Raw genomic sequence first — 288,358 nt, forward strand, 5'->3', positions numbered from 1 at the left:
TAACAGCACCTCGATGCCCGCGGGCTGTGTGAGCGCTTTAAAAATGCAAAATAAAAAAAAATAAAAATTGTTTTAATGAGTTTTATGAGTGAGTGTATGATGACGGGTGCCTGTGTGAATGGTAGAGTGCTTGATGTGTGAATGTGTCTGTGCGTGCTTGTGTTGGTGCGTGAAGCTGATTTTGGCAAGTGGGGGAGGGTTGTTCAACAAAGGCATTTTAAAAATGCCCTTTTTGCACAATACCCCTACCCACCTGCCAAAATCAGCTCTCCCTTTGAGGCGCTGTGGCTAGGGGACAGAGATGGTATTTTTTTTCTGGACATCTATCATAGAGGTCCAGTTAAAAAATACCATGCCTGCATCCGGGGGCCCTCCAGGGCCTCACATAATCATGTTGATTGTGTGAGCATGTTAGGCGTTGCAACGCCCTGGGGACAGGGATGGCATCTTTTTACTGGACATCTATCATAGATGTCCAGTACAAAATATCATACCTCCCTCTTGGGCCCAAATTGCAAACTGTTTGGCTTTTTACCCAATGTTTTCTTAAAGTATGCTCTAAAATGCAACATTTTAACCCATTATTTAAAAAAAAATGTCCTGGGGGAGAACCCCCCGACCCACCCATAATTGGTTCAGCTCCCTCGCTACGCTCTGTCGCTCTGGCATATATCCTCTTAAAAAATTCACCAACCACCGCTGGCCCTGTGACTATGCTGGGAGTGGGGTCGGGCGAGCCCAGGGACTGTGGTGTGAGCAGGATGGGGTTGAGCCATGGCTTATACTGGTGGGAGCAGGGTGGGAAGAGCGTAGGGTCTGCGGGGGGGGGGGGGGGGGGTGGGGAGAGCCCGGGGACTGACTTAGGAGTGGGATGAGGAAGCCCAGAGACTGTGATGGGGGCAGTTGGGGGAGCCCAGGCACTATACTTGGAGCGGGGATACAGTGACGGTGTGCAATAGTTCATAGCCATTTGGACTTACTGTCCATTTGACATTTTTGGGGGGGGGGCAGGCTGCCCACATTTTGCTCGGGGGGGGGGGGGCAAAAAGAGTTTGAAGACCACTGGCATAGAGCCTTCTTGTGCTGCGGCTGATTTTATTGAACTACGAACAAATGCTGGTATTGCATTTTAGAGTGGAGTTATTTCTGATAGCCGCACTCGATTGCTTGGTGTTGCCTAGTAGAAGCATCTGATCTCATACCTGAATTATTGCTACTAGGCCGGGAAATGAGGTGAGCAGGGCACGCACTTATAACTTCCGTATGGGTAAGCCATATGCTAAAGGTGGCGCCCGAAACGGAAAAATGGCTAATGACTCAATTGAAACGCTCAATAAATCAGCTTCACTGTTGCAAAGTGAGGCACAAATGGAGCAAATTAAGTTGTCTACTCCAGGTAAAATCAATTTCTTTTTTCCCAGCACAGGAATGTGATAACAAGGACAAAGCGCAAAAAACTGGTGTTCCTGAGCACCAATTCCTGGATGCAACTCGGATTTTGGGGACATTAATAACAACTCTTTGCTGGCACTATGCAAGTCACTGCAGGAGTCGTCTGGAGCAATGCAGCTAAAACCAAATACGGATGAAGGTACGATGCTGCCAAGTACTATGAATGAGGTAAACCTGGCAGAGTTTTCCCCCCACCTGTTACATTCCCAGGGTTTGGGGCAATGGCTATCAGCATCCCATAGCCTACACCCGGGCAAGACTGCAGGATGGGTCAGGGGAGTAGTCAGAGCACTTGGAACTATTGGTTACTGCGCCTAACTTCTTAGTGAGATACCTGATTTGCATAAGCATCTGGTTTGTAGGAACCAAAACGGCACGTGCTCCAGTGCCCCAAGTCTGAAATGGGTAGGTTTTGGTGGGTTCCTACATAGATGGCGCTTGCAAACATGATTATAAGCTTGTTTTGTTGTTTGTTTTAGTCATTTGCTGTTCAACATGGTACAGTAAGTAGTTCATATGTTTACTTCGGATACCATTGTGGATTTTTATTTTCATTTATTGATTTTAATCACCATAGGTGCCGACACGTGTTTTGACCAACAGAAGGTCTTTTTCAAGGCTTAGATCGGACCGATTAACCAGCAGATTTCAACCAAAGTGCTTACAGGCACTGCACTAGCAAGATACAGCAATATTGGTGATCAATACTTATCCTGGGCCACCTCCCCCACCTGAATTGTCACGAACAGACACCCCAATCTAAGCCTTGAAAAAGAACTTCTGTTGGTCGAAACACGTGTGGGCACCTACGGTGATTAAAATCAATAACTGAAAATAAAAATCCACAATGGTATCTGAAGTAAACGTGTGGACTACTTACCGTACTATGTTGAACATCGAATGAATAAAACAAACAACAAAACAAGCTTATAATCATGTTTGCAAGCGCCATCGAGGTAGGAACCCACCAAAACCTACCTGTTTGCAGGATGGGACCCTTGGCAGTGGGGCCTCAGGCATAGTGGACACTGTTAATGCATCATCTGGAGTGACCCACTTCGCTGTAAAGATTCTCCTTAAGCTCTGTGGAGTGATATTGGCAGAAGTTCAGAAGCAGGGTGGGGTTATTGGTTCCATCAATCAGAGGCTACAGAGGGGGAGCGCTCCTGGTCCTGGTTTACTGAAAGTTGCCCCTGAGGAGGCCTCGGACTCCGCTGTGGTTGGCACACACCAGCACATTGCTCCTATAGCACAGGAACGCCAGGTGACTGAAGTATGGAGTCCTGATCTCTTCATATTTACAACCAGGAGGAAAAGGCGCCTGGCAAAACGTGCAATGAAACGGGAGCCTGTGGTTCTTGGCATAACTGCTGAAATAGTAGCCCCACTTACTGTGGAACCACTTAATTCTATGGCCATGGCTGAGGTCCCCCCTCCTAAGACAAAAACAAGTTGGAAAAAAGTCACTAGGAGGCAGAAACGTTTACGCAGGACTGCTGGCACGTTAACAAGTTGGTTGGTAGGGGAAGGTGTTCGGGACCCGCCTACTTCGTCAGATGTGGTGGTCATTCAACACGACGGCCAACCAGAGCTTGAGTCTGGTGCAGTGCAAGTGGTACCCCAAGGGACGCCGGTCGTTAACGACCCCAACCAAAGGGTGCCAAACTACAAAGCCTCTGAATAAATCCTCTTGCCTTTAGCTTTGGTCGTGGTGCCTTGACATTTACGGAGCAGTTCTTTCAGTGTGTAAAAAGGTATTGGCCATGAGAGTTCTCTCGTCAAGTGACTTTGAGTTTGTGGAACCTATGGGGACAAGTAAGGGTAACTTTGCACACATTCACTGTGTTGTACCAGAAGTTCCCATGCTAATTCGCGCCCACCAGGCTTCTATTTTGGTCATGGGGTATGTGGTTGACTGTTCTTCTCATATTGGTTGTTCTGAATAAAGACGCCCCATACCTACAACAACAGGATACATTGTTTAAGGATGCGCAGGTCCTGTCTAAACCTGGCCCCACAACAGCAGAGCTTGCTGACGACGCAACTGGGTGGGCTTGGCTTAAAAGATTCATTTTGAAACAACTAGTCGAAAATAATTGAACTTGGAAGATGGTGAGCTGGAATGCCTGTGATCATAAGCACTTTTTGGCTGGGAATGGCTCACATCAAGCTCTACTTGAATTTGACATTATTTTCCTACAAGAGACCTGGCTCACTGCTAAGTTGTATTTTGATGAGTACTGTGTATTTCAAGAACTGGCATCCTGGGGTATTGGAGTTCGCCCTTTTGGCAGCTTAATCATCGACATACAACAGAAATGGTGCAGTCAGAGTTCACTTCTGCCTACCAGTGGTTGTATTGTGCTTACGGTGGAGGTGTTGGTGCATGCTGAAGGTGTTACGCTACCAATGTTAGTGATTAGCATCTATGTTCCCCCTGACATCCTTGATTTAGATGTTCTACATGCAAGTATTGATTCTATTTGAATGGCATGGTTGGCGGTGCCGGGTAACGACCATATTATAATTGGTGGAGATTTTAATGCTGGATGCAGGGATTATGATCAATGTGCTAATTATAGGAATGTGAAGGCTGAGAGCACAGTGGTCAAGAAGGGAGGAAACACAAAGGGTGGGCAGTGGGTAAAATACTTTAAGGAATGGGAAATAACCATGCTGAATGGCCGAACTACGGGTGACTGTCTAGGACAATACACATGGCACCTGGGGAAAAATGCTGCTATCCTCGATACTTTTTGTCATATATGACTATAGTGACCATTCCCACTTAGTACTCACGTTGAGTCTTCCGGTTCTGCGAGCCCGGCCACAAGGTGGTGAGGGTGTGATGGTTAACCATGGTGGGAACCGTTGGCGGTGGACTCAAGGGAATATCGTGAGGGCTTCTAAACTGGTGTTTAAACTTTCAGTTTATGAGTTCATGAATTTCATTGGTACTAGTGTCAATAAGATGGAAGGGTGTCTTAAACAGCTGGCCGGTGAGGCTGGGGCCATAGAGCAGGGGTCCCTGATTACTCCTAAATCTGACCAGGGCCACATTTTTGACCTTGGAATCAGTGATGCTAAATGGTTATTAAGAAGAAATATCAGGTTGATGAGGGTGGCAGATTGTCCAGTGTGGAAGATCGAGTTTAAAACTAGGAAGCTAAAGCAGGGGTACATGTCATGGCTCAAAAGATGGAGGTGTTCCGATTGCAATGCCCAATGGGAGCTGATGCTTAAGGCATTGTGTAGTGGGAGGCCAAGATCCACATGTCAGAATCTGACTTTAGCAAAAGGGAATAAAATAGCTGACATTGTTAACCCCATTAGTGAATATTGGTGGCTGGAATACCTCAGGAAGAGCACTGGGGCCTCCAGTAAAGTGGAAATGGCCTCTGGCCATTGACAGGGAGGACATTCGTACCAATATCTCTCATCTAAATAGTTTGAGGACACATGGCCCTAATGGCCTCTCGAATGCTGTGCCGAAGGCTAATCCAAGGGCCATGGTCATGGGTTTTAAAAGTGCTGTTTGACCGAATCTGTATGGATGCAGTCATACCTATATTCTAGCAGCAGGCAAAATGGCTGCCCGTTTACAAGAAAGGAGACAGGATCTGCCATCCAACTATAGGCTCCTATCTCTTTTGGATGTGACTGGCAAACGGTTTGCTTCTTTCATTTCTGACTATTCTGCAGAACTGGGCATCAGAGAATTATATCTTGGAGCCACTACAGGCAGGCTTTCGCCCGGGCTCTTCTACCATGCACAACATCAGGTTATTAGATGGCCTGATACAAGAGGCCGCGTTGAGGGGTAATTCTGCACTGTGCCTGATTTACATGGATTTCAGCTCAGAGGTTGACACTGTGAACCGTAATTTCCTTGGCCAAAAGCTGAGTTGAATGGGTTGTCCTGAATGGTTATTGGCAATGCTGGTGGGCTTGCATACCAACTTGCATGCGTGCACCTGGATAACAAAGGCACGTCATCTGATGTGGTTAGAACAGACAGGGGAGTCAAGCAAGGTTGTGTGCTGGCTCCCCTGCTGTTCAGTCTATATCTGGCCGATCTCCTGGTGCGTCTGAACGAATCTGGTTGCCCTATTAAACTGGGAGACAGACCAACATCCTGCATGTTATATGCGGATGACTTGGTCTTGATGGACCGTACTGTCAGGGGGATCAGAGCCAAATTTGAAGTTTTGCTGGAGTATGCTGCCTCAAAAGATTTCTCAATGAATATGAGAAAGACTATGACCATGGTGGTGGTTGGCCACACAATAAACCTTGTGGCACTGGGTTCTGGTCTGGGGAAAATTGAATATGTGGAGAATGATCAGTGCATAGGGCTGGACTTGTGTGCCAGGGTTGGTTATTGCCAAATGATAGCTTGCAAAAAGTGTTAGGCTTGTCTACTTACGCAGATGATTAAAACAATTTCAGGCCAGGCAGCGGGCTATTCACTTGGTGGACTTCTGCAGTTTTATAAACAGAGCTTCTGCCCAGCCATATTGTGTGGACTGGAGGCGCTTAATATGAGGAACCTAGATTGGCTTAATGTTTTGGAGGGGGTCTTTTGGAGAAGTATATCACACCTGGGGCAGGGCATCCCCATAGAGTACATCAGATTGGAATTGAGGTTGGTTTCCCTTGGTACCCAAGCCATAATACGCAGAGGTTCCCTATACATTAAGTCCAGAACAAACCCTTTGTGCCCCTTGCTGAACCTGTAAACAGTTACTATAACACAGACCTTTCAGGGTCTAGAAGTACTGATAGTTTTAAGCAATTGAATGATTTTACTAAAATTGAATGGCAATCAGATTTTGAGAGGGGGACTGATTTTGATACCCTGAAAAGGATTTACAGGAACAAGGCTGAGCAATGTGATTGGGTTAGGAACTATAACCATCTAAGTACTTTACAGAACTACAAGTACGTGTGTTGTGTTACACACACGTATTTGAAGGCACAAACCTACCTATTGCGATGCCCTAGTCGAGCGGTCCGCCATTTTGTGCTTCGATTACGTACGAACCTGCCCCCACTCTTGATGATATGCGGTGCTTTTACTAATATACCTATTGAACAAAGAGTGTGTCGCATATGTAAATAAGCAAATAAGCAGGAAACAGCGCAGCACATTTTCACTAAGTGCACTACATGAGTACATCGGGGCAATTTGTTAGTTGTTGAGAGTCGATTAAAACAGCCCACTTTTGGAATTGCTGTTTGAACACAGAGAGTGAACCAGTCTATATTGCCCTGTTTTGATTGTGGTGCTATATTAATAAGCAACTTAAAGAATGAGGGGTTAGTGTTCGTGGAGTGCATACATGGTTTAATATGATCTCAAGGATTTCATGAATTTGGAAATTAATATTATTATCAATGATGAGTTTGTATGATGTGTGTAAAATGTATGTATTAGGTATTGTATGTAATAAGTGTAAAACATGATGAATATGGTGAATTGTGATGTTGTCTTAATGTGTGTTTACTGACATTTGTAAAAGTTCACAGTGAACAAAAACAAACAAATACAAATTAATTGTGCATGTTTTGTGTTAAATATGATAAATGTGTGTTATCACTTTGTAATGGTGTAAGCGTTATTGCTGTGCTTTAGCAATGGCTTAAAGTCTATTGGTATTTTTTGTTTTGTTTAACGGAATGGTATCTAGTAATGCACTCCCGATGCATCACTGACAGTTCAGCTGAACAGGATCTGCTAATGCCATCAGTAAACTTGGTTCAAAGAGTAATGCTGTTGTTGGAAGGATTTTATTAGTAACCAGTGCTTTAGTGAACAGAAAGCACGCAATAAAGGAAAATATTAATGATAAAGTCCATCTTGCACATTGGTGTCTATACCTGGAAAATGATATCTTTAGTGCAGCATTTGAGAGTTGACGTGCCATATGTTGGCATCACCTGGACATGTGGGGTTATGCCTTTGATATGGTGAAAATGCAAACCTTGTGCTAACATTAGGGCAATAGAGACTGGCGTTGACCCATGATGGCAGTTTCTGTAAAGGTACATATTGCGTATAGTGACTTACTATGCCATGTTAAGACATTACTGGGGAGTTCAAGAATGCACTTTGCATTGTGATGGCACCTGCACAGGTGGGGTTATACAATAGCCTATGGTGCCATTAATTATGGAGTTTCAGGCTGCACTTGACCCATGTCAGAGAAAGCCAATTGACTTAACAATTGCTTGTTTTGTTAATGCTGTCCAACACTCCAGTATCTACATATTCATAAAGCAGGGCCAGGTTTGGTTTTAAAAGTGGTGTTCACTATGCAGCCCAGAGAAGGGCAAAACACCATGTAAACTACTTGTAAGCTTACACGTAAGCAAATTGAACAGCGGTCTGCAGCCTGTGGCTCTCCAGACGCTTTTGACTGCAACTCCCATGAGCCCTGACCATTCACTATGTTGGCTAGTGCTGATGGAATTTGAAGTCCAGAGCTGATGGCACTTTGTAGTCAAAGAGATCTGGACAGCTAAAGATTGCAGACCCTGAATTAGAAACATTACTTTCACCTTTTGATTATTAGGAGGGGATTTGTATGATCGCAACAGCACTCAACAATTGTGTGTCGTGACCTCGCGGGCACTGCCACTCTGCTCCAGGGGTTGAGCATTAAGGCTGCGTACTGCACAGTCTCTGTTAAAGGACAAGAGACCTCTTCTAAAGCCATATACCACAGCACCCTGGGCCATCATGGCTCTTCCGCTAGCACTCGTCACGCTCTCATGTCTGCTAACGCCACTGTAAGTCCATAAGATCTACGGTAATTAAACCCATCAGAAAAGTGAGATGTCATTGCAACAACGACTTGAACAAAATAGAGCTCCAGCCGCCTAAACAATTCACCTTCTTTACAAAGAAATGGCAAAGTTTTCCAGCTCATAAATGTGTCGTTGTAATGCTTAATGAGCCATGATCATGCTCGCTGAAGAAAGAAAATGAGAGTAACATAACAATGCCATTTATCGGCTACTTTATTACATGAAAACTAGGAGACAGCGCTTTCTCAATCTGTGTTTTGACTACATTTTTGCATTCCCAGAGCTGTGTCAGCTGCAAAAACGGGAGAAAGTGAAGGAACAGATGAGGCGTAGATCATCAGCACGGAGCTATCATGCAGACAATAATGGGCCTCATCAGGAGTCTGGTGGTAATATCGCTGGGATACCGCCAGCACAAATAGCCTTACCACTGCTCGGTCTGATGCTATTAGCGCTGGATCACAAGTAGCTGTACAGCGGTAAATTCCCATTCCCCAATGAGGTTTGGGGGTGCAATTAGAACCGGCGGTAATAGCGTTACCGCCGCATTTAAGTGCTAAGGCCCAACTCATGATGAGGCCCAATTACACTTTTTTGTTCCTATGAGCTGCTGAGCCTGGGACTCGCAGGGTGCAGCTTTATTTCTTTGTGTGTACGTTAGTCCCTCTTCAAACCCACCCAGGCCCGACTCCCCAACTGACATTTCAGCATGCTGGCCACTTTCCATAATCACTGTGCATCAATGGTGCATGTGTTTGTGGGCGCTCTGTTCCGTGGTGCCAGGGGGCAGATTGACATCTGCCTCTTTTGTGCCCCACGCATCCGCCACCCTATAAACGGAACTGGTGCCCCCCACATTGGGCAGCAGGGGGACCCCCCCAAGCATTGGGGCCCGGGGCACTTGCCCTGTTTGCTCTCCCAAAAAACGTCTATGTCTATGTAATTTATTCTTTAATTACAGGGTGCAGCACCTAGGGCCTGCTCGCCATTTTCTAAGTGCTATGAGTCTGTATTGCCACAAAAATATATGGCCTTTCCTAAAAATATAACACTTTGTTACATATTTTTCCAGCACTAGAACACCATGGATAAAGCACAAATGTATCAGGAGGCAGATGGAACTATTAAAGGTTACTGATGATATCCAAAAAGTGAAAGATATAAACATAGGTTTTAGTAGACATAATTTTAACAGATGTTCTCTATATTACCTACATCTTTAAAATGCTTATACAACTCCATGGTAAACCCTGGTAATTCATCTTTCTTTCAGTTCTCCTCTCAGTCTCTACTCTTTTTATGTTTACGTTTTTTCTGAAAGTTTCCAATATATAATACATACTGTTAAGGATTCCAATCGGACGTTACACACTGGACCAGGGCACTGGGTTTTAGCCTGCAATGTGGTACTCAATAGGAATCCTTAACAAATTGGGGGCTCATAGTCAGGGATTGAGTTTGTTTATTTACCCGTGACAGCCTAACACAGAAGACTAACCTTCAAGGTAGGGATACTTTGAGTGGTTGGAATACTTGGTTATACTGTAGAAGCGCCTCCCCAAAACAAAAATCCTAAGTGCCAGGTCTGTGTATAAAATTAAAGTTAAATCAACCCTAAAAATAGACAAAAAGCAATAGAATACAGATTACTCTTACATAAGTAAATTAATAAAGAAAGAACACTTTCCAAAATGGTCATAGTAGAGATCAACATAGCTAGGGAGCACCTTCTGCACAAGCTATTTGTCATAGGGGAATGGCCGGAACAAGATGAAAAGGTGTGGCTAGAAGAAATAACGCAACAGGTCAGGTCACCGCCATAGACATGGATACATGGCAGGACGGTGGCCTATTACACCAAGAATTGAGCAAGTTCTACATGCCTCTGAAAATTAAAGAGGAGCAGAGTAAAATTGTCAGAATTGCGGCATATATGTGTATCTTCATATGGGAGTTATGAGGGAAAAGCATGAGGAAAATAGAACTCTTGAGCAAAATCAATCTGAATTTGTAGCTCAAATTCAGATTGAGCTAAAAATAGCAGAACAAAAATTACAAAAGAGCCAAGATTTGGAGGCAGAATCTGGAAATTATATTCAAAAGCTAAAAGAGGACTTGGTTCTCCAACAGCAGAATATTGTAGTCGAAGAGGCCCAATTGAATGCCTTAAGAATGGAGTGTCAAGAAAAGGTTGACTCCTTGGAAAAGGGTCAACTGAAATTAGAACAAGTGAGATACAATAATGCTAGCACAGAGCAGATAATTACTCTACAAGATCAGAAAATTCAAAATAAATTGCAAGAGGAAAATCGTAAATTAATTATGAGAGACCTCCACTATCAATCAGAATTTGATGAAGAGCGCCAGAAATTAAGCGCCATAACACAACAAAGGGACAACCTGGCTGAAAAAAGGGCCGCTCTGTGTCAGGAGAAAGAGACCTCCACCAGGAAATGTGTAATTTAAAAACCAACCTGAAGAGAAGGGAGTCAGATCTTCAGGGACTGACTGGCCTAAAAAAAGAAAATGACAAATTAATAGGACATAGTAGACAAATGGAACTCGTGTTAGAACAGGCCACAGAGGCTCTAAATGTGCAGAAAAGGGAGTCTCACTTCCTACAACAAATATTGGCTCAGGGTATCCAAAATATGCAGGCAGCACAAAGAGAAAATGAGGCCCTCTGTGGCGAGATTGATGGACTCCACAAACAAGTTGTAGCTCAAGAGCGGGTCATAGAGGCCATTAAAACCCTGATAGCCAAGCAAAAGGCTCAGAGCTTTGCCTATTATCAAGAGATAGGGGCTGAGAAGTAAAAACTAGCAAGGCTGGAGAGGGAGTATTCTAGATCTAATACCAACTGGAGGGACCCCGAACAGGTGGAGAGGGACAGGGCAAACCATGATCATAGTATGATGACATCCATGCCTAGGGACTCAAATCCATGTAATACATTGAACACTGCTGACTTCCTGTCTACTGGTTCACAGGGGCCAGAAACCATGAGGCCGGCGGAATTAAATAGGTTTAGTATGATGGATCTGACAGGTCAGTGCCCCCCAGAAATTGATGGATGGGCGTCCCATTATAGATACCAAAACATTAAGGCTGATGTCTCTGACAAGGAAGTCTCCTATAAGGGGAAAGTCAGGGAATTAGATCTACCGAAATATTACCTTCCAAGGGACCAGTTGATTCCATTTGTAGATAAATCGAATTAAAAGAGGCCCAAAAAGACAATTTTTGAAGACCTCCACCCAATAGGGTAGTGGGGGGATCCTCCGACAACCCTGGAAGCAGGGAGGAGTCAGAAGACTTCTCTCCTGTGCGCCGCAAAGGAGTAGAAACTAGGCCCCACCATTCTGTGAGCCCCTCCCATGCTCAAAGAATCAGGGAGCGCCTAGAAGATCAGGAAGGGTCCTCCAACAGTAGCGCCTCTGAGTCTGAGGGCGAGTGGACTCGAGTGACTAACCCAAAGAAGGCAAATAAACTGAAGAGTGTAATGGCAAAAGACCCCATTAGGCAGATTAAGGCCATTAGGAGTTTCATAACTCCATACCACAAAAATGCAAAATATTCTGTCTGGGAACATTTGGAACTCTATGAGCAAACGATGGACACGTTTCACCTTAAAGACGACCAGAAAGGCATAGCGTATGCTAAATGGACGTTCTCTCCAGAGTACTCCAGCTTCTTTGCTGGACTGGAGGACCAGAACCATTCAAGATGGTCCACCTACAGGGCAGCCATCTTGGAACACTTTTCCACACACAGAAACACCCAAGAGGCTCACAAAGTGGCCTACAATTTGCAGTGCAGGGAAGATCAGGCCCCATGAGACTTTGTGAAGGAGCTAAAATGCGCCTCTGTACAAACCACTAGGAGGGTGCGCACGGATAGCAACTACCTTCTTTCATGCTCTCCAAAAATATATTATGACCCAGCTGGTGAGGGATTTCCATGATAAAAGATCTTTGGACTGGGTAATCGAGCAGGCGACCTGCATTTATGAAGTCCAAAAACCTGCAGAAATAAAAAATCAGATGAAAAATCCCAAACCAGCGAACAGCCCTGCTGCTCCTAAGGTAGTGGAAGTGAAGGTTGCCCCCATTTTAAGACCTAGAAATGGGGGAGCCTAAAAATGCACCAATCCCAAACCAGCAAAACCAGAGGCCAAGAAGGCCTTCAGGCCAATCACAAACAGGTGGCAATTAGGGAGGTAATCCCACCGATGGGACCCCTAATTCTCCTGAATATATCAGTCCCAGGTATAAGGGTAACCAGCCTATCTTGAGGTATGTATAGACTCCTCTCGCCCAAGCGGGGGGTCCCGCCAGGTAAGTACTCCCCCAGGAAACTTCCCAACTTTCCCCAGTACCCTCAAAACCACAACCTGCAGGGCAACCCTCCTTTCTTTCCTTGGCTTCAGGAGCCCAGACAACCCAATCCAGGAGAGGGGAGGCCAAGATGGGAGGGCTACCAAAATCCACCATCTCCAGGGTACTGGAGAAGGGATAGTTACCCTTCCCGTGAACAACCGAGGTATGAGCAATGACCCCTGTACCAGCCGGAATGGGTGTCCCAACTGGAGCGCCAGGTCCAGAACCTTACCCAGGATCTGGGTCGCATGTTGAGGGCTCAACAAAGCCCTCAGATGAACATGGTAGCTCAGAACCCCACAAACCAAGGGTTTGGCACCCAGAACAATGATGGGGTGAGAACCCAGACAATTCACTGGTTCCAGAGGAGGAGGCACAGGTGGAAGAGGGGTGTAAAGCACTAGAGGAAACTTCCTTCCTCACCCATGAAAAACCCCAGGACACCCCGGAACCAGAAAAAAAATCTCCTGCACCTGAAAATCTGCAACCCAGGGAACAGAGGGTGGGTAGGAGAAATAAAGACCTAAAAAAATCCTATTTTATGGGAGGAAGTGAGTGTCCTCCAATTTGAAGGGGAAGAATACTTAGAGGATTCTGGGAAAACAATCTTCTCCTTCAAGGATGAGGGAATTCCTCCCAAAGAAAATTGGGTCCCGAAAGAGCCAAATGAAGACTTGTGGGGGGTAGGGACTGATGCAGAGTCACCCATCCCTGAACCCCCGGATTGTCATTCTGAGAAGAAAATAGTAATGGAGGGATCCACCCCACAAATTGGTTGTAGTGACTGCCACCCGGTAGGCGGGGCCAGCACAGAGCTAAGGGAAACGGGGGATTCCCAAATCTCCACTATTTCAGGATGTCAAAATTGTATTACAGATCCCCAAACTACAACACAGAATTATGCCCAAACTACCCCTGTGTCGGAGTCCAAAATAAAGAAATTGACCACCCAGCTTCCCCAGAATGCCCATTACATTTGCCCATTGGAGGAGAAAGAAGGTAGATTCTTCGCCTCCGTCCAAGTGCAAGGGCAATGTGCTCTTCCAGCACTGGCGGACACTGGATCCCAAGCCACTCTTCTGTCAAAAAGGGCCTTTGAACATCAAAATTCAGGAAGGGGGGGGAGAGATACCAGATCCACCTCACCCCTCTTCCTGGACAACTCCAGAACCTCGACGGGAATGAAATTCCTGTCAAAGGGACTGCAGAGCTGGAAATTAAAATAGGGTGGCACAAGATGAAGCACCTGGTCATAGTTGTGGCTCCAGAGGGAACCCAACTGTCTATTAGGGAATGACATCCTTCGTAGGTTGTCTCCCCTAATAGACTGTGTGAACAAGATACTCTGGACTCAGACTCACAGGCCAATAAAATTAAAATGGGGTGTCAACCATGTTAGTCTAAATGGCACATGCCACATGGTTGAACAAAAATCAGATCAAATTAAGTTTCATTTTCAAAATAATGAAATACCCGACGTTACAATAATTGCTGTAGGACAACAAAGTGGTGTTGGGAACGCCTCTCCATTCCTGAAAATCAACTTCCTTCCAGTTTCAAGTGGCATTCCACACTGGAAGGAAATAATTTGAAATTCTATACCAATTCACAATCTGAAAATCCCAATTCTATAGCCAAAATTGATAACAAACCAGCACAACGCGTAGCTGGCATTCAGAAGAAGAGCAAACTGCTCCTCTTCCCGATTCAGTTAAATGACGGGAGGGAGTCTGTTCTCACCCGAGTTAACTTGAATAGTGAAGAAAGCTACATCAGCGAAGTATTATTCAGGAAACTCGCAAAAGACCAGACCCTACCCGCTGTGGATTCAGTTTATCAGTGGTTATGGGGCCTGGAAATTCCCCATTCCAAACATCTTCTGCTTAGCAGTTGTATGCTAAAAATTTCTATAGGTGACAAAAGCATAGAACATAATTGTTGGGTCGTGCAAGGTGTTCCTTCCGCCTTTTACATGGGCAGCCATATCCTCAACAGACTCCAAATTAATTTGGATCCCAGTTATTGCCAAGCCCGGTCCCAACTGGAGAGTGAATCTCAGGGTCCTGCTAACACTAAAGAAAGCCTTCCGCTCAGCCACATTGCTACCGTAGGCAACTGAAGTTCAAAAATGGAGAAGAGGCACCATACCTAGCCTTGCCTACAGAATCCGCATCCCCAAAGGAGAACTGACAGAGGAGAAATGGGTCCATATTAATCAGTTAAACAATTGTCACCGTAGGCACACTTTGCAGCTTATTGAGGAGCCAAGAGAAAATCTAAAATAGGAGACATCTGGAGAATGAGGATAAGAAAAAGAAGAACCAGTAGCATTTGTCTGTCGTATAAAATACTATCATTATTGAATGCATGTGTGTGCCACTGCTGTCAACCATCCCAGAGGGCAGTCAGTGGGAAAATGTAGTAACTGGTTTGTGTTCTCAGAGATTTATACTGGTTCCCCCCATTCATCACCAAAGAGGACGTCCTCGAGGACCGGGAAAGGAAAGAGCCAAGGAAAAGCTGGGGGTGTCACTCAACACCACAAAGGAAGACCTGAGGGAAAGCTGTGGGTGTCGTTCTACACTCAACGAGAGACAGCGGGAGGATTGTGTCATCACTGATGGAAGAAGGACTCCTACCTGATGAGCCCCGTTTTGCCCTACCAATGAACCCCACTTTGCCCTACTGATGAAGCCCACTTTGCCCTACTCTTCTTTGACAAGGATCTCAGAAGAGTCGGGGGGGGGGGATTTGTGGGCTACTTTGATCCATTCAACAGTACTCCCATCCATAACAAAGCTGCATTTCAGCAAAAACAGCAAAATGGCTTCACTGGCTCCTTTGAGCACCACTGCCTCACACCAAAACTGTGTTTTGCAACTACAAAAAGATGGCTGCACCAACTTGCCAGGCACATATTGGGCAGGATGGGACAAGGGGGCAAACTGAAAAAGCCTGCCAGTGTGTTCTTACATGTACAAAATAAGAGGAGTGAAAAGGCATCGCTGCTTTGCTGCAAGCCCAAAGTTCCCATTGAAAAAGGGAATATTTCACATTGAAAAGGATGCTGCTCTGAAGCTATTTTCATCTGTTTTTCATCAAACTACTTTTATTAATAAGACCTTGCCATGCCTTTCCATATCCACATTGTGCTTCAGCAGAAGAAAGCATGATCCCTGAATGACGGTCTCTGTCAGCCAAATCTATGAAAATCAACAAAAGCTTTACTTTAGCTGCACAGAAAAATGCTTGATTTTTGCTACAAAATGTCAAAAATCACTGCTTTAAAAGAAATTCTAGCTGTCTGCGCTCATGTCAATCTCAAGAGACCTTGGCCTTGTACAGACTGTTGTGTACCAGAAACTAACTATGGATACAGAACAATGTGGGAAATTCAGATGGAAACTTTTTGAAAGGAAAATGCCAGCAGGCCTCACACCGTGTTTAAATGTACTTTGCAAATAAAGGAAAATACCTGTTTTAAAAGTTTATGTTGGATAAGGCCCTGCCCTTGTCTAGCAATGTAAAGGGGTTTTGTGCTGTGAAACATATACGGGAGATCTTATTCAGCAGGCTTTATTCCGATTTATAACAAAAATAAATACAATAAGGATTTAAACTGCATTGGCTGGATTTTGCAAGCCCCAGAACAGGTTTTTCCTGTTGGCAAAGCTAAGACTTCCCCAAAAGGGAACCAACATAAACTTCCAGGACACTTGGCTGATAATTACTAGGTTGGAAAACTTTGACTGACCAAGACAAAGAAAGTTCATATACTCATCAGAATTTCGTCTTGGCTGGGGCCTCTTACAGTGGAACTTCTGGGACACCAACCTGTGAAGTCATAAACCTTCAATCGAACTGAAACCTCCCCCCTCCACAATGGCCTGAAGTGACAGTTGGTGGTAGCTGAAGAAAAAAAATTGTTCCAATGAAGGACAAAGGCCATCTCATTTGTTTCCAAAGACTATGGGCCTCATTACACGGTAGGCGGTAACCATGGCGCTATTAGCGCCATGGTTGCCGCCAGTATTTTACCGTGTCTGCCTTGGTGGATGGCGGAATTACCGCCCTACTCCAAGGTGAGCGGGGGCGGTAATTCCCCATTCACCAAGGCTCTTCCCAATTCCCATTATTGCCCCCATAGGGCATAATGGGAATGGGGAAGGTGCTAATTACGGTACTGCAAATTGCGGAACCGTAATTATCTCTGAGGTCCCTTTGCGGCACCCTACTTTAACAGCTGGTAAAACCAGCCATTAAAGTCGGGTCCCGCAAAGGGAACTCGTAGTAAGGCGGTAGGGGTTTACTGGTACCGGTACTGGTAAACCCCTACCGCCTACTGTGTAATGAGGCCCTATGTTATTAATAAAACGTGTAAGACTCATATCTTTGCAACAAGACTTCGAAAAAATGTAAAAGTTATACAGTTTAAATATGATTTTCGTGGCTTTCAAATGAGATATCTCGACTGTCAATACCATGTATGGGACACGCAGGCCAGAAGTATGTGAATCATGGGGAAAGCACACATGATGGAACGTTAAAAACAGAAATAGGCTCCATGGTAATATGTACACACACACCTAAAGTTATAGAGTTTTAGGCCAAATATTTCACACTAAAAATGACCAAACATTATTAGAAGGGCAAAACAATGTTTTACAGACTGCAGAGTTGGACTGGCATGTTCTGCATAAAATATGTAAGCTGCTTATGCAATTTGTTAAGATGCCCCAACTGTACAAATGTGCCATTTAAGGCAAAACTTGATTTTAGCCAAAGTAACTGTGGGAAGTTCTGGACATTGTAAAACTCACATCATAAATCTGACATCATGTCCTTGAAACCCAACCAGTTGAGAGCAAGGCGTCAACCATTAAACCCGACCAATCCAGTTGTTTAGAGGAGTGCTTAGCTAAGCCTGCCCTGCCATATAATTCGATGATGTCAGCATGCTCTATAAAAAGGGAGGCTGACAGAACTCTGGACAGACCCTTTCCTGAATTTCCTCTGCCTGCGTTCCTGATCATTCTACCTCCATCTTGCCAGACTCCAGATCCCACTGCAAAGCCAAAGCATAGCTGATTCCAGATCCCACAGCAAGGCCAAAGCATTGCTAACCATCCCAGCAAGGCCTCAATCCTGAAACGCCACTAACAAATCCCAATACTCAAAGGGAGAAGCTGTGGTATTCTTTTGGGAAGCATCCTGAAACCAGACCGGCTTCTTGCCCACTAACTCCTGCTGCAATCCTGCCGTCCAGCTGTCCTGATAATCCGGTGACCAGACCTTTGCCCAGCTGTCTTTTGCCAGGAGAGCCCGCTATCCGATGACCAGAATTTTTTGTGAGCACAACCGGTTGACTGTCCAAAATCCCATATTCAAAAGTGGACCGTGAGTATCCCACATCCCATGACCCATAGTCTGCCCCATCTAGATTTTTGGCTTTATTCCACTCTCTAAGCAATCCTATCCATACCCTGATAACTTGTATAGACAATCCTAATTCTCTGTGCACCCTGTTCTTGTTTTCTAGTGTTAGCGCAATTCTTTCATTCATCTTCTCAAGTAACTCCTTAGTTGATTAACCAAACTAATTTCCACATAAGGTTGTACCCTGGAGTGACAAGGTTGACGTCGCAAATCAACTTTGGATCTAACTGTGTCCCTCTTTAACAATTTAGTCTAAATAATTTGGTTTAAGTAAAATTTGCCTTTCTTTCAAAACCGATTTTCTAATTTTTAACTGCTTTATTTTCCTAAAAACAAACCTCATGTTACCTTCCAAATCTCTCTCAATTCACCAGCTCCACCCCTCCTTTCACTTCTACATTATTACTGTCCTGTGCATCTCTTCCCCAGCCAAAAAAACGCATTCAAATTCAGTGTTTTTCACCCGTTTTTTGTAAAAAAACGTTTTAAACATTTAAAGCTTAAAAAGTGTAATGCAACTTTTCCATGTGTGAATTCGGCTGTATTGGGTTTTCAATTATAACTTGCTTTGTGAATTCGATGCATTTGTGATACTTTGCCTGATGGTTAATAGTGATATAACAACCCTAGTACTGTGATAAAACATATGCATATCATTATTTCAGCACATATATAATTAATTATTTACAAAAGCCAAGTGTCATTTTCTGCCTCTTATTTTGTGAGGGAAGGACAGATTTTGATTCTGTTGGTTGTCTCTTATACCTGACTACCTGCTGCTTCTTTCTATTCACTCAGAATTCGATTATCTGTGGGTTGAGGGAACATTGCAGGGGGAAAACTTAACTTGGGTGCTATCTATCCTAATTCAAAAAGTGCTCCTATTAATTTGTGCTTTGGACATGTTTTACTAGAATGTTAACCAAGTGCATTGCTTTGATTTCCATTGTCATTATCACCACATGGTGATTGCTGCCCAATATTACAATTTGTGTGATGTTTGTGAATTTTAAAAGTAAATAAAATATTGTATTTTCACCAACCGGCCTGGTTCATGGTCCACTGTGACCCGGAGTATTTGTAAAAGGGGGTGTCAGACGGGTCGGGTACCGGCTCAATTTGAATTAGTTGAAATTAAAGAAAAAACATTCCTATTGAGCACCACATTCCAGGCTAAGACCCAGTGTCCTGGTCCATTGTGTGATGTCCAATTGTAATCCTTAACAATACATAAGCAACGTATATATATATATATATTTTACATGGCCATGGTAGTGGCCATGTAGTTATGGTTAAGTTGCTGTTTCCATAGGAAGAGCACTTTTTGGGCGGCTTGTAACTTCGCTCCCCCTGGACGAATCCACACCAAACTTTGCAAAATAAGTATATGGCCCACTCTGAATTATTTTGCAAAGTATGGTGAGGTTTGGTCCAGGGGGGGCAAAGTTATAGGGGTTCCGAATTTTTTTTTTCCCATAGACTGAATGGGAAAAAAACTTTGCTCACGCCTACTGCTCAAACCGCTGGACAGATTTTCACCAAATTTGGACCAGGAGCAGCGGCTTGGTCCCGAAAGCGTGCTTTTGCAAATTTGGTGAAAATCGGTCTGGAAGTTTTTAAAAAAATGACCAAAAAGTAGGTCAGAAAAAATTAGAGATATCTGTGTCCGCTTTGCGGACACACTTCCCTGTTCGCTCCGTGGACAGGACAGGGATTGGGCAAGCGGCTTGCGTGGTGTCCGCGGACATGTTATGTGCTTTCCCATTGGCTGCGGTGCAGGGTGCAGTGCGTCGTATTTTGAAAGACGCCCGCCATCTTTGTTTATCCCGAGGAGCGGGATATGCCGCCTGCTAGTAAGGTCATGCCCGTGTCTTCCTCCCGTTCCCCCCACCCCTGCTCATGCCCGTGTCTTCCTCCCGTTCCCCCCACCCCCCACTCATGCCCTGTGTCTCCTTCCTGTCCCCCCACCCCCACTCATGCCCCGTGTCTCCCCTGTTCCTCCAGCCCCCGCTCACGCCATCGGCACACAGTGGCCTGCGGAGGGCCGAGGAGCGGGATCTGCTGCCTGCACACTAAGCTTATGTCCGTGTTTTCCTCCCGTTCTCCCCCACCCCCCGCTCATGCCCCGTGTCTCCCCTGTTCCCCCACCCCCCACTCATGCCCCGTATCTCCCTCACGATCCCCCCACCCCTGCTCATTCCCGTGTCTCCCTCACAATCCCCCCACCCCCCACTCATCCCCCATATCTCCCTCACAATCCCCCCACCCCCCGCTCATCCCCCGTGTCTCCCCTGTTCCCCCATCCCCCGCTCATGACCTGTCTCCCTTGTTCCTCCCCAACCCCCGCTCATCCCGTGTCTCCCTCACAATCCCCCCAACCCCGCTCATGCCCCGTGTCTCCCTCCTGTCCATACCACCCCCTGCTCATGCCCCGTGTCTGCGTGTCTGCCCTGTTCCCCCCACCCCCGCTCATGCCCCGTGTCTCCCTCGTGTTGCCCCCACCCCCTGCTCATGCCCTGTGTCTCCCTCGTGTTGCCCCCCACCCCCTGCTCATGCCGTGTCTCCCTACTGTACCCCCCACCTCCCGCTCATCCCCCGTTTCTCCCTCACGATTCCCCCACCCCCCGCTCATGCCCAGTGTCTCCCTCCTGGCCCCCCCACCCCCTGCTCATGCCCCGTGTCTGCCCTGTTCCCCCCACCCCCGCTCATGCCCCGTGTCTCCCTCGTGTTGCCCCCACCCCCTGCTCATGCCCCGTGTCTCCCTCGTGTTGCCCCCACCCCCGCTCATGCCCCGTGTCTCCCTCGTGTTGTCCCTCATCCCCGCTCATGCCCCGTGTCTCCCTCCTGTACCCCCCACCCCCCGCTCATGCCCCGTGTCTGCCCTGTTCCCCCCACCCGCGCTCATGCCCCATGTCTCCCCTGTTCCCCCCACCCCCTGCTCATGCCTCGTGTCTGCTCTGTTCCCCCCACCCCCGCTCATGCCCAGTGTCTCCCTCGTGTTACCCTCCGCTCATGCTCCGTGTCTCCCTCGTGTTGCCCCCCACGCCCTGCTCATGCCCCGTGTCTCCCTCGTGTTACCCCCACCCCCCGCTCATGCCCCGTGTATGCCCTGTTCCCCCCACCCCGCTCATGCCCCATGTCTCCCTCGTGTTACCCCCACCCCCGCTCATGCCGCGTGTCTCCCTCGTGTTGCCCCCACCCTCCGCTCAAATGCCCTGTGTCTCCCTTATGTACCCCCACCCCCCGCTCATATGCCCCATGTCTCTCTCCTGTACCCCCCACCCCCTGCTCATGCCCTGTGTCTGCCTGTTCCCCCACCCCCGCTCATGCCCTGTGTCTCCCCTGTTCCCCCCACCCCCCGCTCATGCCCCGTGTTACCCCCCACCCCCCGTTCATGTCCCGTGTCTCCCTCCTGTTCCCCCCACCCCCCACTCATGCCCGTGTCTCCCTCGTGTTGCCCCGCACCCCCCGCGTCTCCCTTATGTACCCCTACCCCCCGCTCATATGCCCCATGTCTCTCTCCTGTACCCCCCGCCCCCTGCTCATGCCCTGTGTCTGCCTGTTCCCCCCCATCCCCCGCTCATGCCCCGTGTTTCCCTCGTGTTACCCCCCACCCCCCGCTCATGCCCTGTGTTTCCCTCGTGTTCCCCCCACCCCCGCTCATGACCCGTGTCTCCCTCGTGTTGCCCCCCACCCCCCACTCATGCCCTGTGTCTCCCTCGTGTTGCCCCCCACCCCCCGCTCATGCCCCGTGTCTCCCTCGTATTGCCCTCCACCCTCCGCTCATGCCCTGTGTCTCCCTCCTGTTCCCCCAACCCCCGCTCAAGCCCCGTGTCTCCCTCCTGTTCCCCCACCCCCTGCTCATGCCCCGTGTCTCCCCTGTTCCCCCCACCCCTCCCGGTCATGCCCCGTGTCTCCCTCCTGTTGCCCCCCACCCCCCACTCATGCCCCGTGTCTGCCCTGTTCCCCCCACCCCCGCTCATGCCCCTTGTCTCCCTTGTGTTGCCCCCCACCACCGCTCATGCCCAGTGTCTCCCTCGTGTTGTCCCCCACCCCCGCTCATGCCCCGTGTTTCCCTCGTGTTCCCCCCACCCTCCGCTCATGACCCGTGTCTCCCTCGTGTTGCCCGCCACCCCCGCTCATGACCCGTGTCTCCCTCGTGTTGCCCCCCACCCCCTGCTCATGCCCCATGTCTCCCTCGTGTTGCCCCCCACCCCCATTGGTATGTGTCCTTGTCTCTTTGTGTTTTGTCTATAGTAATGCAAATATGTAATACATGGGTTTTATTAGCTACTTATAACATATTTCACAGTACACAAAAATATATTAAGAAAACAATTATCATTTCATTATTCAACATATTAACATTATGAATATTATACCTTCATCTTGTACGCTGCACACAATGCTATGTTTCTGCATGAGTAGCTTAGTATACTAGATAGAACCCCATAATAGAATGCTATTTATATCAATGCATCGTTCAATGCACTAATTAGGTTATGATATTTATTGTAATAATCCTTGACACATTTTTCGCAACATTATAATAAGAATCCCTTGTACACATATTTCATGAAAAGTGCATACACATGTGATGTCATCAATGACATTTGTGATGTCATCTTTGATGTCGTGGGTGTTAGTCTTAGCAGTGCACGGTGGTGGCGCGAGTTATGGTTGCTTAGCTTGCCATAACTGGCGAATTTCCAGGGTTTTTCGGTTTTACTTGGAACCATAACGTCCCTTGAACAAAGTTTTTTCACTGAATTTCATAGGTTTTTAGTAGCGCAACTTAACCATAACGTCCCTTTAACAAAGTTTTATAACAAAAAACAAAGTGAAGAGGGGCGCACTCCAGTTCCCTGCACAGTAAACCTTCTCAGCCACTGGTGTTCTCCATTTCTACCGGTTTCTGTGCTCTTCACATCGTTAGGGAGGCAGTCCTAACTTGCAGCTCACAGCAAGTGCATGTGTTGACAATCAATGATGATTCTGCTGCAAGGACTTCTGGTAGCTGCAGTCATCAGGTTTGCAAGGAAAGAGCTCACACCCAATCCCACAGTGGGGGAAGGGGGGGGGGAGTAGCCTACAGTGAGGCACTCCAAAGCAGGGCATGTGTCACCCCCGTGCAGCACCCTATCAGATTCTGAAGATTCCACCCTTCAGAAATCCTGGAGATATGACAAAAAAGAAAGCGGAGAGGGGCGCACTCCAGTTCCCTGCACAGTAAACCTTCTCAGCCACTGGTGTCCTCCTCCTACCAGTTTCTGGCTCCTCTACGCTTTCTTTTTTGTCACATCTCCAGGATTTCTGATGGGTGGAATCTTCAGAATCTGATAGGATGCTGCACCGGGGTGACACGTGCCCTGCTTTGGAGTGCATCACTGTAGGCTACTCCCCCATCACCCCCTTTCCCCACTGTGGGATTGGGTGTGAGCTTGTTCCTTGCAAACCTGATGACTACAGCTACTAGAAGTCCTTGCAGCAGAATCATCATTGATTGTCAACACCTGCACTTGCTGTGAGCTGCAAGTTAAGACTGCCTCTGATGATGTGAAGGCGCAGAAACCGGTAGGAGGAGAACACCAGTGGCTAAGAAGGTTTACTGTGCAGGGAATTGGAGTGTGCCCCTCTCTGCTTTCATTTTTGTCATATATATATATATATATATATATATATATATATATATTGGTCTTTGTTGATATTGGCCTTTGTTGTTCTTAACCTTGGCAGCCAACTTCTCTATAGCTTTAAAAGTCACAGTATAGCTTTAAAAGTCACAGTATTTTCCAGCAGTGACCTGATTAATCATGCTTTCACCATGCTTAAAATAGCCCAAGCGCATCTCGAGTCCCTCATGCATCTAGACTATACAGTTACTATATATTTGCAATGTCGTTATTTTCATCTCTCCACTCGCTCCCTTCCTCAGTTCAAGATTCCGTCCATTTTCCCGATCCTCCTTTCTATACCTGGTTCATCTCTAATACCCTATTTTCATTTTCCTCCAGCAAAATAAGGTCTGGTGATTCCTTTGGTGTGGGGACACAATACAGCCTCAAATGTCAGCAAGAATAGGCGTTTTGAGACAACTATGGTGGTGATTTGACGCAGTATAAAAAAATCAATAATAATATCTAATCAGGTAATCATCAGAATGAAGAAACATTATACACCCTCGTCTTCCTTGTGAAAGGTTGTATTGGGGAATTGATTTCTGAGATCATTTGTTGTTGTTTCTTACTTTAATCATAGGGCCTCGTAACGAGTATGGAGGCAGCCACGCCCTTAATAAGGGCATGGCTGCCTCCATACCGGGTTCCAGTACCGGGTTCCTGCAATGAGGATTTACCGGGCTATTCCACCCTAGGAGGACCCGGTAAATCCTCACTGGAAAAACCTATCCCCATTCCCATTTCAGCCCCTATAGGGCTGAAATGGGAATGGGGAGGGAGCTAATAATGGGCCCATTAATAACAGGCCCGTTATTAGCTCCCTGGACCCTCGCGTGACCCGCTAAGGACGCCTGGTGTTACCAGGCATCTTTACCGGATCCCGCGAAGGGAGCCTCGTAATAGGGCGTCCCGTAATGAAGGGTGCCGGTCCCGTACCGGCACCCTTCATTACGGGAGCGCCTGTCTCGTAATGAGGCCAATGGACTGAATTTTCTGTGTGAAATAGCTCTGATGTCTGGCGTGGTTTGTAAGGTCAGTAACGTGGAGGAATTAGACATTGCCATGGAGCAAAGGTAATGCTGATACACAAGATGTATAAAAATTAAAGGTTGGGAAAACTGAACTTATGCATATATATATATATATATATATATAAAAAGAAAAGTCATGTCTACGTGATTTACAGCCTGAGTTGCCTTCACAAGAGACAGACATTATACGCGTACAAGGGGACCTATTGTTGGAATAAAGGCAAACCACACAGTAAGCCGAACAATCCATTAAAATGAATAAAGGACGAAGGACACTTTAAGGAGGCTCTGAGCAAAGTTAATGCAGAGTGTGCAACTTTTGAAGATGCACAATCACATTACAATACGTCACGTTACAACTACAATTGTGTGCTACACAGACTAGGAATGTGAAATGGGTATCGCTAAGTTTAAAATACACTGCACAGGGTTTTAGACGAGAGGACTATACAATTTGAAAAAAGTTCTTATTCTTAATTAGGATTTGGGGTATGATAAAGACCCCTCACCTAAAGAATTATATTCAGAGAAATGGCAGCATGACAAATTAATTACAAAATTTGATATTATTTCACAGATTTCCATCTGTGATGTAAACAGCAAAGTGCTAAGCATCGAAAAGGATGTGATACTGTGCGTACCTAATTAGCTCAAAGGGAAAAGGCAAAGGAGAGCTCTACATTCTACCCACTCCCAGGGCACATTTGGGTTGACACTTGCTGTGGACCAGAACCTGCCGTTCTACACCTAAAACTCTCAGGGCTGGCAGAGTAGACCCTGAAAGGACCCTCCTTGTCTTGGAGACCCTGAATTGGATCTCACAGCATCTGGAGGAGCAGATAAACTAAGGCTCCCCGCTCTGCTTACACAAAACCGGCCGAACTGCTGTGGAAGCCAAGCTCGAGGCCATTGATGCCAAGGGATCCCACCATTGCTACTTTTTAGCACTCCTCCGAACAAGAACTAAATCCCGATCCCACTTATGGCTGCATTCTGCCCTCGTTGGGCCCTTCACATGCTAGGCTCGAATCAACCGCTTGATGCCGAGACCCGACTGAAACTACTGGAGAGTTACTTGCCGACTCAAGCCACGGGTTTTGCCGCAACTCAACCTCAAACTGCTGCTTTGATGAATCGCACACAAGAGCAAAATGATCACTGATTGGAATCACCACCGTCCGTCGACTCCAACCGCTGGAGCATCACTCATTTACCCGTCCTGGTGGTTACAACCCGACTCGACGGGCCCAACCTCAAACAGATCCTGGTGTGTGCACAAACCTGCTTTGTGGCCCAATCTACTTCACTGAAAGCTGCCTTGAAACAGAAGAGAGCTACCGCTTCCGAACATGCTTGACGCCTGCTTGGCACTTGGGCACACATGATCTAACATACCCAAACTGAGATTGATCCGCTCGCACCACTGCTCAAAGCTAGGTTCAATGCCATTGACCCTCCATATACACGAAACAAGGTACAATCGACCATTAGCTGCCCCCTCATCTATTTTGGGCTCTAGGGACTGGGTGGCTCACTTTTGCACTGTTCCATCCATGTCCTTTTTGTGGTTAATACTTTGCCTATCCCCTCTGTATTCAAACACAGAGTGCTACATTATTTTACCTGTTGCACCTTCTCTGTTCTTTCCACAGGGGTGGGTTTTGTACAGTGTTTTCTACTTTGTTTTCTTGTAGATGGTGTGACTGATTAAACTATATATATGTTTACAGAACCTTGATTGGAGATTAACTTTATTTTGGACTGGGTTACTGTGTTGCTTGGGTACCCACTGGATCACAGTCACACCCCTCTTAAGAGCATAGCCTTCTCTTGACCCATATTCCAGCAAAAGGCAAAATAGGTATATCTCTTAACTGTGCCTGTTTTACCTTTTTGATTGGGTCGGCTCTTGTTCTGTAGCAACGTGAGGGATGAGTGGGCATTTTAGCCTCTGCTCATGCTTGTAATTCTGCAGGGCAGAATCCAATTTGTCACAATGATGAAAGGTATTACACACCTATTGCAATACAATGAAAATGCTCTCCTTGATACTGGGGTGCCAGCTTTGATTATTTAGCAAGAACTGTTTTTTAACTTTCATAAAAACAGGGAAGATAAACAGCAATGACAAATTCAGCATCTTGAAGAACAGGTTGTAAATTATGATAGGAAAAAGATTAATGTGTTGATATAACTGACAATGATAATAGAGATCCGAAGACATCAACTGACTCATCCCATGATTATCGGTCACCAACACAAAACACTATTCTTAGTAGCAAATACAAGCATTTTATCACTACTTTTGGATCACTCCAGCCAGCATCCGCTCCTTTAGAAGGCATCTCATATCTTCCACATCATCTGGGGCGAGCCGCCTCGACATCTCCCTGAATGGTGTTGTTCAGCCTGATGGAGTGCTCCACTCCACTACATGCCCTTCATTAGTATCCCAGTCATAGGTCGGGTAAATGTTGGCCCTCAGAGCGTTCTACTCATGCAAACAGTCCTGCTCTCTGTGCCTGGGGTAAGTGATCAATGTTTAGTTGCTGCAGACCAAAAGATGAGGAGAACTGTGTTTTCTTACCTCGCTGTGTCCATAACATTGGGTGTCCTTGGAGGCATATAGGCAACATCATAGTCTTGTCTGGCATTATGAAGACTTGACCGTGATTGGTGGTGGCTATGTCGCTTATGGGTGCTTCTGGTTGGTGCAGAGGCTTCAGGTCCCAAAGAGGTTGGCCTCTTTGCAGGCCTGGTGAATCATGAGGGACCAGGGATACTGCAGGCCCACAATCTCCCTGAACACCCATGTCAGTGTCCCAAACATGGATGAATTTTTGCCAAAGCCCATTGAAACTTCTGGGTTCTGATTCTTGGCTGTGCATGCTAATGTCAGTGTTGTCAAAGCAGTGCTCACACCAGCGACTTCCTGTTTCATTTGGACTTGATGTGTAGAAAGCCAATGTACCTGCATGCAACATTGCTGACTCTCATGAGAGTTCAGCCCACCAGAGGCAGTGGGGTCAGGTACCTGAGGTAGTGTGGCTTGTACACAATAATGACTTGTGATCCACTGACGAGGAGTGCCTGAGTGTGATTTCTTTCTAGTTCCATTGATGTGGTGATGCTGGGGCCAATGGGTCAGTCAAGAATGTTGCTGATGTTGCAAGGGGCGTTGTTCAGTCTTGGGGATATTGCTTTTCTGTTAGTATTCCTACAGAGCTCACACACCTGATGGAGATGGTCTGGTCTCAGTCTTGCTTGTGTCGACTACACTCCAGGATTGTGTAGTAGTATTTATTGTTTATTGTTTTAGTTGAATATCAACTTTTTCAATATGTCATTGATAATTACATTTATATTCAGGATCATGTTCAGATTACGATATTTCTTACACTCAGCTATTAAAGCAGTTGATTCAAATAGTCCTCATGGAGTTACAATGATGAATGATAATACATGGATTCAATCATGAATGGTATGATAATACTAACATTTTTCAGAGGTAGATACTTAACAAGCATGATTCATTGCAATTTGCATTTGTTATATAGGTGGGCATTCTGTGAGAAAATATATCTCCACAAAAAAACAAGAGTTAGCATAAAAAAGAGACATAACATTACAATGTCACAAGTTGTTCGTGCATTTTCCAAGTCGAAGTGATGTCTCAGGTAGTATGAAAACAATCAACAGAGTCCATGTATTTCCTCTAACCACACAGTTTACAGTATTTTTTCCAGGTATTATTTGAGAGATTTAGGCTGAGTAAAAACTGTAGAGTAGCACTATTAATTTCTACAATCGAGGTGTTAAACATATATATCCACAGTTTCTCCTGATCCATTAATCTAAATACTTAAAGTAATAATGATTTCCTTATTGCGCTAAGGCTGTGCACTCTGTTAGCAAATGTCGTGCAGTTTCATGATGCTGTATTGAATTGCGGAATCTGCATGTTAGAAGTGAAGCTGATTCATTGTAATGTTTGGCAGTGAGTACTCGTGTTGGCCAAAGATTGAGTTTCATTTTCATCAGAGCTTGTACATATTTTAAGTTTGGGAATATTTCTAGGTATGGAGGTATTGCGCCAAGAGATTTCATGGAAAAAGCTCCAGCTTGAAATGAAGAGTATGCATTACATTTTTGCCATGTTATATCCCAATCCCAGTACCAAAGCTTTTTCTTTGCTTTGTCAGGGTTTGTAAGAAGTAATTCTATCGAGATGTCCGCTTCTTGAAGGATATGTTTGCATTCTTCCTCTCATACACTCCAGGATTGTGGTTTTGGTTTTGATGATTGTGGTCAGTTTCCTTGTAGCTCACATTTCATTCAAAGTTTCCAGATGCTACTCTACAGCAACATTTGTGGTGTTGCCTATCAGCACACAGGGTGTAGATGGTTTCAGTGAGCTGAATCGGGCTGTCATTTTCTCATAGTGAAGTTCTCTCTCATAGAGGTGTATTAAATGGACTTTTTGCCGATACCAATGGCCGAGCACCCACATGGAAGTTGTGCAGATGAGCGTGGGCAAAACATACTGGTAGTCTTGGCATGCCCACTCTCTGGATAGCAGTGCTGTACCAGAGCCTTCTTCCATGGTTGGTGGGTTGTTCTAACATAAAGCAGGTGAGCCTACAACTTCTTGAATATTTGCTGGAGCTCTTCTCCCTGTCATTGGTGTGCTTCAGCTGGTTCAGGATTCAACATCTTTCCCTGGACAGGATGGATCTGCACACTGCCTTACTCAATGTAACCTTACCAAGAGCAGATGGCCCTATTAGCTCCTCATAGGTAGGTATATGAAGGGCAAGAAGAATGCTTCATACAGGCCTCTCTAGGGTTAACAGGATCGCTTAGAGACAGTAGTTCTCCAGTGTCAGTGGCCCCCTCAACTCCACTGTCCCGGTTTGGGCAGACCCTGCTATAGATGCGTGACAAAATGACTACTGCTCTGCAGGAGTACAGGGATTAGTAGTGGCTAACCCGCCTACTCAGCCTCACACTACTAGAAGTGATTTCAATCATAAATGTGAAACAGGCACAGTCCAGAAGGTATACCTCCTTCGCCTCTTTTGGTAGCGTGGCATGACAACAGGCTATTGGCCTCATTACACGGTAGGCGGTAAGGGTTTACCGGTACCGGTATTTTACCGGTACCGGTAAACCCTTACTGCCTTACTGCAAGGTCCCTTTGCGGGTTGGGGAATTTAACGCCTGCTTTTTGCAGGCGTTAAAAACCAACCCGCAAAGGGACCAGGGAGCTAATTACGGTACCGCAATTTGCGGTGCCATAATTAGCACCTTCCCCATTCCCATTAAGCCCTATGGGGCAAAAATAGGAATGGCGAAGGGCAATGGTGGAAAGAGGAATTACCGCCTCGCCAACCTTGGAATGGGGCGGTAATTCCCCTTTCCACCAAGGCGGTGCCGGTATTTTACCGGCATGAACCATGGCACTAATAGCGCCATGGTTCTCCGCCGACCGTGTAATGAGGCCCTATATCTTCAGCATGGGTGTGAGCTGATCATGTACAATGGTTCCAAAATAAAGGAATGTCCAATCACCTTTTTTTGAAAATATAGGGCCTCATTACGAGGCTTTCGCTGACGGAATGAAGGGGGCTGGTACAGGACCGGCCCCCTTCATTCCGTCAGGGCTGATTACAGGGTTCCCATCGCGGGATCTGGGTTGGATGCCTGGTAAAACCAGGCATGCTTTCCGGGTCCAGCAAGGGGAAAAAGGAGGTAACAATGGAAACTTATAATGTGCTGTTGTTACTTCCACCACCATTCCCATTGAGCCCGATGGGGGCTCAAATGGGAATGGGGAATGGTTCCTGTAAGGAGGATTTACCGGGTTCTCCTATGTCGGAATGACCCGGTAAGTCCCCATTGCAGGAACCGGGTAAACGAGCCCGGTTTGGTGGCAGCCATGGAGCTATTAGCTCCATGTCTACCGCCAAACTAGTAAAGAGGGCCATAGACTTTTAATCAAATAATAAAATGTAATCAACTAATTTGAAAACACTATAAAAACCTACCCCTGTAAAAGAAACACAGAAAATGCAGACTTTTCTGAAAGGACGCTTTGGGAAGATGAGCAGGAGCGTTCAGGCAATAGACTGGCAACAATGACACTGTTCAAGGATAGGTCATTGAAGAAAAAGGTAGAGTGGGGGGGGCTGAAAAGTCATTATGATTCCAGAAATCTGATCGGTGGACAGGGCCTCTTCATATTTGCTTTATTCTTGTCTTTGGGGCTTGACAGTGATGAACTGAGCTTGTATGTGCTTTTGCTGTGGTGAAGCCTGTGTCAAGACATTTGAGTCAATGTAATCCTACTGGTAGTTGGCATCTAGTCAGTTCGAAGGGTGCATGCTCCCGATGGGATGAGATATGTTTGAGAGGTGAGATGATGGCTTCCAGCCGTTCAATGCAGCGGTTGAGATGGTGGTGAGATGCTGGGTCAAGTCGGTGTTTGAGACTGGTGTGTTCATGGCCTTCAGCAGTCGAGTCAGTGCTTGAGTCAATTGCTCCAGTAATGTTGAGCCTGCGATCGGATCAAGACAAGTGGGTGTTATGCTTGATTTATGCTTGATCCAAAATGGCGCGGGTGCGCAATGCATTCTGGGAGCGCTCAGAGCCATGTTGGATATTTACTTCATACCGCAGTGAAACGCTGCACACATTTTGCTGAGTGTTAGATTCACAGTGCTGAGACAAACATGCTTTTCCAAACCTGTTATGCGGTCAAGGCCATTTCTGCTAGGAAAGCTAACGTTGTTATGGCTTGCTACTGTTCTCTGTGGAGCGTGTTTTTAGAGAAGGGAGGCACTGCGCTTCTTGGGGGGAGCTCTCGATTGACCCAGCTGGCAACCGACAGCTGTTCCTCAACTGCACAAGTGCAATTTCCAGAATGTTCGAGAATTAACTCCCCTTTGTGGAGTGTGTATATATGCGGAAACCCGGAGGTGGTCAGGTGAGACTTCAGCCGGAGAAGGACGCTTACGTCCGGCCTTCCTGTGAGCTGTGGTGCTCTCGGCCTGGCTGTTCCCGGGGTCTTCCAGCCGCTTCTGGACGAGATGAGGAATCCTGTTACGCTCACGGTGATGTATTTCTTTTTGATTTCTTTACTTCTTCTGTGATCTATGTCCTCATTATTTTTATGAGTTATTTCCAATTATTTGTAAGCTTTGAAAAAATAGCCGTAAAGAGCTGATTATCTTCTAAAGAGTGCATGGCTGTGAGTTATTGTGTCTGTCTGTTTATGGTTCAAAGTATTTGCTCTATAATTGCATTGGTGATTTATGGTTGTTCCGTGCACTTTTTTGGGGAAGAGCAATACATTTTTGGCATCACGAACAGGATTGCTCGTGATGAGTTGTTCCGAGTGTCCAAGAATCTGTTGAAACGTAGATAAGATTTGGTTGTCGTGTGAGTGAAGTTTTTGAATAGTGAAGTTTTTGAATAGTGAAGTTTTTTTTCTCTTTTGTAAGTGTTTGAGTGCCTGTGGGAGTGATTGCAGTGTGGAGAAGAAAATATATAGGTTCAACGAGGTTTTGCTTTGTTTGCGATAATGAGTAGTTTGTTCAAGAAGAATAACGTTACCGCTGGCGGTGACTGTTCTGATGTTGTTATCCCAGGTTGGACTAAGAGTCCGTATGATAAATTGGCTCAGGCATGGGCATGTGGTGCCGGTTTAAGTGAAACTGGGGATCAAGGATTGGGAGATGCCGATCCGGCTGATGTAATTGCATGCTTGCAACAAGTCCCAGTAGAACGTGGCAAAGAATGTGCGGCATTAAGTAGGCGAGGTTGGGTTCTTTTGCCTGCTTATATGAAAATACATCAAATGAAGGTGGAAATTAAAAATGAGGTTTTGCGATTAGAGAGAGAGCTAGCTGCAGAACGGCAGACTGCGTTAATGCAGCAGATTCAAATGAAACTGTTTAAAGATAAGGCCGACAAATATCAGGCGGTGGCCGAGAGGGCAGCAGTACGAGTAGCCCGGTATAAGTTTAGGAAATGACGGGGTGGGGTCAACAAAAGAAAGGTGGCAACTGTAATCGAAGACTGGGATCCGGACAAGGTGGAGTAGACTGGGATCCGGACAAGTGGGATGGTGATATTTTTGATTCGATCAGTCTAGAAAGTAGTTCCGCAGATGAGTCTGACCCCAAACCAGAGGCGAAACAGAAAACAGTGGCGGCGAAGCCTGTTAGAAGACAGCAAACCAGACCACACCCGCAGAATCCTGGTGGTGGTATGGTGGATTTAACCACTTTTGAGGATTACACACAACAAGAGGTTGGGGAAATTATTACCTGTTTGAGGCAAAAATCAGGGGAAGCTTTATTGACATGGATGGTGAGATTGCTAGATGGGGTGCTGCAGGGTTGTTGGTAGATTCTACTGATTCATTACATTTTTTACCCCTCTCAATTGACACTAATGTACAGGAGGTTTTCAGAACAGGACCGCCCCCTGATGCAAATGGTCAAGATATGCAGGTGTCTTTGTTGCCCCTGGTAGCCCAAGCATGTAACCGTGAATACCCTATTACCACAGATTGGCCCAGTGAAGAAACGAAGTGGTATACGTTGGGAGAAGCAATTCAAAAAGTCAGAGAGCATGCTATGAAAGAGGCGGTTCACATAGATGCTCCTGATCACATTGGAGCCGTGCCGCTCTCAGTTTCAACTCGAAACATGGTGATTAGAACTGCACCACCCGCATACAAAAGTGTCATTATGACTTTGCTAGTAGGTATGACGGGCAAGGCTACTGATGAGGTAGCAGATGCCATTCGGCAACTTGCAGATTTGGGAGAGTGGGATAAGAGTGATAACAAGCCACGAGAGAGAGAGGGGCGTAGTGAGAGGAGAACCAAAGGCAGGCGGCAAGATAGCAGAGACTCCCGAGTGTCCCGAAAAGACATGCTTTTGGCTTTGTTAAAAGATGGTGTACCACACGAGGAAATTGATGGCATTGAAGCCAAAGTAATGTATGAATTATACAAAAAACGAGGACATCGGAGCCAAAGAGCGCTATAAACAGGTTAAGAAACAAGTAGTCACTACGCCACAGGGGGACACTTCACCTTCTGCTCCCCCTGCGGAAGAACAAGACGAAGGGTCTATGGGGACACATTCACCGTACCAGCCGACATACGCTGATTTGAGAAAGGTGGTGAGTGCGATGCTAGAGGCAGAGTTGAGTCACACTCATTCAAAGTTTGACTAGGGCTTCGGCCAAGGTCCGTTAGCGTCTGCCCGCATAAAAGTGGATAGGCGGCCTTATGTTGATGTTAAGATTTTTTGGGGGCAAGGAAATACACAAGGGGTGCGAGCATTGATAGACACCGGGGCGGAGGCCTCTTTGATTCATGGTAATCCAAGACGATTTAAAGGCAAACAGTTTACGATTACAGGTTTAGGGGGAGAGGAGACCCCCGAAGTGCAAACACGAGTGGAAATGAAAATAGGCAATTTAAAGAGGCAGAAATACCAAGTGTTGATTGTCCCGATACCTGAATATATAATTGGCTTTGACATTGTAGAAGGGCTAACCTTGGGACTTGGCGGTAAAACATACCAGTTTGGGGTGAGTGCATTGATTTGTACACCCATTACCGTAGGCAAATTGAAGATGCCCCCAGTGCAAGTGCCAGTGGTAACCAAGCGGGTAGCCATGAAACAATACCGCATTCCTGGGGGGCACAAGAAAATCTTGGACACCATTAAAGAGTACGTGGAGGCGGGTGTATTACGCCCTATTACCACCTCATGGAACAATCAGCTCTGGCCTATTAAAAAGGGAGATGGGTCGTGGAGGATGACGGTGGATTACAGGGAGTTGAATAAACATACTCCTCCCTTAGTGCCCGCAGTCCCAGATGCTATTACCTTGATTGAAAATGTCCAAAAGTTTGAGGGGACTTGGAATGCAGTGATCGATTTAGCTAATGCATTTTTCTCCGTGCCAATTGCTGATGAGTGTCAAGAACAGTTTGCATTTACGTGGGGTGGACGTCAGTACACTTTCACGAGACTACCCATGGGGTACATGCACAGCCCGACTATCTGTCACCGGCTGGTGGCAGAGCACTTAGACAAGATGCTGTGTAAACCTGACATACAATCTCTCATTACATTGATGATATTTTGATTCAGGGCAAGGATGAACACAGTGTGCAAAGTCAGCCAGATGTCCTTATGGAAGGATTAAAATAGGAAGGGTGGGAGATTAATCCGAGTAAAATTCAAGGTCCAGCTGAAACAGTTTTATTTCTAGGGATTCAGTGGCATCATGGGCATCGAGAAATGGTGCCAAAAGCTCGACAGAAAATACTTGAATTCACCACTCCAACGAACAAAAAGCAAGATCAGCAGTTTATAGGACTGTTTGATTTTTGGAGACAGCACATTCCACATTTAGGGCAGATATTGGCCCCCCTCTACAAGGTGACACGAAAGAAATATGAGTTTCAGTGGGGGGAAGAGCAGCAGAAAGCCTTTGAGATGGCGAAAGACACGGTGCATTAGGTGCTTGATTTATGGCCCTTGAAGGAAGGTGAAGTGGAATTAAATGTGTCTGTGCAAGACAATTATGCTAACTGGAGTGTGTGGCAGAAACGAGACAGGAAACGTGTGCCATTAGGGTTTTGGAGTCGTAAGTTGCCCGATGCTGGTAACTCATATACTCCGTTTGAGAAACAATTGCTGGCATGTTATTGGGCTCTTGTTGATACCGAGCAGATGACGGTGGGTCATGATGTATTTATGAGACCTGAAATACCAATCATGCAGTGGGTACTGAGCTCTCCTAAAGCGCATCGTATAGGACATGCTCAAGAAGCCAGCATAATTAAGTGGAAATGGTATATTCAAGACAGAGCCAAATCAGGAAAGGGTGGAGTAGCAAAATTACATGAGCAAGTAGCCAACATACCACCCTCAGATTACATACCACCGGAGGTGCCTGAAAAACGTGAGTCTCCCGTGAAATGGGGAGTACCTTACAGCGATTTGACCGTGGAGCAAACAGAGCATGCTTGGTTCATGGATGGTTCAGCCCGATACGTGGGAACTGAGCGGTACTGGAAAGCAGTGTCGTACAATCCCAAAACAAAAAAGATGTTCACAACGACAGGGAAAGGGAAGAGCAGTCAGTTCGCAGAACTTTACACGGTTTACCAAGCGTTGAAACAAGAGACCCCTGGTCAATGTTATGTGTACACAGATTCATGGTCAGTGGCGAATGGATTGGCAGTGGGGTTGCCAACTTGGCAAAAGAATGGATGGAAGATTCATTCAAAAGAGTTGTGGGGAAAGGAACTGTGGCAGGATATGCCGCAATGTTGTTACAAAGTGAAGTCACTGTATATCATTTGGACGCGCATTGTGCCACAGATTCATTAGAACGTTGGTTGCAGATGAACACACCAAGATTTCCTCAGTGGTTGCAGATGCTCGGGAAGACGATATGGAGGGTTTGGCCAAATGGGCCCATCAGAAATGTGGGCACCTTGGAGAAAAGGCTACTATCAGGTGGGCACAAGCTCGAGGCATAAGTCTTCCTTTAGAAGTAGTGAAAACAATTATTTTGCAATATCCTGTGTGCCAACACCAATTGCATAGACCTATACCTCAAATTGTTCGAGGCACATTGAGAAGAGGAAAATGACCAGGTCAAATTTGGCAGATTGATTATATCGGTCCTATGCCAATCAGCAGAGGTTGTCAGTATGCATGCACTATTGTGGATACCTACTCGGGATAGTTGATGGCTTTGCCGTGCAAACGTGCAACCCAATTGAACACCATCAGGTTGTTAGATCAGATCATATTACATTACATTATGGAGTGCCTTTGCAGATTCAAAGTGACAATGGGTCACATTTCAAAGGCAAATTAATCCTAGAATTTTGTCAGGAAAAGAGCATTGAGTGGATCTATCCCGTGCCCTACCATTCAGCTGCGGCAGGGCTAATTGAACGAAAGAATGGTTTACTGAAAGAATAGTTGCGCAAATCTGGATATGGCAGTTTGGCAGGCTGGCGTGATCGTGTGTTTGATGCGGTGCAAGCAGCCTACCAGTTAACGTGCGTATCATGCCCTTTTACGCATGTAAATATGGCAAATACGGACCATTTAATTTTGTACTCCGTACCGTGTACGCTTTGATTTATTCATTAAAAAAACATACTTTCCACCACTAGATGGCAAGGTAGCATTTCTTTTGTCAGCAGCATAGCCTTCTTACGCATGATGGTGAATTTCCAACTGAAAGACCAAATCTGTGACAGCTAAGCAAGCAACACAATAAAGCACGCACCCTTTTAAAATGTGTTCATACCCATAACGTATGTGTTGGATAAGTTTTACTCTCTTGCAGAGGAGAAAACTAATTTTTACTCTCTTGAAATTGCATTTACGCTATAATTTGAAAAATCATGCGTAAAATGCTCCCACCTCAAAATCTTATCTGGAGCACTGGGTGCAAGTGTTAAACAATAGGCCTGTGTATGAACATGAAACTCCTTTGATGAGACTAATGACTCCTACTCTACAGATTCAACCCAATTCAGTCAAAGAAACATTATTATACTGGGAAATTACTCCAGGTTCTTTAGCTCCCTATTGAGCAACTCCAGAGTCAGCCGGGGTAGACTTGCATTCTAATGAAGAAATAAGATTAGATCCAAGAGGAATAGTTGTAATTGAAACAGGGATTGGAGTACAGATTCCCCCAGAGCATATGGGATGGATTTCCCCTAGATCTGGCCTAGCATTGAAGGGAGTTCAAGTGTTGGGAGGGGTAATTGATGCTGATTACCAAGGCGAGATTAAAGTCATCCTAATGAATAGTGGGGATCAATTGTTATCAATACACAAGGGTGATCGAGTGGCCCAGTTGATAGTCATTCCCATTAAATTGTCCATGATTAAGAAAGGGGAGCCTCCTACAGTGTTAACTACCCGTGGGGATCACGGTTTTGGCTCTTCAGACATTATGGTACCGGGTGCAAAGGTGTGGGTGGAAAAGCCAAGTGGCCCACAAGTGCCCAGGCAAAGATCAAGTAGTTTTAGTCATGGAGCCTGGTAGAAAGAAATGGCAATATGTACCCACAGACAAATGTTACCTGAGAGAGTGATGTGCAACACTGATATCTCTTTTCTGGGTTTGCTTTGTAGATCCTGGGTCTGGTTGGTGTAACTGTGGCACTAAATGGACTCCATTTGGACGAATTAAACAGTCTGCTGTTACCATCGAAAAATGTCACATCTGTGCCAGTGATCAAGGGGATACTGATAGTGATGAATAATGTTGTCCCCAAGCAGCCCTATGCCAGTGCCAAAAAGCCTGCCAGACCGAAGACATGGATTCGTGAAATGCGACAAACACATCAGGAGCAAGTGAAAACAACCTTGATGACAGCCGTGCAAGAGTCATTTGTAGGAAGACGGAAACAATCTCCTATGATTACCCACGAAGAGAATATGTGGATATATCTGGCACAGCAAGTACTGAACATATCACACTTTTGTCTTACTGATGTGCCCAATGCTGAAGCTTTATTGACTACGTGTTTAGTAGCGGTGCCGACGCCTGTTCCAGTTTTAAAGCATATCTTCGGCGTCACCCATAATGATTCTTTAGTTCAAGGCTCAGACATTAGACAATCTTTTTCAGTTTACGAATATTGTCGGTTCTGCCAAGAGACTGACAGAAAATGGAGAAATTTTACATGTGTTATTACTTACAATATAACTCAAGCTGATGTGTGTTACATTATGACGTGCAAAGCACAAGAAATTGGCAAATGCCAACAAATAGAGTTGACCAATCAGTACAATAATACCATGTTCGAGAGGCGACTGTGTTCGCGAATGTCACACAAATGCACCAGTGTAAATAACACTATGTCCTGCAATCATACAGTGATAACTGCTAGTCATTTGAATCATGTGAAACTTTCAACAGGATGGCTCTTTTCATGTGGTAACGTTACATATACTTATATTCCAGCTAACATTTCTGGAGGTCCATGTGCTTTAACTCGATTAGGACTATTGATGTTTCCTTTACACTCAGCGATAACTCGAGGTAAAAGGTCAACTTTTGAATCTGTAGGGCTATCTCCTGACTGTGATTCACATGTACATTTGTTATCAGAAGCTGAGGTTCTAGCATGAACCCTTTCATTAGTGGGTGTTTGGGGTTTAGCTGCTGGAGGTTACAAATCTTTGATGAAATTAGCGTGTTTAGTAGTTAAAAGTCTTAATCATACTTCGCAGGCTTTAGAAGAATTACTCCTTGATAGTCAAGTTATTAGAAAAGCAACTTTGCAGAACAGAGCCGCTGTTGATTACCTATTGCTAAAAGATAATTTAGGGTGTAATGCCTTTGAAGGTATGTCTTGTTTTAATTTAAGTGACCACTCACGATCTATTGAAAGTCATATTCGAGGTTTGATGGATCTCATTTCTCAAGTGTCTCAAGATCGTAATAGAAATTGGTGGGATTGGTTATTTTCATGGATACCTGATATTGGGGGTACACTACGTTACATTTTTGCTTGCATTTTTATTATATTGTCTATTATAATTGCTTGTTGTTGTTGCATTCAATGTATTCCCAATTTAGTCTTAACATTTCGTAGGTTTCAGAGACCGGTTCATGTGCCACCGGGATATGGAAGATAAATATCCAAAGGGTGGAATTGTTATGCTTGATTTATGCTTGATCCAAAATGGCGCTGGTGCGCAATGCATTCTGGGAGTGCTCTGAGCCATGTTGGATATTTACTTCATACCGCAGTGAAACGCTGCACACATTTTGCTGAGTGTTAGATTCACAGTGCTGAGACAAACATGCTTTTCCAAACCTGCTATGCAGTCAAGGCCATTTCTGCTGGGAAAGCTAACATTGTTATGGCTTGCTACTGTTCTCTGTGGAGCGTATTTTTAGAGAAGGGAGGCTCTGCGCTTCTTAGGGGAAGCTCTCGATTGACCCAGCTGGCAACCGACAGCTGTTCCTCAACTGCGCAAGTGCAATTTCCAGAATGTTCGAGAATTAACTCCCCTTTGTGGAGTGTGTATATATGCGGAAACCCAGAGGTGGTCAGGTGAGACTTCAGCCAGAGAAGGACGCTTACGTCCGGCCTTCCTGTGAGCTGTGGTGCTCTCGGCCTGGCTGTTCCTGGGGTCTTCCAGCCGCTTCTGGACGAGATGAGGAATCCTGTTACGCTCACGGTGATGTATTTCTTTTTGACTTCTTTACTTCTTCTGTGATCTATGTCCTTATTATTTTTCATGTATTTGTAAGCTTTGAATAAATAGCTGTAAAGAGCTGATTATCTTCTAAAGAGTGCATGGCTGTGAGTTATTGTGTCTGTCTGTTTATGGTTCAAAGTATTTTCTCTATAATTGCATTGGTGATTTATAGTTGTTCCGTGCACTTTTTGGGTAAGAGCAATACAGTGGGTCAGCTTCAACAGGTCGGGACAACGTCTGGATTGCTTGAAGTGCAACACGGAATTTGAAGTGTAAGTAGAGTGTGAAAAGCTGCACCACAGGCCCTTTGGTGCCTCAAAGGCATAGGGTGTGGTTGATACAGTTCGAAAATGGTGATGAATTTCAGTTGATTCTGGGCTTGTGTGTTTGCTGGGACTCCCAATCCAGGGGTTCCAAGACGAGATGAATACTTTTGTTTGGTTGTTCCACTCCATGAGTTTGCTGGCACCTACAGGGGAACCTACACATCCAGTGAATAGGGTCCTGGTTCTAGATCAGCCAGCAGAGAGGCCTTGGTCCAGCAGAGGTTCATTCACACTGATATTTGGGGATGGTTATGAGATAGAGCTCTCCTCTGCCTTGGATGCCTTCTGACTTCCCCTCACTGGTGGAGGACTTTGGAATGGACTACCTTTACATCAGCAGTCCAGTGAATTATTGTGTTCTTCAAAGAGTTCACAGATTAATCAAAGAAAAAGGGTGTGCCTCTTCCTTATAAAGAAAAAATGTCACAGGTGATTTGCCCAAAGTAAGCCTGTTGTAAGCAGACCAATCCAGGTTGTTATAATTAGTGCCCTTGGCCTTCTGACATCACACCTAGAGTGCCTTGCCTGCAGGAAATCGAGGGATAGGAAGCAGAATAGAGTCCTAACAGAAACCAAGATGTTGGACCTCTTTTCCCAGCCCACCTCTGCCTTCTGGCTACTCTAATTCCACCCTCGTTCCATGTCTGCTGACTTCAAAGGGACGCTAGTAGTCAGCACCCTTGTGTGAATGTGGCTTTGTTATGCCATTATTGCCTTTGAAGCTGCTCTGATTCCCAGGAGAACTCCTGCGGGAGGTTCTGTGCCCTGTGAGGAAGGTACTGTCCTTCCTGCATGGGGGGGGGCAAAGAGGCAGCATCCTAGCCATTGCTTCACAGAGCAGCTGTGGAGCCAGTCAGAGCAGACACTGGTACGCATCAGTCCTGTCATAGCTAGGCACTGCCCACAGAGCTGACACTGGTGTGATATCAAATTGCTGTGGCTGTATAATTGTCTGCTCTTAGTAGTCACCATGCCACCACCTGGCATGGCTTATATGTACAGATGTATGTGGCACCAGATTGGCTGCCACAATCAGGCATGGCTTATATTGTCGTGACCCTTGCCCCTGGCCCTCACTGGCAAGTCAGCCTTCCAGTTAGGGCCAGGTCAAAGGCCTTAAAACCTCATCCAAGACTCTCTTGGAGTCAGTCCTGGCGCCTTTGGCGCCAGGCTCATAACCATCATGAAGACCAACATTAGAATGGGACTATTTACTTGGGACTATTTAACTTGCGGGGGTTCAGCCAACATGGAGGAACACACATAGCTCAGTTGCAAGGAACTGAGCTATGCGGTCTAGTCTTATGGGTGTGGCAGGCCTGGGACTACTTTACCTGGACTACTTTGGGTGTGCCAGGCCTGGGACTATCTTACCTGGACTACTTTACCTGAGACTATATAAACCGTACCCAAACAGAAGAACATGCTTTGTGTTATTCTGCTGTGGGCAGCGTAACACTCACTGTGTCCAGTTCTTGGATGCCAGCTTACCTGAAACCAAGGACCTGCAGAGAGAGAAAGAACACTACGAAACTTACCTGGAACAGTATCCTGTCTTAAATCCATCACTGACTTCAGTTCCACTCACCTGAAGTTACGAACTCCATCATCCGGCACCGATGGAAAGAGGAGAAAGAAAGACGGCATTAGTAAGTGTTTACTCACGTTTCCTCACGAATGAAGAAAGCAACACAATTCTTACTTGGGTAGTCATCTCCTGGTCAGTATCATTGCTGGAACATTACGGCACTCGGCGAGGAACATCGCAACCTGCAAGGAGAGAAAAGACACAGGTTAGCAATATAAAAGGTGAAACAGCGCCGCGCATCGCTCATTACTCACCGGACAGCACCGCGCTTTCGCCTACCGGCCCATGCTCATCTTCAAACTGCATGACAACACCAAAATACCTTTTCATACCTAAAAGGAAAGAAGCAAGACATTAAGATTCGAACTCAAGAGGAACATAAGAACTGTATATAAAGACTGTAAAGCAGCAAACCTATGGAGTCGCAGCAGGCCTGGATTCCCACAGGGGGGCATGCACCACTGAAGTAACTTGGTCGCTGCTCGCCCCCCAAATCTACGTGCCCCTGCCATGAGGAGCAGGACGGAGAATCCACCTTTTACAATATTAAGGTGTGCAGAAGGCCAAAGGGGGAGGAAGGAGTTGAGGCCAAGGGAGGTGGGAAAACAAAGACAATCTGGTATTGAATCCAGCTCTCCTATATTGCAGACTCATCTTTAACCAGAGGCATTACCAAGAGGCCGGGAGAGGGTTCGTGAGTGCAAATCATCCAACCAGGGCTGGGTGGCGTCCCCGTGGATACCAGGTGAGCGTAACAATATGTACATATTTACATGCCACCAGACTGACTAATACATACAATTATTAGATTTGGAAACAGAGGTGAAGAAGATTAAAAAGCTGTCACTGCCTGCAGGAACGTGATGTTCCACAAAGAATGAGAAAGAAACACATCCGTATTTTAGATGAAAAAGTATACTGGTTATGATCTTCAATATTGTAGAGCTCCTAAGGCTCATCAGGTCTTAATAAGTGTCAAGGGTGCAGGGGAGAAAACAATTGACTGGTATCACAAGTCAGCACAATTATAAACACAAACAGAATTCCTATCAATGATGGGAACTCCCGTCCCCTGCACACCATAAAGTAATGGAAACATTATTTTTCCAATCAATTTTAACAGGACCTTGCCAGTGGTTCAATAATTGCAATATTTACCATTTTCAAAATAGAAAATTAGTACATTTGATATTGCTATTTTTGGAAGTCATCTATCAAATTTTCTATGAAAATTCAAGTCCCAGTAGGAATTTTTCAAATAAATTCAGTTTTATGAAAATCAACAAAAAAATCAACAAAAAAATCAGAAATATTGATAACTCTCAATAAACACTTAAATACAGAGCTCTACGTGCTTCGAGAGATGTATTCTCTCTTCTTCAGGAGCAAAATGTATTCAATAGTCTTTATAAGGTGCAGAAATTCAAAAATGCTAGTCAGGTGGAAAACAACCGGACAGCAGGTGGCCTTCAAAACAGTGTTGAAGTCCAGGATAAAAAATCCTGAAAGGAAAAACCTCCAACAGCAACTCTCAGCAGGCTTGAAGAACGGAATCCCTCCCAAGAGGACTTCTGAGAACAATCGCAATCAGGGACACCAAAGAGAAATATGGTGTAGATGTGAAGCCCCACTGCCTCTGTGGAAGAAGGAATGGCTGAAATCGGTCCCGGAATAGGCGGGAACCGTTGGAGGCCCGACACGGCAATACGACAGCGAGGAAAGCCTGCTGTGGCCGTTCCAATAACACGACCGCTGCCTCCCACGAGTGAAGACGACGGCCCTGAGAGCAGGGGCGTTGCTAGGGAGGGATTGGGGGGGCTAAGGGGGCTATAGCCCCTGATCTTTCTGTTGTAGCCCCGGATAGAATCTCAGGAGCTACAGCCAAAAGACTAGCTAGCCCCCAGCCCCAACAGTTCCAACATCAGCATAGCCCCGGGTCTTTTCCAGACCTAGCAACTCCCCTGCCTGGGAGAGAGGGGAGGTGAGTCGCAGGCCCCCCTTCCCCCGATCATCGGTTGAGGCATCCTATGATGGAGTGAGCGCCTCTCCCCTCCTGAGAGTCCTCGCGGGTGGACCGCACCGACAGGGGCCCCAGTGCACAGCAAGCTGGGGGAGGAGAAGGTACTGTTTGGGCCCGAGAACGGTGATCACTCACCCTCATCTAATGAGCCCCTGGCGTGACTATCGGTTGAGCAAAGGAAATGAGAACAGCCTACCTTGACACCAGAGTTTGTTTTCCCAGCCCAAAAAGACACAGAGATCCGCAGCCAGCGAGATAGCGAACGTGCAAACAATGAAGACCAGAGTATGATCAGCATTGGAAAGCTTGCAGTCTTTAAAAGTCACAGAGAAGCAACGTTTTTGTACAACGTGTAAATCACTGCATTCCCGACCTCCATAGCATTGAGGAACCAGTGTTGGCGTCCCTCAGAACTTGCTCTTGTCAAGCCATGCTGTAAAAAAGATCGATGAAAAGCTACCACAAATCCCTCCAATTGCTTTAATTGTGCTGACCTCCCCCTGTTCCGTTGTCCCTTAGCACACGTTTCTCCTCTCCTGCACCTACCCTGTGCGCCATCCAGTTATATCAATCGTCTAAGATGTACTGAGCCCATAATCCACAAAGCAGAGCAGTGGGGCTCCAGGGAGACGGCCCTAAGCACATTTGAGAGCCCAAGAAGCCACGGCTGGGCTTGGTGGGGACCCCATAAAGGTTTCAAGTGGGCCTCCAGGGATACTGGTCTATCTGCTGCAGTAGGGCCCAGGAAGAGAGTGCAGGGCTCGGGAAGGACTCAGTAAAGGAATCCAGTTGGCCACCAGTGAGATTGACTCAACCACTTGGGGGGCCCAGAAAGACATGGCGGGCCCCTGTGGTGTCCGCTACTAGGTGGAATAATACGGGGGGAGAGAGTGCCCATGAGCCCGGATGCGTTCTGGGGACAGCATCACCATAGGAGGAATGGGATGCTGGTTCGGGCCCTGAAGCGGGAAAGGGTGCAGGGGGCGAACTTAAGTTACAGACCACCAGAGAGGAGATGAGCCAACAAGAGGGCTCACAATATAGACTCCGGCAAAAGAGGCTCTCCTAGGCGCAAAAGTGGAGGTACTGTGGATTGAAGTGCGGATTGAGGCTAGGACCCATCCCCAGCGGGGAAGATAAAATAGTCGTGTCCCCAGTAGATGGGAAGAATGATTCAGGAATTAAAAGGTGGGGGAGGGTTTTAGTGCAGTGCTGGTGTTTTTTCGAGCTGGTGCCCCGCAGGCTGGCAAGAAGTATTGGGTTAAGAGGAAGCTGATCTACGGAGGTTGGGCCCCCCCTAGCAGAAGCACGGGATTGAAAGTGAAAGAGGTATCCGGAAGTCTGCACAGAGAGGTGTGGGCTCCCGATCCCAGTGCGTATGCCCACCACCCGTGCGGCTGTTAGGAGCAACACCTCCTGATGTGAAGGTACTCTCAAGGGTAAAACACACGGAGGACAGCAGACACTATTCCACAAGGTGTAGGGACTGGAAGGGACCGAAGGGAGACCTGCACTGGTCAGCAGGGAGAGGTGCATGGAGCTGAAATTGTGTTGGCTACCTACACGTATACACTGAGTCGCCCTGGATCTGGAACCTTAGCTCAGACCGACATGGCCACTTCACTGGAGGATTCTGCAACCACTAAAAAAGACGTAGCAGCACTGCTGGAAGAAATCCGCAACATGAGGGCAGACATTGGGAGTGGGATGGACAAAATCACCCAGAGAATAGACAACATGGAGGAGAGGCAGGAGGAAGTGGAACAACCAAACCTCCCTTGACACCTAGCGGCACAAATGGACATGCAGTTGTCGGAAATGGAGCGTCAGGAGGAAGAGGTCATGATGAAGATGGACGATTTGAAAAACTGCGAAAGGCAGAATAACTTAAGGCTCTTTGGCATCCCGGATAGGGAAGGTGAGACAGAGTGAGACTTGAAGAGAACACTATATGAAGTCGCAAAACTGGTCTTTGAGGAGGACACGATCGACGAGACTGAATTGAGAGATTCCATAGAGCGGGCGGGGCGATAGAAGGCCCAAAGTCGGTTCTAGTCCGGTTTCATAATTATTTAGACAAAATGAAAATCCTAGAGAAAGCAAGACGGAAGGGTCTGATCATGTACGGCATGTCCAGAGTGACAATTTTTCAAGATTTATCATTCTTGACCCTAACCAGGAGAAGGAGGTGCGTACCTCCTGACGAAGTGGCTCAACAGGAAGGGAGTGAGGTACAGATGGGGGTTTCCATTCTCCATCGCATTTGAAATGGATGGCCACAAACCCAGACTGCCGAACAAAGAGGATATTCAGAGGATCATGGGTGAGCTGCTTGGAGAAACCATCACTTCAAAGAACCAGAGCGAACAGTCGGATTGTGATAGACAGTGGCTCATTAAGGGAACCCTAAGGAGACGGATGCCGGGATCCAGGAAATACAGGAAGTTGAACAAATCATCTATGGCAGACACCTGATATAAAGTGGGAATACATTCGGGGGGTGATGTATCAGGAATGTGGTCTCGTATGCAGAGTAAGATGGTGGTGTGGGAGCAGGTAGACCCTTGTTGGGTTCGGTTTGTGTGGTTTGTTGGAAAGGAGCTTTGGTGGGCCGCGATGACCACCGGCTACCTGGAAAGTTGTGGTTTGGGTCGGTTGGGGGGCAGGGTGGGGTGCTCAAAGGTAATGAGGTGCTGAAGGCATGGGACCGGAGGGGAATCGGTCCTGACTGGTGTTCCGATCTCAACCTGATGATGTCAACTGGTTGGAGATTTCCCTGATCATCTGGTCAGACCACGATATGGTAAGAGTGGACTTGACCCAGCGTAATCTCGTACCTGGGGGTCCAAATGGAGATGCAATGAATCTTTGTGCGAATTTCCATTGTTTCATGAGGAGTTCATCACGGGAATTGGGGAATACTTTAAAATAAATAACACAGGAGAGGTTTCAAGGAGGGTGGTGTGGGAGGCAGGGAAGGCGACATGGAGGGGGATCCTGATCAGGGAAGGGACAAGGAAAAAAAGAGGGAGCAGACATTAATTGAGAACAGGTCAAGGTCGGATATTGCCCACCTTGATAGGAGGGCTTGAGATGCCACAGAGGGGCAGGAGGACAGGGTGCTGGAGGCAAGGGGGAAAAGGGAGGAACTGAGGCTTTTGTAGGAAGGTTAAATAATTAGGAAACTGCAGTTTCTAAAACAAATGTTTTATGAGAAGGAAGATAAGGCAGACATTCTATTGGCCGCTAAGTTGAGGGGACAGCATGCCGAAAAGGTGTGTGGAGGCCATAGAAGGGTATGATAACACACAAGACCCGGGGAGGGGCGGGACCCAAGAAGTGTTTGCGACTTTCTATGAAAATCTCTACAAGTCAGAGGCTAACCAAGAGATCGAAAGTATATCGTCTTATCTGGCGGGAACTCGGATGGCAAGCTTTCCCCAGAGGAGGCCGTGGTGTTGGAGGCTCCAATTAGCGAGGAGGAAATCAAGAGGGCGGTGTCGAGATTACTGTTGGGAAAGGCCCAAAGGGAAGATGGTTTCACAGCGGGCTTTTACAAGTCATTCATTACCCCCCTTCTCCCTTTCATGGTGGAACTGTTTAATGACATCATGGAGACAGGAGAAGCCCCAGAATCCTTCTCTTGTGCGCTGATAACAGTGATACATAAAGAAGGAAAGGACCCCCAACTATGCAGATATTATCACCCGATGTCACTCCTGAATATTGATGCCAAGATTTACACACGAGTTCTGATGCCAAGACTGGAGGCATACATGCCCCACTGATCCACTTGGACCTAGTGGGCTTCCTAAAGGGACGACAGGGAGCGGATACGATGTAGAAGACACTACACCTGATTCATGAGGCGGGGAAGGTGGCGGGGGACCCCGCCCTTCTCTCGGTGGACACTGAGAAGGCGTTCGATAGGGTGGAGTGGGATTTTCTAAAGGAAGTCCTTTTTAAGGGGGGTTTGGGTACTAGGTTCAGGAGGGGTGTAATGACAGTCTACGCATCCCCGAGGGCATGCGTGGCAGTTAACGGAGGCTATTCCCACTGGTTTAACCTAAGCAGGATTACACAACAGGGCTATCCCCTCTCCCCGACCCTATTTGTGAATTCCCGGGTGCCCCTGGCTCAGAGAATCAGAGAGGACCCCCAAGTAGAGGGTCTCATGGTGGAGGGCGAGGAGTACAAAGTTGGATTATATGTGGACGATATGCTTTTACACACAAGCAACCCCATAATCTCTATACCCAGGGTAATTGACTTGATGGAGCAGTACGGGAGCTCTCTGGGTTTAAGATTGACAGGGCTTAGTTTGTCCTGTTCCCCTTGAGTATGGATGGGGACGAAGATATAAATAGATTCACCCCATTGGGGTTGTTGGTTAACAGGAGCACACTGAGATATCTGGGGAATCAACCTCACAAGGGACACGGGAGACTTATTTGATGCTAACTTCCTTCCACTCCTACCTGGGTTTCGGCAGACCTGGCAAGGTGGGGAAAGCTGACCATATCATGGCTCGGACACCTCACTGCGCTTAAGATGGTGTGCTTACCAAGGTTTCTATATGCGCTCCAGATGCTCCCCATCTGGGTCCCCGAGTATTCTTTCAGGAAAAAAATGTCTGTGGCAGAGGCAAAAAGCGAGAATAGCCTTTGAGGTTCTCACCTTATGATATAATATGCCATTTATAACACGCCTATACACAAGTGTTTCAAGGCGCAATGATGCAAGGGAGGGGGAACAGAGGGAAGACAGAGAGCGATCCTACTAGGCCAGGTGTCATTCAGATCGAGCAAGTGCATGGGAAGGGGTAAGGGGAAAGTGCGAGGGAGAGGGAGAGGGGAAAGTGCAGTACATGGGATAAAAGAATAATAACAATAAGTAAAGTACGGCCAGCCTGTGGCAAGTGCAGACAACCGGTCTCAAGTGCTGGTAGTGGGACTGTAGGGATACAGAGACAGTCATGAGTGCGGGGGTTGCCAGGAAGGCAGTGCAGGTGTGTGACTGGCGGTGAAGGGGCCTGGGCCCAAGATCAGAGGGTGGCCAGGTAACAAGTGCAGTATCAGCCAGGGAGTCAGCAGGTGAGAGGAGGAGAGAAAGCAGAAGCAAAGAGAAAAGTTTTGAGGTGCTTCCGGAACCGGAGATGGTTCTCCACAAGTTTCAGTGAGGCAGGGAGGCTGTTCCAGAGGGAGGCCCCAGCCGAAGCGAGCGATCTATCCCCAACTCGTTGCTTAGAGAAGCGACTGACCCTTAGGGAGTTGGAGGCGGATGAGCGAAGAGCTTGAGAAGGAAGATCTTTAGGAAGAGAGAGTTGAAGGTATTGAGGCCCCAGGCCCCCAAAGGCCTTGTGGACAATGCAGAGGGTTTTGAACTTAATTCTCGCAGCCACTGGGAGCCAATGCAGAGATTTCAGTCCTGGAGAGATACGATCCCTGTGCTTGAGGCAAAGGACACGTCTCGCAGTCCTGTTCTGGATAAGTTTCAGAGGGCGGAGAGTAGAGGCAGGCCGATTTAGAAAGAGGCTGTTGCAATAGTCCAGCCTAGACTGAAAGATAGGGGCAGGGTGGGCCTCCCGAACCTGAAATTGTACTACAAAGCGGCACACCTGAGGGCCTCATACCCCATCACCGAATGCAGAGGGAATTCCAATGGGTTGGACTGGACAATTCTCATTTATTCCTTGCCACAGTGGGAGAATGGCTGTGGCACTATAAGGTAAGCTCCTCCGCAGAATCCGGAACCACCCGATTCTGGGAACTATATTGGAGATATGGAGACAGAGTGCGGAAATGCAGGGTGTAACGTCGAGGCCCTCACCCCTGAGTCATCTGTGGGTGCCCGGTGTTCGGGATGCGATCCTGAAACCAGAAAAATTCCAGGCATGGTTTGAGGCGGATCTGGAGAGGGAGGGCACCTTTATTATAATTACAGGATTGGAGGGGGAACTGGGCATAGGTACTCTTTCAGTCTTTTCATACCTTCAGCTGAAGGGGGTGCTCACAGGGAAACTGGAGGGATGGGATACAGAGAGACCTCACTCCCTTTGAGAAGCTCCTGGATAAAAGAACGGAAATGAAGGGCCTGATTTCAGCTTTGTACGTCGTGCTAGTGCTTGTAAAGAAAGGGTCCACGGAGAAGTTGAAAAGGAGATGGGAAAGTGATATGGAGAGGGAGATAGACCGAGCGCTTTGGCAGAGGCATTTTAAAGGGGCCTCTCAGGCCTTGATCTCGTGCCAGTACAAATTGCATGCCATCAAGCTCCTCCATAGGTGGCAATATGACCCAGTCTGGCTCTCAAAGATGTTTCAGTCCGCGAGCCCCACATGCTGGTGCATATGTGGTGACAGGGCGGACTATTGGCATATGTGGGGGGATACCCTTGAATAAAGGAGTTCTGGGATGAAGTGCGAGGCTGGATCAGGGAACTGGAGTGGATACACCGCACAAACACACCCTATTTAATTTTGTTTGGGATGGAGGAAGTGGAGGGCGAATGGAGAGCCTGTCTAGTTATGAAATGGAAAGGTGCCTTGACGCTGAGTAAGAGGGACTGGATCAATGTAGCCCTGAATATATGCATCTTGGAAAGAATAACCGCAGGGCTTCATGCAAGGGAGAGCATGTGGGGTGAATTTATGATGAAATACTTAACAACATGAGAGAAGGAGATGTGGGGCACAAAGGTCTATTATAGGAAGACCAATGATGTGTGGCCTGGAAGGAACCCAGGGAGAACTTCACCCCCCAGGGGGATTACCCCCAGTCAGACTATACCTCATGAAGGGGGATAACTCTCAGAAGGCGGCCAACGACATAAAGTGTTTATATGTTGCAATAGCCTCTACCCACAGACAGTTGAGGGCTCGTTAATATGTTCTCACCAGGATCAAGAACACACTGTTAAGGGGAGGCGGGGAGAAAAGTATTGTTATACCATTGGTAGGGCGTGGGTGGGAAGGGAGGAAGGGATTCATTATTGCTGATTGATGGCTTTGACTGCACTGTTCATGGTTATTTATGTATGAAAACTTACAATAAAACATTATTTTTAAAAAGAAAAAACATTGTGGAGATGGCTGTCTGCTCCCATGAGCCATCTTTGAGTGGGCTGAATGCACCCCCAACACCTGTGTGTATTGACTGGTCTCCTGTTCAGAAGGCAGGTGCAGTGTTCCCGTATGCTACACAGCCTTTGGCAGGGATGACCCTCAGTATGGGTCCTCCGCTGCTATTGAGTACAAATGAATGCTGGATGCATCATGACAGTATGCCCCCTTCTAAGCCTAATTGCTCCTGGTTTCCAAGGATAAGCAGGTCTAAGGACATTTTTCACCTCATCATTCAGACTACATTGGAAAAGCTGGGGACATGAAGTTTCTAGTGATCCAGTCTCCTCTGCAATCTGTTTAATGTGGTTAACATATATCAAAAGGTTGCTGATACCTTGTTAAAGATCAAGGAGGGACTCTTTCGCACTGTAGGTCAATTCGAGGTGATCAAACATGTCTCACAAGGCAGTGGTTACAGTGGATCCCTGCTTCTATCATTCCTGTGCAGGACTACTCCTACTTTGAATGCCTGGTCTGCAGGCTCTCTATCTCTCCTGGCCTCTCCATAACTGTGGCTCTCTGTGGCCACGGTCGCCTCCTTCCCTTTGAGTGGGCAGACCTCTCTTCCTCTCTCCTCACCTCTACCTCTTAACTTGTCCTCCTCAGAGACCTTAACATCCACCTGGATGCTACCTGTCCTTCTGCAGGACTCTTTCACAACCTCTGCAACTCTTTCTCTCTCTCTCTATTCTTCCCTCTGGCCTGGGTAACTCTGCAGGGCACACCCTGGATTTTCTGATCTCCTCAGACCTCCCCCTCTCCAACCCTCTCACCACTCCTCTCTCCTGTAGTGATCACTTTCTCCTTTCCTACCACCTCTCTCTCTTTACCCCTCAGGCCAAGCCGTCTTCAGCACTGCCACCTACCTTCTCGGTCATCCTACCCATGAAGCGTGTGTTAGTTGAGGCTTTTGCCGCTACTTTCTCTCCTCCTACTGCACCTTTGGCTGACTCACATCCTGACACAGCCCTATCTAACCTGCATCTTTCTATCTCTAACACTCTTGATGTACTTGCACCTGTCATGAGGATTCCCTTGAAGCCCAATTCAAGTGTATCTCTTGATAGACTTTGACCTCGTCACCCTCAAATGCAAGTGCAGGGGGACTGAGAAGAAATGGAGGCCATCAGGGGCACCCTCTGACAAACTGGCCTGCTGCCTGCTCCAAAGGCAAAACAGACTCTCGGTCCTCACCAACAAGAGAGCCCACATCCAAGCCCGCATCTCTGCGGCATCTAACAACTCGGCCGAACTCTTCAAAATCTTCAAGGAGCTGGCCAATCCTGCTGCATTCTCTACCTCTCCTGTTCTCACCCAGGCCCTCTGTATGGCTTTGGCCTCTCATTTCATCACTAAAACTCAGGCCTGTGACCGCCCCTCCCCCCCCCTTCTCTTTCTTTCCCTTGTTCACCCCAGACAATGTTTCTAGACCTGTCCGATCTATGAAGGTCTAGTCAAAACAGGTATTTCCCTGTTCATCCAGAACCATCAAAGACCACACCGACACCCTTGCTCCAGCCTTGGGCAATTTCTGCAATCACTCTTTTACCACTCGAACCTTCCACTCCCCCTTTAAGCACTCCCTTGTGCACCCCCTCCTAAAGAAGCCCTCTGCCTATCCTTCCTCTTGGCTAACTATTGCCCAATCTCCATCACTCCTTGCCTGGCCAAACTCTTGGTAGAGCTGGCCATCTCCCACCTTACTGTACACACTGAATCTGTTGGTTCTCTCCACAGCCACCAGTCTGGCTACAGAGCGTCAAACTGCGCTCCTGAACATCCATGTAGACCTGCTCTCTAACCTTGATTCTAACCCTCCTTCTGTCCTCATTCATCTCTATCTTTCTTCTGATTTTGATAGGTCAATCATGCCATCCTGCACAATTGCCTCAGTGATAACCTGGGTATCACTGATCTGGCCCTGGTCTGGCTGACCTCCTGTCTCACTGATCGACACTCTCAGGCCCAACTGGGGTCTTTCCTCTCTTCTATCTCTCTCTCTACCTGTCATGGCTGTTCAACCAATACCTTGCATCTCTTGCCCACAGCAACGCTGCCCTCTGCTCCAACTGCTCCAACTTTCAGTGTTATGTGGATGACATCCAGCTCTCTTTTAGGCTCCCCTCGGCTGCCTCTTTTCCTTATCTCATTCCAGACGGTCTGGTCACAATTTAGGAATGGTGTGCTGCCAATCATCTTTGCCTTAATGCCAGTAAGACTGAGATCTTCCTCATCGGAACACCAGCTACCTACTTTCCTCTCTCTCTCTGGCCGCCCACTCTGGGCCCTCTTCCTGCTCCTACCTGTGAAGTTAAGAACCTTGGAGTCATCTTCGACACCACCCTCTCCCCCATCCCCTCGCATCTCTGGTGTGTCTAAGAAATCAAGCTAACAGCTGCACCTCCTCAGAGGTATTCTTCATTTCGAAGCTCACTGTCTTCAGAAGCTCTGTTCCTCTCTATGCTGGACTACTGCAACAGACTCTTTCTAAATCTTCCTGCCTCTACTCTTTGTCCTCTACAACTTATCCAGAACAGGACTGCAAGACTTGTCCTTGGCCTCAAGCCCAGAGATTGTATCTATCCAGCTCTGAAATCTCTTAATTGGCTCCCAGTGACGGCAAAGATCAAGTTCAAGACCCTCTGCATCGTCCACGAGGCTTTTTGGGGCCTGGGACTGCACTACCTCTAACTCTCTCTTCTTAAACATCTCCCTTCTCGAGTTCTCCGCTCATCCACCTCCAACTCTATGAGGGTCAGTCGTCTTTGGCTGCGGCCTCCCTCTGGAATAGCCTCTCTCAAGCAACTATAGACCTTCCTCTTCGCTTCCGCTTTCTCTCTTCCTCTCCCCTGCTGATGTCCTGCTGATGTCCTGACTGCTCCACGCACTGGTCACCTGGCCACCCTCTGAACTTCGGCTCAGGTCCCTGCATGTCCAGTTGTACCTAACACTGCCTCTTTGCTCCCCCAGCACTTGTGGTATGTATTTGCAGCCCTACTGTCCCTTCTCTCTGCACTGGTGAGCCACCCGTTGGCTGATTTTTTTGATATACCTCCACTGAGCCACCCACTGCCTGGACTTTGAGAAACCTGAACCCCCACTCCCCCGGCACTTCTCCCCTTCCACTTCCCTGCAATTGCACAATATGAATGACACAAGGCCTAGAAAGATTGTATCCCCCTCCTTGTCTTGTCATGCCTAGAAACACTTGTGTAAAGGTGTGTTATAAATGCCATATATTATATCAGTTGGGCCACTTCCACACTTAATGCATCAAATTTGTTCCCTAACTGTGACATAGACTTCTCGATCCTTCCCAGTGGCGCCATCACGGGGTCCTGTGCTGCCAGTTTCTTCTGACTCTGTTGTCTGCCCCGTGGTGAAAAGAATTCTTCATCTTCAGCCGTACTCTTCCTGGCAGACTTCCCTGATGCCATTTTACCCTATTTCACCTTGTAGCAGCGTATCCAGAAAAATTCAGAAAAAGGGGTGTGACACGACTATGCCTTGCCATACCTCTGTCACCACCTCAAAGAGTCCTTACAATCATGCTCAACCCAGCTGGATTGAGCCGGATACCACCCTTTAGACTGCTGCTGCACCCTATGTACACCATAAGCTGAGGAGCAAGATGTGCCAACTATACATGCATAACACAAACCCTCCCCCAGTGGGTTTGTACTAATGATTGTCTGAGACTTTGGTTATTGTTGGCAATAAAAGGCAGTGGATTTTATGGCATAATAAATAAGTAAATCATAAAACATGATTTTAATTTTATTCATAAAATGTACTTGTTTAAAAACATAAAGTCTCATCTCTGTTGTATTTTCGGGCACATGGGCCAGTTGTTGTCCCCCTGGTCCGTGCGACCATCCTCTTCCCACGACTGTGTGACAACATGCATTGCCAAATTTCTACAGAAAATGTATCCTTAACTTTTCTGACATTGTACATCCCATAGTCACCTTGCTTAAGAAAGACACACCGTTCAATTGGTCTGCTGCTAAAGAGACAGACTTTCAGGAGTTAAAATAAAGATTCACTCAAGATCCCATCCTGGCTCAACGTGACATAAATAAACCTCTCCTGGTAGAAACGGATGCCTCAGACTACGCCATCGGGGCCGTTTTAAAACAAGAATTTGAAGACAAGGTGGAACATCCTATTGCCTACCTATCCCGTACATTGACTCCCAGAGAGACCCATTACTCAGTCCTGAAGAAGGAACTAATAGCCATCCGGCAAGCCTTTACTGACTGGCGTCATTTACTCCTGGGTGCCAAATATCCTGTTCAGGTTTGAACCGATCACAGAAACTTGCAAGTCCTGCAGTCTTTGGAATGCAGAAACAGTCGTCAAGCCCGTTGGGCCTTTTTTTTTGCCCAGTATCAGTTCCACATACATCATTTCCCTGGACCCAACAACATTATCGCAGATGCCTTATCCCGGCGTCCCGATTATGAGCCTGTCGAAGCACGTGCATTTCCGAAGATGTTTCCTAATACCGTGTTCGTGCCCAAGCCTCTTCCTTACCGAAAGATATCTGTACCGAAACACCTTCTTCTGATCTCTGGGAGGATTACACCAAGGCCAACCAATGGACCCTGGCTACAAAGGATGGCTATCTCTCTAAAGATAAGAGGTTGGTGATAACAGAAAACCTGCAGGTCTTCTCCAACAACCCACATTGCCAGCACATCCTTGGGAGACAATAGCCACAGATTTCACCGTGGAACTACCCCCGTCCAGGGGGTTACAACCATAATGGTTAACATCGATCTGTTCACCCATATGGCACACTTCACCCCCTTGTACAAGTTACCTTCATCACTTTAATTGGCATGGATATTCCTAAAACACATATTCAGGCTTCATGGACTTCCATCCAAGATCATCTCCGACCGTGGACCCCAGTATGTATCCCAATTCTGGAAACATCTGTGCCAAATGTTGGGCATACAGCGTGCATTTTCTTCGGGGTATCATCCTCAGACTAATGGAATAACTGAACGAGTAAACCAGACCCTAGAACCAGACCCTAGAACAATACTTATGCTGTTTTTAGCCAAGGTCCAGGATGATTGGTCACTTTTGATTCCGGTAGCTGAATTCGCCTAGAACAACTCTGATCACTCAGCTATTAAGACTAGCCCCTTCTTTTGCAGTCAAAGGTTTTCCATCTATCAGTTCTGCCAACTGTTCTACCGCACCCTACCCACCCTTCAGTCGATTCCTGGATTGAGCGACTGGTAAACGTACATAAGGATGCCAAAGATAACTTGGAAAAGGCCAGGACAGACGTCAAAATATATGCGGACACCAAGCGAAGACCCAGCCCTCCATATGGAATCGGTGACAAGGTCTGGTTATCCTCTCAACTCTTACCTCGGCATTTACGGCCAAATAAATTGGCTCCCAAGTATTACGGACCTTTCTCCGTTAAGGAGGTCATCAACCCAGTGGCTTTTCGACTTCAGCTACCAGAATCTTGGAAGAAAATACATCCTGTATTCCACACTTCCTTACTGAAACCTTACCTACAATCCACCAGATCGACTCATCGTCCTAACCCCGTGCTCATCAATGACCAGATTGAATTTGAGGTCTCCAGGATATGCAATTCTAGATACAGACGGGGTCGACTTCAATACTTAGTGGAATGGAAAGGATACCCTCCCAACGAATACACCTGGGAACCAGTCTCAAATTTGAATGCCCCCCGTTTAGTACAAAAATTCCATCAAACCCATCCTGGCAAACCCGGCGGATCAAGGTTTAAGAGGGGGCATGCTGTCATGAATCGCCGATTCCAGCCCTTTTGGACTTCGTGGTCCATACTGCACCGCAACATCGTGTCGGTGGTCCTCCCAACATGGCCGACAGTACAGAAGCACTGCTCTCTAGCGTTTATGTATGACACGCTGCCTCCTAGAAAATAGGCACCCCCCGCGGCTCTGTGCATCTCAACGCTACTGTTCTGAGTTGTTCGGCAAGTGCTATTGTTTCGTCTCCTTTCCTTTAGTGCCCACTTTCTGTTTCTTATCATCCTTTCCTTCCTGGTGACTCTTGAACTGCCCTCGCTTCCACCAGGCCTGTTCATCTTTCCATCCCAGACTTCTGGCTTGTGCTTCGGTACCCGTGGGGTTTCCTGCACGCTGTGAGCATTGGACGCCCTACTCCTATTCCTTCCTGGATTCCGCTGCCACAATCCTCCCTCCTGGATACTGAACGCTACTCAGCTCCTGAGGCAGACGGCGAGCCTCACACTGGAACCAGAGGATTCACGCCCTTACCTGTACAAGTCCCGATCAGTCAGGAAGAAGGAAAAAGCTCCAAAGAAGACACCGACCTAAGACAAACAGGTGAGAAAAAGGGCAGAGTGTAACACTATATTAAAGTTACCTTCCTAGAACCAATCAAGTTGCATGCTAAAGTTTTGAGAGTTACACGTAAGTAGTGATGAGTTTTTGGTATAAATACTATGTTTTTTAATTGGAGTTGAAGCGAGAAGGAAGATCGAGCGATTGCTGATATTCATGAACACCCTGTTTTTGTACTTGTCATTAAATGGACTCCCTTTGCCAAATTATTGAGTTGTCATTATTGATTTGATGTGAGAGTATTAATCTGCATCTCCATCCATCTCAAGGGTGCTGCTACTCATCTTAAAAGGCTGTTTGCAAAACCCTCAGTCCTATGGGCTGGCTGGGGTCCCTACTGCACACTTGGTAGCAAGAGATTGATGATTCGATTAGAAGAGTAGAATCGATTAGATAAGACACCCATTAGCCGTCGACATAAGTAACTCCGGGTCCTCAGCAATATCACAAGTCCTTTGCCATCCAGCTAAGTAGACCGAGAGGCTCCCCGTAGATAGTGGACAGTCTAAGTAAAAACCCTGCAGGTTGCGGTCTGAAGGAACCTGTGCTTTCCCCCACAAACCCCTTCCCACTTCTACGAGCAGCTAATCGGACGAACAGCAAGGAGAGGCGGTATCGAAGGCGGTGATCCCGAGCATCCAGAGAGGAAAAAAATGCGAACGGTGAGTGAAAAAGACTAAATGCTTTGGCAAAAAGTTGCATGCCTTAGAACAAGTAAGTTAAGATAACGGAGGGAGGTGGGACAAAAATAGCGACAGAATAAGAGTATAATATATATATATATATATAAAGTGAAAATATTGACTAGAGGGTGACCGAGCAATAGAGAGATACCGGGAGGATACCTGAGCTAGGGACAGATACCGGGAGGATACCCGAGCTAGAGAGAGATACCGGGAGGATACGCGAGCTAGAGGATACACCCAAATACATGGGTTAATATAGCGCTAGAAGCAGCCTGCATTTAAAGTCCTGAAAAAAATAGGACGCTATAGGAGACCAAAACAATTAAAGACGTTTTTGAAAGAAATGGGCTTACATTCCATGTCGGAATAATGATAGGGGCATGAGATTTATGTAGCCGGCCGGAGTCTGTCTACTCTGTCGTGTCTATATTGTGTTTTTCTTTTTTTTCTAACGTCACCAGGTAAGAATTTTTTGGGAGAAATAGCATGAAAATTGTGCGATTGCATAGATAAAATGTATGACATGAATTGATGGTTGTTGTCTGAAAAAAACAAAGTAACATTTTTTGTGAAAAAGCAGGATTGGAGCTTGCGACGATTGGTGCTTGCTCATATTGTTGATTTTGTTTGAGAAACATAAATCATAACAAAGTGTTATATGAGGAGAAGATAAGCAGATTTACGCATAGAAGATGTTACACCATTAGTACACTTGTGCAAACAGTTGCCAAAACATGCACCTACACTGGAAAAGTACAGTACAGAATGGGTTAAAGGATCCGCCCACAAAATGTTTATGCTATGGCCCCAAGGCAGATCGCTATCTAAAACGGTCCTGCAGCACATGACGACATATTTGCACGCTACGTATGCTGGCAAAAAGTTAGATAAATGCCTAGCTAGTTTAGAGCTTTGGAAGATGTACCAAGAGGAAAAGGAGGCGGTGCCACCGTTAGATTGGATGCTTAATATACGCACCACCCGCCCCGTCTGAAACAAATAGCGAAGCTAGTAAAGACAAAGGATTATACCTGTTGAGGGAGCTTAAAGCAGCCACGGGTTATAGTAACCCGGCATATGAGTCACCTACGCATAGTAGTGACGAAAGCCTAGCGAAAGACAGAGATATCACCTCCACAGTTCTGAGGGGCAAGGAGCGATGCAAAAAAGAAAAAGGAGACCAAGCTCAAGGAAGTTCATCTCTAGATAAGGGTAAAGAGGGAAAGAGATGGAAAGGAGATGAGGACGAACTGATGAGATGACATTCACACAGAACGAATGGATGGGAGGTCAGATTTTACTGAAACTCGATGGTAAAGGCATTGAGGATGTGAGACAAAAGGGAGAGTCAAACAATTCAAAAAGGAAAGAGAAGGAAAAGAAAAAGGATTGAGAGATGAAAGAATCAGGAAAAAAGATAGAGACGAGAGCAGTTGTATCGCGAAGAGCAAGAAAGGAAACACGATCATAAGCCACGAGCAGCTAATGATCAGGACAGTCAAGAACAAAAGAGAATAGAAGAAGAAGAACAAAAGATACAGGAAAAGAGAATAAAGAGACAAAGGGATGAGTAAATACGAAGGGGAAATGAACATAGAGATGCGAGGAAACAGAAAGAAGATAGGGTCAGAGAGGAAGTGAGGAAGCGCAGAGAATTCAATGACGACATAGAACGTAAGTGAAGACAGAGAGCACGAGGTCTTGAATATCTGGAAAGGGAGGATAAAAAAATCAGATCCAGTAGTAGACTGGGAAGATATAGAAGAATTCTTTCCTGAGTACCAGTCAGACCAGGCACGTCTAGGGCAAATATGGAAGATGACTTTGACACCGGAAACATCGGAGAGACGATTGATAGAATATATGATGAAATGAGGCTAGAACAGGTACCCCAAGGGAAAGGAGAGGGCGAGCGTCTGGAGAGCACCCAGTTGTACGACACTGAGGATAGGATGCCTTCCGAAGTAGCAGAAATAGAGAACTGTCCCTAGAGAGGTTGACACTAAACAGGAACGAGGAAGATGAGAGGAGTTGCAAGAGTTGGGCACAGACAATATCAGACGCAGAAAGAGAGGAATATGAGGAAAAAGAAGATGAGAGAAGACGCGAAAAACACTTCTCTAAAGGAAAGGGAATAAGATGGTCAGATTTTAGTGAGTCTGCACCTAAGGCATTAGAGTCAGCCACACAATCAGATCGACACGAAGGAGTATCTTACTGTCAGAGGGGGGTGTCTCCACCACCCTATGTGACTAGAGTAAGGACATTGCCAGGTAGACGGCAATGTGAGAATATTACCCCTGCAGTAGATAGGAAAATGATGAGGGAAGAAAAGGAGTGCCATGTGTTACAATTCCCGTTACTCAAAAAAGGAGAAACAAGGCCACAGTATATACCCTGGCCACACACGGATTGAGAAGATCTAAAAAATAAGCTTCCAATGTTGACATCGGGAGCCAGAAAATGGATACATGAGTTAGAAAAAATGACAGGAGGGAACACGTTAGCTATTGGGGATATTAAGGGTATTTTAATCGCCATACTTGGTGATAGAGCTGACGATGTGCGGACACGTGCAGGTTACCCTGGTGTAACTACAGTTAATATTGCGCACAATGGAGCTCTGTTTAACAATTGCAGAGCCGCGGTATGGAAAGCATTACGATTGCTATAACCGGATACATGGGAGCTATAATGACACGTAAAATTAAGGAGTCAGAGGATCCTTTGCTTTACATCCAGTATTTCCAAGACGCGTGGGTGTTGGAAACTCGCAAATCTTGGGGGAAGTCCATACCCGAGTTTTACCATATATTATGCCAAGGGCTGCCAGATCAAGTACAGAAGCAGCTCAAGAAATTGGTAGGGATTGAGGCCAACCGTGGTCTGAAATACAGTTGACCATAGCTCACTATTGCAGGCTGCTGCAAGAGAAACATCACAAAAATGAGGCTGCACAAAAAGCTAACGAGGCAAAATTAGTGCAGAAGAAATTGTCAAAATACGCCATTGAAGGGGCAATGATAACAAGCACAGGCGGATCGAACATACAGCAGGTCAATAATCAAAGACAGGTTGATCAAGGCAATAATGGGTTTTACCCCAGAGGGAGAGGCTTTCGAGTAAGAGGTTTCCAGAGTAAACAGGGAGGTTTCCAGAGTAATCAGGGAGGTTTTCAAAACATGCAAAATGGCAATCAGGATATGTCAAATGGGCAAATAATCAGACCACCGCCAATATGTTGGACGTGTGGAATGGCAGGGCATCTAGACCAGCAAAACGACCAAGGAACAAGAGTAGGGATTTTGATTCCACCTGTGTTTGTACAGCAGGGTGGAAAGGGAGTTGCACAAAATCACTCGTTGCAACAGCAAGCGCCGGGAGCACAGCAAAGCTTGCAACAGCAGACTATGACACATTTTCCACAAGGACAGTCTTAACAGCCACTGATACAACTGTTACAGACAACAAGTACAGGGCAAGTACTGAGTTCTGGAATGAGAAATAACAATGGTGATGGAGGAAGTCCATTCACTCAACATGGGACAAAGTTATATATGGACTAGGACAGCTCACTGGGAAACCTGATTTGTTCTATCCTATCAGTGACACCAAACCCTCACGAGGAACCAAGGGTAGATGTCATTATAGGGGATAATGAATATTTCTTCTTAGTTGACACCGGTGCAACACGCTCGTGTATACGTGAAGGCAAGTTGTCCTTGTCCGGCGATGCCATAAATACTCAGGGCTTCATATGAGCAACAAGTCGTGTTCCTTTTACAAAAGAACTTCCAGTTTCCATAGGAGAATGTGACATGAATGTGCCACTGCTATATTCAAGGCAAACCCCAGTGAATATATTTGGACGAAACCTAAAGACGAAGTCAAACAAGACAATCTCATTCACGGAGAAGGGCATAGTATGTTCAACTCCAGCAATGCATTATTTGAACATATGCAAAATGATTAGAGCATATGCAGGACAAACAGCTATGAGAGCTGTTCCATTGGAACCACAAATATTCGCGTATAGAGTACGTATATTAATGTCATGGTTACCAGGCATTACAGGCAAACCAATGAGAACCCCAGATGAGTTTTTATTTAGGCCAAGAATACCTATGCATGAGTAAAAGGGACAAGTGGTTCCCTTGGCAATACACACAGCCATAGCGCGAGGAAAGATGGCAATGATCAATGGTTGTGATGACGAAGGCAGACAATGGTGCACAGCAATTGCCACTGAGGAAGGATACAGATTGACTGACGTCACTGACGACGATCTGTTTGAAGATTCAAACAGGTGTAGATGAAAAAACAGTTGAGGTTAATCTCATTTATTGGATGTAAATGATCAAAAGAGAAGTGCCCCAGAAAATGATGCTGGCACAAAAACGTCCTGAATATTTTGATGGCGACAAGACAAAGGTGCCCGTCTCAGTGTGGACTACAGGCCCTTATGACGTAGGCTTGTTGAAAGGAGTGGAAGAAGTAAAGATTACATTGAAACCAGGAGCAATTTTACCAAAAGCACAACAATATCCCAGGTCTAGGGAAGCAGATGAAGGGATTTTAAAAACAATTTCTGCTATGATGGAGCAGGGCATCTTAGTGACGTCAGAGTCGTCATGCAACACCTCGGTTTATCCGATAAAAAAATCAAAGGGAGGGTCTTGGCATTTAATCCAAGATCAAAGGCCGATAAATGATATTGTAGAGGCTGAGTTCCCTCTAGTCCCTAACCCGTCTACAATCCTATGAAATATACCCATTGAGGTGAAATATTTCACTGTGATTGACTTGAAAAATGCATTTTTCTCAATCCCATTGCACAAAGACTCACAAGATTTGACATCATTCACGTTCAGACAAATGCATCTGAAAAGTACCAGGTTACCTCAGGGGTACTGCGAGTCTCTGTCAATTTTCAACAGAGTCCTGCAGATGGACTTAAGCAATATTGCATTAGAGAGTGTTGTCTTGCAATATGTGGATGACATCTTAATTTGCAGCATGAAAGAGGAGACGTGCTGACTCGATTCTGTTCATCTATTGACTGTATTGGCTGAGAAAGGATATAAAGTTAACAAAGAAAAGTTACAATACTGTCAACAAGAAGTGCTGTACAGAGGCCAACTGATCTCACATGAAGGGAAAAGGGTTACCCCTGAAAGGGCTGAAGGGCTGAAGCAATATTGAACACAGCCAAACCACACACGATAAAACAAATGCAGAGTTTTCTAGGATGATGCAATTATGTCAGGGCATGGGTCTTTGACTACAGCTCTTATACCAAGCCCTTGTTACAAGCCCTAAAGAAAGCACAGGGGACGAAAGAAAACATTGAATGGACCAAAACCATGGAAGAAGGGTTTAACTAACTAAAAAAGGCCAGTTTTAGGGATTCCCAATTATGCAGAGGATATAAACCTGTTTTCACACATGAATGGCAGTGTTATGACAGCAGTACTCACACAGAGAGCCACGTTGGGATACAAGCCCCTGGCATACTACAGTGGGAATTTGGACCCAGTGATGAGAGGTCATTTTCCGTGCGAACAAAGTTTAGCTGCCGCAGCGTTCGCCGTAGAGAAGCCCACAACCATTGTGATGGGTTTTCAATGACGTTATTCGTCGAACACGCACTATTTGCCATTGTAGAGAAACCGAAAGGCACATTGACATCCCAGAGAGCATCTGCTTATGAAGTGATCATATCAAATACATCGATTAAGATAATTTGATGTAAGATAGTAAATCCAGCTATGATTATAGCAGAGCCAGTCACTGAAGGAGAGCCAATCCATGACTGCGCAAACTATGAAGAATTTTATGATGAGATTCCCATAGTGAAATAAAATGCATTGGCAGAAGGAGAAATCGTCTTTGTTGACGGTTCTTTGAGAATCGATCAAAATGATGGGCAGAGATATACAGGCACCGCTGTGATGAAGCACATGGCAAATGGAGAATATTGAGTACTCATTAGTGCACGATTACCATCTCATTATTCAGTATGAGCTGCAGAATTATTGGCATTGATACTCGCACTCGAGAATCACGCAGACCAGGAATTGACGGTGTACAGTGACTCCGCCTATGTGACATCAACAGTACACACAGGCCTAGTGTGCTGGAAAAGGAGGGGCTACCTCCGAGCGGACTGCACGCCAGTGCAGCATGCAGCCTTATTGGATAGGCTCATTAAGGCACTACAACTCCCAGTGGGCATAGCGGTCGTGAAGTGTGCCACCCACACGAAAGGAACAGATTTGATCTCAGGAGGAAATCAAGCAGCAGATAATGAAGCCAAATGTGTGTCGACCAAAGACGAAATAATAATGAATGTGGAAATAACTGATGTGCATGAGAGAATGATTGTTGCATGAAGTGAACCTGAAGGTTATAGTCATATGGAGAAAACCCAATTAATGGGGCACCACAGGAAGAGAAAACCCTTTGGAAGTGGCGAGGGTGTTCTTTAAGCCCCTCCAAGAGCTTGTGGTGACAAGACAGCACTGGTAAACCGGTGATGCCTATAGCCCTATTGAAAATAGTACTGGAACAGTTACACTATCCAGCACACATGACAAAAGAGAATCTAGCAGCGACAATTGCTGAAGTCTGGTTTATACCGAACTTGGCAGAGCATGTTGCAATCTTTATGGTGAACTGTATTATCTGCCAACAGTTCACGGCTGGGCATACACTATATGTAATTAGATCAGTCATCCCAAGGCCCAATGAACCTTTTCAACACTTACATGTCGATTATGTCGATATGATTCAAGTGTGTTGCGGGTACAGGTACCTAATTGTTTGGTGTGTCCATTCTCTAAATGGATAGAAGCAAGTCCGTGTACACACCCAGACTCTACCTGTGCGGCCAAATTTCTAGTGAGGGAGGTATTTCCCAGATGGGGGAATACTGCCTTCCACTGACACTGTATGCGCTCAGAAACCAGCCTGGTTCTGACCACCATCTCATGCCGCATGAAATTGTGACAGGCAGAAGGATGCACACACCACTGACACTTCGAGATAGAGCTAGATGTGATGCTCAGCCAACAGGGGAAGTGTTATGATCAGAAATGCAAAATTACTTGAATTTCATGACATCTTGTCTTTCTGTAATTTCAGTAAAGCTGCAGCGACGACAAAAAGGGTGCAGGGCAGCACAGAACACAGGAGATACTACAACATACCAAATTCAGGGTTTACGTGTTCCACAACTGTTCCCTGTGGACATGGTCCTGGTGAGAAACCACACGAGAAAAAAGTGGGTCGAGCCAAGGTTCAACGGTCCCTTCAGAGTGGAGGACGTTACTCCCTATGCAGTCAAGTTACAGGGAAGAAGAGCTTGGATATTCTAGGGTGACATCATGCCATACATCGGAGAAGACCCTCTGCCCTCACCCCAACATGTAGAGACTACAGACGACGGGGAAGAACCACAGCACGTGCAGACGAGGTCCATGACGAGGAAGAAGGAAGCATTACCAGCAAAGCAAAGGCAAAGAACTTTTGTGCAAAATTGTGGCTTAATTTTGGACATTTCCTCTGAGCAAAATAAGGGGATAAGGACATATACACGGACAATCTGTGCATCCTAGTTGCAGGGTGAATAAGAAAATTGCAACTTTGGACTGAGGCATACTGAAGCCTTGATAAGAAAAGGACATGTCAAATTTTGATCGATGACACATAAACTGGAAAAAAAATACAGTATCCAGATGCTTTCAACACAGAGGGCCTCATTACGAGACCGGCAGCAACCGAGCTGGAAAAACTGGCAGGTTACTGGCGGACTCGTATTACCATTCCGCCTCAGTGATTTCCAGAATTACCGGGGCATTACGACCCCAGTGACCCAGGAATTCCGCAGGCGGAATTCTGTAAGTTCCCATTCCCATAGAGTCCAATAGGACTCCATGGGAATGGGGACCATGGAAATACCGGTTCCGTCTCTGAAAGAGCCGGTGTTTTCATTTCCGCCTGCAGGCGGGTGGTGTTAAACCCGCCAGGTCAGACCTGGCGGAGTGACACCTCCCGCCTGCAGGACTCTTAATCAGCCGGTCCGGAAAGAACAGTGGTGGCGGTTTTACCACCACCGTTCTTTCCGGACTGGCAGGGTCGTAATGAGGCCCAGAGAATTTATTTTGACTCGCCTATGGTGTCACACAGTAGTGACATCACTAAAGACGTTTTAATCTATTTCGAGTTATAATTGAGATCGTACCCATCATTAGTGGGAAGGCTCACTAACATCACCGAATTTCTTCAAGATCCTGAAAACAAAAAAACAATAAGTAGGCTGCTCACTGTGATTGCCAAGCAGTTCCTTTTGCTTCCGGATTACAGTGAGGACAAGACAAATGTCCTTGTCACCAGAAGATAGCAGATTAGCAATCAATGTCTTCTTTCATCTGATTGAGGACTTTCCAGAGATTGTGGGGACAACTGCCAGTGCTGACGTTCTCACTTTCATCAGAGACCCAGCGAACTCCACACAGATTAGCATGCTCCTGCATGGTATTGTAATGCAAGTCAAACTTTCTAATCATCATCAGAATTTCTGGAGAAGATTGTAAAGTTTCCGACGAGGGACAGATCGAGAAAGTGTTGCCAGAGACTTCACTCTTGTTTATGCTGACAAGGACACGACATGTCTTGTGGAGTGAAACAGATAAGAGGCATTGACTGGGAGCTTATTTATTTTAAACACGCACATTAAAGACTTGCTGAACTTATTACCTTATTTGACATTTTCGTATACAGAAAAGAGAACTGTTTCCAGAAACAAGAGACATTCTATTATTGAGGCAAAGAAGGACAATCGTTCCAGTAACTGCAACCTACAAGCAGAGACAGCAGATTCCAGAGATAACGATATTACCTAGAATGTATTAAAGAGTTTGTTTTATTTCCTTAGAAGATCAAGATGGGCAACCAAAACAGTAATCTTGTCATCGCTCAGGAGGAGAGGCGCTCATATTGTCCTGGTACTGAAATCAAACAGACATGAACTCTCTATGTTCAAGAACAAATATGCAGCAAAATAAATTCTTTCGCCTGGGAGCGACTAAAATGTTTGAACTAAGGTACAAAAACGTTAATCCTTTAGGATGTCAGTGTTGTATTCAGCTTCTCTTAAACCCCTCACACGGTCTGCCTGTATTTTAATTCAACATTGAATAAAGAAAACTTACATTTGTTCACTATCAAATTGTTTTCTTGCTCATTGGGGAAGTACTTGAGCATGGGTTGCCAGGGCTAGTGTCAATATGCACACTTTTCTCTAGAAGATCGGGGAAGATGGCGCTGCAGTGGAAGGCTGCCAGAAGTAGACATAACTGTAACAAGTGGAATGGGGAATGGAAAGAATCAGGAATGCATGAGAGCGATTTCTCTGCACGCCTACTCTAAGCATCTGGTATGCAGGGTCAGACTAGGGCAACAAATAGGCCCGGACACCCCAAATAAAAGTGGCCCACCGCTCGCCTAAAATAAAATGGCCCTCAAACCATCATATGTGAATCGTGTCAATTCACAACTTTACAGAAAATGCTACTTATGGAGGGTTAATGGTGTTTGTTGCATATAATGTTTTGTGTAAACGCTTGAGAAAGTGATAACATTCCCTTTGTTCTTTTTTTTAAAAAAAACATCATCATCACATAGGTAAATACTATACTGTTATTTTGCAGAACCAGACTCAAGGCATGTCTACTAGTTGCCACCAGTAATGAAAATAGAGTTGCATTTAATAAGCAGTACAGCCAAATGATAATACCGGAAACACGCAGCCAAAGTTTGGGCTTTTGTTATTAGGCATGGGAAATGCATTTGTAAGGCACTGCCTTAGTTGTAAATGGCCATAAATGGTAGCAGCACCATTGTACCTAGGCATATAATAGCAGTGTCTGGCAAATGCCTAATACCTATACACAAGCCAACACATTGGCTTTGCCAATGCTTGTTTTTAACAGGACTTCAGTGAAGTAAACGCATAATGCTTATAAATCAAGTGGCTGAGGGCAGTGTCAAGACAACTTTGGTGAGACCCCTTTGCCTCCCCTGCCCTGTTTAGGAACGTCCCTAGCAGAAAAGCACAGTACTTAACTATTACAAGCTAAGCCACCGTTCGTTCAAATAATTGAAAAAAGTGCCCGAGGCTGGGTAGTAGCTGTTCGTACCATGGAGCCTGAAGAGCTAGCTAGGACACAGCAGGACCCCGGACATGGGACATCCCATCTCATCTTGCGAACTTAATGGTTTGTGGCCTAGGTGCGAGAAGTAGTGGGAAAGAGACAAGATCAGGGAGGGGGAGAAGGACTGATGAACAGAGAGAGGGTTGGAGATGCACAGTGTGTGTTGAGCGAGGGACTGAGAGGTGATGGCAGCACTGTGCTTTGCGCACCGCTGCAGCATCTCTTGACCATGTACATTTTTTTTTTAACATCTCTATTTATTATTGGCAAGTGCATTACAGATACGCATCATTTACAGGACATATGTGGATTTTATAACACATGGCAAGACAGCATAACGCACGGTACACACTTAACAAACAACATTTACTTGACTAGTTGTCAACTGCATTTCCCGGGACAGCGACAGTGTTATTATGGGAATGCTCTGGTCGGGTCAGTTTCTGAGATGTGCGATTCATTATCTGTTGTGTCCGGGGTCGTTTTCAAGTAGTTCCGCGAGGGGGGGCATATAACCTTTGGTCTGCAGGTGGATGTGACACTCCTAACATAGATCTTTTCAGTCTCTTGAACATATACTAAGTCTTTCAGCTAAGCCTGCAGGGTGGGAGGAGTTCTGGCCTTCCATGTTCATAAGATGTTTTTCTTGGAGACAGACCCCCGCCACTGCAAAGAGCCGCCTTGTTCTGATCAGGACCTTCCCTATGTCTCCGAGCAGATATTTCAATGGGGTGGCTTGGATTTGGAGATGATGTCAATCACCGTTTCGGCTATCTGTCCTCAAAACTGTTTGATTGCAGGGCAATCCCAGTACATGTGGAAAGAGTTTGCCGCTGGGGTCTGGCATTTAGGGCACTTTGGCTGCAGCGTGGGATAAATTTAGCAATTTTGCTGGGGGTAATATGCAGATGATTTAGCATCTTGAATTGAATTAAAGTTCGCACTTATCGAGATTGATTTGGTATATTGGCAATACCTAGTACACTGAGCGTCCTCTATAGAGATTACTGAAAACGTGGCTCTTCCCATAAAATCGACTCTTAGCACAAACAGAACAAACCACCACAATAAACAGAAACCAAAGTTGCTGAATCAAAAAAAAAAAATTAAAAAAACAAATACACTAAAATAAAATCCAGCATAGTAACCAATAGAACAAACAGGAAACTAAATTGCCTAATATGATTAAAACGGACAAAGTTAATAGAACGGATAAAGCGGATGAAAAGCATGAAGTGGATGAAACGTATGAAGCGGATGAAGTGGATGAAGAGGATGAAATAGATGAAGTGGACAAATCGAATGACGTGGATGGAACGGAGGACGTGGATGGAAGGGATGAAGCAGATGGAACGGATGAAGCGGATGGAACGGAGGAAGGGGATGGAAAGGAGGAAGGGGATGGAACAGATGAAAGGGGTGGAACGGAGGAAGGGGATGGAACGGAGGAAGGGGATGGAGCGGAAGAAGGGGATGGAACGGATGAAGGAGATGGAACAGATGAAGGGGGTGGAGCGGGTGAAGGAGTTAGAGCGGGTGAAGTGGATGGAAGCGGATGAAGTGGATTCGAACGGATTAAGCTGATTGGAACGGATGAAGTTGATGGAACAAAAAGTAGATCAAACGCACTGAAAAGATGGAACGGATGGAGTAAATGGAACGGATGGAGTAAATGGAACGGATGGAGTGAATGGAACGGATGTAGTGGATGGATCAGATGGAGAGGATGGAACGTATGAGTGGATGGAACGTATGGAGTGGATGGAATGTATGGAGTGGATGGAACAGAAGGAGTGAACAGAACAGAAATAATATAAAGTGGATGAAATAGATGGACTGGAGGAAACAGATGGTGTGGGTGTAATGGATGGAACAGATGGTGTGGATGGAACAGATGGAGTGGATGGAACAGGTGGAGTGAATGGAATAGATGGAATGGATGGATCAGATTGAGTGGATGGAACAGATGGAGTGGACAGAACAGATGGAGTGGATGGAACAGATGGAGTGGATGGAACAGATGGGGTGGATGGAACAGATGTAATGGATGGAACAGATTGTGTAGATGGATCAGATGGAGTGGATGGATCAGATGGAGTGGACAGATCAGGTGGAGTGGATGAACAGATGGAACTGATGGAACAGGCAGAGTGGATGGGACAAGTAGAAATGAAACATATGGAGGCTACTAAACGGATGGAGTGGATGGAACGGATGGAGTGGTGGAACGTATGGAGTGGATGGAACGGATGGAGTGGATGGAACAAATGGAGTGGATGGAACAAATGGAGTGAATGGAACAGATGGAGTGAACGGAACAGATGGAGTGAACGGAATAGATGGAGTTGATGAACAGACAGAGTATATGGAACAGGTAGAATGGCTGGGACCAGTAGAGCAGATGGAATCAGCTAGAGTGATGGAACAGGTAGAGTGGATGAAACATATGGAGGCTACCAAACGGATGGAGTGGATGTAGTGGATGGAACGCATGGAGTGGATGGAACGGATGGTGTGGATGGAACAGATGGAATAGACCGAACAGATGGAGCAGATGGAACAAATGGAATGGATGGAACAGGTAGAGTAGATGGAAAAAGTAGAGTGGATGGAATCAGGCACTGTGATGGAACAAGTATAGTGGATGAAACATATGGAGACTACTAAACGGATGGAGTGGATGGAACAGATGTTATGATGGAATGGATGGAGTGGTTGGAACGTATCGAGTGGATGGAACGTATCGATAGGATGAATTGGATGAAGTGGATGGAACGGATGGACTGGATGGAACATATGGAGTGAACGGAACAGACGGAGTAGATGGAACAGATGGAGTAGATCAACAGACGGAGTAGATGGAACAGGTAGAATGGCTGGGACAAGTAGAGCGGATGAAATCCGGTAGAGTGATGGAACAAGTAGAGTGGATGGAATAGGATGAATGATTAAAACCTATGGAAGCGATGAAACGAATGAAGGCGACGGAACGGATGGAGTGGATGGTACAGATAGAGTGCCCGATCTCAAACGCATAACTGATCACACCACCATGCTTACTCTCTTCTAGACACCAACACTCATCTAGAACACAGTGATACTATTACACATTCGGTATAGCTGTTCTCATACTAACACCCGCCGCATACTCTCCATCATCCTGACTAAACATCACCTGAGCATACTTCTAGATTAAGTGTCTCTTCAGGCCTAACACAGCCACAAATCAGTCTGGGCGTCATCCTCCCAGAATGAACACATATACCTGACCTCCGAACCGCTACACCTACTGCTAAGAAGCAGCTAACACGCAACTGCCACATTGGCTGCACACATAGCCGGTGTACACACGCACCTTATGACCCTTTCCTTCTCTACTGAATTCCGAGGGCGTTCAACCTACCAGTGCTTTGAGATCATACCAATGATACATAAGGCGCTATATGAATGCCAAGTAACAAAACATAACATAACATTCCCAGGTCTCTCTCCCAGACGGCTTTCATTTTATTTTTGGAGGGGGTATGTCGCTAGACAGCATTATAGAGGGTGGAGGTGCTGCCCGTGAAGCCCTCTGGAGTCATAGGGCCTCATTACCCGGTAGGCGGTGAGCCATGGCGCTATTAGCGCCATGGCTCATGCCGGTAAAATTCCGGCACCGCCTTGGCGGAAAGGGGATTTACCGCCCCATTCCAAGGTTGGAGGGGCGGTAAATCCCCCTTCCGCCATTGCCCTTCCCCATTCCCATTTCTGCCCCATAGGGCTCTATTGGAATGGGGAAGGCGCTAATTACGGCACCGCAATTTTGCGGTGCCGTAATTAGCTCCGAGGTCCCTTAGCGGGTTGGATTTTAACGCCTGCAAAAAGCAGGCGTTAAATCCCCCAACCCGCAAAGGGACCTCGTAGTAAGGCGGTAGGGATTTACCGGTACCGGTATTTTACCGGTACCGGTAAATCCCTACCGCCATCCGTGTAATGGGGCCCATAATCTCAGTTACAAATGGGTGTGCGGGGGGGGGATTTCCGCAAAGGAGGGCCACTTCCTCCTGCATGCCGCCTTTAATCTATGATACTGTAATGATATTACTAGCCCCGCTCCCATCTTCGCCTGTACATCCCTCAGAGACACACATTTTCCGTCTGGGTATAGGTCTCCATTTCCTTCCCTGGGTCCCATCTTTTCTGCAGTGCTGTGTCTAGGGTGGGTTCCAAGTCTGGGTAAAGCCACACGGGAGCATAAGGCCAGAATGGATTATCACATCCCACCCTCTCAAAAGGTTTCGACCAGGCCCTCACCGTGGATTCAACTGGGTCTACCTCCCCATAGTTTCTTTTGGCCTTGGCGAACTCCATCGCCCAAAGGTTCAGCGGGGCAGCCGAAAACCTTTTGGCTTGTATGTGTGCATATGATTCCACATCTGCTGCCCAGTATTTAGCAAAGTCTGCCTGGGCCGCATGAAAATATAATAGAAAATCTGGGGCGGCTAGGCCCCCTGTTTTGTACCTCTCACATAGTTTGAGCCATTGAAGACTGTTGGTTCCCCCGCCCCAAACAAAATTCAACGTCAGTCTCTGCAATCTTTGAAAAAACGGCCTGCCTGGCCATATGGGAATGTTACAAAACAGGTATATTAATTTTGGGACTACTACCATTTTGAGTAATACTATTCTTCCATATAATGATATTGGAAGTTTATCCCACACCTTAAGTTTATTTTCTAGTAGAACCAGATAGGTGTCATAGTTGTTGGTGTACAGGGTCTGTTTGTCTGTGGACATTATTATTCCTAGGTAGCGGGCCGAAGTGGGTGACTATTTAAATTGTGTAGTGGCCGGGGATCGCATTGTGGAGGGTGTAAACGGGATTATTTCAGATTTTGCTTGGTTAATCCGGTAACCGGAGTATGTGGAGAAGGTCTGTATCTCCTGCATCACCGGGGTTAGATTAGTCTGGGGGTTCCTGAGGTAGAGCATTGTATCATCCGTGTATAGAGAGATAAACTGGGGAGGTCCCCTTATACGAATACCCCTCCATGCGTGTTCATACCTTAGTTTAGCCACCATGCCCTCTCTGGTGAGCGCAAATATGAGGGGAGATAGCGGGCAACCTTGCCTGGTGCCTCTCCCTAGGGCAAAGCTTTCCGATAAGGAACTGTTGGTTCTAATCGCTGCTCTAGGGTCGGTGTATAGGACTCGGATGTAGCTAGTGAATACCGGGCCAAACCCCATTTTACCCAAGACCGCGTACATATAGCTCCATGATACGGAGTCGAATGCTTTTTCAGCATCTAGGGTGACCGCTATGGTCTGAGCTTTCGGGTCCATTTGCGAGGCAATAGAAAAGAACCTCCTGAGGTTTAGTGCAGTTGAGCGGGTGGGAACGAATCCTGATTGATCAGGGTGGATTAGCTTATTTATATATTTAATGAGCCGGTTGGCGATTGCTTTAGCATATATTTTGGCATCAGAATTAATTAGGGACAGGGGTCGGTAGGAGGTCGGGTATTGAGGTGGTTTATGCGTTTTGAGGAGGACGGTCATTATTGCTTCCCTCATTGTGTTGGGTAGTACTCCCCTTCCTAGTGCCTCTTCTCAGACTTCAAGTAGTTTAGGGGCAAGTTCTGTTTTGAATGACTTGCATAGGTCAACTGGGATGCCGTCAGACCCAGGGGTTTTGCCAGCTTGTAGGTCCATGATGGCCTGTTCTATCTCTTCCATGGTCAAGGGGAGGTCAAGATCGTTTTTTTTTATTTCATCTAGTTTAGGCAGGGGAAATGAGTTAATGTATCCTTGTAGTTCCTCGGGGGATGTCGTATCCTTATTCTGGTAAAGTGTACTGTAGAACTTCCGAAATATCTCATTAATGTCCCCTGGCCTCGTATACACCTTCCTGTCTGTGTCCGCTATACTAGTTATATGTCTCATTCCCTGTTCCGCTTTGATGAGGTTGACCATTGTTCGGCTTGCTTTGTTACCCTCACCATATTTTATGGCTCTCGTGGGTTGTGTCACAAAGTGGAGTTCACGTTCGGCCAGTGACTTGAATTCTGTCAGTTGTTCAGATATTTCTGGCAGATGGGTTTCGCTTTTGCTTAGAGCATGTGCAGTCTCAAGGTCCTTTAACATTCGATCGGAGTGATCCAGTTCTCTCGTTATCTCCCGCAGTGCTCTGTGTGACTGTGACATCAGTTGCCCTCTCACCCAGACTTTGAATGTTTCCTAGATCGTAGCCTCGGATCCAACTGAGTCGGAGTTACGCTCGTAGAAGTCAATATCTCAGTTCTGAGTATTTCTATCGTGGCATGGTCTTTAAGTAGGGCCGGGGGCATCCTCCAGTTCCGGGGGGTAATTTCTGCATTGTGTGGTGTCAATTCGAGAAGGACCGCGGAGTGGTCCGACATTGTACATGGGAGAATCCTGCAGTCACTCACATCCGCGATGAGGTTTAGGGAGCACAACCAGTAATCTATGCGTGAGGAGGAGCCGTGTACATTCGAATAAAAGGTACACTCTGTTTCCTGTGGGTGCAGTTCTCTCCATGCATCGGCTAGGGGGAGTGTGGACATGGCTTGGAGAATAGTCAGCACTGCATTGGATTGGTTTTTGCTGCCATCTGACGTTCGATCTAGAGTCTGGTCCAGGGTCATATTGAAGTCGCCGCCCCATATTACATTGGCGTGGCCAACCGGCGATATTAGGGCCAGGATCTTCAGATAGAAAGACGGAGTGTCTATATTGGGGCCATAGGTATTAATCACTATCTTTTCTGTATCGTTAAGTGACCCCCATATAATCACGTAGCGGCCCTCAACATCAATCTCAGACCTGGATAATTGGAAGTTAGTTCATTTGTGTACTGCCGTGAGCACACCTCTGGCTTCAGTCGAGTAATTTGTGGCATCTTTCGTGGGTCCCCACGTTTGGGCAAATGTGTCAGTCATTTTCTTGGTAGCGTGAGTCTCTTGTAGGAGGATATCAATTTTATGTCTATTTGCGTACATTAAGAGTTTCCTTGCCTTAATCGAATGTGCCAAGTCCCTAATGCTCCATGTCAGGAGTCTAGCCCCTTGCGTCTTCCCTGTCGATGACATTGGAGGTCTATTGTTCCTGTAATTACAGTATTATTCACCGGGTCTGGCGTCGCATGTTCTCTGCACTTGTCAGTTATTTTAGTTATTTCAGTTGATTTCCCGTTACTTTGACAGGTTACCATACAGGATGAGTAATGTGGAGGCTGTGGGTAAGTAACATTGGACATATTTTCACCATTCCCAACTAGGCAACTGGCCTTTTCCCCCTCCACCCCCCTCCCTCACCATCCCCCCAACTGGACAGTGTAACCCTTTGAAACCATTTCAACCTTTCTAACGTTGGGTGGCTGTCTGGGTACCACCTATCTGTGCCATTAAGACCGCCCCAAAAGGCGCTGCGCAGTCATATAGCTGAACAGTGACTGCGTTAATTGTATTTAACTCTTTGGGCATTTGAGTGCCTTCAGGTATTGGAGACGGAAGGTTGGGCCCCCCTGTCTGGGGGCAGAGGGATGTTGCGCTCTATCTAGCCCATGGCTTCTTAGGGAGATTCAAAGAATTAGTATTTGCCGGAGAGCTGCAGACAGAGTCTGGCCTGGAAGAGCATTACATAAGGTATAGATCGAGCTCTGAGGGCTTTCTTCACCTGGTCGAATGATCATCGAGCTGGTTGTACTCCACGGGAGAAGTCAGGATATATATGTATTCTGGCAGAATCATAAGTGAGAGAGCCCTTCTCTCTGGACAGCCTTAGGATCAGGTCCCTATTCTGGTAGTTGAGCAAGCGGGCGCTAATTGTCCGTGGTGGTGCTCTCAGTTTCGGGGGAGGGGCAAGGGACCTGTGAGCTCTCTCTATTAGAAATTGTTGCGAGAATTGTGCATCGGGAAGTAACGTGCGGATCACTTCTTCAAGAAAAACCTCCATGGTGACATTAAGGGGCTTTTCAGCTAGTCCAACTACCCTGATGTTATTGCGGCGTGATCTCAATTCAAGGTCTTCGCATTTAGTTTGGACTACTTTCAGGTTTCTTCTGATGTCTTCTATATCTTTTCCGTGTTTGGTTGAGTTGTCTTCCAGTTCTCTTATCCTGGTTTCTGCTTCCGTAACCCTGTTGTTCACTTGTTGTAGGTCAGACTTAATCGAGCATATTGTGCTTCCGATTTCATCCAATTTACTATTCACTGGTGCAAACCCGGCCTGAAGTGCTTCCATATAGGGGTCAGAGGCATTGCCATTGGGGCCGTGGTCCTGTGCGACTGTCGTTTGTGATGTCCCCTCATCCCGTTCCTGCATGGTCGGGTTAGTGTAGGCATCCATGGGGCCCTTTCTGTCACTCTTGTTGCCCCTGGGCATGTCTATAGTGGACGATCGAGCCAGCGGGCCCGCCCTCCCGAATGTGAGGCAGGGTTTTGAGTTCAGAGTGCAAAGTATATGTCGTTGCACCATACACCGCAGATCCGCTAGGGGGACTCCTCACTATCTGGGGGATTAGGAGTGTTACAGCGGGAGAGCTCCTGCGCAGTGTGTTTGGCGTTGTGCTGCAACATTCAGGGTGGTAGCTGTCGAACCCTCTGTACGTTTGCACAGTATTTTGGTATTCTGTGCAGCGTCCGCTGCAGTTTGTGGCACTGTTGCGCTTGGAGGTGACAGGGCGGCAACCAGTATCAATGTAGACTCTGTTTCATGTAGTGGTGTATGGAAGCCAGTACGTTTGGTGGTGCTGTACAAGCGGTGTTCCGGTAGCAGGGGGCCCCCTGTGTTGCCAGGGGTGGGATCTCAGCACTACATGAGAGAGCGTGCTCTGCAGGTTGGGGAACACCAATGACATGCGTGACAGTAATGTGGCTAAGTAGCTGTGCTGTTCGTGAGCGGCGTGCCCAGCCATGTCTCCAGTGATTCTGTAGCCTGGAGCCAGGGAAAAGGAGCTCCCTGCACAGGGTCACCTCCCGTTGCCCGGATTAGGCATATTGTCTCTTTGCTGTTGTTAGGATTAAATGGGAGGCATGTCCGTGCAGATATGTTCGCCCATGTGTCTGCCTGCTGCCCGCCCTGTGCGCTGAACACGCTGCACGTACCTGTATTGGAGGCCAGTCAGAGTTGTGGGGAGCCCCTCGACCCGGTCGTCCATATTGCTCGCCCACAGCGTACATGGCGGACGCCGAAGAGGGAGCTCCGCGTTCCTGCCTCTGCCGAGGAGCACTTCAGGGCAGCGTGCCCCAGCACCTTCTTCTCTGCAAGTTTTCGTCCCTGCAGCAGGTCCTCAACAGTTTGCCTCCCCCAGCTTGGTCCCGAGGGCCGGTGAGCACTGCAGACCTGGCTCGTTCAGGGTCAGGCAGTCCCTTCGGCGTCTGAAGTCTGCCGGGCCGTGAATGGGGGAAGGGAGCCGTGGCCCGCTTTCACGCCAATCCGGCCCGCCTAGTCGGATGGCAGTTGTCGTTTTGCTCTGCAATTCAGGCTCGGCACCGGGCACAAGAGCAGCCCCCGATCCGCCGAATCTTCAGCCCTCTGATTCCGCGTATGTTGTGTATTCTGAACGTCTGGAAGGATTGGGATGTGCAGCGCAGCTACACCTTTAGGCAGCCATACTTGCAGCGTCCCACAGCGCCCCCCCCCCTTTCACCATGTACATTTTAAGAAGCAAATCTCTGCCCTTGCCAGTCCTACCGAGATCTGACTCTTTGGAGAATATTGCTCTGACTATATCCTCTCATCCCACCAACTCTAATGCTTTGGATTTAGTGCTTGTTACATTTTTAGATCCTTCAGTCCCACAGTCTTTGAAATCCTCACTAACTGCTACCAGAAACATCAACATCATGTAGGGAGTAGTTACACAAGGCTTTGCTCCTGATAAAATCCAGAGTTACTCAGAGATCTGAAAATATGGTTAAACACAACTCTCTAGGATTTTGAAGTAGTGGTAGAAGAAGGAAATTGGTCAAACTGGGGCAGCCAGCACTAATAGATGGCGTTCTCTGTGTACCCCTCCTGTCACCTTAGGAAACAGGGGAAAGTGAAAAGAGGCAAAGAGAAGACTTTTTCACCTGGGAATCAACAGCACATCAGTGCCCCACGACTGAGGGTCTGGAGACCGAAAGCAATCCTTCTTGAGGAGGGTATTGCTCTTGGAGGCAGAGACATCCTGATAGGGCTGACTGAACCGCTAACATATTTCTTCAATAACAATTGAAAAAAGGATATGCACTTCTAAGAGGTGTAGACCCTGCTCAAGTGGCCTCCCCAGACATTGCCTACCCCTCTGATATGAATGCTGAGAGCGAGAACAGAGACCTTTTGGCTGAAACCAGAGACAGCAAGGTGACTTTACGAGGGGAATGTTTCTAGTCGTTCGCCTGATATCTTCTTCACTGCATCCTTCATTTCCCTACAGCATCCCTCTCTTCTGTTTGCTCTTTCCTGGTCCCCTTCTTTCTGCTCTTTCTTTTCCTGTTTTTCTCTTCTTTCTTTAGGTACTACGTTTTTATGTTTCTGTTTAATGCTGCTCTATACTCTTCGTCCCCTCTAACCTTGTTTCCACCAATCTTTTATTTACCTTGTTCTTTTCTTTCTGATTTGATTGAATCACCCTCTTTCTTTTTCTTAGTCTTGTCTTGCTTACTTTCTCATTCATGCCTCTCTTTACCGTTTTAGTGCTAAGCATCTAATGTCCCTGCTCCCTCATTCAAACCTCGCCTCTTTCCTTTTTTCACTGTTGCCTATTTTCTCCTATTTTCATGTAGTCATTATTTAACTTTTCCTCTAAACTGCATTTGCCGATCAAGTGCATTCAGAGCCACAAAGACAATGAAGATTTCAGTATAATTTACCCATGAGGTATCTTTTGTGCTACACACACATTGTGCTTCAATAAAGCAATGAGCAGCAGGTTATTCCAAAAACAAGTTTTTGCTGCTTGGTCTAAATAAAATGTTAGAAATATTATGTTTGACATGTACTTTCATCCATAGCTTGGTTTTATGAAAATTCCTAAGAATGGCACCTGCCTTTCTATTTCCAATACATTATTCAATTTATACGTAAATTGGCTTTAAATGAGTGCTTACAGAGGAGTTGAAACCAAAAAGGAAAGTGTTAAGTGTAGTAAATTACCAACATTTACTGTACATGTCATACCTTGATGGGTTAATGGTGCAGCACGTCCACGGATCCATGTCTAAAGTGCAGTACTATTGTGGTAAGCATCCCTGGGTTACGTTTGGCACAGCTCTGTGTCAGTGGTATATGACAGTGGCTTTGTTAGCTGAGAGGCGGAGGGAGTGGTGTTGGGTGTGGGAATAGGGTTTAGTCAGCTGGGATGGTATTGCAGCACCACCGTTTAGCCAGTGCAAGAGGGGTAGCGTAGCACTTTTTGGATAGGGCAATCCATCTCTATCTGAATGGGGACAATCAATACAGGCTAGGGGTAGCCGGCTATTACAGAGAATCGTGTGAGCTAGCGAAGGGGGCATTCTTGCCAGTGCGAGGAGCAATGGGGGTGGGGTTGGTACACATAATTCGCCGGTTGCAGTGAGGCCTCGAACATCTACAGGACTGCACGGGCTGGGGACACTCGCAAGTATAAGGCTTTTGCCTTCGAGGTGGTAAATGTTATACAGGGGCAACTGGCATGCTGAGGGTGAGGTTGTCCCGCAGAATAATCTTGATTTGCCTCTTACTTTCCGCTTACCTCTCTGACCCCCACGGCAGCAGACCTCCAGGAAATGGCAGCATGGCACCAGCCGACAGCAGACTCGGGCCGTACCACGGGAGAGGGACCCTTCCTCGGGCTCAGCCACAGGCCCTGATCCCTCCTCGAGTCGAGGCTCAGGAGTCAGACTGGAGTCAGGCAGGCAGCCCAGGACTAGCCCCGCCCCATTTAGCAAAAGGAAACTATGTATGAGTGAGGTGAACGAGCGCACAGCTCAGTCGGCCCCTCAACTCACAGTCATCCCGGCCTGCCCCACCTCCATCATTTCTGTGTAACTGACACTGAGAGTCTCTGAGAGAGAGAGTGCGGCTGAGCCTGCTGGCTGGCGGCGCCACGCTGCAGACCTGTTCTTGCAACAAGTCTGCCAGTGCTTTTGTGATGCATGCATAATTCATCAAAGCAAATTGAACACTTAGGAAGTAAGTGTTTGCTTTCTTTGATGAATGTGCCCAGTGCATGGATCATCTGTTTGATGCGCGGCGGCAGGGCAAAAAAAACCACACAGATTATTTAGCTTGCGCAGCTAAAAGCGGCCCCAGGGTATCTCATAGAACCGGCCCAATTATATTTCCCAAGTCTGTTGCATTCGGCCACTGGCCGAACTGCCGATGGGACAATCCAACCCTGCTAGTATGCCTGCTGTTGGGCCTGTGTTCCTGGACTCTCTTTGAATTGCAAGCTGCCTTTAAAGAAGGGATCTGCAATCTTTGGCTCTTCTCCAGGTGTTTTGGACTATAACTCTCATCAGCCTTAGACAGAATAGTCAATGATGAGCCATCATGGAAGTGGAAGTCCAAGACATCTGGCAAACCAAAGGTTGCAGACCCCTGCTTTACACGGAACACATAAAGAGGTGTTCTGTTTGTGGAAGAACACATGCATGGCAAGCTTCTAGATGACTGCTGTGATTGAGATGATGTGTGCCAGTATTTAGTCCATCCCACTCTTTTCACCAGTTATGCTACAGATAAATTCTTACTGCCATTAGCTTGACCTCATTCAGAAAACCGGGGCTGAATAAACTGCTACCCGTTATTGGTTATCAATATCTCGTTGTGACTCTTGTCACCATTCTGCTCCTTTCAGCGGCCAGTCTTCTGATTCTCCTAACCACTCCTTCGTTAATGCCTCATCCCGCAGAATTCCTCCCTCACATTATAGAAAAAGCACAATAATACAGGGGCGATTGCCGGCTGGTGATATTTTTAAATGGTGGGTTGTATATGTTGTAGTTGGGTGTTTCTAATAGATAGACACAGTTCTGTTTGCCCTCAAGTACATGTTCCCGTGTTTCAGTGCAAGTAGAGTGTGCCTTTCCAGTAAAAAGGTTGGAGGTGAGCAGCTACCATGAAGTCATTTTTCCACCCCAACTTCATGATACTTGGCAAATATTGTGAATATTTTTATGGAGACGCTTGGTAATGGAATCAATACCTGTGCATTTTATGGCAATCCCTGTCAGGCGTGCGAGTACCTGAACTTTTGATGGCAAAACCAGCAATAGAGCTAGTATCTAGGCTTTTGATGGCAATGTTGTTTATTTGATCGCAATGTATGTGATATCATCTGGGTGCTAAAGCAAATAATGGTAAATTCTGGGCACATGATTACAATAGCTAGGAAATGGTGAATGCTTGGAAAATGCATATATATATATATATATATATGGTGTCTAGACCCAGGAATGGTAGACATGCCGCAGGCAGCACACAGGAGCCAGCAGGTACAAAGGTAAGCAAGCTTTGTTGTAGTTTTCTCCAGAATGGCTAATTTCCCTGGTCTACGGAGTCCCTCAGCAGCTTTGCTGGATTTATAGGATTTATTTTTTTCACCTGGTAAGAGTGTGAGCCTTTTTTCCACTCTTACATGTGTTTTGCTGTGTGTTTTACATGTTTGTGTTCATAGACTGTGGAGCCTCACCTACTCCATAGGCATCATCTTTCTACTGTGTGTCACACGGCACCTTTAGTGCAGTGACACAGGGTTGTCTTTTTCAGACTTCCCACTCTAAACTCGATATTCTGGGACTGACTACTGTCTCTCAGATCATGTAAAGTTGCCATTGACTTTATTAGTCTTTTTAAATTCACAGACCCAGTACACCCTATCTTAAATAGAGTACTGGAAAGGGTTAATAGTGATCCCCTTGTGTCTGTCTCTCATGAAACATTATTTCATTCCCCTTTCTTTAAGATTTGACTGGTGGCAGTGGTATCTACCATATTTTCCCTACCACGGTCTATGTAAATAGCTTTGGTACTGTTTTAGGCTATCTTAGTAGCCTCAAACTTAAACCCGCTGGACCCCATTTACTTTTATTTGATTCCGGCTGGGTTTATTTGCCATTTCTTTTTGTAAAGGGCTTTCTCGTGTTTTACTGTGCACGCCAAACCAGGTTTGGTTCCTTTGTTCGCTGTCCTTTGGAGGGCTTCTGCACAGAATCACTCCTTAGGCGTCTGAGAGTCTGGGCGGACAGGATGTGAAAGAGGCGTTTTAGGCCCTCCTGCACAGGGTTCCCTTGGAAACCCAAGTCGCACTCTGGTTTGATTGGCTAGGTGACTGCTGTTTGATTGACATCCAGGCTGTGTGAATGGGGGAAAACTGCATAAAAAGCAGGTCTCTGGGACTAGGAAGGCAGAGTCGCCACTGGATCGAGAGAACCGAAGAGAAGCTGAAAGAAGAGGACCACTACCACAACTGAACCTCCCTGTGAAGCCCTGCTGTGGGTCCGAATCTCCAAACTTCAACGACAGAGAAGATCTGCAAGGAATCTTCTTCCCTTGAGCTGGTGGGACCAACCAGTTCGCCAAACACCAAGCAAGGCCTCCCTCCCCTGGTCGAATTCGCTGTTCATCGCTGCAGTGAACCGGATAGCCAGGAGGCTCTGACGCTGTTTGGGTTTTAAGGAGCGCACCTTCTATTCGTTGCTTTGCTCTGCTGCTGGTTTCTTTTCTGGGCAGGGCAGGACCCTCCAGTCTTCCAACTTCGTGTCAGTCCGACAGTCGCTTCAGGAACCGTGAGCCTGCAGGATCTGCCAGGAACTTCTGCCTCAGTTACAGCCTTCTTCTTCATTTAAGGTACTGTTCTAACCCGGTTGTTCGTTCCGTCCAACCGCGGTAACATTTTTGAAATCTTTCGCCAATCCGAGGGCTTGTCCTTCTCTACTCTTTTAAATAACTTTTTATTCGACCAACTTCATTTCGAACTCTAGGCAAACACTTAAGACTTAACCACGAACTACTCTGAACTGTGTGATCCTCTGCAAAGACTCGATACCATTAACATTGGCCTAGATGAATACTCATTGTAGTGAGCCTTTTCTAGATTGCTCTGCCTGCTTACTTGTTGGTGTTGCTTCATTTTGTATAAACTTGTCTTTCCTACCCTTTTAAATAGCTGGAGGGCCATTTTGCTCACACTTCATTTTGAGCTTAACTTGTCCACAATTCATTAGGTGGTGTGTAGTATATTAAGAGTGTGATTTCTCAGCTGCTTTACTTAGTGAATTGTTTTACAACTGATGTGTAAATAAATGTATATTCTATTACTCAGAAACCTTAAGTCAGTGTTTGTTTGAACCATTTTAATTGCTGTCCTTTGTGTAACTGTTGATACTGCTCACTTTACTCTTGAGATAAGACTAGCTGCTCAGCTATCGCTGCCACTTTACTGTGTAGTACAGGCTTATACCAAAGGTGAATTTGTACTTACACTTGTAGTCTTAATTGTGTGTGGTGTTCCCAAAGGGAACTGCATATGATTCTGCCTAACCTAGGGTAACAGGCTAGAGGGATGGGGAGAGCATTTATTTATATTGTCGAGTCAGGATGGGAGATATGACTGAGAGGTTGCCTCTACCTATGCTCTCCCCATCCCACTAGCCTGTTATTCTGAAACTACAATAAAGTTCACTATCCCTTTGTACCTGCTGGCTCCTGTGTGCTCCCTGCGTCTTGTCTGCCATTCCTGAGTCAGGACACTACAATATAAAATAGCAATAAATAAGCCCAAATGATTGGCTTTGGCAGTGCTTGTTTTGCATTTTCTTCTCATCACATCATACTGAATATTGTCCCATTTTTGGTGCAAGGGCAAGGAGTGAGTTTGAACCCAGTTAAAAGCGACTGGGGGCAGGGGATTCTACCACCATTTCTTTTTTAAATGGGTTAAAGTGGTGCGGTTTACAGCTCAGCTCAATTTTTAGGATTAAGTCGATAAAAAAACAAAGCATTTACACACAATTATGTAGGGGAGGACATTAAATACACACTAGTTATTCAGATGCCATGTAAGTTCCATCCTGGTTGGCCCCATTTCACTTTCACTGCACTAGTTCTACCCCATGTTACTCTCTCATACTCAGTTCTGCACGTCATGTGTGAGTCTTACTTCGCCATGTCTGCCCCAAATTGGCTCAACCATGGATGGTCCGATCTACACCAGTGTTACTCTCTGCCCGCCCAAAGTCTGCATGGTGTTGTCCTCCAAACCCAATTTCTCCCCCTGTGCTTAGGGCCTGGGTCTTCCCCAAAATCATTGTAAAACAGAGTGTGCAGCAAGTAATAATTGCTTGTCATTTCAATAGTGTATTTATGACAAGTGTATAAACATATGCTGCGTGTGCTTTAAGGAACTAAAGGATTAGGCACCCTAGCCTTGGAAACTTCAATGCTAGATTGTGGGTTCTTAGTGCGCTAAAGCGCATATGTAAGTGTGTCTGTCAATGATTTCCGATTAGAGCATCCTATACACATTGGGCCTCATTACGACTTTGGAGGTAGCCAAGGCGCTATTAGCGCCATGGCTGCCTCCAAAATCATGTCTGGGTCCAGGTTCCCTGAATGGGGATTTACCGGGCCATTCTGAGTTTGGAGAGCCCGGTAATTCCTCCTTCAGGGAACCCGGGCCCGGTACTTCCCCATTCCCATTCGAGCACCCATAGGGTTCAATGGGAATGGGGAGGGAGCTAACAACGGGCCTGTTGTTAGCTCCCTGGTTCCCTCGAGGAACCTGCTATGGACGTCTGGAAAAACCAGGCGTCCACAGCGAGTCCCGCGAGGGGACCTCGTAATAGTGCCGAGTGGGTTTAACGGCGCCGGCACCATTACCGGCGCCGTTAAACCCATTCCGCACTTCTCTTAATGAGGCCCATTGACATTTATGGTGTAATGAAGATCTTCATCCATTGAAGTACAAAGTATATCCTTTGTATAGTTCATATGTTCTCCAACAAATGTTTTGACCTAGGGGTCTTAATCAAGGAATGAGAAATGAGCACATATATCAACTTTTTTAGTAATACTTTTTTTTTGAGGGGCAAGAGTCCATTCAGAAAGGGCATCTGTTCCAAGTTTCTTCTTGCCCAAAGTCCAAAAGAATTCTGGTTCATATGCTGAAGATCTTAATAGTATTATTGCTTCATGATTCTGGCTAGTTATTCTGTCAAGTGTCTATACAGGAGCCTTAGTCAATTTCTCTTGTGAGATAACTTTGTTGTTATTCTTTCATTATGAATATCACTAAAGGATGTCTTCCATCCTGGCCTTGTTCGGCTACAGCCTCCCCAAGGTTACACCGACTGCACAGTTCTGTCATGCGTCGTTACTTCCCTCCCTGAGTCCTGCATACCTATTGTCCATTGGAGGCCATCCGAACCCCTAAAGAAGATACCCTAACGGCCTCTTGTAAGACAAAACTCAAAAGCGCCACCCTCTGTATACAAGAAGAGAGGCCCTACACATGGATGCAATTTGGGGGAAGTCAGGGGTAGTAGCTGCTACCCCTGGAAACCATCCTGCTACCTCTAACAGTATCTCTGCCAACCCTGGTAAAAAACGCATGGTCAGTTAGAAATGTGTGGCTCTTAAAGGCTATTAGATTGATGTATTAGATTAATGTAGATTAAAAAAAAGATAATTATCTCAAATCTATTGTTTTAAACCACTTGCATTTCGTGAAATGCTAAATGCTGTAACATGCAGCTTTTGTTGAAAATCTGTATGAGTCAAAGGAAATTCATATTCTTAAAGTTGAGTAGGAAGAAGAGTGAATTTCTAGCTGTGGATATTCTCCATAGCATTGTTTGTGTTTTACCATGATGGTGGGGCAATCTTTATTTTATAGATAACAACAATTCAAGGAATTCAAAATTCACATACAAGAATTAGGAAATAGCTTTTAATGGTATTGACAAATGGATCTTCTTTTGTCCCTGTCCCATCTTCTTATTTGCATTCTTACACTTGTAGATCTGTATTTGTGGCTTCTTCATGGGGCTTCCTTCTAATAAGCCCAGTGCCAGAATGTTCTTCCTATGAGAGAGAAACAATGAGTGACACAATGCATTGGTCTGCTTTGTTTTTATATCCGGTGCGGCCTGACATACCCAATCATCTTCCCTGCATCTTAGTCCTGTTTCTCTTCTCCTATCTTGGAAGCCCTGCCACCCCTTTCGTTAATGTATATCCGTCTGATCGCCGCGATGATGCCTTCCGGCTTCCAGGGGACTTGGGTCTAGACCCTTCACTATGCATGTACTGGAGTGTGTTTTGGCCGTTTTGTGTTCTTTTGTGTTCAGGTACGAAGGTATTCTGACCTACAGAGTGTAATGTTGGTACTAATCCTCGGGTTCATCTTGGGGGTATCCTCTACTGCAATGTAAGTTAGGAGGCACAGACACTTAAGCGGGGGGGGGGGGAAGAGGGGGCATAACGCAGGCATAACTATAATCATAAGCAAAAAGGGAGAGGGAGAAACCCTTCCCCTCTCTGCTCCATGCTGCTTTTCCTGCCATGGTTGCCACTCATGACCTGCCCCCTCCTGTTGGCAAACACAAGGCAGGAACGCAGGTAGTGTTAGCAACTCCCCAGGACAGGAAGCATGGTCGCAACAAGGTGCCAAAAGGTTTTGGCTGCCAGCATACAACAGCAGGGGAGTTTATGGAGGAATGGACAAACAAAAGAAGAAAGGGAGGCTACACACAAGTGTGAATGTTCGTCGGTGCCAGCCGGCTGACATAGACAACCAAGTTCACAGTCAAATGCATGTCCCCAGGGCATGTTGCATGAATAAAAAGAGGGTCAGCTGGAGCGGACTCCATTCTTGCCCAGCACTCCGAACGGAGCGTAAAGTTATCCTGCGAACGCAGGAGACAACATTTTCTTCACTCAAGTCCACCCACTCCGAAGAAGGAAGAAAAACAAAATGCAGGCAACAGGAAAAAAAGACAACAAATGTTGTGGAAAGAAGATGACGGCACAGGCCCAGAGGGCACCCCCTCGACCATGTGCTCAAAAGTATATCCAGAGATGAGACTTTTTATTCATGATTGAATTGTATAAATACAATTACAAATATGGCTTTATTACTTATGTATTGTGCAATAAAATCCACAGGCTTTTATTGCCAACACCAAGCCATCACCTCAGTTATTCTGTAAGGGGGGGTCCTCCACGGGTGTTTTATATGGGCAGAATCAGCCACAGTGGCCGTCTCTGCTCCACAGCTTATGGGCTCCTGCTTTCATCCCTTGCTGTCTCCTGGCTTTTCTGCGGCTCCTTCTCCCTTGCAGCCACCAGGCTCATTGCAGGACTCTCTCCACTCATGTCTCTTGGTATCGGGCTCAGGCTCTCATCCCTCGCAGCCTCCTGGTTGTATTTGCTCTCGTCTCTCGCTGCCAGGCTCGCACTCTCGTCCCTCGCAGTCTCCTGGCTCCTTCTCAATTATCACCCTCTCAAGATCAAGCCATTCAAGCTGACCACAAGCCCTGGACAAATAGGCTGCCCCTACCTGGAAGGCAGCTAGTCTGTGAAGCACATAAAAACAGAAAGGCTGATCCGTGAGGAACCCTCCTAACACTATGGGGTTTGACTTTTTGTGAGCGGCTAACCATTGCAAAGGTGCGTGATCCGTATATAAAGTAAATCTTTGACCCAACAGGTAATAACAGAATGCATCAACAGCCTATTTGACCAAGCATTCTTTCTCTATGGTACAGTAGAGCAGTTCATGCGGTAACAGCTTTCTGCTGATGAAACCAATTGGATGCACACCTGGGGTTCCTTAAGAGAGCTCTGCACCCAGTCTACAGCCTGAAGCATCAGTCTGTAGGTATATGTGTTCCATGATGTCCGGGCAATGGAGCACTGGATTCCTAGATATAATGCACTTTAGTTGCTTAGAAGCCTCCTGCCCCGCATAATCATAATCTAGATTTTCGTCATGTTTGGCCTTCAAAGTGTCTGTCAAGGTGGCTGCCAACGTGCAGAATTGCAGTATAAGTCTACCATAATAACCAACAAAACCCAGAAAAGTCTCAACATCCCTTTTTGAGGCAGGCAGAGCTATTCTCTTAATCGCTTCTACTTTGTTTACTTCTGGTCTTCTGACTCCTTGACCTATGATATAACCAAAGTATTTTGTTTGGGTGTTTCCCAAGATGGACTTTTTTGGGTAAATTCTCAAACCGGCCAACTCCACTGTCTTCACTATGTTTGCTAGGTGTAACAGATAGGGTTCCCAGGTTTCACTAAAGATGATTATGTTGTATAAATATGCTGCTGCATAAGTGTCATGTGGTCGTAGTAGGCGGTCCATTAGATACTAGGAAGTTGCAGGTGCCCTAGGCACACCAAATAGCAACACCTTGAAATGGTAGAGGCCTTGCTGGCAGGCGAAAGCTGTCTTTTCCCAGCATTCCTTCTTTAGAGGCATCTGCCAGTACCCTTTTGTTAAGTGTATTGAACTTAGGTATTTTGGCACTCCGAGTTTCTCAATCAATTCATCAACCCATGTCATAGGGTAGGCTTCATACTCAGATACCTTATTGAGTTGTCGGAAATCCATGCAAAACCTGATTGTTCTGTCGGGGTTTGAAACTAACACAATTGGAGAACACCAGTGACTGACCGACGGGTCAATTATGCCTAGACATACCATTTCTTCTATTTCTCGTTGTACGGCCTCTCTTTTGGCTTCCTGAATCCTATATGATCTCAACCTAACAGTTATGTTCGATAGTGTTCTAGAGTGGTTTTTCCCGTGAGGCCAGAGAAGACATGGTGGTGTGCATGAAGGGTTTTTATGACTTCTGCTCTCTTCTCTTTGTGAAGGCCGGGTCCTCAGTTCACCTCATTCTGTCCTGCATGGTTTTTTTTGGGGAATATTTCAGCTTATTCAGTGGGGTTGGAGACAATAAGTGCCACTGTAGCTAGGGCCTCATTCCATTCTTTTAACAAATTCACGTGGTATTTTTTTCTCTTGTTGTGTGCTGTCATTTTGTTGTACCAGACAGTTTTCTGGTCCTACGACGTTTGAGATGGTATACAGTCCTCTACACTTGGACAACATTTTGTTTTTGCTTGTTTGAATCAATAAAAGCACTTTGTCGCTGGGTTGAAATTAGCATATTCTGCTTTTCTTGTTGTACTGTTCTTCTTGTCTTCTTTAGGCCACAGCTGAGTCGTGGCTAATTCCCATAATCTAGCGACATGTACCCTGAGTGACTCAATATACTCGGTTAGGGGTTTCTTTTTTCCTGGTGTTACCATTCTTTTTAACAACATCCCAGATGGTTCTGGGTTGTCTCCGAAAGAGTAGATTGAAGAAGGAAAACCCGGTAGAGGATTGCAGGGTGTCTTAAAGTACCATTAGAACTAGAGGTAGGGCTTTTTCCCAGTTCTTTCCCAGTGTTTTGGTGGTTCGCGTAAGCATGTTTTTAATAGTAATGTTGTACCTTTCCACAAGACCATCAGTTTGGGAATGGTACACTGAAGCTCGGAGTTGTTTAATGTTTAGTTGTTGAGAAACTTGTTTCATCAGTGTTGACATAAAATTGGTACCCTGACTGGTGACTATCTCCTCCGGTATACTCACTCGAGCAAAGAACGGAATCAATAGATCACACATTTATTTGGCCGAGGTGCCTCTCACAGGGAAGGCTTCCAGATATCTTGTGTTGTAATCCATTATAACCAGAATGGAACAATATCCCTTACTTGCTGATACCAGGTGTCCTACATTATCTACTGCAATCCTCTGAAAGGGGACAGTTACAAGCGACATTCGTTGTAGCTGGGTTGTTGCAGGCAATACAGGACTGGCTAACTGACATCTCGGGGCAATTCTTGCAGTATCTGGTCAGATCCCCATATATCTCGGGCCAATAGAATCTTTTCATCAGATTCTGTTGAGTCTTATGTGCGGACAGATGTCTACCAGTTATTTGATCATGTGCTAGTTGTCCCTATGAGGTTGTGCCACTAATAGCTGTTCTCTCTCCTACCCATCTTCTGAGGTACTCTGCACTTAATATAGGCACTTAGCACTTTATCACATCTTGGACAATTTCAGAATAGTCCAATATCTGCCATAGTATAAATATTTTAGCTCCTAAGAAAGAAAGCACTGGCTACCATTAAAATGGTTAGCGCTGAGCATCTGCATGCGGAGGTACACAATATGATTACAAATAATTGACAATGTCATAAAGATTTCAGTGCACCATCTATTGAGAATTATACAAGATACTCAGCATCTGTGCATTTTTAACATTTGTTTGTATAGTCAACACAGTATGTATTGTATGTATGCATTATATATGTTAAGTAGTGAAACATTTGATTGGTTGAATGATAATGGAAATAATTGGATGTATCAATATGCACTTTATTTGCACTTTATTAAAGGAATAAAAGAGGAAGCAATTTAGATCATCTTAGTTCTACATCTAAACAGGAATGCAGAAAAATACTGGACGCGCGACTATAAACGTCTAGTATGTCTTTCTAAGAACAAATACAGTACCTCATCATAAGTTAGAAGAACATTTAGAGCTAATTGTATTGTTAGATTTAGTTACACAAGGTTATCCATACACTTTACTAGTGTGGTTTTTCATTGATATCCCTGCCAGTGTTTGGGATTACAAGGACTCCCTGAGTAGGGCATAAACATCTTCTGAGGTATACACTCAGTAATATAAACTGATTTTCTCCTTGAACCAAGGCCCTGCGGGTGTATCGGGTCCCTTGCCCTGGTTGGCTTTCTCTCCGGCTATTTTATATTTTTCCACTTAAATTTTATTGAACTTTTTCCAAAAAACGATGCATGTCAATAAGTCACAGATGAGATGCACAAGAAACATCAAATAACCCCTCCACCCCCATCCTTACCCACCCCCAGCTCATTTACAACCGAACCCATATGGGTATTAGAGACTCAGTTACAAATCAACCAGGGACCAAACAAGCAACAATAGCTGACACAATGGGTTCAACCCACAAAAATAAAGAGGTATAATTTGTCAGAAGGCATATGCAGACCGTACATCAGTCTATACCAGCCGATCTCAGAGTCCATTGATTCAATCTTCGTGAAGCAAGACTAATGTCCAATCTAGAAGAAAAGACTTCATTGTATCGTGAGTCATAGCTGTGAGTTTATCATAAGTAAATATCGCCCAAAGTTTAGTGAGCCAGTCCGGCTTAGAGGGCACTGAGCTGTTTTTCCATTTCTGGGCCAAGGCCAGTCTCCCTGGTCGTAAAATGGCCTGTACCACCCTCAGCAAAGCGTCCCTCTCCAGCTATTTTTAAGGTGTTGTTGGTTTGTAAATCTGTACAAAAGGAATGTAGTAATCCTTCTAAGTTCCAGTCCACCAGGCCACTTGCACACATGCGGTTTCTCCAGGTAGCCTTCTCTTGCCTGATGATTCTCCAGGTTTTCCGGGTCTTGCGCTGTGGTGGTCATGTTTCTCCGCTATGGTAGGGTGCTTGTGTTACGTTAACCATTCCTTCTTTCTTTCAGCTGTTAAGTCTTCGAAGTGAGGATGGTCAGATGCTGCAAGAACAGGGACGGGAAGGGGGAGGCATAATGGCAACCTTATATCTACACCTCTATTTATCCCCTTTAAGTGTACTATCTTGGACGGGTAGGTCCTTACATTGCCGTGTACGCATCTAACCAGCATCGATCTCTGTCCATCGTCCTTTTTTCAACTTGTGGTATGATAGCTGTTTGTTGGCTTCCGCTGTCTATCATGGTTTGGGTCGGTACTCCATCTACCTGCACGTCTAGGGTATATGGATATCGTCGCCCTCTAAATGTTCGTGACTGTACAACTCCAATTTTCATAGGTTCACTGTTCTTTTTCTTACAAATTCTGGCAATGTGGCCTCATTCCTCACATTGGAAACATTGGGGCTGTTTGGGTCCCATCGTCATGGGCACCCTACGCGGCTCAAATCAGTGCAGTTTTTCTTCTGGTGTGTTCCATCGTGGTACCATGACTCATGGTCCTCCCGTGACGGGGGAGGCAGGTGATCTAGGGACTCCCCCCACTTCCGGGGTTCTTTGGAACTCTGATCCTCTGGTAGGAAGAGGTTATGGGAAATGCTGGCTTTTTGCTATGTGTAGGCTATGCTGATGGCTTCTGAGAGGCTCGGTGTATGGTGTTAATGAACTAATCACTGTATGGGTCCTGGTAGAGCTTCCAATAACTGTTCCAGGATTATCTTCTCCATCATATTGTTCACAGAGGAAGAGGCTGGTTTAACGTCACTTTTCTGCCATATTTTTTTATTCAGAAAAATAGTTGTCTATGGATTCGCCGTTTATTAGCTTGGTATCTCTGAACTCAATTCTATAGGTTTCTTCTTCTAATGCAAGTGTATCCAAGCCAGCACGTTTGATTTCTGTATACAGTGTATCCCCTGTAGGGTTTGCGGTTTGACATGCGGCTTGCATAGGCCATTGAGGAGCGGTGTTATGTATTGACCTCATCGCTCTGGAGGCCATTGTGCATTATGAGCAATATGCTCAACGTTCTAAAGAAATAACCGGGATCGTCGACCTTCTTCATATTTTTGCAAACCGCGGAGGGTATAACGGGGTGTACACTGGTGGCTCACATCACATCCGTGAGTTGTAGTATAGTTTTTTGGTGTTTCTCTTGGGCTGTGGTTTGTCGAGTGCTCTGAATTTGGATGGCTTGTTGAAATGCCTTTCTGTCTGCTTGGGCCTGCTGATTCTGGAGCTGTACCAGTTGTTGTAGCTGTAGTCCATCTGACAAGGTTTTTATCAGGGTGTCCATGGAGTTCTCTATCCCACTTCGGACACCACCTTGTGGGGTTAGAGGAGTTACCAGATCCCACATAGTTCAAAATAAAAGGTTTTACTAACTTCTTACGCAATTCCAAATCTGTTTAGCTTCTCACAGGAATAAGGGTTTCTCCTTTTCTTTGGGATTTGGCTTCTTCATGGGGCTTTCCTTTTAGTAAGCCCAGCATCATTGGGAGTCCTCATCAACAGTGTGTTCTTGTTCCTGTGAGAGAGAAACAACAATTGACATAATGTTCTTCTTCTTGGCGTGGATCCTCGAGGGCTGGAGTTGGGTATTTGCATGTGGAGGGATGATGTTCGCTGTTAGTCATACTTGTCAGCCGCGCACCTCTGCTAAAGCTCCTCCCACTTCCCAGTCCCCCTAACATACTGAAGGAGGAACCTGAACTGCTTATCCTCTGACCCTGTTTTGAGGTGAAGCAAGTCAAATATTCTGTTCACGGATACCCCAATGCTACTCATCCTGGCTATTAGCAGTAACCTCTGCAGTCTGGACTTTTCGCATCCCACCATATAGTGATCCGTCATTTCTGGGCTTCTGCACGCCTCACAATTTGCAGAAGTTACTCTGTTTATCTTAAACTTCCATCCTTTCAACCCTGTCTGGCCCACTCTAAGACCATTCAAGATAGTTTCCTCTCTGCAAGTCAATTCTGCATTCCCCCACATCTCTTTCACTGAACCTTCGTTTGTACCAGGTACGAATGCCCCCCCTTCCTGCTCGTATCCCGTCTGCTTTGCCATTTTCCCTCAACTCAGCCTTTGACCACCACCTGAACCTCAGCCACACTTAAGGGGATCGTTATAACCTCTACCTCCCTAGTTGTGACCTCGCTTCATAGACAGCCCTGTCCACCAACTCGTTTCCCAGTATCCCACAATGACTGGGGATCCATTCCAACTCAATCCCCATCCCTCCCACTGCATTTCTCGAGCTGCTGTCTAATACACAACACTATATCTTTTCCATCATCATTCCATTCCTTTATAAATTGTAACGCATTCAGTGAGTCCACAAATACCACTACTTTTGCCAGTTGTTTCTCCATAGCTCTAACCACTGCCATATTCACTGCCATCAGCTCTGCCGTGCATATGGAAACATTATCTGAAAAACTAGCCTTTTTAAACTCCTCTTCCTCCTTAAAATAGTAAGCCACACCTACTTGTCCCTGTCAGTATCCCTGGATCTAATAGTATACCCTTGTGCGCCTCCATTACCCCCCACATTACCAAGCACCCCCATTCTTTGATTTTCCCTCTATCACCCTTCTTTTTCACCACTACCTTTGTCAATTCTAAACAGACCTTCGATTTGTGCACTATCCATATAGGAAACAGCACTCTGTTGACGTTCTCCAAAATCCGTAGTGCCTCCACCCCCAGACGCTTCACTGACCTATCAGCATGAAACCTAAAGGTCCCCGGTCTTTTCTCCCAGCTTTCACCTTTGTACGCAGCAATCACTGTACTCTGGAAGCCCTGCCACTCTACTTACCCTCAACACATATCAGGCCAGAATATTAATACCAACCAGATTAACTTCCAGACAGGATTGTGAATGTTAGCCATTGTCACATTTTAGTTATATCTTGCGAACATTAGCCTGCGTCACATCTAGACAGGATTGTGAATGTTAGCCTTTGTCACATTTTAGTTATATCTTGTGAACATTAGCCTCCTTGACATCTAGATAGGATTGTTAATGGTAGCCATTGTGGTATTTTAGTTATATCTTGTGTATATTAGCTTGCCTCACATCTAGACAGGATTGTGATTGTTAGCCATTGTCGCATTTTAGTTATACCTTGTAAATATTAGCTTGCCTCACATCTAGACAGGATTGTGATTGTTAGCCTGCGTCACATCTAGACAGGATTGTGAATAACCATTGTCACATTTTAGTTATATCTTGTGAATATTAGCTTGCGTCACATCTAGACAGGACTGTGAATGTTAGCCATTGTTACATTTTAGTTATATCCTGCGAATATTAGCTTGTTTCACATCTAGACAGGATGGTTAATGTTAGCCATTGCCAAATGTAGTTCTAACTTTGAATATTAACTTGCGTCACATCTAGAAGGGATTGTGAATGTTAGCCATTGTCACATTTTTGTTATATCCTGTGAATATTAACTTGCGTCACATCTAGACAGGATTGTGAATGTTAGCCATTGCCACATCTAGACATGATTGTGAATGATAGCCGGTGCCACTTTTTGCTACATCTTGTGAACATTAGCCTGCATCACATCTAGACAGGATTGTTAATGTTAGCCTTTGTCACATTTTAGTTATATCTTTTGAATATTAGCTTGCGTCACATCTAGACAGGATTGTAAATGTCAGCCATTGCCACATTTTAGTTATATCGTATGAATATTAGCTTGCCTCACATCCAGACAGGATTTGAATGTTAGCCAGTGCCACTTTTTGCTACATCTTGTGAACATTAGCCTGCATCACATCTAGACAGGATTGTTACTGTTAGCCGTTGCCACTTCTAAACATGATTGTGAATGTTAGACATTGTCGCATTTTAGTTATATCTTCTGAATATTAGCTTGCCTCACATCTAGACAGGATTGTGATTGTCAGCCTGCGTCACATCTAGACAGGATTGTAAATTGAAGCCATTGCCACATTTAAGTTAAATCCTGTGAATATTAGCTTGCGTCACATCTAGACAGGATTGTTAATGGTTAGTCGTTGCCATATCTAGACAGGTCTGTGAATGTTAGCCATTGTCACATTTTAGTTATATCTTGTGAAAATTAGCTTGCCTCACATCTAGACAGGATTGTGATTGTTAGCCTGCGTCACATTTAGACAGGATTTAAATGGTAGCCATTGCCACATTTGAGCTAAATCCTGTGAATATTAGCTTGTGTCAAAGCTAGACAGCATTGCGAATGTTAGCCAGTGCCACTTTTTAGCTACATCTTGTGAATATTAGCTCTCGTCACATCTAGGCAGAATTTTTGATGTTGCCCTGCGTCACACTCGGACAGGATTGTGGGTGTTGGCCATTGCCACATTTTAGCTATATCTTGTGGGCATTGGCCTGTGTCGCATCTGGTCTGGATTGCGGGTGTTGGCCTGCATCGTATCTAAATGGGATTGTGGGTGTTGTCTTGCGTCACACCTGGACAGGATTGTGAATGGTACCCATTGTCACATTTTACTTCAATCTTGCGAATGTTGGTTTGCGTCACCTCTAAACAGGATTGTGAATGTTAACTATTGTCACATTTTAGTTATATCCTGTGAATATTAACTTGTGTCACATGTAGACAGGATTTTTAATGGCAGCCATTGTCACATGTAGTTCTAACTTTCAATATTAACTTGAGTCACATCTAGACAGGATTGTGAATGTTAGCCATTGCCACATCTTGACAGGATTTGAATGTTAGCCAGTGCCACCTTTTGCTATGCTACATCTTGTGAACATTAGCCTGCGTCATATCTAGACAGGATTGTTAATGTTAGCCTTTGCCACATTTTAGTTGTATCTTTTGAATATTATCTTGCGTCACATCTAGACAGGATTGTGAATGTTAGCCATTGCCACATTTTACTTATATCGTATGAATATTAGCTTGCCTCACATCCAGACAGGATTTGAATGTTAAAGTGCCACTTTTTGCTACATCCTGTGAACATTAGCCTGCGTCACATCTAGACAGGATTGTTAATGTTAGCCGTTGTCGCATTTTTGTTATATCTTGCGAATATTAGCTTGCCTCCTATGTAGACAGGATTGTGATTGTCAGCCTGCGTCACATCTAGACAGGATTGTGAATTGTAGCCATTGCCACATTTTAGTTAAATCCTGTGAATATTAGCTTGTGTCACACCTAGAAAGGATTGTTAATGGTTAGTCGTTGCCATATCTAGACAGGATTGTGAATGTTAGCCATTGTCATGTTTTAGTTATATCTTGTGAATATTAGCTTGCCTCATATCTAGACAGGATTGTGATTGTTAACCTGCGTCACATTTAGACAGGATTGTAAATGGTAGCCATTGACACATTTTATCTAAATCCTATGAATATTAGCTTGCGTCAAAGCTAGATAGGATTGTGAATGTTAGCCATTGTCACATTTTAGTTATTTCACGTAAATGTTAGCTTGCCTCACGTCCAGACAGGATTTGAATGGTAGCCAATCCCACTTTTTAGCTATATCTTGTGAACATTAGCTCTCATCACAACTAGACAGTATTTGAAGGTCAGCCAGTGCCCCATTTTAGATATAACTGAATATCATCCATCACGGCTATGGTATGTATATCCAGATGACTATGGTGCGTATACCTCACACCACATCTGTGGACACAGGCTACAGACACTGCCAAGCATCCATGCACCGTAAAATGCAGCTATGGCTAAGCTTTCGGGTCTAGCAGCAGACATAGCCGACCAGACTGAAACACCTGATATACCTCAACACCTTTGCCATTTTTTTTAAAACGTATTTTATTGGTTTTGATAGAAAAAAGAAAAAGAAAACGTGCAATACAACAAGAAATCAACATTGGTTTGAACTGGGGAGGAGACGGTGAGGGGGAAACAAGGGGGGGGGAACAAACAAATCAACAACAGTCTTCATGTTGTAGCAAACTTACAGTGGACGGGTGGGTTAGGGGCAATGACCCAAAGTTTCAGGAAGCAAGAGGGGTCAAACACAGGGGTGGTTCCACCAATGCCGGCATCCGAGCAGTGTCAATGCAGTGGTGTGGGACTTCAGGGGGGTTTGTAGTCAGCGCTGAAGCGTATGTCTCTGAGGAGGGCCTTCCATGATTCCAAAGTGCCACCTTCGGTTTCGCCACTGTTCGTGATTCCTTCCTGCCAGGCCCTGGTTTCAGCTGTTGTCCATCTCTCGAGTTCTTTGAGCCATCTCTCTTGCCTGGGGCCCGACGGCGTCTTCCAGGCCATCGCTATTGTTCTTTTAGCCAGGATACATGAGATGTCCATTAATTTAACAGCGTGCTTGGATTTGCTAGGTCTGGGGTAGGTCCCCAGGAGGCACTCGCCAGGAGTCCATTCGTATCTTGTCATTCCGGCGTCCATGCAGGTCTGTTTGGCCTTGGACCACAGTGCCATCGCCTTGGTGCAGGTCCAGAACATGTGAATCACATCTGCTTTATCATTCCCGCACCAGGGGCATGCAGGGGAGGATGTCTTATTGAAGGAGGCAACCCTATGTGGGGTCATGTATGTCCTGTAAAGAACGTTCAATTGGATCTGGCCAAACCTGGTGTTCCTGGATACTTTTTTGGGAAATATCAGCGCTCTTTCCCATTCTTTATCTGAAATCGGGGTCTCAAGGTCCGCCTCCCATTTTGTCCTCAGATCTTCGCATTTAGGGTTGGTTTTATCACATAGTCTGCTGTAAAGCCTGGAGACAGGTCTCCAGCCGTCCGAGAGGTCATGCATCTCTTGTAGCAGAGGGTCAGGGGAGGGCTCCTCCGGCCATCCGGTCCATTGTTTCTTAGCAGTTTGTTTGAGGCGATGGTACCAGAGGAACTGGCCCGGGGGAATTCCATCGGCAGCCTTAAGAGATTCGAAATCCCTGAATTCTCCCTCCTCATACATGTCGCTCCATGTGTAAATGCCGGCCTCTTCCCACCTCCTTGCCGTAGAGATGTCTGCAGCCGTTCGACAGGTGTCTGCTAGGATGGGATTGTCCGGAGAGTATGGGTGTCGTATTCGCCTGATGCAGCAGGACCTGGCCCATATCTTTCTTCCCAGGTCAATCACCATGGAGGGGACCGGGGGTTGCCATGTAGGGTGCCATAGGATCTCCTTGGGGATCACATTGTCCAAGGGTTGCCTCAGCAGTTCGGTCTCTGCTGAAGGCTCATCCGAGAGCCATCTCGTTATGTGACTCAGCTGGGCAGCCAGGTAGTACAACTGGAGATCCGGTAACTTTATTCCGCCATCTTTGTGTGGGAGAGAGAGGACGGACAGCGACAGTTTATGCCTGTGTGGGCCCCAAAGGAAGTCCCTGATGATGGCCTCCAGCTTCTTGAAGAAGGACGGTCTAATGTAATGGCAAATGTTTACGAAGAAATACAGGAATCGGGGGAGTACGATCATCTTGACAATCGCTGCCCTGCCCACCATGGCCAATGGGAGCTTGGACCAAAACTTTATAGAACTTCGGAGACTCGTGATGGCGGCCTCGGTGTTGTGTTCATGCATGAGTAGCGGGGTGTGGCTTATGTTGATCCCCAAATAACGGAACTGGACCAGTTGCCAGCTTATTCCTATCTCTGGGAGATTGTTTTCCGGAATGTTGCGTAAGCCCGCCAAGGGGAAGGCAGAGGACTTATTCCTACTAAAGCGGATCCCTGAGTACTTCGCATAGTTGTCCAGTATCTCCAACGCGGTTGGCGCGTTAACTTCGGGGGAGCTTAGGTAAAGAAGGACGTCGTCTGCATACAAGGATATTATGTGGTGTGCATTGCCCACCTTAATGCCAGCATCGAAAAGCTGCTGCCTGAAGTATAATGCAATCGGTTCCAGGCCCAGTATGTACAGCATGGGTGATAACGGGCAGCCCTGCCTTGTTCCCCTTTGTATATCCCAAGCCGCTGAAACCACTCTTCCCGTTCTTACTCTCGCCGTCGGGGAATTGTAGAGGACCTCAACCCACCTGATGAAGCCCCCTCCAAAGCCAAATCTTCTCAGGACCTCCCTGATCCACTCCCAGTATATGGAGTCGAAGGCCTTGATGGCGTCGAGCGACAACACCGCCAGGTCCTCGTCCCTGTCATATGTTTCGGCCATTACATGCTGCAACCTCCGGAGGTTAGCAGTGGTGTTGCGCCCAGGAACGAATCCGTTCTGATCTTCGTGAACGATGGAACCCACCACCCTGGCTAGCTTGCGGGCCAATATGGATGTGAGGATCTTGGCATCGTAGTTTAGCATAGCCAGAGGGCGATAGGACTCACAGTCGGTGGGCGATTTGTGTGGCTTGAGCATGGGGACTATTATGGTTTCCTTCATGGTGTTGGGGAGAATCCCATCCGTGTGTGCCTCCTGGTAGACCTCGTGGAGAACTGGGGCAAGGATGGACTCATACGCTTTATAGAACTCAGGTGGGAGGCCGTCACCGCCAGGGGCTTTGTTGTTGGAGAGGGACCTGATTGCCCCTTGAACGTCCTCAAGAGTGATCTCGGTTTCCAGCTCCTCTCTCTGCTCGAGCGAAATGTGGGGAAGTTCTATCTCCTCGAGTGTGTCTATGATGTCTGCAGCAGGAATCTGGGTCTTGTGGGTATACAGTTCTGTGTAGAATTTAGCAAAGGCTTCATTGATCCCTAGCTGAGTCGAGTGGGATGACCCATTAGCGTCCCGTATCTCCACTGGGAGATGTTTGGGGTGTTCCCGTTTGCAGAGCCATGCTAGTAGTCTTCCCGGTTTGTCCGATTCTTTATGAGATCTGGCGGTGTGCGTGGCGAAATCAAATTTTTCCAGTCTTTCCCATGCCTGCTGACATTCTGTGCGGGCTTCCTTCAGCTTGGTCTCTGTCTCCATAGAGTTGTCGCATGTGGACTCCAGTCGGGAGATCTCAGCTTCCTGTGCTTCCAGGGTTCTCCGCAACTGCCTGCGAGTTCCGCCGGCTCTCGATATGATTTCGCCTCTGGTCACCACCTTCATTGCTTCCCATAATGTGCCCCAGGAGGGGACCGAACCGATGTTGTTCTCCAAGTATTCTTCCAATTTTTCGGCAAGGGTTTCCCTGAACTCGAGGTCCGCAAGTGCCGCGGTCGGCATCCTCCACATGGGGATCGGGGGTCTGGGGCCTCTCATTTGCCATAACATGGTCAGTGGGGAGTGGTCGGAGATCGTCCGCCCCAGGTATTCTGTGGTTGCTATGTGTGGGGTAAGTTCCTTATTGATGAACAGATAGTCAATTCTTGTGTGAACTCCGTGTGGAGCTGAGTAGTGGGAGTAGGACCTGTCGGTCGGATGGTGTTCCCTCCAGATGTCCACTAAGTTGAGTTGCTCCAGAGTTTCCCTCAAGGCACCGGATGTGAGGCTGCTCGGGCGTGGGGGGGGCAGCGATCTGTCTGCACTCGTGTCAGCAACACAGTTGAAGTCCCCTCCCCATATGAAGGTGCGGTCCCGGTACCGAGTCAGCTTCGTTATCAATGTGGCGAGGTACGCCGATATCCCGTGATGAGGGAAGTAAGAGTTGATGAAGCAGACTGGGGTTTGTTCCAATGTGCCCCAAATCGCTGTGAATCTCCCTTCTTTATCTTGTTCACTTCCCTCCATCTGGAAGGGGACGTCCGGGCTTATCCATATTAGCACCCCTCTGGCGTATTTAGAGTAGGGGGACCCTCTAACAGTCCCAGCCCATCGGTCTGCAATTTTAGACATGGCCTCCGTCGTGAGGTGAGTCTCTTGAAGGAGTGCAATGGAGATTTTCTTCCTCCTGAGGTAGGACTGTATACGATTGCGCCTGAGGTATGAGCCCATGCCCCGCACATTCCAGGTCATTACAGTAAGCTGTGCCGCCATCCGGTTCGAGTTTCAGATTTGGTGTGGGACTCTGGGGTCCGACTCCACTTTAGTCTTGTTCGGGTGGGCTGCAGGGGGGATACCACTGCATTTCGTTCATCGGTGTCATGTCCCAGACCCATCTCGGTCTGCGTTGGCAAAAGAGGCATGAAGACTGTACAACTAATAAAACTAACAACAAAACTTAAACTGGTGCGCCCAGCAACTACAACATTGTCGCGGTGCTCAGGCGCTCTCGAGCCGTCGGAGCCCATCCGGGAGTCGGGCGCGAGCTGGGTCAGGCGGGTGCCCAGACCGGGTAAATACTACGCTGGGGGTGGGGCAAGGGCCTGGCGGCAGAGCCGAACGAGGCCGTTTCCAAGTGAAAAAACTGTAGTTGGATTATCTTCTGTATTCCGGTCTCACGTGCGATGTTTCTTACATGGGGGTCGCTGGGGGGTTAGGTCTCAGTCTGTGAGTTGTCCTTGCCATCCGCCAGGTTATTATCCTCAAGCCACATGTTGGCCGCATCTGGGTTCTCGAGAAATACCACTCTCTCCTTGTAGACAACCCTTAGGCGCGATGGATAAAGTAGTCTATATTTTAGGTTCAGTTGTCGGAGCCGGGCTTTTATCGGGACAAATGAGTTCCGCTCTCTTTGTACCTTCTGCGTGTAGTCCGGATAAATGGAGATTTTGGAGTCTCCTCGCTCGATGGGGCCCCCCTCCCTGGATCGCCGTAAGATAGTTTCTCTGTCCTGAAAGTTCAGTATCTTAGCGATTATGGGTCTGGGGTGCGATCCGGGGGGAGGGCGCCTCTGAAGGGATCTGTGGGCCCTTTCGACAGAGAATCCCTGGGTCAATTTGCCGGCCCCTATTTCTTGTAGCAGAAGGGTTTCGACGAAGGATGTGGTATTTACTCCCTCGTTCCCCTCCGGGACCCCCAGGATCCTGATGTTGCTCCGTCTGGCCCGACCTTCGGCCTCCTCCGCCTTTTCCTCCAAAAAGGTGACTTTCCTCTTCAGGAGGACAACTTCGGACTTTATGGCTGTGATGGCCGTGGAGGCTTCCTCTGCCGACTGTTCAACGGTCGCGACCCTCTCCGTTAAGTTGCGAGCGTCTTGGCGGATCAGTTGAATATCGACTTTGAATTCGTCGATCTTGGAGTCTATATGCGTCTTTAGCGAGGCTATAGCATCAAGTATCTGAGAGTGGTTATCGGCCGCCACCTCTTCGCTCGACTGGGCAACTTCAGAGGAGCTGGCCTTGGATTGAGTGGGGGTCTTCGCCCTGGTGGAAACAAAGGAGTCCATGGTGGCGGCTCTGGTCTTGTTCTTGGCGGCCATCTTGGGGCGATGGTTGCGGGTGTTTTAGGCCTCAAAAGTTAGTTCACTTGTGAGATCACTGGTGGGGCCCTTCACCTGGCCAAATATCGGGCCGTGAGCTGTGGTCTGCCCCCGTGTGTGATGGTGTGGTCCGTAGAGGTGGTCTCTAGAAGAGCGGAGCCTCTCTTTTGCTGCTGCCTCTCCCCGCCGAGCCCTGGAATCCGTTGGGGGAGGGGGTACCCCTCGCAGGCACCGCTATGCTGTGCGGGGCGCCATCTTGGATCCAGTAAGAACGGGAGGGGGGGAGAACCGATTCAGGGCCACCGGAGTCTCAGGGGGGTCCAATTTGGTGGGCCCAACAACTATTCAGGTGCAGGGCTGCTTCGCCCAACCGCTCGTTCCTTTTCAGAAGTCGGGGTCGCACGCGAGCCGGAGAAAAAGGATCAGGAAACGGCGTCTCGGCCGGAGCTCGGCGGATCAGCTACCGCTCGCCATCGGCGCCAAGCCACGCCCCCCAACACCTTTGCCATTAACATACGGCGACTACCTACGAAAGAAATCCGGTATCACTGGTCACATATCGACTCTCCCAACAATAGCAATCTATTGCAAACCCCCAACAGCGCCCACCCATGTGCCTGACCTCGCTTTGGGCAGCTTAGTCGAGCCTAGCCAGCCACCCAAGTCCTAGACTGGCAAAATGCACACACGCATCTCTTAATCTAAACCCTTAAGAATTTTCAAGCACATTGACTATGGTCACCGAGAGCATTCCAACCTAAAAAGTGCATTGAGGCCGCACAAGTGGGGAAAGAGCGCTATATAAATAACCAAATACAATACAATACAATACATGCATCACGTTAACCTCAAGGCATTTTTTTACTGGGTGCCTCTCACTGAAAGAGTGGCATTTCAACCAATATTTAACACATAATTTCACCCTCCTCACTTCCAAGGGCAAAACCCCTGCCAACAACTGCATGGCTTCCGTAGGTGATGCCTTTTCTGTGCCTGTCACCATTCTCAATCCTCTTGCCTGGACTCTATCCAGCAAACCAAGCTGAGTCTTTCTATAACTAGGTTGCAGTTGAAACCCGTACTCCAAAACACTCCTAACCATTCCTATAGACAGCAGTCTCATGCTCTTTTGACATCCCCCCCCAACTCCTTCCCAACTCTGCCCTTAGCAGTTTTAGGCGCCCTTTACATTTTGCAACCATCCTACACACCTGTGTATTACATTGTAAATGCTCATCCAGAGACACTCCCAGGTACTTAAATTCCATCCCTTGTTCCAACACAATCCCACGCAGTGTAAGGTCCGGGTTTACTCCTGTTCTACGTCTATGAAACAGAATACAAACTGATTTGGAGCGAGACATCATAAAACCCAATTTCATGCACCATCCTTCCACGGCATCCAATGTCATTTGCAACTTCCCCTGAATACTACTACCTTGCTTGTTCCTCACCGATAGCACCCCATCATTCGCATAGAACCCAACTTTACATCCACACTCCTGGATCTTTCCTATGAGACCATCCACCGCAATATTAAAGAGGACAGGACTAATAGCACTGCCCTGAGGAGTCCCATTCTCCAATCGATATTCCTGGGATAACACGTCCCTCACTTTCACCCAAAACACTGTATTTTGTGAAATATTCTTCACCCAGGAAACTAATTTCCCTTGAACACCTTTCTCCACACCATAACGTAGGGGAGCAGTTACATGCCTCTGCTGGAAATCCCACCCTCTACCGCCTGTATGTTGGAAGCCTGGGAGTGTGCCATGCTTGACACCAACAGTTGTGACCATACCACACAAATATTCAGAAGAAGGTACCATCTGAGAAAACCCTATCAAATGTATCCTTGAAGAGATGACAATCTGAGGGAGGAACGCCCCGAAGGAATACGGAAAAGAGCAAGAAGAGGAGCTGGTGATGTCACAAATGACAAGCTTGACACCCCCAGAATACTGGCTGAAGAGAATGCATGGATTTTATAGAAACTGATGACGAAGTTAAGAATTGAGTAAACTTTCATATACGAAAAGAAGATTGCATGTGTATGACGCACTGCAGAAAATACAAGCCGTTCAATAGCTGTACAGATGCTGTAATGCAAGTAGATTAAGTAATCTTAGAAGCTGGCTATGAGTAGTGAATAGACTGCAGGCGAAGCCGCCGTTGTATAAAAACTGGACATCGGTGTCATGAATTTAGTAAGTCCGGACCCATGGAGAGGAAAGACAGAGAGCTGTGTCGCAGCACGAATAAGCTGAGATCGTGAAAACGAATGACGAGGCTGTTTGGCCTGCTGTCAAAGCTGAAGCAGCCAAGGTTGGTTATCTATTCTTGAAGGCGGCAAACGTGAGAAGCTGAATCATCCCTTGTTAAGGCGCAAAGAAAGAACGCCAAGCGTGCCAAGTTTTATTCATTTAAGACATTTAAATGCTGCAAAATTGACCAAATCGTCGTCTCCTGTCACGCGAGCCAAGGATGGAAATAGAGTTGAGCGTGTGTCATGATGCCTACCCCCGGGCATCCGGATCGAGTCCATCAGCCCCGGGAGCAGGCATCCAGATACTCATTAAAACCCCAACAGCCCTGGCTGGGGGCTGTTTGGATTCAGTCCTGGCGCCTTAGGCAGCAGGCTCATCATAGAAATCAGTCCTGGCGCCATAGGCGCCAGGCTCATAGACTTTACTTACCTTATGCAGACCATGCTGCAAATGAGTCCAAGCCAAAATGAGGCCTGGATGGGACTATTTTATTACAGGGACTATTTTTTACTTGGGTGTGGTTCTGGGGAACTTCTTACCTGGGACTACTTTGCAGGCTATTTAAACCACGCCCGAACAGCAGCTCATGCTTCGTGTTATTCTGCATCCAGCAGCGTAACTCTCACTGTGTCTGCAAGTCAGCATCCAGTCTTCTGCCACGCCCGCCTCGAATCCGGAGCTCCTAGACAAAAGGAAAAGAAAGAAGAAGAGGTTAGATCATGGACATTATTTGATTCCTTACCTGATTCTGGACCCAGCACATCTCCGAGCTTGGAAAGGACATTATTTCAGCATGCGTCGCTTCGCCAGCAGCAGCACCGCGTTATACTCACCAGTCCACCGCATCTTTCAACTCGGCGCTGCCTCAATCATTTTCTTCGTCGAAACCCAGCACCTGGGGGGAAAACAAAAGGAATAACAAGGTGAGCCGAGAAAACTGACAAAGACAATCTCTTTGCCACCATAGGCTTACCTGCTTTACCACCGGAGGTATTATCCTTTAATTCGCTGCATCTTTCTATGCCGCACCTATAAAGGGATAGAAAACAGCAAGTTAAACTCATGCAACTTTTACCGGACAGTGTTTGGTAATACAGACACTTACCTGAACGCCATCCGCTGCCTCCAGGCAATATTCTTTTGGACCCAGCTACAACCTAACGAGGGAATGGAACAAGAGTGAACATCGGACATATTGAACTCTTTGAACTTTATAGACACTGGAGTCAATATTCCTCCGGAACTCTTCCAGTACCTTCAAACCAGTGAAGTAACTGGTATCTACGCGCCCCTGCTTGCCATGCAGGATGGAGAGCTCATCATTTAAAAACATAAGGTGAGGTTACCAAGAGGGGATATCGGAGGTGATTAGTGGGGAGAACGAGAACAGCTGAGGGGGGCCATCACTAAAGTCCACGGGTGGCTAAATCCCTTTCTCCACTTGCAGGAGAATACTTCTAAGAGTCCATCAGACAAGATTAGGCGGGCCAGTCCAGACTGTCATCTCTTCACTACGCATCACGTTGGTGGAGACCGCAGCTGTGCGGGTCCGATCGATGCCCCTGTGGGAACCAGGTGAGCGTAACAGAACACAAAGACTATCTACAAATCCCCACCCGGGCGTAATGGAGACCTCAGAAACCGACCAACTAGCCCAATTGTTAGGAGAACTTAGGGCAGAAGTGCACTCCACGTACCAAGAAACTAATGCCCTCAGGAGAGAACTGATTGTGTCAAAGGAGCGCACTGATGATCTTGCCAGACAACTGCTGCAAAACCAAACCGGGCAAACACCACTACCTGGACTTGGGGGAAATTCAAACCCCGTTTCATCGAGCAGCCCTGTGCAAGAGGTTCTACCAGGGGGCATTCCTTTAGCTCCACCCAAATGCTTTGCTGGGGACCCAAAAAGGTTTGTTGTGTTCATGAACCAATACCGCTTCCACTTTTTATGCAGACCAGGAGCTTTTCCAAACGACCAAGCCAAAGTAGCCTTTGTACTGTCATACCTTAGTGGCAGCGCAGCGGATTGGTCAATTTCATTAGTCAACTAGGATGACCCTCTTCTTCGGGATTTTCAGGGTTTTCAATTGAGCATGGAAAGACTATTCGCCAGACATTCACAGGGACAGGCCCTGGATAATGAACTTCTATCCCTACGACAAGGAAACCAGGACCTGCTAACTTATATCGCAACCTTCAAAAGGTTGGTGGTGGAAACCGGATGGCCAGAGGTAAAGCGAATTACATTATTTCATTGTGGACTTCGGGGTGAACTCAAAGATGTTTTGGCCCAAGTTGTGAACCCATCTCAGGATTGCGCAGAATATATAGACTTAGTGGTCCAGCTAGACCACCGACTTCAGAATAGAAAAGCTGATCGAGCTAAGTTCGAGAATCGGGTATTGGTTAAACCCAATGTTACTCCCAAAGGAACAGATGCATCAGAACCAATGCAGATCGGGGGGGGATTGAGGGACCCTTAACTCAAAAAGAAAGAGAAAGGAGACGACAGATGCAGTTGTGTCTGTACTGTGGGGCCTCAGGACATTTTCTACGGGATTGCCCTATAAAACCATCCAAGAAAGTAGTCGGAGTTGCTGATAGAAATCAAACAAAGCCTGATTCAGGAAACGACCACGCCCGACAAGCGTAGAGGTCCGCTTGCCGATCTTAAAGAAGGACACTCAGACCTCGCACCTAATCATACCAATGGTCCTTATTGATCCAAGGCAGCTATCACGTATGCACGCAGTTAGGGCATACATTGATAGCGGGCCGTAGGAAACTATGTGGACCACGAATTGGCTTCTAGGATGAATCTACCTCTCTGCAAAAAGACCACTTTGGATGTTATCACCACAGTCGATGGAACTGAAATTGCCTCTGGTCCTGTAACTCATTCCACCACAGAGATGACACTGTTGGGTCAAGATGGGCATTGAGAGACTATTGTGTTTGACTTAATCAAAGCCCCGCAGTTCCAAATAATACTGGGAATGCCTTGGTTGGAAACACATAAACCTTGTATTGATTGGCGAGAGAAGAGAGTAACCTTTCCGGAGTGTCCACACAACTGTTACCCGGAAAAACACTTGAACAAAAGCCTGGCCACAGTCGCTAATCCAGTCATGCAGTTACCTCAGGAATATCAAGAATTCCAGGATGTTTTCCAAAAAGAACAGGCAAACACCTTACCACCTCAAAGATCAAACGATTGTCAAATCGACCGCATACCCGGTGCACAACCTCCATGCAGTAGGATCTACGCCCTTACGGAACCCGAAAACCGTTACCTATGACAATACTTGGACCAATACCTTGCTAATGGCTTCATTCGTCCATCTAAGTCCCCCGCATCTTCAGCTTTATTCTTCGTGCCCAAAAAGGAAGGTGACCTCAGAACGTGCATAGACTACCGCGCATTAAAGCAGATCACGGTGAAGAACCGATATCCATTGCCCCTGATCCCCAAACTACTAGACCAAGTAAAGGATGCTTGCATCTACACTAAATTAGATCTCCAAGGGGCATATCATCTGGTATGTGTAAAGAAGGGCGACAAATGGAAGACCGCTTTTCGCACCAAGTACGGATTATTCGAATATCAGGTGATGCCCTTCGGGTTGTGCAATGCACCAGCAGCCTTCCAGTATTTTATGAATGATGTCCTTCGTGAAATCATTGACGTCTGTGTTGTCGTATACATAGACGATATTCTAGTGTACTCCTCCTCAGAATCAGACCATGTTAAGCACTTTTGTGCAGTCCTTGAGAAACTACGCCAGCACAAGTTATATGCAAAATTGGAAAAATGTTTTTTTCATGCTACAGAAGTTGAATTCCTTAGATTTCTCCTGACTCCAAAAGGAGTCCGAATGGACTCTCGAAAGGTGGACACAATTCTCAAGTGGCCATCACCCAGTTCAGTTAAAGGGGTGCAGAGCATGCTTGGATTTGCTAATTTCTACCACAGATTTATTCCTGACTTCTCATATGTTGTACACCCCATCACAGCACTTTTGCGAAAAAACAAACGCTTCTTGTGGACTGAAGAGGCTGAAAAAGCCTTCCAAGAACTGAAATTGAAATTCACGTCGGCACCTGTCTTAAAGCATCCACACCCCAAGCTCCCATACATAGTTGAAACCGATGCATCCACTTTAGCTATGGGGGCTGTCCTGTCCCAGAAGGATCCAGAAACTGGTCAACTTTATCCAGTAGCATTTTGGTCCAGAGAATTCTCGGCCCCCGAATTAAACTATGCGGTTACCGATAAAGAGTTGTTAGCCATCAAATCCGCCTTCAAGGCTTGGCGGCATTATCTTCTCGGTGCCAGGCATACCATTACTGTAATCACCGATCACAGGAACTTGCAGTATTTAAAAACAGCCAAGGCCCTATCATCGCGTCAACTTCGATGGGCCTTATTCCTTGCCGAATTCGATTTCGTGATCACTTATCGACCAGGTTGTAAGAATGGTAAGGCAGACGCTTTATCCTGAATTAGGATGGGAGAAGCATATTCGAACCTGGAACCGGTGCCTATAATTCCTGAACAAAGAATTGTTGGGATAACTACTCTACAGACCTTAGAAGATATTCATTTAAAGATCCAACAACTTTTCGATTCAGCAGCCCTGCAGGATTGGGTTAAAAAGGGCCCAGATTATTCAGTTGTCAATGACCTACCTTACTATCAAGGACGTCTATTTCTACCACACAAGGAACTACAAGATCAAGTCATCTCCAATTACCATGAAGCTCTGATGGCAGGGCACCCAGGTATTGCAAAAACTGAAGCTAAAATTAAAAGACAATTCTGGTGGCCCACCTGGCGAAAAGATGTAAAGTCATTTGTACTGTCTTGTGGCATCTGCGCCCAGAACAAAAGTCAAAAGAAGAAACCAGATGGTCTTTTACAACCTTTAGATATTCCACCCACACCATGGCACACTTTGTCTTTAGACTTTATTACAGATCTACCGCCATGTAATGGATTCAACACCATTCTAGTTATTGTGGATCTTTTTTCCAAGATGGCCCGCTTTATTTCTTTAAAAGGATTACCTTCTGCTTCAATCTTGGCCAAGGAATTTCTGGAAAATATTGTTCGAATACATGGATTTCCTTCCGTATTGATCTCTGACTGAGGTAGTCAGTTCATTTCGCAATTTTGGCAGAAGTGTTGTCAATTGGCACAAATCGACGTAAGGTTATCAACCAGTCATTATCCCCAAACTGATGGTCAGACGGAGAGAACCAACCAGACTCTTGAACAATACCTACGTTGTATGCTCCACCAAACCGAAAGTAATTGGAAGGACATTTTATGGATTTCTGAATACGCATACAATAACTCTGTACATTCAGGAACCGGACAAAGCCCCTTTTATACCATATATGGACATCATCCTCGAACCTCAGAACTCGATTCGCCCCAGCATTTAGAAATGCCGGCAGTAACTCATCTGCATTCTACTATTACACAAACTGTCAAACAGGCAACAAAACATTTGAAACAAGCAAAAGAGAAATATACAAGAAAAATGCTGATCAACATAGGAGTGAGACCCCACCATATCGAATCTGAGACCAAGTTTGGCTGGCTACAAGACATATACCTCTGAAAGGAACTCAGACTTTTAATCCTACATATTTGGGACCTTACACCATTAAGGCCATTATCAACCCGGTGGCCGTCAAATTAGAATTACCCTCTAATATGCGGATTCATCCTGTCTTTCATGTTTCACTTCTAAAACTAGTTCAACCCGGGACAAGATTAACCAAACCACCTGACCCCATCCTAATAGATGGAGAACCTGAATTCGAGGTAAAAAACATCCTGGAATCTAAAATGGTTAAATCAAGACTTTTTTATTTAATCGACTGGAAGGGTTACGGACCACATGGGAACCTAGTGACCACGTTCATGCTCCACGATTGGTGAAAACATTCCATCGGGACTTCCCAGACAAGCCAGGGCCAAGGGGAAGAACAACTTTAGGAGGGGCCTTGGGGGGAGTGTTGTCATGATGCCTACCCCCGGGCATTCGGATCGAGTCCATCAGCCCCGGGAGCAGGCATCCAGATACTCATTAAAACCCCAACAGCCCTGGCTGGGGGCTGTTTGGATTCAGTCCTGGCGCCTTAGGCACCAGGCTCATCATAGAAATCAGTCCTGGCGCCATAGGCGCCAGGCTCATAGACTTTACTTACCTTATGCAGACCATGCTGCAAATGAGTCCAAGCCAACGTGAGGCCTGGATGGGACTATTTTATTACAGGGACTATTTTTTACTCGGGTGTGGTTCTGGGGAACTTCTTACCTGGGACTACTTTGCAGGCTATTTAAGCCACGCCCGAACAGCAGCTCATGTTTCGTGTTATTCTGCATCCAGCAGCGTAACGCTCACCGTCTCTGCAAGTCAGCATCCAGTCTTCTGCCACGCCCACCTCGAATCCGGAGCTCCTAGACAAAAGGAAAAGAAAGGAGAAGAGGTTAGATCACAGACATTATTTGACTCCTTACCTGATTCCGGACCCAGCACATCTCCGAGCCTGGAAAGGACATTATTTCAGCACGCGTCGCTTCGCCAGCAGCAGCGCCGCGTTATACTCACCAGTCCACCGCATCTTTCAACTCGGCGCTGTCTCCATCATTTACTTCGTCGAAACCCAGCACCTGGGGGAAAACAAAAGGAATAACAAGGTGAGACGAGAAAACTGACAAAGACAATCTCTTTGCCACCATAGGCTTACCTGCTTTACCACCGGAGGTATTATCCTTTAATTCGCTGCATCTTTCTATGCCGCACCTATAAAGGGAGAGAAAACAGCAAGTTAAACTCATGCAACTTTTACCGGACAGTGTTTGGTAATACAGACTTTTACCTGAACGCCATCAGCTGCCTCCAGGCAATATTCTTTTGGACCCAGCTGCAACCTAACGAGGGAATGGAACAAGAGTGAACATCGGACATATTGAACTCTTTGAACTTTATAGACACTGGAGTCAATGTTCCTCCGGAACTCCTCCAGTACCTTCAAACCAGTGAAGTAAATGGTATCTACGCGCCCCTGCTTGCCATGCAGGATGGAGAGCTCATCATTTAAAAACATAAGGTGAGGTTACCAAGAGGGGATATTGGAGGTGATTAGTGGGGAGAACGAGAACAGTTGAGGGGGGCCATCACTAAAGTCCACGGGTGGCTAAATCCCTTTCTCCACTTGCAGGAGAATACTTCTACGAGTCCAGCAGACAAGATTAGGCGGGCCAGTCCAGACTGTCATCTCTTCACTACGCATCACATTGGTGGAGACCGCAGCTGTCCGGGTCCGATCGAAGCCCCCATGGGAACCAGGTGAGCGTAACAGCATGGAATTCTAGATCAACGATAGTGCGTGCTCGCACTCCCTTATATTTGCAGAGACAAGAATACTCTGCAAGGCCAAGTTCAAAGACAATCTTTATGACAGAAGGCATGGGTGATGAGAGATGATGGGCTAATTGGGTGGGGAGGTGAACTCAAACCCAGGTGCCTTCTGGCACCTGGGTTTGAGCTTACGTGCTGCTAAGTGAACCAAATGTTCCAGACTAGCACGAGCGTGCCAACCAATAATAGAGGGGCGTATAATGAAGGGCCATAAAGTTTGAGAGCCAATGATATATTGTGCACTTAATAGTGTTGAAGATGACATGTTGTTAGAGGTAGGCATATGTTGTCCACCTGACAGTAGATAACTAATCACAATCCCACCCCGTAAAGAAAGTATACTTAGATGTTCCCCTTGAATCTATCACAACCCCTCGTAGGTTTTTCTTATTTACCACATAGTATGATGTCACATCTGAGGTATTTTTTGTATAAAACACTGTATTTATGAGTTATGCGCTGAGAGCTCGAGCAAACGTCCATTGATGTCTACAATGAGAGGTTCATCCATACGCATGCTAAGGAAGCTCTTGCGTGTGGATGAAAAGTTGCCAATTAAATTGTTAGGCATAAGAGCACTGGGGGCAGGCGGTGCTTTCAAAGCTGCTTCTGCTTGAGCTCGAGCATATGCAAACGCCACTTCATGACAAATCAGATCCTGAGCAGCTGCAGTAGTAACCTTCTCGGGCGAACAGGAAGCCCTGTCTGCAGATGTCATGGCAGAGCAGCCGGGGAGCTGAGACAGAGGCATGCTGATTGCTTTGGGCAGTTTGGTTGTGCTAACTCATTTAGGCGCATGCGAGCAAAGTGAGCAGCCACTACGTAGGTTAGAGACCATTTGAAAGTAAGCTTGCAGCAACAAGAGGTCTAAAGCAGTCTCCGACAACACAGCGCTCAGCGGATGCTATGATCCAAAATACCAAAATATTCACATAAGTAGTTGGCAAGAGACTACAAGCCCACCTTCCCACCCTCCCACCCTAACAGCCCAACAGCGACTTACGATCCACTTGCAGGTGCACGCACAGGTGCGCGCCCCCAGTGGATTATGTAGGCGGCCTTGCGGGAAAGAAAGGGGGCGGAGTCTATGAGTAGGCGCGGTGAAGAGTCACGCGTAATGGTGACGCGATACTGCATTTATTGGATAGAGGGCATGATTACACTCATTATGAAATAAGGGACTGTAAATCCTCACTCACTCAGATTCTCCTCAAAATCAATAAACTGGACGGGTACATCTTTGCGGATACTTTTAGACGTGAAGGTGGTCTGCCAGTCCCCCCTGCTGGGAGCTACCTCTCATCTTGTCTCTGCGACTACTCAAACTGACCCGCCACAAGAGACGGCTCAGGTCCTTCCTTGTCATGAGAATCCTCCAACAACCTACACCTTTGCACAATCCTTTGCTCATACTGTAGCTGCTCCTCAGGACACTCCTTCATGGCACATTTTTACTCATGCTCAATTGTGTCAAAAGTTGCTTTCAATTCTGAAAAAATAGAGCAATTTTTATTTTTCCTACAAGCAAAACCTGACAAGCAGGATGGAGAGCCTCCTCCTCAGTTAGAGGAAATCGAGGTGAGTGAAATCTCACATCCAGATAGTCCTTCAGCTTTAACAAAGCTGCTTGATATGAATGCACAAAGTGCTACAGCCTCCCCCGAAGGGCGGCTGGCAACAGCGACGCTCACTCGGCTGGCGCAGGGCAGTTCTTTGCATCTCAGAAGGAGAAAAGGCTCTTCTTTCGAGCCCTAAAAAGAAAAGCTGATAGGCAAACGGCATCGTCAGTGTCCCGCGAAGTTGCACTCCAAAACAACAATAAAAAAATAAAAAAAACAAAATAAAATTCTTCAAGTACGACAGTTAACATGGATCCCACCGCACAGCTTGGCACTAATGACGAGCAGGGTATTAATCTTGAAGAACGTTCGGCAGAGAGCAAAAACGCTCTGCAACACCCCAGCCCTGAGGACCTACAGGCTCTCATGGGGGATATGGGATCTCTCTTGCATAACAACAAAGCGCTAAAGTCAGCAGCTTGTCCGGGCAATCTCGGCACTGCTCCTCCTCCTATTGTGCAAAAGAACTCAGCTGGCAAAGTACTTCCGACTTTGCAAACACATTTATCGGCATTCTACAAACCGATAGAAAAAAAAGCGGGGAAGGGCTCTGCTGGGACACCCACAGTTTGTGACTCTAATCAGGTCTCTTACGCCAACCAAACCTGCTCCCCGACCAAAGGTTGGGATTGTGAATGTGCAAAATCCTGCTGTTCTTCCAGATTCCATGTCTAATCTTTCTCCGGAGCAGACACTGGAACCACATGAAATCCAAAAGGAGCCTGGGCTACAACCATTGTGCCCTCCAAGCTCGCTAGATGATGGTGTGATAGCAATGGATAAATCCATAGGGAACTCTTCGACCATTTTAGGATGGTTGACCGACCCGATATTAATGGTGCAAAACGCCTCAATCGATCTGCCCTCCTACAAGCATTTAGCAAAATTCCTGCTTTGAGAACCTTGAATACCTCGGACATAGAATGGGTCACCCTCCCAGCAATTCACAATTATCGCATGGTGTGCAAAGTCCAATCCGTTATTAAAACCGACTTGGTGATGCAATATAAACATGAACTACAACTCATTGGCTTATATCCCCACCTCTTTGACTGCATCGATGATGCAATTTGTTTCAATGAAACTCCTCTTCCTGCTATCAATGTGTCCTCACCAAAGAGAAACTGTGTGGATGCTCAGGGAGAGATGAAATCTGCAGTAATTGCTCAGCTTGTTGGCCTGTCTAATATTAGTAAAGATTGGTCTTGGTTTTCCTCACTTGACATCACCTTACATCCAGCCATGGACAACATCCCCAAGTTGGAAGGCTACTTCTTTGACGATCTTGTCCTGGAACTCTTGTGTGTTCACGAATTTGCGCACATGGTGAAAATATGTGCCCCCTGGTCTAGAGTGTGACATTCTCCTATGTCAAGAAACCATGTGAACAAAAGCTCCTGTTGACGGGATTCATTGTCCATCAAATTATGGCCAAGCGTGGGCTTAAGAGGCAGCCTTATGGCGGACTGGCCATATGTCTTAGTAGCAATTTAAACATTAACATACGGGACGTCTACAAATCCACGGCAACATTGGCTCTGTTAGTCTTTTTAAATGAAGGCTCTTATGATCCTTATCTTATCATCTCCCTTTATCACAAACCGGCTGTACTGAAAATAGCAATTGTGTTCCAGGAGCTCGATAGACTCTTCGATAAAGTCATGTCACAGAATCCAACCTGAATAGTGCTGGGTGGTGACTTTAATACCCTTTGCTCAAAATTGAATGTCCTGTTTCTAGCTGCAGAGAGTTCTTCACCAGCATTACTTAGAGGGAACCTATGGCGGGAGCATCTGGCATCATGGGATGTTTCATTTCTTTCCTTTGATGCTAGGGATTCTTGCCATACATGGAGAGGGGATTGAATTCCTCATGCATCGATCATTATGCCATCTCAGCAAACCTACGGGGCAAGTGTATCAAAATCTTGATATGTGACCGTGGCTTGGGGGATCATCTCATAATCCAACTGGTTTTAGATGTTATTGTTCAGAGTCTAAGGAAAGACAATCCACCAGACTTTTCTGGAAGGTGATCGTCCGGATATATCCATTCGTTGTGATAGCAAACATGCACAGTGTGAATGGGGGGTATATGAATCGCACTCAGGCCTCTGGCAGCAAGTTCATTCATGCAGCTAAATGCCTTAAAAATGCTGCCTTATGCAAACTTATGAAGGCTTTCCTCTCTATGGAGGAGTTTCAGAAGGAAAAAAAGGCTATTAATAATGCTTATCGCAATAAATGTTTGAATCACAAACGCTACTTACACCATCTGAACAACCAAAAGATGTTTGCTACCTTATGTCGCAATGATAGATACTCCACGTGGGCGATGCTTAGGGCTGATATCAACACTCTATGCACTGATCAGGCTTCGATGATATCTGTTGACACTTGGAAGAAATTTTGTTAAGTCCAAATTTTGTTTGCCCTTTACATACGATAACGTTGAGATGAAAGACCTGAGCATTCGAAATGCACCACTTCCACAATGGTCTATTGCTGACACCGAACGCGCAATCCTCGCCTTAAACTACTCCAAAGCTGCTGTACCCGACGGCATTCTGCTTTGTGTACTAAAGCGAAGTCCAGTATTTGGGCTAGGACTTTAAAAAGCCAATTTGACAAAATCTTTTCAACCTCTATCATTCCTCCTTCCTGGGAATGCTCAATAATTGTCCCCTTGCACAAAAAGGGTCCTAGATCTGACCCATCCAACTTCTGCCCCATTGCCCTCATTGATGCAGCGGCTAAAGTCTTTGCAATCCTTCTTCTCCGAGACTTGCATGCCTTTATGAAACAGCACAACATCCTTTCACGGTTTCAAATTGGGTTTCGGGCTCAAATGGGGACAGCATTAAATGCAACATTAATGGTGCATCTTCTTGCAAAAGCAAAGGTTCCTGACTCGGGCTCCTTGTACATGGCATCTATAGACCTTATAGCCGCTTTTGACTGTGTGGTAAGGGCTCTACTCTGGGAAAAAAATGGCTCTTATGGGAATCCATCCCCACATCACATTTCAAATTGCAAAACTACACGTAAACACTGCTTATTTTGTCAGGGTCAATCACACGGGTGCAACCATCAATGCCATTCCTATTGGGGTGGGAGTAAAGCAGGGCTGCAATTTCACAGCTACTTTATTTAATCTACATCTATGCAGCATTAATGAAATTTGGACAATGCAAATCAGCTATCCCGCAAGGCTTGGCCATTTGAAAATACTTTGGCTTGCCTTTGTGAACGATATTGTGATCTTTGATCGCACTCCCTTTGGCCTACAAGCCAAATTGTCCCTGTTTGCTTCCTATTGCAGTGCGCATAACCTTCACTGCAATGTGTAAAGATCCCACATCTTTATATTCAAGAACCTAAAGAGGAATTCTTGTTTGTGCAAATGGACCATTGACAATATCCCCATTGGAAGAGCTTCCACGATTCAATATCTTGGGTACTCAAATGCGTATGGTTTACTCCAAATATTGCACATTTTCCCTAATTCCACTAATCAAATTTTACACTTTAAAAGTTGGAACTATTCTCTTGTATGCCTTAGATATGTGCCTCGCAGACATTGGCAAATTCCTCGACCAGCTCCAAGGAGGATTATGGAAGGTGGTTCTGCATCTAGCCAAGTCCATATCCAACGCTGTATTGAGACATGAGTTGGGACTCACCTCCCTGTCAGCACATTACAATTGGCGGCTATTGGCAAATTTGGCAAAAATGCTATTCCCTCCAAAAAAGTCATTATATGAGGACTTAGGCCAGATGCTAATTGCTTCTAATCCGCCGTCCATTGCTAAGTACCAAGACAAAATGGTTTCATTACTTGCCGAAATCACTCTCACTCCTTTGGATCTGGAATTTCGATTGGTGCATGTAAAACTTTGTTTGTTTGACCATGACTGGTGTAATACTTTGAACGTAATTGAGGTCTTTAAATTTTGTAAAGAAGCTGCAAAGTACAGCACGGGAAGATTACTGCATAAGCTCTATCTTGTGAATTTTCCCTGTCACAAAGCCAGGGATACTTATCTAAGGTTCAAATTAAACCAAATGTTAACACTCGAAAGAATTAAGAGTTGGCTGCCACATGTGTCACCTAATATTGGGTATGGCTGTAGATTCTGCAATGATAGTAGCCAGACGGAATCTACAAAGCATCGGGTTGTTTATTGTGCACATTTTGAAAAAGCCTGTATACAATCTATTGGAATTGAAAGAGTGGGTTGTACAGCACTCAAAAGGGAATGGTTTTGGCTTAATTGCATGTGGGGTACTTGTACAAAAACGATTTTGTTGCTTACTAGGTTTTTTACAATCATTAACCTGGAATTGGAAAATAAGCTTTCAAAACGTCTGTCAGACTGATTTTTCTTTTGTGAGTAGCAGGGTTTGAAATGCCGCCATTGCTATCATAATTGCATCCGAATGTTTCCCTTCCGTAGCACATTGGCAAAATTGTAGGTGCCATTCATTTTAAAGCAATAACTTGAATATGTTTAGTGCTTTTTCCTTTTCTTTATTCCTTGCGTCTTATGAAAGTTATGGTTGCAAACTTAGGATAAAAATCGGCTGGCTCGCTTTGTTCATAATTGTATACTATGATGGTCTGATGTTCACAGTAACAGAATTGTGTTATGTAAAATGAAACTGCTTTTATTTGTTATTGAAAATGCAATCTTTTAAAAAATGAGGGTGAAATGTAAATGTAAATGTTGTAAAAGTTTGTTGATCAAATTAAAAACAACGGTTTGAAATAAAAAAAAATTAAGGTCCCGATTCATGGACCTTTTAGAGTGGTGCAAAGTGACTTTGCACAGGTCAAGAGACTTTGCACTGCCAGCAAACAGCCTGATTCATAGAGCGGGCAAAGTGTATTTTTGCAGTGCAATGTGGCTTTGGACAGCTTTGCACTGCTCTAAAGGCTGATTGTTGGCAGTCACTTTGCACTGCGCTAAAAGTTCCACGAATCAGGCCCTAAATATTTATTAAATGAGCACCAGTCTCGAAGTGCCTTGTGTCGATTCTAAGTACATGCAGCTACTGGCTTTTCTTAATTTAGAGGCAAGCGTTATTTCATTATGGTTGTAAAGAGCCTGCAAATAGCCAGATCTTAGATGTGGTGTGTGATCTTCCAAGAGTGTTTCCCCTTTAAGAGAATGTATCCCCCCCCTGTGTATTGCCCTTTTAACCCGGGTCATGACCGTGTCATGGCCCAAGCTAATAAAAGGAGGGTCTGCAGACACGTGAACAGAACGGCTGCAGACTCCAGAAGAGGAGCGACTGAGTCTGTGTCTCATTTCATGTAGGCTGCAGGCCTACACGTGGAGGCACAGGCCTGCGTGCCCTGATGCAGTGGGACCCTCGTGCCAGCACTCTTGCAATTGCTTAACGAGGACTCCGCAAACACCTTTTTTGATACTGTGAGCCTGCATATTAGCTACATGCTTAAAGCGGTTTCGGGAAAGAACAGCTAGGTGAAGCAGTGATCCTGCTGTTTGTAGGTGTGGGCTATATGGTGCCAGCAGCTAACACTGGCGTCATTCAGTGGTTGTAGTTTCCACACCCCAGGTTAATAAAGGTTTTGGAAACATGTGGTCGGACTGCCAACATTTCATCAGCGGTTCACCAATCGCGACTGTCACCTGCGAGTTATGTGTATAGTGTGTTAGTATCTATAGTCTGTCCACGAACATGTGAGCTCCATGTGTGTAGCCGTGGCATATCCTAGTTGTTGTTGAGCCTATGATTTGAAAGTAGTACAAGTAATGTCATTCTGTAACGGGGGAGGGGATTGTCTAGGTTTAGGAATAGTTTTTTGTTTGTTATGAAAAAGGAGGAGTGTGGTGTGTGACCTTTAAAGGAATGTATCCCTCCCCAGTGTATTGCCCTTTTAACACGGCCCATGACTGTGTCACGGCCCAAGCTAATAAAAGGAGGATCTGCAGACACGTGAACAGAACGGCTGCAGACTCCAGAAGAGGAGCGACTGAGTCCGTGTCTCATTTCATGTAAGCTGCAGGCCTACACGTGGAGGCACAGGCATGCATGCCCTGATGCCGTGGGACCCTCGTGCCAGCACGGTGGCAGAGACCCGCACGGTCGGGGGCATGGCTGGCTGTGCCACCACCCCCAATCATCCTGGCGTACTGTAGTACCATGGGGCCTGCCGAATGTCCAGGGCAGGCCCAAACCCCCACAGGAACTGGGCCTGTTGAGTGCTGGTGTCCATAGCAATCTGATGGGGGGTGCCGGATATTCATCACAGCCCCCCCACAACATTAGAGAGGCGCAGTCGCTGCTGGGCCGCATCAAGGAGGCACCAGTATGGCAGGTTGACGATGCACGAGAAACAGATCCTCTATTTTTGCTTATTAAACACTTATAACATACTGGATCTACTGAGAGAAGTCAAGTGTAACTTTAAAGCAGTCGAAGCCACTACAGCACACCTGTACATCACGAATTAAACATGTTTTTGGTTATATACACATTATGATATTAAGGACACGTTTTCAGTGTTGATGGGATGAGGCCTTGTACAAGTCCCAAGTGCCACACAAGCAGGTTCCTGCAAGCTTTCCCTATCTTATCTAACGGCAGATGTTAGGTAGAAGTCAAGGGCACATCTTAGGTAGGAGAAGGGTCAGGCAAGAATACAGTGTTACACAACATTACATTGAATAACAGAATGTTTCAACAGAGATACCAAAATATAGTCACAAGTTGTTGTTGTAGCACAAGAATCATGTTTGGGCAAGTGCTCCATAGGGCCAACATGGGTGTCTTACCGATTGGCCAATAATATTCTGACAAGAGATGCACTCGTCTGGCTTTACTCTTAGGCTCTACGTACGCCTCAAAACTGCTGTTTCCAGATTAAGCCAGTTACTAGCTGACTCTCTTCCATGGCGCTCACCGCATCATCTTCAGGACAGCAATTTCATTGAACCAAGCAATACGTTCAGGGGGCACATATTTCAAGCCAACACACTGCTTAAAAAGCAATTATTTTATTAAACAGAGCTTTCAGTAAGTTGGTTACCTGTGTTCCTGTTCTCCTCATGACAGGTCTGTGTCGGAATGAGAACAGAAGCTCTCTGAGAGCGTTCCTGGAGGTGTGGTCTCAGCTGTTACCCCCTCCCCAACAGACAAGAGGGCCACAAATGGACCTTCCTTGGGTCATTGAAAAAGTCTGGTTTGCACAGACGCTGCAGATCTTTGCGGTCAGAAGGGTTTTTGGAATATTTTGAAAGGCTTCCTAGGAGTGTCCTTCATGTGTCTTCTTCATTCTTTGGGGCTTGGCCCCAGAGTTGGCAAGATTTTGGGGCATAACCTATGGTTGAATAGATTTCTGGGAGTCCAGGGGCCTCACACATTTCCAATCACTTGAAAGCATTCATTCAATGTGTTGGTGGCCAGCCGATCAGCAGGTACTGTCAAATTCAAACACATGTGGGCATCTTCTGGGGGTTCCACTCAGGTGTACATTTGAGATTGAATCCAGCCATATCATGCTCTGGCACCCAGGTGTGTTGCTAGGTCTGGAAAAGATCTGGGGCTACGCTAATGTCGGGACTGTCAGGACTCGGGGCTAGCTAGTCTTTTGGTTGTAGCACCTGAGCTTCTATCCGGGGCTACAACCAAAAGACTGTGGGCTAAAGCCCCCTCAGGCACCCTGCCTAGTGACGCCTCTGCTGGCAACTGTAGCCTCGTTCTCACAGACAAGCAGAGCCCATGGCCCTACATGCCAACATCGTCATCTCCCCCATTCTCTCAGGTGACAATGGTAGACCATCAGATTCGGTACTGGATTCCCCCCTCCCCCTCGGCCTTACCAGAAGGTAAATCCCATGGTACAGTAGGCTGTACTGCTTTATAACTCACAAAGGCTGCCCCTCACCTTTGGGAGCCACATGTTGCGACACTGTTGATCTATCTGAGTAGACTCTCACATGGCTCACTTACCTTTCAAGGATTAAGATATCATAGGTGTAAATATGGGATGTGCCACTCCAATGGGGTCTTTGTAGAGGGCTTCTCTAAGAAAGGTTGTAATGACATCATTGTTACCTACCATTGTCACGTGACTCCACGGCACCAGTGACACGATTTACCTTTTGCACGCCATCGTAATTTGGTACTTTGTTGCATCAAATTCAATTGGTATGAACCAAACTACAACTCCCACAATGCACCAGGTTGTTAAATGAAAGTATAGGACTGGCACATCATGACACCAGAGACATCGATTCGTCGTATGAGGATATTATTTCCCATCGAACTAGGAAGAATGGAACCCTGAAACCTATGACCTTTAGGTCTCGTACATGGCTGTGTCTCAGGCGCTAAACCCACAGAGCCATCTGTGAAGCATCTGATCTAGCCTTCCCTATAGGGCTGATCGTGGACAGCGAAGTTGTGTTCACCTAGTCTAAAAATCAGTCTCACTGATTTAGTCATTGACAGCATGCACTGAAGAAAAAACCCTTGTGAACATTTCAGAACAGATGTATGCGCGTTTCCGGATTATTAGGTGCCCATTGGGAATAATGAAAGGGAGGCTTGAGCGTGCTCGCCCTTACGTGAACGGAGAACATTCAGTTCTGACCGAAGGGGGACGCAAAACAGCAGCGCTTCTGTCACTGTCAGTCAGGAGGTTTAAAATACTCTTGATCACAAGCCTGTCCGTCAGCAACACGAAATTACATTAGGCAAAGATCTTAATTGGCGTGCTGATGTAACAGCATTGATATAGAACTGCACGGCTTCACAGTGCAAACGGGAATGCAAGCTATAGGGCCTTATAGTTTAAAAATAACAATAATAAAGCAATATTGATGTTCTGGGCACTGACACAGGCGCCAACGAGTAGTAAGATAATACTATCCCAAATCAGTGCTACTCAAATGAGTGTTGAGGAGAGAAACAAATGCAAAACAAGGACTACCAAAGCCAACAGTGTGTGTAGCGTTTAGCTGTAGCACGGGGATGTGCTATGGATGCCCAGGGGCTACTATCATTTGCTTTGTAACTCAGATTGCATGGCTTGCATTGCTTTCAGATAAACACAATGGCCATCAAAAGCCCAGAGACTCACAGACTGCAAGGATTTGCCATCAAATGTTCAGTTGCTCGTACCATTGACAGAGATTACCATCTAAAGCATAGTTTCTCTCCCTCCATTAGGAACACACTACTTTGTATGCAGTCAATCACCTCAGCCCTCATGTGCATAACAACAATTGATGGCTGCACCACCAATCAGCCAAAACTAAAAACGCCTTGTACTTGCAGTGTTGATCTGTCTCTCCTGTTGAAACAGCCCCTTAAATCTTGCACGGTAGCTGCAAAATCATTAATGTAGTCTAAGGTGTCAAATGATGATAATATTGAGGTTTCACCGGTAAAATATCAATTGATTAATGACTCTCGTTCAGTAGCAATAGTGGAGGAAGGATTGGGTAAAGTGTCAGGTTGGAGGAGATGTTGTGCAATCATCTCAGGGTGTACATTGCTATCTCGGGGGAGGGGGGGCAATTTACTATCCAAATAATGTATCTGTGATTTTATATGCTCACTTAAAATGTGGGTATATTACCTTGAAATAAAAATAAATCTGTTACTTCTGTTTTGTTCATCCTATTTTAATCTTTCTGGTCTTTTTCTATCTTTGCCCCTTTTCCGCTTTCTGTAATGTCTACCAAAACTTTCAATTGATGCTTGAAATACTTTTGCATGAACATCCTTCCTTCGCAGTGTAGTTCAATAGAAAAATTGAAATATGTCCAATACTGACCCAAATACCCCACTTTTGTACTTTCTAATGTTGGTACCCACAATATGGTTACAAGTGAATTTGCCCATTTGGACAATCTCACCAGATATACTTGTGCTTGTGGAAGTTATGTTATGTTAAGTTGATTTAAACTGCGCACCACTGCAATTTTCATGGTCTTCAAGCACTCACGTGGCTCCGTAAGGAAAAGTTGGTAGGATTGGTTAGTGAGGAAGAGAGAGCTAGGTTGTGCTCATCTGTTGGTGTGTTCAGAACCAGGAACAACTTGCATCTGTGCGTGTGAGCTTTCTGGATGGGCTTTATTTTCACTCCTGGGTAACGTTGTATGCAGAAGGGCGTCATCCAGTGTTTGAGTTGTTTTTTTCTGAGGTGATTGGGTTTGTAGCTTGGTTAGAGCGTGATGTGCGGTTTATGTGCTTTGGTGAGTTGATTCACTAGCCCTCTGGGAGTGTGTTGTAGGGGGGGAAGTGTGGGTTGTGTGGAAGAGAGAAATGGTTAGTGGGTTTTGGGTGATCTCTGGGTATTTACAGCTATGTTATTATTTTCCATTCTGAGTTTACCCCTTGTCTTCTTTGTTTACGACTTATGATTTGTAGAAGCAGGGATTGTGTGGGTTGGGTGGTCCACTTGCGAGGGCGGTTGTTGAATAGTTGGTCTTTGTATCTCAACAAGTTGAATAGCCAGGTTTTTAGTCATTTCATGAAAGTTAGGTGGTCTTCTGTCATTCGTATTTCCTTTGGAATCGAGTTCCATAGTTTGGCTATCAAATAGGAAAAGGCGGTTCCACCGAATGTTCTTTTTTTCTCCTAGTGTCTTGTTTCTATTTGGAGGTCGGTGCTAGATCTTAAGTCTCTTCTCGGTTGGTATCAGGAGATTTTTCTTTGGATAATTTTGGCTCTTTGTCCGTGCAGTGATTTATGGGCAATGCAGAGGGCTTTGAAGATGATGCATTTCTTTACTGGTAGCCAGTCTAGATTTTTTAGGGCCGGTGTGATGTGGTCTCTCCTATTTAGTCTTAGGAGGTTGTTTTGCTCCTGTATTTTGAATGTGTTGTACTCCTTTGGGGAGGCATTCAGGCATTCCCAGGTATAGACTATTTGCATAGTCTATCCTTGATAATACCAAGGAGATGATTGTGAGGGTTCTGTGTGCGAAGTTGAGGTAAGAGATAATCCCTCTTATCAATTGCAGGAGATAGAAGCATTTTTTAGCTATTGAGTTGATTTGTGGTTCCAAAGTGAAACCGTTGTCTATGAGGATTCCCAGATTTGTTATCACTGTTGATGTCTCCGGTTAGGGTCTCATGCTTGGGGGCCAGGTGACAGATGTCTATGTTGGGTATTATGTTGTTTTGCCGACCAGAGTTTTTTCAAAGTAATATTTAATGAAAAAATATTAAGAAAAAAAATCATCAAAATATATAGGGGGTTAGGGGCTATAAGGAGTGGGGAGGGGGTTTCGATAATAATATAGGGAAGCAGGGCTTGGGGGGACCCACCAAATATAAACAAAAAAGCCATTCTTTGAAAGAAATGACTTTGAAAAAACTCCTGTCGGCAAAGGAACATGGAACCTTATGCTGGATTGTCTTCTTGTTGCAAGATTATTATTTCTGTTTTGGTTGGGCTTATTTTGAGGTTGTGTTTCCCATCCAGATGTTAATGTTGGTAAGGCATTTATTAAGAGTGTTGTTAGGGCCGTTGGTTATTGTTACGCTCTCCTGGTATCCACGGGGACTCCACCCAGCCCTGGTTGGATGATTTGCACTCTCGAACCCTCTCCCGGTCCCTTGGTAAGGCCTCTGGTTAAAGATGGGTCTGCAATATAGGAGAGCTGGATTCAATGGCCTCAACTCCTTCCTCCCCCTTGGGCCTTCTCCTCATCTTAATATTGTAAAAGGTGGATTCTCCGTCCTGCTCCTCGTGGCAGGGGCGCCTAGATGTGGGGGGCGAGCAGCGACCAAGTTACTTCACTGGTGCAAGCCCCCCTGTGGGAATCCAGGCCAGTTGCGACTCCGTAGGTTTGCTGCTTTACAGTCTTTATATGAAGTTCTTATGTTCCTCTTAGTTCAAATAATAATGTCTTGCTTCTTTCCTTTTAGGTATGGAAAGCTATTTTGGTGTTGTCATGCAGTTTGAAGATGAGCATGAGCCGGTAGGCGAAAGCGCGGTGTGCGCGATGCTGTCCGGTGAGTAATGCGCGATGCGCTGCGCTGTTTCGCCTTTTATATTGCTAACCTGTGACTTTTCTTTCCTTGCAGGTTGCGATGTTCCTCGCAGAGCGCCGTAATGTTCCAGTGATGATACTGACAAGGAGATGACTAACCAGGTAAGAATTGTCTGGCTTTCTTGATTCGGGAGGAAACGTATGTGAACGCTTACTAATGATGTCTTTCTTTCTCTCTTTCCAGGTTATGGTGTTCCAGGATGCATGTGGTGCCGGATGATGGAGTTTGTACCTTCAGCTGAGTGGAACTGAAGTCGGCGATGGATTGAAGACAGGACACTGTTCCAGGTAAGTTTCGTAGTGTTCTTTCTCTCTCTGCAGGTCCTTGGGTTCAGGTAAACTGGCATCAAAGAACTGGACACGGTGAGCGTTACGCTGCCCACAGCAGAATAACGCGAAGCATGTTCTGCTGTTTGGGTGCGGTTTAAATAGTTTTAGGTAAAGTAGTCCAAGTAAAATAGTCCCAGGCCTGCCACACCCAAAGTAGTCCAGGTAAAGTAGTCCCAGGCCTGCCACACCCAAAAGACTAGACCGCATAGCTCAGTTCCTTGTAACTGAGCTATGTGTGTGCCTCCATGTTGGCTGAACCCTCCCCCAAGTTAAATAGTCCCAAGTAAATAGTCCCACTCTAATTTTGGCCTTCATGATGGTTATGAGCCTGGCGCCAAAGGCGCCAGGACTGACTCCAAAAGAGTCTTGGATGAGGTTTTAAGGCCTTTGACCTGGCCCTAACTGGAAGGCTGACTTGCCTGTGAGGGTCAGGGGCAAGGGTCATGACAGTTATCTTGAAAATGAGTTGGGTGTCATCTGTGTAGTTGTAGGCTGTCAGTCCATGTGTTTGAATGAGTTTCATTACGGCTGTTTAGGGGGTTGAAAAGGCATTAGTGGTGGTACTTGTGGAACACCACAGGCAATATTTTTTGTGTTTGATTTGAATGGTGGAATGTGGGTACATTCTGTTCGCTTGGTGAGGAAAGATTTCAGCCATTGTAATGCAGAGCTTTGAATACCAGATTCCTCCAGTCTCTTGATTAGGATTGTGTATTTGATCATATCAAAGGCAGCTGATATGTTAATTAGTATAAGGGACGATTGGGTGGTGTTGTCCCCAATCATTTTTAGGTCATCCCATATGTAGAGAAGTGCTGATTCTGTTCCTCTCATCGGTCTGAAGCCATCCTGAAATTTCTCAAGTATTCCATTGCTTTCTACATGATTGAGTAGTTCTTTGTATACGTGGTTCTCCAAGATTTTCGCTGGGAACGGTAGGTTTGATACGGGTCTATAGTTAGTAGGGTCACCTTTATTTTCTGTTTCATATTTTCAGAGAGGTTTGATGTACACTGATTTGAATGACTTTGGTGCTATTCCCATGTTTAGGGATAGATTCATTAGTAGTCGGGCGTAGAGGTGTGTTTTGTAGCTGAGTCGTTTTTTGTAGATATCCTGTGGGCATGGGTTGCTGGGAGATCCAGCTTTGTTGGTATCTTTTAATAGTTTGTTGAAGATTTCCTCACCTATACGTTCAAATCGCTTGAGTGTTGTGTTGGTTGTTGGGGTGCTGGTTTCTGGCAAGATGTTTGTGGTTCTACACGATGCGTTGATGGCCCTTTGTATTTTTGCTCTTAGGAGGGCCGTGATGCTGTTGCGCAGGGTTTGCAAGGGTATGATGTTGTTGCATGAGGTTCCGTTTTTTATTTCCTTGATGATTCTATACATTTATTTTTGTGGATTTGTTGCAGATTTGATTCTCGCTGTACAGTATGCTTTCTTGGCTTTCAGGACTATCGATTTGTATAGCCCGATTAGTCATTGGTAGTTATTTTAGTCCATTTGGTTGCAGAGCCTCCTCCATCGCTTTTCTAGTTTCCATTTGTTTTTAGTTCCCTTACTTCCTCTGTGAACCATGTTGGTGCGACTTTTTTCAGTGTGGGTTTGAAGAGGTTTAAGGGTGTTAGTTGGTCTAATTCATCAGTGGTGCAGGTGTGAATGTTATCTTCTGCTGTGTCTGTTGTCATTTTGTTTAGGCCAGAGGTGTCTGGTTTGGTAGTTTGTAAGAGTTTTATTAAAGTTTCATGGTCAAGTATTTTCCAGTTTCTCTTTTTTGTTGCCTGGAGTTTTATGTTTTTGGGCATCATGCCGCTTGGGATTTTGAAAGTGAAAGGGTTCATATGATGGCTGCTCCAATACGATTGGTACCAGAGGGGCAGCGGTTGAAATACCATTCCGGCAGAAAATTGCATCTATTGTGAGTCCAACTCTGTGGGTGGGTCCGTTCACTATTTGTTTGACATGAAGAGTTTCCAGTAGGGCGCTAAGCAAGTTTGTTGTGGTTTAATATTCTCTTTCGAACCAGATGTTGAAGTTCCCCAAAACTATGTTAATGTGATTTGTTGAAAGGTTAGCTATGGCATCAGCACATTTTGCGGAGGAGTTAGGGGTATAGGTGTGTGGTCTGTACATCAGGCGGAAGAGTACATTGAATGGGTTATGAGCTTGAGGTTGATTAGCAGTGATTTGCAGTCTTCTATGTCTGTTGAGGGTAGTGATGAGGAGCTGATGTGATTTTTGTGTGCTATAGCTATTACTTCGCCTCTTCTGTTTTCTCTGTTGGATTGTAATAGTTTGTAGTTTCATGTGACTTCATGAACTATTACTCTGTAGTCGAACTAGAGCCAGGTTTCTGTGAAGAATAGAGCGTCTGTCCCCCCTTCGCTTAGGAGGTGGTACATTTCTGTTTTGTGCTTTCCCATAGATCGCACGTTGAGTAGGCTACAGTGTAGTGCGTGCGGTTTGACGTGTTCTTTGTTAGGTACTGTTTCCAGCGTTTTGGTGGGGGGAGCGGTTGTCAGACCTTCAACTTTGCCAGACTCGCCTGTTAATTGCTGGGTGTGCTGTTGTGTCATCTGTCCCACATTGAGGGATTCGATTAAGTTGAATGATGGGTTTCTCTGTTCCGAGTCGTTGTAGTTAAATGTTTGGCTGTCGTGGTGGTCTTTTTTCGAATCTCTTGTTATGTAGGGAGTGTAGGTGAAGAGGGATTTGAAACTAGCTCTAAATCTCCTAGGGGTTTTTCGAAACTGTTTTCTCTTTTGTCAGGTTCTGTGTGTTAGGGTATACAGGTGTATAGTATAGAAGGTTCTCCTATAGTATTCTCTGGGTCCCTTATTGTCAGCTGTTTGATTGTCTGATGTGGATGGCTTGTAGGTGGACAGGTAGCGGGAGATGTATGATGTCTTTGTTATAGTCTTGGTCTGGATCTGGTGGTGATTTAGAGGTGTTGTGAATTCCGGTAGGTATTTCTTGTTGTTTTTTGTGAGCATGTGGTTTCTTTTTTGTTCTGTTTTCCATCCTTGTTTGTTTGTCCTTCTTGTATGGGGGCATCTTCAAAGTTGGGGATGTTTAGTGGTCGCCGTGGGTCACTGGTGTATTGACGTTGTGGTTGTGCATCAAGCTGTTTTAGTAGAAGGTTCTCTGGTTGAAGGGGAGTTTGCTGATGTTAGTAGGTCCTGTTGGTTCTAATCATGCCGACTATGACATGGTGTTGGGCATATAAAATGTAATAATAAAGTTGTTGTAAGTTTGCTAACCATATGCTACTCTAGATTTAGTCTAACTCCAGTATTAGCACTGTAGCTGTTTTTATTACATAACTTTTCCCTACTTCAGAAGTTAAAGTTAGTTATTGTAACCCCGGTAGAGTAGGGAAACATCCCAGGGGTCCTGAGCTTTAGTTTAGTATTCAGTCATATCAATGGTTAATGCTTGTCATAAATGACACCCCTGTTCCCAGTTCCTGGTTTTTCGGAATTTAGAGGTTGGGCGTAAATTATTTAGCACTGTCTAGTTTATGAATCAGCACCTTTGCAGTGATGCTGTGTTCCACAGCCTGCACCGGTTTTTGTGAGTAATATCGTTTTTGACCTAGGACAGATATTCAGTTACTCTCATGTGACAAAATTCCTGCACCAAACAACACAAATATTTATCAACAAGCATTGGTAATGCCAACAGTTTGGGCTTTTGTACAGGCATGGGAAAGGCCAGGCACTGCCGTATTGGTATTAACCGGCCATTGATGGTAGCAGGTGCAAAATGGTGCGAGTTCCTGGGTAGCTAAAAGCAGTAACTGGCAAATGCCTAATACACACAAGCCAAAACTGTTGGCTTTCTCCATTCTTTTTTTAACAGAACTTCAGTGAATTGATATTTTATTTCTATCGCGCTCGTACACAAGTGTTTCAGAGCGTGAAAAGGCAAGGGAGGGGAACAGGGGAGAACAAAACAGCGATCTTCCTAAACCCAGTGACATTGAGAACGCGCAAGTGCATGGGAGAAGGGGAGGGGAAAAGTGCATGGAAGGGGGGAAAAGTGGAAAGTGCGAAGCAGATGAGAAACAGATAAATTACAATAAATAAATAATAAAGGCAACAAACAGTGGTAGTGCAGCCAGCAATTTGCAAGTGCTAGGTTTAAGGCAGCAGACAGGGTAGGTCTGATAAGTGCAGGAAGAAAAAGGTGGGGGCTGTATGGGTACAGATACAGACCCCAGTGCAAGGGGTGGCCCGGAGGCATTACGGGAGGGAGGCAGGGTGAGCAGGTACCTTGGCCCGGAGGACAGAGGGTGGCCAGGTGCACGGTGCCAAGAGAGAACAGATCAGCAGGGGAGAGGGGGAGCGAAGGCAGAAGAAAAGAGGAAGGACTTTAGGTGCTTCCGGAACTGGAGAAGGTTCTCCTCAAGTTTTAGAGTGGCAGGGAGGCTGTTCCAGAGGGAGGCCCCAGCCGATGACAGAGATCTACCCCCAGCTCGTTTCTTTGAAAAACGACTGACCCTGAGGGAGCTGGAGGTAGAGGAGCGAAGAGCTCGAGAGGGGAGGTATTTGTGGAGGGATAGCTGAAGGTATTTTGGACCCAGGCCCCAGAAAGCCTTGTGGACAATGCAGAGGGGTTTTGAATTTAATCCTTGCATCCACTGGAGCCAATGGAGAGATTTCAGAGCTGTAGAGATACGATTCCAGGGCTTGAGGCCAAGGACAAGTCTTGCAGTCCTGTTCTGGATTAGTTGCAGAGGGCGGAGAGTAGAGGCAGGTAGATTTAGAAAGAGGCTGTTACAATAGTCCAAGCTAGAGAGAACCAGAGCTTGGGCTACCATGAGCTTCTGGGGGAAGGAAAGACCTCAGAGATGTGGGCGGAGAAGGAGGAAAGGGTGGAGTCAAAGATGACCCGAGGTTCTTGGCCTCGCAGGTAGGGCTAGGAGGAGGGCCAAGGGAGGCCGCCCAGAGAATGAGGGGAAAGGATGGTGAAGGTGTGCCGATGAGGAGGATCTCCGCCTTGCTGGCATTCAGACAAAGATCATTGGTGGCACACCAATCTTGAATGGCAGTTAGGCAATCAGAGATGAGAGAGGGAGAGGAAGTGGCAGAGGGCAGCCTGAAAATTAGTTGAGTGCCGTCAGTGTAGCACTGGAAATTTGAGCAGAAAGTGGCAATGCAGTGGGCGAGAGTTGCCAGGTATTGGTTGAAAAGCCAGGGCGAGAGGTTAGACCGCTGGGGAATGACATGTATAGTGCCTTTAAATGGTGTGTATGAAGGAAGACCTTGTTTAAGACATTTTTATTTCACCAGTATCGGGTTTACAGCTCCAATTAAGTCATTAACTCTCAGAAGACTGCTTTGAAAAAAACACTGGCAGGCACTTAAGAGTGCAAGGCTTGTATAAAGTGAGCTCAAAGAGTTCCCATGAGGAGGTGCTTTTGGCGAGGAGGGGTAGGAACTGGGTGGGAATGGCCATAGGGATTAGAATGGACATGGGCAGTCAATGTCTCGGGAGGATAGCTCAGGGCGCAACGCGCTCGCCTTGGAAGCAAGACAACACCGAGCACCACAGGTTCGATCCTCGGGTCCGCGCTTAGAAACCTTTGGATATTAAGCACTTTATAAATAACATATCATAATGGGTGGGCACATAACCAAACAACACCTACAAGGTGTGCGCCTCTCCTTATATGCCATTTATCTCTAGCTCTGCTCTAATGCAATAGTTTTGGCTTATAGATGGCGGAAGCGCCACTTAATAGCCCAGACAAAAAAGGGGCCCTATCTGCTGAATTCTGACACCGTCTATCAACTCACCTCTCTCCACACTTTGCAATGCAACCGATGTTAACATGTAAAATGATTTAGAGGAAGAAATAAGAGTTTCATGTGTATGCAAATACGACCCAGCTGATTTCCGGGACATGTGATATGTGCCAGACAGAGAAATTAAAACACAAGTAAGGCAATCAAGCAAACGGGGAGCTTGCAGTCTGGAAGACATCCTTTAGAAGAACCCTTGGCAATTCTATGTAGGGATCTGTGTGGTTTGACCGTGGCAGAATTGTTAGTGGCAAAATTGACCGTAGTCAATTTCGCAGCGAATACAATTTTACTGTGGCCAAACTCCGCAAATCTCTGTCCCCCAGCCTCCAATACACCCCCACTTACCTTTTCCTCATCCGCTGCTTTTCCTGACCCTGCAGCGTCAGTTCCATCCCTGTAACATGGGTCAGATCCGACACTGCAAGGTCCCCTTCTCTTTTTTTTTCTGTTCCCCGCCTCCAGTCTTCAGGAAGCGGGGAACATCCCTGCAACCCCCAAGCCAAAAATGCCGAATATGGGAAGCGGGGGTGTTCCCCCGCTCCCCATGTTCTGCATTTATTAGCTAATTTGATTGCATTTTCTTGTAGGGACCAATTTACAATGATAAACATTGTCAAAGCCAGTAGGTCTGGCTTTGCAAATCTAGAGGATATGCCTACTTAGATGGTGCCCTTTGCCAGCAGGAGGCAATGAGCTCACTTTCTGACAGACCTGTTTGAGAATGATGAATTCACCCAGTTCCTTTTCATGTCTCACAGTTTTAGTAACACTTCTTATTCTTATAGTCCAAGTTCAAAACCTTTTGCTTCTCTGTTCAGACCAGCACTGTGACAAAATCACAAGCGTATCCAGTGTTGGACGTTCGAGCTTGAGAGACAATCTGCTATTCGCAAAAAAGAGGAAATCCTTTTGACCAGGTAAGGTGCCTGAATTAGGCCGTGATCATCCTACCAGGTGACGGTGGTGGCATTTCGGTGTTGCTGGCAAAAAGTATGCTGGCAGCATTCCTGGCAATCAAACATTTAGGAGTTAGGCACAAATGTAAGATGGGAAGGGGATTTATGGGTAAAGAGGGCATAGGGATGGCCCCTATAAAAGAAAACATGATATTCTGTTGTCGGCATTAATTGCCAGAGATATTGAAACACCAGCATTATCACATAGAACCCTTAACACACACACTGGTTAGAAACCACATTTCTTCTTTGAGGTAGGCAGAGCAGCGCATGATGTTAGGCACAGCAGGACTTCAGAGAGCTCTAGAAAAGAATATACTTTTTGACCCATTACTTAAATTGGCTTTCCTCTCACCAGGCCAGGTGGTGTTTCAAGGTAAGCACCCACTCTCTAGGGGCTTCCTATGTCATGAGGGATAAATGGCTGGTAATCATTTTGAACATTTTCTTGGTGTCTCCCAAAGTGCACTTGGGGAGCTTGTCTAGCAACTGTCCAGCATCACAGTCTTTTTTGTCCTCTAAACCACAGTGTTGTTGATATGTTTAGCACTCCTAGAAGACTGAGAAATAAGCAAGCACTCTGGCAAGTGATGGGTGCATGGGACACTCTCATTGGCGCATGATTCAAACCCCTGAGGATCAAAAAAACAACCTGTTGGGACAAAAAGGGGAGGGCAGGGCATCCTGGTCTAAAAAGGAGTCTGCCACTGTTGTAGTAGCAACTTCCTAATTCATCACTCCCATCATGAATTGTTAGGAGGATCTCAGGAAGAAAATATGATATTACCCCCAGCTAGAAAGGGTGAATAGAATTGTACCAATATGCCCCTGGAGAGGGTAACATGAGTGTTGCTAACAGCATACCTCTGTAAGAGAAACAACGGCGCTAGAGTGAGATGGCCCGGTGGTTGTCCTCTATAAGTAGCTGTTTGTGTCTTTGTAGCAGAACCCTATGAAAGAAAAATAGCACCCCCAATAGCTCTGAAAATGTGGCGCTGTACATGCAAAGAGACTCAGGATCTGCCCAGGGCTCTGGAGGAGTCGCAGTCACCTGCTCACAGTGCAGTTGAAGTACACTTTTGTTAGGAGAGATACGTTTGGAGAGAAACAAACCCCACAATATGGCCAATATTTCTGTATCTTGCAACTGGCCATTTACAGGAAAGCAGTGATGTTCAGAATGAGCATACACAATGCGATTGCGCTCAGCAAGAGGAGATCACACTCATTTCCAGAGATTTACTTCCGGATTAAAGATTATAGAAGGGGGCGACTTGGTTGCCTGCTGTCCCTTTGCACGTGAATGTCGCCTCATACTGAGATTAGTCCCCATGTATGGCTAGCTACTCTGCAGGGTTCTGCAATGTTCATTCTGATGTTGCTGACTTTCACTGGCAAAAAGACAACTCCTATCTTTAAAACCTAAGAGTTTAAATGGTACCATTAGTTCAGGGACAGCTCTTAGCCGCTTTTTGGTTGGCAGTCACCAGATTAAGACATACACTGGAACAGGTTAAAAGCATTTTACTGAATTCAATTCTTTTGGGCAGCATTTGATTTGTTTATTAAAGTACTTTTTTGGACCATGGTAGTTATTGCTGTGTAAAACTTTGTGAAAATGTGCATACAAAGGTCTGGGAGACCCTCTATCGTGAACGTACAGGGCCAAATAACCTGTTCTAGGGCTAGGTTCCCACTCGAGAGGGTCTACAACCACGTTTTAGGTCACTGTACTTTCCACAGAGGAAAGATATCCATTTGCATATCAGTTAGGTCCCACCCAACTAGGCAGTCCAGCACCGGAATGCTAGGCAATTCTCCTCTGAACAAGACCACCAACCACAACCCCAGACGTGTTTCGACCTTGTTTGGCCTCCTCTGTGAGGTGATGTAAAAATGTGATTATAGCACCAACACAAATGGGGAATAGTCCTTTCAACTACCACTGCATTTCTGGTGTAAGGATTTATCCTATATTGCAGGGTGACCCCTTAGGTCCTGTCTGTTTGAGCGCTGACATTATCTGACAAAGTAACTTCTGGAGTACAGATACTGGAGGTGGATGGGTAATATTTCTGGGAACAGCTTGGATCATGGTGTCTGAGAACAATATAATGATTAGAGCAATGCTGCCCTGATTGCACCTCCCCCTTCCCTCTCTCTGGCACTTCCCCCTTCCCTGTCCCCATCCCCCTGCACTTTGCGTTATCACACTTGCACGATCTGAATGACACAAAGTAATTGTAATACCTGCTTTTGCCTGCCTGTAACTTGCCAGCATGGTTGCTAGTAGAATGGTTGCTACATCGTCATTGTTCTAATATGTACTTCAATGTCAACTATAGCATGCCTAAGCCTGTAGTTCATTATACAAACTTGTAAACACATGTTGGGTTCGCTTGTCTTCCTTACACTTAAGTCCAGGCTGATCTCTGCATTAATCACCCATGCTCTAGAACCTAAGTTCAACATGCACACGCTAACTCACACCTTTTGTACCACTAGCATCCTACCTCTGTTCTATTCTCTAGGGTGCCTCGCTACACTGAACGTACAAGCTCCACTTAGCCTATCCAAATGACATCAAATATTTCCCACTCCAGTGGATATTCGAGCAATCCTACACCAAGCCTACTCCCAAGTATCCCCTGTACCTTAGGCGCTAGAAATTCCAAACTTCGATCTCAACTTAATAAACTGTACGAGCCACTAGCCAGATCCTTACCTATGGCTAACAATAAAACTAATCTCCATACTAGCCAGAAGACTACTAACGATTATCAGAACATACTCACAACTTGCCCCCAGGCCACCACCAAGCATCATATGATGTACAAATCTAAGAAAGTAAACCTAACCCCCACACCGGCTACTACCATAAGTTCTGACCCCCCCCCTCAAAGCAGCCTTACTAAACGTAAGGTCTCTTGTGGCTCATGCTACAGACATAGCCGACTTGATACTGGCAGATAACCTGGACTTTCTCGCCATCACTGAGTTCTGGCTGCACGAAGCGGCAAGACCGCTGCTATCCCTAGCAATCCCAGATGGATACACTATTCTTAGACAGGCCAGAGATAAACTTCGAGGCGGAGGTATCGCCATTATCTACAAATTGAGCCTCACTATGAGATTAGTGCCTTCCCAAACCACCCAATCCTGTGAAGTCCTCACAGCTAAACTCCCACGAGTCAACTCCCAGACCCTTACTATCCACCTCATCTACAGACCCCCCGGACCTATCGGGTCTTTTGAGGAGGACCTTTACACCCTTCTATCCAAGAACCTGAAAACGACCTCCCAATTATTAGTCTTGGGAGACTTCAACCTGGGCTTCAACAACCCATTAGATAAACATGCCACAGCCACTGCCAACATCCTAGCCGAACTTGGCATATGCCAAAAAATCATTAAACCCACCCACAACAAAGGGAGAACCCTTGACTGGGTGGCAGAATACAACTGCACTGTTAACATCACTGCCATCTCTGCGCAACCCTGGGCAGACCACTTCCTCTTGTCCTTTGCACTTTTAACCACCAGACCCCTCCCTTCAGTTATGCCTATTGCCCCGCCCTGCCCAACGAGGAACAAAAAGAGCATCGCAGTGGACAAAGTGATCCCTGCCATCCTCTCTACCCTCAACTCGCTTGAGGACGACCTAGACCCAGAAACGCTTGTTAGGGAGTATAACAAAATTATGCTAACCTCACTTGATATTATTGCTCCCATCAAACTCAGACCTAGCAAGCCCAAAATTCACTTGAATAAATGATTCACCACCCAGTTTAAAGACCTACGACTCCTTAAGAGGAGCTGTGAATCATCCTGGAGATCACTCCCATCAGTTGCCAACAGAACTAAACTCTCAGAAATGTCCTCCCAATACAAAAAGGAAATCTACTTGGCCAAACGTAACTCTTACAACAAACACATTGCTAGTGCTAATTCTAGCATGAAGGAATTGTTCATCATCCTAAAGGGGCTAAAGTCTCCCATCCCCACTGAAGGATAAATCATGGTGCTCAGATATACAATAAGCCTTGTCCAATAAAGTTACTATGCTCCAAAACAAAATAGCCCTAAATAAAGCATTCCTAAATAGAAACAATAGCCCTGACCCCCATGCTATAGAAATACCACCTAACCCCAATGCCCGATTTAAATTCACCAAAACTTCAATCCATGAGGTAGAGAAAGTCATTCTTTCTCTTAAACCCTCCAACTGCCAGGGTGACATCTGCCCAGCACAGCTCATAAAAGACGCAGCAAGAGAAATTGCCCCCTTTTATGTCCAAATTTATCAATGCCTCATTTGCATCCGGCACTGTCCCATCCAATCTTAAACAATCGTGGGTGCTCCCACTACTAAAAAAACAAACCCTAGATCCACTCATACCCACTACCTACTTGGAACTCCACAAACTCCTAGGAGCATGACAATCAGTCTTCCGCCCCCAACACGGAACTGAGACCGCTCTTATCGACCTGAAGGCACATGTTGATAAGTTAAGAGATAAAGGTAAAACAGCCCTCCTCCTACTTCTTGACCTCTCTGCTGCATTTGACCTTGTGGATCACAAGGTCTTATGCAGGCACCTTGACTCAGCTGCCCACTTTTTTCGAAAGAGGCCATAATATGGATTGAGTCTTTCTTAAGTGACAGGACTATGAGGGTTTTCTCCCCTTCAGCAGCAGCAGACCCCATTCCCATCACATGTGGAGTGCCCCAGGGCTCTTGTGTCTTCCCTACTTTATACAACATTTTCACTAAGCCCCTTTTCGACGATCTGGACCATCTGGGTATCTCCGACACTAACTATGCAGCTGATACTCAGATTCTCCTCCAACTTTCCGGGGATTCCGTTATGGAAGATCGATGGGTTGAGCAAGATTGTTTGATGGATGTCATTGTGTGAATAGATGCGATTGGGTGGATGTCGGGATGTATTTCTGGGTATGGACAAAAAAAGATAAGTGTGATAGTATGAGAATGGATGGGTGGTATTGATGAATCGGTGCAACTGTGTGTATCTATGGGTAAGAATTGGTGCTTGAATGTGATTTTTTTAATTTTATTATTTATTTATTTGGTTTGGTTTATAAAAACCTTTACAAAATACACAAAAGAAAAACAACATTTCATCTTTATCAAATCCTCAATAACTAAATCACAATTAAACAGAGTAAAGAGTAAAAACATCAATTAAATTCAAACATTAATTACATTCAAATAAAAGCAAGCACTTATGACACTTATCAAAGTACAAAATCAATTTCAAGAACTTAAGAGAGCACACATATTTCTCAGAAATGTTACAACCCTGATATTTAAATTACCTTTACTATTGTGTAACATTTTGTACCAGATAGATTCTCTGTCAACATCGGCAGTATTATGTACATATTGTCCAAAGTATAGAAGTCTTTTTTCCCTGAGGGCTGGACAAACCAATAGTATATGCATCAGAGTCTCGACCATACCTTCTATGCGACAATATCTACATCATGTCCAGGAACCCTGTACATTCTGTCTAATCGAGTTAATCTGATTTGTGGGTAGAACATTGAATCTAAAACGCATAAAATCATTTCTAGTTCTTTTGTTAGGATACTTAACTAAATAGCTTTCCATTTATTGAGCGCACACACTTGATAATACAATTTTGTATTCAGTACGTCATTCTTAGTATTCATCCAGTCAAAACCCATGACACATTCTTTAACCCTAGAAGGTTTGTTCTTCAAAGAAATAACTGACATACCTAAGTACTTAAGATTTTTTGAAGTTTCTTCATTCAGTGCCGCTATAAATGGGTTTCTCGTGTCCCTTCCTGCATGATAGTATAATGAGTTGGTCTCTGCTGTCAAACATTTCCTCCATAGCATCATTCTTTTCCAGGTCACCAGAGCCTGAAGAGAATTTAACCCAAGTTCATATTTAATTAAGTTAAAAGGAATGCATTTCGGTAACCAAAACAATACTGATCTCCATATATAACTCTCTATAAAAGTCCAATCCTCCTCACATTTTGTAGATTGTAGTTCTGCTCCGTATATTAAATGGGGGATAACTTTTTCGTGTAAAATTCTCTCAATGGTGTCATTGTAAATTTGCCGAATTTAGAGTCTAAGGCACGCATTTGGCAAATGGCGATATCTGCTTTGAGTTTCAATTGAGTCCTTAACAGGGATCTCGAAATAAAACCCGACAATACAAAACCCATGTATCTAAACTCTGATTGTGCTTTGAGTCGGCTGGTACCACATGACCAGGATAACAAGTTCAATTTCTTGTTCTTCCTTCCTAAACGGACTATCACCATTTTAGCTGGGTTAATCCTTAATGCTATAGAAGAAATAAAGCCTTCAAAGGCTGTAAGCATTCTTTGTAAACCCACCTTAGTGATATCCATAAGGAGAATGTCATCAGCGTATGTTAACCATGCTAGACGTGTATTCAAAAGTCTTGGAGACACTAGGCCCTTGTTCAACAGCGCCAGATTCGCATCACTCACATACAAATTGAAGATTGTGGGTGCCAATCTACATCCTTGGCGAAGACCATTATGTATAGTAAGTTCCTCAGAAAGTGACCCCTCCGAATCTAATCTAACCCTCACACCTGTCTGTGAGTAAATGGCCCTAAGTATGACCAACAAAATTGCTGGAGTATTCAATGCTCTTAATGTCTGCCACAAAATGGTCCTGTCTACCAGGTCGAAGGCAGAGCTCAAATCCATTGATGCAACAAAAACAGAGGTTGCACCCTTCTTCAATGCTTCTGCTCTCAGACAGTTCAAAATCAGCCCCCCACACTCGGTACCCATGTTTTTTCTGATACCAAATTGTCTCATATCTAGGATTTGATTTTCAGCCATCCACATTTGTATGTCTCTTAGAACCAACAATGAGAACAATTTTGATTCAGGATCGGCTATGGCTATAGGCCTGTAGCTCGTAGGACATGAGCGAGATCCCTTTTTAAAAATAGGGATAATAATAGATACCCTCCAGGACAGCAGGATCATTTTCGTTAATAATATATTAGTGAACAGAAGGGTAAGTATTTTCGCCCATATATCAGGGTCAAACTTGAAGATTTTGTTAGCTAGATTATTGGGCCCAGGTGCCCCCGAATTTTTAGATTTGACAATTAGGTTTTTAATGTCTCACGTGTTAAAGCTCAATAACCATTTTGATTCCTGATTCTCAGTAACATATCTCTCTACATTTTTTGTGTTATACAGATTTGCAAAATGGCCCAACCACTTTGATTCGTTGATAGGGTTCAAAAGTGAGACTTTCAAGGGTTTATCCCAATTATTAATTAAGTTCCAGAAATTCATTGAGTTGACTCCCCGTAATGCGCTGAGCATGATTTCCCCTTCTCTCTGGTATCTAATAGTTCGATGTTGTTTGGACCAGTTTTTATATCTTTGCTTAATTTTCTTAAGCATGTCCAGTGTATCTACAAGCGTGTACCCCGCTTTCCTTATTTGTCTAATCTCTTTTCTCATCGCACGCTTTTTGTCCCTTTCCCCCATATCAAAATTTTGGGACTTCCCTTTAACATCTGCTTTTACAGTGGCATACGAGTCCCCTAGTTTACCCAGGGAGCAGCATATATAATCTGTGAATTTAAGAGCTGAATATGTCTCCGCCCTATGATTTTCAGAAAAAGTATTGTGATCTTCGATCATGGTAGCAGTGAAACGACTTGTGTTTTTATCGGTCCATTTGATTCTATTCCCCGCACAGTTAACATTCAAACTATGTTTGTACCGAGTGTTTACTTAATTAGGTGCATTGATCCCTAATTCCAAGACAAGCATACAATGATCACTGAGATTAGTATCAATAATATCGAATTTGCCTGTGCAATTAAACACACCGACTGAACATATAATGTAGTCAATTATGGAGTTATGTCCTCTTGCTTTCCAGGTGGGCAAGTGGTTAACAAGTATTTCCAGCCCCCAAACCTCAGAAAAATGAGTCAAAATTCTTCCCCTACATTTCAAATTTACACCTGCTTGGTCAGGTTCCTCCAAATTGCTAATGAAGGTATCCCCAGTTAAAGAGTCCACGTAAATGTCAGCATAGAGATCCCGGCTATCACAATATGTCCCCTTACATTCTCTATCAACCAGTTTTCAAATAAGGACCCCAAATTACACAGTTCCAGCCATAGTTGACGATCAGAGTGTTCAGCCGGGTTCCAGTAGATATTAACAAGCAAGAAAGGAGTATCCCTAGCATTGAACAACATTGTAACGCCCACCACTAAGAAGTGGAAAGAAAATGCCCATTCACCCGTGATTCTAGGGTTCAAGTCATTGTTTACAGCAATTAAAAGGCTGCCTTTCGGACGCCCCTTCGTGCACACAATGAACAGACGGTGAAGCCCTCCCAGCATAAGGGAACCCTCGATCAAGTTTCTTGAATGCATAGTATATCATGTTGGGCAAGTTCCCTCATTAGGCTCACATTATGTAACAGATTAAATGACCCCCTTGAGTTCCAGCTGAGCAATTTCACAATTTGGTTACCAGTCACTAGACAGGCTTCCCTAGTTTCTTGAGGGTATCAATAGACTCTCGCAACGTCAGGGCAAGCCATCTCCAGTCCTGTTTCTCCACCTTATCCGGCGCTTCCTCAGTTGCCCCAGGTGCCCAATTTTGTTGATCTTCCTTAAGCGATCTAAAATTGTTACGTCTAGGCGGTAATAATTTAGGTTGAGCAAGTACATATTCAAAAATATCGTAACCTCTACGATGGAATTGCTCGGCCTCTTTCAGCATGAGGTTTCTAACCAAAGGTGACGGTATCACTAGGCAGACATGATCAAGTCATTGCCTATGTATATAATCCACAAGATAGATGTCAGCTGATACGATCAGACTTAGGTTAGGGATTTGCCCCAGTAATGACAATACAAAGGGTCTATTTAGCAAGGTATTGATCGGATCTTCAAATAAGGTTGTCAAGACCAGCCCCGGTAGATCAGGTCATACAGGATCCTTCAGGTCAAAAGTCTGATGGACCTGTAACTGTTCCTTCACTTTTACGGCACTGGACTCTTTTGCCACTTCTTGACCACCCCCCACCCAAATCTGCACAATAGTCTTCATATGTGCCTTCCCCATAGCTGCTCTGCTGCGATTCGGCCAACAGTTTGGCAGCTTCCTGTGGATGCTTGTCCCTAAGTACCCTGATAATAGATTTGTATAGAGCATCATCGTTCTTATCCTCATTAGGTTTCTCTTCATTATTGCTAATATGGTGCTCTACGTCCGTTCCCAGCAAATTTCCGTTATTGCATTTTGTGATTACTTCAAACAGGTCATCATTGGACTGGTCCCCCCTTGTGGTTTGCCCATTGGTGTTGCCTGGACCATTGATGGGCAAGGTATCTGCTTGGGACCTTTTATGGGTGGCAAGATCGGTGAGTTTATTGTTAACCATGCTACCAACGTGATTCCCCACTGTGTCAGCTGTTCTCCCCAACTCACACGCGCTAATATTCACCTGAGGAAGATTATGGTAGGCATTTGGATTCCTCCCGAGGCAATTTTCCAGTCCGTGCTGCCGAGGCCACTATTAACTGTTTGTTTGTTTATTTGTTTATAGCGCGCGCCAGACCCGAAGGTAACCGGGCGCATGTGCAAGAATACTTTAAGCTTACAAATTACAGTTACACATTCCATGTATAATGTCTACCTGGTTCCTCTTGGCCCCCCTGTCACCTGTTATTTCACCCATCCTTTTACTTTTACTTTGCATCCAATCTACACCCATTCTTGTAGGATGGTTCAACTCCATGGCCTTTGACAGTCCCACTAAGTCTACCCTTGTGTCCAATGGTGGAGCAGCATTGAAGATCTCGTATAGGTCTTCACTATTTTTTTTCTTCATAACTTCACAGAGTTGTAGATCACCTTCAACGTATGCACTCTGTGTGGATTGATCTATACCCCTATAGCCTCTCCGGTGCTCCTCTGATGTAATGATTTTACTTTGCTGTTGTTTATCTACAGGGGAAGGAAAATCGTCCCCCTATTCATCGTGGATGGAGCCTCTCAAAATGTTTTGGGAGGATTTAGCTAGGCCTCCCTTTTTATTATTATTGTTTTTCTTCCTTTGTTTGGCCATTTTCTTTTCCTGTCTTTTTGACAGTTTGGCTTCTGACAGACCGTTCTCTGTCAGTATTGGGGTTGTGTTTGTCCCAAAAGCACCTTCTATATCATTCTGATGATTACTGTTACCATCCCTGATTGAATCTAATCCGGAGTCCTGGGTGGCTTCTATAGTAATTATCTCGTCAATAGAGGATTGATGAGATAAAATAGAGGACACTGTTTTGAGACAAAGATTCTCCGTCTCAAGTTTCCCCCTCATGTTCACCCTTAGTGTTTTGCTCAATAAATCCGACAATTTGTCGGGTAATACTACTAATTCTGTAGTCAAGTTAACTAAGGCCTCAGTTTGTTTGCGCAATTCAGACAAAATGAAACGATTGAATATTGTCATCATTACAGAAAATTTGGAGTTAGAAGAATCCGAGCTCTTGGCAGCGGATTTTTCCCCTCCGAATGAAGTACCATTTGTAAAATCCAGTAAATGATCATAGTTAACGTTACTCAACGTATCCTTGTCATTTTCAAAAGCATGGGTCTCATGATGTTTATTTAAATTAGGTTCCTTCAATTTTTCCTGTGTATTGCTTTGTGTGTCATCCTCCCCAAACAGTAATTGGGAGGGGTCAATAATATCCTCCCACTGTTTATCGAGCAAGGAACGTTCCTGTGCACATTGAAGGAATTCAGCCTCTATAGAGGGGTCAGTATTGACCTCACTCTGTTTATCAAGCAGGGAACATTCTTGTGCACATTGGAGGAGTTCAACCTCATCTTCATTGGCCTCTGGCAGCAGTAAAGCTGCAGCACGAGCTAGACTCGCTCTTCTGGTGCTAACCGCTATGAAGAAATCCGCCCTCGCATCTTTGCGGATTAGCAGTAATTTATGCTTCCCCATTTTAAAGCGGCAGCAATTTTACCCAATTTCAATATTATTTCAGCCAATTTCCACACACAAATACTGCATTATATAAATATAAGCAACAGTACCACCTACCCCCGACACCGGCCGCCAGACGAACAGCCCAACAACCGCACTTCCCAGGCACTTCCGGATGGGCGCACCGGAGGCGCGAGCACCAGGATAGATCTGGAAGTGGCTGAAGGCTTGAGGGCGGGCCGAGAGGCGGGACCGGTGTGGGCGGTGCTGCAAACAAAGAGAACAGCAGAATGAATAACTCTCGCTTTTCAGCGAGACCCGCGGTCAACTTAAATTGAAAAGTCAATAGCTCTAATAAGTACCTGCAGAAATTGTTCCAGGAGACAGTCAGTGATTTGCGAGTTTCGCGTGTAGCAACGTCTGGGGGCTTCCTCTTTCCGACGGCTTCAGGCGGTCAAAACGAAGGAAAGCGAAGTAGAGCAGAGTAGCCAGCCCAACAGCCGCACTTCCCAGGCACTTCCGGATGCGCGCGCCGGATGCGCGAGCACCAGGATAGATATGGAAGTGGCTGAAGGCTTGAGGGCGGGCCGAGAGGCGGGACCGGTGTGGGCGGTGCTGCAGAAATTGTTCCAGGAGACAGTCAGTGATTTGGGCGTTTCGCGCGTAACAACGTCTGGGGGCTTCCTCTTGCCGGCGGCTTCAGGCAGTCAAAACGAAGGAAAGCGAAGTAGAGCAGAGTAGCCAGCCCAACAGCCGCATTTCCCAGGCACTTCCGGATGCGAATCCGAATGTGATTTCATGTGTGTTCTAAAACGAACTGATGAATATAATTGACTGGCTGTGATTAGGTGGATGGAGTTATATGTGCAAACAGATGTATGGCCATGATTCTGTGATGGATACATGCTGGTGAATTTGTGGTTGATGTATGTGATTGTGTTGATTTGTGGAAGGGTGAAATGGGATGAATGGGTGCTAGTGGTTGAGTGGAACCAAGTACTCTCTAGCCAGATGCATCAGCTCCATGTGATGTATAATGGTTATGTTCTAGGTGCATTCCTTGATGGACTTCGTGTTAAACTGGGATCCAGTGCTGATCTGTAGCGCTCTCTTGCCTACAGCAGCCATTTCTTAAACTTGGCCTGCCTATGAATACCAATACTGCTCTCTGGTAGGGACTTTAGCCTGCTGTGGGTGCGAGTTGACCTGATTCTCCAGCAAGGCTTAATTGGCAGGGGAACGTGTGAAGTCAAAGAAAAGTTGGGAAAAGTTTGAACAAAAAAACTGAACTTGGATGTGTATTTTCAGAGAGATAATCCTCATATCTACTAAATAAAACACACATTCAGACTGTCCCTACTGAGAAGAACACCCTGTCCCAGCGACAACAAGCGAACATTACCGGCACACCATAGGGGAGCACAAAGATCCCAGATTGAACAGAGCCAGATTCTCCATTCAAAGCCATAGCAGCGTGTAGTTCATGATGACAAGAACATCGAATTACGAAGCATCACGCCTCTTTTGAGACGTCTTTTTCAACTGCAACAAGGCAGAGACTCCTGCCCCGCTTTGCATTTTTACTGTACCATCCCCTAACTGAACAAGATTCCACGTTCAAGATTGGGGAACTCAGGTGTCGTCTGGACCGGACCCGCGGTCCACAGATGGAGTGAAGTCCATCATAGAAGAAATTTAGGTTCTGAAGAAGATGACCCGAACTACAGTGGTCATCGAAACCGGTCGACCATAATGCCCATGAATTTTCTAATGAGCATGACAATGTTCACATAACAGTTTGAACACGTCACACTTACTTTATGTACTAGACAGGCTTCAAGCCACTAGGTTTTCCCTTACGTTGAGGGTTCTTTGTTTTAAATATTCCAGAACAAGGTCAGATGTGTGAAGGGCCACTAACCAGTTGGTGATTAAACGAGCAGAGAAATTCCAGTTACTAAGAGTCTTTCGTCACACATGGATGAGATAAGATCTAATGTTCACTGTTCACGCTTGCTTCCAGTCTTTATGGTAAATACAAAAGGTATACGTGTATATTTGCTGACGAGGGAGAGTCCTCTCGCTATCCCTATTTGATAGGCAGCGCATCATTGGCGTCCTAGTGAGAGCTTCGCCCGATAGGATCAGGATGTTCTTCTCAGTAGGGACAGCCTGAATGTGTGTTTTGTGTAGTATTATCTCTCTGAAAATAACCCTCCAAGTTCCGTTTTGTTGTGTTAAAATTATTTGTCTTTAACTGCAGGAATGCAATATTAACCATTACGGATTATAGTTAAGCCCCAGGTGTTTTTGTGGGAAAGGTTTGAAGCCAACTGACACCCCGGATCACTGGTTGCAGAGGCGGCTTTTAGTGCCAGTGGAGGTTAGGGGGGGCCCTCAGGGGCTGTCTACATTATAAATGATTAGATGTCAGTGGCAGCTGTTAATTTGTTTTCATTTGAGGTGTGTTAATATTTCCCCTGAATTGTAGCAAATGTAGCAGTGTTTGGGGGAGGGGGAGTTACCCCTCATGGAATATTATTTGGTGGAATTGTACAGCCCAATTATTCAGAAAAATAGTGTACAAACCATAAAATGTACAATATGTTCTGTAGGGCAATAAAAACTATTAAATAGATGGATGACAGGTCACCAACTGTACACAGGAGCATTGTACATTTCCATGATGCCTGTGACCAGTTATATGCCAGCATTGCCACTATAAAACTATTTCATGAGGGTGCCAACAATATATGCCAGCACTGTAATTGTAAAGGGAATGCATGCTCATGATGGATGTGTCAACAATATAATTTAGAATGACTCTGTAAGGCACTTTCATGTTGCCAGCGTCAAAACATACCAGTATTGCCACTGTAAAACTTTCAAAATGGTGCCCACAAAATATTCTATCGCTGCCAATGTCATGCAAAGCATGTGTTCATGATGCTAGTGTCCTTTCTATAACTCTGCCTTGCCCTCAAAAACACCAGCATCGGCACAGAAGCAGAGGAGATGTGACCTCTGGTGGGAGAATGGTTGGTAGAATGCTGGATTGGCATGGCTGTGCCTAAAAAGACAATTATGATACATTGGTACTATTCCACAGCTCATCCTGGGTCTGCTCTGACACCTGCTTGCTGTCACCATAGGGCAGCTGCTGTTTAAATAAAAAAAGGACTACATAATTTGCTTTCTCAGTGGCAGCTATAATGATTTGGGAACTTTCTTTGTGTGACCACATGAACAGAAGCAACAATAAGCAACAGCAATAATAATGCAACGACACAATGTAATGTATCATGAAAGTTGAAAACACATTAGTGTCCCAAGCTGCAGGTCAACGAAACATGCTTCAGAGCTGCCTGGATCACTCTGAATATGCCTGCAAAAGCTTCGGCAGAGCGCAAGCGTTCCATGAAAAGGATAGAAATAAAGCAATGAGCCCGATCCACAAAGATTTGCTCACAAGAAGAAAAGAAAAAACAGATGCCTGCGAGCATCTCATATTTACATGCCCTGCATAAGACAACTCACAAAGCCTAACACTGGAGCAAATCCGGATATGCCTGGAATGCCCCAGAGATACTCATGTGCCAATGCATTTTACAGTGATGTGTTCAAGGGCATCACAGAGATGCTCCAGGTAGCTTCTGATTTTTTCCTTAAGAAAAATGTGTGAATAGGGCCCTATGAGTCAATTAACGACATTTCGTAGTCAGTGTTTAAGTATTTGCATTCAGAACGTTCTTCTGGCGGTGAGATGGGCTAGCCAATTGAAAGTGCCGTCCCTTCTAACAGCCTCGGAGGGAGCGTGCGCGCGCTTTTTACGTGAACTTTGACCCTTTTCGTCGGAGCATTGTAAATTAGCCCTCGCTCTGTTTGTATAGCTGCGTGTTATTGGTCAAAAAGGATGCTAATCCCAGAGCTAACGGCTCAGAGTGAACCGGTATGTTGGGCTTGAGAGATGACAGCTGATTGCGTACCTAGGCCTTTGGCAGTACTCGGAGAAGAGCAGGTGCCACGTGGTCTGAACGAGACAGCAATAGGCCTTCTGGCCATGCTGCACCCCCAGTGTTGTCGTCCGCTGCTTAACATCATCAGCAGTTGAGGTCACAGCCGGTGAAGCGGCACAGAAGGGTCTGTAGTGAACCCTTGCGTGGACAAAAACAGAGATCTTAAGTAACTGTCCTACAAATGCAGGTAAACTGGGTCGGCATCTTAGTATAGGTCTGTTTCTTGTTCACCCAATAAGGCCTGGTCAGCAAACAACAGAGTCCTTTCAATATTGTTTGTTTATATACATTATACACGTCATATCTTGGAAGCTTTAGCACATGAATGCAGTCTGCCGTCCTTTCATGTACGTGAAATATTATGTTTACTCAAAGAGGACTAATGTGCTGTTTGTTTCTCACGGGCCTCCATACACAAATTAATTTCAAATGAACTCAAACGCGACAGGTTAAAAACCAGGTTTGCTGAAGTTAATACAGTATGTATAACCAGACAATTACCTTATCAGGTACATTAGTACTTTTCAGTTTTGTCACAGTTCACTTAATCACTGACATACATCATACAAACATGGGCCATTCAATTTAGGAGGTGTTTACCAGGTTTTTCTTTTCATTCTGGGACTTCTAGTCCTGGATTTGTGATCAGAATGCCAATAAAAACAGCATTGACAAAGACAACAGTTGTGCCTTTTGAGTAGGCATCGGTTAGGAATTTGCTAGGCAGTGCCATAATGGTACTACCTGGCCATAAGATGGCCACAGCCAGCTAATAATGTGAGTTCCTCGCCATATGATGACAGTGCCTGGCAAATGCCCATCTAATACTGATATGCAAGCACAAAGCTTGTAGGTGTTGTTTGGTTATTAACCCACCCAATGACTGCGTATGGCCATGCTAATCCTTATGGTCACCCAGTTCTTACCCGTCTGCACCCACACTCCCTCCTCATGGGAACTCTTTGAGCTCGCTTAAATCAAGCCATACCATCAAACGTTGCACTGAAAGTGCCTGCCAGTGGATTTGAAAAGCAGTCTTCTGAGAATGAATGCATGACTTCATTGAAGCAGTCAAGGCACTACTGATGTAATGAAAACGTCTTGACCAGTTCTGCCTTCAGCGGTTTATAGGCACTACACAGGCCCTTCACAAAAAGTCCTGTAAAAACAAGCATTGGAAAAGCCAACAGTTTTTGTTTGCATACAAGTATTAGGCAATTGCTAGGCACTGCTATTAGATGCCCAGGTACTCACATCATTTTGCTCCTGCTAGCATCAATGGCCGGTTAATATAAGTATGGCAGTGCCTGGCAAATGCCTTTCCCATGTCTAAACAAAAGCCCAAACAGTTGGCATTGCCAATGCTTGTTTAAAAGCTGATTTTGAACTGCAGATTTTCTCTGAAATGCAAAGACACATCTGCACTAGGCTTCAAAAACGACCGTACATATAGATACATTTTTGTAGACATCATGGCAAAAAGGGTCCTACTGCATGGAAAAGTGACGCAATCTCATGGAAAACAAGGTCCTCTTTCAATCAACTATTTCGATGCTGGCTTATAAAGCGGAATAGTTCTGCAGTCGGCCATTGATGCATTCCACTATAGATGAGAGGGATTCCTGTTCTAGGGCATACAGTATTGTGCTCTGAGAGCAATCACCATTCCCCTAGTAGACAAAGAAACCCAATCATCTGAATGAAAAATATGGGTGTGGAACTCGTGCTGTTCAGTGTAGTCATGTTGGCAAGACCAGAATGCTGCCCCTGAGCTATCTTTTCCAGTTAGTTATCTCTCGATGCTGCACTGACCGCATTGTTTGGCCTAAACCTGGATGAAACTGCAGACCTGCAACAGTCCAGCGTCGTTACAGATGTCTCTCGCCAAACTCATTTGTGGGAATTCAAGTGGACGAGACAAAAAAGAATGCAAATCCACCAGGACAGGAATGAAGAATAAATGCATAGAAAAGAAATGCAAAATTAAGTCAGAATCACTTGGAACAGAAATGTGTAAAATATGTCTGTGTGGCGAAATTCTAGAAAATGCGTAGTTTATGTGGGGGTGGGTTTGGGTATGTGGTGTTTTGCAGTGACTCGGATAGGCACGTGGGAGGGATGTTGAAGTGTCGAGAAGTGCCAAAGAATGTGTGTTTGATTGGTTTGTGTCTGCTGCTCAGAAACAATGCAGTAGTATGTAATGAAGGGTTAAATAAATGTAGAATTAAATGTTATTGTAGTTGAATTTAACTGAAAAGGAGAACATATGCTGATTTAATAGAAAGAGGCCTTATATTCAATGCGATGGCATGGTATAGTTAGAGGGACTCAATTTTTACTCACTACATGCTTGCGGTCAGAATGTAAGAATGAAAATTGGCTCACGGAAGCAGCGTTTGACTCGCTTTCTGCTCCTTCAGCACACGTTTATGGAGCCTCGCTTATTTTGCCAGGATGATGTTTACCTAGCAAGTGAGCCTATTGAGAAAGTTAGTGATAAGAAAGTGTGTGCCTTAATTGAATAATGAATGCACATCTGCGCTGGAAACTCTTGGAGGCAGCGGAGTGGCCTGGGAAGGCGGTTTGTCCACCTCCTCATGGGGGACTATTGTACAAATTGGAAGCAATAAAGTCCTCCCTAGCGAAGTCATACAATCTTCCTTCAGTTCCATTGGATACTATGTACCAAAAAGTCTATGCACGTTTTTACACTGCGCGAGGAGTAACACAGCTTCGTGTTATGCCCGTTTCTGTGCTCACCTAAAGTGCTGCTATTAAATCTTTTTGAAAGTTTGTTTTAAAAAAGAGTTGGGTTCCTACCATTTGGTGTAAAAAGCGGCTAAACAATCCTACTGCGGTGAGACTATTTAATCTGCAACTAAGGCATCTAAACAACTGTTTCAAACAGTGAAGAATCTTCTTATGCCAAAATATGCATCAGCAGTAGCGGCCTCTCAAAAGTATTGAGCTATCTAACTGCTTTGTGGATAAAACAGATAATTAGGGACAATATTAGTTGGTCATCTTCCTTAACAACTGCAACTACGACATCCACACGCGTGTATTCCGTTGAAACTGTTCCTACCTCCGTGAGATTTGATTCTTTCCAGCCTATCAACTCATCTCAGGCTATTAGCGCAGTTGTGCGTTTAAAGTCTGCCTCTCCTTTGGAGGAGATGCCTCTCTCCCATTTTAAGTTGCTAGCGAAAGAGATAGGCGAAACACTTGCTGAGGCTTTAAGTTCGTCTTTTGTGTAGGGATTCATCCCTGCTACTGTAAAACACGCATTGGTGGTTCCTTTACTGAAGAAACCCAGCTTAGATGCTGCCACATAATCAAATGATCACCCAATTTCCTCACTCCCTTTTTTAATGGAATGCCAGAGTCCATTGCTACCCCTTAGCTCAGCCTCTTCTTAGATGACCATCAGATTTTTGATCTTCGGCAACCTGGCTTTCGTCTTCTCATGGGCACTGAGTCTGTATTGGTTTCAGCGTTAGATAATCCAACTAGAATTAGAGATCTAGGCGTTGCGGCAGGTCTCATTTTATTTGACCTGGCTGCCGCTTTTGATACTATTGATCATCTGATTCTTTTGTCCAGACTGCACAATATTGGTATCACCGGCAGTACCTATGCTTGCTTTGTATCTTTTTTGGATTCACAATGGCAATCTATTTCTTTGTCATCTTTTAGATCATCTCTTGTAGCGGTTACTTGTGGGGTCCCCCAGTGTTCATCACTTTCCCCTCTTCTTTTAAATATTTGCATTCAGCCATTGACCTGCCTTATCTGTCCTCTTGATTTTCGTTTTTTCTGTTATGCCGATGACACAGATTTTCTTCTGTTTGGATCTAGAGCAAGGTGGCGTGGCAAGCAGATTAAAAACCTGTCTTGAAGCAATCAGTAGCTGGATGGGCCTAAACTGCCTAAAGCTAAATGGAGGAAGAACTGAGGTGCTACCGGTGGGCTCCTCAGCTTCATCCATGCTCTGAACACCGAACTACTAGCCAGCAGATCTTGGCCTTCTGCCCACCCCCGTACATATGATGAAAACCCTGGTTTGAAGCTTTCTGCATCCATTTTTTTTGACGCTCAGGACAGTTCCATTTGCAGGACTGAGTTACTTAAACTGAAACACCTGAAGAAAATCCTACAGTATACTCCTATTCAATTTCATGGCACGGCCGTTGCTGCCACGATAAATGGTAGTCTGAACTACTGCGAGGCTATTCTTTTGGCTTAGCCAATTTATCTGATCAACCAGCTACAGGTGTTACAAAACGCTGCCATTCGCATAGCCAAAGGTATTCCCAGAGGCAGGCCAGTCTCTTCAGCTCGACGTCAACTGCACTGGTTGCCAGTTGCTTCCTGTATCAAGTTCAAGTCTTTGTGCATTTTACATCAGGGGCGACAAGGTAGAGACAATAAAGCGTACAGGAAAAGGTCATACCTTACTGTCCTGGTAGATCCTTACAATCTGCCTTTCGTTGCTTACTGAAAGTCCCAAACGATGACTTGGAGGATTGTCCCGAACGATGACTTGGAGGATTGTGGTGGACGAGCCTTTTCTGTGGCAGGTCCAAGGGTTTGGAACTTACTCCCGTTAGATTTGCATAAGATCCAAGACTTTCATCTTTTTAAAACTCACCTCAAGACTTACTTATTTGCTTAAATTTTTCTGCTCTTCCCTACAGTATTTTCGAGCGCCATGATGGCAATGGTGAAGGTTTTTACGCTATATACATACTCATTAATTGATTCAATGTTTGAAATCTTTACCAAACAAAGGTTTCTTTTATCTACAGTGACCAGAATAGCAGTTTAAGTGTGTGAGATTGCAAGTGTTTGTCTGTGTGAATGGTAGTAGTGTTTGCATGTTTGGTGGGTGTATATCTGTGAATTTATTAGATGGGTCCATTTGTGACGATGAATGATTTTTTGCAGAATTGCATTTGGGGAGCATTGAGTGAAACTAGTCATTGGTAGAGGAGCAGGTGTAGGTTTATGAAGCAGGCTTTTTTGTGCCATTTTAATGGTTGTGGATAAGGTGGCGGGCGCGCACATGTGTGCAGGAATATGTCCTTGTGTGCTAAAATGAATGAATACTGAGAATATGGAAAATTGTGAAGAAGTGCCAACTTTGTTAGATGTCTCTTTGTGGCTAAATCAAAGATATTAGCCTTGATATGTTTTGTAGCGATGGGTATCTAAGTGAGTGTTTATGGGGTCATTGTATTTATAATGTATATTTGTGTGAGATTCATTGCTATAGATTGTGACAGAAGGTGTTTGTGTGAGTGCTTGTAGGCTTGTGATTACATGTGTCTGTGGCATTGCGGTTTTGTGTGTGATTATAATGGGCATGGATTGGCTGCAAAATTGTGCCTGTTTATAGAAATCAGTCTGTGAGCATTAATGTGTTTTCTCTTTATTTGTGTTTAAAGTGAATATATGGTTGTGTTTCGTGTCTGTTTGCAGTGTTTATTGCTGGAGTGCTAGCGTGGTGTTGGGAATGAAAGTATTTGCATGTGTGGGTGCGTGTGTTTACATCAACCTGTTAAAGGTTGATGCATACACACACACATATGTGTATGAACTATGAGTGTAGGTTGTGTATATTTGTGATGCTTCCTCAAGGTGTTTGCTGGGGTGTGGATTCCTGGGTATGGGTGAGGCGTAGGGGTGGACAAGTGAACGGAAGAGACAATAACATTGCCCTCTTTTTGCAGTCTAGTTTTAACATATCCCATCTGGTCTTGCAGGTCTTAAATTCTTATGTCCCGATTCATGGAATGGGGCACAGAAATGGCACAAGCTCCGCGCGCCGAGAAGGACCCTCCGTGAGCCATGGCTCAGAGCTCAGAAAAAATATTGCACACCACGCGTATCCATGGATTTAAACATGCATTACTAGCCGTCGCGCAAGTAAAAACAAGCTGCGCGAGGAACGCCCACAAAATGCCCCCAAGCACACCAAAAAGCAAGCAAAAGGACAAACACAGCACAAGCCTCTCCACGCCACCCCTGGCCCATCATCCAGTACCCCTGTGAAAAGGCGCGTCTCCCCTCGCATGCTCATGCTGCACCCTGCGAAATCGCACGTCTCCCCTTGCAAGCCCAGGCTGCACCCCTGCAAAATCGTGCATCTCACCTCGCTAGCCCAGGCTGCATCCCAGCGAAAACGCGTGCCCTCCATCGCGAGGCCAGGCTGCACCCCACTGAAATTGCGCTCCTGACCTTGCAAGCCCAGGCCACACTGCAGCAAAAATGCAGGCCCTCCCTTGCAAGGCCATGCTGCACCCCAGCAGAATAGCGTGCCTCACCTCGCAAGCCAAAGCCGAACCCCAGCAAAAACATAAGCCCTCCCTCGCAAGGCCAGGCTGCACCCTCCAGGCTGGACACCACCCCAACGAGGCATCCCACTCCAGACTGAACACCCCCCCAGGCATTCCACTCCAGACTGGACACCCCCTACAGACTGGACACCCCCCCCCCCCCCAGGCATCCCTCTCCAGACTGGACACCCCGCCAGGCAGCCCCCTCCATACTGGACACCCCCCCAGCAATCCTACTTCAGACTAGACACCGCCCCAGGCATCCGACTCCAGACTGGACACCCCCTCCAGACTGGACACCCTCCCAGGCATCCCTCCCAGGCATCCCACTCCAGACTGGACACCCCCTACAGACTGGACACCCCCCCAGGCATCCCTCTCCAGACTGGACACCCCGCCAGGCAGCCCCCTCCATACTGGACACCCCCCCAGCAATCCTACTTCAGACTAGACACCGCCCCAGGCATCCAGTTCCAGACTGGACAACCCCCCCCAGGCATCTCACTCCAGACTGGATATCCCCCAGGAATCCCACTCCAGAAGGGACATCCCACTCCAGACTGGACACTCCCCCAGGCATTCCACTCCAGGCTGGAACCCCTGCCCAGGCATCCCACTCCAAACGGGACATGCCCCTCACTCAGGCATCCCACTCCAGACTTGACACCTTCAGGCATCCCACTCCAGACTGGAAACCCCCCCAGCAATCCCAATTCAGACTGGACAACCTCCCCAGGCATCTGACTCCAGACTGGACACCCCCTCCAGACTGGACAGCCCCCAGGCATCCCACTCCTTAATAGACACCCCCCAGGCATCCCACTCCAGACTGGACAACCCTCTAAATCGAACTCTCCCCCCCCCCCCAGACATCCCACTCCAGACTGGAACCCTCCCCAGGCATCCCACTCCAGACTGGTTTCCCCCCACCGCCCAGGCATCCCACTCCAAAAACTGGACACCCCCTCCAGACTGGACACCCCCCAGACATCCCCTCCAGATAGGACACCCTCAAGAGGCAGCCCCCTCCAGACTGCATCCCCCCCCAGGCATCCCACTCCAGAATGGACACGCCCCTCACCCAGGCATTCCACTCCAGACTAGACACCCCCAGGCATCCCGCTCCAGACTGGACAACCCCTACAGACTGGACACCCCCCAGGCATCCCACTCCAGACTGGACACACCCTCGAGACTGGACACCCGCCAGGCATCCCACTCCAGACTGGACACCCCCAGTGCACCCTACAGCAGTGCACCACATGGCTACTCACCAGTCGACTCCAGACATTCCTGTAATTCGCAGACCTGGTTGTGCAGCGCCAGGTAAAACCTCTCCAGGACCTGCATGTTGTTCCCCGACATTCGGCACCTGCGCGCACAGTGCACCTCTGCAGTAGCATCGGCCTGGATGAATCGCAGGACCTTGCCATGGGTCCTGGATTTAAGATCCTCCCAGCACTTGTGCACAGTCTTAAAGGAGCGGACTGCCACCCCCTCCACGTTGATGGCATCCGTGATCCCGTCCCAGATCTGCTGACATCCTACCTTGCCGTGTTGCATCACAGGGTCGAAGAGGGAATCATAATGCTCCAGGACATTCGCCACCAGGATGTCAACTTCCCTGGCGCTGAAGTTCACAGCCCTCTGCCTTGCTGCCAAGGGGTTGCCGCTCTGGTCCGATGATGATGGTGCAGACATGGCAACTCCCGAGGAAGGTGTGGGTGGGCAAGGTGGTCCTGGAGATGGGCTGTGGAGTGGTGGTGGTTGAATGGCACGGGGGGGGGTCCAACGAAGCAGCTCAGGTGGTCACAGGGCCGGAGACAGGAGCATAGGCAATGGCTGGACAGCAGACACTCTGAACACAGTGCAGGTGGGTAGCAGGCACACACACTGGACAGGCAGCAGCAGATGGAAATGTTGTAGGCAGCACAGGGCAGGTGGAGGCAGGTAAAATGGCACAGAAGCAGGAGCGTGGGTCTTCTGTGTCTCTCAATGATGGCAGACGTGAACAGAGTGGACACGTGAAATCAGAGAAAAGACACCCAGTGCGTAACTTACGTGACACGTGCTGCACGCAGGCGTTCAGCACGCCATAACCAGGGATACATTCGTACGTGTAGAAGGGGAGGAGATGGACGAGTGGAGTGCTGCGTATTTTGGGGTGCCATACAATCCGTTCACTTCAATGACCATACCAAATTCTTATTTTGGTGGGGGATTTGCCTCTGCATCTACTTTTGATTTTTGCAAAGCTAGCGGTGAGTTGCATACGCATTATTCCAACTCTGAGTGCCCCTTTGTATCGCGTACCACTATTCTTAACTTTCCGGTAGCGTTCTGGTGTTTGTGTACGCATTTCTTGTGTTGCTGGGTGCCACTGCATATCGCGTACCACTTCTTTCCAATTTCGGAAGCTATCCTGGTATCGCGTATGCATCTATTTTTGTTTTGGGGTGCCTGTGCGTTACGCATACCATATTTTTCACACCTGGGGTACATTCGAGCCTTGCTGGACCACCAAACTATGTCTTCCATCACCTAGACTGCCCCCTCACTCAATTTGCCCAGGACAATTGCTTGGTATGCCTTCAATTTTTCCCTTAAACCTGGACATGAGTGGAAAGGCCCTAAGAGTGAAAGGGGGCAGACGTGGCTGGGGTCAGGGATGTGCTGCGGAAGCAGCTGCCCACGCCCTAAGGGTTCAGGGACGTACTGCGGAAGTAGCTGGACAAGCCCCAATGGTTCAGGAATGTGCAGAAATAGCTGCCCAAGCCCAAAAGGGTAAGGGTCATGCTGCAGAAGCAGCTGCCGCAGCTCGAAAGGGTAAGGGAGGTGCTGTGGAAGCAGCTGCACCAGCCCAAAAGGGTAAGGGGCGTGCTGCAGAAGCAGCTGCACCAGCCCCAGGGGGTAATGCCATGCCCCAGGTCACTTATAGTCTGGCATCTGGACTCCAGAGGGGTCCCAGCCACATAGCGGTGGCAACAAAACCTTGTGGCAAGAAGGCAAAGCCTGCACAGCAGGAACAGGCTCAACCCCATGAAACGGCACAGGACAATGGCACTTTGAGGAAAAGGAACTTCCATGATGAAGAACTCCATATCCTCATGGACTACGTGGCCAGTCACCACCGTGACATGTGCCAGCAACCGGGGAGCAGACATACACCTGCTCAGCGTATGGTGCATTGGCAGCATGTCACGGATGAGATCAACGCCTTAAGGTTTGAGAAGCGCCCTGCTGCACAGGTAGTGAACGAATGATCTCACCCGTCGTACCAAGTTCAAGCTGGGTGCCAACCTCGCCTCTCCTCTGGCAAATGGAGGGGGGGTCACCAGAGGAGGAGGAGCTAACCGAGCATGAAGAGGCAATGAGCCAATTCATTCTACTGGAGCAGGTGCAAGGCGTGGGAGCAGTGGTGTCGCTAGGGGGGTCTGAGGGGCCAGGGCCCCCCCTGTGAAACCCGGTGCCCCTCCTTGTGCCCCCCACACCTAAGATGAGCAGTGACCATGTTCTCCCCCTACATTTGTCTGTGCCCCCCTTACTTTTGTCTTTGGCCCCCTCTGTGCCCCTCCTAAATTTGATTCCTGGCGACGCCACTGCATGAGAGGCCTGGAAAATTAAGAGGACACGTCCGGTGAGTGACCAACATTGTACATCCTGAGTGCGTGAAGTGAAGCATCACCAAGATGTATAATTGTTGTGCATATCTGGCTGCATTTGAATGACTGCCCCGGCTGAATCATGTCATGATGTGTACTGACTCCTGTCCAGTGGACAACACAAGAGTGGATACAAACCGTGTGTTGTAGATCAGTTGAACAAGCCCGTGTGACAGTACTTATCCCCCACTAGCATATCCCCACAGCATCTGCAACTCGATACCAAAGTGTGCACTCTTGTTAGCTGTATCCTTGATGTCAGTGACTCTGCTCCGCCAGACATGTACTTGTGTCCGAAATAGGAGTTGCACTTCATGTCCTGCAGGGTACAGAATCTCTTTTCACACATGCTTTCATGCTACATAGTTCCAAGATGACAACCAGCAGACCTTATGGCATGCCCTGTGTGAGTGTGCATATGTCTAGACTGTGCACATCCCTGCTGCCCCAATGGCTATGACTCCTGAGCTAAATCGTTGTGATGCCTGATCCCTGTTACCCTCCCACACTCAGCCCACAAGCCATGGGTCCATGTCCCTCTCCCTCTTGTGGGTCACTATACCTTGCTCCTATCTACAACTCAATTCACCTACTTTCTTCACTTCATGAAGCTTGCCTAGGTGGTACTCTTACAGCTATACATCAACTGGGACAGTTTCCTTTTTCCCAGACTTACGGCATGTTCCCATTGTGTACAGTCCCTATAACAGGACAACACTGGTGTGCCATGTGATGGATGCGGACTTGGATGTGGATATATGTGTCTGCCTGTTACCATGTGATGTAATTGCACATTACAGACTGACATGTCCATGCACATTTCACTGGTATAAACATTTTGCAGTACCATGGGCCATAATGTGCTTCTTAACTACCCTGTTGGTTGGCAATGTGTCCACTGGCAGCATGGCCCTGAGCAGGGAATTTTGTTGCCAGTCTGCACATGCTAAACTCAGATCGCTTGTTGTCCATAATGTGTGGATACTGTATTTCATATGGTGACATGCTCTGCATTTAGCTGCATGACAGCAATGTGATACATATGTTTACTGTAGACACGTTGCACATGACTCCACATGTCTTTTTCTGTCCATGTGCAGGTGAGGATGCACCAGATGGAGGAGGAGGAGGAGGAAGAAGAGGAAGAAGAGTCTGTGATGCTTTAGACCACCAGTGGAGGACATGGTGCAGCAGGCAGTGAAAACCCACTGGTGCTACAGACCATCCTGAGCCACGCTGCAGACACTTCTGACTCTTTGGACTCAAGTAGCTCTGATGCTGAAACGGATGTGTACTCCTCAATGGTGAAGGAGGTGAGTGCACCAATGGGTAGAGCAGTTGGGGCCCGTAGGTCTGCAGGTGGTCAGGTGCCTTCACAAGGCCAGTCAGTGGTGGCACGCCCGTCTGTGGTGGTTACGGCTGAAAGGTCATGCTCCCATGTATTGGTTTCTGGTCCTGGAACAGATGTTCAAGGGAGTGTTGCAGTCCTGCAGCCAGGGACAAGGGCATCACAGCAATGGCCATGCTCCCTTGGATCAGGCAGGCGTGGGCCCCTCACACCTGGGGGATGTGTGATGCTGGGCAGACCGAGGGGGAGCAGCAGATGTTGCATTCCGCACACTGAGAGGGTGCTGCCTTTGAGAGTTTGGCTGAGGGCATGGATATGATGGCCACTTCCATGATCCCCCCAGCAACACAGGTGGAGCAACAGCTGCAGGTCATGCCGTCCACATGCCGCTCCCACAGGCTGTGCATGGAGGCCAACGTCAGGGGCCGACCGGCAGATCTGCAGTGTCTGCAGGCATCCCTGCTTGCAGAAGGTCGGGCACACAGGGAAGCCCTGAGGCGTGAGTTGTTGGCCCACAGAGCTGCAATCCGTGAGGAAGAGGCAGCCAGTAGAAGACTTCCGCCAGGAGATGTTATCATTGAGGCAGACAATCACGGAGGAACTCCGTGCAACCCGTGAGGTTGTGCATAGTGACCTCCAAGCCCTCAGTCTCCTGGTGCATTCATCAGTGTCACGCATGGCGGCTGCCACTGAGGACCAGGCCAGGGCACTGCATGGTGAACCTGCAGCACCATCTTCTGACTTAACCTCAGGATGGTGGTGCCAGCAGAGACCATGCCTCCAGGTCCACCATAGCCGTGCGGTCCATGAGCCCATGGAGGGGTATTTCTTTTTTCTTCTATGTTTTTTTTTACATCCACCCATGGACGTTGACATGCACCCTACCCCTCCTCCCTCCTGTGTGGAATGTTTGCTGCATGTGTAACTTTACTTATATGAGCTTTGCATGCTACCATGCCGGGATGGTCATTAAAGTGGTACTCATGTTACCTCCCTTATCTATATCTCTGCACCTACTGTGGTGCAGTGCATGCCATTGGCCATCTCCAATCCAGGCAGTGTAGTCCTTGATGCGCGTTTCATTTGGCCTTCCCTCTCAATGTCACTCTCTCTCCCTCTCTCTGTTGTATTACGCTGCACTCATGGCCAGATCACAATCTATTTCCTGTCACCCTTTTGCTTGCACCCTGTGGTGCTTCTGCAGTGGGTGCTCTTTGCATATTTTCCGAATCCATTCATGTGTTGTCATGGATGTGCATGTTCTTTCTGCTGTTACTATGCATGTCATTGCATTTAGGGATTAGTCTCCCGCTGGGTTGCACCGTATGCAAGACAGGTGGGTATCCTATGCAGGTAAGTGAAGGGTATTTGAAGACACTTGTGTGGTGTTTGGCTGGGAGTCTTGCACTGTGTGTGATCACTTTGGACTGACTTGTCTTGTGGGGCACCAGTACTACTTCATGGGTGTATGTTTCACAGGGTGTGGTTCTGGTGATAGGTCTGGGCATGGTGTTGTTTCTATGGATTGGCCGGGCCACTGGTTTCATATTCTAGATTGTGTGGGCCTGTGACAGGTGTTGATGGTTGTGCTGGTGTGTGTCTCATTGCACTTTGATCATGTGTACTGAGTGACACTTCACATCCCTTGCAATGTTTGTGGGGTAATGGTTTGTCGGCACATTTGGCCTCTCTTGCTTAGGGCTCCCAATTATGTTGTGCAGCCCCAGTTACGAGCCACAACCATGGAACCATTGATTAACTTTTTTGGGATGCTATGTTGTGTACCAGCACATTACGTTTTGCGGTGTTGGTGTTTTCACATGCATGTCCCATGCATGCTGTACCATGGTGTTTGCAGTTTCAAGTTGACCGCAGCTGGGTGCATGGTACTGCTGCATTGAGTGCACAATTGCACCAATTGTATGTTGTCACAATGAAGTCTGCATTGACCTTGACTTTTACTTTGCATCCTACGTTTAGCATGCATGTATCCTTGCCTGTAGCACCACATTGCTTTGCCTTGTCTGCTTATGTCTTCCATGGCAGTTGCATCAGCGGGCAGCTTTCCAGTCTGACATCGGCCTCTGTGAATTGCTGCATCATGCATGATCCTGCCTGGAGTGCAAGAGGTGGGTATTTGTGTACTTGCATTCTTGTGCTTTGCATCATGGGTTGCCATGACTGTGTTCAGTGAACTGTCGCAGTACTACGCAGGTGATGGCATGCCTCGTCATGTCAGTGGTAGTCTTTCTGGGGTGTCCCTGCTTTTCGGGGGCTCTGTTATCTGCATCTGTGATGTCTTCTAATGTTCATGCAGCATGTTGACTGATGTGTGCGTTGTGTATGTGCCAACGTCTTGTGAATGGGGATTTGCTGCATGTCATTGAGGGGGGACAACCAGCGTGGGGGTTGTTGTTTGTCAGTGTGTGTGTTTGATTTGCATGCAGGTGTTGCTGCATGTGTGTTGAGACACATGTTGATGGTTGTCTTGTGAGTTGTTGTTTGCATGTGTTGTATGTCACTGATGGGGACTGTGTGTCTTGAGTCTTTGGGTGCATGGATGTGTTAGCTGCACTCTTTCATTTTGTTCGTTGTCTGCAGATCTTTCCGTCAAGGAATGATGGTGATTTCATGGGATGAAATATGACTTTCGACTGCATGCCAAGGCGACAGGTAAGATCTGCTTTTATCTTGATCGTTATGGAATTGCTACTTTAGTTGCTGCATGTCTGGATGTGGCAATTCTGGTGTGTCGCCCTCTTTGTCACAATTGTCTATTACCTCTTGTTAATAGTTGTTTTTGGGATGGGGTTTATTGTGTCAAGTTTCCAGATTGAACAAAATGTGCATCGATACTGCACTGCTTTTCTACACCCCACAATAGGGACATGTATGTGCGCATCATGCACATTCTAGGACATGTGTGCAGCTATATGCCATTGTGCTTATTGTATTTTGTGTCCATGTTTATTTTTGAAGCCATGTATGGCTTGCAGCTCACGGGCTAATGTCCCAAAAAAACATCCATCACCGGCGCGTCACAGCCAGGAGACCGGGGCAGCTCAGAGTACCTCAGAACTGGTTCGTTCCCGGGCAAACACAATTTTGTGGACTGGGTCCAGCCACACATTTTCGCAGCAAGCAACAATCAGTGCAGATTGACTGGTCTGGCCTGTTCGGGGAGCCTGCCCCACAGCAAGATTCATTGCAAGGTTCCAGTGGGGCCACCTACTTGCCCTGATGAAGGCGGTTCTTGTATAGAAACACTTATCCCTCTGATGCATCTTCATGTTGGATAATTCTTCTGTCTAAACGTGTACTGTGTGCAAAGGGGGGTGTATAAACCAAAAAGTTCCTTTGGGGTCCCTCAGTCACATGTTGTTAGGCCAGGACTCTACATCGAAACCTGGCCACGTCCTCCCTGTCACGTTGGCACCTGCAAGATGAAATTCTTTTTTGAATATAAGCAACTCCAGGACCTAGATGGTTACAGTTCCACAAGAGCACCAATTTATTGACGCCCACGATTTCCACATGTGTCATACATGGGCTATGCTCTACACTTAAAGTTATTTGTGTACCTTTCCCTTACGGGTTATGTTTTGTACTTTCAATTTAGTAAGCACTGAAGAGCATGAAAGAAACATGGGTCATGTTTTGTACTTCCAATTCACTTATGTACTGAAGAAGATTTGAATTTCTGATTTTACTAGCTCTTTGTGTTTAGATTATCGAATTTTGTCATATGTATGTTATTTATAAATGTCTTTTTTGATGTGTTTTGAACTTAATACAAACCATGTATATCCACAGCCTTCGATGTGTGTGAGTTTCCTTTTTTTTTTCCTCCTTTTTTCTTTCTGGACAATTTCATGGGTTACGAATTTAGGGATTTAATCCATTAGTACCAATATACCAGGTTCCCCAATTCTAATTACATATTTTGTTCCATTTATTGACAAAAATTGGGTATGAACCTGGGTAGTAGCCGTTCTACTTCCTTTTTTTGGTTTTGGCTTGCAGCTCAGACATGCTTCAGGATATATCGCTGCGTACACATTTGACTGGTATGTTAGTTTGTCATATGGGATGTTTATGGTGCTAAAGGGGTGATTTCATTTAATGGTTGCCATGGTGGTAGTGGTGTACTCCCTCTTCAATGGGCCTCATTACGAGTTTGGAGGTAGCCATGCCCTTAGTTAAGGGCATGGCTACCCCCAAACTCGGGTTCAGCTATGGGTCCAGCGAAAGGGGAATTACCGGGCCATTCCGACCTTGGAGGACCTGGTAAATTCTCTTTCGCGGGACCCAGAGCCGGTACGTCCCCATTCCCATTTGAGCCCCCATAGGGCTCAATGGGAATGGGGAGGATGGTAGCAGCGGTACCGTTGATAACAGTACCGTTGCTACCATCCTGGTCTGCTTGCTGGTGCCGCTCTGCACGCCTGGTCTGACCAGGCGTGCAGAGCGGCACCAGCAAGCAGACCTCGTAATGTGGCGGTAGAGTGATAACAGCGCCGGCAGCACTACCGGCGCAGTTATCACTCTACCGCCACTGTCGTAATGAGGCCCAATGTGTTTCTTTAGGAAACACAAAATGAAATGTTGTTTTAGTTCTAAGGGATGCACACAATTTAGCACTTAGGGCTCTTTCTCAGGGTGGTTTTGTGGGCACACTGGAGGACCCATTGTTATAATTGAATTGCACCTGATATTTGGCGGGATCGTGTGCACTTCACAGGGAAAGGATTTTAGGTGAAAAAAGATTGCTCCAGCTGGGAATGTGCAGCCTCTTCACTTGCCCTTTGCCCAGCCATACACAAGCATTGTGCCTGTGGGTGTGGATGGTGTGCCACCACCATGTCCACCAGGACCCCACTCCGTGTTGCAACATTGTGCAGGACACATGCTGCCACAATGATCCTGCAGACTACTGGTGGTGCATTTAATAACACAATACCAGAGTGGTCAAGAGACCTGAGCACTCCGAATGTGCACTCCACTATTACCCGAGTTGTAATATGGGCAGTGTTGTACCTTAACTCGGCAGGTGTTCTTGGGGTTGAGTATGGGCATCATCATGTATGTGCTCAGAGGGTAGGCACTGTCCCCTGTAGAGGTGAGAATGGTTGTCATTTGTTGGCAGTGTCTGTTGGTCTGTGTGCAACATGCATGCATGTGCAGGGGCATTCCTACTCACCAATGAGCCATGTGTAGCCATCCTTCCCAGCTTCCAGGGCCCAGTGTAGCGGGACATCCAGAAGATTTAACTATCATGTGTACTATTAGGATAGTTAGCATACACTAGTATACGGAAGTGTAGCTGGTTACTGCCTTGCTCTGCCCAGGTCGGTACAATAATATCAACAAACGAATGAGCAAGGTCAGGTCGATTTCTGCTGAAGAGTAACCACTGCAACACCCTGAGTGGGTAACCCCTTGTGTGGGTGGTCACAGAATTCTCATGAAACTGTTCTTCTGCACAAAAGGGTTTTATTTTGAAGTGCAGTGATGTAGTAATACACTGGTATTTTTCAAAAACATAGGACATTCACATTTGAGGACATACAAAGTGTAGTACCTAAGTACGAATGATAAAGTAGTCAATATTTGAGACACCTACTTGTACAGTTTGTTCATTCTCTATCGGTTCCTTGGGAAGGAAGCTTAGAGAATTCAATGGAATCATAGATAGGTAGGGGGCCCATAGAGTGTGGGCACAATCAAGAGTTGAACAACAACATATAATACATGTCAACACGACAGTGTTTCGGCCATTTTGCGTGGAGCTAGGTGAGCTCTAATGGTGTAGGCCTTCATCAGGACAGGAGTTTCTTTACGAGTGGAGGGTCCTATGTGGTCTGTAGGAGTGAAACAGACAAAGAACGTGTCAGGATGTACGTGGTCAGCAAAAGATCTAGCAGAAAGAAGTTATGAATACTATGTAAGGCAGATGCCGTGCTTACCGAATCCGAGGAGCTTAGTGGCTCAGATTAAGAGGTGGAAGGATCCACTTCTTTAGGATGCAGTTGTCATCTTGTCAACAGGCACGGTCACGCCTGTCAGGGGATAAGGAGGTAGGATTACTAAATGGCGCCCCAAGGGTGCGGTTTCTCTCTAGCCCATAGTTAGTGTGTGACTAGGGAGGTGGTGGTGTAGGTCTTAACAGATTTGGTGAGAGTAGACCTAGTGGTGGTCCCACTAAACGTGGAGTGCGCTTAAATGGGATAAAAAGGGGCTTCTGTGGAATCACAAATGCCATGTATCAAGTGCACAGAGAAATGAGTGCAAATCTGTATTTAATACAATGTGATTAAAAAGAGTGCCCCTTCTCAACGGTACATGACAATCTGTATATTGTGCACTTGATAAATGGCATTTGTGATTCCACAGAAGCCCCTTTTTATCCTATTTAAGAGCACTCCATGTTTAGTGGGACCACCACTAGGTCTACTCTCACCAAATCTGTTAAGACCTACACCACCACCTCCCTAGTCACACACTAACTATGGGCTAGAGAGGAACCGCACCCTTGGGGTGCCATTTAGTAATCCTACCTCCTTATCCCCTGACAGGCGTGACCGCGCCTGTTGACAAGATGACGACTGCATCCTAAGGAAGTAGATCCTTCCACCTCTTAATCTGAACCACTAAGCTCCTCGGATTCGGTAAGCACCGGCATCCGCCTTACATAGTATTCATAACTTCTCTCTGCTAGATCTTTTGCTGACCACGTACATCCTGACATGTTCTTTGTCTGTTTTACTCCTACAGATCACATAGGACCCTCCACTCGTAAAGACACTCCTGTCCCGATGAAGGCCTACACCATTAGAGCTCACCTAGCTCCACGCAAAATGGCCAAAACACTGTTGTGTTGACATGTATTATATGTTGTTGTTCAACTCTTGATTGTGCCCACACTCTATGGGCCCCCTACCTGTCTATGATTCCACTGAATTCTCTAAGCTTCCTTCCCAAGCAACCTATAGAGAATGAACAAACTGTACAAGTAGATCTCTCAAATATTGACTACTTGATCATTCGTACTTAGGTACTACACTTTGTATGTTCTCAAATGTGAATGTCCTATGTTTTTAAAAAATACCAGTGTATTACTACACCACTGCACTTCAAAATAAAACCCTTTTGTGCAGAAGAACAGTTTCATGAGAATTCTGTGACCACCCACACAAGGGGTTACCCACTCAGGGTGTTGCAGTGGTTACTCTTCAGCAGAAATCGACCTGACCTTGCTCATTCGTTTGTTGATATTATAGTTAGCATACACTTCAGTAATAATGCCCTTGGCATCACACACAACTTGAACATTGATGGAGTGCCAATGTTTCTGGTTGCGGTAGATGTGCTCTGTTGTTCTAGGTGGATGTAGAGCAACATGGGTGCAATCAATGGCACCTAGCACTTTTGGGAAGTGCGCCACCCCACAAAAATCCTGGACCACTGCTTGCCTTTCTGCCAAGGCTCTGCGCATATAGATATGCCGGCGGACAGAAGGACAACACCTGGTGTAAGCAGCGAAACTGCGTGGCCTGGGAGATGCCATCTACTATGGTGGTGGTCTGCTGGAATGAGCCAGTGGACAGAAAATGCAGAGCAGTGAGCGCCTTTTGCAAGGGGCTCAGTGCTTGGGAGCACATGGTGGGTGATGTGAGGCCATGTTCCCACTGCGTGACCAGGCCTAGGATGATATGGGGGGGGGAACCTATACCTGCCATAGACCTGGTCATCAGGCATCCCAAAAAGGCTGGTCCTTGGGTGATAGAGCCGGGCCCTAGCCATCCTCCTGCGTTGTCCCTGGATGATTGCTGCAACAAATGGTGCACTCATCGTGGCTGTATCCGTGTGTTTGCTGATCGTGCATGCTTTTGTTAGTGTGTACGTTGACGTTTATGCCTGCTATCGCATGGCATGGGTGTTTCTGGATTTGTGCATGCTTTTTTTTTCACGTGCAGGCATTCCCTGTTCAATTTCATGAATGTTTGTTTTGCACGCGTATGGGCAGTGCGTTTGTTTGACGGTGGTACGTCCCTCGTAAAGCCCACATTTTCACTTGTTCTTCCTCATTGCACGTGATCCACCCACTTTTTAGGTGGCTGTGCAGGCCCGGCCGGCCCTTCTCTTGGAGTATTGCGCAAGCCGTTTGTTGGGTCGCAGTAACGTGGTGGACCGGCACGGATTCCTCATATGTCCCGGGTAAGCCCCACGCATTGTATTCCATGAATCGACAAACAGGGACTTGCGCGCGATATCTAGCGTAAGTACCTGATTTTCAGTGCAGATTATTCCATGAATCAGGCCCTTAGACTCTCTAATCAAAGCCTTAACTGTGTAGATAGTTACTTCCCAGTGGGTCTTATTAAAAGGGAGGAGTCTTGTCTTACTAACAGGGAGGAGTCCTGTGGAGGATACAGCAAGATTCGTGCTATATTACTTTTTCAGGATACATTTCCAGCCATTTGATGTACATACTGGGCACATCTCATTCAGATTTCTGTCTGAGTTATTATTAACCAGCAGCCAGAATGTGCGGTTATTTTCTGCAATTACATTTGTTCCAAACCGTGTTCTACCCATCATTGTTCTCTTCTTATTATCGCTTGTCATTTCCCTTGTAGTCATTCATTTAAGCATAAAAAGAAATGAAACCTTACTCATTATAATAGGTCTTTTTTGCAACCCAAAGTAGCCAGCCCATTGGCTGACCTAGGAATGCGGAAGATTGGGCTCAAAACATGCATTCTCCACTCCCTGGTGGCGAGCGATAATTGACACTTGGTGATAGAAATGGTGTGCTGCGAGCATGTGGAGAACTGAGGGGTTGAGTGACTTTTTATGTTTGGCTAGTAAATTGCAACTAAAAAATGTTTATCCAAAACAATCCAGCATCCTGCAAGTATATCACGGAGCGAACTCTCGGAAATGTCAGCCATGCAGCTGTGCATAATCATCAGATACAATCACGCCCGAGGCTAATAGAGACACATTTGAGCGCTTGCAAGCCAGGTAGTCATGATGTGCTGCATTTAAGCTGCTGCAAACAGAGACCACAGAGATGGCAATACAAGTACTACTTATTTTGCTTACAACTTGGATAAAGTGCTCATGACCATAAGGCAACAGAGCGCTGCAAGGAACCTAAAGAACCAATAAGAATACGAATAAAACAAATACATTACATTTTAGAAGAAAAAAGGAAAGGAAAAATGGACAAGAAAAATACAATATCTAAAGTATAAAAAAAGTAAACGTGGTAATATAATGACAGTTTACAAGAGTATTTGGATACTGAATCTTTTAAAAAATAATGAGCTACATGCAGTTTGCGTGGTTGTGGGATCATTTCTGTGTTGAGGTTTGAATTAAACTGCTTTCACATCAGTCCTGTGTGCTTGAAGCAAGTGTGTGGATGAAGTTAATTAATATAGACACTGCCCATGTCACAGGGAATTGAGAAAATATATGCAAAACCAAACTGCTTCATTTTGTTCATTTTTCTTTGACTCACTCGCCATCCTCCTGTTCAAGCTCCAACGAGAGCGAGGTTGAGCATTTCCATCATCGGATGCAGGAACTCACTCTCCAAGCCACTACGCCTTGTTGACCAGTCAGTCAATGAGTGTAACTGAGGCAATTCCATTGCACAAACTGTTCACCATTCTGTATCATGTTTAACAAAGGTAGCCGGCGCCCCTCTCTCGCAAGAACAGACATGATAACCTGTTCAGTGGTTATTAACCACTTGAGAGTTCGCAGCCACTGCTTTTACCCACTGCGCCTTTCACAGATGGGAAATATCCATTTGCATATCAGTCTTTGTCCTGCCCAGGGGCAGTCCAGCACCGAAATACAATGGCAATTCCAATCTGAACGAGAGTACCACCAGCAACCCTATACACGTGTTTCACCCTTGTTGGGGATCATCAGTGAGGTGAAGCTGATGCCTCTCTAAGCACAGTGAGAGGGAGACCACGTCTGGTTGCCCCCAGGAGAAACACGTGTATGGGGTTGCTGGTGGTACTCTCGTTCAGATTGGAATTGCCATTGTATTTCGGTGCTGGACTGCCCCTGGGCAGGACAAAGACTGATATGCAAATGGATATTTCCCATCTGTGAAAGGCACAGTGAGTAAAAGCAGTGGCTGCGAACTCTCAAGTGGTTAATAACCACTGAACAGGTTATCATGTCTGTTCTTGCGAGAGAGGGGCGCCCGCTACCTTTGTAAAACTATTTTTTAAGGAACCTGGGATTGGTAACCCTAGGTCTCCTGGGGGCAACCAGACGTGGTCTCCCTCTCACTGTGCTTAGAGAGGCATCAGCTTCACCTCACTGATGATCCCCAACAAGGGTGAAACACGTGTATGGGGTTGCTGGTGGTACTCTCGTTCAGATTGGAATTGCCATTGTATTTCGGTGCTGGACTGCCCCTGGGCAGGACAAAGACTGATATGCAAATGGATATTTCCCATCTGTGAAAGGCACAGTGAGTAAAAGCAGTGGCTGCGAACTCTCAAGTGGTTAATAACCACAGAACAGGTTATCATGTCTGTTCTTGCGAGAGAGGGGCGCCCGCTACCTTTGTAAAACTATTTTTTAAGGAACCTGGGATTGGTAACCCTAGGTCTCCTGGGGGCAACCAGACGTGGTCTCCCTCTCACTGTGCTTAGAGAGGCATCAGCTTCACCTCACTGAGGATCCCCAACAAGGGTGAAACACTATGGGGTTGCTGGTGGTACTCTCGTTCAGATTGGAATTGCCGTTGTATTTCGGTGCTGGACTGCCCCTGGGCAGGACAAAGACTGATATGCAAATGGATATTTCCCATCTGTGAAAGGCACAGTGAGTAAAAGCAGTGGCTGCGAACTCTCAAGTGGTTAATAACCACTGAACAGGTTATCATGTCTGTTCTTGCGAGAGAGGGGCGCCCGCTACCTTTGTAAAACTATTTTTTAAGGAACCTGGGATTGGTAACCCTAGGTCTCCTGGGGGCAACCAGACGTGGTCTCCCTCTCACTGTGCTTAGAGAGGCATCAGCTTCACCTCACTGATGATCCCCAACAAGGGTGAAACACGTGTATGGGGTTGCTGGTGGTACTCTCGTTCAGATTGGAATTGCCATTGTATTTCGGTGCTGGACTGCCCCTGGGCAGGACAAAGACTGATATGCAAATGGATATTTCCCATCTGTGAAAGGCACAGCGAGTAAAAGCAGTGGCTGCGAACTCTCAAGTGGTTAATAACCACTGAACAGGTTATCATGTCTGTTCTTGCGAGAGAGGGGCGCCCGCTACCTTTGTAAAACTATTCTGTATCACGTGTTTGGGGTCCAAGCACACACACAGAAAAAAACCCAAGGAAGCCGGCTACCAAATCGACACAATTTGTAGACAAATAAATGGTAACATATATTGCTATATTGCTGAAATCTTGTGGCTTCTGACCTAGTGTACTACATGCTAAGTCTCACATGAACATAATAACTGGTGAGGAAGAGACAAAGCTCTCTCTAGCACTACCCATGATCAATTAGTTATAAGAAAATAATACAATATAAGATACAAGATGACCATACTTTTAATTAAAATAGCTTTTATTTAACAAATACTGTACATTTCAAAGTCAAAATGGGCCAAGCACGTGCTACATTTCAATAAGAAGACAGAATCTAAACAGTTCAATATTCACTGAGAAGTCATTGATACAAGAATAATTTCCCAACATTCTAAAAGTGTATACAGGGTCATTATACCTAAAAACATTTTAGCACCAGTCAAAAATATACACAACCAAATTTGGACTGTTTTTTGTTGCTACAGTTTTTGCTCCATTTTCCCCGAAGAAGAGTTGGGAACATAGTTATGGCAGTCTCTTGGCTCCATTCGCACCCTGTAAGCCGCCAACACGGTGGAAAGTTAGTTTGCTCCACTTGCGAATACTGCAAAGTCTTGTGGGATGCAGACCCCAGCTTAAATTATTTCCAAAAAAGTCACATTGTGCGAACAGTACAATTAGAATTGAGACAGTGAGTTGATTTATTCAAGTAAACATCGCAGACAAAACAAAACATAATTCATATGAGACTAAAAAAAGGTTTCATGAAACTCCCTGAAAGTAAAGTACATTCTGACATACATTCACATGTCTGGATGAGGTAATGAAGTAATGCTGCTAGGGCAATACATGAACTTGAGCTTTGCTGTGATCCACAGTGTAAAAAAACTCACTAGGGCGTGTCAAATATCACATTTGGTTTCACAGTCTACTTATGGGAAGGGAGTTAGTTCGCAATAAGCATGGGCAACAAAAAGGGCCTGCGATATTGTAGGATCCGCTTGTGCAATATTGTCTATTTCAAGTGCTCACTAAGGTACAAGGGGGTTCACTTTTTTCACCAATATGGCATACATATATGTATGTACAGAATGTACATATACATCTCAGAATATCACCCTTAAGATGTGTATCACATATCATTAGGAAAATGCTCCTGCGGGTTCTACCGGGAGACTGAGAAAGCATCAACAAGGCCGAGTTGCACATTTTCTTATTATTAATGATTAATGAAGGCTGACCAATCAGGTGATTCCACTACGCTGAACACCATACGGCTTCAGCTTGAATTTTTATGTCAGAAGTCATAAGAAAACCCTAAGAGGTATCTCTTTAATCAAGTAAAGCTTTCCCAGACTGCACCTTTCTTAGTTCATCAGCTGGCTCCTTGGAGCATTATCCACAGCACCAAAGTAGGAGCAGTGGCGTAACATAGAATGGCAGTCCATCTCCCACAAAATATGGCATGGGCAGGATGTGGTGCCCGCCATCCTCAGACATGCGAAGGTTTCAGCCCGGGCAAGGGCTCCCCGCCCAATGAAATCCCCTGCCCACTACACTGCAGGGACACCCATTACTTTCCTGTGTAGTGGAATTATAAACTTGTATAATTTATGACAGTTAGATAATCAGGTCTGTATTACGCTGGACCAAGACAGCAGGGCGTGGGTGAATGCTACAAGCCAACACAATTTGAAAGGGGGACGGGGGATTGCATGTGCATGCGACTAAAGTACACATAGAGAGTTCCAGTAATTCTTGAAGACCAGCAGCGCTAAGCTTACTGTACTCCTGCCAGACTGCCTTCAATGAGACCGAAAATTGAGATCTGATGGGCCAAGATATAGGCCAGAATGTGTGTTCGGTCTTTACCAATTATTTTTTAGGCTAATTTCACTACCCTATGGCATGTGCTCTGAGCGGTAATGCACCTCAATGTTCTGCATACGAAAAAACACACAAAAAAAACTAAAACAAATCCGAACAACTTTTTCAGTGTCATACCTGTTTTTTTTAAAAACACTATTGCAAGGTAAGCGTAGCACTGAGTAGCCCACCATACCCAAAGCAGAAGACCACAGCCATCTATAAATACTGTTAAACACAGGTAAACATTGCACTGCCTTTGTTACTTACGCTTGTTTGGAAGTTTTTTTCTTTAAAATCTACGGATGAACATTTACTTCCAACTTAGTTCCTCATCAGCTTTTTCAAATTCTGCTTTTTTCCCCGCGTTATGCTCCTAGTGCACAACTTGTTGAAATCGAAATTGTAATTGTTTAGAGAAAGTGCCCTTATTTTTTACTGATGCTCATATTGGTGTTACATTCCTATTTTATGTTTGGAGGAACCTTTTGTTTTAACTTGCTTGATTTTACTGCTTTATTTAGCCGCATGCTACTTGCATTTGTGATGATTGGAGATAGGAACTACACGTTCCATTAGGCTTTGCGCGTTTCTTTTCAGTTTGATTGGCAGCGCGTTTGGGTGGGCGCGTTTGGGCTGATTTGCGCTGGTTCGCATCTGTTTGCAGTATTGTGTCAGGTTGGTTGTCTCTTCCCATGTTCTCTGCTTCCTCCACTTGTACACATTGTTTTTAGTTGATTCTTCTTTACATTTTTCTGGTATACATCAGGGTGCCGCATATAGGATTTGTGAAGTATGGCCTACAATTGTGCGCGTAAAGTTGTTTTTAAGTCTAGGAGAGCAGACAAGGTGCTGCAGTGCTTTTTGACATTGGGCCTTTCTCAACCTAGCATGTGTGATACTGAATATTGTGTTGACGGAGGTGTGGCCACCTCGATGGATAACACTGAAATAAACGTTACTACTCGCGAAGATAACCAGGTCTGTACTCAGGAAGATGCCTCTCTACGTAAGGGGATGGAGGCGTTAAGTTCAGTGGCTGCACTTTCAGCAGCTGTCATAGCAACGGCGACATACACTATTAATCAATCGCTAGAATTGAAAAATGTGAAAAATGTTGCATATCTGCCGCATGGTTCCTTATTTGGAAATTAGATTAAACATTTCTCCAGCTTCATGGTAGGAGGGCACCCAGAGTTTAAGTCGAAAACATCGGGATCCATAGCAATATTGGCTGTAGGCAAAATGGAGGATAGTGGTAATGCTGATCCTCTACCAAATGTATCCAAGGCGGATGATGGACCAGCTGATCATCTGAAATGCATGTTCCTCAATACTAGATCACTGATAAAACATGCCACAGATGTTTCCGATTATATTGTAACTCATCAAACTGACATGTGTGCCATTAAGGAGTCCTGGCTACATGAGGTTGCTGCCCCCTCCCTATGATTTTAATCCATCATAACCACAGGCACAGCTCAGGGGAACCCTGCAGACCCTCCTTTTTCAGCCTGCCAAGCTGCCAGAGAAGGGGAAAGACCATATGCAAATCAGGTTGGGTCTCACCCCAAAAGGGGCAGTCCAGCCGGAACTGCTTGCTCACATCCCTTTTGCATGAGACCAGATTCATTTATAAATCCACATTAGCTGTGCATGAAGTGTAAATACAGGGCCCTGTCGATTGTGATATTATAGACCTCCTGCTACTATGCCAGATTTGACTGAACACATTACGAGTACGTTATTGCCTAAACCATATTCGAAAGTTATCTTTATGGGTGATTTTAATCTCTGGCTCACAGACAGTTCGAATCTGGTAGCATCTAGGACGGACTTAACAGTTAAAAGAGCGGGGGTTTTCCCAAAGAGTATTGGAACTTAGCCATATCAAGGGCAATATCCTGGACTGGCTCCTTTCCATGAATAGTAACATTAGTTAGCTTAAAGTGGAACCTTGTCCGCGGTCAGAACGCAGTTTTATTTTATTCAGGCTGGTATTACCATCTTGGATCAAGGGGACTATATCAGTTAGCACCACTCTTGACATCTAGGAACACACAAAGGTTGTCTGTGGAGGCTATGAATCCTTTCCTTTCCTCTTTTGGTCAGAAGTTGTGTAATCTTAACTCTGCAGATTATATCGCCTCTGGTTACCAATAGACACCTTCTGATGCAGTTAACCAACTTGCTCTTCTAAAGACTTGTTCTTTGCCATCCAACAAGCAGAATACATGGTATTCCTCGGAGATACATGAGCTCAAGTTTAAGAGGAAAGGTTTAAATAAATAGTGTAGTTCTAGCTCGGAGGAAGACAAAGCCCTGTACACCATAGCGGCTAAGAAGCATAAAGCGGCTATTATCGATACAATTAAATCAGACTAGAATATGAGGATTTTGAATGCTGGTTCTCACTGTAGGGAGCTATTTAGAGTTATCGGAGAGCTTGAGAATCGCTGTCCTAATGAATCAATTAAACTAGTCAAAGACAGTACTTGATGTACGTCTTTACAGGTAGCCATGTTTGGGAAACTGCATAGCATTAGGGAGAGTATTGATGCCAAAACGATACTACTGGGAGTCGATTTGCCATGCAAGGATGTGCATACGTCGGTAGAGTTTAAACCGATTACTGAGACTGAAATGACTAAAATCATAGTGCAACTTAAGGCTCCTAGCTGAAAGGGAGATGTCTGCACAGCGGATGTCGTGAAGCACTGCCTGTCGTTGCTGGTACCAGCAATAACAACATTTGTGAATCAGTCATTTGTGGAATGTCATGTTCCTGATTGCACTAAGCAGTTTAGGATATCTCCACTGATAAAGAAACCTAATCTGGACCCTCTTGTGCCGACTAATTATAGGATGGGTAGCAGCATTCCATTCCTTTTGAAAATTCTTGACAGGGTGGCCTATCAGCAGGTGCAGAGCACCTTATCACCAATAACATCTTGGGTAAAAGACAGTCAGGGTTCAGGGGGGCACACAGTACTGAATCTGCCTTATTATATCCCAAACCGAACATCCTACGCTGTATAGGCAGAGAGCAGGCCGCTCTGTTGATGCTGTTGGATCGCTCTGCAGCATTTGACCTTTTTGACATTGCTTTGCTTTTAGATAGACTCTCTCAGGCAGGAGGCTTTTCTCCATCTGCCTCTGCATGGGTTAACTCTTTTCTTTGTCATGATCTGCCAGAGTCTTTAGCACGGATGCGGCTGCAGAACCAGTAAAGATCCAATATGGCGTCCCTCAAGGGCAATGCTTATCACCAACACAATGTAATGTGTACACCTTGCCTTTGTTCCAGCATTTAGAAGACAGAGGAGTTTGTTATACCAACTATGCTGATGACACGCAGTGTCTAATCCCTCTGTCTGGGTTCTATGAGCAAGATCATGAGGTGATAAACAAGGCATACTCTTTGATACAGCAATGGATGATGTCTAATGGTCAGGCATTGAATGATGCTAAAACAGAGCTCATGGTCATTGGCACGTCGGACATGCGAATCAGACCGTTGATATTGCAGGATGCAAATTAAATACCTTACCTAAAGTTAAGACTTTGGGGGTTGTCTTTCACCAGCATTTGAACATGAAGTCTCATGTTAATGCCCTTATTTCTTCAACAGCTTCTTATATTAAGCTTCTGATTCAAATACGACCCTTTATTACCAAGCAGAATTGTGCCATGGCTGCTAGGGCCATTATCGGTTCCACTTGCTTGGCATTTGCAAGAGTGACATGAATAGGCCTCAGGTACCTCAGAACAGTGCAGTTCCGGTGGTAGCTGGGCTAAAGATGGAGATCACGTCTCTCAGAATAGAAGAGATCTGTATTGGCTACCAGTAGGTATCTCTTTTCGATTGTTGACAATAACACACTAATGCCTGTTTAGCACTAGCCCAACATATCTTTCTGAATGGGCTCCTGAACCGCAGAACATTGTTCTCTAATAACTGCAACTTTCTGATCGTTCCCAGGACCAAGTTGACACTTTTCGCAAAAAGTCCCTTTTTATGCTGCTCCTGTGCTGCTGAATGGGTCCACGCCTCCCCCTCCCCCCCTTCGTTTTGAGAGGTAGCACGTAGCTGGATCTGTTCAAATGGTTTTATATAAGCTGATTGCCTTTCTATTTATGCTTCCCTGTTATTATTCTGTTTTAAATTTGAATGTTATGTTTGTATTTTGTGTTTGTGCCTTTATGCCTTCCTTGGCGCTTAAACAAATGAACTAAACTAAACTAAACTTAACCAAACTACACCCATCCTCATGTCAGAAGCCAGACTGGAAGAAAATGTTGTAAGACGCTTTCTCCTTACCAATGAAAAGGCAGGTGCCTTGCTTCTCCCTGAAACAACCATATGAGAACAGGCGATAGGTTGCAGCTGTAGAGTTTTCACCCTGACTCAAATAGACTAGCAGAAAACTGAACTGTTTGCAACAGGTGGCATCCCAGCTCTTCGCTCCACTCAATCAGCCCCTCCTTCGCCTTTCTCTGTGTACTGCCCTTAGCGAGTTGGGCCATTGCAGCACCCTCCTCTCTGCCCTCCACCCTCCGCACAGCCCTTCCTGTGAACTTAGGTCACAAGCCCCTGCTGCTCTTTTCTGTAAAACCCATCGTACTGACAGCCATTGTAGATCAAGCTAAAACATTGTGGGCAACCATAGTATACGGCTACACTGACCAGTATTCACAGCTGGAACGGCTTAATCGCATTATTTAAAAGTGAAGGCTTGGTAGGGATTTATTTACCAATGGAACGAAGGGGGAGCAAGAGTTAGTAGGTAACCAATGGGCATGGCTCAAGTTAGCAAGGGGAACCCTTGTTTTCTGAGCCAAAAGAGACAGCGCCTCAGTGACACCTAACTGATAAGGCCAATCAAAGTAGAAACATGTCTGTGGGGTTGCTGTTAGTACTCTTGTTCAGAAGAGAATTGCATGGCATGTCAGTGCTGGATTGTCCTTGTGAAAGGGACGACGCTGATCGGCAAATGGATATTCGTCCCCTAGAACTTGAGCGTAGACCTTCATGGCCTGGTGCCATCGCATAGAAGAGTTTATTTAGCCTTCCTATTAGAGGGGCTCTCACAATTTTGGCAAATGGCACAAGATTACATTAGAGATTGGGCTTTGGTTGAAGCGTGGCAAAGCAACCGTACTCAAAGCAGCAATGTTTATATTAATGTTAGAGCATTCAACTTAGACCCAACGAAGGATGCATACTGAATCATTATCTGCACTGAAGCTGACATCATTGGTTTAGTGCAACTTGTACTGTGATAGAGGTGAACAAGCCAAAGACATTGCAAGCAAGTCATGTGTCAATTGCCAGACATTTTGTTTTGGACGAGTCAAAGCCGAGCCAGGTTTTTCTGCAATGAGGAATAGGACCGTCTAAGTGCTCAATGGCACGATGTGTATTGGCTCACAGGACCAATCCAAATCTCTGGCACGGTTGTGTCTCAGAAATGTCTGCCTTATTTATTGCTACACTTACAGAATCACTTCCTAATTTTAGAAAAATGTTGTAACTGGCTGAAATGTATCTTAAAACAATCAGGCAGACAGCAGGTACGCCGGGACATACAACCTTGAGATGGCCTTCAGTATACCTGTTGCATTTAATCTTGTCCTAATCCTCTCGCGACCTCACTGGGGGAAGTGAGAGCACATACAGTCTTTACCCATGTGCACGAGTGCATTCCTCCTCTTAGCAGTATTCAGTGGTTGGCATTTTCATATGGCACCCGAGGATCCTGATCACCAGGTGTTTCTCCAAGTCCACAATGGAGTGGGAAAATGTGGGTGGAAAGGCAGTAGTGGAGAACAGGGAGGGATCAGCAGGCAGAATCTAGAGCAGGAACCGAAATGCACCCAGGTCAGGTGTGCTTTCTCAGAGCATTTTTGGGGCCATATTAAATCGAAAGGGGTTCAAATTGCTTTTGAGACCAATTGAGGAACAACTGTGAGTTCAATTTAGAAGAGGTTTTCAGATCATTTTAATACCAGTTGGTGAATGCTTATGGTGCGAGTGCTGTGATTGCCTTGTAGTCATCTAAGCAGGAACATTGTATTAAGAGGAAACTTGACATGCCAGAAAGCAAACTGTTAGCTAGTAGCTAGTGGCATGTTATGAATCACAATGATAAATAAATATATAAATAAATAGGCGTGAGTAGCTGGGTGTGCCTTGAATATTGTGTTAAGAATTCGGTATGTATACGTTTTAAATGCCTGTATAATCCGCTGCCGAATGGAGGCTTGGTGATTCAAATCGCAGAGCTATTAGTACACGTGACTAACTTATAGGTTAGACACCAGAGTCATGTCTTTAGTTTGCATTAACATGGCATTTAGAACTCGGTTGTTGAGGACAACTGCCACGATTGCGTCCTCTGTGAATGTGCCAGCTCACTCTTCCAACACCAACCCTACTCAGAAGCAATGTTTAATCTTGCTATCTCAGCACTAATACATAATATGTTTGTTCGGGGCCTTCCTAGGTGGTTTACAGTCTTTATATTCACCACTTCTGATGGCATGTCGTTGAACTTATTCAATAATCCTGCCATAGAAAATATATTATGTAATGTTACTACTGACTGCCCCCTTCCCCTCTCGTTGAGTGACTTGTAGTCGTAGGAGTGCACTTCTACTGAAAGATGACAGCCTTTGTCGCGATTATTAACATTTGGATGCCTGTGTCAGTGGCCAATCACTAATTTGCTTTAGTGCATTTGTGCAAGACTGTGGTGGCCATGTGCTCATACACCTTGTGGTTTAATCTACGCACCATGTTGGTAGCCCATCTAGTAACTGTCTCCAATCTGCATTTCTCTTTCCATAGAAGTGGCCTCGAGAAATAGACACAAGTTTGCAGATGAGGCTCCATCCACTGTGTGCATTGGCTAAGTATAATTATTTATTTTCCAGGTAATGCCGCAGAAGAGGGAATGTTAGACTGCATGCACATCGAGCCTCTGTCCGTGTACTCTTCACACCCACTGCATGGATATTACATTCCACATAATTTAGATATGGTTTTACCATCAGATAAGTTACCACTGCCATACATTGGGTGATGGGCTACTGTATTTCTGAGGCCTAGATTCACGAGCGTGCTCTTGGCTCTATTAGGTCTCTTACCCCACATTCTAGTGGCAGATCTTTATTGGCATCTGCAAATGAGCCTGCCTTGCCTCTTTTCTTCTCTGGATTGTCATTTATGAATTCACTGATGAGAACCATGCTGAGTATTGACCCCTGTGACAATGCATGCACCATCTACTTTTCCTCTGAACAGCATCTATTCACTAGCCGGGCTTGCTAGCACTTCACCAGTCTCTAAGCCCAATCGCAAGACTGTTTAACTTGCACCCAGGCCTTTTAAAGGGACTCATATGCGAGACTCAGTTGCAAATGCCCAAATAACTGCTCAAGTTACCATTGCAACACCTACCCAATGCTCTTACGGGGCACAGGCTATCGCCCGAAGTCTAGCCCTTCCCTTCTCATAACATGTGTGTGGCATCTGAGAGTAAACCCTGGTGCTGGAGGAGGCACCAGGCACTGTGTGTTTTGACAGGCCCCACTGATGGGAACCCTACATGTCACCACTCAGGTTTCATCACGTGTCACAGGTTTAGAAGACATCAATATCAGGGCAGCCATGATGAGGTTTAACATGTCTTGCACTAAAATAGATGCCAGGCCAGGTGCAACTTTCACCCACAGTATTCGGTTTCACTTTCCAAATGCTCTCATTAATCATTGCACAACATAAAACAAAGTGCATGTCGTTATTCTTTTCTTTTGCGGCTACAAGCCAGTGCATGAATTGCGTCACATAGGTTCAATGTAAACATCATAGTGCAAAGAAGGTGCTTTTAAGACAGTTCTATATTCAGTGCAAGAGGTGGGCATGGTTCTTCTCTGAGTAAATGTCCACACAGAGCTCAAACAGACAAGTGCTTCTCCCCTTCTCTGTGCTGCAAGAAGGGATAGAAAGCCAACATTAGAAAACAGGCAAGAACAAGGCACTACCTTAATGTATCCCCCAGCACTTCTGTGAATAACTTTCTCCTTCAAATTACCATGAATATTATTCTTTCCACTTAGTAATACAATCAGAAAATCACTGCAAGACAGTGCTGTGGTTTTTTTTTTCTCGCTCCCCCTAGCGTTTCTACTGCAGCTCTGATGTATATCACCTCTTTCGCAGCTGTGGGGTATTTCTTCAGCGTTTTCTATGGACGCCTAATTTACAAACATTTGCACTGCAGCAAATCTGGAGATTTGCACCTGCTGCCTTTCTTTGATCCCTCATGCCTAAAACTGGAGGCGCAGGGGCATCGCCAATAGGAACTTCAGCACATTTTTGTGTGAATTAAATTAGCATCTGGGCATTACAAGGGTGCTCAAAGAATGTACTGATGTACTCAAGTTTTAGACTTTCTAAATCAGGTATAAGGTAGCAGGTGAAAATCTGAGATGCTCACATGCATTTTCTCATTTGCTGAGGTGCAAACCTTTATGAATCAGGCCCCTGATTTCAAATGTGTCCCTGTTTTTAATGACAAACATAAAGAACTGAAAAGGGTAAACAGCCATTGCACATGTCTTTGGCGATGGAGAGAAGGGCGTGCAATTGGCTCCAAATGCAGTATTGGAACCTGGGGTGCTCTGGTCATCAGTACAGAGGGGAATGGGGATACTCGATTTAACACACATGCACACATTCGATCAACACTACAATTCCAATTTGATACACTATCTTAGACCAGCAGACCTGTTTTCAATATAGCCCCATGCAACAAAACAGGCGTTTTGACAGCCCAGAACTTTCATACGAAGAGTAAGTCACAAATCCACTGTATGAAAGCAAAGTTTACGTTATTCCGCATGTAAATCCATTTAGAGAACGTACGTGCTTGTGAATGCTACAAACATTGACGTATGAAGTAAAAAGTAGAGCAGCGAAGGCCGCCATTTGTCATGCATTGAGCTTGAGGTCAAGGGCATTTTAAGAAGGGAGAAAGTGAAAACAACAAAGCCGTTGTATCTAAAAAATAAAAAGCTGGTTCCTAAATGGGGAACTTTGTCAACCTTCGAATTCTCAATGTATTATTTGGTAGGCCTCGTCGAGGGATTATATGTATAAAAAACGTACCAGCTTCCTTTGGTTTCCCAGGCAAAAAGTGCAGATGGGCCTGGGGGCCGCGGCGCTGAAGGCCGTGTTCCCAGCCGCGGGCTGGTAGTGCAGGCATGGCTGCCCATCCAGGCAGTCCTCGCCCAGCAGGAGGATGTTGGCGAGGTGCGAGATGTAACTGGAAGCCAGCCGGAGGGTTTCTATTTTGGAGAGCTTGCGGTCGGCGGGCTCGGTGGGAATCAGCGTCCTGAGGGCCGTGAAGGCCGTGTTGACGCTGTGAGTGCGGTCCCTCTCCCTGGCGTTGGCGGCCTGGCGCTGCTTGCTGATGCCCGCCAGGCGGCCCTTCCTCTTCCGCTTCCCCTTCCCGCCGTCGCTGGGGCTGCTGCCGCTGTTGTTGGACTTCTCGGAGCTCTCGCTGCCGCTCTCCAGGTCTTCGATGTCCGACGCGTAGCTGCTGCTCTCCCCAAATTGGCTGCTAGCTGTAGAGTTCATCACCCGCCCGCCCGCGCAGCCCCACAGTCCCCTCGCCGCCCCGGCAGCCCCATCACTTTTATGCCCTGCGAGGAACCAGCACCTGTTAGCAACGGGCAGCCCTGCTGGATCCACTGACACCTCAGCAGCCCATTTTCTGAATGGTTGCTCCTTTTAGATCGAACATGTGGTCTCTCTGTAAGGCAAGGAAGGTGGAGCTGGTCCGGGCAACCCTGGACTCTAGGGCCACTGGGGTGCACCTGTTCTCGTTGTCATGTTAAGGGCAACAACTACAGCAATAGCCTTTCTGAGTGACGAGTGCCACACGAAGGCATGACCAGACAGCCACAGTATCCAGGCTGGGTTACACACACTGCACTGGGCAGTGCACATTCATAAGAATCGTGTATTAAATTGCCTATCGCTGTTATTTTGTACCGCCAGTGTTTACATCATACTGGGAGGTCAATGCTTTCGTAGGGAACTGATATATATCATGTCTGGGCAGTGAAAGGGTTATGGGAGTACGTGGTTACTGTAACGGCCGTCTCTCCTGTGGCACTATAAATATCTAGGTTTGCCCTATATAATACTGGAAGTGTGGACAGAGAAGTAAATAGCAGGGAAGGTACCGTGGGAGCTAAAGTGCAGGATGCTTTATCAAATCTCGTTATCGGCAAGGGAGCAACAGGGATATGCTGCTTCTTATTCTGAACCCGTCACTGAGTGAGGTCACGCCACCAGGTGCACCAGCCTGCCAGGGAGTTCATCTCCTTAAAAGTCCCATTGCTGCGTGCAGAGCCATAGGCGAACTGAGGTCATAGACACTTGCCTCCACCTTGCATAAGTGTGCCCTGACCCACACGAAAGGACAGTTGAACTTGCTTCCTTCTGGCCACTAGTTGCACGCAAGAGGAACGTGGTGTATACTTGATATATTCAGAGATTGTGGTGAAATGTAAAACGTACAGTTAGTGTAGAGTGCAGGGTGGGCGAGTGGGTAGCTAGGGTTGCTCGTGGGCGATGACGCTGGAGTTACCTTCTTTTTTGGCTAAGGATGAGGCTGACCTCTTGTTCAAGCAGCATCTTATTAGAGCGATTTTACTTTCACTGAATACCCATTTTTACTAAATCGTTTAAAAAAAATCTTCTGCATTAAATGAGACAATCTTTTTAGGTTTTGGGATTGCTATCTGTATTTCTTAACTTGACTCAGACTAGATTCCCTTGTTTTTTACACACATGACCACTCCTTGGGAGACCACAAAATATAATTTCTCAAGAAAGGTCCCAACATCAACTTGACTTGTAGATCTTGAAATGTATACATTGGGAAACCCTCTAAACATATTTGTAATTTGTCTGAACTTGAAAGAATTGTCAACACATTTAGCACTGAATAGGACACTGAATTCAATGTATTGCACCAGTCCCGCCGGACAACTACATAAGCACCAAGAAGTTGTGGCCACTCACTGTTAGGCAACCAGGTGGGAGGTTAGTGTGCTGTCACTGCACAGGTTAATTCACCGGGTTTGACAACTAATATCTCGCTATTTGCCTGCCTGTTATGCATGAGTTGAGCGAATGAAGCAACAAATACCTGATACCTACGCTTAGATGCTGAAGTTCCTACATAGGACTGAATTTTTTTGAAAAGTTCTGCTGATACTCTTGTGATACTTTTGTGCACTAAACTATAGAAATACAGAAAGAGCCACTTTCAAGACCTGGAACACTTCACACGCGCAGGAAACTGCTTACCAGCGTGTGTGTAAAGTACGACGGGGAACGCACAGTCCTTCCTTGCCCATTAAGATCCTTGTCAGCTAGATTGCACACACACCGCTCTGCGGCACGCAAAAGCTTACTCATTTATAGATCTTTTGCTAAACGTGCTCACGCAAACAGATCTCTGCCTCAGCCATCAACATTGGCTGGTAGGCTCACTGGGACCACAATCCCCAGAAGCACCAGCACTCTTCATAGAGAAACATCAGGCGCTTGCTTCAGTAGACAAGCCGGCCCTCACAGTCCACATCGTCCGGCGCAGAAAACGCTGCTTGTAAGTACCTGTCCAGCACCTCTTTTCAAATTCTTTAAAAAATGGGATTCTTCCCTTTAGATAAACTGCTCTTGGACCATTACAATCATCAGTGTTTAAATAAAGCTACTTTAGCAGCACTTATCTCAACTGATAAGAAAGACAATCAAAGCAGGAAAGGTAAGGGACTAGCAACCAAAAGACTCCCCAAAAAACCCCAGCCAACAGCGCTCCGGCCCCCTAACAAAGCCGGTAAAACGAAACCTACTTCTGAGCTAAAAATCAGCCTACTCGACACAGGCTCACTGAACAAACATGCCCAATGCATCCATGATAGGATCATTGAGTAGGGCATAGATATCTTCTGTATCACGGAAACATGGCTTCAAGAACCAATTGGTCCCACATGCAACATCGCTGTCCCAGAAGGATATGTAATGCATTGCGCCAATAGAGAATCCGGTCAAGTAGGCGGAGTAGCAGTAATTGCAAGAAGGTCCACCCCCCTTGTCCGGGGTAAATCTAAATGCAATGGCAGTGAAATGCTACATCTAAGCACTCACCTACCGAAAACAGTTGCCTCACCCCGGTAGTAGTGTATAGACCACCCTCTTCCACCCCCTATTTTAATGAGGAATTCTCCCTTTTCCTCAATCTCCTCAAAGGTCCAAACTGTGCCACTCTAGTTGTCGGAGATCTTAATAGATGGTATGGCAACTCAGCAGACAAAGATGCTATCAACTTAGAAAAATTATTGCAAAACATATATTCATGTCACCAACAGTGAACCCACAATGGGAAATGGACATCAACTAGACTGGGAAATAACAAACAACCTAGACACACACGACTACCTGACTGAACCCTGTATGTGGTCTGACCATTTTAGCGTCATCTTTCAGGTTAAACCACCTCTTCCCATGGAAAAAAAAAACCTAACCCACCGATGAAAGTAGCCCAAACGAACTTTAAAAACAGCAGCAGGGAACAGCTTGAATCCTGTCTAAAGGATATCAATACCAATACCAAAGATGAAGGCTCCTGTGAAACCATGATGACCAACCTTCTTGATCATCTAAAAGAACTTGCAGACCAGACTGCTCCCCTCCAGCTTAAAACCCTTAGATCCAAGATCAAACCTTGATTATGGTTCTCAAAAGAACTGGGCCAACAAAAAAAACAAAGAAAACTAGAAAATGTGTGGAGAAAAACACCACTGCAGAGAATAGAGAAAAATGAAAGACTATTGAGCTTAGTTATAAGAAAGAGATAATTGAGGCAAAAAAGCAGTACTTCAATAACCAAATCATATCAGCTGACAACGCGACAAGAAAGTTATGCAATATCCTGAAATCCATTGAGAAACCCAAGGCAATCTCGCTCCCTTCAATCCATCTCAACAGGAATGCGATAATACCCAGAAAGCCTTTTTTTCAGAAAATCGAAAAAGCTAGAGACACAATCACAAAATCTCAGTTATAAAAATCCAACAATATAAAAATGCCTCTAGAAGAGGCTCTGGACAACAACAAAACCTTTAATTTCTCTAATATCACTTCAGAGGACATGGAAAAAACACTTGCTTCTATGAAACCTACCTCATGTGCCGAAAACATCCTACCAGCCAAAATTATATTAGAAAACTCAGACATATTCACTCCCATACTAGGAAAAATTATTAACACCCCCTTCAGAGACCAGTCAGTCCCTCAGGCCATAAAAAGGGTCACTGTAACTCCCTTAGTTAAGAAACCTGGTCTAGACCCAAGAGATCCCAGCAATCTCAGGCCAATTACAAACTGCAATTTCCTACTGAAAATCATGGACAGGGTAATTACCACACAATTACAGGCGCACATAGAAGTCTCTGACTCACTCCATCCACAACAATCGAGATTTAGACCAGCACACAGTACAGAAACAGCCATGATAGACCTCCAGACAAAGATGCTCAGCATCATGGACAAAGGAAAAGCAGGTCTTCTTATCCTACTAGATCTCAGTGCAGCCTTTGATCTGTTAGATCATAATCTGCTCGAAGTAGCTCTGGGTAAAACAGTCAACTGTACATCAGCAGCAAAAAAATGGACCATGTCATTTCTAAAAAAACAGGACATCTCGGGTCCATTGGGGAGACACATTCTCCATGGAAAGAGAAATCCTATGTGGGGTACCACAGGGAGCCAGCATGTCACCTCTGCTGTTTAACCTGTACATTAGATTGCTATGCCATGTATTAGATCACGTAAACATCTTTTTTACAAACTACGCTGATGACACGCAACTAGTGATGGAACTCAGTGGGGACCACAAAAAAGATAACGATAACTTACTCAGAATATACACCATCATAGAACAGTGGATGGACATAAACTGGATGTGCCTAAATGGCAAAAAAACGGAGTTGATGGTCTTTGGATCTCAGCAGGCCAGAAACGCTCTGTCTCCAGATTATTGCTCATTGCAGATTGAAAACACACAGATTAAAGTGCTGGATAAAGTCAAAACATTAAGCATGATGATGGAAGCATCTTTTGGAGCCGAAGCACAGACACAATATATATAAAAAAATGTAACTACTACTTAAGACTCCTAAAATCTATTAGACCATACTTGTCTGAAAGTAACTTCACCAACGTGGCTAGTGCAACCATTCTATCCCGCCTGGACTACGGCAATGCGCTGATGGTGGGGCAAACAAAGAATGCCTTCAAGTCTTATCAGATCATTCAGAATAATGCGGTCAGGATTATCAAATACGGATCCAAATCAGAGCATATTAACAATTCCAGGAAGGAGCTACATTGGCTTAGATGTGAAACTAGAACCCAATTCAAGCCCCTCACTCTAGCACATAGATGCATCCATAGGAAAGCACCAGGGTACCTGAAATCTAAAATATACACACACGCTCCCATCCGCAGGTTAAGGTCAGTGGATCAAAACAGGATTGCGGTAGCCACGCACAAACGGAAGCTTGGATTGGGTAAATCCTTCCCGATCATCACAGCAGGCCTTTGGAATAATCTGCCTACAAACATAAGAAAAGAAGCTAGCTATCTACGCTTCCGCAAACGGATGAAGACTCATCTCTTCAATTAATATCAGCCTTGCGGTATAATCAGACTCATGCACTAAGCACTCAGCTTTTGTCTTGTCTTTTATGTTTGCCTTGTCTTTTGTTGTCCATGTATCTGCGCCCCGAGACTTGTGAGTTACCGGCGCAATAGAAATGATTAAATAAAATAAAATAAATACATTTCTACAGAGATATGCCCAAATTAGAAAGTTTGCTTTCCTGTATGAAAACTAATTTGGCTCCCCAGTGTGTACCTTGTTTCTCATATGTAGTATCCCTCTTTGATATTCATGTGTCTTTATCCTGAGGCAAACACCACCTTCCATGAAATTGGCAATGTGCCACACGTTACTCAATACATTCCTATGAAGATATGTCAGAATACCTAACCATATGAACATCAATTTGAATTGCAAGTCTTCATTTTCAGATCTTTTCACTGGGAAGTACTTTGCACCTCTGCCATATATATTTTCCTGAACCAATAGCACCTTTTCAAGAAATGTGGCCCAACATATGCTGCCATAAATTCATCACAGTTCTATAGAGCCATGTCTGCAATTTGATGAACCCCATATTCATATATGAAAGTCAACTTGTAATTCACACTGCAGGCATCCATCCATGAATGTTGATTTAGCCTGAGCAAATAATATGTGCCACTAAATGTGGCATATCCAGCCCCAAGACGACACAGAGCAACACAGGTTCAATCCCCGGGTCCGCGCTTAGAAACCTCTGGGTATTAAGCGAGTTTTACATAACCTATCATATCATATCATAGGCCTGACAATGTAACAACTCTTACTATTACATATGTCACCCCTATATGATATTCAGGTTTGTGTGGCGTCTATCAACATTTACTTACTATTTTCATATTTTTGTCGGAATAAGTAACCAGTCCTTTCCTACATCCAATCAACTTGTAGGACATAATATTGATATGTACACCCCTGGAAGCCCTCTAGATAACCCTTACTTGTTTTGCCTGAGTCGACTAAGAATTGCAAGACATTTTATACCAGATCTGCAATACCATCCTCAAGGCAATGCTGTTTTGCAGAGAGCTGCCTAAATGAGAAAATACCGTTTCCTATTTGAAAACAAATTTTCCTCAAAAATGTCTATTTTGTTTAATTCATCTAGCATGCATCCCTATCTGAATTTCAGGTGGCAAATGGAGGGAAGAGATATAGAGAGAGAGGCCAAAAGAGCACACGGCACGGCATAAGGAAATGAGCGAGGAGGGAAGGTGGGGGGGATGGAAGAAGACAGTCAGTCGAATAGGCTGGAGAAGAAGAACCAGTGGTGTCCAAAGCAAAAGAAGAGAAGACAAGGCCCAGAAGGGAGCGTGACGCAAGTGAAGGAGAGGAGGAGAGCTGCTAAAGACAGTATTACTCCAGAAGGGAGAGTAAGGGGGAATGCAGAGTGCACAGAGTATAGGAGAAGGTGAAGTCACCATGGAGAAAAGGGGACATGAAGAGGAATAAGGGAGGAGAGTAGGAAGTCTAGATTCTCACAGAAAGAAAGAAGTGGTCCCGGAGGACGGTAATCAATAAGAAATGTTAGAGAGAGGCTTAACCAAGGAGGAACAATTATGTAGAAAATAGGAGAGGAGCGGGAGATTGCGACGAGATGGAGGAAGAGACCAGGAAGAATGGTAGAGAATACCAACTCCAACACCTTGACCAGTAAGGTGAGGAGTGTGAGAATAATTAGGTGGAAGAACGGAAGGCAGGAATAGTAGTGTTATGGGGACAATCCATGACTCAGAAAGATAGTGGAAGGGAAGTTTAAATCTGAGAAAATGGCCAAGAATTGAGTGAGATTTGTAAAATCAGAACATGCATTCCAGAGACATGGGGAAGTGGAAAAACAAAAAAAGGTCAACAGGAGAGGTGAGATGGTGGTTACCAGTAGGAGACAGAGAGGAGAGAGCCTGTGAAGGAGCTGGAAGGGAATCGCAGAGGGCATGGCAAGGGAAATTAAGAGCAAAGCGAAAAGAGAGAAATATATGATGAGAGAATATTATCAGTAGAGTGTGGGCAGCCAATGCACCAAAAAGGGTAAAGCAGGAAAAATGCTAGGCAATGAAAAAGTATGCCACTTCTGCTTCTGACAATCTCTAATATGACAAAAAATTCTTCGTGGGGGAACGGAATAACAGAATGATGCCCCCATTACAAACAGGTAATCTTTATTAATCTGACTGTTCCTCGCATTCAGGCCATGAACTCCTCTGCAATATTCTTTTGAAAGTACATTTGTAATGATTGGTTAACAGGTAAAGTCCCTATAGGTTATTAAATAAGAGGAGCCGTGCACAGTATTCCATCCAAGTGTGTTTTTTTACTGAACATTTGTACACAAAAAAAGTAATGAAGTGCAATTGAGAATAGACTACTGCCAAACTTGGAAGACTGTGAAGCACCCACTTGAAACCTTTAATACTGATCAAAGTATCATGGGGAGTCCAGGTAGAGTTATTACAGATATCCCTCATCTATGTCTGTGAGATTTCCTTCCCGTAGGCATCTGCATTCCGAGAAGCTGAACCCTAAAATACTCTCCGGATGCAACTCCTCTAAAGACATTTTTACCCATAATTCTGGCAGTGTCTCTCCTTAGTTGATGTTCCAAAACATATAAATATTAAGAATTCAAAAAGTGAATACATAATGCCCTCACTATGCAGGTGCAGGTTAACCCATGGCAGAACACTAGGTTAAGGCTCTGAAACGACCATGTCAGGAAAAAAAACCTCACAACATTAACTAATAAAAAGAGAGACTAACTTGCCTACCAGTTGTGCCAAAGCAATAGCCGCCACAAAGAAACCCTGAGCTTTCCACAAGGCAAATGGGGCTCTCTCCAGCATTTCAAGGCGTAAAGAGTTCAAGGTAGGAGAATGAACCATTCACATTGGTGCTGCAAAAAAGCTCAGATTTCAGCCCCTTCTCCCATGAGGATCTAGGAACATGGCAGACAAAACAAGAACCCATTTCATGACTAATTTAAAAAGTAAGTAAAGAATCTCAATCCCAATAATTGAGACTCAGAAAAACTCCATACTGCAAAATGCAATGAATGACAAACTTAAACTTCCAAAATTGTAATGAGTTCAGAAGTAGGTTCTAGAACCAACAGCTCCAGGAAAAGAAGCAGCAGAGCAGGATGAATACCAATGAAAGTCAATGGGTAAATCCGGTTCAGACCTGCCTACGAAATGTCCTGAATAAGGCGACACCAGAAGGTAGGTATTGTGAATAACCCAGCACCTCGGGTCCATGGTGTTGCTTCCTAAAAACACAGTTCCAGGAAGGTAAAACAACTCGGTCTTCTTTTCCAGGTCTGAATTACAGTATCCGAACAGCCAGGTACTTGAACCCCAGACTGACAACGACCAAGATAACGGAAAAAAGAACGAGTATCCTTCCTTTGAGTGGGATCCTCAAACTAGAAGCAAAAGCAGAAGTGAGGATTCCTCTCAAAAGGCTGGGAAACCTGACAAAGCAGATCACAGTAGCTCGAGGAACAGAGGAGGGCAGTTCTGCCACAGAAAACAGTCCTACAATGAAGACCACAGTCAGGGCAATTTAGGACAGTCCTGAAGAGCAGATGAGGTGGGGTGTTGGCAACACCCTTAAAGGCAACAACAGCTGCTTACACAAAGGTGAAACGAAACAGTCATAAAGAGGAAAGCTGATGCTAAAACAGCCTAGACATAGTCCCAAATGGAAGGTCTAGCCCACCACACAAGTGGATCAAGCAGCTGGACACAGGATGTCAAGAAAGGATGTCCAGAGGCCAACCATTACAACCAAGATCAGCACCAGACACAGCATCCAGACAGTATAGCCAGATCTGGTCCTAAGAATTCACCAACAGTGTGAAAACCATGGCAGTCCTCTGGCAGGTAAGTAAGCAACCTGACTTCCAAGACAATTCAGTCAGAACTGAGTGTAGAGAGAGGGTATCCCCTAATTATATTCACACACACCGAGGCTAGCCTAAGCGAGCCCAACAATCACACTAGAGGACTGAAACAAAAAGTTGGAAAAGTTGAGCGACAAGCCAATCCACTTGGCCCTTGAATCTGTCTTCCAGCCCAGACTATCAGTAATGCAGTTGCCTGAGATACCTCAATATGCTGTTTCCACTGAGAAGTCCCCCCCGCCCGGTACCCTCACCAGCCTCTAAATTAGAGAAGGTGGAGGTTTCTGGGAAGGATGGAAGGTAGAGTTTGGACACAGATCTAGGAAGATAGAGAGAGAGTATTAGATAATAAGTACAACCAGTTCACTTTCCCAAGTTGTCAGAAAACCACACAACGTCAGGATGTAAAAAACAAAGAAACGAAACGATGGACCTCTCGGGCGGCACAAGGACGGGACTAATGGGCGAATAAAGTTCCAAGTAAGAAGCGGAGGAGTACAGTGTCCAAAAATCCCAAATATCTAAATATCCAAAGGAAGCAAATCCAAACACAAGAAGGAACAACAAGTAAAGTCACGTTCTGAAGGAGGGTGGAGAACCTGGAGAAGGGGAACAGGAAATATATATCAATTCACTAGGCAAGCATTCCCAAGTTGGCAAGCAGAGTCAAGAAACAATGTGTAGGAACGAGCATACAAAACTGGACAGGTGAAACAACACAGGACTCATTAGTGCGTTGTTGAGCAACGGACACTTTCATATAGCGTTTTTTCTATAGTGAGCAGCAGCCGCTTCCGGGACACTACACCCGTCCTTACGCCACGTAATAGGACGTAACAAGCGTGGTCTGTGCATACTCCAGCAATGGCAGTCCTGCTAGACATAGTCTTGTACGGCAACCTCCAATGGTACCACAATGGAGCACCGGTCCTCCGAGCACCGCAGCCTGAGCCATCCCCAACAGTATCCCACTCAGGGCCACATAGAACGGGGGGAAAACTCTGCTGAGCAAGAAGCTCTAAAGCAATCGTGGTGAATGCAGGCTGCCAGGGTTTCCCAGGTCCTTTCCTTAGAATTGTAGCCTTTCCAGTCAATGAGGAAATGGGGAGTCCCTCTGATGAGGTGAATGCCTATGATATCTTTGACCTCATACTCATCGGTACCCTTAACCGACACAGGGGCCGGGCGCACAAGTAGACGAGTTCCAGGAATGTACTTCTTCACCCAGGACACATGGAATACCGGATGGATACGCCACGTGACAGATAACACCAGATTAATAGCCTCTTGGTTGATCACCTTAAGCACAGTATAAGGACCCACATATTTAGGCAATAACCTCCATGAGATGGCGAGAGGAAGGTTTTTTGTGGTTAACCAGACCATAGAACCCGTAAGTACATTGGAGCAGGGACAGGATGCTTGTCGGCCTGGGTTTTCATGGCAACCTGTGCATCAGCTAAATGTTCTTGCACCTTTACCTGGATCTGATGTAAGTGCGTAGCAGGCCGTAGGGCCGCAGGTACGGAGCTGCCATTGGGAACAGGTATAGGTAACATCCGTGGGTGAAAACCATGGCTAGCAAAAAATGGGGAAACTCCCGAAGAAGAGTGTTGCTGGTTAGTATATGCAAACTCAGCCAAAGGAAGCAGTGTGGGCCTTTCCAGTTGGTGTTGGAGGGTAAAACACTGTAAATACTGCCCCAATGAATAGTAATTGGTGTCAAAGCAACCAGGAGGAGTTTACCAGGAAAATCTCCTGTCCTCAAGATGCTATTAGGAATCGTTTATCATTTGAGAAATCATCCTTGGAACTTGAATCATTGCCTGATTCAGGAGTACCTTCTAAGATACTGGGCCTCATTCCGGGTCTGGCGGTAAGCCCGCCGGTGATATGGGCGGCTTGCTGCCTTACCCGGAATAAATTACCGGCGCCTGACTTCCCAGTAACACAGGGGTATTACAACCCCGGCTGCCGGGAAGTAAGGTGCCGGTAATTTTGTAAGTCCCCATTCCCATGGAGCCCTATGGGGACCACGGAAGCACCGGCACCGTTAACAACGGTGCCGGTGCTTCCATGAAACTGCATGCGGGTGCGACGGCACCCTCCTGCAGAGTCGTACTGTGCCGGTCCAGTAACAACAGTGCCGGTAGGTTTACCGGCACCGTTGTTACCGGACAGGCACAGTTGTAATGAGGCGCACTGTCTTTATTCTCCTTCAAGGAACTAACCGAGAGAGAGGTTTATAAAATAATTTCAAACATGAAACCCACTACTTGTCAAGGAGCTGCCTATACTGCTTCCTTTTGTTAAGACTCTCTTGAACCCCTAATACCTTGGGTCACTAAAAGTATTAAACTTTCTTTTATTGAAGTCTGGGTCCCTTATGGCCTCAAGGTGGCGTGGATCACACCATTAAAAAAAAAAGATAATTTGGATCGGATGCTCCAGTGAATTATAGACCTATAACTCACATGGTGCTTGGAGTGAGATAATCTGGGTTCCGTATGAAGGACTGCATTTGGCGTGTTATGCACTTTGTGTACTCACATGACTCTCTGTAACTAACATTGAATTAAGAGTGATACTATACGAGGGACCCAATTGTTACGGCATTACCTGAAAGCAGTTTTCAGCCACTGGGAAGAATTACTCTTTAATACATTTTGCTGGGACTTCAGGTTCTCATTCACATGAGAGGTCGCTGATGTTTGTGACACTGTTTGAGAATCTAGTATCCAGGCTTTTATAAATGAATTTAGCAAGGATTACCTCCTGAAGATGGGACTTGGTCCCGAAATGCACTGTGCTAAGCATGCAATCCTTTTATTTAGGTGTTAAATAGGTGATAGGTTGATCATCGTGAACGTGTTGTCTGATGTGCTTTTACTATTTTTCTTAATGTTTTAAATTCAAATTGTAGATATTTGTCATTGTGACTAACTTATTTTATTTTCTATATTTAAAACAAACAGGTTTTGGTAAAGATGACTTTGTTCTAAAAACGTGCTATACATTGTTTTGGACATTCGTTAAGAATCTGAGGCCTTGTTGTTGACCTCATTTTAGACAGTGTGCAGTTGGTTCTGGGTGGTTCACGTTCCGACATTTATTTCCATGTTTGTATTTCTTATGGGTACTTGGGCGTCCCCATCTTGCAATATTGCACCTGTGCAAACATCAGTCTACTTCTTTGTTAGAATACATACCGTGCTCATACAAGTATTTGACATTTGGAGTGCAGCCCCCATTTTCTTTCATTTCCAGTGAATTATAAGCCCACAACTAATGTGCCATTTCTTTAAAAAATTCTTGATAGGGTTCCTTATTGTCAATGCAATGGCTTTGTTGAATTTCAAGGTGCTTGGAGTGAGACAATCCGGATTCCGTACGAAACATGGAGACGAGACTGCCTTATTGGATCTAAAGTCAAATATTGCTAAAATCGTTGATAAAGATCACATGGCGCTGCTCATGCTCTTAAATCTATCTGCAGCGTTTGATCTGGTCGTCCACACCTTATTGGTTGACAGGTTGATTAAGGTAGGAAGATGTTCTAATGAGGCTGCACTTTGGTTAAAATCTTTCCTGGGAGCATGGTGGACCAAAGTGGCCAAGGAAGATTGTCAAGCCATATCTATGTTTCTTACATGTGGCGTCCCTGAGGGATCATGTATGCCCCCTTTGCTGTTCAATATTTATACTAGGTCATTGTGTGATCGTCTGGATGGTTTGGGTATATTGTACGCAAACTATGCAGACAGCACACATATCCTATTTGAGCTTTCATGGGATTAAACACAGGATTCCAGTAATATCAATAAAAGCTGGACATCCATACTGTCTTGGATGGCGCCAACTTCTTTAGTGCTTAATGATAAGAAGACAGAGTTGATTATTATTGGAACTGATGCCAGATTGAAGAAACCGGATTCCCAGTATAGCCAATTTGTAATTGCTGGATGTGTTATCTCAGTTGCCCAGCATGTAAAAATACCGGGAGTTCATCTGGACTCGCAACTTCTGTTTAAATAGCATGTGGCACACCTTAGATCATCCTGTTTCTATATGATTAAACCCTAGTGGCAGATTAGCCCCTACCTATCTGAAAAGAATGGGGCCTTAATGGCCTCTGCTACTATTAACACAAAGTTAGACTAGTCCAATAGTGTCATGGTGGGTATACGTTGACTAATATTTAGAAGCTACAAATAACTCAAAACAGGGTAGTTTGAGCAGTTTTTGGTCTTGGGAAATGAGAGCATGTTACTGTGGCCCAGCGGAAATTACATTGGCTCCCAGTGCAGCATGGGGTACAATACAAGCCTCTTACTCTTGTTTACCAATGTCTGTTAGATAACACCTTTTGTTATATTTCAGACCATATCAAGAAGGCACCTTTTAGAAAAGTCACGCGCTCCAATAAGGATAACTTATTAGCTCAACCTCAGTTTACTCTGAAAAAATACAGTGGTGCCTGTTTTAATGTTCAGGCCCCATCTATATGGACCGTATTACCGTCTTTCTTGAAGATTAGTTTTTGTCTCTCTCAGTTTAAGAAGTGCCTGAAGACATTCCTTTTTGATGGAGGTATAGATTAATAATTCATTTTTGGTCTTCCTCCCTCTTTTTGTGTTATGTGTCTGTGAGTCTTCGTGAGCACTCTGAGGTCTACGGGTATATGGCGCAATAAAATAATCAATAGAATAGAATCGCTCCATTTGTCCATCCATCTTGGGTGGTAGGCAGACGACAGGCGATGGTCAATGGACAACAATGGCAAGAGCGCACACAAGAACCTAGCAGTGAACTGATATCCCCATTCTGAGACCAGGACCGAAGGTAGACCATGCAGTCGGACGATATTGTGTAAAAAAAGCATAGCTAAAGCAGGAGCCGTGTGGATACCATGACAGGCCACGGAATTACCAGTTTTGTTGAAACTGTCCACCAGTACTAGGATTGTGTTCAGATGGGATACCAGGGGCAGATCAATCACAGAACCGAGAGATACAGTGTGCCAAGAGGCTGGCGGGATAGGCATAGGTTGTAACAGTCCTTCAGGTTTATTGTGATGTGTCTGGCATTGAGCACATACTGCAGAGGTGTCTATATGCTCCCAGGTGTCCTTCAACAAAGTAGGCTACCAGCAACAACGGCTCAATAGTTCATAGATTTTCTGTCTAGTTGGGTGCCCAGGCAAGGTGGTATTGTGGCTCCATTGCAAGGCCAACTTATGCATAGATGCATCCAGAAGGTATAACCCTTTTTCCGTATAGCATAGCCTATCCTTTTCTCGTTAGTTGTTGAACAACGATCGTCTGGCGGTTGTTCTTGACCCACTGTTTAACCTCCTCGAGCAAGGTGATCGGTGCATGGAACTCGTATATGACATGGCCCTCAGGTATGATACAAGACAGTGTTTTCGTGGACTTAGTTTGAATTCCATGGTTACGTGAAAGAAAGTCTGCCTTGATGTTGGCGTTTCGAAGGTGTTGCTGAACACGGAGACTATGAACGTTCACACGACAGCTCTTAACTCACCAAATTGCCACGGAACGAATTGAGCTACTCCCTTCGAACATATCAAAAAACTAAAAAAGCAATAAGAGTTATAATTTTACTCTAATGCGCCAACTACTTGTATTGAGTTTGTTTCGGTGAGTATTGATGAAAATAAAGAGTAAGGTTCAACAGATTAATGATTCCAAATAGTCAGATCTGTAATTCCATAGTTCCATTTACTGTAAACTAGACATGTTAACTTCACATTCAAGCATATCCTTATGGTTTGTGTATCAATTTTCCATATAGTTTCTTTCAATTCCCAATTACTCTCAAATACTCTCTACACGTGTTTCCCCATCACATTTTACAATGGTTCTTCAGGAGAGTTTAACACATTCTTGATTACCTTTTTGAGAAAAAAGAAAATAATGTTTCAAAGGTTTACATTAGAAAAGAAAATTAAAAATGGCAGATCATTGCCACTTAATTTGTGACTTCATAATTTGCTTTGTAAAATTCTGAATTTAATAATTATTGTTTTGTACTCACCAAAAAAAACAACTTATTCTTGTTCCAATTTCCTTTGTTTGTGAAATAACTTTCTCTTTACTCCTTGTTTTAAGTAATTTAAACCATATTACAGCCCTATGCTGTCTAATCTTTTTAGATTCTGTAGGGGATAGAGAAGGTCTTGTTTATTTTAACTAGTTAAATATATATTCAACAAATATTTGGCTCATGGAGTTCTGTTCAATAACCACTTTTTAGTCTTTTTAGGCTATTTGTTAATTGAACATACCCTGCATTTCTAATTCTGCACATGTCGGAGACAGAACTAAGAACATCAAGATAACCACAAATCGGCACAAAGCCAGATTTAAGTTGGTATCAAACACCAACGAATAAAGGAACATCGTCATCCCTACTCTTGACGACACCTCACACGTGGTCAAAGAAATTGAAAGATTGTCAAGATTGGAAGATCTACATTCAATGTGCCATTTGTTACTTTTCTGTGTCAACACACATCGTCCTGAAGACGGGTCCACCTGACGTTGCAAACCAGATTAAGTCGGCTGTACACAGTCATAGTTTTGAGACGTAGAAACACATTTATTTGTGTTGACCTAGTCAAGAAAAATCAGATATATATATCAAAGAAAGAGGGTTGATCAATTGATTCTGATGCTTCCTCTCACTTCCCTACTAACCCCACAATGTTAGGATGACTAGAATTAATTTGGTTAAACATGGGTGTCATCACCTGAGTTCAATTAGGCCATTGTCAATGTTTAATTACGGTTTTAACGTGATTCCACTTTTATGATTGAGTGTTTTGTATATATTGATTAAAATATGCGAATGTAATCCTTTTTTGTCTACAATACACATTGGTATTGATTTGGCGTTTTTTGTAAGCTATCTGACCCAACACGTGGGAAGGTGGGAAGCTGTTTTGTGGATTTTTGTGTATACTTGATGTTGGAGCTCCAAGGCCTATACATGATCCTAAAGCCAAAGGCAGAAAAAAAGAGGCCTCCTTGTCTGTTGGGCATTGGTGCGCTTAATGGTTCTCAGGGGCGTCATGTTACAGTGGTCTGTAAATACTGTTTCCTGGTGGCGGGCCTCCAACAAGTAGTATTACCATTCGTCAATTGCTGCATGGATGGCCAGAAGTTCCTTATCCATAATGGGATACTTTGTCTCCACTGGGCTTAATATTTGAGAGAAGAAGGCCACAGGGTGTAAGTCTTGTGCTTGAGGCCATACTTGTGACAACACTGTGCCTACTGCCACATTGGAAGCATCTGCTTCCAACACTTACGTAATACAGATCTTGGGTCTTGCAGTACAGCGGCTGACACAAAAGCCTGTTTCAAGGAGTCCAAAATGTGCTGGGTTGTCTCATTCCACTTGTATAGGGTGTCTTTTCTGGCGAGGGCCATCAAGGGAGCTACCTTCCATGAGGAATCCTGGATAAATCAACTGTAAATATTTGCACGCAAGTCTTTCAGCTTGAGTGAAACAGGCCATTGCAGCACTGCTTTCACCTTCCCCATTTCCATCTGCACCCCTTGAGGTGTTAGTATGTACCCCAAGAATTCAATGGTGGAAGCATGAAATGTACACTTTTCTACCTTAGCAAACAGATGATGGTCGGAGATGAGTAAGACCAATTTTGACGTGACTATCAAGAGACAAAGAATATTAAGATGTTGTCAAGATAGACAACTATGTAGTCATCTAGTAAGTCATGGAAGATATCATAAATCTCTGGAAGGTAGTCGTAACATTACACAACCCTAACGGCATAACTTGGTATTCATAGAGGCCATATCGGGTGTGGAACTCTGTCTTCCATTCATGACCAAGTCGCATACGCACCATGTGGTATGCCCCCTTAAATTCCAGGTTAGGGAACACAGTAGCAGTTTGTATTTGGTCCAGGAGTACTGATATCAAAGGTAACGGGTACCAGTCCTTTGACGTGATAGGGTTCACAGTGTGGTAATCAATACAAGTGCCTAACTCTTGTAGAGGAGCAGCTGCATGCCTCTGCAAGAAATCCCGCCCACTACCTCCTATATGTCGGATGCCTGACATTGTGCCATGCTTGACACCAGCTGTTGTGACCATACCATGGTGAATATTTCGAAAGAAGATACCCACTGAGAAAACCTTAACAAATGTATTCCCGAAGAGACGACAATCTCAGGGAGGAACTCCCTAAAGCAACATGAGAAAGAGTGAAAGAGAAGTTAGTGACGTCACGAGAGATGAGCGTGACACACTGAGAATACTGGCTGAAGAAAATGCATGGACCTTATAGAAACTGATGAGGGAGTTAAGAATCAAGTAAACTTTCATATGCAAAAAGAAGATTGTATATGTGTGACGCACTGCAGAAAATGCAAGTCGTTCAACAACTGTACAGACGCTGTAACGCAAATAGACTAAGTGATCATAAAAGCTGGCTATACGTAGTGAATAGACTGCAGGCGAAGCCGCCATTGTATAGAAGCTGGACATCGGTGTCCTGAATTTAGTAAGCCCAGTCCCATGGAGAGGAAAGGTCCAGAGCTGTGTCGCAGCAAGTATTAGCTGTGATCGTAGATGAGCATGGCGAGGCTGTCTGGCGTGGTGTCAAAACTGAAGCATCCAAGGCCGGTCATCTATTCTTGAAGGCGGTGAACATGAGAAGCTGAATCTTCGCTTGTTAAGGTGCAAAGAAAGAACACCAAGCATGCCAAGTTTTATTCATTTAAGACATATAAATGCCGCAAAATGGACCAAATCGTAGTCTCCTGTCACATGAGCCAAGGATGGAAATAGAGTTGAGCTTGGAGTCCTAGAAAAATGATAGTGCGTACTCGCACTCCCTTATATTCCCAAAGACAACAATACTTTGCAAGGCCAAGTTCAAAGACATTCTTCACGGCAGAAGGCATGGGTGATGAGAGATGTTGGGCTAATTGGGTGGGGAGGTAAAGTCAAGTTCACCTCCTGGCACCTGGGTTTGAGCTTAGGGGCTTCTAAGTGAACCAAATGTTCCAGACATATCACGAGCATGCCAATCAATTGTAGAGGGCCGTATAACGAAGGACCTTATAGTTTGAGGACCAATGATATACCGTGTACTTAAGTGTTGAAGATGACATGTTTTAGAGGTAGGCATAAATTGTCCACTCGACAGTAGATATCCAATCACAATCCCACCCCTTATATAAAGCATACTTAGATGTTCCCCTTGAGTCTATCACAACCCCTCGTAGGTTTTTATCATTTGCCACGTAGTATGAAGTCACGTCTGACATATTTTTTATGTAAAAGGCTATTACTATGTGAAATGCATGCAGAGCTCGAGCGAACGTCCATTGATGTCCGTTGTAACTCCCTGTTTTAGATCATTCATATTACAACAGTAATCGTTGCCATTTTCCTGAGTTGGTTTGATTATTTGGTGTCAGAGTTATTCTGCATCCCCATTCATTGCATGCACAATATCCAAAGGGTCATATCATATACTCACGTGGTAGTGGTGCAGATGGTTGGAAAAGATCCAAACTAGTTTGTCTCCAGCCTTTTGGACGATCGAGTATCCTCTGCCATTTGCTGGAAGATCACAGGGTTTCCTGTGTAGAGCGGCCGATAGAAATAAACTTGCAAGAAGAACCGAAACGGTGGGCCGGTCCCCCTTTGACAAAATCCCTGCCCAGTTTCCACCAGCGCTCTGTGAATGGAAGGCGAAGTTGTCAGATTAGAGGAGTCGTCGATATCGAAGGCCTCAAGCCGATTAACGAACGAATAGTGAGTAAGGGGAATTGAAAATGAAAGGGCTGGGGTTGTGATAATTTTTGAGTAACAGGAAATATTGAGTGAAGAAACGGTAGCGCCTAGAGTCCTAGCTCAAGGGAGTTTCAGAAGGAGACGTTTTAAACCCCAATGGAGGGTTTAGAACAATAGAGCAGAAATATATAACGCGTGAACAGGTTCACGTAAGGTGACGTCTCAAACCCTGTACATGATATTAAGTAAAGGCGGGAGAGAAAAAGGTGATCACAGTGTTTATTAATGTGTAAAGTTGACTAGTCTTTATGTTTGTTGAATAAAAATATCGAAGAGAGATAGAAGTTGTGAAGGAATTGGAAAAAGTTGATGTGCAATAGTGACTAACTTAGCAGAGAGGTTGGTACCAATCCAAAGGTAGAGATAGCTAATTAAGAAAATAGAGGCTTGAGCGGCGATTGATGGTGCCCACTCACACTTGTTGTTTTTAAAGGTGTTAAAAAAGTGGTGATTTACGCAAAAGTATACAGGTTACTTTATAAATCTGGTAAATATTGACAGTCAATTGAGACTTCTCATTATGGGAGGTACTCCTCTGATGCACTTATGTAAAATGTTGCCAAAGCACATGCCTAAGCTCAAACAGTATAGTGCAGAATGGGTGAAAGGCACAACAGATAAAATGTTCATGCCGTGGCAAAAGGGGGATCATTGTCAATAGCTGTATTGCAACACATGACCAGATACTTGCATGCTGCGTACACGGGGAAGGAATTAGAGAAAAGATTAGCGATTCTAGCGCTCTGGAAAATGTATCAGGAAAAAAAGGGAAGATCTGCCACCTGAGCAATGGATGCTTAGTCAGAGAAAGGAGGAAGGTGTTGATCCCTCAGCTACCCTTACCTCGCCTGAAGTAAAAAGCACTGGTAGGGAAGAAATAGGGTTGTACCCTTTAAAAGAGTTGAAAACACCAACTTTGTATAGTAATCTGATATGCGAACCCCCAGTTTACATTAGCAATGATAGTCAAGAGGAGAATAAAAGAAAAGAAGAGATCTATAAAATCGTAAAAGACCAAGAAGAAAAGAGTGAGCAGTGGAATCTGATGACAGAAATAGACAGGGAAATTAAGAGATGGAAAGGAGAGAAGGTTAAATCTGACGAGATAACGCTTGTGCAGAACAAATGGATGGGAGGACAGATATTACTCATGTGAGATGGGACAAGCATTGAGGATGTTAGGCAAAGAGAAGATAAGGATGAACAAGAAAGAAAGGATAAAGTACGAGAGAAGAGATTGAAAGAAGACGAGCACAAAAGGAAGAGCATGGAGCGACGAGAACAATTATATCAGGAGGAGGAAGAGAAAAAAGAACAGGCAGAAGAACAAAGAAAGTATGACAATAGACAGAGAGAGCTAGAAGATAGGGATAGAAGAGAAAGGAAGAGAGAAGAGGAGGAAGCGCAAAGACTAAGGAACAAAAGATAACAGAAATGAAGGGAAGAAGAGGAAAGAAGGGAAGGAGTAAGGTGAGAAGAACAAAGGCAAGAGGAACAAAGAATTAGAAGGGAGGCGAGAAAGCAAAGAGAACTAGATGAAGAAATAGAACGAAGAAGAAGACAGCAGGGTCGTGGTACCAGTCTCATTCGTAAAGAACCAGTAGGGCCAAGCCCAGCAATAAGATGGGACAGAATAGAAGAGATTCCTCTGATGAAGGAAGCAACGCAAACGTCATCTAGAGTAGTATTGGAAGAAGAAAACATTGATGCAGTGAGCATCGGAGAATAGATCGATTAGGTCTATCAAGAATTAAAGGAAATTAGCGAGTGAAGGGGGATAATTTCCTAGTATGTCAATCAAGAAGCAAAGAAGAAATTCCGTTCAGTCACGGACGGAGAGCATTGTCCATAAGCAGACTGAACCTAGACAAAGGTGAAGGGGATGATAGCCACAGGCAAGAGATATCAGACAAGGAAAGGGAATCCAGTTTTGGGATGAAGGAGGGAGCGCGTGTGACCCTGAGGGAAGCCTGCAAATGGATAAATGTTGTGTCTTGACTGTCGTGTAGTCAGAAGAGTCCTCTGTCCACAAGCGCCGCACAGAGAGAATCTAAATCACTCTCTGTACAACCTTTAAGGCCACAGGTGGGAGATGATCTTCCGGAACCGTGGACCTCTGGGAACCCTGAACAACTGTAAAAAAAGCACCGGTTAAGTAACAAGCCTAAGACAGCAGTAACAAACCAGACAACAAGGAAGTGGAACGGTCTTACCAATAAGTGGTCGTGGTGTATCTGCTGCACCTACAGAGGAGGTTCCGGGACCCAGCAAGGCTGTTTCCTTTTGCAGGGCAGTAGATGACACTGAACTGCATGTGCCGGGCCCACCTAATGCCAAAATCCAGACAAGGAAGCTGAGCGGAACGTAGTACCAAAGGGTTAAGTAAGTAGAATGTCCAGAAGGCAGTCCGTGAATCGTAGCAAGGAATCCAATGAAGCAAAAGCCAAAAGCCAGGTGAAATCCGATAGCAGTCCGAAGTGTAATCCAAGGTCAGTGTAACGCTCACCTGACTCCCACGGAGGCGCTGGTCTGGTCTGGGTTGCTGTGGCCTCTTCGAGCGTGATGCGCAGAACTCGGAACACCGACTGAACAGGACCCTCAAATCTTGCTTGTCTGGCCCGTAGGAATATCCTTCTGCAGATGAGAAAGGGGATTAACAGTCTGCAGAATAGTGTGCTTGCTCCCCCTTTGCCCCCTTCGCTCTTCTCTAACTTCCTCCGAAATCCCCGGTTGACGCTCACCTTATGGTTTGAAAGGATGAACTCTCCATCCTGCTTCTGGTGCAGGGGCGGGTGTTTGTCCAGTTACTTCACTGGTTTTCAGAATGGCGCTGGCAAAATCCACTTGACTTTTCCGAGCGGAACGCCGTAAGTATGAAGATTACAAAAGTTCAAGTGTTGAGCCTCCTTTTCTGTTGCCTTCCTAACCTGTGATCTGTCCTTTATTTCAGGTGCAGAATGAAGGCGATGCGTTGAGGGATTGACTTGCCGATGGTAAACTGAGGTGAGTTAGCGATGGGGGCGATCCCTCTTAATGTCTTTATATCCCTCCAATAATGTCTTTTGTCCTTTCCCCATAGAGGTTGGGGTGCGGTACCTGCCAACGAAGCGGCGCCGACCCGAAATGTGGAGTGATCCACCAACAGAAGACTGGTAAGTGTTATGGCGGAAAATTAGGCTTTCCTCATATGTTCCTTCTGCTCACCTTTTGTCTCTTCTTCTCTCCCTTAGGCGCAGAGATGTGGCGACCGGTGCAGACAGTCGCGGTGGAGCCAGAAGAACTCCCGAGGACAGGTGAGTGAAGCGCGGCGCTGCAGCGAGCAACGCGGTGCTTTTAAATGAAAGTCTTTTCTCAGGAACGCTGGCGTGAAGGTTCCGGATGCAGGTAAGAAGTTTGATAAAATCCTTGGTTTTCACCTTTCTCTTCTCTTCTTTCCTTACAGGTTTTCCAGGATCGAGGCGGGCGTGGCTGGAGACCAGATGCAGGAGCAGACACGGTGAGCGTTCAGCTGCTTGGATGCAGAACAACGCAAAGCGTGAGCTACTGTCTGGGCGTGGCTTAAATAGCCCCCAAAGTAGTTCCAGGTAAGTATCCTTCCCTGGCCACGCCCGAGTGGCAAAATAGTCCCAATGAAAAAATAGTCCCTTTCAGGTCTCAGGGAGGCCTGAATCTTGCAGCATGGTCTGCATCAGGTAAGTGCACCAAAACACCTTCCTTTATGAGCCTGGCGCCTATGGCGCCAGGACTGATGTCCAACATGAGCCTGGCGCCAAAGGCGCCAGGACAGAGTCCAAAGAGCCCCTATAAGGGGCCGCTGGGCTTTTACCCGGGGGCATGATGCCTGCTCCCGGGGGTGCTGGGTCTGGCCTGGTGCTCCGGGGGTAGGCATCATGACAGTCAGTGTCTAAGTAATCCGAAGGAATAAGTGTAGCGACGAACAGGTGTCCAAATAAACAGCGGTGAAGCACCGAAGTGTTGCGATGCGGCTGTTTAAATACCGGCGCTGCCTATTACCTTCCGGTCACATGAGTCGCAACCGCATCACGTGAGCGTAACTTAGAAACACGTGAGCGGGAGAAGATGGTCATGTGACGCGGAAGAAGCTGGTCTCGCAATCCCCAAGGGACATGCCAATGGAACGGGCATCTCCGCAAGTAGGCAGCATGTCGAACCATGCGCGGTGGCACATGAGGACTCGGAGAAAGCACAAGTGAGTCCCGGAACCGGACAAGAGGACAGGATGGGGTGGAGGTGCGAGGACGGGCAAGGGGAACACTAGGAACACTGAGGGGTGAGTGTGTGGAGTGCATGACAATAAAGAAGTAAGACGGTCTGATCTGGAACAACCTAAGGATAGGACGGCAGATCCTATAGCATATCCAGAGTATAGTGAGAAGGGAGAATCGCTGCCATATGTGATCAGGTTAAGGTCGTTACCAACAAGGAGACAGACAGGAACGATTGTCCCTGCCATGGATAGACTAACGGTGGGAGCTGACTGCGGGTTTTGGTTTACGCAGTTTCCTTTGTTGGAAAAAGGGGGAGCAAAACCACAGTATATTCCATGGCCACAGATGGACAAGGATCATTTAAGGTGTAAGCTCCCGAGTTTGACTTCAGGCACTGGGAAAGGGATATACGAATTAGAAAAAATGACTGGAGGAACCACGCTGGCCATATGGGACATAAAAGGTCTCCTGGCAGCTATTGTTGGGGAGAGAGCTGATGACATATGGAGAAGAGCAGGCTATTCAAGTGTGACAGCATAAAACACAATGCATGACAGAGCGCCGTTTAATAATTGTAGAGCAGATGTGTGGAGGGCTCTCAGGGTACAGTATCCAGACACATCAGATATGGGTGCAATTATGACACGTAAGATGAAGGAAGATGAAGACCCTATTGCTCACATTCAGGATATTCAGGAGAAATGGCAACTTGAAACTCGTGAGCTGTGGAAAAAAACAGTGGCATTATTTTACCACATTTTATGTCAGGGGTTACCTGAGCCAGTACAGAGGCAGATGAAGAAACAAGTGGGGATGGAAGCAAAACTGTGGGCTGAGATAGAGCTGACGATAGTGCATCACTGTCGGTTGTTACAAGAGAAAAATAGGAAGAAAGATGACACTAGGAAAATCGAGGAAGCCAAGTTAGTTCCGAATTGTTTTTCAAAATTTGCCATAGAAGGGGCGGTATTGACAAGCAGAGAAGTATTGGGAATGCAGGAAGCAATGGGTACATTGCAGGTGAATAATCGGCACACAATAGACCAGGGTGGATATGGGTTTGTGCCACAAGGCAGAGGTATGGGCTATAGAGGAAGAGAAGGTGGATTCCAAAATAATCAGGGTGGTTTTCAGAATACACAGAATGAGAATCAGAGTACCCAGGAAGGATATAACCAAGGGGGACTTGACAGACGGGCACCCCAGTATGTTGGACTTGTGGGATGACAGTTTGTTGGACTTGCGTTACTGCGTCTCTACAAGTGTAAACTGATTTAGGTATTCTTCAGTGTTTCTGTAGCATGAGCATCTTCATCCTGAGCCTGACATGTTGCTCATCTTTACCATCTTCTCTTCAGAGCTTATAAAATGTCTATATTCTTCTGCCTCATGCATATTTTCCAGGTGCGTCATTTTGTGTTGTCATCTGGCCATTCACCCTCACTCTGGCCACCGGCTGTGTATATAACAACTTGATCATAGCGATGAATCCTGCACCCAATCCCATCAGTCGTAGCACAGCGAACAGGAACGGCCATTCGACCGAATCAAACGCCTTGGTGGCGTCCAGCAAGCCCGCCACCACTGGTTCTTTGGGTGATATTGCTGTCATTATCCCGAACATCCTACAGAGACCGTGGGAGGTGGATCGTCCCGGGATGAAACCCGACTGATCTGCCCGAACCATTGCCGGCATCAGTGGTGATACAACCTGGATGCCAGGATTTTGCCCATAATTTTATTTTCTAAGTTAATCAACGAGATTGGTCGATAGGACGATAGGACGAGCAGTCATTGCTGGGTTTGTCCGGCTTTAACAGTACTACGACCACCGCCTCCCTCATTGTGACCGGTAGGGACCCACTCTCCAGACTGTGGTGATACATTCCTAGCAGATGGGGACTTAGCTTCTCGGCATAGTGTTTATAGAATTCAGCCATGATCCCATCTGGTCCCGGCGACTTCCTATTTGGCAGAGACTCAATGGCGTTCAGCACTTTGGATAATGTCAACGGGCGGTTCAGCAGTTCCCTTTGGTCCTTGGAGCCCCAGTGTTGGGCCACCTGCTCTAGGTATTCATCTATGTGAGTGTGCAAGGCCTTTATCTGGGAGGAATATAAATGAATATAAAAATTGAAGAACCGCCGTACTATTTCGGTGTCCTCGAATCAATCTCTCCCCTGATCATCTGATATGGTCTGGATCCTGCTATGCAGCTCGTCCATTTTGGTTGCCCTAGTCAGAGACTGAGTTTATGCCCTTCCCCATATTGGCACACGTTAGTCTGATTGCTGACATACTGCACCTCCCGAAGTGCTGAGTCTTGAAATTCTTGTAACAGAACCCGGATCTCGGGTTGTTCACGATCAATGTTTTTCGGGGATGCCATCGGCAGTATGCGTATACTGTTCTCTTTAACTTTTAGTTCTTGCCTGATCTGCCTCAGAATCCCTGTATCCTTGGAGATACAATCCCCTCTCAACACGCACTTAAAACTTTCCCACAGAATCCCTGCTGACTGTACTGAACCCACGTTCTCTTCGAAGAAGGCGTCTATTGCCCTGTCTATACTTTCTCGAAAGACTATATCGGTAAGGCCCTCGCTTTTAAAGCGCATGGGGTTTTCCCCCGTATCCTTCCCGATAGGTTCACTCCTAGCATGACAGGGGCATGATTGGATAGGGCACGGGCATGTATTCCCACCTCCACCACCCGGTCCATTAGGGAGTGCGATACCAGGAAGAAGTCTATCCTTGATGCTGAATTGTGAGGGCTCGAGTGGCATGTATGTTGTCCCTCCGTTTGATGGCAGACTCTCCACACATCTGCAACCTCCCATGTGATGGCCATGCCTTGTAACCTGCTGGTCCGTTTCTTCCCAAATCCCTGAGAGCCCCCAGTCCGGTCTAGTGCCGGTTGCATCGCTGGGTTGGAATCACCAGCCCATATGATCGTCCCAGGTGCTAGCTCCCCAAGTTGTCGATCCACCCATTCCAGTGTATCCACTGTGTCTAGGTTGGGGCCATAGTAGTTAACTAGCTTATACAACTCCCCCTGGATAGTACCTTGGACAATGAGGCCTCTTCCCCCCTCATCCTTCACTACTGTGGTTTGATGGAACCCCGCATTGCTTTGTATCAGGGGGCACATTCCCCTTGCGTATGACGAATATGAAGAAAAGTACCTAAAACAACCCCAGGCTCTCCCAAACCTGGATTCCATGTCTGGAGTGAGGTGAATTTCCTGTAAAAATGCAACTCCAACTTTATGTCGCTGTGTATACAGTAATATTTTCTGGCATTTGGTGGGGCATTTCAACCCCCTTATATTCCATGTGCAGAGCTTAAGTGTGGCCATATCCTACAATTAGCCAATAAAGCCGACTCACTGCCAGTGAGGCCCATATTCCAAGATTGGCAGGGATGACCTCTTCCCTCTCCCATGTGATTGCCCATTGTATGACTGGTTGGTGGCCCTTTTTGAGCGTGGCCATGTCTCTCGTTTAACGGAAAGGACCATGAGAGAGGTAGATATTGTGGCTGGTGTACCGTGAATGCCACCCTCCCCCACCGACTACCCCAATTTGTCAGTCAAATGTGGTCCCCCTCCTCTCACCATCCCCAACAGTTTTCTCACCCTTGCAGCTTGAACTACCTCCCTGCCCCTACGCTGAGTACCCCAACAGGTCAGCTGCTTCCCAGCCCCATACATGAGCCCTCTAAAGCTTCCGCTCGAGGAGACACTACGAGCCGACCTCCCAACACACCTTCGAAAGTATGTCGAACCCCCCTGATGTTTCGAGGGTGCTTTGCCACCGTCTGTGGTGGTTTGTCACAGTTAAGGGATATACTCTTGCAGTGTCTCAGCAGTTATTGTTCCCCCTCGGACCAAAGTTCCTTCGGTTACATCTCTAGAAATGCTGTGGCTTCCTCCGGGGTGTTGAAGAAGAGCGCCCGGCCTTTGTTCTTGGCTCACAGTTTAGCCGGGAACATCATTGCGAATTTCAATCCTCGGTCTCGTAGTTGTTTCTTGACCTCCAGAAACGTCATCCTCGATGCCTGCACCTTATCCGAGAAATCCAGAAACAGTTTGATCGTGTCTTTGTTCGGACTGTCCCTTTCTCTCTCACCTTGCGCAACGCCACATCCCAATCTCGATAGTTCAACAGGCGTGCAATGAACGAGCGGGGTGGCGCCTCTGTGATGGGCCTTTTCCCACTCGGTATGCGATGCGCTCTTTCCACTATGCATAGTTCCGAGAATCCCTCAGGGCCCAGAGCCTCCCGTAGTATCTCTTTCACCAGGGTTTCCATTTCTCTACAGTCGATCGTTTCCGAGAGACCGATAATTCTGAGGTTATTCCTCCTAGATCTGGACTCCAAATCATACTGCTTGTCGATGAGTTCTTTCAGAGCCCTTTTCACACCAGACATTTCCCTGGTGGTGGAGGTGGACGTGTTCTCCAGTTCCGAGACTCTTCTTTACGTGTTGTCCAGCCATTCCCCGTGTTTGTCGAGGCAAACATGCATGTGGTGCACCTTGAAAGTGAGCGAGTCCAGCTTGAGGTCCAGGAATTGAATTCTGGACTGCAGCTGCGTGAACATTTCTTTGATGTCCTGAAATGCGCCCGCCGCATCCTCTGATGTTGCCTGTGGGTGCACCTCCAGTGCGGTTTCCGTCGTTTTGCTGGTTTTAGGTGGTGCAGTTGAGTCAAAATGTAATTTCGCCTGATGCTTGTTTCCCTTCCCTGATTTGGACATCGCCGGTGACCTGGATTGATGGTTGGTTGGCAAAACATCCTCACACTGAGTCCTTGTCTACAAGGTTCTTCTCGCACCCACTGGAGTCTCGCTCAGCCAAGGCCGGTCTGCGCAGGCTCTCTCCACCAGTCACGGGTAGAGCGAAGGCTCTAACAGTCCCTCCCAATCAGGTTCAGTTGTGGACTGTCCTATGGGTTGCCGTGTGGCTTTGTCCCGTTTGCGAGGCACACAGTGGGAATCGGCCAAGTTTCACCCCCTGACAGAGTTCCTGCTATGGCAGCCTCGGCCACCTCACCGCGGCCCCCACGCTTGGGGGCCACCGCCCAGCCACCTCCCGCGGGGACCCAATTGCTTCAAGGGCTCGGTGGTCTTATAGTTGTTCACCCACCTTTGTTTGTTCGTAGCTGAATTGGCAATCTGCTCTCCAGGCAGTGTGTGACCTCAATGGTACACCTTTATTGAGTTTATGGTGTGGTGCGTGGTTGTTTCATGCTGCAAGTGGCTCCTGCCAAGCAGCTGTTTCTGCACTCTTCAGGCGTGGTAGTCTGCCTGGGGCATTCCACCGGATCCAAGCAGATGATGCATTCAGTGCATTCAACATGCACCACGGGACTCCCTGCGGTATCGACCCATAATTCCTGGGAGAATCCGATAATTCTGCTCACCCACGCCACTCATGCTTCATTGAAGAGGGACTCCATTCAGTTTGTCTGGTTTCCCCCTCCTGTAGCGGTCCTAAAGCAAGGCCCCTGTTATGCGGCGTTCCGTGTGGAGAGGTGCGTTTTCGGGTGGTTCCCTTCAGGGGTTTTCCAGCAGTAGAAGTAACCCTGGCGTTGCTGCTGCAGTGGCGTGAAAATGTCTATGGTGGATCCAATCCAAGTTCGAGGTGGACTGTGTTGTCCCACGAATGTGGTGTGTATCTTTTGTTGTATTAACGTATCCCTTACTGATGTCCCGGTGCCCCAGCCGTGTCCTCTGATTTGGAGTGCCGTACCATCAGGCTCTTCGATGTACTTCCCTGGTGGCGTTTCTTCCCGTGGCATGCAGGGTGAATGCGAGGCGGACGGTGTTGCAAGCCGGACCCTGCTCGGGCACCGGGGCCGCGGCGAATGAAGAGCCCCGACCACCCTGCATCCCAGTCAACAAGGGGATCACGCTTTTCCCCTCCAATGCCCACTTTCAGTTTCCTTATTTGTATGACCTTAGTGCAGCCGTGTTCTCGAGCACCTCACGCTTATGTTTGGTGTGCCGAGACAGTGCTGGTTGGCGGGCAGCATTAAAGTTGTTCATGGTTCTGCGGTGTCCCAATGCAGTTCGCCGCCCATCGTGGGTCACGGCACTGCCCCGCGGCCCATGTGCAGAAGAAGGGTCGTCCTGCGTCCCGCAGCCTCTCTGCTTCCCCTGCCAGAGCCGCAATCCCTGGCCGCAGTCAATTACCTCCAAATCACAACCGGAGATCTGGTGGGTCGGGTTCCCAATGTGGCGTGGCAGTACTGTCTCCCACTTACGCTGGTCCCTCGCACAGACCCCACTCCACTCAGGCAGCGACTCTGTGTGTTCCGCTGCCAGTCTACCGATGGTGGCCAGGAGATTTGCCCATCCCCAAGCCGTCCCTTCTGTCTCCCGAGGATCAGGCAGAGCAGCTCCCAGCCCCGGCCAGCCGGCTGGTTGTTCCTGTGGGTCCGGTACCTTCGCAGGACACTCCGCAGTTTCCAGCACATTCCACCTTCCCAGCTTAGCTGATCAACAGTGCGAGTGAGCTATGTTCCACGGGTACTCCCTCACCCTGCATTCGCAGCCCCGAATTCTGCATCGGCTGAGCTGCTCGCATTGGATGGGGAATCCCAGTTGAGTACCGGGGCTCCTCCTCCCCACTCACTCGATGTTTCCAGAACGCAAGCTGCTCTGTTCACTGAAGCTGTTCCAGGGTATAGCAACACTGATTTTTCCCGGGATTGCTCTCGCTATGCACAGCGGCCTCTCGCTTCTCAGTACCATTGCATATGATAAGGTTCCGATAGGGGATTCTGCCAGATAATGGTCCGGATCTTAGTTAGGTGTGTTAGAGCTCACGGGCCTGCAGCCATCTTGGTCGGGCTCTCTAGCGACCCCCATGTAATGCTCATTCCAAACATTACTTCGTCAACTGACGGGTTGTCTCTAAACATATCCTCATCAGTGACGTCAGTCAATCGGTATCCTTGCCCAATAGCAATCACTGTTGTCCATGGTCTGCCATCATCATCATCAAACCCTTCGAGCATGGCCAACTCTCCTCACACTACAACTGACTGTAACTAACATCTGTCACCCCTCTTCGTCCATGGGAATCTGTGGCCTGAATAAGAATTCATCGGGTATTCTCATAACCTTGCCCACTAAAACGGGTATCCATGTTAACAAAATGCATACCCCATAGTGAAAGACATCTGGTTCTAGTGGCGCTCCTCGCATAGATATTTGTCCTGTAAATGCCATGATAAATCCGCCCACGTTTAATGTATTCTTGGCATTGAACATCCTATGCCTTCATCAGTGAAGAAGATAGTCATATTTAGCTTTGTCATTAAATCTCTACCCAGAATATTAACTAGTGTCTGTTTCGAATACAACAATGGAACAGACATGTCACATTCTCCTATAGAGACTGGTAATTTCTCAGTAAAAGGAACTCTACTTGTAGCTCCTGAGAACCCTTGAGCATTCATGGCATTACCCGATAATGAAAATGTTCCCTCTCGTATACCTGAGCGAGTCGCCCCAGTGTCTACTTAAAAAGAAAAGGATTTGCCTCCTATCGTGACGTCAACCTCTTGAGGATTAAGCGTCACAGATAGTACTTAACACATCAAGTCACCCAGTGAGCTGTCCCATTGTGGGTACATACTTTTTCCCATACCTGTAAAAGGATTCCTACCCGTGACAGGGACACCCCCTATCCTAGGAGTCAATACCTGTCCTTTGTTTGAGCTCTGCTGTATCTGCATGGGTGCATGCTGTGACTCCCCTTGTGGTGGATTCAATGGTGCTTGCTGTGTTTGGAAAGCCTGCTGTGCTGACGGTACCTGTGTTTGATACATTGTCTGATCTTGGGCGAACCTGTCCCTGCTTTGTTGGCTATATGCTGGAGGATAAGCTGTTCCCCCCCTCTTGAGAATTGCCCATTCTGTACATACCCTTGGCTCCCACATGTTAGCGCAATGTGCCCTGTCATTCCACTTGTCCAACATACAGGAGGGAATCTTGTAACTTGCCCATCCTGCATGCCTGGACTACTGCCTTGGTTATTCTGAAAACCTCCTTGATTACTGTGGACGTTTCCTTGATTATTCTGAAAGCCTCCTCTTTTGCGGAAGCCTCCCCTGCCTCTCAGCATAAATCCATTCCCTCCTTGATCAAACTGCTGTTGGTTATTCACCTGTGGCATACCTGATACTTGGTGTGATCCTGGCCCTTCTCCACTAGTCAACATCGCCCCTTCTATAGCATTCTTGAAAAGTTCCTTCTGCACTAACTTAGCTTCCTCGAGCTTCCTACTATCCTCTCTCTTTTGATTTTTGTCTTGTAACAATCGGCAATGATGCGCGATGGTCAACTGTATTTCTGGCCATGGTTTTGCCTCCATACCCACCAGCTTCTTGAGCTGTCTCTGTACCTGTTCTGGCAACCCCTGACATAATATATGATAAAATACAGGTATAGATTTCCCCAATGCTCTTGAAAATGTTGAGTGTAAGCAAGCGGATCTTCCCCTTCCTGCATCTTGCATCTTACGTGCCATTATAGCTCCCCCATCTGACGTATCAGGATACTGTACTCTGAGCGCTTTCCAGGATGCCGCTGTACAATTATTGAATGGTGTGCCATTGTGCACTGTGTTCTGTGCTGTGTCACTTGCATATCCTGCTCTCGTCCAAATGTCATCAGCCCTCTCCCCAAGGATAGCTGCTAGAAGACCCTTAATGTCCCTTATAGCTAACATGTTTTCTCCTGTCATTTTTCTAATTCATAGATCCATTTTCTGGCACCCGAAGTTAAACTCGGGTGTTTGCACCTTAAATTATCCTTACACATTTGAAACTGCGAAATCCCAAAATCGCAATTGCCTTCCATTGTCTGCCTATCCATAGTAGGGACAATGGTTCCTGACTGCTTTCTTCCTGGTAATAAGCTTAGTCTGCTCACATATGGTGGCTAATCCCCTCTTACACTATGGAATCACCCTTTAGGTAGACCTGGCCGCGCCACAAGCTCTGGCATCCTTGGTTTAGGTAGGTCCAGATCCGACCATCTAACCTCTTTATCTGTCAGAAAATATCCCTCAGAACCGCATGCACCAGCTCCCTCCTCCCACAGAAGGTTTTCCTGTCTTCATCTGAGATATCTTGTCCCCAGCTCGTGTGGCTGTTCTCTTTCTCATCTCTGCTCAGAGTCAGCCCGTCCAAAGACAAAGCTCTATGCTTGAAACTAAACGAGCTTCCCTCCTTAACTCGTAACTGGAAAATCTCGAATCGATCATCTTTTCCCTTTATTTTTTAATTCGCCTTTTGTCCTCATCTCTTCATAAACCTTGTCAATTGTATCTCCTATATCAAAATCCTCCTCTAGATATAACCGAGAGGGGCCTGGCATCAGTTCTTGTGATGGGAAGAACTTCTTTATGCCCTCCCATGCTACTACTGGATTTGGCTCTCTTAGCTGTTTTTCAATGCGATCATCTGTTAGCTACTTTTCAATACCATCAATGTCGCGTGCTCTCTGTCTTATTTTTTGTTCCATCTCCTCATCAAATGCCTTTCGGTTCTTTGCTTTGTCTCTGACCCTCTCTTCCTCCTGTCTTTTTGCGTGTCTCCTCTCATTTGCCCTACGCACCTCTTTGTCTCTGCGTCTTTGCATTTTTTTCTCTATCAATTTATGCTCTTCCTCTTCTTCTCTCTTCTTTTCTAGCCTGTCTCGTTCTTCGATTGCTCTCTGCCTGTTATCATATTGTCTTTGTTCTTCCACTCTTTCCTCTTTTCTTAACTGCTCTTCCTGATAAAGTTGCTCTCGTCTTAGTCTATTCTTCTTTTTAGCCTTGTCTTCTCTCAATTGTTATTCCTGTTTCCTGTCTTTTTGTATCTTGCTCGTCTTGATCTTCCCCTTGCCATATTTCCTCAAGGCTCTTTCCATCAAGTTTGAGCAATATCGGACCACCCATCCATTCGTTCTGTATGAGCGCTATCTCGTCAGCTTTATCTTTTTCTACTTTCCATCTCTTAGTTTCCCGTTCTATATCTAGCGTCATAGTCTGTTGTTGACTTCTCTCTTTGTCCTGTGGGACTTTAGAGATCACATCCCTTTCTAGAGTTTTTTCTGGACTTTTGTCACTGCTATACGCAGGCGGTACATGCATCGGATTACTATATCCTGCTGCAGCCTTATGCTCTCTTAATGGATATACTCCTTCATCTTTCATACTATCCACATTTTCTTCAGGTGCGGTGGTGGGAGCAGAAGGCTCAACACCCCCCTCTTTACACTGGTTGAGCATCCAGTCTTCAGGAGGCGGGTCTTCCCGTTCCTCCTGGTACATCTCCAAAGCTCTACGCTAGCTAACCTTTTTTCTAACATCTTGCCCATGTACGGTGCGTGCAGGTATTTGGTCATGTGTTGCAAAACTGCTTTTCCAGTGATGCCCATTGTGGCCATGGCATGAACATTTTATCTGCCGTGCCCTTAACCCATTCTGCACTATATTGTTTAAGCTTGGGAGCGTGTTTTGGCAGCTGTTTGCACAGATGCATGAGTGGAGTAACATCTTCCATCATGACAAGTCACAATCGACTGTCAATACTTACTGTCGTTTTACAGAGAAAATACTTTTTCAGAAAAATAGCACAATATGAGCGTGCACCAATCGTCGCAGCTCCAATCATCTTTGTCTCACTGTACTTCAGTGTACCTGTTTAGTCAATACCTTTATCAACTAAATAAATAAATAATCTATCCTCAGCTTTTTACCACAATCTATAGGTTGTCGCTCTTCGACATTTCATAGTTTCTTTATCACATATAATAGATACAATATACAGACAGACAGACTGGCCGGCCCACATACACTTCCACCAATGCTCCTCGTGGCTACTCTCACCCCTAATAATGACTCTGATCAGAGTGTGAATTGTTTTCTTTAACAGATCTACCTGTTTGTCTCCTATATATCCGTTACAGATTTTAAAACAACTCCTCTAGACGTCCTTGATGTAGGATTCTGGGTTTATCTTATGGATCGTTCCTCATCCACAACCAAATACTTCTACTTGACGCTCTTCGTCATAACCTCAAATACCCCTCCAACCATCTGTTACTTACTCCCCATTATCACTTTCCCCATTTAATCCACATTATGGTTTGCCAGCTCTCTCAATCTACTCACCATTCACCTTTCAGCTTTTGACCCTCGGGATCGTCTCCTCCTCAACCAGCCACTTCAGCCTTCGGTCTGTTCAGCTGCCCGTAGAAAGCGGGAGGGGAATTCCATGAATGAGGGACCTGTCCCACCTATCTTTTAGTGACTTGCACGTTTTTACTACTGGCTGCTATCTACAGGGAGCTTAACGTTCCTCCAGCGAAATGGCAGAGGACAGGCAATATTTCTGAGACCCTTAAAAGCCTACTGGGTCGACAGATTTCGAACCATCATCCCTCTGCTACCACGTGAACCCAGTGACCTAGGGCCCTTTAAGGTGAGCTACCAATACTTTTAGATGGATGGGGATGCAGAAGTTACTGAAACATCAATAATCAAACCGACTCACGAAGTTGGCAAAGTTAGTCTGTTTTATTTTCAATTGTCTAAAACAGGGAGTTACAACGGACATCAACGGACGTTCGCTCTATTTTCTCTTAGAGCATTTAATAAAAAAGACAACATTTATAGTCAAAACTCATCATAAGTGATGTCACACTACGTGGCAAACTAAAAAAACCTACTTGGGGATGTGATAGGAATGCAGGGAACATCTAGGTGTACGTTCCATACTGACGGGGGTTGTGATTGGGTCTCTACTGTCAGGTGGGCAACTAAGCCCATCCCAAGTGCAAATCATCTTTCGTGTCATACTAATACTCGACACTTCATTGGTTATACAAACTATAGGGCTCTCTGATACGTGGCCCCCTATCATTGGTTTGGCACCTTTGTACCCTTCTGGAAGATTCCACACGCTAGCAGCACTCAGGCTACCATTCCAGGTGCATGGACGGTCGGCATGATCATGCCTCCTCTTTCAATTAGCCCCACATCTATCATCACTCTTGCAGTCTGCCAGTCAATTAGGCTTTGAACGTTGCCTTGTAGAGGCTCTCTGTGCCTGAGAAATAAAGGGAGTATCTTCTTGGTTTCGGTGTAGCTCGACCCAATGTCTATTTTGATCTGACCATGTGACTGGGAGACTGCATTTCCAAGCCTTTTGCAGCATTTAATTCGATGAAGTTTGTCTCTTTCTCATGTTCACCGTAACTACTAGATGGACACCCATGCTCACAGTGGCCTTGTCTTCTTGGTGCTGGGTCAGCCAAGTCTTTCTTAAATTTTTCTCTCGCCATCAGTAATTTTCCAACAATGCCACACCGAAAACTCTTTCCAATCACGGGTTTCAGCCTTGCTTAAAGTGAACTGTGGAATATCCAGGTTCTATACATTCCTATGAATTATACATTGGCGCATCGCCGTAAAAACTATTCACTACGTAGCCAGCCTTAAGATCACTTTGTCTACTTGCGTTACTGCGTCTCTACAAGTGTAAACTGATTTAGGTATTCTTCAGCGTTCTGTAGCATGAGCATCTTCTTCTCGAGCCTGACATGCTGCTCATCTTTACCATCTTCTCTTCAGAGCTTATAGAATGTCTATATTCTTCTGCCTCATGCATATTTTCCAGGTGCGTCATTTTCTGCTCCGCATGACGTCACCAGTCTTCGTCTTTCACTCATTTTCACACCTCTTCTGGGGCTCGGCAGGTAAATCAAAGATCTAGCCCCAATTTGCTGTAAAGAGAGTATTGTGAGCCTCCAGGCCGCTACCCCCCTTCCCACGCTCTCCGCTCCCTCCCCGCACCCGCTTCCTGGTCTCGCCGCCCTCCCGCCTCCCGGACCGCCCACCCCCGTCTGATTGGTCCTTAGGCCTCTGCCTCGCACGGTGTAGCAACCCGCTCCTGCGGTCGAGCCCCATTTCCATCGGAGCAGCTCAGCAGCTAAATCAAAGATCTAGCCCAAATTTGCTGTAAAGAGAGTATTGTGAGCCCCCAGGCCCCTACCCCCCTTCCCACGCTCTCCGCTCCCTCCCCGCACCTGCTTCCTGGTCTCGCCGCCCTCCCGCCTCCCAGACCGCCCACCCCCCATCTGATTGGTCCTTAGGCCTCTGCCTCGCGCGATGTAGCAACCCGCTCCTGCGGTCGAGCCCCATTTCCATTGGAGCAGCTCGGCAGGTAAATCAAAGATCTAGCCCCAATTTGCTGTAAAGAGAGTATTGTGAGCCCCCAGGCCCCTACCCCCCTTCCCACGCTCTCTGCTCCCTCCCCGCACCCGCTTCCTGGTCTCGCCGCCCTCCCGCCTCCCGGACCGCCCACCCCCCATCTGATTGGTCCTTAGGCCTCTGCCTCGCGCGGTGTAGCAACCCACTCCTGCGGTCGAGCTCCATTTCCATCGGAGCAGCTCGGCAGGTAAATCAAAGATCTAGCCCCAATTTGCTGTAAAGAGAGTATTGTGAGCCCCCAGGCCTCTACCCCCCTTCCCACGCTCTCCGCTCCCTCCCCGCACCCGCTTCCTGGTCTCGCCACCCTCCCGCCTCCTGGACCGCCCACCCCCCATCTGATTGGTCCTTAGGCCTCTGCCTCGCGCGGTGTAGCAACCCGCTTCTGCGGTCGATCCCCATTTCCATCGGAGCAGCTCGGCAGGTAAATCAAAGATCTAGCCCCAAATGTAGGCCTCTTGGGCCTATTTCCTGGTGTCCCCTGCCCGCATCCACCCCGTTCAGCCCTCCCTCCCCCCAGACCGTTTCCCTTCCGTGTTTGTATCTCCTCCCGCCTCCCCTGATTGGCCAGACCGCTTCCTCCTTAACCCCCATTGGTGCAGACAAGATGCTCCCCATTTCTTTGCTGGTCCTCCCAAGGCAGCCCTCTGCCTGGCAGCCCTGCAGCTAAGGACCCGAGGCAAAGGACGACTCCTTCAGGGACGACTCCAGATCGTATCTGCAGGTATCCGCAGGAGAAGCAAGAAGCCAACTCCAAGTAAGTGTGGCAAGGGCAGGGCCAGAAGCAACTACTTCAGGCAATACTACCCTACCACTCATCTAACAAAGCTTCTCCACCGTAAATTCATTACAGTTGCACTCAGAAACTCTGTCCTTTGCATGTGAAAGGTGTACCCAATTGCATTCAGAAGTTGTGCCCAATAGTCCCTCTGAGAAAAGTTGCATTTAGAAGTGTGCCCAATTGCATTTAGAAGTGTGCCCGATTGCATTTAGAAGTGTACCCAATTGCATTTAGAAGTTGCGTCCATTAGTCCCTCTGAGAAAAGTTGCATTTAGAAGTGTGCCAATTGCATTTAGAAGTGTGCCCAATTGCATTTAGAAGTTGTGCCCAATAGTCCCTCTGAGAAAAGTTGCATTTAGAAGTGTGCCCAATTGCATTTAGAAGTGTACCCAATTGCATTTAGAAGTTGCGCCCATTAGTCCCTCTGAGAAAAGCTGCATTTAGAAGTGTGCCCAATTGCATTTAGAAGTGTACCCAATTGCATTTAGAAGTTGTACCCAATAGTCCCTCTGAGAAAAGTTGCATTTAGAAGTGTGCCCAATTGCATTTAGAAGTGTACCCAATTGCATTTAGAAGTTGTGCCCAATAGTCCCTCTGAGAAAAGTTGCATTTAGAAGTGTGCCCAATTGCATTTAGAAGTGTACCCAATTGCATTTAGAAGTTGCGCCCATTAGTCCCTCTGAGAAAAGTTGCATTTAGAAGTGTGCCCAATTGCATTTAGAAGTGTGCCCAATTGCATTTAGAAGTTGTGCCCAATAGTCCCTCTGAGAAAAATTGCGTTTAGAAGTGTGCCCAATTGCATTTAGAAGTTGTGCCCAATAGTCCCTCTGAGAAAAGTTGCATTTAGAAGTGTGCCCAATTGCATTTAGAAGTTGTGCCCAATAGTCCCTCTGAGAAAAGTTGTATTTAGAAGTGTACCCAATTGCATTTAGAAGTTATGACCAATAGCCTCTCTGAGAAAAGTTGAATTTAGAAGTGTTCCCAATTGCATTTAGAAGTTGTGCCCAATAGTCCCTCTGAGAAAAGTTGCATTTAGAAGTGTGCCCAATTGCATTTAGAAGTGTGTCCAATTGCATTTAGAAGTTGTGCCCAATAGTCCCTCTGAGAAAAGTTGCATTTAGAAGTGTGCCCAATTGCATTTAGAAGTGTACCCAATTGCATTTAGAAGTTGCGCCCATTAGTCTCTCTGAGAAAAGTTGTATTTAGAAGTGTCTCCAATTGCATTTAGAAGTGTCCCCAAATGCATTTAGAAGCTGTACCCAATAGTCCCTCTGAGAAAGTTGCATTTAGAAGTGTCTCCAATTGCATCTAGAAGTTGTGACCAACAGCCTCTCTGAGAAACGTTGCATTTAGAACGGTCCCCAATTGCATTTAGAAGTGTACCCAATTGCATTTAGAAGTTGTGCCCAATAGTCCCTCTGAGAAAAGTTGCATTTAGAAGTGTACCCAACTGCATTTAGAAGTTGCACCCATTAGTCCCTCTGAGAAAAGTTGCATTTAGAAGTGTGCCCAATTGCATTTAGAAGTGTAACTAATGGCATTTAGAGGTGTGCCCAATTGCATTTAGAAGTGTAACCCAATTGCATTTAGAAGTTGTGCCCAATAGTCCCTCTGAGAAAAGTTGCATTTAGAAGTGTGCCCAATTGCATTTAGAAGTGTACCCAATTGCATTTAGAAGTTGTGCCCAATAGTCTCTCTGAGAAAAGTTGCATTTAGAAGTGTGCCAATTGCATTTAGAAGTGTACCCAATTGCATTTAGAAGTTGTGCCCAATAGTCTCTCTGAGAAAAGTTGCATTTAGAAGTGTACCCAACTGCATTTAGAAGTTGTGCCCAATAGTCCCTCTGAGAAAAGTTGCATTTAGAAGTGTGCCCAATTGCATTTAGAAGTGTACCTAATTGCATTTAGAAGTGTGCCCAATTGCATTTAGAAGTGTACGCAATTGCATTTAGAAGTTGGGCTCAAGAGTGCCTCTGAGAAAAGTTGCATTTAGAAGTGTGCCCAATTGCATTTAGAAGTGTACCCAATTGCATTTAGAAGTTATGATCAATAGCCTCGCTGAGATAAGTTGAATTTAGTAGTGTACCCAATTGCATTTAGAAGTTGCGCCCAATAGTCCCTCTGAGAAAAGTTGCATTTAGAAATGTCCCCAATTGCATTTAGAAGTTATGACCAATAGCCTCTCTGAGAAAAGTTGAATTGAGAAGTGTATCCAATTGCATTTAGAAGTTGCGCCCAATAGTCCCTCTGAGAAAAGTTGAATTTAGAAGTGTACCCAATTGCATTTAGAAGTTGCGCCCAATAGTCCCTCTGAGAGAAGTTGCATTTAGAAGTGTGCCCAATTGCATTTAGAAGTGCACCCAATTGCATTTAGAAGTGAGCCCAATTGCATTTAGAAGTGTACCCAATTGCATTTAGAAGTTGCGCCCAATAGTTCCTCTGAGAAAAGTTGCATTTAGAAGTGTGCCCAATTGCATTTAGAAGTGTACCCAATTGCATTTAGAAGCGTGCCCAATTGCATTTCGAAGTGTACCCAATTGCATTTAGAAGTTATGATCAATAGCCTCGCTGAGATAAGTTGAATTTAGAAGTGTACCCAATTGCATTTAGAAGTTGTGCCCAATAGTCCCTCTGAGAAAAGTTGCACTTAAAAGTGTACCCAATTTGCATTTAGAAGTTGTGCCCAATAGTCCCTCTGAGAAAAGTTGCACTTAAAAGTGTACCCAATTTGCATTTAGAAGTTGTGACCAATAGCCTCTCTGAGAAAAGTTGCATTTATAAGTTGTGCCCAATAGCCTCTCTTTGAAAGTTGCATTTATAAGTGTGCCCAATAGCCTCTCTTTGAAAGTTGCATTTAGAAGTGTGCCCAATAGCCTCTCTGTGAATTTAGAAGTGTGCCCAATAGCCTCGCTCTGAAAGTTGCATCTAGAAGTCGTGACCAATAGCCTGCCTGAGAAAAGTTGCATTTAGAAGTGTGGCCAATTGTATTTAGAAGTATACCCAACTGCACTTAGAAGCTGTAACCAACAACCTCTCTGAGGAAAAGTTGCATTTAGAAGTGTGCCCAACTGCATTTAGAAGTGTGCCCAATAACCTCTCTCTGAATTTAGAAGTGTGCCCAATAGCCTCTCTGTGAAAGATGCATTTAGAAGTGTGCCCATTAGCCTCTCGGTGAACTTAGAAAGTGTTCCCAATAGCCTTTCTGTGGAAATTTACATTTTGAAGGGACCACAATAGCCTCTCTGTGAAAATTGCAATAGTGTAATACCATGCCAGAACGAACCAATCAATCTCCCTAATAACCTCTCGGTACAAAGTCCCTAATACCCTCCCTGTATAAAGTCGAATTGAAAGAAGTGCACCTACTAGCGTGCCCTAACTAATCATATTAATATAACTAACAGTATAGCTGTGTAATGTAGAATCTAAAACGGTGACTAATAATCTAATACAAAGTTGATTTAGATTCATGCCTAATACCCTCCCTGTATAAAGGTGAATTGAAAGAAGTCCACCCACTAGCGTGCCCTACTCAATCCTATTAGTTTAACTAACAGTATAGGTGTGTAATGTAGAACCCAAAACGGCGACTAATAATCTAATACCCCTCTAAGCAAATTGAATCTAGAGGCTGACCGAATATCTTCTCTGTGTACAGGTGAACTTAGAAGTGTACCTAATAAACTAATATCATCTCTGTCTACAATTGTATCTAGAAAAGCACCAAATAGTCTAGTATCGTCTTTGAGCATTTGAACCTGGAAGTGTGCCTAAAAGCGTGACACCACCGATCTTAGAACTACAATCAGAATACCCTCCTAAATCAACCTAAAAGCTCACACCAATCATGAGCGCACCCACTCCACCAGAGTCTGTCAGAAACGACCCCCGTAGTCCACCCCCACTCTCCGATCTGCCTTCTCTCCCGCCCCCCCCTCCCAAATCACCCCACCCTCCTTCGCACTCCCTGCCATTCCCCTCTCCAAACACCAAGCCAGGGGGGCCCGATGGCGAGCCACTCACCCTAAGACCACTCATCCCCTGAACCCCACCCCCGACCCGCCAGCATTACCCATACCCGCTCCCCTCACTATCATACCTGGCACACCCAAACCTGCGATCACCCACCCCCTGCCTTGCCCTCATACCCCTGCCACCTTCCCCCCGGCTGCACCCGTTCCCCTCCCTAAAAACTGCGTGCCTAGCCCTAGCAAGAACCGAAACTGCCTCCCTCTCCCCCTCTTACCTCCTTACCCTCTCTCACACACCAGTCGCATCAAAGAAACTAAAGAGGAAACGTTCCTTGTCCCCCTCAATCTCTCAGCACTCCTCGCCTCCCCTGTCTCGACCCACCACCTCTCTCCTGCAATCTCCTCCTTCCCCCGTGGCTTCTCCCTTCCTGAAACCCCTCTCCCTCGATTCCTCATCAACTGCAACTGAAACCCCTAACCGCCCACACCCCACCTTCAAATCCCGCATCCCAAACCCGATCATCCTATCACACGCAGCCACCCAACCCCGCCCGAAGCCTGCCAAATGTTCTGCTCGCCCACTATTCCCATCTAACATCACCCACCTTACCCCTCTCCCTCCACTCTCTCCGCCACCACCCCATCCCGCTCCAGCACTGAGACCAACCTTGCCTGCCGATGTGAACTGTATCCTATTTAACACCCGATCTGTAGCAAAAAACAGACATTGCATCTTTGACCTCCTCGCCTCTGTCAAACCAGACCTAGTTTTCATCACTGAAACCTGGTTCTCTGACGACTTCGGCCCAATCGCTAATGAAGCCTTTCCCCCTGACTACTCCCTCATCCCACTGAACCGTCCATCCAGAGGAGGGGGGTAGCATTCGTCTTCAAATCTCTCTTCCGCGCCTCAATCATCGACAACCAACCCTCAATTCCATCCTGCGAATCTCTCCTCATTAAACTATCCCTCTCCCCGTCGCTCTCACACAGCTTCCTAATAATCTACAGTCCCCCTGGCTATGATAGACAATTCGCAAACAACCTTTGCGATTCTATCGCCACCCTCCAACTAAACCATCCCAACCTCACCCTTCTTGGAGACTTCAACATATGGCTCGACATCCCCACCAACCCTATGACACACTCCCTGGTTGACGGTTTAGATGCAATTAATCTCCAACCCCACATAAACGGCCCGACTCACTATAAAGGACACACTCTTGATGCCATCTTTTGCTCCAACACCCTGATTCATTTAAAGACCCCACCCCTATCATCTGGTCTGATCACTTCATTCTCTCGTTCGCCATCCACTCACCCGACCCCCTTCCCGTACTCGCATCTGAACCTCCTAATCTACGCAAATGCTGGAAAAAACTAATAATCACCCCAGACCTAGCCGAGGCACTCCTCCAGTCTCCACCACCTACCTGCCGTCTCAACAACCAACTAACCCCTGAGGCCTTTGACTCATGGCTCAACGCATCTCTGATGCGACTCACCCCCCCCCGTGCAAACCATCAACCCGCCGTGGCCTTTTCCCCAGATGGTTCACTCCTGAGCTGAAGACCACTAAACGACATTACAAATACCTAGAACGCAAATGGCAGAAAGAGAAAACCCACAAGAGCAGAACCACCTTGGCCCGACACTTGTATCGGTACAAGGCCGAAATCCGGAAAGCAAAAAAAGCCCACTACAAGACCCGAATCCTAAACTGCAAAAACCCAAGCAAAGAACTTCACAAAATCATCTCCGAATTCACCAATCCGGCTTGTAATACAACCGGCCCGACCCCGTCACAATCACTGTGTGACTCAATCTCCCTCCACTTTTACACCACGTCTATCGAAAGGACAAAAACTCTAAACACCAAACTGGCTCTCTTACAGCCACCAGGCAATCCTCCGCCCGAACCGGCCAGCCCATCAGCTGCGACCTCTACACAACCAACGTTCGAATCCTTTAGTCCAATATCACCAGAACAATTTCTCAAACTTCTATCTGCCCGCAAACCATCTGGATCACCACTGGACCCTTGCCCAGCCACTACCCTTAAAAAAAAATGTTTGCTTCCACCTGCGCAGGAGAACACGCAAGATCTATCATAAATACCTCCCTTTCTTCCGGTATCTTTCCCGACGCATTCAAAATGGTGCACGTCAAACCTCTAATTAAAAAACCTTCGCTCGACCCTCTCGAGCCCAAAAACTACCGCCCAATCTCAAACACCAGGTTCCTTGCCAAACTCATTGACCGAACCGTCTACTCTCAACTAAATGCCTTTGTCGAAACCAACAATCTCCTAGACCCTGCCCAATTAGGCTTCAGAACACGTCACGGAACTGAAACCACCCTAACCTCGATCTGGGATGACCTTAAAATGACAGCAGACTCTGCGGGATGCGCCGCACTAATCCTTCTCGACCTATCGGCTGCCTTTGACACGATCAATCACTCAATCCTCCTAGACCGCCTCCACTCCCTAGGAATTCGTGGAACCGCTCTTAAATGGATAGCTTCATTCCTCAAAGACAGGCACCAAATAACAACACTCTCCAGCTTTACCTCCCAAGCCCGACCAGTCGACACAGAGGTCCCTCAAGGAGCATGTCTATCCGCCCTCCTGTTCAATCTCTACCTGATCACCCTCCCACCAATAATTCGTTCACACAACATCCTGTGTTACAACTACGCCGACGACACTCAAATAATTCTAAAATTCCTGAACCCGAAACCCAACTCCCGACTTGACCTGGCATCCTGCCTCCTTAACAAAGCCACCTCTTGTTAAACCCTTCCAAAACAGAAATCATGTTTTGCAGCAACTCCGATCTTCTTCCGCACCCACTACCCTGGCCACCCGCCTTGGGCCACTCACCGACACCCTCCAACACAGTGAAAAATCTTGGATGCACCCTGGACCCTGACCTAACACTCTCGCGCCAAGTCAACAATGTCTCAAAGTCCTGCCACTACCACCTTAAAACCCTTAGGCGCATCTTTCCATACCTCTCACTCCCCAACAGACTCTCCGCGGTCCAATCAATCGTTATATCAAGACTGGACTACGGAAACCCCCTATACCTCGGAATTCATGCCTACCAACTGAATAAACTCCAAAGAGCACAAAACGCGGCGGCCAAAATGCTACTTGCGCTCGGCCCAAGAGACCACGTATCCCCAGCCCTTAAGACAATGCACTGGCTTCCAGTAGCCCGTAGGGTGGCTTTCAAAACCTTATTGCTCTCCCATCGAGCACTGCATAAAACTGGACCTCAATATCTTCAAGAAAAGCTAATACCTTATCATCCCACTCACACCCTAAGATCAAGCTCAGCCGGCCTCCTAGTAATTCCTAAGACAAACTCAGTCAGGTTAGGCGGCTCATCATTCTCAGCCCTGGCCCCAACCCTGTGGAACTCGCTCCCACCCCACATCCGCCTAACTGAGGACTTAAAGTCCTTCCGCAAACTACTGAAAACCTGGCTCTTCCCCTAAACCAACCGATTTTCCAAACTAGCATCATCACAATAACACCGACCCAACAAACTACCTGAAGCAAAAAAAAGAACAGCTAATAAACTCGAATGTAAACTAGAAAGACAAACAGAACTAAACGAGTAATGTAGATCAAAACAGTGAAGTGCATAATAGGAATAAATCATTGGGAAAGTAAGGAGATCTAAACTGATGAAATGGACATTATGAATGAGGAGGGAATGTAGTGAATGACATAGATGAAATAGTTAGAATGGATGAAGCGCATAGAACAGATGAATACACTAAGTGGAAGAGTGCATATGTGGAAGAACAGACGACTAGAAAGATCAAATGAGTATGGAGATCGGAAGAAATAGATGAACATACTAAAGCCAATGAGTGTGTAGAGTGGTTGGGTGTGTAGAGCGGACGAGCGTGTAGAGTTGATGACTACGTGTAGAGTTGACGAGTACACAAATACAGAGAAGCGAATAGAACGCAGGAGGGCGTAGAACTGATGACTATACTGAACTAACAGACTGGATGAACGTTTGACCAGACGAATGTGTAAGAGCAAACGAGCATGTAGAGAGGATGAGCATGTAGAGCGGATGAGCGTGGAGAGCGGATGAGTGTGGAGAGTGGATGAGTGTGGAGAGCAGAGGAGTGTGGAGAGCGGAGGAGTGTGGACAGCGGATGAGTGTGGAGACTGGAAGAGTGTGGCGAGCAGAGGAGAGTGGAGAGCGGATGAGTGTGGAGAGCGGATGAGTGTGGAGAACGGATGAGTGTGGAGAGCGGATGAGTGTAGAGAGCGGATGAGTGTGGAGAGCGGATGAGTATGGAGAGCGGATGAGGGTGGAGAGCGGATGAGTGTGGAGAGCGGATGAGTGTGTAGAGCGGATGAGTGTGTAGAGCGGATGAGTATGGAGAGCGGATGAGTGGGGAGAGCGGATGAGTGGGGAGAGCGGATTAGTGTGGAGAGTGGATGAGTGTGGAGAGCGGTTGAGTGTGGAGAGCGGATGAGTGTGGAGAGCAGACGAGTGTGGAGAGCTGACGAGTGTGGAGAGCGGACGAGTGTGGAGAGCGGACGAGCGTGGAGAGCGGACGAGTGCGGAGAACGGATGAATGTGTAGAGCAGATGACTATGGAGAGCGGATGAGTGTGGGGAGCGGATGAGTGTGTGGAGCGACTGAGTATGGAGAGTGGGTGAGTGTGGGGAGCAGCTGAGTGTAGAGAGCAACTGAGGGTGGAGAGCGACTGAGTGTGGGGAATGGATGAGTGTGGGGAACGGATGAGTGTGGGGAGCGGATGAGCGTGGAGAGTGGAGGAGCGTGGAGAGTGGAGGAGCGTGGAGAGCGGAGAAGCATAGGGAGCGGATGAGCGTGGAGAATGGGTGAGTGTGGGGAGCAGCTGAGTGTGGAGAGCGACTGAGTGTGGAGAGCGACTGAGTGTGGAGAGCGGATGAGTGTGGAGAGCGGATGAGTGTGTGGAGCAGATGAGTGTGTGGAGCAGATGAGTGTGTGGAACGGACGAGTACGTAGAGCGGACGAGTACATAGAGCGAACGAGTACGTAGAACGGACGAGTATGTGGAGCAGACGAATGTGTGGAGCGGATGAGTAGGTGGAGCGGATGATTGTGCGGAAAGGATGAGTCTGTGGTGCGGATGAATGTGTGGAGCGGATGAGTGTGTGAAGCGGATGAATGCGTGGTGCGGATGAGTGTGTGGAACAGATGAGGGTGTGGAGCGGATAAATACACAGAGCAGATGAGTGTGTGGAACGGATGAATACGTAGAGCAGACAAGTAGTATGTCAAGCGGACGAGTAGTATGTTGGGCCGATGAGTGGGAGGACCGGATGAGTGTTGTGGACCGGATGAGCATGTAGATTGGATGAGTATGTAGACTGGACGAGTGTGTAGATTGGATGAGTGTGTAGATTGGACGAGTGTGCTGATTGAACGAGTGTGCTGATTGGACGAATGTGTGGAGCGGACGAGTGTGTGGAGCGGTCGAGTATATGTGGAGCGGACGACTGTGTGGAAAACTGAGTGTATCTGGAACGGATGAGTGTATGTGGAGCGAATGAGTGTATGTGGAGCGGATGAGTGTATGTGGTGCGTATGAGTGTGTGGAGCGGATGAGTGTGTGGACCGGATGAACGCATGGAACGAATGAGTGTATGGAGCGGATGGGTATGTAGAGCGGATGAGTATGCTGAATGAATGAGTATGCTGAACGGATGAGTACGTAGAGCGGATGAATAGTACATAGAGCGGACGAGTAGTACGTTGAGTGTGTGGACCTGATGAGTGTGTGGACCAGATGAGTGTGTAGATCAGATGAGCGTACTGAGCGAATGAGCGTACAGAACGGATGTGTATACAGAGCGTACGAGTATACAGAGCAGATGAGTGCGTAGGCAGACAGGAGTACATGCGCGGGGTAGACTGGAGTGCATGCGCGGGGAGGACAGGAGTGCATGCGTATAGAATACATGAGAGCATGCGTGGGGCACACTGGAGAATGAAGGATAGACTAGAGCACGCAAGGTGAACTAGAGTGCATGAGTGTGTCGAGCAGACAGGAGTGTGTAGGGCAATCTTGAACGCCTGAAATGAACAAAAATGCATAGAACAGACATGACCGCACAGAATTGTGTGACGTACATAATATGCTTTGGAATATAGGGAACATTTGAAAGAGCATACATCATACCACACCCCACGCTTACTCTCTCCATTATACCACCACTCAACTAGAACACAGAGATACTATGACACCATTCGGTATAACTGTTCTCATATCAACATCTCCCGCTTACTCCCCATCACTCTAAGTAAACACTGCTGGTTTTACCCCCCCCAGCCAGGCATTCTCCTCAGGCCTAACGCAGCCACACTCGTCTGGATAAACCCGGCCAGAGTGAACACATACTCCTGATCTCTCAACCACCACACCTACCGCTAAGAAGCAGCTACCACTCGAATTCCACACCAGCTGCACACATACCTGGTGCGCACTCGCACCTTTGGACTCTCTCGACTCTCTCTACTGACCCGAACTTCGGTTCCCAAGGGCGTTCAACCTACCAGCGCCTTCAGACTATACCAATGGTATATAAGGCGCTATATAAATGCAAAATAACAATAACAATAACAATGTATGTAGGGTTTTCTCAATGGATACCTTGTTTCCATGATTTTCTGCGGTGCAGGCATCCTTACTGGCACTGCACATGTTGCAATTTCCGGCTCCCAACATATAGGCAGCATGGGAGCTGAGCTTTTGGTGGGGGTATTTGACTCCTCCTCTACACTTCATAGGGATTGGACTCCCTATTAGTTATGGTTGGGGTTCCTGAAGAATTGCCTAAAGTATATTTGCACTGTCTGACCCTCTTCTGTTACAGGTTGTGGATTCATACTTGTTTAATATAGCTTAGGACAACAGTTACTGTATATATGTTCCCTAGTATAAGGTTGTGTTAGAATTGTTAATATTACTGTGGTTTCATCTTGTGTTTGACTTAAAAGGCCTTTAATAAATGCATATGTATTTTTGATATATGCACATGACTGAGAGTAATTTGTGGTGTTGTTTAGTGTGTGTGCTCATTGTGGACTTTCGATCATCCTCGCCCCTCCTGAGACCTAGTCTTGACTGCTGCCAATGCTACCTTGATTGGTCTGGCTTGTCCAAAAGGTTACCCTGTTCCAAGAAACTAGGCTGGCCTTCTGAAGCTCTGCCCACCAGGTCAGAGTTCAGATATCCATCTTAACAGTTGCATTGTATGGCCTCTTTTGGTCTGCTAATGTTTATGTTATGTTATGTTAAAGGTACTTATATAGCGCACCGTCACCAACAGAATTGGTCCCCAGGTACTCTTTACTGGACTTGTTTTTATGAACTTTCTAAAGACTGTCTAAGGATGCTTTTTAAGGTCTTTTTCGCGATGCCGAAGTTTGAGACATTCAGAGCTCTCCGACATGTTTTCCGGGACACCAAATATTTCTGGACTTTGGGGGCTATAGGATGCATTTAAAGCCCTTTTTTGGACATCTCAAGATTTCTAGATATTTGGGGCCCTAGGATGCGTTTTGAGGTCCTTTTTTGGACACCAAAATGTTCTGACCATACTGGGTTCGTAGGATGTGTTTTTCAGACCTAAAACATTTTAGGGATGTTCAGGCGTATACGTTCCATTTTAATGACTTTTTTGGGCATCCAACATTTTCAGGACTTTCAGCGCTCTACGATGCGTTTTAGGGTCTTTTTTGGGATGCCAAAGTTTTTGGGACATTTAGAGCTGTCTGACATATTTTACGGTCCACCAAACCTCTCCTAAACTTTGGGGTGGGGTGGGGTCTAGAATGCATGTAAAGCCCTTTTTTGGGCCTGCAAAGTTTTGTAGATTTCTGGGGGCCTAGGTTGCATTGTAAGGCCTCTTCGGAGCCGGTAATGTTTACTCGACTTTCATGGGTCTAGGACTTGTTTTTATGGACTTTCTAAAGACTGTCTAATGATGCTTTTTAAGGTCTTCTTTGAGATGCCGAGGTTTATGAGACATTCAGAGCTCTCAGACATGTTTTACCAGACACCAAACATTTCTGGACTTTGAGGGGGTATAGGATGCATGTAAAACTGTTTTTTGGGCCTCCACATTTTTCTAGATTTTTGAAGGACTAGGATGCATTTTCCGGCACAAAAAGTGTTCATGACTTTCAGGCGTCTAGTATGCGTTTTAAGGTCTTTTTTGGGATGCTGACGTTTTTGAGACAATAGGAGCTCTCAGACATGTTTTACAGGCTGCCAAACTTTTCAGGACTTTGGGGAGTCTAGGATGCATTCAAAGCCCTTTTTTGGCCCTCCAACAATTTCTAGGTTTTTGGGGGCCCAGGATGTATTTTATGGGCTTTGTTGAGCCGCCAAAGTTTTCTGGACTTTCAGGATGCATTTTAATGTGTTTTAGGGATGCTGAAGTTTTTGGGACACCAAGCATTTCTGGACTTTGGGGGGCTAGGATGCATGAAAAGCTCTTTTTCAGGCATTCATAGGTTTCTAGAGTTTTGGGGGCCTTGGATGCATTTTAAGGCCTGCCTTGGGCTGCCAAATTTTACTGGACTTTCAGTGGTCTAGGACTTGTTTTTTGCGTTCGTGTCTAGTATGCATGTAAAGACCTTTTTTGGGCCTCCAAAGTTTCCTAGATTCTCAGGGGCCTATGATGCATTTTAAGGCCTCCGTTGAGCCGCCAAAGTTTTCTGGACATTCGGGAGTCTGGGATGTGTTTTTCAGGCCGATTATGTGTTTGGGACTTTCAGGGGTCTAGGATGCATTTTGAGGTCTTTTCTGGGATGCCAAATTTTTTGGGACATTCAGAGCTCTCAGACATGATTTACAAGCCACCAAACCTATCTGGAATTTTGGGGTCTCTGGTGCATGTAAAGCCCTTTTTCGGGCACCCAATGTTTTCTAGATTTCCAGTTTTCCAGTTCTCCAGCTGCTGGCCCCTTTATTTTATTGCCCCCCCCCCTCTCCTGCTCCCCACTTTTCTGCACTCCCCTATTCTACTGCCCCCTTTGCTTCTGCCGAACTCAACTGCTTCTCCCCTGTTTTCTGCCCCCTCTGCTGCTGCCCTCCTCTGCTGCCCCCCTCCTCTACTGCATCCCTTCTCTGCTGCCCCATCTGCTGTTTTTCCTCTGTCTGCTTTGCAAAGGAGGATGAGGCGGGTGGGACTGCTCTGTGCTTTATATCTTTACCCTGGGTGAACTCTGAACTCTCAGGGCTACATACATACCTTGCTAGATTGTCATCCCCTTTCCCATGGACGCTCAGTGGCAGCTCGTTCATAATGGGCTTGCATCCTATTATGGAGATGTATCTGAGAGGAAAGCAGGCCATTTAGTCTCCAGCAGCACAGCTAGCCTTAGCCTCACCAGACCCCTTTGCAGTGGCCTGGCTTCCGGCTCTTTCTGAGCTGCGTTTGCAGTGGGCAATGTTGTCTGCGTCTGTGCACGGACTTGCATATCCTTTTGCCCATGTATGGCAGAGCGTAATGGCCATCCAGAAACACTATGAACAAGGCACCCCATATCTCTTCATAGAAACAGTGGGCTGTGCCATCATGAGATCATAGCTGGCATTGGGAGTATCAGCATGTTCCTCCCAGTGAGTGAGCAGACTGTATGCTAGCATCAGCATTAAAATCAAATGAGAGCTGCACTGTTGGCGGTCAAGGAAACAGAACTCAGGGGAAAGGAGTGATTGGTAACTATTCATGCTTCCATCTTATGTAACCAGGACACCTGAAGTAGGAGAAGAAGAAGCACATGAGACGCCTGGGCGTCCTTAGAGGGTCCCGCGAGCAGACCAGGATGCTAACAACGGGCCCGTCATTAACTGACCCATTGTTAGCATCATCCCCATTCCCATTGAGCCCTATAGGGGCTGAAATGGGAATGGGGATGTACCGGGTCCGGGTTCCCTGAATGGGGAAATACCGGGCCCTCCAAGGTCGGAATGGCCCGCTATTTCTGCATTCAGGGAACCCGGACCCGGTACCCGGAATGGGGGTAGCCATGCTGCAAAAAGCGGCATGGTTACCTCCAGGGTCGTAATGAGGCCCAATGTCTGACATGGATTTTATGGGAAGCAGTGAGGATATGAAAGGAAGTAGCATCCTGTGAGGCTGGAGTCTCCATGAGGTACCACAGATGCGAGAAGGCAAGAAAGGAACTTCAGACACATTGCACGCAAAAGGTTGCCACATGCCTCTTCACATTGCCCCCAGAAATATGCCCCTACCAATATGCTGCCACAATGTGCCCCAAGTCCGCTTCACATTGCCCTGAAATGATGGCCATGATCATTTCATATTGCCCCCAGAAAGGTGCCGGAGTATATTGGACTTAGATGTCCCATTGCCCTTTTACACTGCCCCGAGAAATGGACCTGAGATTATCACCAGAACATGCTCCATGTCCCATTTCATATTGCCACCAGAAAGGGACCTGAGATTATCCCCAGAAGATGCGCTTTTTCCCATTTAACATTGCCACCGGAAAGAGACCTGACATTATCCCCAGAAGGTGCTACATGCCCCATTTCACACTGCATCAAGAAAGGGAACTGTGGTTACCCCCAGAAGATGCTCTATGTCCCATTTCAGATTGTCACCAGAAAGAGACCTGACATTATCCCCAGAAGATGTTCGAGGTCCCATTTCACATTGCCACCAGAAAGGGACCTGAGGCTATCCCCAAAAGATGCTCTGGGTCCCATTTCACATTGCCACCATATGGGACCTCAGTTTATCCCCAGAAGATACCCTGTGTCCCATTTCACATTGGCACTAAAAAGAGACCTGACATTATCCCCAGAAGATGCTCTGTGTCCCATTTCACATTGCCTCCAGAAAGAGAGCTGACATTATTCCCAGAAGATGCATTGTGTCCCATTTCACATTGCCACCAGAAAGAGACCTGGGGTTATCCCTAGAAGATGCCTTGTGTCCCATTTCAAGATTGTAAAGGGCCGATGGTGCATTATAAGGCCTTTATTGAGCGACCCACGTTTTCTGGACTACCAGTGATCTAGGACGCTTTTTAAGGTTCTTTTCAGGCTGCCAAACATTTTTGGGCCATTCACAACTCTCACTCATTTTATTCAGCCACCAAATATTTCTGGACTTTAGGATGCATGTAAAGCCCCTTTTCAAGCTTCCAAAGTTTCCAGATTTTTTGGGGTCTAGGATGCGTTTATTGGGCCAAAAAAGTGTTAAGGACTATCATGAGTCTAGGATGCGTTTTAAGGTCTTTTTCAAGATGTCGATGTTTTTGGGACAATTGGCGGTCTCGGACATGATTTATGGGATGGCAAACTTTTCTGGACTTTGGGGGGTCAAGAATGCATTTAAAGCCCTTTTTTGGACATACAAAGATTTCTAGATTTTTGGGGGCCTAGGATGCGTTTTAAGGTCTTTTTTTTAGATGCCAAAATGTTTTGATCCTACTTGGGTGTAGGTTGTGTTTTTCAGGCCTAAAATGTTTCAGGGACTTTCAGGCATAATTAAACACGTATGAATCCACAACCTGTAACGGAAGAGGGATGCATTCTAAGGATGTGTTTTGGTGCTTTTTTTCAGGCTGCCAATGTTTTTGGGACATTCAGCGCTCTCGGCCACAATTTTCATGCCGCTACTGTTTTCTGGACTTTAGGGGGTCTTGGATGCATTTAAAGCCCTTTTTTGGGGCTCCAAGGTTCTCGATTTTTGGGGGCCTAGGATGCGTTTTAAGGCCTTTCTACAGCCACCAAAGTCTTCTTGATTTCAGGGGTCTAGGACACATTTTTCAGGGCGAAAATGTTTTCGGGATTTCAGGGGTCTAAGATCTTTTTTGGGATGCCGAAGTTTCAGGGGTATTTGGAGATTTCAGAATTTTTTTTTACGGGCCACCAAACTTTACTGGACTTTGGGAGGTTTATGATGCATGTAAAGCCCTTTGTCGGGCCTCCAAAGATGTCTACATTTCCAGTTTTCTAACTGCTGCCCCCTTTATTTTATTGAGCCCCTATGCTTCTCCCTGATCGCTGGGAGTTAACCTACATTATTGGTGACCCGGATGTGATCCCAGTATTCCCTGCAAGGACAGAGGATTCCTGCACGCACATTCAGCAGGGCCGCGCCTACCTGCAGTGATCAGTCACGTTTGTGCACAACCTTTGAGAGGTTTACAGGAGCCATGTTATCATAATTCCTTTCTGTTCTTTGCACAGATTTTGCAGGCCATTAACAGGACCCCGTGACAGGGGACTTTGGGTGAACACACAGCCGTAAGTGCACCCTCTTCGGAGAAAAACAAGTGCGGTATATGGAGATAGTATGGGTGTTGTGGAGTGTGAGGTAGAGTGGATCTATGTGTGCAGTGAGAAGAGATTGGATTCATGATTTATGAAACCATGTGGTATTGGATCGATTTTTCATGAATTTTATATTACGGATTGTATTACGTCCCTATTTCCTGCGTTGATAGGGAAGAAGACAGCAATGTGTATTGAAGGAAAAGAGGATATGGATAGAGGTTCTGTATATTTAGTGAGTCTGGGATCTCTCCGTCCAGTGTAAAGGGGCGTGGGAATGATAGTAGTTGTGGTAGAGGCCCTTGTTGGCCTGGGATCTCCTCACCCGATGTAAAGGGGGTGTTGGAACAAAAAAGTAGAATTCATTGTGTTTATACTTTTATTTTTGTGGTGGTTAGTGGTGGCCAGAGGAAGGCCAATTGTAGTGTGACAAAGGAGGTGTGAGAGAGTTGTGTGTATGTGGGTTGAGGGGGATTGTGAATAAGGGTAAGTGAGAGACATAATAAATGGGTATTGGGGAGGGCTACAGTTTGTCGGGGGTGCAGGGGTGTTGATAATACTGTAAAATACCGATGGGAAGAGGTGGCTAAAATGGAGCCAATAACCCACTTGGATTGCATATGTAAAGCCCTTCCTATGTGCCGAGATAAGATTCTCAAGTACCATAAGGAATGGGTTGCGGAAACAAAGAAGAGGATGTTTAAGTCATGGCCACAGCAGGGGAACAATAGTAGGGGGATATTGAGTCATATGTATACCTTTCTGACGGATAAATATAAAGAAAGATAATTAAAACTAGAATGGAAGTGTTAGAAGGATGGAAAATGGTGGAAGATCTGGATGATGGGCCTACGGATTCTTTGAAGGGGATATGTGAAGTGGTCACTTTGTGTAGCACAACTACTACTGTGGCTGTTGTCCCGAGTCCCCCTACGGCCCTGTTGAGACAGACTGGTTCCCCCCCGTTAGGATGTTACCCCACAGGTGCTGTGTCAGGATATACAAATCCCGTGTATGTCCCTTTGCCCGTCACGGTTCCCCTGCCACCCACGCCAGCACAATATCAGAATCTTCCGAACCCCACATCATCAACCGTTGTGTGGGGTAAGGGATTGGAGGGAAATGATACAAAACCACAAAAAGAGTTGGTAGATTCATTAAGGAAGGTGGAGGGTGAATTGCCAGGGGTGGATGAATGGGGTCAGGAGATATTATATTATGGATATTTAGCACAGCCATCAGGGTTGTGCCTCTAGAGAAAGAGAGAGAGGACAGGAGGAGGCGAGAGAAAAGTATGATTATGGCACAGCGAGGTTGGAGGAAGAGTATGATTATACACATGGAGAAGAGGAGTGGGATACAGTAGATGATTTGGAAGGGGTAGAGCAGCCACCCGTGATTTCTCTGCAAGTAGAAAGCTTGTGGGGATCTAGGCTACGAAATAGGTGTGGACGGATGGCAGTAGCTAAGAGATCGGTGATGGGAAAGAAGAAAATTGGGAAGACAGTAGGAGCACAGTTTTCATTACTACATAAGGGACCGGTAGAGCGCAGTACACACCATGGTCACATATGGATAAAAATAACCTCATAAAGGTTCTCCTGTCCCTTACACCTGGGCTAGATAAGTGGATATATGCATTTGAGAAGCACACAGCTGGCACTACCTTGGCTTTAGGGGATTCATAAAGTTTGTTTGTGTCGATTCTGGGCGGTCAGGCTGACGACATATGGGCTAAAGCAGGATACCCAGGTGTGAAGTGGGGTGATGATAGCCATGATGGGGCACATTTTAACAATGTTAGGTCTCAAGTTGTGGTGGCACTACGACGTGCGTACTCAATACACCTGTTCTCTAGTCTATTGTGCAAAGAACAATGCATAATGATGAGGACCCTGCCCAATATATATTGCATGTACAAGAGATGTGGCAGGCAGGGATGGGAGAGTCATGGGATTAAAAAATTTAATTTGTCTATTTTGTGGTTAAAAGTGGCCACCTGAAGGAGGCACAGAATGCGCTCAACAAGATAGTGGGGATCGAGGCGAAGGGTTAGGTGGACATTCAGTCTATTATTATTCATCATTGTAAGCGGTGAAAGAAAAGGAGAAGGAACCTGCGCAGCGAGCGCAAGCAGAGGAAGCAAAACTGGTTCAAAAGAAGTTAGAAAAAGGTTGAGATGGAAGGGGCTGTAGCGATAGTACAGACGGAAGGATCGGCTGATTCCAGGGCGATTCAGGCTGATGTACGTGCAGCACCTGCACGTAGCTGGGGAGGAGAAAACGATTGGGCAGGTGGGTATCAGCCTCAGTATCAAGGAGAGTTTCCAGGGGGGTTTCAGTGGGGAAGATGGGGGGTTTCAGGTGCCCAAGGGTAGTTTGGAGGGATGGGACCACGGGGAGGAGGAGCAGGTCAATGTTGGACTTTTAGGCGAATGGGTCATTTTTCGAGGGAGTGTAGGAGTAGACAGGCATATGTGTATCCTCAGCAACAGATGTATCCTTTCCCAGAGGGAGGCCAGATCTCATACTCCCAGCCGTACTGACAGTTACCTACGGTCGCCCCCATGGTGCATCGGTGCCTGCTGCCCTGCCTGTTCCCCCACCATCTTTTTCACAGCTACCAGCCCCTGGTTCTAGTAATGTACCATCCTATTCAGTACACCAAGAACAACAAATGGGCCCACATATTACGAGCAATACTACCGTTCCGGATGGCAAAGTGACGCATTATCATGGGGCCACAGTGGTTGGAAGGAACCCATTCGTCTTTCCAGGGACCAATACACATGTAGACTAGGACAGCCCACAGAGAGACTTAGCGTGTTCAGTCTTATCGGTCACCGCTGACCCAGAAGAGGAACCCTTGGTAGGCGTTGAGATAGGAAATAAGCCATTTATTTTCATGGTAGATACAGATGCAACCAAATCATGTATCAGCGAGAGTGGATTCCCTTTATCAGACAAGGTCATGGAAATGCAGGGCTTCTCTGGGGCTATTCAATTTGTTCCTTTCACAAAAAAATGACCTATTGAGATAGGAGGTAGAGCAGTGTGGGCTCCCATGTTGTACTCTACTGCAACTCAGATCAACCTGTTTGGGAGAGACAGTTTGAGTAAGCTCAACATGACCATCTCGTTTACAGAAAGCGGTGTGGTCTGTTCATTACCTGGCATGTGTGCCATGAGGATAATGCATCGGGCACTGAATCTGTTGCAAGAGGAATACCAGTGGCCCCAGATTTGTTTTTATACAGCATTACCACATTGCTTAGTGCAATACTGCAGGTAGCAAACAAATACTGGTGGGCACCGTCCAAGTTTCTGTTCAGGTCCGACCAGCCCCAGGAGGTTGTTGCCGGAACCATCATTGAACTCGACATAGAGCTAGTTCCAGCGGCAGAACACAGGATTGTGTTGATAGAATTTGATTCAATCAAAGGGGAATGGCATACAGTTTTGTGTATTGACCCAACCATTCCGAAGACAATTCTCTCAGATGAGGACTTATTTGAGAACAGAGAAAAGTAAGGGGAAATAATATGAGAAGTGTGTGTCCCTTGTGAGATCATGATACAGTACCAACATGTCACTTGTCCCATGTCAATGGTAGGGAATGTTCCCTCTTTTGCTTCCACAGATTTGTCTCAAGTACCTGATAAGTTATGGATGAGTAATCCACATGATGTGGGACTTTTTTACAAAGTGTTGTGCCAATACGTATTACCTTGAATTTGGGTGCTGTGTTACCTTGAGTAAAACAATACCCTTTATCAAAGGCAGCAGAGGAGGTAATCTATAAAACAATTAGGGGCCTTTTGCATTAAGGTATAATAGTACCATCTAACCTGCCCTGTAATACAGCTTTATTCGCTGAAGAAAGCACATGTGGATAGTTGATTCAGGATTTAGGATTTACGACCCCTCAATGACATTGTACAGGCAGCATTTCCAGTGGTTTCAAACCCTGCTACAATATTATGCAATATGCCAATTGAGGCCACCCATTTTCCAGTGGTGGACTCAAAGAATGCTTTCTTTTCAGTGCCCTTGCACCCTGATTCACAATATCTTACAGCATTTACATTTCCCGGGAGCCGATTCCAACAAACTAGGCTTCTTCAGGGATACTTCGAGCCCCTGAGTATCTTCAATAGGGTGTTATATGAGGATTAGGCTAATATTGTTGTTCCCAGTACTATAATTCAATAATATGTGGATGATTTGTTGGTATCTATCACTAAGGAGCACCAATGCAGGGAAGATTCTATTGTACTGCTGCAACTGTTGGCTAACAAAGGGTGTAAGGGGGACAGGGCAAAATTGCAATATTGCTATCAAGAGGTGTCGTACTTGGGACTGTTGATTTCAGTGAATGGTAAAAGAGTAACCCCAGATCGTACGGTAGCAGTGTGCACCACCCTACAACCAGTGATAGTTAAGGATATCCAGAAATGTCTTGGTTTGTGTAATTATTGCAGGGCATGGATTTGTGACTACATGTTGTGTACCAAACCATTGCTTCATACCCTCAAGGAGGAACAACAAACAAAAAATACTATTATTTGAACTGATGAGATGGCAACTAAATTTCACAAACTATCAGATGTTATTTCTACTGCCCCTGTCTTGCAAACACCCGATTATTATCTTTTTTCGCATTCTGATGGTGTCATGCGCCCGTTCTCTTGGCGCTTGTGGGACCTATGGCCCCAGTTCTTTTTTGTGCTACACAAGGGTTTTTCCCCATTGTGGTTGCCACTGGACTGGGGCCACTGGTCCACTGGTTCTCCAGTCACACATTGTGGCGTCGTCCAGCGTTAGACCGTATCTACACAAAAAAAGCAGCTACAAGAGCCGAGGAGGAAAGAAGTCACCAGTCGACACCTCTGACACCTCAGGTAAGTAGCAGGGATTTAGCTCAGAACCTGATAGCGACAGAGACAGATGGGCAGATGATGACTTCTGTATTAACTCAGCACAGTGCAATGGGTCATAAACCCCTGGCCTATTACAGTGGCATGTTGGACTCTGTTATGCAAGGGCAGTGGCGTTGGCTGCAGCTGCCTTCGCCATTGAGAAACCTGTGACTATTGCCATGGGGTGTTCATTAACACTGTACGTGGGGCATGCTGCTTTTGCAATATTAGAGAGGTCCAAATCCACTTTGACCACTCAAAGGGCTTCTGCATATGAAGTGATTCAATCAAGTCCATCCATTCATATTGTTCGCTGCAAAACGGTGAATCCAGCCACCTTTCTGACTGAGGCTATCACTGATGATGATGAGGTGCATGACTATACTACCGATGAGGGTCCTGAACATAATATTCCCAAGATAACATGATTATGCGTTGGATGATGGAGAAGTGTTTTTCATTGACGCTCATCAACTATTGTTCAAGAGACTGATCAGAGACATACTTGGGCAGCAGTGGTGTGGTTAGTGGATGGGGAATATGAGGTTTTCCTAAGTCATAGGCTTCCGGGTCATTACTCTACATAAGCAGCAGAAGCAATTGCTCTCTTTGAGGCACTTAATGCAGCGCAAGGGTACTGAGTAAAAATATAGTCCGACTCAGCATATGTCATAACTACTGTTCATTCAGGATTGCCAAGGTGGATGCTCAGAGGATTCCGTCGGGTGGATGGGTCTCCAGTGGAGCATGTGGCTTTGTTAGATCGACTAATTGCAGCTCTCTCCAAGTCTTCACTCACTTCAGTGATTAAATGCAACACCCATATGAGTGGTGTAGATTTTGTTTCTCTCTGCAAATAAGGACAGGCACAGTGGCCAAACAGGCTGCGTATCTGCTGTTCCAAGACATTCCTGAACATTCGGTTTATGTGATCATGCAGTTGCAAGTTGCATATACAGTCCTCCGTGTGGCCGAAATTATTCTGATTCTAGGCCAGGCACCACAGAGTGAGAAGTTGGTCTGGCAAAGGAGAGGGTGTGTGCAATCTCCAACTGATAATGTTTGGAGACAAACACGTACAGGTATAGTAGTGGTGCCCCAAGAATTGGTGATGATGGCATTTGATCAACTTCACTACCCCTCCCATTTATCCAAACAGCATATTGCAGCAAATCTTTAAGAGGATTGGTATGTACCCAACATTCAGGAATTACTATTTGTGTTTACATCTAATTGTGTAGTGTGCCAGACATACAGTACAGGGCAAACATTAAAGACTTTGAGGGGCACCTTACTACACCCAATTGGTCCATTTCGTGATTTACATATAGATTTGTTGACATGTGACAAAGAGGTAATTCTTATCGCTATTTAATAGTAGTAACTTGTCCTTTCTCCCGTTGGATTGAGGCTATTTCATGCGCACACCCCGATTCCAAATCGGCTACCAAGTTTTTGGTTGAGAGAAGTGTTTCCCTCTGGGGAGTGTGCACTACTCTTAAAAGTGACAATGGCACCCTCTTCTTTAGTGAACTGCTGAAGGAGATTGCAGCTCTTTTGGGAATGAATTACAAACTGTGTTTCATTTACCACCCTCAGGCCAACAGATTGTAGAAAGGATGAATGGATTGCCTAAGACTAAGTTATCGAAACTCTCTCTTTGCAACACTGAAAAGGAACTGGGTGCATTGTCTCCCTTTGGCCTTGTTCAGTTTGAGGACTCAGCCCTGTAAGGACCACCACCTCTCCCCTCATGAAATAGGGACAGGGAGGCGTAAACACATGCCACTATCCCCTGTGCATTGTGCTTCCAATTATCACAGAGCTACATCGATTGGGGGGATGAATTCCATTTGTACTTAACTCAGTTTACAAAGTGTATTAAATACCTTTCTCAACAGATTTCTCCACCACAGTCTGATGAAACTGATAACAGTGCTGCACCAGAATCTGTGAGCCCGCCACCATTGCAATTATTCCTAAATGATAAATTGTATGTGAGAAATGTTGTTAGAAGGTGGAGGGAACCCCATTACAATGGCCCTTACACACTGGTGTATGCTACTCTCCTTGCTGTCAAAGTAAAAGAATTGCAGTATTGGGCACATTTGTCTGATGTTAGGAAAGCACCCCCAACGTTGCCACCAAATGTTAGTGTTTTTAATTCAGGTGTATTGTATTGACTTGTAAACTTAGTTTAGGTGATTACAGTAAAAACTACATTTTAGGGGTCAGTGAGTGGTGGTTTCTATTTCCTTTTTCTTTTGGTTAATAGATTTTGTGACACATCTCTGGACTTTTTGATTATATAAAGGAGTATACAAAGGAGTATATTTTTTAACAGCTTTAAAAGCATGTGTTCAAAACAAAGCTATACTACAATATTGCTTCCGCTCATGTGCAGTTTTGTGTTTGGTTTATTTTTATATATGTCTAGTGCAGTTATATGGGTAGGCTATATACAAAGAGGCGTTGGGGTGTAGTACTAAGGGATGCACACAGGCTACATGTTTTGATTAATTGTTTGAAGCCACAACACCAAGTGATGAATACTTAACTACAGTGGTTAATTTTAAGCGGATAAAAATATACAATACTCTTATATGGAATCTAATAATGCGAGTGAGGAGGGGTTTAGAGGAAGAAAAGGAGTATGACCAATACAAAGGTGTAGTGTTTGATACAATGCCTAATGTGCACCAGCCAGAACTATGTGGTATAGCTACATGAACTCAGTAGGGAAACAGGTACACAGGAGGTATGTCTGCTCCCTCATCCCCCACACGTCTGGGGCAAACTGCTAGTACCACAAGAAATATTGCCCTTAGAGGCCCAGTGTTTGGTGCACTTACCTCTGTGTTGGGTTTGCAGCTTATACCAGGGGCACAAGGCACAAGTGGTGTTAATGGACAGAGATGGAGAGAAATGTGCCACGAATGACAGTGCCCCTTAATGTAAACCACAGCTCATGTTAAAACTGGTAGGAGTGTTGTTCGGTTTGAACAGATGTTAAATGTTAAATGTTAAAGGTATTTGTACCGCGCACCATCACCAACGGAGTAGGTCCCCAGGCGCTCTGGCAGATCTGCAAATGACAAGGTGGGATGGGTTAGTAGGTGAAGCGGGAGTAGGATAGTGAGAGGAGTGGTGTTCTGTTGGCAGCTTCAACTCGGTATACACCGGGTGCTGAGCTTCAGTGCGAGTATCGGATCGATGTCAGTCCTCGTGTGCTGTTGATGTTGCTTATGTGTTGTTGCAGTGTTGTGAAGTGTGTGCAGGTTGTAGTGCGAGAGATGGTTGTGTGAGATGTTTGAGTCAGATAAGTCTGCAGAAATGAGTTTTTTGTTAGTTGGTTGTATGAAGTTTAACAGAAGTTCAGAAATCTGTCTGAGTGTGGCGCTCGCCAATCCTCCCAATCTCATCAGGGTGAGCAAAAGGGGTTCTGCCTGGCAGGGTTGGGTTTATGTGGGGCGCTCCCTGTGCTGTTCTATCGCGCTCTGTAAGTGTACTAATTTCTCCTCGCGGTTCTATTCTAGCGAGCTCTGTAGGTGTTCTAATGCTGATGGATTGATTAATGTGGGTTGGGTGTCTATTCTCCTCCTTGGGTGCTGGGGCTGGTGTAGTGGACTCTTCTGACAAACTTTCTATCTAAATGCATCTGCCGGTTTGTATATGGTACGTCCGGTACGTACAAGTGGATGAGTCACTTAAGGGCTTTCGTCTGGGTCTGGATATGTGATCAGTCTCTGGAGACTTCCTTTTGTGGCTATTTTCCATGATATCTTATGGTCTGTCGTGTGGTCGGTTCTTTGGGTTGAGTGTTTGTCCATTGTGAGAGAAATGGGATGGGAGAAAGCAGTGGTGAACTGTGTAGCAGGGGGTTGGCAGGGTTTGCGGAAGAAGTTATATGGAACATCAATAAGAACTGTTTTGCGATATGGACTGCATATATACCTAAACTAATATGGATTGAAGCACGCAAAACTCCAGTAAAAGTGCAACAAATAGATGAATACCAGTTCTGTTTTTGAGGGCATGGGCCGGTTTCAGTTGTGAGAAACCTGATGGTGTCTCCCTGCCTAGTCCCCGGGGGTCTGTCATCCAGGTGGCCAGGACACGGGCCATTGCTATTGGATCTTGTTCTTGAGGGTGGACCTGTGAGGGAGGATCACCTGGATGGAGGGCCCTTGGGGAGTGGAAGTGGGACACTGATGGGTGAGACATGATACCCCCTTCTTATAACACCTTTGCCCCATCCTACCATGTAGGATACTCTAACACTCTGCCCCCTCCCCTTTTCCAACATGAACACTTTCGCACATCATGAATGATGACGGACTAACACCAGAGCCGTTTACCTGAAATGTCCCAACAGAAGGGTTAGGCAAAGTCAGACAATTGACCAGGATCACACACACCCGACAGCCCTTTTTCTTCCCCACAGGTATAAAAGGTGAAGCACGAGAGCACAAAACAAGCAAGACAGACCGCACCACAAGAGAGCTAACCCACCATGGTTGCTCTAAGGCTGCTAATTTCCACTCCACTTTAATCCAAGCACAGCAATTCAAGAGGAGGAGACAGGTGGCCACAACTGAAAGGGTGGCAAGGAGAGACACGACCTTGCCCTTTCCAACACAGCCCCACGTAACCTCCGTGGAAGGAATCGTAAGACCGCGAACAATAGCCAGCGTGTATTGCAGCAGATTTCGACGGTACATGGGCCGTCCTCCGCTGATAACCAAGCAAGGGAGAGACACCTGCTACTGTAGTACCAGCCTTGACTCCAGAGACAAGAAAAGCCAAGTGGTTCATCACAGACAGTGAGTCGAGGGAAAAGCCGATAAGAAACTGAACTGTGTTGAACAAAAAGTAGCAAGTGGCTAATTGAAGAAAAGTACAAAGAACTGTTAATGCAATTGAAGAAAGTACAAAGAACTGTTTATACAAGAGGGGAAAACCAGCTACAGAGGTGGAACGGGGTTTACAAAGACATTAATAATCCTGAACGTAACAGGGGAAAGTATTTGTGAAAAGCTGTAGTGAACCCGATGGAGGGAGGCAAACAGTCGAGAAGGGTCTGAGCCTGGAAGAGGGGGATTCAAGGGTGAAAGCCTTCACCCACCGACCCGTGAATGCAACAGAGAAAAGTGCAACAAAGAAAGGGCCTCATTACAGGTCCGGTGGTAACCCTGCCGGTGATTCTAGCGGGTTGCCGCCGGATCCGTAAAGAATTACAGGTGCCTGACTTCCCGGTAACGCCAGGGGATTACAATCCTGGTGTTTGGGAAGTCAGGCGCTGGCAATTTCGTTAATCCTCACTCCCATAGAGTCCCATAGGACTCTTTGGGAGTGGGGACCACGGAAGCACCGGCACTTTTGCTAACGGTGCCAGTGCTTCCCTAACCGTTTGCCTACCATGGTCGCTGTTCCCAGCAGGGTCAGACCTGTCGGGCACAGCGGATCCGGCAGGCAGACCTGCCGGTCCGGAAACAATGGTGCCGGTAAACTTACTGGCACCGTTGTTTCTGGACCAGCATACTTATAATGATGCCCAAAGGCTTTTGAATACATGCCAGAGAGAACCCGATGGACGGAGGCTGATAATCGAGAGAAGTCTGAGCCCGGAAGAGGGAGACCCAGGGATGAAGAGCTATCACGCAAGTACAATCAGAGAAGAACTTTGGAACTTTTGTTAACCTTTTGTTTCTTATTTTGCACCTGTCAGACCCTCGGAAGTAAGAAACCTAACTACCGAAGGTCCTGATACGACTAAGAACGTTTTTTGGATCTGAGCCCGGAAGAGGGCGATCCAGGGCTGAAAGATCATCATCCAACATGCTTGCATCAGGTCCTCGCAGGTAAGAGAACTTTGTAGAAAAGAGACTTAACCTCCGAAGGTCCTCGTACCTGAGAACGAAACTGTTGTCTCGTGCTGGGAAAGCTCAAGAGTGTGCTGTGCTCAGGAGTTCCGCCTTGTCCCGCGCTCACTGCGTGGGGAAGGGAGACCCCCGGCTAACACATCCTGACTTATCATTTGAGAACACTTCTTTCTTTCTTGTGAATATTATCCCACACTCTTTTGTATTTAGTTGTAAGGATTGGCAATAGGTTTTTCTTAGTATAGGCCCTTTTATTTGACAAGACGCCACTAGGACTGCCTTATTATTATTTGATGGTCGTAGCTTGCTCCCATCTTAGATTTAGGTTTAGATTATGCATTTTTCCAACCCGCATATACAGTTTAATAAACACCCTTGAACTGTGATCACTTGTGTCTGTCTTTACTGTTGCCACCATGAGTTTCTTACACAGTAGGGACTAACATTGAGTGCAACAAGACAATGTTCATTCCAGATCTTGCGGCATTAATGGACATGTATTGGGTGTGCAGTCAAAAAGCACACCTGCATCTTTTACCTTCCTGGCTGGGCACATGTTCACTTACAACCTTGCACTCAGCTATCTTAGTGGTGCCAGAAGAACACTTGACGATAGCATCTGCGCATGAGGTATTGCAAACCATTCCATTGCCTATCCAACCCCCCCAGGTAAAGAAGAGGAAGTGGTCGGTGAAGTTAAGAAAGAGGAGATCAAACTATTTGTCTGTAGAATCATCCAAGTTGCTCAAATAAATATTGGTTGTATACTATCGGTTGTATAGTAAAACAACTCACTCTTGACTCCAGGAATCCAGGCTCCCGCGAATGCCAAGTGGTTACAGATTGTCTGGTGGCAAGTGGCCCAGTTGGCGAATTATACCAAACAAGGGCGCAATGCTATCAATAGTGAGCTGAGGGTAATTGACGCTTCAGAACCGGATCTCCTGACGGTGATGGAAGGGGGCGTGTGCAATAAGATCGGGCTGTTCTGTTGCAAATGCATACCCTTCTTGTGCGCCATCCTGGCTTGGGACACTGGTGAAGATATTGTTCCTGATGATTGTTCTGCAAGTGCCGGATGATGCTTCAATTTTGTGCCAAGAGTATCCCGAACAGGGCAAGAATGATGGTAAATATTGGGGCAGGAATGGCTCTCTCAGGATGGGCAGGCTCAAACCGAGAATCCAAATAAGCCACGTATGGCTAGATTCGAGCGACCTATCTACCCCCAGCGACATTAACATTGCCCCCAACAGATCTTGAGAATTACATGGAGCACTGGGTAGATTTAGCTGGTGATGGGGACTGTGTATACTTTACAGGTACTCCAGAGAATTATGCAAGGGATGGAGGTAGGTTGTGCCACATGTGTAGGGCTTGGGTGCCAAAGGATGAAGTGGATAGAAAGAGAAAAATTGAAAAGTTAATTAATGAAGGATTAACTAAAGGGGGTAATGTTGGGATGCATGTGCAGATTGTCACCCCTCCCAGAAGATTTAGATTGTGAAAAATATATGAAAACATGAAGAATAGGTGTAGGATGGTGTAGGGGGTAGGTGTGCTCTTCACGGGTGGGACTAACTGGTAGGCGTGGGAAATCCCATGGGGGAGAACTAACCAGTAGTTTTTGCAATAAAATTAAATACGATCCATAACATACAGATATACATGGTAATTACAACATAAAGTAGTGTTGCATATAGGAGTAGGCCTGAAGCCTCTGAGGCCCTGTTGACATCACCGAACAACGAGGCCTCATTCTTTTTCTGACCATTACTTTTTGATTCCCAGGGACGGTGTGAAACACACACCTACACCCACATCAGTTAGGCCTTTGAACAATTAGGTAGGAATGTGTGTAGCTGATCAGGCGAGGGGCTGCGGCCTAGCACAAAGGTCATATTCTTGCGAGGCAGAGGTCCTGTAGTGCCAAAACAGGAACCAAGAGCTAAGACACTAGCGCCCCCCAGAATGATGGCCATTCTATTTCAACTACCAGATGTGAAGGAAAATGGTTCTAAATCCTTCGTGAAATGGATTGATTAGTGGGACACTAAGTTTACCTAGAAGATACCTTGTGTCCCATTTCAAGATTGTAAAGAGCCGATGGTGCATTATAAGGCCTTTATTGAGCGACCCACGTTTTCTAGACTACCAGTGATCTAGGACGCTTTTTAAGGTTCTTTTCAGGCTGCCAAACATTTTTGGGCCATTCACAGCTCTCACTCATTTTATTCAGCCACCAAATATTTCTGGACTTTAGGAAGTATTTAAAGCCCCTTTTCAAGCAAGTTTCCAGATTTTTTGGGGTCTAGGATGCGTTTATTGGGCCGAAAAAGTGTTAAGGACTATCATGAGTCTAGGATGCGTTTTAAGGTCTTTTTCAAGATGTCGATGTTTTTGGGACAATTGGAGGTCTCGGACATGATTTATGGGATGGCAAACTTTTCTGGACTTTGGGGGGTCAAGAATGCATTTAAAGCCCTTTTTTGGACATACAAAGATTTCTAGATTTTTGGGGGCCTAGGATGCGTTTTAAGGTCTTTTTTTAGATGCCAAAATGTTTGATCCTACTCGGGTCTAAGGTGTGTTTTTCAGGCCTAAAATATTTCAGGGACTTTCAGGCATACAGTAACTGTTGTCCTAAAGCTATATTAAACACGTGTGAATCCACAACCTGTAACGGAAGAGGGATGCGTTCTAAGGATGTGTTTTGGTGCTTTTTTTCAGGCTGCCGCGCCCACCTGCAGTGACCAGTCACGTTTGTGCACAAACTTTGAGGGGTTTACAGGAGCCATGTTATCATAATTCCTGTCTGTTCTTTGCAGCGGGGCACTGTGCCCAGATTGTGCAGGCCATTAACAGGACCCGTGACAGGGGACTTTGGGTGAACACACAGCCGTAGGTGCACCCTCTTCGGAGAAAAACAAGTGCGGTATATGGAGATAGTATGGGTGTTGTGGAGTGTGAGGTAGAGTGGATCTATGTGTGCAGTGAGAAGAGATTGGATTCATGATTTATGAAACCATGTGGTAGTGTATCGATTTTTCATTAATTTTATATTACGGATTGTATTACGTCCCTATTTCCTGCGTTGATAGGGAAGAAGACAGCATGTGTATTGAAGGAAAAGAGGATATGGATAGAGGTTCTGTATATTTAGTGAGTCTGGGATCTCTCCGTCCAGTGTAAAGGGGCGTGGGAATGACAGTAGTTGTGGTAGAGGCCCTTGTTGGCCTGGGATCTCCTCACCCGATGTAAAGGGGGTGTTGGAACAAAAAAGTAGAATTCATTGTGTTTATACCATTCATTTTTGTGGTGGTTAGTGGTGGCTGGAGGAAGGCCAATTGTAGTGTGACAAAGGAGGTGTGAGAGAGAAGTGTGTTTGTGTGTATGTGGGTTGAGGGGGATTGTGAATAAGGGTAAGTGAGAGACATAATAAATGGGTATTGGGGAGGGCTGCGGTTTGTCGGGGGTGCAGGGGTGTTGATAACACTGTAAAATACCAATGGGAAGAGGTGGCTACAATGGAGCCAATAACCCACTTGGATTGCATATGTAAAGCCCTTCCTATGTGCCGAGATAAGATTCTCAAGTACCATAAGGAATGGGTTGCGGAAACAAAGAAGAGGATGTTTAAGTCATGGCCACAGCAGGGGAACAATAGTAGGGGGATATTGAGTCATATGTATACCTTTCTGACGGATAAATATAAAGAAAAATAATTAAAACTAGAATGGAAGTGTTAGAAGGATGGAAAATGGTGGAAGGTCTGGATGATGGGCCTACGGATTCTTTGAAGGGGATATGTGAAGTGGTCACTTTGTGTAGCACAATTACTACTGTGGCTGTTGTCCCGAGTCCCCCTACGGCCCTGTTGAGACAGACTGGTTCCCCCCGTTAGGATGTTACCCCACAGGTGCTGTGTTAGGATATACAAATCCCATGTTTGTCCCTTTGCCCGTCATGGTTCCCCTGCCACCCACGCCAGCACAATATCAGAATCTTCCGAACCCCACAGCATCAACCTGTTGATGCATTTCCCCCCAATCCCTTACCCCACACGTTGTGTGGGGTAAGGGATTGGAGGGAAATGATACAAAACCACAAAAAGAGTTGTTAGATGCATTAAGGAAGGTGTAGGATGAATTGCCAGAGGTGGATGAATGGGGGCAGGAGATATTATATTATGGATATTTAGCACAGCCATCAGGGGTGTGCCTCTAGAGAAAGAGAGAGAAGACAGGAGGAGGTGAGAGAAAAGTATGATTATGGCACAGCGAGGTTGGAGGAAGAGTATGATTATACACATGGAGAAGAGGAGTGGGATACAGTAGATGATTTGGAAGGGGTAGAGCAGCCACCCGTGATTTCTCTGCAAGTAGAAAGCTTGTGGGGATCTAGGCTACGAAATAGGTGTGGACGGATGGCAGTAGCTAAGAGATCGGTGATGGGAAAGAAGAAAATTGGGAAGACAGTAGGAGCACAGTTTTCATTACTACATAAGGGACCGGGAGAGCGCAGTACATACCATGGTCACATATGGATAAAAATACCCTTATAAAGGTTCTCCTGTCCCTTACACCTGGGCCAGATAAGTGGATATACGCATTTGAGAAGCACACAGCTGGCACTACCTTGGCTTTAGGGGATTCATAAAGTTTGTTTGTGTCGATTCTGGGAGGTCAGGCTGACGACATATGGGCTAAAGCAGGATACCCAGGTGTGAAGTGGGGTGATGATAGCCATGATGGGGCACATTTTAACAATGTTAGGTCTCAAGTTGTGGTGGCACTACGACGTGCATACTCCAATACACCTGTTCTCCAGTCGATTATGCAAAGAACAATGCATAATAATGAGGACCCTGCCCAATATATATTGCATGCACAAGAGATGTGGCAGGCAGGGATGGGAGAGTCATGGGATTGAAAAATTAAATTTTTCTCTTTTGTGGTTAAAAGTGGCCACCTGAAGGAGGTACAGAATGCGCTCAACAAGATAGTGGGGATCGAGGCGAAGGGTTGGGTGGAAATTCAGTCTATTATTATTCATCATTGTAAGCGGTGAAAGAAAAGGAGAAGGAACCTGCGCAGCGAGCGCAAGCAGAGGAAGCAAAACTGGTTCAAAAGAAATTAGCAAAGGTTGAGATGGAAGGGGCTGTAGCGATAGTACAGACGGAAGGATCGGCTGATTCCAGGGCGATTCAGGCTGATGTACGTGCAGCACCTGCACCTAGCTGGGGAGGAGAAAACAATTGGGCAGGTGGGTATCAGCCTCAGTATCAAGGAGGGTTTCCAGGGGGATTTCAGTGGGGAAGAGGGGGGGTTTCAGGTGCCCAAGGGTCGTTCGGAGGGATGGGACCACGGGGAGGAGGAGCAGGTCAATGTTGGACTTTTGGGCGAATGGGTCATTTTTCGAGGGAGTGTAGCAGTAGACAGGCATATGTGTATCTTCAGCAACAGATGTATCCTTTCCCTGAGGGAGGCCAGATCTCATACTCCCAGCCGTACTGACAGTTACCTACGGCCGCCCCCATGGTGCATCGGTGCCTGCTGCCCTGCCTGTTCCCCCACCATCTTTTTCACAGCTACCAGCCCCTGGTTCTAGTAATGTACCATCTTATGCAGTACACCAAGAACAACAAATGGGCCCACATATTACGAGCAATACTACCGTTCCGGATGGCAAACTGACGCATTATCAGGGGCCCCAGTGCTTGGAAGGAACCCATTCGTCTTTCCAGGGACCAATACACATGCAGACTAGGAAAGCCCACAGAGAGACTTAGCGTGTCAAGTCTTATCGGTCACTGCTGACCCAGAAGAGGAACCCTTGGTGGGCGTGGAGATAGTTAATAAGCCATTCATTTTCATGGTAGATACAGGTGCAACCAAATCATGTATCAGCGAGAGAGGATTCCCTTTATCAGACAAGGTCATGGAAATGCAGGGCTTCTCTGGGGCTGTTCAATTGGTTCCTTTCACAAAGAAATGACCTATCGAGATAGGAGGTAGAGCAATGTGGGCTCCCATGTAGTACTCTACTGCAACTCAGATCAACCTGTTGGGGAGAGACAGTTTGAGTAAGCTCAACATGACCATCTTGTTTACAGAAAGCAGTGTGGTCTGTTCAATACCTGGCAGGTGTGCCATGAGGGTAATGCATCGGGCACTGAATCTGTTGCAAGTGGAATACCAGTGGCCCCAGATTTGTTTTTATACAGCATTACCATATTGCTTAGTGCAATACTGCAGGTAGCAAACAAATACTGGTGGGCTCCGTCCAAGTTTCTGTTCAGGTCCGACCAGCCCCAGGAGGTTGTTGCAGGAACCATCATTGAACTCGACATAGAGCTAGTTCTAGCGGCAGAACACAGGATTGTGTTGATAGAATTTGATTCAAACAAAGGGGAATGGCATACAGTTTTGTGTATTGACCCAACCATTCCGAAGGCAATTCTCTCAGATGAGGACTTATTTGAGAACAGAGAAAAGTAAGGGGAAATAATATGAGAAGTGTGTGTCCCTTGTGAGATTATGATACAGTACCAACATGTCACTTGTCCCATGTCAATGGTAGGGAATGTTCCCTCTTTTGCTTCCACAGATTTGCCTCAAGTACCTGATAAGTTATGGATGAGTAATCCATATGATGTGGGACTTTTTTACAAAGTGTGCCAATACGTATTACCTTGAATTTGGGTGCTGTGTTACCTTGAGTAAAACAATACCCTTTATCAAAGGCAGCAGAGGAGGTAATCTATAAAACAATTAGGGCCCTTTTGCATTAAGGTATAATAGTACCATCTAACCTGCCCTGTAATACAGCTTTATTTGCTGAAGAAAGCAAATGGGGATAGTTGATTCAGGATTTAGGATTTACGACCCCTCAATGACATTGTACAGGCAGCATTTCCAGTGGTTTCAAACCCTGCTACAATGTTATGCAATATGCCAGTTGAGGCCACCCATTTTCCTGTGGTGGACTCAAAGAATGCTTTCTTTTCAGTACCCTTGCACCCTGATTCACAGTATTTTACAGCATTTACATTTCCCGGGAGCCGATTCCAACATACTAGGCTTCCTCAGGAGTACTGTGAGTCCCTGAGTATCTTCAATAGGGTGTTATATGAGGATTAGGCTAATATTGTTGTTCCCAGTACTATAATTCAATAATATGTGGATGATTTGTTGGTATCTATCCCTAAGGAGCACCAATGCAGGGAGGATTCTATTGTACTGCTGCAACTGTTGGCTAACAAAGGGTGTAAGGGGGACAGAGCAAAATTGCAATAGTTCTATCAAGAGGTGTTGTACTTGCGACAGTTGATTTCAGTGAATGGTAAAAGAGTAACCCCAGATCGTGCGGTAGCAGTGTGCACCACCCTACAACCAGTGATAGTTAAGGATATGCAGAAATGTCTTGGTTTGTGTAATTATTGCAGGGCATGGATTTGTGACTACATGTTGTGTACCAAATCATTGCTTCAGACCCTCAAGGAGGAACAACAAACAAAAAATACTATTATTTGAACTGATGAGATGGCAACTAAATTTCGCAAACTATCAGATGTTATTTCTACTGCCCCTGTCTTGCAAACACCGGATTATTATCTTTTTTCGCATTCTGATGGTGTCATGCGCCCGTTCTCTTGGCGCTTGTGGGACCGATGGCGTTCGGTCCGCCATTGCTTTCCCCTTTACGTTCGTTCACGTTCCGCGTCTGCGGTCTAGTCATCGGCAGCATGGCTGCCGTTGGGAGGTTCTTAGCCACATCCCTTCCGCGGCCGGCGCGTTGCAACTGTTGACATTTCTCCTGCTCCAGTGCTTCGCTGTAAGTTTTCCCTCTGGCTCTGCTGAGCCCGCTTTCCTTTGCCCTCCGCCGCCCTCGGCAGCATTTGATTATCTCGCACTCTCCTCTGTTTGCATTTCTCTCCCATGCCGTCTGGCGTTCTCTCACTCGGCTCTCTGCTTTTCTCTGGGTCTCTGCCTTACCTGTTCTCCTGTTCCGGCATTCCCCACCGGTTTTGCTATTCCATTGGTTGGCTCTCTCTTTTCCTCTTTGCAGCTCTACTCAGCTCCGTTTGTCTTCACGGGGCTCTCCGCTCGGCTCTCTCCAGGTTAATAATTTCCTACGTCCTCCTCAGCTTATCTCATTGCTGAATATTCTGGAGCTGCAATCCTTTGTATCAGTGTATCACGTTGTAAACAAACTCGCAGTACTCACCATACAAAGACGGTTCCTGCTACTCTCCACTCCTTCGCCACTCCAGTTTTTTTTGTTGTGCTACACAAGGGTTTTTCCCCATTGTGGTTGCCACGGGACTGGGGCCACTGGTCTACTGGTTCTCCAGTCACCCATTGTGGCGTTGTCCAGCGGTAGACTGTATCTACACAAAAAAAGCAGCTACAAGAGCTGAGGAGGAAAGAAGTCACCAGTGGACACCTCCGACACCTCAGGTAAGTAGCAGGGATTTAGCTCAGAACCTGATAGCGACAGTGACAGATGGGCAGATGATGACTTCTGTATTAACTCAGCACAGTGCAATGGGTCATAAACCCCAGGCCTATTACAGTGGCATGTTGGGCTCTGTTATGCAAGGGCAGTGGCGTTGGCCGCAGCTGCCTTCGCCATTGAGAAACCTGTGACTATTGTCATGGGGTGTTCATTAACACTGTACGTGGGGCATGCTGCTCTTGCAATATTAGAGAGGTCCAAATCCACTTTGACCACTCAAAGGGCTTCTGCATATGAAGTGATTCTCTCAAGTCCATCCATTCATATTGTTCGCTGCAAAATGGTGAATCCAGCCACCTTTCTCACTGAGGCTATCACTGATGATGATGAGGTGCATGACTGTACTACCGATGAGGGTCCTGAACATAATATTCCCAAGATAACATGATTATGCGTTGGATGATGGAGAAGTGTTTTTCATTGACGCTCATCAACTATTGTTCAAGAGACTGATCAGAGACATACTTAGGCAGCAGTGGTGTGGTTAGTGGATGGGGAATATGAGGTTTTCCTAAGTCATAGGCTTCCGGGTCATTACTCTACATAAGCAGCAGAAGCAATTGCTCTCTTTGAGGCACTTAATGCAGCGCAAGGGTACTGAGTAAAAATATAGTCCGACTCAGCATATGTCATAACTACTGTTCATTCAGGATTGCCAAGGTGGATGCTCAGAGGATTCCGTCGGGTGGATGGGTCCCCAGTGTAGCATGTGGCTTTGTTAGATCGACTAATTGCAGCTCTCTCCAAGTCTTCACTCACTTCAGTGATTCAATGCAACACCCATATGAGTGGTGTAGATTTTGTTTCTCTCTGCAAATAAGGACAGGCACAGTCGCCAAACAGGCTGCGTATCAGCTGTTCCAAGACATTCCTGAACATTCGGTTTTTGTGATCATGCAGTTGCAAGTTGCATATACGGTCCTCCGTGTGGCCGAAATTATTCAGATTCTAGGCCAGGCACCACAGAGTGAGAAGTTGGTCTGGCAAAGGAGAGGGTGTGTGCAATCTCCAACTGATAATGTTTAGAGACAAACACGTACAGGTATAGTAGTGGTGCCCCAAGAATTGGTGATGATGGCATTTGATCAACTTCACTACCCCTCCCATTTATCCAAACAGCATATTGCAGCAAATCTTCAAGAGGATTGGTATGTACCCAACATTCAGGAATTACTATCTGTGTTTACATCTAATTGTGTAGTGTGCCAGACATACAGTACAGGGCAAACATTAAAGAGTTTGAGGGGCACCTTACTACACCCAATTGGTCCATTTCGTGATTTACATATAGATTTGTTGACATGTGACAAAGAGGTATTTCTTATTACTATTTAATAGTGGTAGCTTGTCCTTTCTCCCATTGGATTGAGGCTGATTCATGCGCACACCCCGATTCCAAATCGGCTACCAAGTTTTTGGTTGAGAGAAGTGTTTCCCTATGGGGAGTGTGCACTACTCTTAAAAGCGACAATGGCACCCTCTTCTTTAGTGAACTGTTGAAGGAGATTGCAGCTTTTTTGGGAATTAATTACAAACTGTGTTTCATTTACCACCCTCAGGCCAACAGATTGTAGAAAGGATGAATGGATTGCCTAAGACTAAGTTATCGAAACTCTCTCTGTGCAACACTGAAAAGGAACTGGGTGCATTGTCTCCATTTGGCCTTGTTCAGTTTGAGGACTCAGCCCTGTAAGGACCACCACCTCTCCCCTCATGAAATAGTAACAGGGAGGCGTATACACACGCCACTATCCCCTGTGCATTGTGCTTCCAATGATCACAGGGCTACGTCGATTGGGGGATGAATTCCATTTGTACTTAACTCAGTTTATAAAGTGTATTAAATACCTTTCTCAACAGATTGCTCCACCACAGTCTGATGAAACTGATAACAGTGCTGCACCAGAATCTGTGAGCCCGCCACCATTGCAATTATTCCTAAATGATAAAGTGTATGTGAGAAATGCTGTTAGAAGGTGGAGGGAACCCCATTACAATGGCCCTTACACACTGGTGTATGCTACTCTCCTTGCTGTCAAAGTAAAACAATTGCAGTATTGGGCACATTTGTCTGATGTTAGGAAACCGCCCCCAACGTTGCCACCAAATGTAAGTGTTTTTAATTCAGGCGTATTGTATTGACTTGTAAACTTAGTTTAGGTGATTACAGTAAAAACTACATTTTAGGGGTCAGTGAGTGGTGGTTTCTATTTCCTTTTTCTTTTGGTTAATAGATTTTGTGACACATCTCTGGACTTTATGTTTATATAAAGGAGTATACAAAGGAGTATATTTTTTAACAGCTTTAAAAGCATGTGTTCAAAACAAAGCTATACTACAATATTGCTTCCGCTCATGTGCAGTTTTGTGTTTGGTTTATTTTTATATATGTCTAGTGCAGTTATATGGGTAGGCTATATACAAAGAGGCGTTGGGGTGTAGTACTAAGGGATGCACACAGGCTACATGTTTTGATTAATTGTTTGAAGCCACAACACCAAGTGATGAATACTTAACTACAGTGGTTAATTTTAAGCAGATAAAAATATACAATACTCTTATATGGAATCTAATAATGCGAGTGAGGAGGGGTTTAGAGGAAGAAAAGAAGTATGACCAATACAAAGGTGTAATGTTTGATACAATGCCTAATGTGCACCACCCAGAACTATGTGGTATAGCTACATGAACTCAGTAGGGAAACAGGTACACAGGAGGTATGTCTGCTCCCTCATCCCCCACACGTCTGGGGCACCCAAACTGCTAGTACCACAAGAAATATTGCCCTTAGAGGCCCAGTGCTTGGTGCACTTACCTCTGTGTTGCGTTTGCAGCTTATACCAGGGGCACAAGGCACAAGTGGTGTTAATGGACAGAGATGGAGAGAAATGTGCCACGAATGACAGTGCCCCTTAATGTAAACCACAGCTCATGTTAAAACTGGTAGCAGTGTTGTTCGGTTTGAACAGATGTTAAATGTTAAATGGTAAAGGTATTTGTACCGCGCACCATCACCAACGGAGTTGGTCCCCAGGCGCTCTGGCAGATCTGCAAATGAGAAGGTGGGATGGGTTAGTAGGTGAAGCGGGAGTAGGATAGTGAGAGGATTGGTGTTCTGTTGGCAGCTTCAACTCGGTATACACCGGGTGCTGAGCTTCAGTGCGAGTATCGGATCGATTTCAGTCCTCGTGTGCTGTTGGTGTTGCTTATGTGTTGTTGCGGTGTTGTGAAGTGCGTGCGGGTTGTAGTGCGAGAGATGGTTGTGTGAGATTTTTGAGTCAGATAAGTCTGCAGAAATGCTGAGTTTTTTGTTAGTTGGTTGTAGGAAGTTTAACAGAAGTTCAGAAATCTGTCTGAGTGTGGCGCTCGCCAATCCTCCCAATCTCATCAGGGTGAGCAAAAGGGGTTCCGCCTGGCAGGGTTGGGTTTGTGTGGGGTGCTCACTGTGCTGTTCTAACGCGCTCTGTGTTATAATTGCTCCTCGCGGTTCTATTCTAGCGAGCTCTGTAGGTGTTCTAATGCTGATGGATTGATTAATGTGGGTTGGGTGTCTATTCTCCTCCTTGGGTGCTGGGGCTGGTGTAGTGGACTCTTCTGACAAACTTTCTATCTAAATGCATCTGCCGGTTTGTATATGGTACATCCGGTACGTACGAGTGGATGAGTCACTTAAGGGCTTTCGTCTGGGTCTGGGTATTTGATCAGTCTCTGGAAACTTCCTTTTGTGGCTATTTTCCATGATATCTTATGGTCTGTCGTGTGGTCGGTTCTTTGGGTTGAGTGTTTGTCCATTGTGAGAGAAATGGGATGGGAGAAAGCAGTGGTGAACTGTGTAGCAGGGGGTTGGCAGGGTTTGGGGAAGAAGTTATATGGAACATCCATAAGAACTGTTTTGCGATGTGGACTGCATATATACCTAAACTAATATGGATTGAAGCACGCAAAACTCCAGTAAAAGTGCAACAAATAGATGAATACCAGTTCTGTTTTTGAGGGCATGAGCCGGTTTCAGTTGTGAGAAACCTGATGGTGTCTCCCTGACTAGTCCCCGGGGGTCTGTCATCCAGGTGGCCAGGACACGGGCCATTGCTATTGGATCTTGTTCTTGAGGGTGGACCTGTGAGGGAGGATCACCTGGATGGAGGGCCCTTGGGGAGTGGAAGTGGGACACTGAGGAGTGAGACATGATACCCCCTTCTTATAACACCTTTGCCCCATCCTACCATGTAGGATACTCTAACAATCTACCCCCTCCCCTTTTCCAACATGAACACTTTCGCACGTCATGAATGACGACGGACTAACACCAGAGCCGTTTACCTGAAATGTCCCAACAGAAGGGTTAGTCAAAGTCAGACAATTGACCAGGATTACACACACCCGACAGCCCTTTTTCTTCCCCACAGGGATAAAAGGTGAAGCACGAGAGCACAAAACAAGCAAGACAGACCGCACGACGAGAGAGCTAACCCACCAAGGTTGCTCTAAGGCTGCTAATTTCCACTCCACTTTAACCCAAGCACAGCAATTCAAGAGGAGGAGACAGGTGGCCACAACTGAAAGGGTGGCAAGGAGAGACACAACCTTTCCCTTTCCAACACAGGCCCACGTAACCTCCGTGGAAGGAATCGTAAATCCGCGAACAATAGCCAGCGTGTATTGCAGCAGATGTCGACGGTACATGGGCCGTCCTCCGCTGATAACCAAGCAAGGGAGAGACACCTTCCACTGTAGTACCAGCCTTGACTCCAGAGACAAGAAAAGCCAAGTGGTTCATCACAGACAGTGAGTCGAGGGAAAAGCTGATAAGAAACTGAACTGTTTTGAACAAAAAGTAGCAAGTGGCTAATTGAAGAAAAGTACAAAGAACTGTTAATGCAATTGAAGAAAGTACAAAGAACTGTTTATACGAGAGGGGAAAACCAGCTACAGAGGAGTCAGGCACCAGGTGGGTGCTCACTCTGGAAATGCTGGGCAATTACCCTATGGTTGAAACTACCGTTACCAGAAGGCCTTGGAAGAGGCACAAGAAAGGGGTCAAAGTGGTCGTACAGGGGTCTAGCAAAATCCTCTGTACAGTCAAAAGTCTTTGACGGCAGATGATTGTAAAACTAAGGGAAGTGAATCCTGCATCGTAAGAAAGTCGAAGGAAGTATGTGATTGGCAAATGTTGGCAAGAGTGAACACGATGGAGGGATGCCGATCGAAAGGGGCACAGCCTAAAGACTCGGTGAACAGTGTCATGACAAAAGTGAATCCGACAGAGGAATGCCCACAGTGAACTGTTTAAGAGGACATTGGGATTTGTGAAACGTGGTTTACAAAGACATTAATAATCCTGAACGTAACAGGGGAAAGTATTTTTGAAAAGCTGTAGTGAACCCGATGGAGGGAGGCAAACAGTCGAGAAGGGTCTGAGCCTGAAAGAGGGGGATTCAAGGGTGAAAGCCTTCACCCACCGACCCGTGAATGCAACATAGAAAAGTGTAACAAAGAAAGGGCCTCATTACAGGTCAGGCGGTAACCCTGCCGGTGATACCAGCGGGTTGCCGCCAGACCCATAAAGAATTACAGGTGCCTAACTTCCCGGTAAAGCCAGGGGATTACAATCCTGGTGTCTGGGAAGTCAGGCGCTGGCAATTTCGTTAATCCTCACTCCCTAGAGTCCCATAGGACTCTTTGGGAATGGGGACCATGGAAGCACCGGCACTGTTGCTAACGGTGCTGGTGCTTCCCTAACCGTTTGCCTACCGTGGACGCTGTTCGCAGCAGGGTCAGACCTGTCGGGCACAGCGGATCCGGCAGGCAGGCCTGTAGTATGCCGGTCCGGAAACAACAGTGCCGGTAATCTTACTGGCACCGTTGTTTCCAGACCAGCATACTTATAATGATGCCCAAAGGCTTTTGAATACATGCTAGAGAGAACCCGATGGACGGAGGCTGATAATCGAGAGAGGTCTGAGCCCGGAAGAGGGAGACCCAGGGATGAAGAGCTATCACGCAAGTACAATCAGAGAAGAACTTTGGAACTTTTGTTAACCTTTTGTTTCTTATTTTGCACCTGTCAGACCCTCGGAAGTAAGAAACCTAACTACCGAAGGTCCTGATATCACTAAGAACGTTTTGTGGATCTGAGCCCGGAAGAGGACGATCCAGGGCTGAAAGATCATCATCCAACATGCCTGCATCAGGTCCTCGGAGGTAAGAGAACTTTGTAGAAAAGAGACTTAACCTCCGATGGTCCTCGTACCTGAGAACGAAACTGTTGTCTCGTGCTGGGAAAGCTCAAGAGTGTGCTGTGCTCAGGAGCTCCGCCTTGTCCCGCGCTCACTGCGTGGGGAAGGGAGACCCCCTGGCTAACACATCCTGACTTATCATTTGAGAACACTTCTTTCTTTCTTGTGAATATTATCCCACACTCTTTTGTATTTAGTTGTAAGGATTGGCAATAGGTTTTTCTTAGTATATGCCCTTTTATTTGACAAGACGCCACTAGGACTGCCTTATTATTATTTGATGGTCGTAGCTTGCTCCCATTTTAGATTTAGGTTTAGATTATGCATTTTTCGAACCCGCAAATACAGTTTAATAAACACCCTTGAACTGTAATCACTTGTGTCTGTCTTTACTGTTGCCACCATGAGTTTCCTACACAGTAGGGACTAACATTGAGTGCAACAAGACAATGTTCATTCCAGATCTTGCGGCATTAATGGACATGTATTGGGTGTGCAGTCAACAAGCACACCTGCATCTTTCACCTTCCTGGCTGGGCCCATGTTCACTTACAACCTTGCACTCAGCTATCTTAGTGGTGCCAGAAGCACACTTGATGATAACATCTAAGTATGAGGTATCGCAAACCATTCCATTGTCTATCCAACCCCCCCAGGTGTAGACGAGGAAGTGGTCGGTGAAGTTAAGAAAAAGGAGATCGAACTATTTGTCAGTAGAATCATCCAAGTTGCTCAAATAAATATTGGTTGTATACTATCGGTTGTATAGTAAAACCACTCACTCTTGACTCCAGGAATCCAGGCTGCCGCGAATGCCAAGTGGTTACAGATTGTCTGGTGGCAAGTGGCCCAATTGGTGAATGATACCAAACAAGACCTCAATGCTATCAAAAGTGAGCTGAGGGTGATTGACGCTTCAGAACTGGATCTCCTGACGGTGATGGAAGGGGGCGTGTGCAAAAAGATCGGGCTGTCCTGTTCCAAATGCATACCCTTCTTGTGCGCCATCCTGGCTTGGGACATTGGTGAAGATATCGGTCCTGATGATTGTTCTGCAAGTGCCCGATGATGCTTCAATTTTGTGCCAAGAGTATCCCGAACAGGGCAAGAATGATGGTTAATATTGGGGCAGGAATGGCTCTCTCAGGATGGGCAGGCTCAAACCGAGAATCCAAATAAGCCACGTATGGCTAGATTCGAGCGACCTATCTACCCCCAGCGACATTAACATTGCCCCCAACAGATCTTGAGAATTACATGGAGCACTGGGTAGATTTAGCTGGTGATGGGGACTGTGTATACTTTACAGGTACTCCAGAGAATTATGCAAGGGATGGAGGTAGTTTGTGCCACATGTGTAGGGCTTGGGTGCCCAAGGATGAAGTGGATAGAAAGAGAATAATTGAAAGTTAATTAATGAAGGATTAACTAAAGGGGGTAATTTTGGGATGCATGTGCAGATTGTCACCCCTCCCAGACGATTTAGATTGTGAAAAATATATGAAAACATGAAGAATAGGTGTAGGATGGTGTAGGTGGCCTCTTCACAGGTGGGACTAACTGGTGGGCATCGGAAATCACATGGGGGGGGAACTAACCAGTAGTTTTTGCAATAAAATTAAATACGATCCATAACATACAGATATACATGGTAATTATAACATAAAGTAGTGTTGCATATAGGAGTAGGCCTGAAGCCTCTGAGGCCCTGTTGACATCACCGAACAACGAGGCCTCATTCTTTTTCTGACCATTACTTTTTGATTCCCAGGGACGGTGTGAAACACACACCCACATCAGTTAGGCCTTTGAACAATTAGGTAGGAATGTGTGTAGCTGATCAGGCGAGGGGCTGCGGCCTAGCACAAAGGTCATATTCTTGCGAGGCAGAGGTCCTGTAGTGCCAAAATATGAACCAAGAGTTAAGACACTAGCGCCCCCCAGAATTATGGCCATTCTATTTCAACTACCAGATGTGAAGGAAAATGGTTCTAAATCCTTCGTGAAATGGATTGATTAGTGGGACACTAAGTTTACTCTTGTGGAGGAGAACTGATAAAGGGGAAAGCGGAGAACAACATTATCTGTGCTTTGAGCCAGGGAGAGCCAAGTAGGATGCCCACACAGGGTGGGCATCATGGGAGCGCCAAAGTGTCTGGGATCAGAAAATGGGCTGCTTTGTTTGTTGGGCCGAACTGACCTCGAAATCGACTGCTGAGTTCATGTTGATAGCCAGGTGTACATCACATTGTTAGGATTAAAGTTAGGGTGGTGCCAGTTGAATGGAATCAATTAAATTGCAGTGTCTCAAGATAGACAAGAAACGTTATCCACGTGTGGTAAAGATGGGCCAGAAGATAGCAGAATCAATTGGATAATGGGCTATATGTAATCATTAGCATGTACATAGGGGTAGCCAATACAGAGGGGATTAACATTGTACATTGAGTGTGTCACATGTGATGATTTCTGTGTTTATAACCTGAGTCTTGTACTGAGGACGAGTCAGCTCTGTGTCAGTGAACTTATAATAGCATTGTCACCATTTTTCTTATTGTATACAAAACAAAAGCTCTTGTATTTCTTGAAAAGGGGTGCACCTAGCCTTTTTCCCCACCTAGGCTTTTCCCCTAGCGGGGTGTATTTTCTTGGTCTGATCGCTGGAATTTGATCTACACTTGCTGTAATGGCCTGGCAGGCTAAAGAACAATGGTTTGGGTGGTTGCCTAGAGCTGTGCCAGAGGTTTAAATTAATTCTAAACCTTCCAGCCATCACCTTTTGTTTTGCTATTGTCACCCTGAGTGGAACGGGTAGGCCCAGATGTGGGTCCTGAGCCTGCTGGGCCTAGAAACCCAAGCTACCCCTCATTGACGATGCCCAATGTGGCTGAAACATGTCTGGGGATGTTTGTGGTTTTGTGTAGAAGGGATGTGACCTAGCAGTTCAGGCTCGACTGTCCCTTTTGGGGTGGGACCAAGCCTGATCTGCATATGGTGTTTGCCCTTTCTGTAATGACTTGGCAGGCTAAAGAACAATTGTTTTGAGGGTTGCCCAGAGCTGTACCAGAGGTTTAGAATAATATTAAACCTTCCAGTAATCACCTGTTTTGCCAAGACTAGCATCATGAACAGTATATGGTCCTGTTACCATGTTGGAGTGGACCTGCACTGGTAGCTGTAGTAGTCTGCAGTGAAGCACTGGACGGTGACCGCTGAAGAGATTGGACAGAGACAGAAAGGTTATGGTATCATTTCAATGTGACCGAATGCAATCCGGTGTGTGTGGGATGGCCTGAACATTTCTGAATTTTAGCAATATAAGGATGCAGGCAATTATGTTTCTGGAAGGGAGGCCTGTTAATCAGACTTCCCCCTTTTCTAATATTGCTCCATGCCAATAGCATAGTGCAACCATGTACTTTTGCTGTGCCCGTCTCTTGACATTGTCCAACACTTTCCCAGCAGCAGCAGCAGACTAGGTTCAAAAGTCACATGTGCATTCCCGTACAGATGCTGGAATACAACGTTCCGACAGGCAAAGGTGCCTTTTAATTGATTGCAACTCTGGTTGTAACTCTTATAATTGTGTACTCCAGCATCCTGGTGGCACGTTAACATATAAATATAAGCCAGGTATGGTTATGATAAGGTGGCTACTGAGATTACACAAATATAAATCTCTCACCACTATTATTTAATTTATATCTACATTCCCCAATGAACATCTTGCAAAGTCATAAGGTCTGATTCCAGATGACACATTCCTTCATCAAAACATGGGCCCTACCCTGAAAAGCCTACGAGTCTGTCTGGTTGGGTGATTGTGGTGGTATCACTTATGGACTGCACCTATAGATATCATGTTATTGGTCCTTACATGTCAGCTGGCTGGCCTGCCCCTACCCCAAGAAACTATATATTACGTTGTTGCAGGCTCGCAGGATTACCATTGGCCCTTGCCCTCTGCCATCCACCCCTGGATTTCTGTTCCCTGATTGGCTGGAACTGGTCTGGACGAAGGCATCCCTGCTGGTGCGGGATGATGCAGTCACAGGATCGGGGACAGGATTACAAACAGGCACCTCCGTGGTTGCCTGTGCTGCCTCCTGTCCCTGCCTCTGGACTGCCCCACTAGCACCAGTGGAATCCCCCCCTCCAGACCCTGTGCGTGGGCCTTCCATGGCCTCCTCCTCAACCAAACCCCTCACCAACCTGGATGACTCTGTGCCATCTTCCTCCATAGGCCCCTGTGGGGTCTCAGCTGCCCCTTCTGCTGCCGAGGAGTCCACCTCTGCCTCTTGGACCTACCCTCGGCAGCTGTGGCCGCGGATGTGGCACCAGACTCCTCACTCCCCGACAAGATGGCAACATGGGAGGGGAGCTGGGCCTTGCGTCTCCAGTTGGCGGTGGGATCCATGCCGCTGTGCTCCACAGCACTGTCTCGGCCCTCTTCATCAGTTGACGCTGCAGACAGGGAGAGACAGAACACAGGCATCAGGGCACTGTACAATGGTCTGATACACACATGACAGTTGCACATGAGTGGCAGTGTCAAACTTCACACATGGCATCAGACTCCCCAACACACATATCATTTGAACCCACACACATGCGCAAATTAACAGGAATGTTGCAGCAGGCAGCACCATCCATACACATAGAACAGCATGAGCATCCGAAGGTTAGCCTGACGTCACATGCAACACGGGGAGTGCCGAACACATGCACACACGCCACCAGACATACATGCATCTATACATCTCCACCACCTGTCGCAGTGAAATCATCGGCATCCATGTCACATCTGCCAATCAGCCTCCTACATGCTCTTGGGTTTTAAAGATTCTCATTTTGTGTAAAGATTTTTTTTGTTTGTCGGTGTCACATGCATCCATGGTGTATCACAGTGGCACACATGTCAAATACACACACACACGCACATGTACATTGTGCACATAAATGAAGGTGGAACCAGCATCCATGTGTCACACCACAACCATGCCACAGTACATACACAGAAATATAAACATGTGTGCACTCACACATGCATTTGGGCATCATGCATTTGAACACATACACCATTGATGTGCCTCACACATGACTGGACTCACATGCGGCAGGCTCATGTCCCTGTACATACACATCCATAAATGGGCCTTTCAAGACATATGTCCAACCTGCACACTCCTGGCACACGTCAACATGCACTGCGTCCAATCAGTACGCATGGACACTTGCCGCTCGACTCCGGATGGGTCTGCCTCTGAAGGAACTGGAGGTGGAGCGCTGGGTGTATGCGTTCCAGGACCCTCACCTAGATGTTGGTAAGGCGGACCCAGCACCCCTCTGCATGCGCTGCCTTCAAGAGGCGCCGGGCCTTGCTGAGGGTCCTGTACCTGAAGTCCTCCCAGCGCTTCCGGACGTGTTGCATGTCGCGGGCTGCCACCCCTCCACGTTGATGCAAGCCACGATGTCCTTCCAGATCCTCTTCCGTCCTTCATTGTTGGCGCGTGAACTTCCAAAGAGGGCATCATAATGCACCATGACTTGCTCCACCAGGATACCAACTTCTGAGGCACTGAAGCTGGTAGCCCTCTGCCTCTCTGGCTGGGGTTTGCCAGTGGTCTCCGATGGTGTTTGTCCCGACATGGCAACCGCCGAGGCAGGTGTGGGTGGGCAACTGGGTCCTGGTGCTGGGCTGTGTGGTGATGGAACTCCAGTCGGGAGTCTTCTGTTCCAGCAGGGGTAGTCACAGCAACTGGACCCCTGCAGATGGCTGACATGCAGGCACCAAATAGCAGGGCATGTGGCCAGCAGGCAGGCAGGCATCAGCAGATGGCAGGTGGGAGCGTGCTCAGGCGTCTGGGGGGCAGGAAAATGGCCTTCTGGGCAGAAGCGTGGTCTTCTGTGTGTTGTCGCGTGGTCAGCTTGATACAGAGTGAATTGGCACGTTAACAAATAGCACGTCAGTGTGTAATTCGAGGAAAGGCCCTTAGCGCGTAAGCACGTCTGTGACGTAACGCACGTGGGCGTTTCCCTCATGACGGGTGCATAGTGAATCAGCACGTGAAAAACCACATGTCTGCGTGTTAATGCGTGTAATTCGAGGAAAGGGCCTAAGCGCATAAGTGAAGTGACGCACGCGGGCGTATCCCTCAGCACAGGTTAAAGGTTAGCAGGGCCAGCAGTTCGCTGTACATGCCTTTCGTGGAGACCGACGTGTGTGTTGCTACTTCGTGTTGTTTCGCGTGCCATCACAACTTCACAGCGGATCAAGGACGTATCTCTTCTTTTGGCGGGGGTATTGGCTACGCATGTTTTTCATTATCACGCTAGTCTGACGGTGAATCGCGCATGCTATTTTTCCCACTGCGAGTGCCCCTGTGTATCGCGTACCCGTTTTTGACGTCATAGTAGCCTGAGTGTCCCACGCATATGTGATTTTCGTGTCCCTGGGAGCCACCGCGTACTGTGGGAGGTCAATTCCACACACGTGGGCTACCGGGGGTTGCGTGCACAGTTTTACTGCAGTTTTGGGGTGCCTGAGCGTTGCGTGACCCATCACTTTATCACCGGCGTCATATACAGCCTTGCAGGTGCACAGGTGTGCTGTTAACATCTTGTATCCCACCCCCTTCACCCCAATTGCCCAGGACAATTGTCGTGTACACCTCCCATTGGCACTACTCCATCTGTGCCGGCATTACTCCATCTGTGCCATGGCTGGGAGGCCACTAAAGGTGAGGGGTGCTTCAGCTGGGCGTACTCCACGTGGTGGGCATGGTCAGGGACGTGGCCGGGATGACCAGGGAGTAGGGGGACTCCAGGGTGTCCAGGGTGGCCGCAGAGGGGGAAGAGGCAGGGGTGCGCCAGTTTGGCACGATGTTGTGCCACATGTTGGTGCAGTCATGCTACCACCCCCTGTGGTTACGGGAGATGCAGCTCTTACATCTGGCACCCATGTGACCCGGCAGTCCGTTTCATCGACTGCCACGGGCCCACGGTTAGTGGTAGCTGCAGGTACAGCTGTGGACATCACCACCTAGGCTCAGGGTGGGCCAGCGCATGCTGCGTTGGCACCGGAAGAGTCCCTGGATGATTTCCAGGAGCTCAGGAGGCACAGGGTAAAGTGCACACACAGCTGCCCTGACCGAGGCACATGTCCGTGGGGCAGTATTGTCATCTGCTGCCCCAAGCAGCAGGGTGTTGGCAAGTGCATGGGCAGATGCAGCCGACACCACCCCGGCTGTGAGTCTACCATCCAGGACAGTCCCGGTCAGTGACCTTAGCACAGCAGATGTTGCTGCGCAGGGTCAAGTCAGGGGCACCCAGCAGCCACTGACGCAAGTCAGGGCTTGGGTCCTTGTTCCACCTGCCACTCCCTTGGTTCAATCCACCAGTGCCACTGCTCATACTGATAAGGGCTGCATTTGCCAGTCAGGGTCCGGACCAATGTCCAAGAGGAGGAAGGTTGCACCTGCATTAGAGGCTGGGACCCCAGACACAGCTCCGGCCTCCGGCCTCCGGCATGTCGAGGAAGAAGCCTTTCTGCGTGCAGGAACTGGACTTCCTTGTGGACTACGTGCGGGACTGTGATATGCTAGTGGGGCCGAATTGTCACACTATGGCTGCCCATCGTATGTCCCACTGGAAGCAAGTTGCGGATTGTGTGAGTGCATTCGGACATGAGGTGCGCACAGCTCAAGAGTGCAAAAAGAGTTGGGATGACCTCTGATGCAGTAATAAGGCGAAGCGTGCCTCCAATTATGCCGTGACTGGGTTGACAGGCGGTGGGTCACTAGCTCAGGAGAAAGACCTCACTTCGCACGAGTCAGTCGTTGCGGAGTTCATACCGGCAGGATTGGTCGAAGGAGTGGGAGAGATGCAGGACCTAGATGCCCCGTCCAGTGAATGTTGTCGCGTGTTTGTCCAGACCATGTGTGTTTTGCTTGTGTGATGTGTTGTGCTTGACTGACACTACATGTCATGTGTACATGGTTCTCATATGCGAGTCATGCAATGCTTCACTTATGCGTGGCTGCTGTGCAGCATGCTGGACATGTAGAGCAGATGTGGTCTGTCCTCATCACCACACTTGCACCCTACTCACATGCTAGTCACCCGGCTGCCCCTCCCGTCCATGTTCCAGCTCACTGGCCCTTCTGCATGTAGCCTGGGGTGTCTTTCCTCTCAGAACTGGAACTATGTAATTGCATGACTGACGTGCATGTGTGTTCTGCCTGCATGCGGCTACTCCACGTAGGCATGCTCCCTTGCCCCTCCACCCCCCTGCACCACAATTTCACAATGCAACTGGTGTATATCATGTTGGAGTACTGCAATGGCCTGTTCAAGGCTCCTGTGTACATGCACACTTCCCCCAGCCAACCTGCCAAACACATAAAGTGGGGTACATCCTTTGTCCTTGATGCAGGGTGTCTCACTTGGACTGTGCAGATGGCAGATGCTCCGCAGGGACATGAGTGCCCATTCATGCTCCATGTGCATTCCATGCATTCCCCTATGTGTCCTTGACTGGATGATCATTGTAGTACGTGTCCAGGATGACCTACATTTCATGGCATTTGATCATCCATTCCATGCCCACTCTGGCTCAGTCCTGCATCACGCACATGTTTAGGGTGTCAGTCTGTGTGGGGCACAGGCATCCCCCTGTTTCAGGCCCCCTGACTCTGTTTAACTGGTGTAGTGGCTTCTGCATACATGGGTGTACTACTGAGGGTTCATCATGTGTCCTGCTTACTGTCCCATTATCATCTGCTGTGTTGTCAGTTGACTTAGATGATGCAATTGACGCTAGTCAATACTGTCTGCCAATACACATGTCTCTGGTCACCCTTTCACTGCCATGCATTTTCACTTTAGGGGGGGGGGATTTGCTTGTAGCCCTTACACTGCCTTCATGTTTATTGATAGACATCATAATGTACTAGTTCATGTTGTTAGTGGGTAATGTACACATGTTCTGCACTGCATCAACCCACTTCTGAGACATGTTACACCGTTCTACATGCCTACTCACTGCTGCAATGTCAATGTCACCTGGCATGTATGGTCAGATTTTCATCCCTTCTCTGTCATGAATGCCACGGGCACAGGTGCATCCTGTGACACGTACTCAGTATTAGAACTCCCTAGTGGTTGTTTAGCAAAGTTGATTGGTCAATCTGTGGCCTAAACCAACTGGCATAGGGCGCAGATTGAATTTAGCCTGCCAATTGGGTTGTAATGACTGTGTAGCTGCCTTCACGTGTGTATGTGTACACTTTCACATACATGAAAGCAAGCAGCGTTGTAGCTGATTGCTTTGCTATATTGGATGCTGTTCATGTTCACAATACAGGTGTATGGGGAAAGGGGTGTTTTTGAACGCTTTCACATGTACATATGCAAGCAGCTTCAACGTTGTGTAGTGCAACATTGCGACTACTCACTTATGTGTTTGTAAAAGTGTTCATTTACACATGTGTCTACTGCAGCTTTTTTGTTGACTGACTAATATGTAGTTGATTGACGTTAATGCTGGTGAGATTTCTGCATTGCGCATGTTATGTTGAACTGGCATGATCCTGAAGGTGCACTGTTGTGCAGTATGTGTACGCCCAGGCCCACTTAGCTAATATGGTGGGGCCTAGCCGTGGAGATTTTACACAAGGAATCATGGAATAGGGCACATTCATAGCCCAATGTGCTCAATCAGGCCCTGAGGGGTGTTGTGGAGCATCATGTCCTGCAGCTCGGACCGTACTGGGCATTATGGTCCCTCATGCCTGGTTGCAGGCCCTTGCTTTGCTTGGGATATTTACTATATCTACATGGCCCATGCCACCTGGTACGGGCCGAGCTGCAGATGGATGGAGCTATATTGCAGATGATGCTTTAGTGATGCATTTGTGTCATTGTGTGTTTGGATTCACTTGCAGCAGTGGTCAATTTGCAGTTCAGACATGCTTATGGTATGTTCCATCTCTTTGTTGCCATCTGTCTTTTCTGCCTGTGACATGTGCCTGACAGAAGTGGTGTCTGATGGAGTTCATATACTACATTTTGTACTTGTGTAGGCTTGGCTATTTAGACACATCCATTTCTGCTTTTGGGATGCGTTTGCACATCAAGGCCACTGGATGCATGCCAGGTTCTCATTTGTGTGTGACATGTCTGCTTCATGTGGTGGCTGTCAATGTGATGTCTATGTGTGTGTGGGTTATGTGCTTCTGACATGTGTACTCATGTTTGGTTTTTTCCACTTTTCAGATGATGATGCAATGGAGCCAGAGGATGGTGTTGTCAGGCCAGGCACAGGGTTGCTATCACACCAGCATCCCAGCACAAGTGGGGGTTATGGGGTGGTAGACCACGAGGACCCACTTGTGTTCCAGACCCTCGTGTCTAGGGCTGGTAATGAGTCTAGCCCAGATGATCACTCTGACGACAATGTCGAGTTGGATGTACGTTGGGTCCATTCATCAATGGTGAGTGATTCTGATGTGGACGCTCCTCTGTCCGTGACACCTGCACTGAGGGGCCAGACGGTGGTGGGACCTCCGCCTGTGGTGGATTGGGACTCAGGGACACGCTCCACACCAGTTGCTGATGTGCCTGGGGCATCACGCCAACGGAGGAATGCAGTCCTGCAGCCGCGGGCGGTGCCAACCCAACACGGACAGTGGCTCCTTGGGCCCCGCAGGTGTCAAGCCTAGCAACGCGGTGGTCGCGCGCCACTGGGGTATACTGAGTGGGAGCAAGCCATGGTTGCCAATTCCAAACACCAGGGGGGAGCAATTGATATCATCGCTGAGAGCATGGAACGTGTGGCCCAATCCGTGCCCCCCCCCCTGCTAGGCAGGTGGATCTCCAGCAGCGGGCGGCACAGTCCACGGCCCGCTCGCTCAGGCTGGGCATGGCGGCCTCAGACAGGGCACGCCGCCGGGCTGAAATGGTGTCTTTGCGTCAAGCAATTGCTGCTCACGCAGAGGCACACATGGAGGCCATGAGGGTTGACTATGAATTCCTCAGATCTACTCTGGGTGTGCTCTTGATGTCCCAGAGGCAGCGGTCAGAGGAGAGGTTGGAGCAGCTTGAGAATACCATCTCGGCTGAGCTACGTGCTTGCCGGGAGGTGTACCAGTTGTCCAGCCAGGCCATGCAGGAAGAACTCCGTGTGACACATGTTACCTTGCAAGAGGAAGCACGCGTATCACACAAAGTTCTGCATGCTGACCTACGTGTCATCGCCGCACAGAACCAGGCTCACCCGTCCCGCAGACTTGCTGCCGACGAGGGACAAGCTGCGCATAGGCGTGGTCAGGGTACTGTGCCACGTCAACCTTTTGCGCCAGAGGGTGAGGAGGACGACGACTTATCTCCCACACAGGTCAGGCTGTGCAGGCGTTGAGCCCATGGAGTTTTTTTTTTTATCTCAACATCATCACATGTGGGTGCCCCCCTCCCCTGGGTCATATGGGGCCATTTTTGATTTTTATAGTTAGTTTAATTAGTTAATATCGCTTTTCTATAGTTAGTTTAATTAGTTAATATAGTTTAAAATTGCTTGGCTTTGTGCATTCATGTGATGGTGTGGTGCTTTGTGGCTTTTGAAAGCATCCACTGTCTGTTCCAGCTGGGGCCTTCAAGCTTGTCTCGCGTATGTGTTTGCAGCTTGGGGTCCTGACTCACATATGCTACTCCTGCTTCCCCTATCCATTGGCTCGCAAGGATGGTTCGGTGTTACAAACATTTATACAAGGGCATTGGACTTTCGTCATATCTTTGGCCTGTCTGCTGCTGTACTACTTGTGTTAACGCCCCTAGTGGGGATTAAGTAGGTTTTCTCCATGGCATGTCTGCAAGCAATTTTGGTGAGTACATGATTGATATGTCCATTAATTGATGTTGATTGTGATGTATGTTCTTTTCTTGCCTGTGTATGTGCTTGATGCACTTCATGCTGTAGACAGTAGCCTGCACCCTTTGACTGTCAAAGTCACACTGATGGTGGGAGGAGTTCGGATATAGGTCTCAAACATGTCCCAGTGACAACCAGAATGAAGGCACACACACAGGGAACTTTCCAGCCTTATTAATATCTTGTATGCCCTTTCTGCAGGAAAATGAGCCTCCAGACTACCTTTGTCAGCAGACACAGGGCCAAGAACTACTGAAACCGGGCCACGTTGGGTGGTGCACTCGTGCGCATGCGTGCGCAAGCAGAAGCACAGTGCTTGTGCTCAGACGTCCGACAGAAGCAGAAGTGTCTCCAGAAGCTCCAAGCCAGGTGAGCAGCACAAGGGGCCACACCCCAGCCAACCTTCCACCAGTCCCCTTGCACATGCATGCTAAGTAGCGCCAGTGCTGGGGAGCTTGGCCAGGCATTGGGGAAGAAGCACACAGTACAGCTAAAACGCGTAGAGGAACAAATGCCAAGTATCTTTACAAGTTGCCAGGGGCACACGCAGGGGCCGTCGCCCATATCCTCGAGTCCCACCTGCTCCATAGAAGCTGAGTTATTAGCGCAGTAGCGTTTTTGGCCAGAAACTAATACAGCACACAGGGTCACCCAGCAAGCCACAGACTCCTCTTTGTATATTGTGTACTGAAAATGGTACCCATCCTGTGGAGGCATTGTTGAACTGTGCTACCTTGGTTGCTCTATCATTCTGCTTGGACATGTGCTTGGACATTTTCTGCAACTTCAAGTCATCTACTGGAGACTCTTCAAGGGGTTTTTGGTGGCTACAGGCTTTTTCCCTGGTTTGGGGGTTTGGCTCCTTGGAGTTCTCTGCGATTTGGTATTTTTACCAGTCAAGGTGGCCTCTAAGGGGGCTCGAACCTATTTACACGCAAGGTGGAACATGGAGACCAAGGGGTAGGAGGATACTGTAGCCAGGTAGTCTAGAAGGAAGAAGGCTACATACCCCAGACACAGCTGTTCAGAAGGTCATGGTGATGTGTAAATGAGGGAGGGCCTTTTGTTGTTGGTAAGTAAGCTTAGGCTACAGTGTTTGGGCACTCTCTGACATTGTCATTGTAGGGTACTATGTACATGATTTGTTTTGCTGGTCAATGGCTGTTCCTGTGTTGTGTTTACTTTTTAGGTGTCAGGGTATTGTTGTGGTTTGACATGCTGGGGTGTGCACATGGGCAATGTTCGCATGTGATGTGTACAGGACACTGAGGGTCACTTGATTTCACATGCATATATTGAGTGCATGTCCCTACTGACACACACAGTTACACAATGCTCCACCACACGTACAACCACCCTTCAATGCCCACAGGTGCACACAGATTGCGTCCCTGCAGCACATGATAAATTAGCTTTTGGGGATCGTGTACATGCGTCAATTGATACATTTTGTTGTTTGTCCTTTTTATGTGATGCTCAAGGTGTATCCCCAACACAATGGCTGCTCACTGTGCTGTGTGCTGAGCAGTGTGTTGCAGGAGACACACACAGCACACGGGTTAGAGAGTAGTGAATTTGGCTTGGACAATGTGCATGTGAACAGGCATTCAGTCTTTTGTTGATGCTACCAGTGGTGGCAAGCATTTGTGTATGACTTGGTATGTATGGGAGGTTGTTGGTCAGTCATTTCATCTGATTCCATGTCAGGCGTGATAGTCTCGGGCCTCTTTCCATTTATCACATGTCACTTCGTATGTAAATGATCATGTGTTGAGCTTTTGCTGTTGCATGCCATGTCATGGTGTGGCAGACAAGGGTGATGTGGGTTGGGAGGGTTTGGGTGACATACCAGTGATTGTCATGGCTTGTTTTGCAAGGGGTGGTGTGATACACACCTTGCATGTGTTCCTTTTGGTCACACAGGATTGGTTATGTTGAAGTAGCTAGGGATGCACACAATATAGCACTTCCATGGCAACATTCTCAGGGTGGTAAGGTTGTGACCGTTGACTGTCTCTTTGTCATCATCGATTGTCACCTGGTATGTGCCAGGCCTGTGTGCACTCCGCAGGGGTGGGATTTCAGGTGAAAAATGTGGCCACAAGCTGGGTCCGGGGTGCCTCGCCATGTGCCCTTTCCCCTCCCATGGGCAGTACCTGTGCATGTGGTTGGGGATGTGGGGGCACCACCATATCCACCGGTATGTCCTGCCATGTTGCAACATTGTGCAGGACACATGCTGCCACAATGATCCTGCACACTACTGGGGGTGCATATAGTAGCTGGCCACCAGAGCGGTCAAGGGAGCGGAGGCGTGACTTGAGCACTCCGAATGTGGGCTCCAGTATGCCTCTGGTTGCAATATGGGCAGCGTTGTATCTTACCTGGGGTGGTGTGGTGGGGTTCCAGACGGGCGTCATCATGTGGTTGCTCAGAGGGTAGGCACTGTCCCCTGGGAAGGTGATAATGGTTTTGATTAGTTGGGTTTGTGTATTTGTCTGTGTGTGACATGCATGCATGTGCACAGGCTTTTGTACTCACCTAGGAGCCATGTGTCGCCATGCTTCCCAGCTTCCAGGGCCTGGCTCAGGGCGGACATTCTGTATATGAAACTGTCATGGGTAGACCCAGGGTAGTTTGCATAGACAGAGGTGATGATTCCCTTGGCATCGCATACAACCTGCACGTTGATGGAATGCCAGTGCTTGCGGTTTCGATAGATGTGCTCAGTGGCCCTAGGTGGACGTAGGGCCACATGGGTGCAATCTATGGCACCGAGCACTTTGGGGAAGTGTGCCACCCTGTAAAAGTCCTGGACCACGTCCTGCCTTTCTGCGGGTGTTCTAGGCATGTATATGTGTCTGCGGACTGAGGGGCGCGCAGTCATGATTGCCAACACCTGGTGTAGGCAGCGTGACTGCGTGGCCTGTGAGACCCCCCCCCCACTATGGCAGTTGTCCGCTGAAATGACCCAGTGGCCAAAAATGCAGGACATTGAGCACCTTCTCCAAGGGGCTCAATGCTTGGGAGCACAGGGTGGGTGATGTAAGGTCATCTTCCCACTCCCTGACCAGGTCTAGGATGATATGAAGTGGAAACCTATACCTGTCATAGACCTGGTCGTCAGGGATCCCAAAAAGGCTGCTCCGGGGCAAAAAAATGCGGGGCCTGGCTATTCTCCTCCTCCTGCGGTGACCCACGACCAGTGCTGCGACAAATGGGGCATTCATCGTAGCTGTATATACGTGTTTGTTGTTTGCGTGCACTTTTATACTGTGCGTGGGGATGCTTCCGCCTGCCTTTGTGTGGCGGAGATGTTGACGTCTGTGCGTGTCTTTTTGCTTGCGCGGGTTTCCCGTATTCGATTCCATGAATACGTGTTGTTCGCGTGCGTGTGGGCATTCTGTGTATTTCCCTGCAGTACTTCCCCAGTTACGCCCCCTTTTTTTATTCATGCGTTGTTCCCCATTCCGCATGTTCTGCCCCGTATTCCACCCCCTTTTTGGTGTGTGCGCTGACGTTGTGCGCTTTCACTAAGCGCGTTGCGCACAGCGTTCGGGATGTTGCTGTGACGTGTGCACCCGTGCACGCCACGCTTGTTTTTGGGTTTGGGGTGGGTCAGGTTGAGACAGTAGTACTACCAAATTCTCCATGCTGGCCCTTTCCCTCGCTAGTCCTCACCAAGATTTTTACAGTCTGATTTTCAATGGGGTGAGTTGTAAATCAGGACGTAAAGCAAGGTGCAATGTTTTTGAGCCATGATTCACCTCTATTCCTTATTTTCCCGCAGTGACAAGTTTAAAGAACTCATGGTGGCAACAGTAAAGACGGACACAAGTGATCACGGTTCAAGGGTGTTTATTCAACTTTATAATGGGTGAGATAAATGCATAATCTAAACCTAAATCTAAGATGGGAGCAAGCTACGACCATCAAATAATATTAAGTCAGTCATAGTAGCATCTTGCCAAATAAAAAGGGCCTATACTTGTCAATCCTTACTACTAAGTCACAAAAAGAGTGTGGGATAATGTTCACCAGAAAAGAAAGAGGTGTTCACAAAATGATAAGTTAGGATGGTATGGCTGGGTCTCCCTTCCCCATGTTTTAAGCACGGTACCATGCGGGAGTCCTGAGCACAGCACACTCCTGGGCTTCTCCAGCACAAGGTTCACTATTCCATTCAATGATATCAGGACCTTCAGGGGCTAAGTCTCTTGTGCCAAAGTCTCTTGCCTTACAAGGCTTGCTGGACCACATTAACAAACAAAGTTCCTTCGGTGATCTTGCTCCGTGGGCGATTGCTCTTCGCCCCTTGGATCTCCCTCCTCCGGGCTCAGATCCTTTATGCAACTTGGGCCTCCCTCCGTTAGGTTCACTACGATCTTTCATTCTTAACACAATCTTCTTGGGTGTATCAGATCTCACCCAGATTCGCAGACATCCCTCAACCGGGTTCACATTTGCCAATTTCACAGTTCACTTTGTTTAATCACATTCAGGATTTACTTTGTTAGCTTTTCTCTTGGCTTCCCACCATCGGGTTCAGCTAGCCATCGTTAACACAGTTCATGAATTTCTAAACACAGTTCATGGTTTACTTTATATTTTCAGAAAGCCCAGTTTCCATTTCCCTAGCTTTCTCTTGGAATCCCTCCATTGGGTTCACACTTGCCTTAATTCACAACCTTTTGGAAAGCGGGGTTTCCCTTCCCCTAACTTTTGTCTGGTGTTCCTCTGTCGGGTTCACACTCGCCTTAGGTTCGCCTTAGGTTCGCATTCACTATTTTCTCAGGAAGCGAGGGAGTTTCCCTTCCCCCAGCTTCTCTCTCTTCGATGGGTCAGAGACTTTCGATTGTGCAAAGGATTCTTATGTGACCTTTTTAGGACCACTCTGACCCTCCTGCTATCCTCTCATGGGGCTTCTGCGACTTGTAGTTTCACCCACAAAACAAAGAGGCCAGCCAGTGTCCTTCGAATGAGCATTCCTGCAGTGCCTGAGCACTCTGCAGCTGGCCCTTCTCTCACTTTTCTCAAAAGTTCAGAATACAAGTTTTTTGTTCACATATAATGTTTCCACTTGCAACCTTGGGCTCCACACAGTTCAGTGAAGAGGAGAATGATCCTTTTCCTTCTTCAGCACAGTTCAGTTTGCTATCAGGTGTAGGACGGTCAAGAGCTTGGAGGAACAGCAGACCCCTGCGGTATTGCTTTATCTGGTTGAGTGATTAGTTGAGTCTGCAGCCTGGCACATGGTTTGCTTGGGAAAAAGCTCTGAAGTTCCCAATGGTAGAATATATACTATTGGGTGGTTCAAACCTTGTTGGTAATGGCGCTGGATTATATTAACATCCTGGATAGGGTTACTTGTTGAAGAAGTCAGTACACCTGGTTGTGGTCCACACTTTGATTTTTTATTGTTGATTTCTGTGACCTTTATCCTAGCACGTACACTGCTAAATGCATGTGAGAAGAGTCAACACGTGTTTCGACGAAAGTCTTTGTCAAGGCAGAAAGAAAAATGATTGGCAATCCTTGCATAAGGAAGGTGGAGGCCAGGGGATGGTTAGGTGTTCTGAATCCGCATAGGAGGGCTGGGTAGCCACTGTGGATCTGGGTTGATTTCAATGGTCTGCGCAGTGGCGGCGATCACTGTTTCACCTCTGGAGTCAACGATGGTACCACGGTAGCCAGTGTGTCTCCCTGCCTGTGTTATCGGTGCAGGAGGCCCACGTGCACCGTTAGCACCTGTAACACGACACGCCAGCTGTATTCACCGGTCTTGTAATTCTATCGGAGGCTTCGCGATTTACTTTGCACCTTTACTCAGTGATCAAATCTATGTCCAAACACAGGCTGAATGCACACCAATGACAAGATATTCAATACATTGATATTGAATTCATATTTAAAAAAATCCAAAACAGGCAACTGTGTCTTGTGTATATCTTAAACGATATTTTTTTGGCAAAGCGCAATCCACGAGTACAATTCTGCAATACTGTATTTTGGGGTTAAGGGTAGAACCCATCTGTACTAGTGCCGCGCCTTGCTGTTAGATTGACCTTTTAGGTTAAGCGCACTGGGGAGCCGGTTTAACCAATTTCTAGGTTAATTTTTTTTAATGAGATGGAGGAGAAAATGTAAAGAGTAAAAACGTGTTCTCCTTGCCTTCATTCTTTCTTTCTCCCCTTTGAGTCCTGATGCTTTTAAATTGCGTCCAGCTGACTCTACAACACCTAACTGCTAACGTTGTTAGTCCTCTACATGCAATCTACATTTTGTACAAAATGAGGCTGTCAGCAACTCGGGCAGGTTTTGAAAACTAAAATGAACTTTGAAATAGGGCAATTCACCTCCTCCTTTCGGCAGTTTTAGCAGAAGCAACATGGAAAGGCACTATCAAAGCAGTATGCGCGAGAAACGAGAGAGACATTTGAGGCCATTTCTTTCGGATGCCCATTGCGTAACAGTCCACCGATGAGCGGGACCCAGTAGATTCCTTGTGGCTCAGTGTTCGGCAGTTTCCATGTTTTGTTTAAAACAATATTTTTCATCGCGTGTACATTGCTGCGATAACTTGCTGCTGCAGTTAGGATGTTACACACTGGAGGGCACTAAAGTTATTCTTGCTAAAGTCGTTTCAACTCCAAGCATTAATCAACTTTGCCAGAAGAGAGACGTTGCTGCTTGCTTTGATTGTACATTATGCGCCTGATAGGGCCTGTTCGATAATACAAGATTATTTCTGTGTTGAATAGACTTACATGGCCGAATGGCATGTTTAAGCTTGCTTTGGATTGGGATGTGCTGGGTTATCCTGGGAAAGTGATTGAAATGCACTGGTGCAATTTCTCTGATATACTAGTCAAATACCGTGTCTATTGTTTATATTTGATGAGCTGTTGGGCAGGGCGTAGTCTATCGACACAATGGTAATAAAAGCCAGGTCTTCAGAATATTCACAATGAGTATTTATGACGACAAGGTTCACGCAATGAATTTCAGCGCACAATTATGTTCGCGTTTATGTAAGGGTTTCATTCAAACAAGGAACAATGAGATAACGTGAGGTGCCCAGGATCACACATTGATACATCGATGTCAAGTGGAAAAGCACAGCTAAGAACAAAGATCCATTCCATACCCAACAAATGAATGCTCAGATAACTTACCGGAAGTCTGCATAATGCAGTGTCCTACGCTTTTTCGTCACTTACTCATTGCCATCGATCCACCTTCCAGTAGAACCCTTTCCAAAACATCTTCTGTTTCTTTAGCCCCTCACAGCCATGGTATAAAGCACCTGCACTGTCCCATAATTCTTCTCTCTGTACCAAAAGAACAGAGGCGACTTTACCACCGGGGTGGGAGAGGTGGGTGTCAGTTCAGTGACGAGGAAGAGTAGGACTTGGAGTAATGAAGATTGGTGATAAGTAATCCAAGCGTTACCTCCATGTGCCTCTTGCTTGTCAAAGTGCTTATTCATTGACTTTTACCAAAACTCCAAAATTGGGCTGGCACATACTTGGACCAAAAAGGAATGGCCAGCCCATGGATAGAGTTTGCGAGCTTGGTAGAAAGAAATGAGGAGGAAGATTCCTTGTAACATTTCTTCTTTAAACTTGGCACTGCCACCAAAGCTCTGCTGATGTATCAATTTGTGCATAAAGGCGTGTAGTGGATGAACTATCTCTTGATGGATACATAGCCCCTTCCATGGAAGAAGCAGTGATGCAGTTTTTTTTTATTGTACTGTACATTTGACAGGGAGCCAGTGGAGGGTTTGGAGGGCTGGGGTGATGAGTTGCTGTCTGTGGACTCTCAAGAGGAGTCTAGCGGTAGAAATGTGGACTACGTATTCAGGAAAGCGAGACAACCACATCCCCCCAGCCCTCATCGATCGTCATTGGCTCCCACTGCACTCACAAATCATCTTCAAGTCTTGCTGCATCATCTATAAGGCAGTCGTCCTCAAGTCACCCAGCTACTTCGCGGAGAAACTCAGCATCTCTGGTGGACAGTGCACCACCAGAAGCCAGGACACATGCAGACTTGAAATCCGCTGCTGCAAAAAGGAAAGGACCATAAAACAAGCCTTCTCTGCCTACACCCCAAGACTATGGAACCTCCTCCTCGTCAGCATCACACTTACCCCCATACTCCTACAATTCCTAAAAGAACTCAAGACCCACCTCTTCAAGACGTCTCTCCTCCTCAACACCTAGGCCATCACGTCGCCCCCTACACCACCTGACTCGCTAAACACCGTCCGCCCCTTTCATCCCCGCCACCTTGTACTGCTGTACCCCTCCTCTGTGCCCCTCTGTATCCTACCCCCCACTGTATATCTGTTCTGTTGTTACCTTTGAAAAGCACTCTGTTATGCATCGGTACTGTTATATACCTCTGCAAAGAACTCAGTTGTGTATCTGTATTGTTGTATACCTTTTGTAAAGTGCTCCATTGCTTCATGAAGCTAGGTCTGCGCTCAATAAATACCATAATAATAATAATGATAAAAAAATAATAATAAAAAAGTGCCAACGTGCAAAAAGTGGTGCTAAAATAGACCTAACTGTCTTATGCCTGCCTACAGCATCCTTTTTGCGCTCTGGGAACGTGGGAATTAAAGGCATGGTTTAGTAAATTTTTTTATTGTCCCTACGGGTCGGCCATGTTTTTTTAAGCCTAAGTGGCTCGATTTTAGAAAACTTTCCTATGGACTTTACCCGAGTTTTTGTCCATTAAACGCACGTGAAAACAAGCACCTGGGCGCGGCCATTTTCTGATAATCCTATCACTTGCCGCATCGCCCTGGCTGACCTGCTTTTGCGGCACTAAATCAATTCCCCCGCCCCTGAGCCTGACATTATCCAAATATATTCCCCGCCTCTCTCCGTGACGTTACTGTGCTGCATAGGCAAACGCGCCCAGTCGTCTTCTACGCGACTCCACACAGAACCCGGAAACCAACACAGACCATCTCACAACACAGCGCGCCACAATTCAGAATATGAAACTGTACTTTAAAATCAAACAGCAACACGGTACATTTGGTAAAGTACATTTATTTTACATTAAATGTTTAGAGAATATTCAGCAATTGCCATATGAACTCCGAAAGCCATTTATTTTCTTTTATCTGTATCCGCCATGGTACACAGGGTGCTGCTTTTCGTTAAAAGAAGCACTTTGGAAGCACGGTGAACCGCAAGGCTGTTCCATCAACTAGGCACTAGTCCATCGTAAAGGTTGATATGTTGCTTCTAGCCACTAGTACAGCGTAAGGGCATGTGGGCCCCTGGCGATCGTCCCATAAAATTGTCAGTGTGCTCCAGTTGTTCACACGAAGCTGCAGGTGTCTACTGTAAAAGCCATCTGCTGGTGTCTCAAACCGATGGCAGTAGCAGAAGGGGAGCAAATACCTGTTATGAAAACAAAAAAATTATAATTAGTCTCGCCAGCCGATCTTCATTAATATTACTTATTTTATTTATTACAGCCGATCAGAAACTATTTGCTTGCAAGGATAGTTCAATGGAGTATGTTCGGCTCTAAAATCAATGCGAAAAGTAACGAAATAAATCGAGGCCAACACACAATGATAAACGATAGTTAGTCTACATGCGTGAGGAATGATATGATATATGATATGGCATTTGTAACGCGCCTATACTCAAGTGTTTCTAGGCGCGACGAGGCAGGTGGGGAACAAGGGCAGACAGACAACGATCCTACTAGGCCAGGTGTCTTTCTGATCGCGCATGGGGAAGGGGGCAGGGGGGGTAAAAGTGCTGTACATGGTTAGTTGAATACAAATTAAATAATAGGGCCAGCTGGTGGCAAGTGCATGGTAAATGCTGGGAGAAGGGGCTGAAGGATACAGAGACAGTCCCGTAGTGCAGGTAAGCAGTGCAGGGAAAAGTGGCTGGGCCAAGGACCGAGATCGGTGAGACCAGTGGACCTGCATGCCCATGTGCCCACTACGAACACGTTTTCCTTGCTTTTCCTAGCTCTTCATTCATTCATTTATTCATGCATCCATTCATTAAATCTTCATTCCGGTATAAAAGCGTGTAAAGATTTACTTACATTATATTTGAAATTTCCATTGTGTCTCTTCGTAATGCAGTCTGTAAAACAGACCGTGCTCTTGACAACGATTTTTCGTATACTGAACTAAAATGATACTCGGTCTAGTTTCTGAATTTTCTGCCTTATCGTCTCTTACGTTATTGCGCACCCCCTTCAAATGTAGTTCTTTCGGCATGGTCCCTGTCTCAAGGTCAAAAAACAATAGACCCTTATACTTCCAGTGTGACTTGTGGGCCTCATCTGGGCGCGAGCTGAAAATCAAAGCCGCTGTCCTTCGCATTCTTTATTTGCAACATCACGTAGTATAGGCATCTGTGAGAACTTGAAGTTTAGAATCCGTCTATGTAGTGCGCCTCAATGTGCAAATGCGAACTGGCTTCTCTCCCAAATGCCACGGCCCGCTTGGCTGGCGCGTTCTAAGTGCCCCAATTTTGTCCCCGTTGTCTGCGAGCTTTGCAGCTCAAATTGAGACATTTAATTTTTGGCGGAAGGTCAGGGAAAGTATAAAGTACCACAGGAGTTGAGTTAAAAGTGAGATTTATTGTTTGTTTGTTTGTTTTATTATTTGCAGTACGCAAGCCTCCCCTCCGTTAACAGTGCGCAGCATTTACATTTACATGAGATGAGACATGAGAAAAATATATACATACACATATATGAGGTGAATAGAGAGAATTCAAAGATGACACTCAGCTTGTTCGCCACCCATGATGGTGAAGGTTGGGGTTAGGGTTACAGGTACACTGTACAATAACATTTATTTACAAAAAGACAATCGTATTGCAATTATTTAAACTGGGATTTGTACTTCACAACCAGCTGTGCTTCGGGTGGGCATGGTACAGTCGCAATGTTCGGTGGCAATGGATCACTGCTCTGCACAGAAACGTCCAAAATTCCATATCTGTGCTTCTCTAACACAGCATCAATAAGGCCTTTCACAAAGTCGAACTGCATTTCATCATAGACTGGTTTGATCACCCATTGCTTACTTCGTTTTGAAAACACCTTAGTGTAGCGAGGCATCCTTACTTTACCCCTAGTCCTAGATTGTTCACGTCCGACATTGCTGTTATGGGCCAAGACCGCTAGTAGAGTGCGATGTTTCATGCCCCGAAAGCTAAAATGCAAGCGCTTTGGCCTGTACTTTAGACACATATTGTGGAACACCTCCAAATCTCCTGTTTGACAGAATTCTGTCAGTCCTCTCAAATCTCTTGATAGAGTTTTGTCGAAAACAATCTTCTCAATGGCTTTGTGTGTCGGTGAAGATGGAATCAACCACTTCTTCTTCCGTGCCTCCTCTGGGGACAAAGGGCCATGTTCACATTGGTGGAAATGTTGATTTGCTGTCCAGCCGTGAACGTTGGTACAGTGGTGCATCAGTGACCGCCATTTTTCAAGTAGTATTTCCACTGACCCTTCACAAGTTTTTGAGCTCCACCAAAGATGGTTGGTGATAGAATGGGACCACTGCAAAATACTTTCAAAACCTTTTTTTTCCCTGCAGCCGAGATTTTCTTATTGATTGATTTAGCAAGATGCCATTCGTCAAATTGATGTTTAATATGTGGGAACTGCTCTCTCATTGTCTTGGCAATTGAAACGTGTCTGTCCGTGGCTATGAGGTCGATGTGCATTCCCCTTGATTGTAGATATTCCACTGATTTTATAAATCCTAGTTTCTCCATGGCCACTGACGATGTACATTGTGTTACCTGCACGACCACCAAACTCACAATTTTCTTACTATCCATGTCCTGAAAGTGGTAGGTGCAGTACTTGGCAGAAAATCCAGGGCTGTCGCACTGTCCATCACGGGCTAGCCTGAATCGTTTGCCTTCGAATGTACTTGCTAGAGACAATTGTTCAATCTTCCAAGCATCACTAATGGCCGCAAACAGATAATCACGTTGGTATATGTAGTACAGCGCTTTAGAAATGAAATGGAGTCCCACAAACTGAAAGAAAGCCTCTAACTTTCTAAAACTGGAGCCACTAAAAAGTGATGCAGCTGCACACAGTAGATTGCCTGCTGGCAGTTTCCCCAGCATTGGTTGTGCAGACCTTGAGAACCTATGATTTAATCTACAGGCGGCATTTATTTTGACGTTACTGCCTTTTACTTGACGAGTCACATTAATCAATGGCTTCCCACATACTTTCCCTCTAATGGAATGCACACATTTTAGCATACTTATAATTTCCATCAAACAACTGTCGAATACAATGTATTTGCTCTCTTTCATTAGACTGTCATCCTGCGTCAACGTTGTTTCGGCCTGTGACGTTGTGGAGATTTCAACACATTGGAAAGTAATATCGCTGATATCAAGTTCTGATGCGTCTATGGATGCTGCGGCTGGTTCATTCTCTGTCATTTCGACATCTATTACTTCAACATTGATGGGAGAACACAACAATGTCGACAGGTTTTTTGGTGGCAAATTTTTGGTGGGTGTAGATTGTGTGAATTGATCTGCAACTACTTCAGAGCTATCTTCAATACATTCAATAACATCTTCTTGTGGTGGTGCGGTCGCACTGTAGCTATGGTCCAATGCAACTTTGCTGTAGTCTCCAAACACAGTTAATTCATGTTCTGGCCATTGGACATGAGCATCTCGAGCCTGAACACGCCTCGCCTCAATTAATAGTTCCTCCATAGTGTACATGGTCTGGCAAGCAACATCTCTCATTCGCTTCACTGTCTGTGTATGTATAGTTCTGACACCCACGGGTAACTGGAGGAGAGATTGGAAAAGGGATGTTCAGTTTAAACACAAGATAAAGTATAGTCCAATTGACTGGAAAAAAAACATAAAATAGTCCCCAGCACAAACATTTTTTTAAAGTTATGAACTGTTTGTAACTAACCTTTTTTTGTTTTTTTGACTCGACCTTCAACATCTGAACACTGTAGCTCCGATTTGTTTCTGCATGTCTTCCCTTCCTCTTGCGCTGCAACGACTATATTTTCTGTATCCGCATAGACAGCATGGAATGAGGCTCCATCGTCTCCCTGAAACATAGTACTTTCATTACTATGTATCAAAATATTGTTAGCATAAAACACACGTGAGGACGAACACACGGTACATCTCAATAGCCAAACACGATTTAAACATTGTGTGCAACAATCAAACGACAAGTATTCGACCAGTGATGACCTATTTCGATGGAGCTGTCAGTATCCATACCTCTGGCTCTGCATGGACTGCCATGAATGGTTGTATTGGAGAGGAGGCATCCGCATCTCCCTGAAACACAGTACATGCATTAGTATGCTTTTCAATATTGGAAACATAACACACACTTGGGGTCGACGGCACAGGTACATATAAAGAGATAACCACAAATGATGCATTGTCCAAAAGAATCAAGGAAAATTTAAATATGATCACATTTCATCGACTTATTTCTCCTATTTATTTACATCTGCATCATCTAAATTGGATGTTGTGATTGTAGTGGAAGCTTCGTCGTCTCCCTGAAACACAGCACTTGCGCTAATAGGGAAGAAAGTATAGCAAATGGAATCACGCTACATGATCACGCATGATGGAGCTGTCAGTATCCATACCTTGTGCTGCTGAAGAATATCTATGGATGTTGCAAATGTAGTGCGCACTTCCGAAAGCTGTTGCGCCGATTCGTATACGCATGGTCCCGCTTCCACTTCCCCTGGAAATACTTGAATGTCAGGCTCTGCATCAAGTGCAGGGGTTGACGCTCCATCAACTGCCTGAAACATAGTACTTGCATTAGTGAGGAATACAATAGTGAAAACATAACACACACCTGGGGTCGACAGTACAGGTACATATCAACGGCTAACCACGAATTAAACATTGTGTAGAACAATCAAACAACAAGAATTCCAGCTCTGATGATGACGCTCGATGGAGCTGCCAGTATCCATACCTCCTGCTGGTGAAGAACATCTAGAAATGTTGTAGATGTGGCGGACGCTTCCGCATCTCCCTGAAAGACAGTACTTGCATTAGTATGGATAACACTAATTATAACTGAAAACAAACACCAGTTGACGATAACTAAGGTGTATATCAATTGGAAAGCACTAACCAAACATTTGGTAAAATAATTACACGATAAAATAAAACTATTACTTGACATGCATAAAACAAGTCTGTAGCGGATTAGCCTAGTAAGATTACCTGATACGCGCTAGAAGTGGTTGATAACTGCGACCACGTCAAGGATGTAGAATGTTCTTGCTTCAGATTCAAGGGATAGTCAAGAAGTTGTAAAGGTAAATTAATGATTGATAATGAAATGCCAATATTAAAAATAGCCATGTAAGGCGACAGAATACTTGAAAAATGCTCAATACAGCACAGTTCCCTGTTCCCATATATATACACATGGCTTTTGTGGGTTATGAAATCGAAAAAGAATATATTGATAAATGTCATTATTCAAAAAACAATACAC

The 288,358-nt window shown here is 46.1% G+C and overlaps 1 protein-coding gene across 2 annotated transcripts; it reads right to left on the minus strand.

The window, feature by feature from the left end:
• Positions 1–85,484: 85,484 nt before the first annotated feature.
• LOC138526226 (basic helix-loop-helix transcription factor scleraxis-like) lies at positions 85,485–182,848 on the minus strand. Of its 2 annotated transcripts, none has more exons than XM_069636697.1 (2): positions 182,364–182,848; positions 85,485–86,459 (listed from the first exon to the last, which is right to left on the minus strand). In XM_069636697.1, exons 1-2 carry the CDS (start codon positions 182,832–182,834, stop codon positions 86,385–86,387), a joined length of 546 nt encoding a protein of 181 aa, XP_069492798.1. In that variant the 5' UTR covers positions 182,835–182,848; the 3' UTR covers positions 85,485–86,384. The 2 variants fall into 2 exon arrangements, with proteins under 2 accessions (XP_069492798.1, XP_069492799.1); XM_069636698.1 differs by lacking the exon at positions 85,485–86,459 and adding an exon at positions 171,573–181,182.
• Positions 182,849–288,358: the final 105,510 nt, after the last annotated feature.

Source organism: Ambystoma mexicanum, chromosome 7p, assembly GCF_040938575.1.
Source record: "Ambystoma mexicanum isolate Mex_15411 chromosome 7p, UKY_AmexF1_1, whole genome shotgun sequence".
NCBI lineage: Eukaryota > Metazoa > Chordata > Amphibia > Caudata > Ambystomatidae > Ambystoma > Ambystoma mexicanum.

Bases quoted from the DNA above. Each gene is read 5' to 3' on its own strand.
- LOC138526226 (XM_069636697.1), bottom strand. From the start codon at position 182,834: ATGAACTCTACAGCTAGCAGCCAATTTGGGGAGAGCAGCAGCTACGCG. The intron at 86,460-182,363 runs GTACGTTTTTTA...TCTCTCTCATAG, and splicing joins TGGGAAACCAAAGGAAGCTG to GAAGAACATTCTGGCACTGG.